Here is a 288,358-nt window from a genome sequence, read left to right as displayed (position 1 = left end):
GAGTTGTCTCTAAACTATCCAATATGACAAATATTTACAAGGGTTATTGTCTTGCACCTCCTCTCCAGCATTGGACATGAGCGTACCGATGGTTGGGATCGTATCATCACCGGCACCCCTCCATTTCTCTACAGCCAACAGATAATAATAATAATTTTATTCATTTATATAGCGCTGTTAATTCCACAGCGCTTTACATACATTGGTAACACTGTCCCCATTGGGGCTCACAATCTAGAGTCCCTGTCTGTATGTTCTTGGAATGTGGGAGGAAACCCACGCAAACACGGGGAGAACATACAAACTCCTTGCAGATGGTGTCCTTGGTGGGATTTGAACCCAGGACCCCAGCGCTGCAAGACTTCAGTGCTAACCACTGAGCCACCACAAGACTGCAGTGCTAACCACTGAGCCACCACAAGACTGCAGTGCTAACCACTGAGCCACCACAAGACTGCAGTGCTAACCACTGAGCCACCACAAGACTGCAGTGCTAACCACTGAGCCACCACAAGACTGCAGTGCTAACCACTGAGCCACCGTGCCGCCCAGATGACACCTTTAAACTTAAAGAAAATGATCATAATAAAAGTCCTTTAATCCTCCATAGATGAGACCTGACAGAGCTCCACATATTCTGAATTGTTTTGTAATATTTACTCCTAAAAATGTACCTTCAAAATAATTCTCATATAAAATACCCCTCGTTACTGTGAGATGCAGAAGGTCCTCTTACTTATGAATTAATACTTTATAGGTTGAGACTTGCGGATATTTCCAATAAGCCAATAATAATGTTTGCTATTCTCTTGCTATGCAGACAATGAGACAGTATGCTGAAATAAGATGTACAAAATGTTGTCATTTTTAAAGGGTTATTCCTAAAATAACAAGTAATCCCCCAAGTAATATCAATGGAATAGGAAAAAAAACTCACCAATCGCTGGGGGCCTTAAAGGCTGGGACCCACAGAGATCCCAAGTACAAAGCTCTATAATCCTGTCTTGAATGAAAGGGAGATACGTATGCTCGACTTCTTCTCCATTCATTGTCTATGGGATTGACATAAATAGCCGAGCACTATTGAGCATGCACACCCCCGCACCATTCAGGAATGTGCCCTATACTTAGGATGCAATGCTTTTTTTCTTGGGACTGTTGGGGGCAGAGGCATAGTTGCGGGTTCAGCTCAGTGGGGGGTTGAAACATCTAATTGGGCTTCTGATTAGAACTACGATAGCGCACCCTATCTGTGGGTACAGAGCAACCTGAACAGATGACCGCACTGTTACTGAAAATAAAGCTCTACACAAAGACAAACACTGATATTACTGCCATACGGTGTACATATAGTGGTAGATAGCAGTCCTGCAGAACATGCAAGAGATCACAGCACAGTTACCGTATAGGTGGTGACTTACAGCTGATGAGAGAAAACATGTAGTTGTTTATTTTTCCCATCTTTTCCATCTTGTTCAGACCAACACGACAACCTCTCCAGCCACAACTCGCCTCCAGAGATTGGGCACATTAGACGAGCCGCTGCTGCTGTATGTGCCCCTATTACTGCACCTGCTGTGTGGTACAAAAACAGGGCTCCTCATACTGCCCCACATAATAATGCCACCACTGTGCCCCTTACATAGTAAAATGCCTCCTTTGTGCTCTCTATATGGTAAAATTGCTCCCTAGAAAATATTAATGTCCTGTGCAAGTGCCCTAGAAAAGTGTCCACATTTTGCTCCTAAAACGTAATAATGCCCCATGTGCATCTTTTGACGGTCACAATGATCTGAGTGCTCTTATCACAATAATGCTACTTAAGTGCCCACTCAAAGGGAACCAACCAGCAGGATTTTCATATATAAAGTAACGCCGGTGCTATACTGACACTAGGATGCTGAATCTAACCATATATTTTGTTCTGAAATTGGATGTTTTATTTCAGAAATATGTGCAAGTAAAGTTCCAGCAATGCACAGGAAGGAAATTTGTGGGTCGGGTGTTTCTATCTATTCCTGCCCCTGTCTGCCTGCCTGGCCTTCCTCCCCTTGTAGCCATCATAGATATAATTCTGGGGGAGGCAGATAGACAGGGGCAGGAATAAATGGCAAGACCCGACCCACATATTCCCTTCCTGTTGCACCTGTCAATCAAATAGTAGTGCATTGCTGGAACTTTATTTGCACATATTTCTGAAATAAAACCTCCAATCTCAGAACAAAAGGTGTGCTTCGATTCAGCATCCTAGCGCCAGAATTGCACTGGCTTTAATTTATATATGAAAATCCTGCTGGTTGTTTCCCTTTAACATTTAATAATGTCCCCTGACTCCTCCCATACACAGTATAATGGGCTCACAGTAAAGCGCGAACTAACACACAGGACATCATGGTGCCACGCCGGGCCCCGGACGTCCTGTGCATGCGCTGGCGCTGCTCCCACTAGGTCACCTGCTGTTCTGTAGAGTAGGCCTACAGAACGGAGAGGGATGTGCAAGGAGATAATGTCTATCGCAGAGCCTAACTATATTGGCATGCCGAGAAGCGACCGCCCCCTTTGCCTCCCCAGTAGCTACGCTTATGGCTGGGGTCATCACGGTCAGACCCCAAGGAATCTGCAAAGTATCTCGTATCTATTACTTGTTGCTTTGGGGGAAAAAAAAACATTTACGTAACTGGTTAATTATCATCTCATGAAAAGTGTTGCAACTTTCTGATGTCTTTGTTTCAATCCACCAGTTTAAAGATATCTGCTTGCTGTCAATGAATAGGAGCATGTTTCCTTCTATACAGAATGAACACCGCTTGTTACCAGGGAGAGCACAGATACAATTGCAGAAAACTAGGCACCCGTGTCATTTAGACATGAGGGCAAGGTTTCCAGTATAAGCAGGGATCTTGAAAATGGTGCGAATTGTAGCGTATTTCATCATATGGGTAACTGTGGGAACACCACAAAATTTAGAATGGGGGTCCCAAGTCCCTGTTCTTGCTTTTCATAACCACGGTGAGGTGGAGATTAATGGTGCAGCTGTCAAGGTATCCACGATGCTGACAGAAGCCGCTGCGGACAGGGATTTTGGAGGCGAGGATGAATAGGGACTTGGGACCCCCCATTCTGGTGATTGCCCAGAAGCTGGTGATGAATAGTGAGTGCATGCACATTAATAAATCTCGCCATTTGTCTCCTGATACAGGTGAACCACGTGCGCACACGAGATTTTGACTGTTGCCTGGCAGTGCCTCTGCTGTCTGATGCTGGGGACAGGTTAGACCTGGTCATCAGCCGGAAGTCTCTGTCCACTGGAATTCGGGAGGAGACCCTTAAACACCTTTCAAGTCTAGAATCCAAGACGAGCACAAAGACCCTCTGAGGAGCCTGATAAACTAATTTTCTGTATCCCCCCCCAACCTAGAAGAAGCAGCTGATCCGTAGATGTGATGGCCTGCGGCGACTTCCTACCCACGTTGCTATGGTCACATCATTTATTTATTTTTCCCGTTTTCTATTTCTTTGGCGTATTCACTAGGATTTCGGTGTATCCGTCCTCGTGGTTGGAGATTCATCCCTCTCTCATGGTGCTATCAGTTTTACTTTGACTCTATACCTCATAGTAATAAGAATCTTCTCCTGTCAGGTCCTCGCCGGGAGATCCCAGAAAACCGGAAACCATTTTCCTTGTGGTTTGTACAATGTGGGTGACGCTGAGATAATAGGTGACCCCCCCTCCATTCCTCTTCACATTTCTAGTATTTTGATCACTGACGCACTTTATACGCTCCTCACCCGCCATATGATGTAGTTATTGATTTTTCACATCACAAAAAAGTGCACAAATAGATAAAACACCTCTGTAATCACGGCTGCTCCAAAGATGGCCGCCCCCACAATTACAACCGCCCCATCACAATGGATGGCAACCATGGCTCCTCCAGGGATACCACCCTAACCACAATGTCTCCCCTTACAATGGCCATTCACACAACTTTCACCATGTGTTGCTGATCATGTCACGGTCATTTATTTATTTATTTTTTTAACCTCAGCGCCTTATGTGTTGCTGTGAAACCACGCACTTCTTCCATGACTACATAGCACTTTTGCCATTTTAGGTTTCTTTATCCGAAAAAGCCTGTAACAACCAATCAGCGCTCAGCTTGTTGGGCTGAATCGGACGCTGTGATTGGTTGTTTCTGCCAACACTTTGTTTTTGTTCAAAATGGCGGGCATTTGCCAATAGCGTGAATGGGAGGGCTTTATAGTTTAATTTTGTATTTATGGGAAATCACATTTAGCACCCACACTGCCAGCATCAAGAGCAAACATGTATTCATAGGTCAGCATGTTTTATAATGTAGCTAGCCGCCATTTTAATGTTTGTTTGTTTTTTTCTTCGAGTGTGACCGCACTACGCTTGTGCCATTTGGGAGCCAGAACCACGTCACATGCAGTCTCATTGCCTAGAAAAATGGAGAAAATGATTGTAACTGGCATCAATCTTGGCAGCATAGTGTATAAAAAAACAACAGGCTTCGCCAGAAACTAGGCCTCACCTAGAAACCAGTGCAGTGCCCATAGCAACCAATCAAAAGCCAACTTTCAGGCAGGTTAGGAAATTAAAAAATGAATTCTGATTGGTTGCTATGGGCACGCCCTTGGTTTCTAGGTGAGGCCTAGTTTCTGGAGGAGCTTGTTTACAGGTAGTTTAGCGGAAATATACCTGTAAACAGGCTCCTCCAGAAACTAGGCCTCACCTGGAAACCAGTGAAATTCCCATAGCAACCAATCAAAAGCCAACTTTCAGACAGGTTAGAAAATTAAAAGCTGTATTCTGATTGGTTGCTATGGGCACACCACTGGTTACTAGGTGAGGCCTAGTTTCTGGAGCAGCCTGTTTACAGGTAATATTTCCAGTAAATTAACTTTCATAAAATTAAATTTATTTTATTTTAAGAAAATGAATAAATTTATATAAGCAAAAATGGCTTCAATGTCCGGGTTCTAATAATTATTTTTTTTTGTGTTTTTCAAGCAGGCAGCTAAAGAAATGCTCGTAAGTCGTAATATAGTAGTTTTAATGATATTGAGAACGGAGTTGATGTCAAAAGCAGGGGCTGTATAGCTGATTGTGGAACTACAATTCCCAGCATACCTTGACAGTCTGAAGGTATCAGGGCATGCTGGGAGTTGTAGTTTAGGCCTAAAGCTGACAAGATGGCTGCCACCTACAGTTTTTCTCTCTGTCCGGGTAAGTGACTGCATTTTGGGGCCCCTGTGCATCCAGTAGAGTCAGCACCACAGCAGCCGAGGCTGCACCGTTCGCCCCCGTACATTATGTGCCATAGCAGGGACTGAAGGTATTTTTATATGCAATATTTGTGGGGTACAGAGCTCCCAATTTATTTGGGGTTTTTTTAACGATGCATTTAAACCGAAGGCTTTAACGATCGTCTCCCTGTACTCTTTCCTATGCATTTCTGACGAGCTCGCCCCGTTCCCCGCATTACCAGAGGAGTATTTTTATCCGTAGGAGTAATCTTAACTTGTAAAGTATTTTTCTACAGATTTCAGTATTCTTATGTATTCAGGAAAGCACAATCCGTTGAGATGACAGGAGCTGGAGAACTTTATTTTATTCCTGTTATGGGCACATTTGTAAATAGTTTTTTTCTGTATTTAAGATGGGAAAAAAGTAAAGAAAATAAGAATATTGTGGATAAAAAGGGATTTTTAATAATAAAATATTAAATTTTACCCACCTGGGCCGACTTATTTTCTTAAAAAAAAAAAAAAGCAGCTGAACCTGTCTCCAGCTGTTATAAAAAACTTCCAGCATGCCCAAGTGGCTTTCGGTGTCAAGGTATGCTGGGAGTTGTAGTCATGCAACAGTTGGAGAGCAGCAGGTTAATTTTCCACCTGTATCCTGGTCTAGATGTATATATCGAACAATTAAAGAAGTCGTCTGCACCTCTGATTTCTACCAAGGGAGTTGAACGGCACGGATGCCATTACGTTTGCACATACTGGCGCTAACTAACAGCGTCCCCTCCTGCTGACAAGCACCTTAAGACTTTCCTAAATTGAGTGTATGTTGTTAGCGTATCACTTTGATTAGCAGTGGCGCTGTAGATGCTTTACTAATTTCCCGCATAGCCTGCACCTGACCGTGCAGGGAACTGCAGCTCCTTTTAAAAGGGGTTTTCCCACGAAAATATGACATGATGGGGCCATATATACCAGGATGGAGACATGATGAAGCTATATTCCTGGATGGGGACATGATTGTGACATGTATCAGGATGGGGCTATATACCAGGATGTGGCCAGGATGGGGACATACACTAGGATGGGGGCTATATACTAGGATGGGGACATGATGTGGCCATATATACCAGGATGGGCGCATGATGAAGCTATATATACACACCATGATGGGGCCATATATACCAGGATGTGGACATATATACAAGAATGGGGGTGCCATGATTGGGACATATATACCAGCATATAGTCATGATGGGGTCATACACCAGGATGGGGACATATTTACCAGGAAGTGGTCCAGGATGGGGGGAGATTAGTATAAGACAGGGTGGCCATTATTAAGCAATTAAACAATTAAAGGAATGGGGAGGAGGGGGCAACTTGTATGTTTTTACAGGATTTTAAATGCTACAATGGGTCAAATGGTGGGCTCAAGCTTTGCACTGGGGCCCATCAGACTCTAGTTACGCTAGTGAGCAAAAGAAAACATCCATTTCAATTTATTCAGTTTCCGGAGGAACAACAGAGGGTTGGCACAATGCAGAGTTGGGGGGGGGGGAATACTTGTTGGAGAAGATGAGCGGTCTTCAGCATATTCCTATGGACGGTAGAGGTGGCACACAGTAATAATCACACAAATCACACAGATTATAGTTGGGATGTTATTCTGTTTATTATTGAAGTTAATTACAAAAAGCCTCTATTGTTACAGGATAAAACAGCGGAGTGAAAATCAGTGATACAGCAAGGCATTGCATCCCCTCCCCCGCTGGGAGCGAGTCCGCGTCATTGCCAGCGTGGGATGGGTTAATGCTGGACCTTAGAGGGTTGTGATATTTGCACTGTAGGATTATAGTTTATATCAGTCTTTTCCACTTTATAAATCCATTTGATTTTTATAACATGTAACACACTGCTTTATTGACCGATGGAAGTGGAGTGCACGACCAGTACAGTTATTGGGAATCCTGCATGTATGGACTGACACGGGGCCGATTACTGCTGACCCTACCCCCAGTGCCTCCTCCCAATACTGCAAGGATGGCAAACAATGGAGACTCACCGCACAATGGATAGGAATCCCTGCACCGCTGCACCCTTGGACAGCGCAGGTGATGTACTGGCTAAGGGGGTGGGTTCATTATTGGAAAAACATGACTGGGCCATGGACTGGGGAGGCGCTCTGTCTGGAAGAAAGCAGCCGTGGTTTTCTCTTATTTTGGACACCCCTTATATACTCAGTATCACACAATGATCTCTCTGATGTCTGAGGTATCAGTGTAGGACATGGTGACCTACTACAGACAGACGTCCTGAACCGAAAACTGAAGACCTCTCTGATCAGTGACAGATGGAGAAGAAATGGAAATGTCTTATTGCCCGATGAAGAGTTAAGGGGAAAAAAATTCACATAGGGGGTTGTTCAATAGATGGGTGGGATTATGGCACGCTTAGGCGGAGCTACAGTGAGTTGTGGGGGTATCCTCAATATCCCTTTATGAATAATGAAATGGAAAAATGAATTTGGCATAAAATCTTCATTGAGTGCAATCAGCCAGCACGAAAAAATGGTGTTCAAATGTGCAACCCCCCATCCCACCCTCTCCCTCCCATACTGCCAGACCCCCTATTGTACCATAGACCAGAGGTGACTTTTATATGTGTGGCCGCTCTTGTAGCTTCCTACTGCCATCTCTGGGGTTTATACAATGGCAGGGTTGATCACAGGACAAGTCCACGGTGAAATATTCAGGGATCTCTGCAATCAGGTATGAGATGAGACCAATCTTAATCTCACCACTAGATGGCAGCAGCGACGCTTCAGCTCCAGTGTCAGGAAATACACACAGAACCCCAATATACATTCAATGTTTTGTGTTGTTACCAATGATATCAATGCAATAAAGTGTTCACCGGCCGAGGCCACGTTCTCAACATCCATGTTTTTGAGCCAAAAAAAAATAAATCAGCATTTGTACAAAATACAAGAAACTTTCCCAAATGAGAAAATACTTCTATATAAAAAGAAAGAAAAGCTTATTAAATAAACCACTGTCGCAGCACAGACACAAATCAGATGTTCCTTTTCAAGATTGCACTAGACTGGTCTGCGCTCACGAGGACTGCTACAAAGACAGTTCTTATTAAATAAGCCTTAACAGTTAGGGTTCACGGCTGGTCATCATTTTATAGATTACAATGCATTTCAATTGTTTTTATTTTGTATTATATAAAGACATATTTCAGTCACATCCGGAGCTGCACTCACAATTCTGCTGCTGCTAGAGACTTGTTCGCGTCTCAGCACTGCCACTGTATTGTGGGTGGCAGTGAGCAATGTGTAACCATGCAGCTGGGCTGTGACTGTAGGAGATCAGTACGAGATAAGTCTTCATGTACAATAATGTTCAGCCATGACCCTGCTCTTTACATCACTTTGTAGATTAAGCGTAGGCAACTTTTATTTCTCCAGCTGCTGGGAAGCTTTAGACTGACTATGGTCCACCTGCGGTGGCTAATGGCTGTACAGTTTGATGGGTAGAGCATTGGCTTTCAAATTCTTCTGACCATTGGTCACCGCATGTGCACATGGATTTGGACACTTTCAGCAGCCTGAGGGTGCGTGCCTATGATCAGTGTTTGCACCGTTTTGGATGCTGCATGCTTCAGCTGCATCCAAAATGCTGCATTGTACAGTACAAGCACAGTGGATGAATTTCTAGAAATCCCATGCCCACTGTGCTTGTTTTTTCCGCAGCAAACACTGACCTGCGGAGCGTCTTTCCAGACCGCAGCATGTCAATTGTTTGCTGCGGAATTGCATGTGTCCTCCGTAAGGAGAACACAAGCGAGAGACCGCAGCGCACAGAACCCTGATCGTGGGTACAAGCAGCTGCGGTATCCTGCGGATGAGACTAGTGGACCTGCTGTGTCCATCATGCAGTGAGTCCTGATCATGGGCATATACCCTTAGGGTGAAAAGTCCACCTTGGACCTCATTCAAACAACTGTAATTTTTCATACGTATGAAAGAAAAAAAAAAAAGTCCAAATCTCTAATGAGTGTTTGTTCAGTGCAGATTAAACAATGACAAATCATTTATTTTTTTTCATATGTGAAAATTGCTGTTGCTCCTACTCATTGTAATGTTAATCTCGGACCACACGAAGGTTGTACTGATGCCATCCATGTGCCGTCTGATTAACACGGACCCATAGACTTGTATGGGTAATTTTGGGCTGTGACTGATCAAAAACGGACCTGTCTGCATGATTTTGAACACTCAAGTCCACAAAAATCACATGAAAAGCATTAGACTTTAAAGGGAACCTGTCAGTACATTTGGCGACTATAAGCTGCGGCCACAACCAGTGTGCTCTTATATACAGTATGTTAGAATGCTGTATATAAGAGCCCAGGTCGCTGTGTATAACGTAAAAATCACTTTATAATACTCACCTAAGGGGCGGTGCAGACTGGTCAGATGGGTGTCTCCATTCAACGGTACCGGCGCCTCCTCTTTCGGCCATCTTTGTTCTTATTCTTCTGAAGCCTGGGTGCATGACACGTCCTACGTCATCCACATTAGCCGGCATTGAGGTCCAGAATACTTTGATCTGCCCTGCTCGGGGCAGTTCAAAGTGCGCCTGCGCAGGACCTAATTGCCGGCTAATGTGGATGACGTAGGACGTGTCATGCACCCAGGCTTCAGAAGGAGGAGGACAAAGATGGCCGAAAGAGGAGGCGCCACACCTGAAGAACAGACACCCATCTGACCAGTCTGCACCGCACCGACCCTTAGGTGAGTATTATAAAGTGATTTTTACGTTCTACACAGCGGCCTGGGCTCTTATATACAGTATGTTATAATTCTATATATAAGAGCCCACTGGTGGTGGCCGCAGCTTATAGTCACCAAATCTGGTGACCGTTTCCCTTTAATAAGTACATGTTCTATCCATGAAAATCACGGATTGAACACAAAATTAAAGCGGATGTCTGAATAAGGCCATAATAGGGCAGGACATGTTTGGGGAACATATAGATATCTCTATAATAATTTACATACATATATTTAGGATTTTTTCTACCGAAATGCTTGTATTTTGGGCTAAAAATCATTTTTGCATTTGGATTTCACTGTATTTTACACTGGCTTTTACAGGTCTTTTGTTTTCTGCACATCCAACTTTAATGTAGTCTCTGGCCATAAATCAGCAGAGATACATTCAGAAAGAGACGGGTACAAGCGGTAGAGACCACATTAAAGTTGAATGTGAAGGAAAAAGAGAATAGAAAACACAAAATGTGTAATATTTTAATAAAGCCTAATTGCAAAAATTTTTCTTGGCTGCCAATAAATACATGCATTTAAGTTTTTGGTTTTTAAATTGCTTCAAATGGTGGCCAACCTCTTTAAAAGCGGTAAACATTCCCATCTGACCTGCAAACGGCTAATGTGGCATCTGCAGATGTTGCCAGTCTCATGCATCTGTTCGGACGTGCACCCCCGACCTGCAAAGTGTCCGCTGACTGCACAGTAGCATCACCCCTTCCTTCCAAATGCAAAAGTGGATAGGAATGGATGGCCCCTTTAAGTCTACACTGCCCCTGCGTCTTTCCTGCAGTTGGAGCAGGGCAGCCTGTGGAAGCATTGTTAGGCTGTCGCCTCTTCATATTGACTGGAGGTAGATACAAGCGATAAATCATCATTAAAATGTATATTGAAGTATATAAAAATGTTTAAAATCTGATGATATGAGTCTGTCTCTGCATAGAGAGATCAGGGGCTCACTACAAAATTTTACAAAATACGCATTTGCGCACACATATTATACAACGTTCTCTACGAGAGCCGACGAATCAGAATTCTAGTGCAAATAGAGATCTCCATAAACCTGAATCTAGGGAGAGGGTTAGTAAACCTCCGGATCGAGTGTGTAGCTCATTTGAGGGCGGATGGACACTGGATCACATCATGGTCTCCACAATAACATGTGTGGGCTTCATGTGACCTCCATCTGGGCAGAAAGGTGTAGACCCCTCCGATTCCTGGGCCCAGCGATTAATCTCTCTCGGGGCAGTCACCAACTTAATCCTCTGAAGACAAGAAAAAGAAAAGGATTTAGAAACGAACATTCAATAACTATTATTCTGCAAAAAAATAGTGTACTATACACTTAGAAGAAAGAAATGTACAGCGAAAAAACAGGCGGACAATCGGGGTATGGGGATAATGGTGCAGACATTTGGAGTACAGGATGACACTCGGGGAGCGGGATAACGAGGCGCCGACACTCGGGGAGCGGGATAACGAGGCGCCGACACTCGGGGAGCGGGATAACGAGGCGCCGACACTCGGGGAGCGGGATAACGAGGCGCCGACACTCGGGGAGCGGGATAACGAGGCGCCGACACTCGGGGAGCGGGATAACGAGGCGCCGACACTCGGGGAGCGGGATAACGAGGCGCCGACACTCGGGGAGCGGGATAACGAGGCGCCGACACTCGGGGAGCGGGATAACGAGGCGCCGACACTCGGGGAGCGGGATAACGAGGCGCCGACACTCGGGGAGCGGGATAACGAGGCGCCGACACCCGGGGAGCGGGATAACGAGGCGCCGACACCCGGGGAGCGGGATAACGAGGCGCCGACACCCGGGGAGCGGGATAACGAGGCGCCGACACCCGGGGAGCGGGATAACGAGGCGCCGACACCCGGGGAGCGGGATAACGAGGCGCCGACACCCGGGGAGCGGGATAACGAGGCGCCGACACCCGGGGAGCGGGATAACGAGGCGCCGACACCCGGGGAGCGGGATAACGAGGCGCCGACACCCGGGGAGCGGGATAACGAGGCGCCGACACCCGGGGAGCGGGATAACGAGGCGCCGACACCCGGGGAGCGGGATAACGAGGCGCCGACACCCGGGGAGCGGGATAACGAGGCGCCGACACCCGGGGAGCGGGATAACGAGGCGCCGACACCCGGGGAGCGGGATAACGAGGCGCCGACACCCGGGGAGCGGGATAACGAGGCGCCGACACCCGGGGAGCGGGATAACGAGGCGCCGACACCCGGGGAGCGGGATAACGAGGCGCCGACACCCGGGGAGCGGGATAACGAGGCGCCGACACTCGGGGAGCGGGATAACGAGGCGCCGACACTCGGGGAGCGGGATAACGAGGCGCCGACACTCGGGGAGCGGGATAACGAGGCGCCGACACTCGGGGAGCGGGATAACGAGGCGCCGACACTCGGGGAGCGGGATAACGAGGCGCCGACACTCGGGGAGCGGGATAACGAGGCGCCGACACTCGGGGAGCGGGATAACGAGGCGCCGACACTCGGGGAGCGGGATAACGAGGCGCCGACACTCGGGGAGCGGGATAAATGTTAATTTCCTTCAACTATCAGTAGATTAATCACATTTTCCCATACCTCGACCAGTGATCCTTCCGAGCGCACGATTTTAAATACCACGACCAATGGAATACACAGCATGGAGGACAGAGCTAGGGCCCAGCCCAGCCCGATGGCCCAATCTGGATATGTGTAATACTTGTTGTACGTCAGAGGGGTATATTTGGCTAAAGAGAAGATGAAGCACCCCTGAAAAAAAAAAAAAAAAAGAAGAAAAAAAAAAAGGATACAATGAGGCATTAGTAAGGCTAGAGCACCCACTCTTCCTCCTCCCACAAATCCCAAACGTTTTGGGCAAAGCACAGTTTCCTCGATGTCCTATAGGGGGCAGTGCAGGTAAGGCATGTGTTAGGTGGCTGTAAAGGTTTCCTTCATATTCAGGAAACCAAGGAACAAAGATTAAGTGGACGGCGCCTGTTATAGATAAGCGTTTTCTCACCACACAGAGCAGGGGAGTGATTGCGCACCAGCTCCACTTCATCCACGGTCCTGGCCGGTACCCGATCATGTCCTCAATGTTGTCATATAATTTATCAGCGCCTGAAGAGTGAAAACCAGCGTCACACATCATGGAGGCCCCAGGACAGGCGGCCGGGGTCCAATCCACTCACTGATACCTACCATAAACCCAGGCTACAGCAATACATTCAAAGAATGCAACCCACAGGAGGCAGACACCGCTCGCTGCATAGTAGTCAAAAAGTTGGAATACATACATGCCGCCCTGTGGAAGATGAAAGAAAGGAGGGTAGTGGGCTATATACCCTATGTAAGGGGGGAGCATCACATTAAATGTCCTCTACAGAGTACAGCTAGAAACAGACTGACAGCGAATTATCAGTTATTATTATTGCGGCGGGTGGTTGTAAATGGCGCAGATATAAATGAAGGGTCCACCCTGTGATACAGGAGCCAGCGCCCGCCAGATCTGGACTTTATAGCAGCTCGCTCCTCAATGAGGGGACAGCCAAGTGAAGGACCCCCCCTTATATGACATCCATGTTATATGCATGAAAAAAAATAGGAAATTAAATCTCCTAGGTAAGCAGTGTACACATAGATTTGGGGAGAATGTGTCCCTTTAAATGGACCACGGTGACTGATCAAAAAAAAAAAAAAAAACACATGAGCCCGGAGTCTGGAGCCGGCCTGGTACTGGAGTGGAAAATTAGCATGGCTTCATTTCCTACATTGCTAAATGGAGTCGGAGAGAAAAAAATGCCCACAGCATTTACAGACAGCAAATAAACCCGGGCGAGCCCATCTGGACGCCAAGTATGAGGCGCCGACACTCATCATGTGCTATGTACAGAGACAAATAGTCATACATGGAGGGAATCTGCATGGAGATATCCCGGGGAACCAAAGAGAAGGGCAATAAGATATATGACCAGGATACATTGCCAAAGGGAGATGCAAACATAATACTGGCATGTGAGCACAAGTCATGATCACATTGGGGTCTGTCACTTATTTGCACGTTGGATCCCAGCGGCAGAGAGGTCACCGAGGCCCAGGGGTCGGGGTACTGGGTACTTACCTCTGTGACCATAGTTAACCCCAGAAGATAGCTGAGGAAACACACGATAGCGATGAAGATCTCTCGCCTGTAACCCTTCCGTAGGAAGGACGGGTGCAGATCAACTAACGACGTGATCTGTCCTTCAACTTCAACAAACTGTCAGGAGGGGGAAAAAAAAAAGGCGAGAAGGTAACAGCGGGCAGCACGTCCATAGCAAGACCTCAACCGGTCACGTCAGACGGACCCTGTCCCATCACTGTGCATCTAAGCCTAGCATGGGCGATCTGCATCAGGAAACCTCATTGTAAATCATGAATTCATATTCGTAGTGGTTATAGGTTTAGACAGAAAAATTGCTACAGCTGTAGGGTGGTGAATGCATTCCCCCATTTAATGATCCCATGAGGGTTTATGTCCAAACCCCCCCCCACAAAATGGGATTCGGATGTATGCGCAGATGGGGCCATTCACTATAATGGTGTAGATGGGGTCACCGTGTGCTCTGTCATGCACCATTTTCGGGGTATATTCCTACTGGAGGCGGACACCCAGACGTAGTGCATCTGAGCGTCCTCCTCAAGTAGGCATATACCCCCGAAAATGGTGCCTGACAGAGCACACAGTGACTCCATGAATGGCCCAGTCTGCACATACGTCCGAATCCCATCTTACGGGGAATTTGGACATTAGCCCCAAAGGGACCACTGAACGGGAGACAAAAGGCAGTGTGAAAACGGCCTTAATCAAATCAAGCTATGTCTTTGGAAGTGAGAAGAAAGGTGAATGTCTGATGGTGTAGGTTGATCATTTTGTGTTATTAACACTAAAATAGATCCCAAGTTATTGAATTCTATCTATATTTGATCATTAAATATTATATCATTCCTTTTGCACAGAGCAGCCACCACTAGGAGGCGCTAATACAGATTCACTATTGAGTATATGTGTAGAGCTCCCCTGTAAGAGGGATGATGACCTATCCTTAGGATAGATCATCAATGTCTGATCGGTTGGGGTCTGACACCCTGCACCACCGCCGATTATAGCTGCCTGCGGTCCCGCGGTGACAGCAGGAGATGATCAGTCTTCTAATAGTGGCCACAGCCAGGTACTGTACATCCACCTTCCATTCTAATCAATAGGAGGCAAATGTGCAGTACCCAGCTGCCGTTATCAGAAGACGGAGCAACTCCAAAACTGCCGCTGCCGGGACCGAGAACAGTTGATCGACGGGGGTGTGGGGTGTCGGAGCCCGGCCGATCAGATATAGAAGACCTATCCTAAGGATAGGCCATCAATGTAAAAGTAGTGGAAAACCCCTTTAAAGTGGTTAAAGACTGACAGAATCAGGCAGACAGATGTCAGACAATATTTGGGGACACGTACCTGGCTATCTAGTCCAAGCAACAAAAGCATTATAAAGAACAGGATTGCCCAAAAGGAGGGCAGAGGCATCATGGAGACGGCTTTGGGGTATGCGATAAAGGCCAAGCCAGGACCTAGAAAAATAAGAAAAAAGGGGTAGGGGTGGGAGATTATGGAAATCAGTCTAGTTCTGTACAAGATGGAAGACGCAGCGCCCTGCCGGAGTGAGGGATTCCACCTGCTCCTGGCTAATTATTATGTCCAAGAGTAAATTCCTATCTGACACCATTTACCTTAAACCTCTTAACAAGCCAGTGAACTGCCAACTACTGCACCGGAAAAAAACTAAAAACTGAGCCAATATTTGTAGGAAAAAAGTTCTCTGGAAAACTGTCACGTTTCCGTACAGGGTTTGGATAAAAATCACGATGCAACGACTGCTGTAGTTATGAAAATATCTGCTGCTATACCCAAGATGGAAATAAGACGATGAGCCGTACAGCGGAGCTTCCATCGGGCCCACACAGTGGGAGATGTAGTTCAAAACCTCTCTAGAGAACCTGACACTGAAGGGCCCCAAACACACAAGAAAAGTCGGTCAAATGTGCCAATCTCAGTGGGACGATAGACTTCTCCTTATGTTTTCAGGGAAGATAAGCTGCTCTCAGAGGAGTCCGGCAGCAGCTTATCCATTGGAAACACATGGACGCTTGTCTGAGTCAAGCTCGCATGTATATGGGGGACTTCGGAGAGATAGAAGTCCGCTGAACGAAGAGTCGTCCAACAGCGCTCTCATGTGTATGGGCGAGTTCGGAGAGGTAACAGTCTGCTGAACGAAGAGTCGTCCGACAGCTCTCATATGTTATTGCAGTTTAAAGAGCCAACAGCAAAATAGGCAGAATTGTGAGTGCAGCTCCGGATGAAAATGAAATAAAAAAAACAACAACAATGTGACTAAAGATCAATACAAGGTAAGTAAAGCAAAGTTACTGGACATCATATGTAGATGCCGGACGCAATTACAGCAGCATTTCTATCTCTATATTGGTGTGGCAGGAGGATTTGTCCAAACCATCAAGGGGGTAATAATCAAAGAAGTGACACACTCCCGGGCCATTACAACACAGACATATCATGGCTCCTGCAGTTGACTGTAGGCTGTATCTATGGTCTGATGTATGTTGTATGTTGTGGAAATGATCACGTGAATCATCGTCACTTTACTGGAAGCACACGGATGAAGAGGCGGCCACACCTGCCCAATGTAACATGCACTGACACTCAGGAGGCTCGTGCTGGACACCATCGCCCATCTACAGAATCCGTTATTAACCAATGTTCTGTACCCAATGGAGCAGAAATTGCTGCAATAAATACTGCGGATTTAACGCTTTCATTGCAGAACAAAAAAAAATCAGCATCATTGTGGATAGAATAGCTACACTGGTAAATTTACTCTGCCCCCATACAAAAACGATTAATATGTCACCCACGATACACAAATCAGCAGAGACAATCCGCTATACATACGACCTGCGAGGTCAGCACTGGAATATGGGACAAGTATCATGGCGGCACGATCAGTAACCTCTCGGGTACTGACTGCAACATGGGTGCAAAACTGTGCAAATAATATGAGCCAGACTTGGATATAGGATCGACGTGCATTAGGGGATAGGGGGCATATAAGGGTGCTATATGTACCCCATCATGGCAGCCGTTACTGTGTGAGGGGGACAACTGCTTCTCAGAATCCCTCAAGAAAAATTAATAGTGCAGAGATAGGAGAGCCGGTCCCTAATTTACTAAACCCCCCATGTTACCTGCAGAAGCTGTATACTGGAATTCACTGCAGCAATATGTGATGTGTCAATTACCGGACAGGAATTTTTACCATAACCCCCAAAATTAGCAAAAATTATAATAACATCTCTAGATAATGATCCAATATATAAACAGTTCTACATCTACAATCAGACATTGTTTGTTTCCTTCCTGTAGGAATCAGATCTTGGGAAGGGTTCTGTCACCCAGCGCTCCGGCAGTCGGCGACAGCCCTCACCGTGTCGTGGTCATACAGTACCTGACTCTGCCACATCTGCAATGTCCACCCCTTGCTCTTGTGCCATGAAGCCCAGGACGGAAAAAATTGCGAAGCCAGACACAAAACTGGTACCGCTGTTGAGGCATCCCAGCAGCAAACAGTCCCTATGTCACACACATGTCACGGAGCAGTGTTAATGACCAACAGCAAAACCCGCACTCCACCCTCCCCCTCCGAGCGCGGACTTGCCTATAGCAGTTGTACTTGTACTTGTTGTAGCTTCCCAAAGACGTCATGGCTCCCAGACAGATGGCGTAGGAAAAGAAGATCTGAGTGCCGGCATCAATCCACACCTTATGGTGAAAGGAGACAAAACGGAGAAGAAGCAAATAACTAGTCAGCAATTGGTAAAGTTACAGTCTCTGTCTTTGTCCCCATGACAACTCTTCCTGTACCTGCACCCTGGCATCTGTACATTGCCAAAGGAAACCATAATATATTTTATATTCTTAGTTGAGCTTTAAAAGTGAAACCTGGATTTTGATTGCATAAAGACCAATACCCCTATAATAATGCTGAGCACAGGGACAGGAAGTGTTGTCATGGGGACATGAGACGATAAGGACAACTCCACTCAGGATTGAAAAAAAAATAATATAGAAATAAATTTTACACACACACACACACACACACACAGTTACATAGGTTGAAAAAAGACCTAGGTCCATCTAGTTCAACCTTCCTCCACCAATTCTACATTTAGTCACTAAGTCATTTATAACCCACAATGTTGTGTACTGAGGAAATCATCCAGCCCTTGTATAAAAGCTGTTATAGTATCAGCCATCACTACCTCTTGTGGTCGGCATTCCACAGTCTGACCGCTCTAACTGTAAAGAACCCTTTCCTATTTAGGTGTCGGAATCGCTTTTCTTCCACTCGCAGTGAGTGCCCCCTGGTCCTTAGTACTGTCTTTGGAAGGAATAAGTCATGTGCCAGTCCTTTATATTGACCACACATGTATTTATACATATAAATGAGATCTCCTCTGAGACGTCTTTTTTCTAAGCTAAACATATCTAACTTTTCCCACCTCTCATCATACGGGCGGCCTCCATTCTTCATCATACGGGCGGCCTCCATTCCTCATCATACGGGCGGCCTCCATTCCTCATCATACGGGCGGCCTCCATTCCTTGTAATAGTCTAGTTGCCGCCTTTGAACTGACTAACTTCTGAATGTCCTTTTTAAAATGTGGAGGCCAAAACTGGATCCCGTATTCCAGATGTGGCCTTACAAGTGATGTATAGAGGGGTAACAATACGTTGGGATCACGGGATCTAATCTCTCTTTTTATACACCCTAGAATCTTGTTTGCTTTAGCAGCTGCTGCCTGACATTGAGTGCTGCTGCTCAGCTTATTTGTAATGAGAATACCCAAGTCCTTCTCCTGTTCTGTAGTCCCGAGTTTACTTCCATTTAATGTATACGCAGCTATAGGATTACTCCGTCCTAGGTGCATTACTTTACATTTATCAACATTAAATCTCATTTGCCAAGTATCTGCCCATTCTGACATCTTATCCAGATCTTTTTATAATATTGTACTATCCAGGTCAGTTTTTAATATCCTACATAGTTTGGTGTCATCAGCAAAGACTGACACTTTACTATCAATCTCATCCACAAGGTCATTAATAAAGAGATTTCACCTTGTGAAAGTATTCCGGCCGCCTTGATTTTTTCAACCTTTTCCCACATTTCAGGCAACATGAAGATAAAAAATTAAATTTTATGGTGAAGAATCAAGAACAAGTGGGACACAACTGTGAAGTTGAACAAAATTTGTTGCTTATTTTAAACTTTTGTAAAAAATAAAAAACTGAAAATTGGGGCGTGCAATATTATTCAGTACCGTTAAGTTATACTTTGTAGCGCCACCTTTTGCTGCGATTACAGCACAAGTCTCTCGGGGGATGTGTATCAGTTTTGCACATCGAGAGACTGAAATTCTTGCCCATTCTTCCTTTGTAAACAGCTGGAGCTGAGTGAGGTTGGATGGAGAGCGTTTGTGAATAGCAGTTTTCAGCTCTTTCCACAGATTCTCGATTGGATTCAGGTCTGGACTGTGATTTTGCCATTCTAACACCTGGATACGTTTATTTATGAACCATTCCATTGTAGATTTTGCTTCATGTTTTGGATCATTGTCTTGTTGGGGGACAAAGCTCCGTCCCAGTCTCAGGTCTTTTGCAGACTCCAACAGGTTTTCTTCAAGAATGGTCCTGTATTTGGCTCCATCCATCTTCCCATCAATTTCAACCATCTTCCCTGTCCCTGCTGAAGAAAAGCATGCCCAAACCATGATGCTGCCACCACTATGTTTGACAGTGGGGATGGTGTGTTCAGGATGATGAGCTGTGTTGCTTTTAAGCCAAAACATATCGTTTGGCATTGTGCCCAAAAAGTTTGATTTTGGTTTCATCTGACCAGAGCACCTTCTTCCACATGTTTGGTGTCTCCCAGGTGGCTTGTGGCAAACTTTAAACGACACTTTTTATGGATATCTTCGAGAAATGGCTTTCTCCTTGCCACTCTTCCATAAAGGCCAGATTTGTGCAATGTACAACTGATTGTTGTCCTATGCACAGACTCTCCCACCTCAGCTGTAGATCTCTGCAGTTCATCCAGAGTGATCATGGGCCTATTGGCTGCATGTCTGATCAGTCTTCTCCTTGTTTCAGATGAAAGTTTGGATGGACGGCCGGGTCTTGGTAGATTTGCAGTGGTATGATACTCCTTCCATTTCAATATGATCGCTTGCACAGTGCTTCTTGGGATGTTTAAAGTTGTGGAAATCTTTTTGTAACCAAATCTGGCTTTAAACTTCTCCACAACAGTATCAAGGACCTGCCTGTTGTGTTCCTTGGTCTTCATGATGCTCTCTGTGCTTTACACAGAACACTGAGACTATCACAGGCAGGTGCATTTATACGGAGACTTGATTACACACAGGGGATTATATTTATCATCATCAGTCATTTAGGACAACATTGGATCATTCAGAGATCCTCAATGAACTTCTGGAGTGAGTTTGCTGCACTGAAAGTAAAGGGGTCGAATAATTTCGCACGCCCCAATTTTCAGTTTTTTATTTTTTAAAAAAGGTTTAAAATAAGCAATAAATATCGTTCGACTTCACAATTGTGTCCCACTTGTTGTTGATTCTTCACCACAATATTAACATTTTAATCTTTATGTTTGAAGCTTGAAATGAGGGAAAAAGTTGAAAAATTCAAGGGGGCCGAATACTTTCACAAAGGCTATATTATATTATAATATATATATATATATATATATATATATATATATATATATATATATATATATATATATATATATATATATATATATATTCAATCATTCTAATATAATATTATATACTATATTTTTTTTTTCTCAATTTATGTAATGTCATACCCATACCCTTCAGTGCCAATCATCTAACATGTCTGTTAGAAGAATGTCAAGGCCTACGGGTAGAAACCATTTGACAATAGCGCAGGCAAGTCACTTTCCCTGCAGCTCGCAGAGGGCGCAAGGGTAGAAAAACATGGCTGCTTTCTTCTAGAAACACTGCCAAACATGTCCAAGTGCTGTGCTAGTAGTATCAAAGTCATTCATCTGCAATATGGCTGAGGCGACACTATCCTACCATACCCACAGCCAGATGTACCCACTTTAATTTCCTGCTGCTCCCCATAAATTCACCCTCAATGGTAGTTTTTCAAACTAGATGGATGCGCAGTCTCTATATGTGTAAAGGGACCTGAGCAGATTTCCCCTGTGATTGCTCCTTAGCAACTCTCACCAGCGCTAATTCCTGAGTGTTTATGGCATTTCCACTTTGCACAATTGTTCCCTATGGATCGGCATGAGCAATCAGTATGGCTTCGTTCATGCTGTTGTCAGAGACTCCGTTCAGGGCTTCCATTGTCAGACAGAGTGGGATCCCTTCATGCTAACCTAAGGAGCAATTTTAAAAAAAAAAAAAATCAAATTCTTCAAACCCTTGGAGATGTGGCCATTTTCCCTTTTTTCCCTTTACTTTAATCCCCTCAGTGGACTTGAACCTACAATAACTTGCTCAATATGAAAATGCAGAGCCTCACAGGAGGGAGGACCAAGATGGCGATGACAAGGGCCTCCTCCACGTCCCTGGCTGATCGTGACCAACAAAGTACACCAATAAGAGTGTGTCTTAAATGCTGCTGTGAGAGAACGACTGTGCCATTTCAGAGATTAAGTGGCAGAAATGAAATCTAGTCCTGGCCGCTGTGGTTAGCGGCGACGGCGGCTGTAAAACACCGCTACCGAGCCCGCTCCATACACCTGCACATGTCGCACGTATACATTACATACCAGAAAGTTTGTACCAAGATGGACATAAACAGTGCACTCACCTGAGGGTCTGCTAAGCGGTTGATGTCCGGGTAAAGATAAAATTTGATCCCTTCTGCGGCTCCGGGAAGGGTGACCCCACGGATCAGTAAGACGAGAAGCATAATGAACGGAAACGTGGCTGTGAAATATACAACCTGCAGGGAGAACACAAAACACGGTCAGGGCCGCAGAGGCCATACAGGATGGCTTTACCTATAGACATGTGGGCACATTACAGGCACTAGCCATATATCGTGTGTGTGGTTGCAGACCGTGGCGGTCTTGGCTGACATGGCGCTGACAGTGCTTCTTTTTAGTGGTGATGCTCCGCTATACAGACGGTAACGTGACTTTCATACCTATTGACAACACAATATTAGACGGGCGCAGTGTCCTTTCTTACCTTCCCCGTGGAGCGCACGCCTTTCCAAATACAGAAAAAACAGATGACCCAAGTGAGCAGGAGGCACAGCGCAAGGTCCCACTTCACTATGCCGACATCATCAATTCCCTTTGATAAACTAAGAACTTTATTCCTAAAGGAAAAAATTACAATCACTTTGATAAATGGTCCCATTTGGAGGTTCCCCTTATAATAAACAATTATTAACCCATTAGCCTACAAGAGGGCGTCTTATCACAGGCAAGGAGCAGTCACGGTGCACATTGGCATATGCCATCATAACGCCCCCGATGGGTACGTCCTTTTCTGCCTCCTTAGGCAAGTGTTATGGTGCTAGTTCATGCCACCGTAACAGAAGGGGTTATCACTTCTTCATACCATCATCGCTTATGATGACGGTAAATTGGTTCAGAACACAACACACAGTATAATGGATGGACAGCAAGGGACGCTGTGTGTGCGCCGAGCTGACGGCGACCATGTTACTGAAGACTAAATAATGCTACTTATTTCCCTCAATATGGCCCCGGCACTCAATCATGAGATATGGCTTTAATTTTATTTTAATTCTTCTCTTTGGCAGGACGTACCCCCAACAAACGCCTGGAATGTCTAACGGAGAGCGGCGCATAATGAGAGCGCCACAATCCTAAGGGAAATGGTAGAAAGTGTTCACCAGGGCTGTAGTACAAACAGTACGACTCCACCAGACCCAGAAGCTCACAATCTAATGTCTGGCAGTTGTCATCCATCTTTACCAGGTTATATGTCATTATCTACAGAGGTGTGCTCCTCGTGTAAGCTGTAATGCGGCCATATTGGGGCTGCCCGTCAGAGAAAGCCGATGCCCCTCTAGTAGGAGGTGGAGTGCAGCAATTTGGGTCATACCCCGCTTTCCCAGTATCAGATATAACTAGACAACTCTTTATTTCCCTGCTTTAATTTCTACATTTTTATTTTGCCATGTTTCTAACCACAGACATGCACATTCCAGCGAGGCCGCAGAGTCCGGCTGTCACCTCGTCATTTCTGACCCCCATTTCCTGATATCCACGGGTCCTGAGAGAATGTTATTTGCTTTGAGTAAACAAAGCTGAGTGCAGTTGTACATTGGCGCCACAGTCACTAAAATCCACCACACGTGGCAAATATTTTATCTCTCTCTTTTCTGTCGCAATATGAAAACAATCAGCAAGCAGGTCAGCTGCTCTGTGTCTGGATTTGACCCCCTACATTCTGCCTGTAAACATCAGGGGACTCACTTATAATGTTTCAGTAAACAGATTGGGACCCTGACCGCTCGTGGCCATACAACTTCCTAATTAGCAGGAAGGGCCCACCAGAAATAAAGGCAATAAAGTGGCTAAAAAGGAGAAATGGTCACCAGCTCATTTATTAAAGCCCAAAAGAGAATCCTCATTACCCCTAGCAACCATTTACCCATAGCAACCATATACCTAGTACTGGCTGTAAAGTGAAAGCCAAGATCTGATTGGTTGCTACAGCAGCAAATCAGGTGGCTCATTTTATTTCACATAGGGCCTTAAATGAATGAGAATTGGAATCTGATTGGCTGCTACGTGAAACGTTTCAACCATCGGACGCGATAAATTCCCTTTATAGGCTCGGCCATTTGCAAAGCTGCAGCAAAACAAGAGGGATCAGGACATCAAAGATTCCAGCGTCTATTTTAGATCTAAAGTATTTATCTTCCATCCTCCGGGACAGTAAGACGCCGCCGTCAGAACGAGCAGATGGCGCCTGGTGTCTATTAATATCCGAATAAATACAATATATCGTGTAACACAAAAGAGGGACATAAGTCGCAGGCGGGTAAAGAGGTCCCAGAAAACAACTAAAGGAATCATCAGGCCGGTCCCACAAACAATATTCAAGTGTTTCCTCCTAATCCAATCCTTAATGAGTGATCACTTACACGGTATGGTATGGGACCCTCCATAGGACAGACCGTTAAAATCCGGAGCAACCCCTTTAACTACAGCCATACCTGGGAAAGTTGGGTGACAATTACAAATCATTTTCACCAAGAATTTGCAGCTTTCTATACAGCAAACCTGCCAAGTCATACATAGATCCATCCCTGTACCATGTTACAAGGCAGAATTTCCGTTTTGTAATCATATCTGCTTTCAGGAAAGCTGGGTGGCAACCGATATGGCGCCATTACAGCTCCCCCAGGGCTAGATCATTACAGTAAATTATTTTAGCACCTTTGTTGCTCAGTTTCCTCCCATCTGAACGTCCACATGGGTGCTGACCCTACACAGGTGCCAAGCTGGCACTTATTCTGTTTGCCAACGCCAAGATGGGACCGCTCCAAACTTTGCAGTCAATAATTAACCGACAGGACAAATAAAGCTATGACAGGGCGATTATATACAGAGAAAGGGAAGTTACTGATAAGAAAGTCCTATGGGCGTTGTAACGTAAAGTTTATAATACCAGAGTGACCTACATTTTGGTGGAGGATGAGTGTTAAAGGGGAATTCACACCCCTTGAAGGGGCTATCTCCATCTGAATGACCGATCTTTTATTACCTCAGAATTATTATATATATATATATATATATATATATTACATACACATATATATACATATTATATATATATATAATGATATAATGTATGTAATGTGTGTGCATGTATGTAATGTGTATGTATATGTGTGTATTATATATATATATATATATATATATATATATATATATATATATATATATATATATATATATATATATATACACATACATACATACATACATACATACATATATATATATATATATATATATGTATATATATACACACACACACACACACACACACACACACACCCCATCAAAAATGACACCTCTGCTCAACTCTCAGCCCCTGTCCTCCAATGGGCTAATGAAAAAGGCAATATTGCGCAATAGCTACAGCTAATCGGCAGCTGATCGACTGCAGCCTTCACAGTTATGTCCGAGAAGAACAGTGTTTATGCCACAAGATTGGTGGGGAATATAGAGCTGAAAGCAGCGGTGGTGGTCCGGGGAGTAAGTATTTAGGTTTTAATTAATTATTTTTTTTTTTTACTCTTTATCCACTGGGCGATAGATAAGGGCTTGTCCAGTAGTAGGAAAACTCTTAACTGATGGAATATTACTAGGACATGATCAGTGGATGCTGACTTTACGGGACTCCTAATTATCCTACATTTTATGCTGTGCGCCCTTCTCATTTTCTCTAAATGACACCCCAATATCTCAGCTGCGCTGGGGTTTGTGTTTGCTGCATGGTCTATGGCCATATGCGTTGGTGTGGATGGGGTAAAAAAAAAAAAAAATTAGACCCCAATAATACAGCCCCATCGTTTTCAGGATTAGTCCAGGTGACCACTGACCCTCTCGATCTGCCATCATTTAATAAGATCTGAACATCCCTTAAACATAATTTATTCATAGAGACAAAAAAAAAAAATACTCATTATTTTTCCAATTCATCGTTACTGCTGTTGGTGTCCCCCACCCAATTCTTCGCCATTTTTCTGCCAAGGAATATTACGTGACCCTTGCTGACGACGTCGCTCACTGTAAGACGCTGGGAGCAGCACCGAGGAACGCCGCGAGTCTGGAAGGTCAGTATATGATACCCAGAATTACGGTAAATATTACCAAGAAGTGCAGGATCTTCATTATGATTCCTTTAACCCATTGTTTTTGGATTCCTGAAAGCCAATCTCGTTTACTAACGCTCCCCCAGTCCCCATATTACTGTATTACTTGGAAGACACAAGTAGAGGAAAGCAGTGTTTGAATTAGTCTCCATTTTCAAGATTTCTGCTTGCGGTCAGTGAATATGACTAATATGAAACCCGCTTTTGAACATGTACTGATTCCACAAATGTACGCCGTCTTCAATGGCAAAAAATCCGGACAGGTTTCCAGCCTCTGAAAGTAAATGAGCATTTTCCTTTCACTGGCAGCAAGCAGGTAAACTTAAATCAAGTCTATTAGAAAGATGGAAAATTATTATTGTAGGCAATATTTAATATGTACATGGTGCTAAATGATTGCTTTATGTCCTGAATCAATTGGAAACTAATTTCCTTAGGGAGATATCTGATTGTTGCAGATCTCTCTTATGGTCTACCCCCTTTAACTGCCTTGTGCATGGGCATCAGGACGAGCCAACACGACGAGCGAAGCACATGTACTCACTCCCAGAACTCTGTCACCGGGGAGGTGAAGTTGGTGGAGTTCAGTGACAACCACGTGGTCCTGTTCTTCCGAAACGTGTCCTCCACGCAGGTCGGGGTGTTCCACGGCTGGTGGCACAGGGCCCACGGCAGCTGACTTTGGAAAGACTGGAACAAGTAATAGACCCCCCAGGCCAGGATAACAATGTAATAGACGTTGAGGAGAGACACGATGACGATGGAGGCGTAGCCGATTCCTAGAGCGGAAAAAAACCACAAAAAAAACGGATGCAAATTTACATGGAGATACATTGTTTCTGCTGGGTTTCTAGTGTGCATCACGTGGCGCCCCTGGCAGGAATCGCTGGGTACGAGGTGACGCTCCATGAATTCTGCAGCATAATGAACTATTGTTACTCCACATAATGTCTGCCTCTAACAGGACTCTCACATAGTTATACTGGAAGTGACACCCAAAAGGGAGACGTGCGAGATGTAGAAGGGTCACAAGTGCAACGCAAACGGGGATTTCCATCTGCAACATTTATGGCTCACACTATAGACGCAGGTCTCACCTTTCTCTAAAAGAGGGCCATTTCTGGAAGTCCCATAGAAGAGAATGGAGAGGGCCGCGCATGCACAGTACACACATGCAACGATACAAGAACATAGATTTGTACATGCACACGTAACCCCATATAGCAATATATACAGTGTCATACAACATTATATACGTGACACAAGCACATACCCCGGTATCATTACATCCAAACACGCAAACGTATCTTCCACATCTGTTCTTCTGCTCTTTTCCTCTCATTTGGTGCCAGGTTTTTGTAAAGCTTTGCGTATACTTTGTATACATATTTATGGTGAAGAATTTATCTTGGGGTTTGTGTTTTGTCTCATAATACAACCCTGACTGTCCCCTCCATTATCTGGGGCCCCGGCCTCTCAACATATCAGTATATCATCCCCAACTAAGAAGCTGCAGACACAGGACGGGCCCAGAATAACCCCTCGTCCTGGCACCGGCCTGCACAGTAATATTACAGGATAGCACTGCTCCCTGCCAGACAGGAGTTAGCACTTCTCAGATCACGGCTGTAATGTTCGCCGGATCTCAGGAATCTGGAATCTAAATGTATAACGAGAATCCAACTCCAAAGATGTAAGGAAATTATGTTTTATCCCTCATATCCTCCAATTGCTGCATTATAGAGAACCCTTGACTGTCCGCGTCACCGTCCTGCACCCAGAGAGCGTCCGCGTCACCCTCCTGCACCCAGAAAGCGTCCTCGGCAACCTCCTGCACCCAGAGAGCGTCCGCGGCAACCTCCTGCACCCAGAGAGCGTCCGCGGCAACCTCCTGCACCCAGAGAGCGTCCGCGGCAACCTCCTGCACCCAGAGAGCGTCCGCGGCAACCTCCTGCACCCAGAGAGCGTCCGCGGCAACCTCCTGCACCCAGAGAGCGTCCGCGGCAACCTCCTGCACCCAGAGAGCGTCCGCGGCAACCTCCTGCACCCAGAGAGCGTCCGCGGCAACCTCCTGCACCCAGAGAGCGTCCGCGGCAACCTCCTGCACCCAGAGAGCGTCCGCGGCAACCTCCTGCACCCAGAGAGCGTCCGCGGCAACCTCCTGCACCCAGAGAGCGTCCGCGGCAACCTCCTGCACCCAGAGAGCGTCCGCGGCAACCTCCTGCACCCAGAGAGCGTCCGCGGCAACCTCATGCACCCAGAGAGCGTCCGCGGCAACCTCATGCACCCAGAGAGCGTCCGCGGCAACCTCATGCACCCAGAGAGCGTCCGCGGCAACCTCATGCACCCAGAGAGCGTCCGCGGCAACCTCATGCACCCAGGAGCGTCCGCGGCAACCCTCATGCACCCAGAGCGTCCGCGTCACCCTCATGCACCCAGAATGTCAGCCCCATTAACCTGTACCCTAAATGTTGGTGTAATTGGCCTGTACCCCGACTATCAGTGTCATTCTGTGCCCAGAGTGTCCGGGTCATTAACCTGTACCCCAGAATTATGAGGCTGAGTAGCAGAACAATGGCTGCTATTGCTGTAGTATGAGGTGTTCTTACCTGTGAAGATTGGACAGATCTTCTCCCAGCAGGTGATTCCACCCTCTGATGTAAACTGTCCTAAAACAACCTCCAGGAAGAACACAGGTAACCCACCCCCAAACAGGAAGATGAAATACGGGATTAAAAAAGCACCTGTAAGAAAAGCAGCAGAATGGAGTCAGTAGATAGCTGGCTGCTTCTAACAACCAGGAAAAAAAACAAGAAAACATAACAGTAGTTTTGAGATTTCCTTCAGCAAGAAATCACTGATATAAGACCTAATGTCCCTATGATAACACTGAACTACCAGAGCACAGAGGCAGGCAGTGCTGACCTGCGGTCACAGGACGCTGCTGAGCACAGGCGCAGGACTCTCTGCAGTACAGTTACCGGAGTTACATCTCAGTGTCCTTTACATGACCAGGACAGATTTACAACCACTGGAAGTCAGCAGTAAGGATTCATACTGAAGTACAGCAAGCAGAGATCCGGAAAACTATACTGAATGCCCAAGGGAAGTATATTGGAAAATTGGCCAACTTTTCAATATACATAATTACCGCTTGCTTTCAGTGAATAGCAACCCATAACATCTCATCTAATGATGAGCGAGCACTGAAATGCTCAAGTGCCCATTACTAGAGCAGGTCGGACGCTCAAATGGGCTTGACTTGAGTAACGGGTGTAATAGAAGTCAATGGGAAACACGAGCATTTTTCAAGGAGACCCCAACAGGAGGGCTGGAGGGGGCTGAAATGAATAGAAACAGCGATCAAATGGAAAGAGAACAGTATAGGGAGGACACATAGCAGAGTCCCAGGTCACTGTTAGGAACTGAATAAATAACACATTTTTACAAAAAACGGTATGGGGATCCCCCTATTTTTGATAACCAGCCAAGGTAAGTCAAACAGGTGGGGGCTGATGTTATCAGGCTGGGAAAGTCCATGGTTATTTGGCCCTTCCCAGCCTAAAAATATCAGCCCACAGTCACCCAAGAATTGGAGTGTTCTTGTGGAGTGTTCTTCCCGATTTCCCTGGTGCGATGGCAATTGGGGTAATATTTTTTGGGGTTGACAGTATCTGTGTAATATCATCTGGCACATCAAGCCAAGGGGTGGAATGTAGAGACTACGAAACACCTCCATTACTAACCCAGTAAATAAAAAAAAAAAAAAAAAAAGCACAGGAAAAAAGTCTATTTAAATAAAGACGCCCCTGCACTGTTCCTCGTTCACAAATTTAGAATTGAAAACGTTCTCACGATCCCCAAATGCAGCTCCGTTGACTGAATAGCAGTAAAGTACAGCTATTCACAGGTGCCGGGAAGTGAGACAACTCTCATCAGAGCCGTTGGCTCAATGTTGCGCTCAGTGAGACCCAGCGACACTGATTAGCGTTGTAATCACTACCCAGCGACTGAATAGCTGCACTTTACTGTTATTCACAGTCACCGAACCTGCATTCGTGGATCGTGGACTACAACATAGTATTAATGGGAACATTTGTGATAATAAATATGGAATAGTGTGGGGGATAGTCTATATTCAAATAAACTATTTTTTCTTGTGTGTGCTTTATTTTTGGGATTACTGGTTAGTAATGGGGGTGTCAGATAGCCTCTCCATTACTAAGCCCAGGGCTTGATGCCAGCTGACATTACAGAGCTGACATCAACCCCAAAAAGGATTACTCTCCGATTGCCACCACTCCAGAGCAATCAAGAAGTGCCAGAATTCTGATGTGCCAATTGTCAGGTACCTGCTAGCTGCTATTTTTAGGCTGAGAAGGACCCAATAACCATGCCTGATATCAGCCCCCAGCTGTCTGCTTTACCTTAGCTGACTATCAAAAATAAGGTGCCCCCCCCTTCCCCCAAGTCAATTTTTTAAAAAAATTACTTATTACAAAATAGTGAAACAAGGCTAAAAACCCTTTAGTGCGACATGAAAGGCACTAATGGGTACAAATGTATAATATGTAGGGGGGCAGGACATTACTTTGCTTTAGTCAACTTCTTGTTTCATCTCCTTTCTGTCTTTCAACTAACTTTAGGGTATGTTCACAAGTTGCATTTTTGCTGCGTTTTTCTCAGCAGCCAAAAAAAAAAAAAAAAAAAAAAAAAAAAAAAAAAGCTGCTTCCGAAAAGCAAGTTTTGCTGTATTTTTTGGATGTGTTTTTGGGGTCTCATTTGTCTACAGTGCATGTTTAAATAAAGTTAAAAGGGAGGTGTTTTTTCCCCCCTCTTTTTAATTTTGCCTTAGACACAAGTCATTATACAGGAAATAATGTTTCCTAACATTTTTTTCCTGTAAAATCCATTTTATCTTCAGTTTTGTATATTTTTGGGTATATGCAGACGATCAGTGTTTGTTTACCCTTTCACGCAGCTGAATTTTCACATCAATCCCGCACCTCCGCTCACTTCCATTTTTTGATGCTTTATGTATTTTTGCTGTATGCATTTTTTTCTCAGTAAAGTTGGTTGAAAGACAGGAAGCAGAAGAAACAGGAAGTGGACCAAAGCAAAGTAATGTCCCGTCCCCCTACAATATTATACACTTAAAACCCTTTTAGTGTCTTTCATATGGCACTAAAGGGTATTTAGCCTGGTTGACAATAATAAATAATTTTAAAAAGCGACTTTGGGTCCCCCTATTTTGATATCCAGTGAAGGCAAAGCAAACACCTGCAGGCTGATATTATCAGGTTGGGAAGGTCCATGGTTATTGGGTCCTTCCCAGCCGAAAAATACTGGCCGCAGCCGCCCCAGATGTGGTGCATCACATTAGATGCACCAATTGTGGTGCTTTCTCCGGCTCTTCCAGATTGCCCTGGTGTGGTGACAATCAGGGTAATAGGTTAATGGGGTTGATGTCAGCTGCCATTAAACACAGGTTACAAGGTCACAAGCAAGTTGCTAAAAAAATTCAACTTACTGATAGCGATAAATATGCAGGACGTGCTGTGTCACTCACCTCCGCCGTTCTTATAGCAGAGGTACGGGAACCTCCAAACATTGCCGAGACCAATGAAGCCTCCGGCCACTGACAGCAGGAAGTCGATCTTACTGGCCCACTTTTCTCTCTGCGGGGGCTTCCCGTCCGCCTCATCCTCTGGCCTGGTCCCCGGACTCTTGCCTGGAAACGGCTTTAGGATGTCTTTGTGAAAGTCCTTCAGATATTGCAGTTTTTCTTTGTTGGACATCTTTGTATCTAACAGAGATAAGGAGTGACAAGGACTGAGATATGAACAGCATAGGGCATGTACCACTGAAGTCTGACACAATAAGACCTCACAAGTCTAATACTCCAGAGCTGCATTCATAATGAAGACACGAAAGGTGCAAATATACATCACAGCGAAGTCGACTAATCTTCACATACCAAACACATGGACACTCATCCAAGCAGAACATGGATATAAACTTGTAAGGTCGACTAATCTGCAGATTCCGAACACATACACACTCATCCAAGCGGATTATGCATATAAACATGTATAGGTGAGTCGGCAGGAATAGCTGACAAGTAATGAAGGGTTATGGGACCGTTTTAGATATCAGACCATAAAGTTCAGTGCTGCGTAATGGTCATCTGAGCTGCTACAATGTACTGCTCCCCAATAACAAAAACAAACTGCAGAATTATGCACGCAGCTCTGGGTGTGACTGGATGAGATGTTGCACAATTCTTACTACAAATCTGCTCTCGACTTATATCAAAAGTCAAAAAAAGTTTTTGATTTAAAAGTGAAGTGGGTTTCTGAAATGGACAAGACCCTCCCGTGCATGACCACCCCCCACCGAAAGCCGCGGGCGAGAAGGCATCTGCTTGTCTGTGACTCACCCTCGATGCGTGACCTAATGACTCAAGGAGTCAGTGCCCTCATGCCCAGATAATGCCATAGGGAGTGGGAAACAGATTTTTTTTTTTCCGATGCGAACGTTAACCCTTTCTCTACAGTGATGCAGGGGATGAATGGTGCTCACTCGCGTCGACCCAAATGGGCTTGAAAAGTGACAACCACTTTTGTCAGAATGGAATCTGCTCAGAGTAGTTGTCAGCCCCCTTCCCCCACTGACTCCAGACTAATGATGCATTTGCACGACTTTACAGTGTGTACTCGGCTGTAGCAGGGTCAGATGTAATACACAGCAGAGCTCCTGATGCAAGGCCAGGATCTGAGATAACTCTGATCCTGGTTGCTTAACCTCTTAGGTGCTGTTTGAGAGGTTTATAGCAGGAGGCGGCTCCTCATTGATGTCTATGAAGCTGATAGTTCAGGTCAGGAAATCACCAGTCACGTGAATTCACCTGATCACATTTTTTCCTCCATAATGACGATCACTTACAATTTGCAATCACACGATGAGAACGACCATCTGGACAATTAAACCCCTTGGCGACTACCAAAATATATTTATGGGACTGGCACGAGAGTGTTATAGACAGCTGGCGCAAAATTTATTGCTTTGTCATAGTGCGGGTGCAGGAGCTGAGCTTGTGCCATCTGCAGTGGGGAATCAAATGTAATATACAGCTGGATGACCTCCGATCCTGGCCAATTAACAGCTACAGAGGGCTCCCTCTGTCCCTCCATCACCTCTCTCAAACCCCTGGAGCTGTAAATGCAAAAGGGAGCCTAAAAACGTCTGCCAGGTCTGCCATACTGGTGCACTACAGTACGCAAGTCCTAATGGGATGTGTGGAAGAATGAACACGGCACTTATGGTCCTAATAGGATGTGTGGAGAAATGAACACAGCACTTCTGGTCCTAATATGATGTGTGGAAGAATGAACAAGGCACTTCCGGTCCTAATGGGATATGTGGTAGAATGAACACAGCACTTCTAGTCCTAATAGGATGTGTGGTAGAACGAACACAGCACTTCCGGTCCTAATAGGATGTGTGGAAGAATGAATATGGCACTTCCGGTCCTAATAGGATGTGTGGAAGAATGAACACGGCACATCCGGTCCTAATAGGATGTGTGGTAGAATGAACACAGCACTTCCAGTTTTAATAGGCTGTGTGGAAGAATGAAAACAGCACTTCTAGTCCTAATAGTATGTGTGGTGAAATGAACAAGGCGCTTCCAGTCCTAAAACGATGTGTGGTAGAATGAACACGGCACTTCTAGTCCTAATAGGATATGTGGTGAAATTGTGACGCCCTGGACTAGTCAGGTCGTCTCAGGTAGTCACACACAACACCACACCCCTCTCCCAGTTAGGTAACATCAGTCAAATTTAAAAGCCTTGTCACCATCCTCCAGGTTTGATGTCCACACCAGGGGGGCTGGAGCCAGGCAGTTGGCTCCACCCACCGAGGAGTTCACAGGTGGGAACCTAAGTAGTCAAGTTCAAGTTAGAGGAGAGTGGTTTTGGACAGTGAAGGAGGGAGGTTGAGTTCACAGGCAGACCTTCGCTCAGGCCTGCCAAAGACTACCGGTGGCTGGGTCGTAGCCCAGTCGCCACTGGCAAGGAGGCAGACGGTAGTGGCCGCCTGCAGGAGATCGGGAAAACGACCGGTGGAACCGTAAGGGACCGGTACAGGGTAGTGGCCCGCCGGAACTGAACCGGGGAGCCAACTGGATACCGGAGCACCAGGCAGGGTACTCAGACCCCGAACTAGGCTAGAAGCCACCACCATAGTCAAATTAACTGATGGCGGTTTGGACCTCAGGGGTTCATTCCCACCTAAGTCCCGATTGAAGGCAACAGCCCAACCATTCCGGATAAGTGCCACCGCCAAGGGCAAGAGATCCAAAGGGCCAGCGTCTGCGGGCAAACGGGCTCCTACGACAGATACACGTCGGGGAGCGGACTACCGGTGTCTAGGCACAGGAGTCAAGATTCACACACAGAGGTGCAAGAGAAAAGCGGACATTACCAACTTAATCTGGGAAAAGCTGCAGCTGGCTGCGGGCCCCGTTCATCACTCCGTTTGGTTTACCAGTGACTCCGGTGTCTTGTGTCGGAGTGAGTACACCAGTGCCATCAGGCACTGCACCGCGCTGCACCGCAACACTATACCCTGCACCCGGGCCCCGGCCCGCTGGACCCCGGGACCAACATCCCCTACCCACGGAGGGGTCAACACCTAGCTGCGCTACTACACCGCTCCCGGGGGTCCCCACACCTTCACCGCAGCGGTGGTGTCTACAATCACCACAACCCGTGGGTGGCGTCACCAACTATCATTTCAAACCAAACACCCAAATCCCCGTGTGTAGCGCTAACCCCCTTGCAGAGTGACGTGACCCCCGGGTCCGTGAGAGGCTCGAGTCACCACCCGCAGTACGAGCACAGATCTGAGCGGCTCGGCGGTCGCAGCAGAGCCCGCAGGGCGGCACAAAATGTATAAGGCACTTCCGGTCCTAATAGGATGTGTGGAAGAATGAACAAAGCACTTCCGGGCCTAATAGGATATATTGTGGAATGAACAAAGCATTTCCGGTCCTAATACGATGTGTGGAAGAATGAACAAAGCACTTCCGGGCCTAATAGGATGTATGGAAGAATGAACAAAGCACTTCCGGTCCTAATAGGATGTATGGATGAACGAACAAAGCACTTCCGGTCCTAATAGGATGTATGGAAGAATGAACAAAGCACTTCCGGTCCTAATAGGATGTATGGATGAACGAACAAAGCACTTCCGGTCCTAATAGGATGTATGGATGAACGAACAAAGCACTTCCGGTCCTAATAGGATGTATGGAAGAATAAACAAAGCACTTCCGGTCCTAATAGGATGTATGGAAGAATGAACAAAGCACTTCTGGTCCTAATAGGATGTGTGGAAGAAGGAACCCGGCACTTCCGGTGCTAATAGGATGTATGGAAGAAGGAACCAGGCACTTCCGGGCCTAATATGATGTGTGGAAGAAAGAACCCAGCACTTCCGGGCCTAATAGGATGGACGGGTGCTATTATTACAGACCACGGACCACGGTATTCACAGCAGGAAAAAAAATGTGGTACTGTTTTTCTAACAATTTCTCCTAGAGATGCTGATTATCTGTCAGCACATGCTACACAAGAAAAATCACGACCACCGCGGTGTATATATAATATCCGCAGCCGGTCAGTTCCCCTGCATTGTGTATTGCAGAGTTTGCCGTCTCTTCCGTGCGAGGCGGCTCTGCACCTGTATCTCCGCATCTCCAGGGACACAATTATACTTTACCGATGTTTCTACACAAATAACCCAACAGCAAAAGAAATGTTCCTTAATTATGATTACATCGTGTGGTAATGAGGGAGGCGTTATCAGATCTGTCGTTAACCCTTCCGCAGCCGGAGTGTGTATTATGAAGATGATACCAGATACCAGAACCTCAAAAATGATAGGAGCGCTAACACCGATGATGTCAGCATGACATCACTGGTGGTAAAGTGGTGGAACCAATGGCAAATAATGGCTCCTCCACAAAGAGTTAATGCCATAGCTGGTGCTCTGGTGAGCAGGGGTTAATTCTCCGATGCACGCCCTCTGCCCTCACATATTAATATGTAATCTGTATATGACAGCGAGTAGATAACACAGCCACCGCACTGACTTTTTTTTTTTAATATAAATACCCAGCGGCAATAAAACAGGAGTTCATGAAAGTGAAATAAGTCCCGCATCTAAATGGGTGACGGCATGACTTTTTGCTTTCTTCTAGTGCTGGAAGATCACTGTTTATAGCCTTTCCGATCTTTAACTTCACTTAGTACCTAGACTTTGCATTGTGACATCACTGTGCATATTACAATAATAATATTTATCCACCTATACGAGGGGCTGCTGATAAGTCTTTGGCTTTGTGATTTTTTTTTGTTTCATCACATGAAAGCCTTATGTGTCTAATATATGTTTTCAAAATTGTGTTTGTTGCTTATGGCAACAGTGTTCTACGCACGCGGGAGAACAAAAAGGCGGAGTCTAATGCGATATTCACAGCAACTGAGAGCAGAGGAGTGATAAAATTCTTGTTTCTGCAAGTAAAGTCCGTGGCGGATATTCATGGTGATATGTCGCAGACATTGGGGGATCAATGCCCTTCATATTCCACAGTTAAGAACTGGGTTGCCAAAATTTAAACGGCCACTTCAGCCCCAATGATGAGGAACGTCCTGGACGACCGAGAGTGGTTGTTGTTCTGGAGATCGTCGATGCTGCGCACAACCTCATTCTGGAGAATCCACAAGTTTCAGCTAAAGCAATAGCAGACATCATAATCAACCCCAGACCTTTTAACTACTTCATTGATTACAGGTTAACGAGGGAGACGCCTTCAGAGTTAATTGCAGCCCTTAGAGTCCCTTGTCCAATTACTTTTGGTCCCTTGAAAAAAGAGGAGGCTATGCATTACAGAGCTATGATTCCTAAACCCTTTCTCCGATTTGGATGTGAAAACTCTCATATTGCAGCTGGGAGTGTGCACTTTCAGCCCATATTTTTTATATATATATATATATATATATATATATATATATATATATATATATATATATATATATATATATATATATATATATATATATTTGTATTTCTGAACATGTTTTTGTAAACAGCTAAAATAAAACAAAACTTGTGTCACTGTCCAAATATTTCTGGCCCTGACTGTATATCCCCCTCCTGGGTACATTCTGGTATAATGTCTCCATCCTGGTTTTTGTCCCCTTCCTGGTATATATGTTCTCCTTATTTTTAGCATCCTGAGCTGACTTTTTTTGTTATATCATTTTTGGGTAAATACAATGTTTTGATTGCCTTTTATTGCAATTCTGCGGTGACCAAAGAAAAACCCACAATTTGATCTGCCTGAGCAGGGCAGAGATCAAAGGATTGTAGTACGCCTGTGCAGAACCTCAATGCTGGATAGTGTGGATGACGTAGGACGCGTCATGCATCTAGGCTTCAGAAGAAGGCGGACAAAGATGGCCGAAAGTGGAGGCACTGGTACCGGAGAACGAAGACACCCATCCGACCAGTCTGCACCGCCCCTAAGGTGAGTATTATAAAGTGATTTTCACGTTCTACACAGCGGCCTGGGCTCTTATATACAGCATGTTAGAATGCTCTATATAAGAGCCCACTGGTGGTTGCGGCAGTTTATAGTCGCCAAATCGGACAGGTTCCCTTTAATGTGGAGTTGTGGCAGAAGAACTTTAATGGGATCAAGTAAACTTTCCGCAACTATGTTCGCGAGTCCAGGTTGGAAAGATGTGCTTGTTGGTCAACGTTTTCCTCCTCGCTGCCCAAGGAGCAAAGAGAAAACTTTCAGATCACCACGTATTGACCGTCATTGATGCTCATAGTTAAGTTTCGTGAGAATAAAGTCTAAATTCTCATAGCTTTCCTTCAAGTGCACAGAATGCCCTACAAACAATGAAGCATACTCGCTGCCATTGCGCAGTAGTAGCTTTCAGACTTTTTTAGGATGAAACAATAAAGTCTCCACTCGCTCACATTGTACTCGATGTTACATTTTTCCATCAGCGTAGGAACATCACTGTAATAAACTAGAGCAAAGTCTTGAGGAACATATGGAAGGAATCCCTTATATTTGCTTCTGCACCTTGAAAAACAGGTATCAGGAGACATCAGCTTCTTTTCCGTAAAGGCCGTTATAACATATCTAACGATATGTCGTTGGGGTCACGGAATTCGTGACGCACATCCGGCATCGTTAGCGACGTCGTTGCGTGTGACACCTACGAGCGTCCGCTAACAATCAGAAATACTCACCAAATCGTTGACACGTCGTTCATTTTCCAAATGTCGTTGCTCGTTGTGGACGTGTCGCGGGCGGGGAGGAGGGTGTCAGCACACTACGCTCGCCCCTTCTGCTCGGGTCCGGCGGCTGCTGCTCAGTGGTGGCTCGAGCGGTGGGCCGGATCCCGGGGGTTTCTCGAGCGGCACTCCTCGCCCGTGAGTGAAAAGGGGATTTTGGTTGGGGAGATTGTTTATTGTCTGTGACGCCACCCACGGTTGTGGTGATTTCACCACCGCTGCTCTATACGGGGCTCCCGGGGATGGTGATGCGGAGCAGCCAGGTGTTGTGTTGCCCCTCCGTGGGTAGGGGTTGGTGATCCCGGGGCCCGGTGATGGTGAGGGAGGTGCAGGGCCTGGTGGGCGCAGGGACGCGGGGGCAGCGCTGTGCCTTGTGGCACTGTGGTACTCACTCAGCCTGAGACGTGGACACAGTTTTTACGGTAAACCAAACGGCTGGTAAGACGGTCCCACGGACGGCTGCACTTGCTCTCCCGGTAGGTGACGGTGATGTCCCTCTTCCTTGCACCTTGGTGTACTTGTTGGTTGCGATGGGTCCCCACCGGTAACCCGCTCCCCGGCTTCAAGCTGGACCGGGGGAGCTCTACTCTTTGCCCGCAGGCGCTGGCCCTAAGAAACGGGTGCCTTGGCGGTGGCGGTGTCTCTTCTACACTGGCTGGGCTGTTGCCTTCAATCGGGACTTGGTTGTTGGGGGATCTACGTCCCCTTCACTGGCGGATTTGGCAAATTTGGCGACTCCTAGCCTTGCCGGGGTCCGAGAGGCCCCTGCCCTGGTGCTGACTGTCCTTCGGAACACTGCTCCAGACCGCCGGGCACACAGCCAACGGGGTCCTTCCAGGAACTTCCAAACGGTTCCCCTTCAGACAGTCACCGCCGTTGCTGACCTTGCTGACCTGTCCTGCACACAGCTGGACCCTTCAGGCTTTCTTTCTTTCCTGTCACCTCACTTGCTTTCCTCCTTTACTACTTTTCTTCCTTCACTTTCACTTAGCTGTTTACTTTAGCCCTGTCTAGGCTACTCCTCCACTCCTTCCACTTCCTCCTCCCTGACTAGACTCCTCTAGACTCTTGGTTTCTCCCGCCTCCAGAGCTGTGACCTCCTTGGTGGGCGGAGCCAACCGCCTGGCCCACCCCCTGGTGTGAATCATCAGCCTCTGGAGGAAGGCAACAAGGATTTTTGGTTAGCTTAGATGTTCCTACCTGGGATGTGGGGTGTGGTGGTGTGTGACCTGTGTCCCCTGGCTTGCCCAGGGCGACACAGACGCAGGTTGTTCATCGTTCCTAAGGCAGCACACATCGCTACGTGTGACAGCCCGGGAACGACGAACAACAGCGTTCCTGCGTCCTCCGGCAACAAGGTGGGCGTGTCGTTAATGCGGCTGCTCTCCGCCCCTTCGCTTCCATTGGTGACCCGCTGTGTGACGTCGCTGTGACGCCGCACGAACCGCCCCCTTAAAAAATAGGTTGTTCGCCGGTCACAGCGACGTCGTTAGGAAGGTAAGTTGGTGTGACGCGAACTGGCAATATAGTTCGCCACGGACAGCGATTTGCCCGGGACGCACGAACGACAGGGGCGGATTAGATCGCTAGCGATGTCGCAGCGTGTAAAGCGGCCTTTAGTCTCAAGTTTAAACGTTCTGCAGAATATTTAGGAAGGTCCAAGTCCCTGACTAAATCATTTAATTTGCGCTGTTAATTTAGCGGTGACTTGCTGGGCCTATGTATTTGTGAAAAAACTGTACGTGATGGTCATTTTTCAATATTTTAACGGAGTTCAGAGATCTAAAGTATATAAAAACCACCTCTTCCTTCTCAAACAATTTTACCCTTGCAGACCTGAGTTATCATTACATCGCATCAATCAGATGGCTTCTTTCATTTTCTAACCTGCACTGGAAAAACGAGAGCTGGAATCAGATTGGTTGCTATGGGCAACCCTGAGGCCTAGTCATCTACTGTATCCTGTAAACGTCTACGGCCACAGCTTTATGTGTAATTTTATCAATGTTAAAGGGCCGATCACGTCAGCAGAGATCAGTCATTGCCCCCAGAAATTACCTATTAAATGCTAACGATTTTATTCACTAATTATGAGGGTTCATTGTAAAGTCTAGTGGAAATTTAGCACCTGGTGTTCACAAAGACGAGCTGCACGTACCACAGGAACATGAAAACCACTTCCCGTTTCTATCTATATCAGCTGATATTTTATTATTACTTTTCTTTCATTGTGACAGAAACGTAATCTTGTAGGAGGAAGTAGCAAGCTGGGCTGAGAAGTGGTCCAATGACACTTGGTCCGACCTTCCCTTAAAGGGGCCGACTACTTGAGAGAACGCTGAAGTTCTGGTGTCATATAATCAAAATTCATCATTTTAAGATCTCTGCTTGCTGCCAGTAAATGGGAAGATTATGTGTAATTCATTCACTGACAGCAAGCAGAGATATTGAAGGAAAAAAAAAAAAAGATGAATTGTTCCAGAACTTTTCATTTTACGATGATTAAGCATTCATCAGTTACATAGATCCGCTGCCGCCACGACGGAATAAACTGTTCTCTGTGTGGGAGCCATGATTTAAAATGGCAATGAGTGGGAGAGCGCGGTGGTTTCCATGACAACGGATGCATTGGTCGGCGGTCGCACCTGTTGCCGCCAATACATAGACATATAAACATAACAATAAAAATGTAAAGCAGCCGACAACAGACGGTGAAGCTGTGGGAAGCACCGCAGCCTTTATGGCGTTATCGCGCTGCCTCTTTCCCTCCCCAGCAGGGTCCTCCTCCCTCCCGTACGTGGCTCCATGCCTCCTACTGAGGAGAGACTAGCGTCTTATGGATCCTCTCATTGACATTGCGTCTTTCTACCCCACTTGACACAAAATCTTCAACAAATTGGCGAATGTATGATAGATTAGCAAGAAATCACCAGAAATGGCGCAAAATAGACCCTAACTGGACATGTGGCATGAAGATTAGTACTTCAATTAACTCCTTCCTGACCAGGAGAATATTCTTTTCATTTTTCACTTTCCTAGCCATAAACTTTTTTTTTATGTTTGTGTTGACAAAGCCTTACAAGTTCTTATTTTTTTAAGTGATATACATATTTATTTTTTTATCATTTTTTTTTTCTTTACCAGATATATCATAAAATGTGAAAAACTCCATGTACGGTGAAAAATAAATGCAATTCCACCACTGATTCTTGAATTTTGTTTTTACAGCATTTATCGTGCAGTAAAAATTACCTGGCAGCACAATTCTCTATGGCAGCACAATTCTCTATGGCAGCACAATTCTCTATGGCAGCACAATTCTCTATGGCAGCACAATTCTCTATGGCACCACAATTCGGCTGTGTGCACATGCTGCGTTTTATCCACGTTATTTCATGCATTTTTCTTGCAGTTTTTAATCAATACTGCAAGGAAAAAAGGCATCCTAGCAAAGTCTATGAGAATCCTGAAGTACTGTGCCCATGCTGCATATTTTTTTTGTTGCAGATTTTGGTGCAGAAAAAAAAAACTGCATCATACAATGGACATATCACTTATTTCTGCATTTTCTTTTTGCCCAGTGTTTTCCCTATCTCAATGCATAAAAAAAAGCATTAAAAAACGTGCTTTTTTTCCTGCCAAGAGATGCAGTTTTAGGTATACTGAACCTAAAATATGTAAAGTGCGAACGTACTCTAAGTATGTGCACCTTGTGGCTGAAAAACGAATCAAAAAGGCAGCAAAAAAAAAAAAAAACATGCTGTTTTAGGTGCTTTTTAATTGAATTCAATGGCTAAGGGTATGTGCGCACGTTGCTTTTTACCTGCTTTTTACCTGCTTTTTTGCTGCTTTTTCTTCTGCGCTGTTTAATGCCAAAATGGATGTGTTCTTCTATTCAAGCAAAGTCTATGGGAATTTGGGTTTCTTGTTCACACTATGTTGTTCAAAATGCTGCCTTTTTGTGGCAGAACTTTGGTCAAAAACTCAGCTTTGCAGTGCAAAACCCAAATGGTAAAAACAATTGACATGTTGCTTCTTTGAAAAGCTGAGTTTTTGACCAAAGTTCTGCCTCAAAAAGGCAGCATTTTGAACAACATAGTGTGAACAAGAAACCCAAATTCCCATAGACTTTGCTTGAATAGAAGAACACATCCATTTTGGCATTAAACAGCGCAGAAGAAAAAGCAGCAAAAAAGCAGGTAAAAAGCAGGTAAAAAGCAACGTGCGGACATAGCCTAAAAGGGCTTAAAAAAAAAAAAATGGAGGAAATAAAGGGACCAAAAATTGACATGCTGCTGCTTCTTTTTTTCTGCACCAAAAACTGCAAGGAAAAAAGAAGCAACGTCCGCACAGCATTTCTGATTTCTCATAGACTTTACTAGGATAAGAATAGGCATGCAGATTTGGACAACAAATGGCACCAAAAACTGCACCGTACGCACTGAGCCAAGCATTGTTTTTATAATTTTAGTGGTAAAAAAAAAAAAAAAAAACTGAAAATTGTAAAAAAAAAAAAATTAAAAAAAAAAAACAAAACTGTTTTGCGCCACAAGATGTACTTTTTATTGATACCACATTGGGGTACAAAGTTGACAGCAACCATGGCAACCGTTCGGCTCCCTGCGATCGCATTGTGGGGAGGCAGATTGCCGGTGACATACGTGGTTAAACTGTAGTGATTGGAGCTAGCTGTGTCGTACACATGCCACTAATTAAGCCTCACCCCAAACTCTAAAACAAGTAAAGATTGCATAAAAATGGTAGCCGGACACCATTTCCACTCCTATCCTGCTCAGCTCAAATCTTTGGCCTCATTTAGATGTGTATTTTTTTTTTGCATAGGGACCATTTGTCATCCATTTTTGGTCTGCGTGTCTGTTATTCTTATATGCAACAACAACAAAAAAAAAATGGACAGTATTTGGATCACAAATGGATCAACCAATCAGATCCCTTCTTTCATTTTCCATTCTGCACTGGAAAAATGACAACTAGAATCTGATTGGTCAGCCTATACCTCAGCAACATCACCAGTAAATTTACTGTACAATGGTTCTCATGAACCAATCAAATCCCTCCTTTCATTTTAAAATCTGCATAAAAAAAATGAAAGCTGCGATCTGATTAGTTGCTATGGACAACACCTCAGTGGCAGCCGCTTTCATAATTGAGGCCTAGTCAATCCAGTCAATTCCAGGGCCACAGCTTTATTTTGAATTTCATCAATAATAAAAGGGCCAAAAATGTCCCCAAAAATAAGTCATGGTCCCCGAAACTCATTTTTTAAACACTAAATGAATGTATTCATAGTATAAAGTCTAATGGAAAGTTTTTCATGAGCGCATTAATTTTTTATTTTTCTGGGAAAAAAAAATTCAGTGGGGCAGTAAGAACACTTTACACCGTACCCACTACGGGGTAGCAGAGCCGAATTTGTCACTTAAAAAGGTACGCTTCAATAGCGAGTACATTTTTAGGATTTCTAATTATTTCCGAGGGAATCCTTTAAAATTCTCTACTAAATACTTTTTGCCACCAATATGTTCATGCTGTTACAGAGCAGAACGAGCGGCTGACACATCTTGTTCTCTCCGCGCTTCGGCATGTATTTGGTTGAGTCCACAACATTTACATGCTGAACGCTAAAGGGTAAAATATCATTACATCACCACGAACTGTGATACCTTGATGTAGCAGGGCTGAGTTTGCAGCCAACTTTGCAATAGCTCAACCATACCAATTTGTGCTTACAAACTCAGCTCTGCTACATCAGTGCAGTACACTGGCGGATACAGACAGAAAAGGGCCCCTGTGCAAAAATAATATGGTATATGGGCCCTTTGCAGCTCAAGAACTCATCAAAATGGACTATTCTATCTTCTTTGGCAGTAGAAATGGGCCCCTTACCTCTCGGGCCCCTGTGCGGCTACCCCTGGTGCAATAGCAATAATATATAACCAACACGACCATAACCCCCATATAGATGTAACACAGTTATTTAGTGATCAATATACAATTTTGTCTGGAAACTCCATGCAGATGTAGCAGAGCCAAGCGCAAGATTTGGTATTGTTTATTTTATTTAGCTCTGTAGGCAGACCTATGCAGCCCAAAAGGTTAAACGATGGATCCAGCTCTGCTACATCTGTTCTGCTAATGAGCTGAGGGCAAAGTTCAATTTATTAGCAGCGATGACAACAAATTCCTGGTATGAGGAGAACCATGACACTTCACCAACCGACAGCAAAGTTAAAAAATCACTTCGGACTTCACTCCGGCTATGAATATACCAGTGCACTGATGTAGCAGAGCTGATTGTGTGATTAACAGGCTTATGTTCACTTATTGAAACGTTATGCTAAATGACAAACTCAGCTCTGCTGTATCTATAATCAGGCAACCAGTGTCATCTGTAGGAGAGCAGTGGGGAAGTGTCTTAGGGGCAATATTCTACAATGCATGATGCAATTATCCACGCTTATATAGAACTACAAATCCCAGAATTAGCAGCCTATGAGACACCTAGCAATATGGGACTAGTAGTCCCTCAACTGTTGGGATCACAGGAGCCCAACCGGTAACTCATATTGAGATTCTGCTGGTAACAGTTGTGAATAAAAGTTATAATGATGCTACATCACTCTGCTACATAACATAGGACATGTTGTATTTTGCTATAGTGTAATAGTGTTCACAGGGCAGGCGAGTGCGGAGCTCCAGGAGTGCAGGGGTCACCGTGTTATGTATCAATGGGTGTGCTCCAGATATAAGAGGGCAGAAGGTTATCTCCGGTTATCAGCAGATATTCATATATTTAACATGTTGCTCCATGGTGTGTGTGTGAGATTATATATACATACATACATACATACATATATATATATATATATATACACATATACAAACACACCCACTTCTCTGTCCAAACAAGCACTGGTGAACTACATTCAGTGGCATATAGGACGCCATAATATTATTAATGTACCAGTTTATATGATATTAGTATATCCCTAGGAGCTGCCTGTAATCTATAGTGAAGCGGACATTCTGCTACCGCAGGTTCTCTACAGATGAGTGTAACAGAGTACTTGAGAATGAGATGAGATTGAGAGGAGTGCAGTAGGTCCTGTTTGAGGCATGAGGAGTGCAGTAGGTCCTGTTTGAGGGATGAGGAGTGCAGTAGGTCCTGTTTGAGGGATGAGGAGTGCAGTAGGTCCTGTTTGAGGGATGAGGAGTGCAGTAGGTCCTGTTTGAGGGATGAGGAGTGCAGTAGGTCCTGTTTGAGGGATGAGGAGTGCAGTAGGTCCTGTTTGAGGGATGAGGAGTGCAGTAGGTCCTGTTTGAGGGATGAGGAGTGCAGTAGGTCCTGTTTGAGGGATGAGGAGTGCAGTAGGTCCTGTTTGAGGGATGAGGAGTGCAGTAGGTCCTGTTTGAGGGATGAGGAGTGCAGTAGGTCCTGTTTGAGGGATGAGGAGTGCAGTAGGTCCTGTTTGAGGGATGAGGAGTGCAGTAGGTCCTGTTTGAGGGATGAGGAGTGCAGTAGGTCCTGTTTGAGGGATGAGGAGTGCAGTAGGTCCTGTTTGAGGGATGAGGAGTGCAGTAGGTCCTGTTTGAGGGATGAGGAGTGCAGTAGGTCCTGTTTGAGGGATGAGGAGTGCAGTAGGTCCTGTTTGAGGGATGAGGAGTGCAGTAGGTCCTGTTTGAGGGATGAGGAGTGCAGTAGGTCCTGTTTGAGGGATGAGGAGTGCAGTGGACCCTGTTTGAGGGATGAGGAGTGCAGTGGACCCTGTTTGAGGGATGAGGAGTGCAGTGGACCCTGTTTGAGGGATGAGGAGTGCAGTGGACCCTGTATGAGGCATGATGAGTGCAGTGGATCCTGTATGAGGGATGATGAGTGCAGTGGATCCTGTATGAGGGATGATGAGTGCAGTGGATCCTGTATGAGTGATGATGAGTGCAGTAGATCCTGTATGAGGGATGATGAGTGCAGTAGGTCCTGTATGAGGGATGATGAGTGCAGTAGGTCCTGTATGAGGCATGATGAGTGCAGTAGGTCCTGTATGAGGCATGATGAGTGCAGTAGGTCCTGTATGAGGCATGATGAGTGCAGTAGGTCCTGTATGAGGCATGATGAGTGCAGTAGGTCCTGTATGAGGCATGATGAGTGCAGTAGGTCCTGTATGAGGCATGATGAGTGCAGTAGGTCCTGTATGAGGCATGATGAGTGCAGTAGGTCCTGTATGAGGCATGATGAGTGCAGTAGGTCCTGTATGAGGCATGATGAGTGCAGTAGGTCCTGTATGAGGCATGATGAGTGCAGTAGGTCCTGTATGAGGCATGATGAGTGCAGTAGGTCCTGTATGAGGCATGATGAGTGCAGTAGGTCCTGTATGAGGCATGATGAGTGCAGTAGGTCCTGTATGAGGCATGATGAGTGCAGTAGGTCCTGTATGAGGCATGATGAGTGCAGTAGGTCCTGTATGAGGCATGATGAGTGCAGTAGGTCCTGTATGAGGCATGATGAGTGCAGTAGGTCCTGTATGAGGCATGATGAGTGCAGTAGGTCCTGTATGAGGCATGATGAGTGCAGTAGGTCCTGTATGAGGCATGATGAGTGCAGTAGGTCCTGTATGAGGCATGATGAGTGCAGTAGGTCCTGTATGAGGCATGATGAGTGCAGTAGGTCCTGTATGAGGCATGATGAGTGCAGTAGGTCCTGTATGAGGCATGATGAGTGCAGTAGGTCCTGTATGAGGCATGATGAGTGCAGTAGGTCCTGTATGAGGCATGATGAGTGCAGTAGGTCCTGTATGAGGCATGATGAGTGCAGTAGGTCCTGTATGAGGCATGATGAGTGCAGTAGGTCCTGTATGAGGCATGATGAGTGCAGTAGGTCCTGTATGAGGCATGATGAGTGCAGTAGGTCCTGTATGAGGCATGATGAGTGCAGTAGGTCCTGTATGAGGCATGATGAGTGCAGTAGGTCCTGTATGAGGCATGATGAGTGCAGTAGGTCCTGTATGTGGCATGATGAGTGCAGTAGGTCCTGTATGAGGCATGATGAGTGCAGTAGGTCCTGTATGAGGCATGATGAGTGCAGTAGGTCCTGTATGAGGCATGATGAGTGCAGTAGGTCCTGTATGAGGCATGATGAGTGCAGTAGGTCCTGTATGAGGCATGATGAGTGCAGTAGGTCCTGTATGAGGGATGATGAGTGCAGTAGGTCCTGTATGAGGCATGATGAGTGCAGTAGGTCCTGTATGAGGCATGATGAGTGCAGTAGGTCCTGTAGGTTGGGTGATGTCTCCAGTATACTGTGTATAGGTGAGCCGCAGGCAGCCCCGGGCTCAGCATCCTCAGCAGCAGGTCTGGCACTCACCTGGGGTCTGTGCGCTCCAGCTCCGGGGTCAGTGCTGCTCCTCGGCTCCTGTCTGCTCCCGGGAGCTGCTCAGCGATCACTGATGGAGGCGCCGGGCTCCAGAACTGATGACAGCGCGCGGCTCATGGTGGAAAATCACCGGCTCCGCCACACACCGGGGGCGGGGCCTGACGATGAGAGGCGTGGTTATACATTGAGAGGGCGGGGCTTAAGGGGGAGAGAGAGGGACAGACAACACGTGCAAAGAAAAACAAAGGAGACGACAAATAGAGATGGACAGATCCATATGGAGGAGATATACTAGAGAGATGGAGGGGTAAATCATACAGCTAGATATGAGGCACACAGTGTGGCGGGGTATAGCGGTGTCTCTCTGTTGCTTTCTCCCGATCTGCTCCATTACTTACCTCTCCACTGGAAAAATGTGCTCCCGGGACCGGGGATTACAGCAGTGATTTGTTTGCATGTTGTACTTGCACATCACTTTGCAGAACATTCTTGTACTCTGTGGAATGCAGCCGCTTCTACAGGGCATGTGCCCCCCGAGCATCTGATTCATTGCAAGTAGCCAAACTTTGTGAGCAGCAGCGGAACCGAGAACAGTATATGGGCCCCCAGCTAAAACAGTATACGGACCCCCAGAGAAAGCAGTATATGGGCCCCCGAGCGAGAACAGTATATGGGCCCCCAGATAAAACAGTATACGGGCCCCCAGAGAAAGCAGTATATGTGCCCCCAGCTAAAACAGTATACGGACCCCCAGAGAAAGCAGTATATGGGCCCCCAGCTAAAACAGTATACGGACCCTCAGAGAAAGCAGTATATGGGCCCCCGAGCGAGAACAGTATATGGGCCCCCAGATAAAACAGTATACGGACCCCCAGAGAAAGCAGTATATGTGCCCCCGAGCGAGAACAGTATATGGGCCCCCAGCTAAAACAGTATACGGACCCCCCAGAGAAAGCAGTATATGGGCCCCCGAGCGAGAACAGTATATGGGCCCCCAGCTAAAACAGTATACGGACCCTCAGAGAAAGCAGTATATGGGCCCCCGAGCGAGAACAGTATACGGGCCCCCAGCTAAAACAGTATACGGACCCTCAGAGAAAGCAGTATATGGGCCCCCGAGCGAGAACAGTATACGGGCCCCCAGCTAAAACAGTATACGGACCCCCAGAGAAAGCAGTATATGGGCCCCCGAGCGAGAACAGTGCATGGGCCCCCAGAGAAAGCAGTATATGGGCCCCCGAGCGAGAACAGTATACGGGCCCCCAGAGAAAGCAGTATATGGGCCCCCAGCTAAAACAGTATATGGGCCCCCGAGCGAGAACAGTATATGGGCCCCCAGCTAAAACAGTATACGGACCCCCCAGAGAAAGCAGTATATGGGCCCCCGAGCGAGAACAGTATATGGGCCCCCAGCTAAAACAGTATACGGACCCCCAGAGAAAGCAGTATATGGGCCCCCGAGCGAGAACAGTATACGGGCCCCCAGAGAAAGCATTATATGGGCCCCCGAGCGAGAACATTGTATGGACCCCAGGCGAGAACAGTGCATGGGCCCCGAGCGAGAACACTGTATGGCCCCCGGACGAGTGCAGTATACGGGCCCCCAGTGAAAGCAGTATATGGGCCCCCGAGCGAGAACAGTATACGGACCCCCAGAGAAAGCAGTATATGGGCCCCCGAGCGAGAACAGTATATGGGCCCCCAGCTAAAACAGTATACGGACCCCCAGAGAAAGCAGTATATGGGCCCCCGAGCAAGAACAGTATACGGGCCCCCAGCTAAAACAGTATACGGACCCCCAGAGAAAGCAGTATATGGGCCCCCGAGCGAGAACAGTATACGGACCCCCAGAGAAAGCAGTATATGGGCCCCCGAGTGAGAACAGTATATGGGCCCCAAGCTAAAACAGTATACGGACCCCCAGAGAAAGCAGTATATGGGCCCCGAGTGAGAACAGTATACGGGCCCCCAGAGAAAGCATTATATGGGCCCCCGAGCGAGAACATTGTATGGGTCCCAGGCGAGAACAGTGCATGGGCCTCGAGTGAGAACACTGTATGGGCCCCGGGCGAGGGCAGTATATGGGCCCCCAGCTAAAACAGTATACGGGCCCCCAGAGAAAGCATTATATGGGCCCCCGAGCGAGAACATTGTATGGGTCCCAGGCGAGAACAGTGCATGGGCCTCGAGTGAGAACACTGTATGGGCCCCGGGCGAGGGCAGTATACGGGCCCCCAGTGAAAGCAGTATATGGGCCCCAAGCGAGAACAGTATATGGGCCCCCAGCTAAAACAGTATACGGGCCCCCAGAGAAAGCAGTATATGGGCCCCCGAGCGAGAACAGTGTATGGGCCCCCGAGCGAGAACAGTGTATGGGCCCCCGAGCGAGAACAGTGTATGGGCCCCGGGCAAAAACAGTGTAGACCGGGACTGCCCCACTGGTCTGTTCCAATGTAGACCAGGACCTCCCTGCTAATCTGTCCGAACATAGACTGGGACCGCCTCACTGGTTTGTCATAATGTAGACCGGGACCTCCCCACTGGTCTGTCCTTATGTAGATCGACTGCCCTGCTGGTGTCCTAATGTAGACTAGGACGCCCCCCGCAGGTCTACACCAATGTAGACTGGCAAAGTCCCACTGATCTGCCTAATGTAGAGTAGGAACTCCCCACTGGTCTATCCCAATGTAGATCAGGAACGCTCCACTGGTCTGACCTAATGTAGACCGGGACTGCACTGCTGGTCTATCCTAATGTAGACCAGGACTGCCCCACTGGACTGTCCCAATGTAGATTGGGACCGCCCCACTGGTCTGGCCTAATGTAGACCGGGACTGCCCTGTAGGTCTGTCCCAATGTAAACTGGGAAAGCCCCAGTGATCTGCCCTAATGTAGACCAGGACCTCCCCGCTGATCTGTACGAACATAGAATGGTTTGTCATAATGTAGAGCAGGACCTTCCCGCTGGTCTGTCGTAATGTAGACTGTGACCACACCACTGGTCTGTCATAATGTAGACTGTGACCACACCACTGGTCTGTCATAATGTGGACCGAGACCGCCCCACTGGTCTGCCCTAACGTACACGAGGACCGCCCCACTGGTCTGTTCTATTGTAGACCGGGACCACTCCGCTGGTCTGTTCCAACATAGACTGGGACTCCCTCACTGGTCTGTCCTAATGTAGACTAGGACCGCCTCACTCACTGGTCTGTCCTTATATAGACTAGGACCACCCAGCTGGTCAATCCTAATCTAGACTAGGACCATCCAGCTGGTCTGTCCTAATGTAGGCTTGGGACCGCCCACTGGTCACTCTAAAATGTAGACCAGCTTTAGCTAGGACAATGCAGGGAAAGAATGTCGCTAAATTACTAGACTGTATGGAGATTAAATGACTAGACCACCAGGTATAAGCATTACACCAGCGAGACTCTAGGGGAAGCACTTTCTACTGGATTATCAGTAATGGCACTTAAACTGCCAGGCTACCAGCAAACCACTATAATATCAGTTTTCACAGGAGATCAAAAAACTAAAACCACTTAAAAAAAAAATTACAGTGGACAACAGAACCACTAGAGGGCAGACCACCAAATCTAAAGTGACGTCTACCGCACTAATGGATAGGGGCTGAAAACTGTGACGCTGTCCTTTCTGCATTTTCAGGAGCATTTTCTAGAAGGATGCACCCATGCAAAACCTAAAGAGCCTCCCAACAAAATAGATGAAGACGGTCTTAACTGCTCAAAGCCGAGGACTTACTTCAACTGCAACCAGTCTGAACAATCCTCTTCAGCTCCAGACTGCACTGATACATTATAGCAAAATGTCAGACAAGAAGACAGGTTTGGGTTGCTGATTTAAAGGGAATCTGTCACCAGGTTTTTAACACCTAATCTGAGCGCAGCATTACATAGGAGCAGAGATCCTGATTCCAGCGATGTGTCACTTACTCAGCTGCTTAGTGTAGTTTTGATAAAATCATTGTTTAATCAGCAGGAGATTATCATTACAGGACTCCTTGGCATGCTGCAGGTAGTCCAGCATATTCAAGAGCTCTGTATAACTGCTAGATCTGCAGAAGACAAAACATTGATTTGATCAAAATGACAGCAAATAGCTCAGTAAGTGACACATCACTGGAATCAGGATATCTGTGTCTACATTATGCTGCTCTCAGATGGGGGAGTAAAACCCTGGTGACAGCTTCTCTTTAACTCTCAAAAGACTGGATGTAGTGACAACATATCCTCAGTTGTAAGAAGTTTCTGCTGAGGACTTATTTTTCCATGTGCAAGTATAGCTTCAAAACACATAAAGCTGAACTCTAGAATGCAAACAATGAATAAGGGAACTCTGGTATTGCATTAATACTATGGAAATATTTGAAAAAAAAAGAAATACTTAGCTTATGTATTGGCCAATGCATGTGAGCCCAGTTACCACGGCAAGGTGATCTCAATATACCAAGACCCTAACTTAGATGCCTCTATCCTTTCTGGCCAGACACGTAGGTTTTTAACCCAGATAGAGGCTTTTAAGTTAGGGTCCCGATATATTAAGATTACCTTGCTGTTGGTTACTGGGCTCACATGCATTGGCCAATACATAAGCTAAGTATCTCTTTTTTTTTCAAATATTCCTATAGCAGTAATACAATATCAGAGTCCCCTTATTCATTGTTAGCATTCTAGAGTGCAGCTGTATGTATTTTATAGGTATATTGTGTATTGAGGTAGCACCTGGTCACACCTGTTGGATATGCAGGTCAGGCTTTTTGATATATTTCAAGTATATCTTCATTCACAGCAAGGAGACCCTGAACATAGTGAAGAATTGTTCTCAGGTGATTTAAAGGGGTAATCCGACTCACTCCGCTCCAATATCAGGGGGTGATTGGGTCAAGGTACGTCACATCTACAGATATCCACAGGGTCGCATGTATTATAGAGAAGTATCATGGGTATGTCCTATTCTAAAGTGCATGGAAGACAGGCCCCGCACACCAACCGGATTACCCCTTTCATAGTTGGGACCATATATGACACCTGGACCCTCTGTAGTACACGAAGCTCCTAATAGAGTAAGAAGTGAGTTAATATAGGAGTGAAAAAGTGTGATCTCAGCTAGACAGCCCCTCCTTCACAAAAAGTCACAATATTGGAGGTCACTCAGCTTTCCCAGAAGAAGATATCACTGGTATTCCCATTATTACAGAATGTGAAAGATCCTATGGAACCATTGTGAAAAGATCCTATGCGGAGTCCCGGAATGACACACAGGGGGACAGATGAATCCCCGGTGGGCCGCTGTACAGTACATGGCACAATAAAAAAATGTACGGACAATGGCAGCAACACATCATTTATTTATCAAACTGCACAGTTTATTATATGGTAAATTTGTGAATGCGGAAAATAATATACAGTACAGACCAAAAGTTTGGACACACCTCATCTCTAGAACAACTGTTAAGAGGAGACTTTGTGCAGCAGCCCTTCATGGTAAAATAGCTGCTAGAAAACCACTGCTAAGGACAGGCAACAGCAGAAGAGACTTGTTTGGGCTAAAGAACACAAGGAATGGACATTAGACCAGTGGAAATCTGTGCTTTGGTCTGATGAGTCCAAATTTGAGATCTTTGGATCCAACCACCGTGTCTTTGTAGAAAAGGTGAACGGATGGACTCTACATGCCTGGTTCCCACCGTGAAGCATGGAGGAGTAGGTGTGACAGTGTGGGGGTGCTTTGCTGGTGACACTGTTGGGGATTTATTCAAAATTGAAGGCATATAGAACCAGCATGGCTACCACAGCATCTTGCAGCGGCGTGCTATTCCATCCGGTTTGCGTTTAGTTGGACCATCATTTATTTTTCAACAGGACAATGACCCCAAACACACATCCAGGCTGTGTGAGGGCTATTTGACTAAGAAGTAGAGTAATGGGGTGCTACGCCAGATGATCTGGTCTCCACAGTCGCCAGACCTGAACCCAATTGAGATGGTTTGGGGTGAGCTGGACCGCAGAGTGAAGGCAAAAGGGCCAACAAGCGCTAAGCATCTCTGGGAACTCCTTTAAGACTGTTGGAAAACGATTTCCGGTGACTACCTATTGAAGCTCATCAAGAGAATGCCAAGAGTGTGCAAAGCAGTAATCAAAGCAAACGGGGGCTACTTTGAAGAACCTAGAATATAAGACATATTTTCAGTTGTTTCACACTTTTTTAAGTATTTCATTCCACAAGTGTTAATTCATAGTTATGATGTCTTCAATGTGAATCTACATTTTTTAGAGTCATGAAAATAAAGAAAACTCTTTGAATCAGGTGTGTCCAAACTTTTGGTCTGTACTGTATATGTAGCTGAATAGTTAGCCCCCAAACTAATTGTTACTGGTGGGCCCTTGTCACCCCAGTCCGACACTGGGTGTACTTGTACCTGCTGGAGGGATGGCTGGGCATGGGGCGCTCAGGCAGGCTGCACACGGGGGCATTTTGTACTCTGGGTATTTTCAGTGTAATCTGTGTATTTGGCAGGGAGATGAGGGTCAGATGCTTAAGCCTCACATGCAGGCTGAGTCCCTGCGTTATAGGATTATTGTATCAGATCTCCACGTACAAGCTCAGAGCTGCAGCTGCAATATTCTCCCTTGTCCCTTCAGTGGCACCTTACAGATGTGTCCACGCTCGCTGCCTTCTATGAACCACGTACTACAGTCCTTATCATGTAACCTTATTGTGTATTGCATTTTATTATTAAACTAGAAGGTGGCCCGATTCTACGCATCGGGTATTCTAGAATTTACGTATTGTGTAGTTCATGTATGATTTTTGTTATATATATGTGCAGTATGTGCGTATATTTGTGTGTGCAGCGTTGTCTGTGTGTGGGTGTCTGTGTAGGGCAGTTGTTTGTGGTTTCCAGTGTGTGTGTGTGGTGTGTTGTGCAGTGCGCGCGCGCGCGTGTGTGTGTGTGTGTGTTGGGGGGAGGTGTGCACTCTCCATCGTGCTCCATCCCCTATGCTGCGCACCCCCCATAGTGCTACATCTCCCATCCTGCGCACTCCCAAACGTGCTCCATCCGCCATGCTGCGCACTCCCAAACGTGCTCCATCCGCCATGCTGCGCACTCCCCATCGTGCTCCATTCCCCATGCTGCGCACTCTCCATCGTGCTCCATCCGCCACGCTGCGCACTCCCCATCGTGCTCCATCTCCCATGCTGCGCACTCCTAAATGTGCTCCATCCGCCATGCTGCGCACTCCCAAATGTGCTCCATCCACCATGCTGCGCACTCCCAAACGTGCTCCATCCGCCATACTCCACACTCCCCATCGTGCTCCATGCCCCATGCAGCGCACTCCCCATCGTGCTCTATCCCCTATGCTGCGCACCCCCCATCGTGCTCCATCATCCATGCTGCGCACTCCCAAACGTGCTCCATCCGCCATGCCGCGCACTCCCAAACGTGCTCCATCCGCCATGCTGCGCACTCCCAAACGTGCTCCATCCGCCATGCTGGGCACTCTCCATCGTGCTCCATCCCCCATGCAGTGCACTCCCTATCGTGCTCCATCCCCTATGCTGCGCACCTCCCATCGTGCTCCATCTCCCATGCTGCGCACTCTCAAACGTGCTCCATCCGCCATGCTGCGCACTCCCAAACGTGGTCCATCCGCTATGCTGCGCACTCCCAAACATGCTCCATCCGCCATACTCCGCACTCGCCATCGTGCTGCATCCGCCATGCTGCGCACTCCCAAACGTGCTCCATCCGCCATGCTGCGCACTCCCAAACGTGCTCCATCCGCTATGCTGCGCACTCCCAAACGTACTCCATCCGCCATGCTGCGCACTCCCAAACGTGCTCCATCCGCCATGCTGCGCATTACCAAACGTGCTCCATCCGCCATGCTGCGCCAGCATCAGCCTCTCTACCCGCATCATCAGCCTCTCTGCCCGCAGCATCAGCCTCTCTCCTCCCAGCATCAGCGTCTCTGTCCCTAGCATCAGGCTCTCTCCTTCCAGCCTCCCTCAGCATCAGCCTCCCTTTCCCAGCCTTCCCAAGGATCAGCCTCTCTCCTCTCAGCCTCCTTCCTCCCAGCCTCCGCCTCCCAGCCTCCCTCAGCATCAGCCTTCCTCTCCCAGTCTCCCCCAGCATCAGCTTCCCCAAGCATCAGCCTCTACCAGCATCAGCCTCTGTTCTTCCAGCCTCCTCCAGCATCAGCTTCCCTAAGCATCAGCCTCCCTCGTCCCAGCCTCCCTCAGCATCAGCCTCTCTCCTTCCAGCCTCCCTCAGCATCAGCCTCCTCTCCCCAGCCTTCCCTAGGATCAGCCTCTCTCCTCCCAGCCTCCTTCTTCCCAGCCTTCCGATCCCAGCCTCCTTCAGCATCAGCATTTCCCTCTTCCCCATGATCAGCCTCTCTGCTCCCAGCCTCCTCCAGCACGCCCTGCTCCTCTGCCGACACTCACACACCCGATCGCATGCACTCACACACACACCCGATCGCATCCACTCACACACACACCCGATCGCATCTACTCACACACACACCCGATCGCATCCACTCACACACACACCCGATCGCATCCACTCACACACACACCCGATCGCATCCACTCACACACACCCGATCGCATCCACTCACACACACACCCGATCGCATCCACTCACACACACACCCGATCGCATCCACTCACACACACCCGATCGCATCCACTCACACACACAGACACTGACGATATCGCACTTACGCGCTCATACTCACAACATCCGGGGATATCACATGCTTCTGGCCATGTGATCCTCCGTCAGGTCCTGGAAGATCACAACAGCACATTTTCGCCGCCGAGAAGCAAGCGATATCCCAGGATGTCGTGAGTATGTGGATGCGATGTGAGGTGTGTGTGAGGTGTGTATGAGAGTGAGTGTGAGTGTGATCTGATGTGTGTGTATGTTTGTGTGTGTGCGTGTGGACCTTCCGGCGCAGCAGGACCTTGATGGGCTTGTAACCATGCGAGCATGGTTACCAACGTATCCACACCACTCCCACCACTGCCGTGGGAGCGGGGGCCGGGGGAGGGGGAGGGAGTACAGTACTCACCTCCGTGACAGCGCTTGTAACCATGCGAGTATCCACACCACTTCTTTGGGAGCGGGGGCCGGGGGGGGGGGGGGGTTGGGGGGGGATAGGGAGTACCGTACTCACCTCCGTGACAGCCGTGTCAGTTAGAGAAATGCGCGGGGGGAGGGAGGGGGTGGGGCCAGAGCTAACGTGCATTGCGTGAGGGGGGCGGGGCGTGGCGTGGCTGAATTGCCAATGCCTGCAGGGTGCCGGGGCGAGAGGCCAATCTGTGGGGGGGGCGGAGCCTGGGCGAGCGGCTGGCCAATCCGTGTGGGGGCGCAGCCTGGGCGAGCGGCCAATCCGTGTGGGGGGGCGGGGCCATGGCGAGCCCAGCGGCCAATCAGCTTTGTGTCACCGTAAGGACACAATTTTGGAGCATGACAGACAGACAGACAGATAGACAGACAGACAGACAGACAGACAGACAGAATAAGGCAATTATATATATAGATAGCTACTTTGGAAACTCAATGATTAAAGGGAACCTGTCAGGTCCAATATGCACCCAGAACCACGAGCAGTTCTGGGTGCATAGTGCTAATCCCTGCCTAACCGTCCCTGTGTACACTAGCATAGATAAAGGGATCTTTAGAAAATTTATTTCTAAAGACCTTATATTGTATGCTAATGAGCGCAGGGACTAGTCACCTGGGCGTTAGTTCCCTTGGCTAGTTGGCTCCATTAGCATGTTAGTATGCACCTGTGGGCCCCTGTGGGTGTGCTAACATGCTAATAAATGTGCAGCGTCACAGGATGATATCACTCACCTCTCCGCCGCCATCGCCGCCGACACTGGGTTTTGGCTCAGTGCGCCTGACCCCGGAGTTTGGGTCCGAGTGAACGCGTCCTGGCTTCAAACTGAAGTAGTGCGCCTGACCCAAACTCCGGGGTCATGCGCACTGAGCCAAAATCCAGCAATGGCGGCGATGGCGGTGGAGAGGTGAGTGAGATCATCCTCTGACACTGTGCATTCATTAGCATGATAGTACACCCACAGGGACCCACAAGAGTGTACTACCATGATAATGAAGCCGACTAGCCAGGGGAACTAACGCCCAGGGGACTGGTCCCCACGCTCATTAGCATACGATAATAGATCTTTAGAAATACTTTTTCTAAAGATCTCTTTATCTAGGCTACTATATACAGGGACGGTTAGGCAGGGATTAGTAATATACACCCAGAACTGCTCGTGGTTCTGGGTGCATATTGGACCTGACAGGTTCCCTTTAATAAACGTTTGCTCGGCTGTAGGGTGATGGTTGGCCTTTTTACATGTGGCAATGAAAAATTGCCCCTGGTCCTTAAAGGGGTGGTTCACCTGTTTTCATTACTGGCCACATTGAAAATATGTTGAGAACACAAAATACCTTGTGTTGCAAATTCTGCCTGTGAGCGGCGCTATTGTGGACCGCTTATCCCCATCGCATGATCCCCCTGGGCTCTCTGACCTCTGATGTCCGGTGATGTCATGTGAACGTCCTGTTGACCTGACATCACCGCAGCCGGCAGCAGTCTCCGTGAGTCACTGGGCTGTGGGTGGCGTTTCACAGCCCAGCGCCACTCCTGCTTGCGCCCTCTGCAGTGAAGAACAAGGGAGCAGGGAGATGCTGGGCTGTGATTAGCGGTGAAACGCCGATGACAGCCCAGTCACTCAAGAAGACTGCGACCCATCTCAGTTGATGTGACATCACCGGATCCCCGAGGTCACGGAGCCCAGGGGTCAGGCGATGGGGAAGGGCGGTCCGCAGTAGTGCCGCTCACAGGCATTATTGGCATCAACACAAGGTATTTGAGAGAAACATAATATCCATGTGGCCAGTAATGAAACAGGGTGAACCACTCCCTTTAAAGTGTTAATATCAGTTTCATTTAGAAACAAAACATGGCACTCACAAATCTTCTATTGCTTTATTCCTCATCTGACAGTAAATCATCAAAGCCGAGCAGGGTGTGCACCTCCCCTCCTGTGTGACTTTGATGTGTTAACGCCACTTAGAATAAAGAAAGAGAAGATAGACAGGTGCCATGCTTTATTTCTAAATGGAGGAATAAGATATTAACTACTAGCACCACCTTTGACTGTAATGGTGATCCCCAATGTTCTCTAGCTTCCGACCAAGAATTACCTGCAGATATAGTGCTATTGTCGCGGGCGGAGGAGGGGACGCTACGCTCTCCCACTGCTCGGGTCCGGCTGCTGCTGCTACTGCTGCTCGGTGGTGGCTCGAGCGGTGGGCCGGATCCCGGGGACTCGAGCGGCGCTCCTCGCCCGTGAGTGAAAAGGGGAATGGTTTTGGGGATTTATTGTCCGTGACGCCACCCACGGTTGTGGTGAGGTTGTGACACCACCGCTGCTCTGGACGGGGATCCCGGGAGCGGTCACAGGGAGCAGCTTGGATGTTGTTTTCTCTCCTCCGTGGGTAGGGGGGTTGGTTGTCCGGGGCCCGGTGAGGTGGGTAGGGATGTTTGGCAGGTGGGCTACGGGGCCTGGTGAGGTGCAGGGTCGCGGGGGAAGCGCTGTGCCGCACGGCACGGTGGTACTCACTCAGCCAGTAACGAATACACAGACTCCGTTAAAACAAACGGCTGGATGGACGGGTCCCACAGACGGCTGCGGTGTTTCTCCTCCCGGCAGGTTGATGGTGACTGCCTTTCCCTGCACCTATGTAGTATGTACGGTTCCAATGGGTTCCCACCGGTAACCCGCTCCCCAGCTTGGATGGGTGCTGAAGGAGCCCCTTTTGCCCGCAGGCTCTGGCCCTGGGAACTTTTAGCCTTGGCGGTGACTGTGTTTCCCTTCACGGTTTGAGCTGTCGCCTTCTATCGGGACTTGGCTGCTGGGAAACCCCGGAGGTTCCCTTCGCTAACGGATTTGACAAATTCAACGGCGACTCCTAGCCTTGTCGGGGTCCGTAAGCCCTGCCGGATGGTGCTGGCTTCTCTTTGCTCACCGGTCCGGTACCGCGGGGCCACCGCCCGTCCACGGTCCTTACGGCGCACTCCAATCGGCCTCACCTGCAGACGGTCACCACCGTCTGCCAACCTTGCTGTATCGTCCGGGCCACACACCCGGACCGCTTTCTGTCTGCTCCTCTACCACTTCACTTCCTTTCACTTCAAACCTCAAAACTGAACTGACTCCTTTTCCCGCCTCCAGGACTGTGAACTCCTCGGTGGGTGGGGCCGACCGCCTGGCCCACCCCCTGGTGTGGACATCAGCCCCTGGAGGAAGGCAACAAGGATTTTATGTTTTGGCTTTGGTGTGCCTGACCGGGGTGTGGGGTGTGTTGGTGTAGTTCTGGTGTAGTTCCTGTGACGACCTGGCTTGTCCAGGGCGCCATACTATGGTCTATGACTTTTGGTCTGAAGGACACATTAATACCAAGTCAGTGTATATACAACACCAGGCACTGTCACCGATCAGGACGATGTAAACACTGCAGCAGCACAGCTCCATACATACTCAGGTACTGTAACTCCGCCCCATTTGTAGCACTCCATAACCCCTCAGGGTGCTACAAGGTTCTGCATCCCCACCAGGATGCAGGGCCTACTCCCTTAGGTGATGGTAACACCAAAAACCCAGGTAATCCCAGGTTTCCTCAACAATGCCCCATACAATGGTACTTAGCTAGGGTGGGACCAATGGATGACCATCTAGAGGTGGAGCCAGTCCACTAGCTAACCAGGTGGGAGGGGCAGACAGTGGAGAGTAGTCAGAACGGGTGTGACTGTTGAACAGAGTTGACAGCAGGAGTGTAAAGGTGTGACTGAGCAACGTCCTGATTCCTGTTGACAGTGACCTGGTAACCAGGAGAAGTGGTTGCCAGTGGAGTACTATGGAGTACTCCCGGAACTACGCACCAACGGGGTACAGGACCCTAGGACAGGAAAGAGCTTCAAGCCAACCTGGTAATACCTACACAACAAAGGGGACCATCAAGCACATTGCTAACCCTAAAGAATCCAAATACTCAGTAGCAAAGGGAGAACTGGGGACAGGACCAGAGACTCCAACACCACAGGGTTCATGCTACCGTCAGGCGTACAGAAGTGGACAAACCACAGATCGGGGACCCCCAGGGTTCTATACCACGGGGACCCACTTACCAGAGACAGGTGCAGGGGAAGAAGGTACCAGAGAACCAGACTGGCACTGGGACGTAGGGGCCCTGGAGGCGAAATCAGCCGGCCTCGGGCAACCAGTAACATCTCAAGTGAGTAAACCAGTTGCAGTGAATACCTGTCTGGACTCCCTTCTTCCGACGCCCACTGCACCATACTCCTGCTGGGGCAAAACCCTACTAGCTGCTAATACCACCAGCCCCAGTGGAGACATGTTGCAGCGGCGGCTCCCTACACTTAGCGGCACCACCACAAGTGGCGTCACAAATAAACTTTATTCAATAATCCCCTATAAATATGCCCATAACAAAAAGGGCCCAGGGCACGGAATCAGGTAACGGCCACCACCGTGACATTCCCAAGACATACATTGCCCGAAACTGAGTACCCCATATCCCTGGGTGCTACACATTCACTTTAATAGGAGCTGAGCTGTAGTACCCAAGAATGGCCACTATATAGTGGCTATCGGAGCTTTGGTGTTTGTTGTCCGTAGATAAATCCAGCTGCAAACATCTGATCAGTGGGGATCATAGGTTGTAGATCTGTGGCACCCTGGACAAGCCAGGACGTCACGGATACTGCAATAACACACCCCACACCCCGGCTAAGCACATCTAGGTCAAACAAAAATCCTTGTTGCCTCCCTCCAGGGGCTGATGTCCACACCAGGGGGTGGAGCCAGGTGGTTGGCCCCACCCACCGAGGAGTTCACAGTCCTGGAGGCGGGAAAAGGAAGTCGGATGAGTTTGGAGTTTGAGGAGTTGAGGGGTGAGGTGGTAGTGGAGCAGACTGACCGTGTCCGGGTGCGTGGCCCGGGCACATACAGCAAGGTTGGCAGACGGTGGTGACCGTCTGCAGGAGGGGCTGATTGACGTGAACCGTAAGGACCGGAGACGGGCGGTGGCCCGCCGGTACCGGATCGGGGAGCGAAGAGAAGCCAGCACCACTCGGCAGGGCTTACGGACCCCGACCAGGCTAGGAGTCGCCGTAAAACTGGTCAAATACATTAGCAAAGGGAACCTCCGGGGTTTCCCAGCAGTCAAGACCCGATTGAAGGCAACAGCTCAAACCGTGAAGGGAAATACAGTCACCGCCAAGGCTACAGTTTCCAGGGCCAGAGCCTGCGGGCAAAAGGGGCTCCCTCAGCCTCCATCCAAGCTGGGGAGTGGGTTACCGGTGGGAAGCCACCAGAACCGAGAACATAACACAGGTGCAGGGAAAGGCAGTCACCACCAACCTACCGGGAGAAGAACCACCGCAGCCGTCTGTGGGACCCGTCCATCCAGCCGTTTGTTTTACCGGAGACTTTGCATTCGTCATTGGCTGAGTGAGTACCACCGTGCTGTGCAGCACCGCGCTGCCCTCGCGACCCTGCACCTCACCAGGCCCCGTAACCCGCCTGCCTTCCCTCCCTCACCGGGCCCCGGGAAACCAATCCCACTACCCACGGAGGGGAAGAACAACATCCAAGCTGCTCTCTGTCATCGCTCCCGGGATCCCCGTCCAGAGCAGCGGTGGTGTCACAACCTCACCACAACCGTGGGTGGCGTCACGGACAATAAATCCCCAAAACCATTCCCCTTTTCACTCACGGGCGAGGAGCGCCGCTCGAGTCCCTGGATCCGGCCCACCGCTCGAGCCACCGAGCAGCAGCAGCGCTGAACCCGAGCGTGGTGAGCGCAGCGTCCCCTCCCTGCCCGCGACAACTTGGCGTCACGAACAGGATCTTACCGCTCTGCCGTCTGGTAGAGGTGCGCCTTGTGACCGCCGGAGGTGTCCGGCCGAGAATTTTGAGAAGCCGCCATTTTGGGCGCGAAAGATCCCCGCTCCAGCGTCTTCCCGAGCAGTGGAGGCGCGAAAGCCGAAACCCCGCCCCTGTAGAGGAGGAGCCGGAAAAAGACTAAGGGGGACGCGGATGGAGAGATGGCGTCCTCGAATTGGAACACGGGAGTACCCGCCACCGGGGCGTCTAAGCTCTGGGGGAACCGAGGAGGAGTAGCCTTTGAAGACTGCGGCCCGGGTGAGCTCCCCGCCGGGACCGCTGCGTGGCTGGAGCGGGAGCTGGGCTGGTTCTGCTTAAAGGTGAGGGCGCAGAGCCTGCAGCAGCTGCTGGATTGGAAGGCGGAGATGCGCAGAATGGTTGCCGTAGTGGGGGCCCGTGAACAAGGGGCCGCTGCAGCCGTGCCGCGTCGCGATCAGTCCACCCAAACTCCAGAACCAGCCCTGATTGCATGGGAGCCGGGGCCCAGAGAGAATGCCGCTGATGGAGGAGGGGGTCCCGAGTACGCTGCCCCCGCCACCGTTCCTAACGGGTGTCAGTGGTTCTGAGCTGAACTGCCTATGGAAGGAGAACCCCATGTACCGCCCGGTCCCCTAGTGGGCCGACCCCCTGCGGTGGTAGCCGCCTCAAAGTCAGCGGAGCCCCGCTGCAAGTTGTCCCCGTTGGGACCACCAGTATAGTTAGAAGTTTGAATGATAAGATTGATCAACCGAAGTTTATCTGATTGGAACCAGGATTAAACCGGCCGTTGCCGGCAACTAGTCCCCGTAGGGACTGTCTCCAACTGTTGCGTAAGGAACTTCTTACGGAGAAGCCCGAGAATATGCAGGGCAACCACAAACTTAGTGGAATGTAAATAATTGTGGGCTTACACCGTTACCGCCTCCGGAGAGGCTGATTTGGAGGATGGGCCTGGAGGAAAGGGATGGCCCAGGCCCGCCACTACCGTAACCGGTGGCAATCCTCCGGGGGTTCAGGGGTCCCCATGGACGCAGGTCCCCTGAAAGAGACAGTACCCGCTCGGGCAACTTGGTTCTGGACTGGGGTCAAGGGGTGCTGCCCACTTCTTAGGGGCAGCATCAGGGCCAGTTTGTTTGGGTGGGAGAAGAGCGGAAGCCGTACCGTTGTGAAATGTTTGTGACTTTTACATGTTTTTACCATTTTCTATCTTTTACAGTTAACAAAAATAAAACTGGTGATGGACGGGCAGCCCGCGGACGGTCTGCATTTTACTAAGGGGGAATGTGGCGCCCTGGACAAGCCAGGACGTCACAGATACTGCAACAACACACCCCACACCCTGGCTAGACACATCTAGGTCAAACAAAAATCCTTGTTGCCTCCCTCCAGGGGCTGATGTCCACACCAGGGGGTGGAGCCAGGCGGTTGGCCCCACCCACCGAGGAGTTCACAGTCCTGGAGGTGGGAAAAGGAAATCGGATGAGTTTGGAGTTTGAGGAGTTGAGGAGTGAGGTGGTAGTGGAGCAGACTGACCGTGTCCGGGTGCGTGGCCCGGACACATACAGCAAGGTTGGCAGACGGTGGTGACCGTCTGCAGGAGGGGCTGATTGACGTGAACCGTAAGGACCGGGGACGGGCGGTGGCTCGCCTGTACCGGATCGGGGAGCGAAGAGAAGCCAGCACCACTCGGCAGGGCTTACGGACCCCGACCAGGCTAGGAGTCGCCGTAAAACCGGTCAAATACGTTAGCGAAGGGAAACTCCGGGGTTTCCCAGCAGTCAAGACCCGATTGAAGGCAACAGCTCAAACCGTGAAGGGAAATACAGTCACCGCCAAGGCTACAGTTCCCAGGGCCAGAGCCTGCGGGCAAAAGGGGCTCTCTCAGCCTCCATCCAAGCTGGGGAGTGGGTTACCGGTGGGAAGCCACCAGAACCGAGAACATAACACAGGTGCAGGGAAAGGCAGTCACCACCAACCTACCGGGAGAAGAACCACCGCAGCCGTCTGTGGGACCCGTCCATCCAGCCGTTTGTTTTACCGGAGACTTTGCATTCGTCATTGGCTGAGTGAGTACCACCGTGCCGTGCGGCACCGCGCTGCCCCCGCGACCCTGCACCTCACCAGGCCCCGTAACCCGCCTGCCTTCCCTCCCTCACCGGGCCCCGGGAAACCAATCCCACTACCCACGGAGGGGAAGAACAACATCCAAGCTGCTCCCTGTCATCGCTCCCGGGATCTCCGTCCAGAGCAGCGGCGGTGTCACAACCTCACCACAACCGTGGGTGGCGTCATGGACAATAAATCCCCAAAACCATTCCCCTTTTCACTCATGGGCGAGGAGCGCCGCTCGAGTCCCCGGATTCGGCCCACCGCTCGAGCCACCGAGCAGCAGCAGCGCCGGACCCGAGCGTGGTGAGCGCAGCGTCCCCTCCCCGCCGTGGCGACAGATCAAATATCAAACATTTTGGTTTCAAAATTCTGGAGAAGTTAAAAAAAAGATCATTTCTAAAATGTTCAGAAAGTGCAGAAGGGAGAATGATAAAATTGTACCTCTCATCGTGGAGCAATGCGAGGTCCAGACGGGATGATTCATCTGCTGTTGACAGCCTTAAGCCAAACTTAGCATGCAGCACTAAATGTTTGGTTTGTTCTGTGCTGGCTCAGGCCATATTGCAAAGTTTTCCTAATTTTTGAGCACTGGATCCCAGAATATACTATTTAATTAAATGTTCATATAGGCTCTAAACTGAAATATCCAGTCACTGCTGTTCTGCAGTCCGTAGCGTACATGCTTGACTGTCTTCATTGTTTCATTGTTTCCTTTTTTGTCACTTCTATAGCCTTTATTTACAAAACATTAATTCTTTATTCACAGATAATTCACTTTTCTAAGTAGTATTTGTCTGGTTATTATATACACGATATGGGTGTTACTTGTAATTATGTTTGATATGGACACCTGTGGGGGTATTTTTTGTTTTATTTACATAAATGCATGTATTTTTTGGTTATTAAAAGTTTTGGAGTATTTGTCTTCTACAGCCTCTGTTAATCATTGATTTTTTAATTAATTTCTACATTTTTGTTCTATTTTCTGTACTTGATTATGGGGGTGGCTGTTAACAGTAATTATAGAAATGCTTAAATGGAACCTGTCACCGTTTTTTTAGACTATCAGCTGCAGCCACCACCACTGGGCTCTTATATACAGCATTCTAACATGCTGTATATAAGAGACCAGGCCACTGTGTAGAACATAAAAACATTTTATAATATTCACCTAAACCAGTCGCTAGGGTGGATGTGGCTCAGATGGGTGTCTCTGTTCTCCGGTGCCGGTGCCTCCTCTTTCGGCCATCTTCGTCCTCTTTCTGAAGCCTGTGTGCATGACGCGTCTCCGTCATACACACTCGCCGGACCTGCGCATGCACACTATAATGCTTTGATCTGCCCTGCTCAGGACCTGAATGCCGGCGAGTGTATATGACGTCGGACGTGTCATGCACCGTGGTTTCAGAAGATGGAAGACAAAGATGGCCGAAGGAGGCGGCGCCGGCACCGGAGAATGAAGACGCCCACCTGACCACATCCACCGCAGTGACCGGTTTAGGTGAGTATTATAAAGTGTTTTTATGTTCTACACAGCGGCCTGGGCTCTTATATACAGCATGTTAGAATGCTGTATATAAGAGCCCAATGGTGCTGGCCGCAGCTTATAGGCCGAAAAGTGGTGACAGGTTCCCTTTAAGGTCTTGTGTACTCACTGCGTATTTTAGGTGCAGTTTTGGTCCCAATAAAGTCTATGAGATTTCAGGTTTTCTGTCTGCACGATGCAGCTTTTCTTTGGCTGCGTCTTTGTGATGACCACAAAGATGCAACATGTCAATTGTTTCTGCATTTTTGCCAGCGTTTTTGAGCCTTTCCAGTCAATTGATTTGACTTAAAAAAAATGCACTGGGGAAAAACGCGGTAAAAAACACAGTAAAACACAGCAAAAAAATGCATGCAGGGTGCGTTTTTTTTGGGGACCAATAACGTGCATCTTTGTGGTCCCTACAAACATGCAGCGTGCGCACAACCTTACAGCAGCTTCATAATCCAAAGCCATCAAGGGTTTTCTGGGCATGCTCTATGATCTGTACAGGAGCCATAGTGCAGGAAGGGGGAGGAGATGAGCTGTGACATCAACCATTGTGAATGGTGCATTTTTCTATTTTTATACACACGTGATCAAAATAGTTGGTACCCCTCCTTTAATGAAAGAAAAATCCACAATGGTCACAGGAAAACTAGAATCTGAGAAAAGTAATAATAAATTAAAAATCTATGAAAATGAACAAATGAAAGTCAGACATTGCTGCTTTTCTGCTTCCACAGAATTTTTAAAACAATAAAACTCATGAAATCGGACAGAAGTGATGGTTCCTTAGCTTAATATGTTGTTGCACAACCTTTTGAGGCAATCACTGCAATCAAATGATTCCTGTAACTGTCAATGTGACTTCTGCGCTTCTCGACAGGTCTTTTGGCCGCTTCTCAAGAGCAAATGGCTCCAGTTGTCTCGTGTTTGCAGGTTGCCTTTTCTAGATGTTTCAGCTCTTTCCAAAGATGCTCAAAAGGATTTAGATCAGGGCTCATAGAAGTCCCCTTCAGAATACTCCAATGTTTTCCTCTTAAACCATTATTGGGTGTTTTTAGCTGTGTTTTGGGTCAATATCCTGTTGCAAAACCCATGACCTGCGACTGAGACCAAGATTTCTGGCACTGGGCAGCACATTTCCCTCTAGAATCCCTTGATAGTCTTGATATTTCATTGTACCCTGCACAGATTCAAGACACCCTGTGCCAGATGCAGCAAAGCAGCCCCAGAACATAACAGAGCCTCCTCCATGTTTCACAGTAGGGACAGTCTTCTTTTCTTGATATGCTTCATTTTTCCATCTGTGAACATAGAGCTGATGTGCCTTGCCAAAAAATTCCATTTTTGTCTCATCTGTCCATAGGACATTCTCCTAGAAGCTTTGTGGATTGTCAAAATGTAGTTTGTTAACTATCAGACTGGCTTTTTTGGTTGTTTTTTTTTTCAACAATGGTGTCCTCCTTGGTCTTCTCCCATGAAGTCCACTTTGGTTCAAACAACAAGGGATGGTGCGATCTGACACTGATGTTCCTAGAGCTTGAAGTTCACCTTTAATCTCTTTAGAAGTTTTTCTGGGCTCTTTTGTTACCATTCCTATAATCTGTCTCTTTGATTTGTCATCCATGTTCCTCCTGCGGCCACGTCCAAGAAGCTTGGCATGGATCTTAAATTTCTGAATAATATGTGCAGCTGTAGTCACAGGAACATCAAGCTGCTTGGAGATGCCCTTATAACCTTTACCTTTAACATGCTTGTCTATAATTCTTTTTCTAATCTCCTGAGACAACTCTTTCCTTTGCTTCCTCTGGTCCATGTTGAGTGTGGTACAGACCATGTCACCAAACAGCACAGTGAGTATCTGTAGCCCTATATACAGGCCCACTGACTGATTACAAGATTTTAGACACATGTGATGCTAATTAATGGACAAACCTTGATTTAACATGTCCCTTTTGTCACATTATTTTCATGGGTATTATCATTTCTGTCCAGGCCTGTTTAATGAGTTTTATTTTTTAAAAAATTTCCGTGGAAGCATGGGTGAAAAGCAATGTCTGACTTTCATTTGTTCATTTTCATAGATTTTTTATTTATTATTACTTTTGTCAGATTTAGGTTATTTCTGTGACCATTGTGGGTTTTTCTTTCATTAAACGAGGGGTACCAACAATTTTGACCACGTGTGTATGTATCCTGTCTGTGATGATAATGAGGCGACTGATGAAAAGTGATGTTTGCAAAACCGTGAACATCTGCTTATTATGGCCAAAGTAAAGAAACAATATTTAATTAATTAAATAAATATATGGATAGTAGCATGAAAAAAGTGCTAAAAAAAATATAAAAACTGTTTAACTTTGATTTGAAAAAACCCTCATGAAATAGGCCTGGACATAAATGATGGCACCCCTGAAAATAACGTGACAAAAGTGACATGTTAAATTAAGGTGTATCCACTAATTAGTATCACAGGTGTCTACAATCTTGTAATCAGTCAGTGGGCCTGCATTTAGGGCTACAGATACTCACTGTGCTGTTTGGTGACATGGTATGTACCACACTCAACGTGGACCAGAAGATGTGAAACAAAGAGTTGTCTCAGGAGATTAGAAAGAAAATTACAGACAAGCATGTTAAAGGTAAAGGTTATAAGATCAGCATTGAGGAGACTTTTTAATTACATAATCTTACTAAATACTATGATAAAGTAAAGCCAGGGTTAGTATACTGTTATTTGTAAGCCTGTATATAAGGATAGCATATGTCTATTTATTAACATCATAGCATATGCAACGTTTCACCTTGAAGTGGGTCTTTGTCAGGGGGCTGTAATGTTGCATATATTATTGTGCCGGCAGTCGGCCCCTAACTCCGCAATGTGTTACAGAAATATTTATGTCATGCTTAGCTCATATTCTCTATGAAAATCCTTTCCTTAGTTTTCAGTACCCAGACCAGTGTGAACAGTCCATTATCTTTGTTTTCAAGGAAAATTAAGCTTTTAAAAGAGGAGAAAAAAAAAATGATGATTTCTTCTTCAACAGAGCAAGTCCAATCCTTAAATAAATAAATCGAAAGCCAGAAAACAAAATGTCTAACCAGAGCTGAAAACACACTTCTGTGGGAGCATCAGGAATGCGGAGTGTCCCGGTCCTGCTCTCTGGATTTCTGAAATATTTACAGAACTTAAATACTAACATTAAATTTACTGAAATGAATAAATAACTTTAAATAAACAAACTGCAGGAACTCGGCCCGACCCGCCGCTGTGTACTCAAAGCCAGAGTTCGCACAACAAGTACAGGACTCCTTTTTACAGATTTATTATAATCTTCTTAAAGGAACATTTAACTTTTTTTTTTTTTACTTGATGTCACGTACTCAAAACTGGACCTGATATTTTCAACACTTGATGAAACTTTATCTAAATGCAGAGAGCAGAATCATATCATGTATCTCTATATATTGGGAGCTCCCCCTAGTGGTGACTGCAGACAGAATCTTATCATGTATCTCTGTATACAGGGAGCTCCTCCTAGTGGTGGCTGCAGACAGAATCTTATCATGTATCTCTGTATACAGGGAGCTCCCCCTAGTGGTGACTGCAGACAGAATCTTATCATGTATCTCTGTATACAGGGAGCTCCTTCTAGTGGTGGCTGCAGACAGAATATTATCATGTATCTCTGTATACAGGGAGCTCCTTCTAGTGGTGGCTGCAGACATAATCTTATCATGTATCTCTGTATACTGGGAGCTCCCCCTAGTGGTGGCTGCAGACAGAATCTTATCATGTATCTTGGTATACAGGAGCTCTCCCTAGTGGTGGCTCCAGACAGAATCTTATCATGTATCTCTGTATACAGGGAGCTCCCCCTAGTGGTGGCTGCAGACAGAATATTATCATGTATCTCTGTATACAATGAGCTCTCCCTAGTGGTGGCTGCAGACAGAATCTTATCATGTATCTCTGTATACAGGGAGCTCCCCCTAGTGGTGGCTGCAGACAGAATCTTATCATGTATCTCTGTATACAGGGAGCTCCCCCCTAGTGGTGGCTGCAGACAGAATCTTATCATGTATCTCTGTATACAGAGGGCTTCCCCTAGTGGTGGTTGCAGACAGAATATTATCTTGTATCTCTGTATACAGAGGGCTTCCCCTAGTGGTGGTTTCAGACAGAACCTTATCATGTATCTCTGTATACAGGAGGCTCTTCCTAGTGGTGGGTGCAGACAGAATCTTATCTTGTGTCTCTGTATACAGAGAGCTCCCCCTAGTGGTGGCTCCAGACAGAATCTTATCATGTATCTCTGTATACAGGGAGCTCCCCTAGTGGTGGCTGCAGACAGAATCTTATCATGTATCTCTGTATACAGGGAGCTCCCCCTAGTGGTGGCTGCAGACAGAATCTTATCATGTATCTCTGTATACAGAGAGCTCCCCCTAGTGGTGGCTGCAGACAGAATCTTATCATGTATCTCTGTATACAGGGAGCTCCCCCTAGTGGTGGCTGCAGACAGAATCTTATCATGTATCTCTGTATACAGAGAGCTCCCCCTAGTGGTGGCTGCAGACAGAACCTTATCATGTATCTCTGTATACAGGGAGCTCCCCCTAGTGGTGGCTGCAGACAGAACCTTATCATTTATCTCTGTATACAGGGAGCTCCCCCTAGTGGTGGCTGCAGACAGAACCTTATCATGTATCTCTGTATACAGGGAGCTCCCCCTAGTGGTGGCTGCAGACAGAATCTTATCATGTATCTCTGTATACAGGGAGCTCCCCCTAGTGGTGGCTGCAGACAGAATCTTATCATGTATCTCTGTATACAGGGAGCTCCCCCTAGTGGTGGCTGCAGACAGAATCTTATCATGTATCTCTGTATACAGAGAGCTCCCCCTAGTGGTGGCTGCAGAGAGAACCTTATCATGTATCTCTGTATACAGGGAGCTCCCCCTAGTGGTGGCTGCAGACAGAACCTTATCATTTATCTCTGTATACAGGGAGCTCCCCCTAGTGGTGGCTGCAGACAGAACCTTATCATGTATCTCTGTATACAGGAGCTCCCCCTAGTGGTGGCTGCAGACATAATCTTATCATGTATCTCTGTATACAGGGAGCTCCCCCTAGTGGTGACTGCAGACAGAATCTTATCATGTATCTCTGTATACAGGGAGCTCCTTCTAGTGGTGGCTGCAGACAGAATATTATCATGTATCTCTGTATACAGGGAGCTCCTTCTAGTGGTGGCTGCAGACATAATCTTATCATGTATCTCTGTATACTGGGAGCTCCCCCTAGTGGTGGCTGCAGACAGAATCTTATCATGTATCTTGGTATACAGGAGCTCTCCCTAGTGGTGGCTCCAGACAGAATCTTATCATGTATCTCTGTATACAGGGAGCTCCCCCTAGTGGTGGCTGCAGACAGAATATTATCATGTATCTCTGTATACAATGAGCTCTCCCTAGTGGTGGCTGCAGACAGAATCTTATCATGTATCTCTGTATACAGGGAGCTCCCCCTAGTGGTGGCTGCAGACAGAATCTTATCATGTATCTCTGTATACAGGGAGCTCCCCCCTAGTGGTGGCTGCAGACAGAATCTTATCATGTATCTCTGTATACAGAGGGCTTCCCCTAGTGGTGGTTGCAGACAGAATATTATCTTGTATCTTTGTATACAGAGGGCTTCCCCTAGTGGTGGTTTCAGACAGAACCTTATCATGTATCTCTGTATACAGGAGGCTCTTCCTAGTGGTGGGTGCAGACAGAATCTTATCTTGTGTCTCTGTATACAGAGAGCTCCCCCTAGTGGTGGCTCCAGACAGAATCTTATCATGTATCTCTGTATACAGGGAGCTCCCCTAGTGGTGGCTGCAGACAGAATCTTATCATGTATCTCTGTATACAGGGAGCTCGCCCTAGTGGTGGCTGCAGACAGAATCTTATCATGTATCTCTGTATACAGAGAGCTCCCCCTAGTGGTGGCTGCAGACAGAATCTTATCATGTATCTCTGTATACAGGGAGCTCCCCCTAGTGGTGGCTGCAGACAGAATCTTATCATGTATCTCTGTATACAGAGAGCTCCCCCTAGTGGTGGCTGCAGACAGAACCTTATCACGTATCTCTGTATACAGGGAGCTCCCCCTAGTGGTGGCTGCAGACAGAACCTTATCATTTATCTCTGTATACAGGGAGCTCCCCCTAGTGGTGGCTGCAGACAGAACCTTATCATGTATCTCTGTATACAGGGAGCTCCCCCTAGTGGTGGCTGCAGACAGAATCTTATCATGTATCTCTGTATACAGGGAGCTCCCCCTAGTGGTGGCTGCAGACAGAATCTTATCATGTATCTCTGTATACAGGGAGCTCCCCCTAGTGGTGGCTGCAGACAGAATCTTATCATGTATCTCTGTATACAGGGAGCTCCCCCTAGTGGTGGCTGCAGACAGAACCTTATCATTTATCTCTGTATACAGGGAGCTCCCCCTAGTGGTGGCTGCAGACAGAACCTTATCATGTATCTCTGTATACAGGAGCTCCCCCTAGTGGTGGCTGCAGACAGAATCTTATCATGTATCTCTGTATACAGGGAGCTCCCCCTAGTGGTGGCTGTAAACAGTAGTTTCAAAAGTTATGTCTATGCATGGTTTTTCAAACTCTTTATTGTGGCCAGGGCTTTGTTTTTCTGATAAAGATACATTAGGAAATGAATCAACACAGAATTTTGTATCTAAAATTGTAACATTGTTCCAGATTGAGTTTACACTTTAGGATTACAAATAAGCCACCGGTCTGGATGAATCATTAACGAGTCTTCTCCTTCAAGTATATAGTCCTCATTCTACGTGAAGCCGCTCCAGTGTCCGCCTTGGCTGCATCTTTCCCCTTTACACAAGTACCTGGTGTTCTGTCTGATGTTGTAATGAAGTAGATGTTCTTAGATAAGGTTGTTATGATGACATTTGTAAGTAATAAAAGTTTGTTCCTGGTTCTAAAAAACTAGTAAATGTAAATGGAGCGCAGGAGGTCACAATTGGCTCCGGCTGAGGCCACAGATACAGGATTTTGTTTAAAAGGAATTATACCCTAAAAAAAGAATGGATTAACCGGCTGTAAACAGGACGGAGGAGGGGACGTCAGGGGTAGAACACACCGCTTATACTATGGAGCCTGTCCAAGAGCAACACTGCTTTATAAATGCTACAGGAAATGTTAGTTAACTGACATCATGTCTTGTACTCCAGCCACATCCAGAGCTGCATTTACGATTCAGCTGGTTCCATTAGAAACAGACATTTCTTTAATCTACTCTTTGCTAACAGTTTGGCTTTATAGTTCATCTTAGCTTTCATAATGCATTGTGATTGCAGCTTTGGAAGTGAGTGGAGTATGAAACATGATTTAAAGGGGTAGTGCCATAATCAATATTTATCCCCTATCTGCAAAATGGATGATAAATGTCTTAGCACTCCAGATCCGGCATCTAAAACCCCCTCTGGTGTTGAAATAGGGGCCCATAGTCCCATCAGTGACTGGATCAGTAGTGATCATCTGTGATCACCACCCCTATAGAAGTTAAAGAAGCGCACATGCTCATTACCGCTCCATTCACACAGGGACATGTCTTTTGTACTGTTGTGGCACCACTGAGGCTCTGATTGCCACAGGGTACTGCTCCTCAATTAAGGTGTGGTATCTATCTCGGGTACGGAGGGGGTTAGTCACCGGTGTTCCACATTCACACACTACATACAGCTTTGGCACACAGGGTGGGTTGACACAGGGTAGGCAGGGGGTGGCCCCAATGGTCACTGGACTTCCCGGTCACTGAAGGCAGCCACCTGGGGTAGAGGAAGGCGCAACAGACTCACATAGTTAGTCAAGTCGGGACCTTAGATCTGGCAAAACCTCTATGGAAGACTTGGACATTACTGGGCCCTGGGGCTTAGAGCGGGAGCTCAGCTGGGGTACCTAACTGCTGAGAGGGGGACACCCTAAAAATAGGACACTCTCTCCTTCTCCTTTCATAACGCCGGTGGTGACCCCTGACCGGATCTGGGATTGACCTGAGCCCATCACGGTAGTGACCAGTGTGACCGGGCTGGCAGCTGAAGTTGTCAGTAAACTACACCCTGAACCCGCAGAGACTGTGTTGGCTCGTCTTTACCGGCGCCGCCGCTCAGCGCTTAGGCGGCGCCAACGGCCATTACAACCCTCATCATCCACCCAGGGCCCGCTCTGCCTGTGGGGAGCGATAGGATCTGGCTGCCTTAACATCTGCCCCGGAGAGGAACCCGGCAGCGGCGGCTATTCCCTGGCAGCATACCACATGTGGCGTCACGACAAACTCTCCCAATTACCCTGCTTCCCCACCATTTACTGTACGCCTCGAGGCAACGGAAACGGGCAAGACCACCCCGTGACAACGCCTAACCCGACCCGAAACGGCCCAGTGACGAGTAGATTGACCGCCTGCCCCGTGGGGTGCTATATTGTGGGGTAAATTTACTGTAATGGTTGGTATGCTGGATGCCGGGACTAAACAACAATTGGATTATACCAAAGGGTGTGTGAGCAATAGACTAGCATGACATACTGCACGTTAGCCTGTGCTGGAAGCCCTTCACTATTTCCGCCGCTTCTCATCGCCTCGGCCCTCGTGGTCACTGTCACACCTTGATACTGACATATTCCTCGCTCCCACAATGGGATTAATCCTACTGTTGACAATAGCATTTTGTTTCAAAGTGAAGGATGTCAAACTCAAGGTGAAGTTGACAGCCCGTGATACATGCCAGGTCTGCATGGGATTACGTGTACAGAGACCTCAGGGCATATTTTTGGCAAATGCTGAAACACAATAACCTTAAATGGGATCCCAGCTCCGGAGGGTGTGTTATAATTCTGTAAGATTACATGACGGGGGATGTATCAGCATCAGTATCACACATCATAGCCCTACATACAAGGGCCCAACAGACAGTATCACACATCATAGCCCTACATACAGACAGTATCACACATCAGAGGATTAGATACACAGAATTAGAAACTGTCCCTAAAGAGTGTTTTACAAAGAACGATCCTTGGAGACGTTCCAGAATCGCATCCTGAGAGATGTTTTATTGACTACAGTTATGACAGAGAGATATTTCCATTCCCTCTTATAATTATAGCACTGAAGCACAATTAAAATAGAGAAGAATAAGGATCTTGATATGTTCTATGACTAAATTGACAACTTGCTTCTGTAGAAAACACATTGAATCACTGCATAAATATACTGCATTACTTATCAAGAGTTATATCCTATGTTATACATTGCATTACTAATCCTGTACTGATCCTGAGTTACATCCTGTATTATACCCCAGAGCTGCACTCACTATTCTGCTGGTGGAGCCACTGTGTACATACATTATATTACTTATCCCGTACTGATCCTGAGTTACATCCTGTATTATACTCCAGAGCGGCACTCACTATTCTGCTGGTGCAGTCACTGTGTACATACATTACATTACTTATCCTGAGTTACATCCTGTATTATATTCCTGAGCTGCACTCACTATTCTGCTGATGCAGTCACTGTGTTCATACATTACATTACTTATCCTGTACCGTTCCTGAGTTACATCCTGTATTATACTCCAGAGCTGCACTCACTATTCTGCTGGTGCAGTCACTGTGTACATACAATACGGATCCTGTACTGATCCTGGGTTACATCCTGTATTATACTCCAGAGCTGCACTCACTTTTCTGCTGATGTAGTTACTGTGTTCATACATTACATTACTTATCCTGTACTGATCCTGACATACATCCTGTATTATACTCCAGAGCTGCACTCACTGTTCTGCTGGTGGAGTCACTGTGTGCATACATTACATTACTTATCCTGTACTGATCCTGAGTAATAGCCTGTATTATACTCCAGAGCTGCACTCACTCTTCTGCTGGTGCAGTGACTGTGTACATACATTACTCATCCTGAGTTACATCCTGTATTATACCCCAGAGCTGCACTCACTACACTGTTTTCAGAATTATTAGGCAAATGAGTATTTTGATCACAGGATGCTTTTTATACATGTCGTCCTACTCCAAGCTGTATAGGCTGAAAGACAACTACCAATTAAGTAAATCAGGTGATGTGCATCTCTGTAATGAGGAGGGGTGCGGTGTAATGACATCAACACCCTATATAAGGTGTGCTTAATTATTAGGCAACTTCCTTTCCTTTGGCAAAATGGGTCAGAAGAGAGATTTGACGGGCTCTGAAAAGTCTAAAATTGTGAGATGTCTTGCAGAGGGATGCAGCAGTCTTGAAATTGACAAACTTTTGAAGCATGATCACCGAACAATCAAGCGTTTCATGGCAAATAGCCAACAGGGTCGCAAGAAGCGTGTTGGGCAAAAAAGACACAAAATAACTGCCCATGAATTGAGGAAAATCAAGCGTGAAGCTGCCAAGATGCCATTTGCCACCAGTTTGGCCATATTTCAGAGCTGCAACGTTACTGGAGTATCAAAAAGCACAAGGTGTGCCATACTCAGGGACATGGCCAAGGTAAGGAAGGCTGAAAACCACCACCTCTGACCAAGAAACATAAGATAAAACGTCAAGACTGGGCCAAGAGATATCTTAAGAATGATTTTTCAAAGGTTTTATGGACTGATGAAATGAGAGTGACTCTTGATGGGCAGATGGATGGGCCAGAGGCTGGATCAGTAAAGGGCAGAGAGCGCCACTCTGACTCAGACACCAGCAAGGTGGAGGTGGGCACTGGTATGGGCTGGGATCATCAAAGATCAACTTGTGGGACCTTTTCAGGTTCAGGATGGAGTGAAGCTCAACTCCCAGACCTACTGCCAGTTTCTGGAAGACAACTTCTTCAATCAGTGGTACAGGAAGAAGTCGGTATCGTTCAAGAAAAACATGATTTTCATGCAGGACAATGCTCCATCACATGCATCCAACTACTCCACAGCGTGGCTGGCCAGTAAAGGCCTAAAAGATGAAAAAATAATGACATGGCCCCCTTGTTCACCTGATCTGAACCCCATAGAGAACCTGCGGTCCATCATAAAATGTGAGATCTACAGGAAGGGAAAACAGTGGACCTCTCGGAACAGTGTCTGGAGGCTGTGGTGGCTGCTGCACGCAATGTTGATCGTAAACAGATCAAGCAACTGACAGAATCTATGGATGGTCGGCTGCTGAGTGTCATCATAAAGAAAGGTGGCTATATTGGTCACTATTTTTGGGGGTTTTGTTTTTACATGTCAGAAATGTTTATTTCTAAATTTTGTGCAGTTATATTGGTTTACCTGATGAAAATAAACAAGTGAGATGGGAATATATTTGGTTTTTATTAAGTTGCCTAATAATTCTGCACAGTAATAGTTACCTGCACAAACAGATCCTCCTAAGATAGCCAAATCTAAAAAAAAAACCCACTCCAACTTCCAAAAATATTAAGCTTTGATATTTATGAGTCTTTTGGGTTGATTGAAAACAGAGTTGTTGATCAATAATAAAATAAATCCTCTAAAATACAACTTGCCTAATAATTCTGCACACAGTCTATTCTGCTGGTGGAGTCACTGTGTACATACATTACTTATCCTGTACTGATCCTGAGTTACATCCTGTATCATACTCCAGAGCTGCACTCACTATTCTGCTGGTGCAGTCACTGTGTACATATATTACATTACTTATCCTGTACTGATCCTGAGTTACATCCTGTATTATACTCCAGAGCTGCACTCCCTATTCTGCTGGTGCAGTCACTGTGTACATACATTACTTATCCTGTACTGATCCTGAGTTACATCCTGTATTATACTCCAGAGCTGCACTCCCTATTCTGCTGGTGCAGTCACTGTGTACATACATTACTTATCCTGTACTGATCCTGAGCTACATTAGTATTATTCTCCAGAGCTGCACTCACTATTCTGCTGGTGGATTCACTGTGTACATTCATTACATTACGTATCCTGCACTGATCCTGAGTTACATCCTGTATTATACTCCAGAGCTGCACTCACTATTCTGCTAGTACAGTCACTGTGTACTTACATTACATTACTTATCCTGTACTGATCCTGAGTTACATCCTGTATTATACTCCAGAGCTGCACTCACTATTCTGCTGGTGCAGTCACTGTGTACATACATTATATTACTTATCCTGTACTGATCCTGAGTGTATTATACTCCAGAGATGAACTCTGAATTCTGCTGCTGGAGTCGCAGTCCTTTACTGATCCTACATTGCATACAGTCCTAATTGACCTTTCAATTCAGGTCAAGCAAGGCATCGGACAGCGTCAGATGCATTGCATGCTGGGAAATAAAAGACAGTTCCAGCACATATAGCAATGAGAGAATACTTGTAAAGAGGAACTACTATCTGAAAAATAGTGGATGGTAAGTTATTGAGCATGGGCAGGGCTGTATTTTGCCTTCGTGCTGCCCTAGGCACTTTAAGTGGTCGCGCCCCTTAGTGACAACGTAAAACTGAGTTTTCGCACACGACATCTTTTTAAGGCAGATCTACTCTGTAGCACACTTTAAAAAGTATCAATAAGAAACGAACCCCCCCCCCCCAATGGGAATCACCACAGGCACATCAAAACATAGCATGAGTATAAAATATTCCCACCACACCGTCCCCACTTATATACTGTGACTGTGACACTGCCCCTAATAAACACCACACTGCCCTCCCTTATAAACTACTGTATATCCACCACACCTTCCTCGATTATGAAATATGATCTGTACATTGTGAGGAGGGAGCAGCATGATGTGAGGACAATGCCCCATGCATGCTGCCCCCTCCTCACAATGTCCCATGCATGCTGCCCCCTCCTCACAATGTCCCATGCATGCTGCCCCCTCCTCACAATGTCCCATGCATGCTGCCCCCTCCTCACAATGTCCCATGCATGCTGCTCCCTCGTCACAATGTCCCATGCATGCTGCTCCCTCCTCACAATGTCCCATGCTTGCTGCCCCCTCCTCACAATGTCCCATGCATGCTGCCCCCTCCTCACAATGTCCCATGAATGCTGCCCCCTCCTCACAATGTCCCTTGCATGCTGCCCCCTCCTCACAATGTCCCATGCATGCTTCCCCCTCCTCACAATGTCCCATGCATGCTGCTCCCTCCTCACAATGTCCCTTGCATGCTGCCCCCTCCTCACAATGTCCCTTGCATGCTGCCCCCTCCTCACAATGTCCCATGCATGCTGCCCCCTCCTCACAATGTCCCATGCATGCTGCCCCCTCCTCACAATGTCCCATGCATGCTGCCCCCTCCTCACAATGTCCCATGCATGCTGCTCTCTCCTCACAATGTCCCATGCATGCTGCCCCCTCTTCACAATTTCCCATGCATGCTGCTCCCTCCTCACAATGTCCCATGCATGCTGCCCCTCCTCACAATGTCCCATGCATGCTGCTCCCTCCTCACAATGTCTCATGCATGCTGCCCCCTCCTCACAATGTCTCATGTATGCTGCTCCCTCCTCACAATGTCCCATGAATGCTGCTCCCTCCTCACAATGTCTCATGCATGCTGCCCCCTCCTCACAATGTCTCATGTATGCTGCTCCCGCCTCACAATGTCCCATGCATGCTGCTCCCTCCTCACAATGTCCCATGCATGCTGCTCCCTCCGCACAATGTCTCATGCTTGATGCTCCCTCCTCACAATGTCCCATGCATGCTGCTCCTTCCTCACAATGTCCCATGCATGCTGCTCCCTCCTCACAATGTCTCATGCATGCTGCCCCCTCCTCAGTGTCCCATGCATGCTGCCCCCTTCTCACAATGTCCCATGCATGCTGCCCCCTCCTCACAATGTCTCATGCATGCTGCCCCCTCCTCAGTGTCCCATGCATGCTGCCCCCTTCTCACAATGTCCCATGCATGCTGTCCCTCTCCATGAGCTCCTAATGCTGCCTTCCTCTTTTCCATAATGAGACCTTCATGTTGCCCCACTCATGCTAAGACCACCACACTAACGCTTATGCTGAGACCCCCCACACACACACTACCCCACTCTTGATATTGACTCCCCTACATTGCTCCACTCCATACTGATCCCACACATGCTGCCCCTTCTTCACAATGAGCTCCCAATGCTGCCCCCTCTTATTCTGAGTCCTTACACTCCCCCCACCCAATCGATTTTGTCATTGCACTATCCCTCATCCCTTGTCCTCTGTCTCTAGCATTAGCCCCTCTCTCCCACTCCCCCAGCATCAGCCTCTCTCCCCCAGCATCAGCCTCTATCTTCCCTCAGCATCAGCCTCTCTTCCCCAGTCTCAGCCTTTGCCTCCCCCCAGCCTCAGCCTGCCCCAGTCTCCGCCTCAGCCTCCCTCCAGCCTCCCTCCAGTCTCAGCCTCAGCCTCCCTCAAGTCTCAGCCTCAGCCTCCCTCCAGTCTCAGCCTCAGCCTCCCTCCAGCCTCCCCCCAGTCTCTGCCTCTGCCTCCCTCCAGCCTCCCCCCAGTCTCTGCCTCTGCCTCCCTCCAGCCTCCCCCCAGTCTCAGCCTCAGCCTCCCTCCAGTCTCAGCCTCCCTCCAGCCTCCCCCCAGTCTCAGCCTCAGTCTCCCTCCAGCCTCCCCCCAGTCTCAGCCTCCCTCCAGTCTCAGCCTCTGCCTCCCTCAAGTCTCAGCCTCAGCCTCCCTCCAGTCTCAGCCTCAGCCTCCCTCCAGCCTCCCCCCAGTCTCTGCCTCTGCCTCCCTCCAGCCTCCCCCCAGTCTCTGCCTCTGCCTCCCTCCAGCCTCCCCCCAGTCTCAGCCTCAGCCTCCCTCCAGTCTCAGCCTCAGCCTCCCTCCAGCCTCCCCCCAGTCTCTGCCTCTGCCTCCCTCCAGCCTCCCCCCAGTCTCTGCCTCTGCCTCCCTCCAGCCTCCCCCCAGTCTCAGCCTCAGCCTCCCTCCAGTCTCAGCCTCCCTCCAGCCTCCCCCCAGTCTCAGCCTCAGTCTCCCTCCAGCCTCCCCCCAGTCTCAGCCTCCCTCCAGTCTCAGCCTCTGCCTCCCTCAAGTCTCAGCCTCAGCCTCCCTCCAGTCTCAGCCTCAGCCTCCCTCCAGCCTCCCCCCAGTCTCTGCCTCTGCCTCCCTCCAGCCTCCCCCCAGTCTCTGCCTCTGCCTCCCTCCAGCCTCCCCCCAGTCTCAGCCTCAGCCTCCCTCCAGTCTCAGCCTCAGCCTCCCTCCAGCCTCCCCCCAGTCTCAGCCTCAGTCTCCCTCCAGCCTCCCCCCAGTCTCAGCCTCCCTCCAGTCTCAGCCTCTGCCTCCCTCCAGCCTCCCCCAGTCTCTGCCTCCCTCCAGCCTCCCCCCAGTCTCTGACTCTGCCTCCCTCCAGCCTCCCCCCAGTCTCTGCCTCTGCCTCCCTCCAGCCTCCCCCCCAGTCTCTGCCTCTGCCTCCCTCCAGCCTCCCCCCAGTCTCTGCCTCTGCCTCCCTCCAGCCTCCCCCCAGTCTCAGCCTCTGCCTCTCTCCAGCCTCCCCCCAGTCTCAGCCTCTGCCTCCCTCCAGCCTCCCCCCAGTCTCTGCCTCTGCCTCCCTCCAGCCTCCCCCCAGTCTCTGCCTCTGCCTCCCTCCAGCCTCCCCCCAGTCTCAGCCTCTGCCTCTCTCCAGCCTCCCCCCAGTCTCAGCCTCTGCCTCCCTCCAGCCTCCCCCCAGTCTCTGCCTCTGCCTCCCTCCAGCCTCCCCCCAGTCTCTGCCTCTGCCTCCCTCCAGCCTCCCCCAGTCTCAGCCTCTGCCTCCCTCCAGCCTCCCCCAGTCTCAGCCTCTGCCTCCCTCCAGCCTCCCCACAGTCTCAGCCTCTGCCTCCCTCCAGTCTCAGCCTCTGCCTCCCTCCAGCCTCCCCCCAGTCTCTGCCTCTGCCTCCCTCCAGCCTCCCCCCAGTCTCTGCCTCTGCCTCCCTCCAGCCTCCCCCCAGTCTCTGCCTCTGCCTCCCTCCAGCCTCCCCCCAGTCTCTGCCTCTGCCTCCCTCCAGCCTCCCCCCAGTCTCTGCCTCTGCCTCCCTCCAGCCTCCCCCCAGTCTCTGCCTCTGCCTCCCTCCAGCCTCCCCCCAGTCTCAGCCTCTGCCTCCCTCCAGCCTCTTCCCAGTCTCTGCCTCTGCCTCCCTCCAGCCTCCCCCCAGTCTCTGCCTCTGCCTCCCTCCAGCCTCTCCCAGTCTCAGCCTCTGCCTCCCTCCAGCCTCCCCACAGTCTCAGCCTCTGCCTCCCTCCAGTCTCAGCCTCTGCCTCCCTCCAACCTCCCCCCAGTCTCAGCCTCTGCCTCTCTCCAGTCTCAGCCTCTGCCTCCCTCCAGCCTCCCCACAGTCTCAGCCTCTGCCTCTCTCCAGTCTCAGCCTCTGCCTCCCTCCAGCCTCCCCCCCAGTCTCTGCCTCTGCCTCCCTCCAGCCTCCCCCAGTCTCAGCCTCTGCCTCCCTCCAGCCTCCCCACAGTCTCAGCCTCTGCCTCCCTCCAGTCTCAGCCTCTGCCTCCCTCCAGCCTCCCCCCAGTCTCAGCCTCTGCCTCTCTCCAGTCTCAGCCTCTGCCTCCCTCCAGCCTCCCCCCAGTCTCAGCCACTGCCTCCCTCCAGTCTCAGCCTCTGCCTACCTCCAGCCTCCCCCCAGTCTCAGCCTCTGCCTTCCTCCAGCCTCCCCCCAGTCTCAGCCTCTGCCTCCCTCCAGCCTCCCCCCAGTCTCAGCCTCTGCCTCCCTCCAGTATCTGCCTTTGCCGCCTCACCCCCCGCATGCGCAGATCTCTGGTCTGCATTAGAGACACTCCCACGCTCCTTATGAATCCACTTACCTGCTCCAGTGCCCGCCGCCATCTTCCTGGCTCACGTGAGTATCCTCTTCTGACACCGGCTTCCATCACGGCGTCCTCCACGGCGTCCTGCTGTGAGCTCTGCATGTGACGTCCACACAGCAGTGGACGCAGCACAGAGGAAGGAGCTGATTGGCGCGCGCCTGTGACCCCGGAAGTGCAGGCGCCGGCAGTTCCGGGGTCAATCAGCTCCCTGTGCTCGGCGGCCACAAAAAAAAAATGTAAAAAAAAAAAAAAAAAAAAAAAAAAAATTTTTTTTTTTTTTTTTTTTTTTTTTTTGCTGCCAGAAGGTGCCGCCCCTCACAATCTGCCGCCCTAGGCACCGGACCACGGGTGCCTAATGGTAAATACGGCCCTGAGCATGGGCTAATTTCTGGATACATCACAGCAGTGCCCTTAGTGATCAGGCTATTTATTTATTTATTTTTTTAATCTGTGTCACTTTGTAGCAATAACTCTGGATTGTATCAACATATCCCATTGATTTTGAGATTGTTTTTTGTGCGACACATTGTATTTTATGTTAATGGTAACTATAGGTTGATATAATTGAATTATTTATAAAAGAATATCTTAAATTTGAAAAAAATGTAAAAAACAATAAATTGCAATTTTCAAACTTTTACCGATTATTCCTTTTATCCAGATAATCACAGCACACACAATAATTAATAAATGACTTTGTTCGGATGTTGGAAAGTTTTAAAAATTTAGCAGCAATTTTTCTTTTTTTTTTTTTCAAGTAAATTTACAAATTTTTTTTTTGCAGGGGCTTCAGAGGACTTATACAGTGGAGTAAAAAATATTGTCAGCCACCAATTGTGCAAGTTCTCCCACTTAGAAAGATGAGATTTGCCTGTAATTGACATCATAGGTGACCACAACTATGAGAGACAAAATGAGAAAACAAATCCAGAAAATCACTGTGTCTGATTTGGCAAGATTTTTTTTTGCAAATTATGGTGAAAAATAAGTATTTAGTCATCTAAAAAAAAGCAAGATTTCTGGCTCTCACAGACCTGTAACTTCTTCTTTAAGAGGTCCTCTGTCCTCCGCTCATTACCTGTAGTAATGGCTCCTATATGAACTTGGTATCAGTATAAGACACCTGTACACAACATCAAACAGTCACACTCCAAACTCCACTATGTTGAAGACCAAAGAGCTGTCGAAGGACACCAAAAACAAAATTGTAGCCCTGCACCAGGCTGGGAAGACTGAATCTGCAATAGGCAAGCAGCTTGGTGTGATGAAATCAACTGTTGGCACAATAACAAGAAAATGGAAGACATTCAAGACCACTGGTAATCTCCCTCGATCTGAGGCTCCACACAAGATCTCACCCCGTGGGGTCAAAATGATTACAAGAACAGTGAGCAAAAAGCCCAGAATGACACGTGGGGACCTAGTTAATGACCGGCATAGAGGTGGGACCACCATAACAAAGACTACCATCAGTAACACACTACTCCATCATGGATCCTGCTTAAGCCAGTACATGACCGGGCCGGTCTGAAGTTTGCTAGAGAGCATTTGGATTATCCAGAAGAGTATTGGGAGAAGATCATATGATCTGATGAAACTAAAGTAGAAATGTTTGGTAGATAAATGTGTCGTGTTTGGAGGAGACAGAATGCTGAGTTCCATCCAAAGAACACCATACCTACTGTGAAGCATGGGGATGGCAACATCACGCTTTGGGGCAGTTTCTCTGCAAAGGTACCAGGGTGACTGATCTGTGTACATGAAAGAATGAATGGGGCCATGTATCATGAGATTTTGAGTGCAAACCTCCTTCCATCAGCAATGGCATTGAAGATGAAGCGTGGCTGGGTCTTTCAGCATGATAATGATCCCAAGCACACCGCCAGGGCAACGAAGGAGTGGCTTCATAAGAAGCATATGAAGGTCCTGGAGTGGCCTAGCCAGTCTCCAGATCTCAACCCCATAGAAAACCTTTGGAGGGAGTTGAAAGTCTATGTTGCCCAGCGACAGGCCCAAAACATCACTGCTCTAGAGGAGATCTGCATGGAGGAATGGGCCAACATACCACCAACAGTGTGTGCCAACCTTGTGAAGACTTACAGAAAACGTTTCACCTCTGTCATTGACAACAAAGGATATATAACAAAATATTGAGATGAACTTTTGTTATTGACCAAATACTTATTTTCCACCAAAATTTGCAAAAAGAATCTTTCAAATCAGACGCGGAGATTTTCTGGATTTGATTTCTCATTTTGTCTCTCATAGTTGTGGTCACCTGTGATGTCAATTACAGGCAAATCTCATCTTTTTAAGAGGGAGAACGTGCACAATTGGGGGCTGAATAAATATTTTTTTCCCCACTGTATATATCAGAAAAAAAAAAAAGTGATACCATTTTACAAAGAGCGCAGCCCCCCTCCAACCCCCTCCATATTCAAAACGGCTATTGGGTAGTTTATTAACCCTTCGGCTGCTTTTCAGGATTGAATGCAATGTGGCATGCCAGGAATGAAAAAAAATATTTTCACCATCTACAGTAAATGTTGCTATTTCTGGCAGACTCTTAGGTCATTATTTGGCTGTGGATAACCAAGGCAACCAACAGAATCACACAATAATGACCTCAGGGTGCTGATAGGGTTAAAGAGGAGCCCCCCATACTCTGTTAACCATACCCTATAGTCACTTATGACAGCAGCATCTAAGGGGTTAAAGGGAACATGTCAGGTCCAATATGCACCTAAAAAAACGATCTCACTCACCTCTCCACTGCCATCACCGCCCGATGCTGGATTTCAGCTCAGTTTGGGTCATGCGCACTATGAAGCCGGGTGTACGCGTCCCGGCTTCAAACTGAACTAGTGCGCATGACCGGAAGTCCGGGATCATGCGCACTGAGCCGAAATCCAGTGTTGGACGCGATGGCAGTGGAGAGGATCATCCTCTGACGCTGACCATTCATTAGCATGTTAGCACACCTACAGGGGCATACTAACATCCTAATGGAGCCGACTAGCCAGGGGAACTAATGGCCAGGGGACTAGTCCCCTCGCTCATTAGCATATGATAAAAGATGTTTAGAAGTACTTTTTCTAAAGATCTCTTTATCTATACTACCAGATGCAGGGACGGTTAGGCAGGGATTAGCAACATACACCCAGAACTGCTCGTGGTTCTGGGTGCATATTGCACCTGCAGATTCCCTTTAAATGGACATGGCCGTTGCCAACACAGAGATAGTGGCTTATGCACCAGGGCATCAGCTATAGTGTACAGCTGTTAGCTGCTGCACTGTCATCCGAAGGGGGGTGCTATTCTCTTATATCTCAAGTCAGTAAAAAGATGTAGTGATGGTCACTAAGGGGTTATCTTTCTGTGGACCATAAGGGGAGCAAGAGCATGCTTTAGTACAGGCTTTGTGTGGAAGAACAGGTAAGATTTAAAGAGAAATTCTCAGCATGATTTTGCGCTGGAATACATATTACATTGATACAGTTGGTGAAGAAAAACGCTTTGTGGTTCTTTTTTAATCACCATTTGAACTTTTTCGGGTAATTAGATTTTGATGCATACTCGGTCTTCTCCTCCCTGTCTGTGATTCCCCGACCCCTCCTCCTGCCTCCGGTCTGTGATTGCCCAGCCCCTCCACCTGCCTCCGGTCTGTGATTCCCCCGCTCCCTAAGCCTGCCTCTGGTCTGTGATTGCCCAGCCCCTCTTCCTGCCTCCGGTCTGTGATTCCCCAGCCCCTCCTCCTGCTTCCGGTTTGTTATTCCCCAGCCCCTCCTCCTGCTTCCGGTTTATGATTCCCTAGCCCCTCCGCCTGCCTCTGGTCTGTAATTCCCCGGCCCCTCTGCCTGCCTCCAGTCTGTGATTCCCCAGCCCCTCCGCCTGCCTCTGGTCTGTGATTCCCCAGCCCCTCTTCCTGCCTCCGGTCTGTGATTCCCCAGCCCCTCCTCCTGCCTCCGGTTTGTTATTCCCCAGCCCCTCCTCCTGCCTCCGGTCTGTGATTCTCCGACACCTCCACCTGTCTCCTGTCTGTGATTTCCCGGTCCCTCCGCCTGCCTCCGTTCTGTGATTCCCTGGCCCCTCCACCTGCCCCCAGCATGTGATTTCCCAGCCCATCCTCCTGCCTCCGGTCTGTGATTCCCTGACCTTCTTCCTGCCTCCGTTGTGTGATTCCTCAGCCCATTCCCTGGCACCTCCGCTTGCCTTGGATCTGTGATTCCCTGGCCTCTCTGCCTGCTTCAAGTCTGTGATTCCCCGACACTTTGCATGCCTCCAGTCTGTGATTCCCCAACTCCTCCACCTGCCTCCGGTCTCTGATTCATCAGCTTCTCCCGCCTGCCTCCGGTTTGTAATTCCCCAGCCCCTCAGCCTGCAAATTACCTGTTTCCTCTGTTTGAAATCACAGCAGTTGCCTGTCATTCAGGCAGATGGAGGAGTTGGGGAATCAAAGACAGGGAGGAGAAGACCCAATGTTCAGTCCAGCCCCTGTGCACCAAAATCTAATTAGCAGAAAATATCAAATGCTGACTAAAGAAAAAGAAAGAACCACAAAGAGGATTTATCCACCAAAGATATTAGTTTTGAGTATTACATCGCCATTACAGCCATGTCTTTACTTTACATTACAAAATCATGCCCCAGGTTCTCCTTACTATACAGTTTCACCTTGAACTTACGTAGCTTCTTCATTTCTAGTTTGTGCAGATTATGGCCGAGTTATTGAGGAGGTCATCTTGTCATTCACATACCTGATGGCAACAGACTTAAGTCCTAATTATAGATCTGGATCCACAGATGTTACTAGTGCAAAATATGTTCCAAGGTTACAACATCGTATCAAAGACGAGGAAGGAGAAAATATCCATGACGTCTATAACCACATCCATTGTCACAGGGGCAACTGTGGTAACTCAGCTCTCAATCATCATTATCATGGTAGCGGCATAGGAGACCCCAAAAAACTGCAATCTGTGGTTAGAGGGAGGTGAGAACCCCAACTTTATAGAATAATTGTCTAAACATATATGATTTAATGTAAAAGAGATAAACAATATGTCACGCCCTCCGGGCCCCGACGCCGTTCCCCACTCACCGCTCCGGTTCCCGGGTCCCCTGCCCTCAGCCACATGTCCTCCTCGGCACCCTCCAGGCTCCCGGTCTCCCGTTCCAGGCACTCCTCTGTGACCCAGGACACCCTGTTTGGCTCCCCTGCATCCTCGGCACCGCTCCCTGCTCTGGCCGCCGGCACTCGGGCATCGCGCATGCGCATTAGGTCACGCGCTCGGTCATTGACCTTCTCTTAAAGGGCCAGTGCTCCTGAAACAGGATATTGCCTCAGTCAGGATTAGAGTATATAAGGAGCTTCCTGCCATGAGGGCGGCACCTGTTCTACGAGTTCTGTAGCTAGGAGTCCAGGTCCCCCTTTGCTGTGTCTCGTTCTAATCTTGTGTCTTCCACAGGACTGTCCTGCCAAGCTAAACCTGGTCCTGATCACAATCTGTCCGAGTGGTTCTACGGGGACTGTCAGCCGAGACTCCACCATCTTCTCCAGTCTGAACCCGCCTCCTAAACTCGGCTTCACCCGGTGACCTCTGCCTCCTCTACCGGTTGGACTCTGCTCATGTCTAACGGCTCTACCCGGCACCGGTACCTGGGTCCCGTCATCTAACCTGGCACCAGGAACTCTATGTCCCCAGGGACTTCCTCATTCCAGCTTCTGGAAAGGACTCTGATCTTAACCGCCTTGTGCTCTGGCAACCGTGCATCCAGGCCCTCTGGTGGGGTGACCGGACAGTCCCTGTATAGGGGTTAGCTCTGAGTTGCCTCACTGGGGGAGTCCGATGCACGGCCCAGAGGATCCACCACCTGGACACAACACAATACTAGTTTTCTTTCATCTCTACCCCTCATCATCCTGCAGGCAAAGTAAGAAAATTCCAGCTATTTATGAAAATGTCCCAAACCACCAAGTAGATCATAACCGGCGCACACTAGTAAGAATATAGTACTAATAGCAGGACAGTAGAACTGGCGGACATAGAAAGAAAAAGACCCCTGTGCAAGAACAGTATATGGGCACTGAAGTCCAAGATCTCATCATAGTGAACAATCCCACCTGCTTTGGGGGGACCCTTACCTCTTAAGCCCCGTGCGGCTGCACCGGTTGCACCAATGATATGTCCGTCCCTGGACAGTACCGTACTGCTCAGGGGTGTAGATCCTCAGTTCCCCGCAATGACTTTGTGAACGAAGAGGTTGCAGATAACAAATCTCACTCCAGTCCTGCTAGTTTTTACAATGTATCAGTGCAAGTAACATATATATCAGTGTAAAGACCAGTTAGACTACTTATCTTGCCTAGACTGGTTACAAAAGTAACAAACTCACAACTGTGAAAAGTATCAGACCTCTATGAATGTAATGAATGATCCTATTTAATACCAGCAAGTCGAGATATCGTAAGTGGTGAGGAATTGAAGCACAAAGGATATTCGAAGGGTAAAGAAGGGGTTGTCCCATAAAGAACATTTATCAAGTATTTGTAAATAGGTGATAAATATATGATCTCTGGGGGTCCCAAAGTTAAATCTGAATAGAAAGGTACTAAGCATGTGCGACTATCAGTCCTACAGCCAGTAAATAGAGCAGTGGTTGCACATGCTCGCTACGTCTTTGGAAGGACCATTCTTGTGACTGATCTATCCTAGTGATCATAGATTAGTTATGGACAGCAACCTGAAGAACAGATAAACCTAAGGTTTCTCTACATACCTCCTTCAAATTGGAATTCTGAAATGGCAGGAACATTGCCACCCAGTGGCCTAAACATAAGAAAAATAAAAGTTAAAAACGATCCTGTATTGCCCTATTCTTCATATTGTCATGATGTTGCGGTGGAGGCAACTGCTGTGATGCTGCATGAAGACAGTTATGGAGAAGGGAAGAGAATTTTATCTAGATTAAAATACCATGTTTCCCAAAGATAAGCCCTAGTTGCAGTGTGACGCCCTGGGCAAGCCAGGGGTCACAGGTCAAGACACCACCACACACCCCACATTCCCTGCAGGAACACCAAGGTCAGAACACAAATCCTTGTTGCCTTCCTCCAGGGACTGATGTCCACACCAGGGGGTGGGCCAGGCGGTTGGCTCCACCCACGGAGGAGTTCACAGCCCTGGAGGCGGGAAAACCAGAGTTCAGTTGGGAGTTCAGTTGAGAGTTGAGTGGAGAGTGAAGTGAAGTGGTAGAGGAGCAAGAGAGAGGAGTTAAGGTGGAAGGGAAAGTGACAGCGACAGAGCCAGAAGTTAGTTCGGGTGTGTACCCTGGACTGAGACAGCAAGGTTGGCAGACGGCGGTGACCGTCTGCAGGAGAGGCTGATCGGAGGTTGCCGAAAGGACCGTGGACGGGTGGTGGCCCGGCGGTACCGGAGCGGTATACGAAGAGAAGCCAGCACCATTGGCAGGGGCCTTTCGGATCCCGGCAAGGCTAGGAGTCGCCGTGAATTTGACAAATCCGTCAGTGAAGGGGACCTCCTGGGTCTCCAAACAGCTAAGTCCGGATTGAAGGCAACCGTCCAACCATATTGGAGAGACACCGCCACCGCCAAGGCACCAGTTTCTCAGGGCCAGCGCCTGCGGGCAAGAGAGGGGCTCCTCCGGCTCATATCCAAGCTGGGTAGCGGGTTACCGGTGGGAATCCATCGCTACCAACAACCGTATCTAGGTGCAGGAAAGAGACAGTCACCGCTAACTTCCAGGGAACATCAACACCGCAGCCGTCCGAGGGAGCCGTCCAACCAGCCGCTTGTTTACCGTGAACTGTGTCATCATTCTTGGGCTGAGTGAGTACCTCCGTGCCGTTCGGCACAGCGCTGGCCCTGCGTCCCTGCACCTCAACAGGCCCCATAACCCGCCTGTCAACCGTCCTAACTCCCCATCATCGGGCCCCGGGACCACCAACCCCCCTACCCACGGAGGGGAGGGCCAACATCTAGCTGCTCCATACCATCACTCCCGGGATCCCCATACAGAGCAGCGGTGGTGTCCACACAATCACCACAACCATGGGTGGCGTCACGGACAATAAATCCCCTAACCCAAAGCCCCCTTTTCACTCACGGGCGAGGAGCGCCGCTCGAGTCCCCGGGATCCGGCACATCGCTCGAGCCACCGAGCAGCAGCCGCGGCAGCCGGACCCAAGCAGAGGGAGGGCGCTGCGTCCCCTCCTCCGCCCGCGACAGCAGCTCAATAATGAAGGGTCCATACAGCTTAAAAAGTTAAAGAATTCCGAAGTTGTATTCCTTGCCTAAGGCGGGCTTTACACGTTGCGACATCGCTAGCATTGGCTAGCGATGTCGAGCGCGATAGTACCCGCCCCCGTCGCACATGCGATATGTGGTGATAGCTGCTGTAGCGAACATTATCGCTATGGCAGGGTCACAAGCGCGTACCAGGTCGGTGATGTCGCGATTACTGCCGAACAATCCCTCCCTCAAGGGGGAGGTGCGTTTGGTGTCACCGCGACGTCACTAAGCGGCCGGCCAATAGAAGCGGAGGGGCGGAGATGAGCGGGACATAACATCCCGCCCACCTCCTTCCCTCTGCATTGGCGGTGGACGCAGGTAAGGAGATGTTTGTCGTTCCTGCGGTGTCACACACAGTGATGTGTGGTGCTGCAGGAACGACAAACAACATTGTACCGGCAGCAGTAACGACATTATGGAAAGGAGCGACGTGTCACCGATCACCGATTTTTGACGTTTTTGCGATCGGTGATTGTCGCTCCTAGGGTTTACACGCTGCAATGTCTGTACCGGCGCCGGATGTGCATCACTAACGACGTGACCCCGACGATATATCGTTACCGATGTCGCAACGTGTAAAGTACCCCTAACACTCTTCCTGCAGATCCAGTGAGGCAGAACTAATTCATTCTTTTCTCGAGCAATGTAGGCTGTCTACCCTTACTAAGAATGCTGCAAATACACTGAATAAAGAAATCATGTGCGAAGAGATAGGAGAGGTGCTTAAATTACTTCCCAATGGGAAATCGCCAGGTCCAGACGGTCTGACGTATTTGTACTATAAGACGTATGCGGGCTGACTTACCCCCTGGATTTCTCATGGGTTCCCCTATACCTACAAGTATTTTACACTCATATATAATAATAATAATAATTTATTCACTTATATAGCGCTATTAATTCCACAGCGCTTTACATACATTGGCAACACTGTCCCCATTGGGGCTCACAATCTAGGTTCCCTGTGAGTATGTTTTTGGAGTGTGGGAGGAAACCGGAGTAAACCCACGCATACATGGGGAGAACATACAAACTCCTTGCAGATGGTGTCCTTAGTGGGACTAGAACCCAGGACCCCAGCACTGCAAGACTGCAGTGCTAACCACTGAGCCACCATACCGCTTATCCCCAAACCAGGAAAGGATGCTATGCATTGTGTCAATTACAGACCCATAGCGTTACTGAATGCAAATGTTTTACTAAATTGTTAGCCCTACGCCTTTTGGTCCTGCTCCCTCACCTTATTCATAAGGATCAGGTGGGATTTGTCCAGTGTAGACAGGGAGGAGACAATACTAGGAAGACAATTGACTTGGTAGAGGTTGTTAATAAAACTGAAAGAGAGGCACTTCTCAGTTTAGAAGGCGTTTGACTGTCTGGGGTGGCCATTCATGTTTGAAACGTTAGATCACTTTGGAATTTCAGGTGCATTTATTACTGCCCTGAAAAGTCTGTATTCGTGCCCCTCAGCTTCGGTCAAACTTCCTTATGCCACATCTCAACCTTTTCAGATACATAATGGCACACGTCAGGGGTGCCCTGTGTCTCCCCTTCTCTTTGTTATGTGCATCGAGCCGCTGGCGGCAGCTATTCGTTCCGATCCTAATGTACATGGAGTAATGGTGAGGGACAAAGAGTTTAAGATATCTCGATTTGTAGATGATGTCCTGTATATTGTCCCAGCCACACATCACCCTTCCGAACTTACATACCTTACTAATACATTTTGGAAGGCTCTCAGGATATAAGGTCAATCAAAGCTAAAACGGAGGCTTTGCCCCTTCACATTCCGCAGACACAAGTGACCACCTTGCGAGTGTGTCGCCCTGGGCAAGCCAGGGGACACAGGTCACAACACCACCACACCCCACACTCCAGGTAGGCACATCACAGCTAACCACAAATCCTTGTTGCCTTCCTCCAGAGGTTGATGATGCACACCAGGGGGTGGGCCAGGTGGTTGGCTCCGCCCACCAAGGAGCTCACAGCTCTGGAGGCAGGAAGTAACCAGGCAGATTAGCCCAGGGAGGGCAAGTGTGAGGAGTTAAGGAGTAGTCTAGACAGGGCTAAAGTAAACAACTAAGTGAAAGTGAAGGAAGGAAAGTAGTAACGGAGGAAAAGCAAGTAAAGTGACAGAAGAGAAAGACAGCCTGAAGGGTCCAGCTTTGTGAGGGCCAGAACAGCAAGGTCAGCAACGGCGGTGACTGTCTGGAGGGGGACCGTTTGGAAGTTCCTGGAAGGACCCCGTTGGCTGTGTGCCCGGTGGTCTGGAGCAGTGTTCCGAAGGACAGTCAGCACCAGGGCAGGGGCCTCTCGGACCCCGGCAAGGCTAGGAGTCGCCAGATTTGCCAAATCCGTCAGTGACGGGGACGCAGCTCCCCCAACAACCAAGTCCCGATTGAAGGCAACAGCCCAACCCGTATTGGAGAGACACCGCCACCGCCACGGCACAAGTTTCTCAGGGCCAGCGCCTGCGGGCAAAGTGTAGAGCTCCTCCGGCCCAGATTGCAGCCGGGGAGCGGGTAACCGGAGGGAATCCACCGCTACCATCAGTCAACACAGGTGCAAGGAAGAGTGACATCACCGTCACCTACCGGGAGTGCAGGTGCAGCCGTCCGTGGGACCGTCCTACCAGCCGTTGGTTTACCTACAAACTGTGTCCGTGTGTCAGGCTGAGTGAGTACCATAGTGCCGCAAGGCACAGCGCTGCCCCCGCGTCCCTGCGCCCTCCAGGCCCTACACTTCACATCTCATCACCGGGCCCCGGGATCACCAACCCCTACCCACGGAGGGGCAACACAACACCTGGCTGCTCCGCATCACCATCCCCGGGACCCCCACACTGAGCAGCGGTGGTGCAATCACCACAACCGTGGGTGGCGTCACGAACTATAACAATCCCCACACCCAACAAACATCCCCTTTCACTCACGGGCGAGGAGTGTCGCTCGAGAAACCCCGGGATCCGGCCCACAGCTCGAGCCACCAGGAGCAGCTGCCGGACCCGAGCAGAAGGGGTGAGCGCGGTGTGCTGACACCCTCCTCCCCGCCCGCGACACGAGAAAACTACGACTACAAATGGAAAGATACATCCTTGACATACATGGGAATACAATTAACATCTATATATATAATTGCCTTATTCTGTCTGTCTGTCTGTCTTGCTCCAAAATTGTGTCCTTACGGTGACAAACAGCGGATTGGACGCTCGCCTCGCCTCGGCTCCGCCCCCCCGCACGGATTGGCCGTTCGCCTCGCCTCGGCTCTGCCCCCCGCACGGATTGGCCGCTCGACCAGGCTCCGCCCCCCACACGGATTGGCCTCTCGCCCCGACCCCCTGGACGCATTAGCAACTCGGCTACGCCCCGCCCCCCTCACGCATTGCACGCTCGCTCTGGCCCCGCCCCCTGCACGCATTCCCCGAAACGACACGGAGCCCCGACTCCCAGGTGAGTGCTGTACCACCGGGAGCCCAAATCAGCGTACGCCGCCAACCCAGCCGACACATACCCTCGCATTGCTGGGGTTGCCGGCGTACGCTGGTGTGGGCTCCCGTGCGAGCGGGGGGCGGGGCACGCTGGTAACCATGGTACACATCAAGTAATATTGTGTAGCATGGTTACCAGCGTACACCGGCTCCCAGGTGAGCGCATAAAGGTCCTGCAGCGGCGGAACACACACACACGCACACACATAAGAACAGACACACACACATCAGATCACACTCACTCTCACACACACACCTCACACACACATCAGATCGCATCCACACACTCACAACATCCAGTGATATCACTTGCTTCTCGGCGGCGATACTGTGCGTGCAGTGACCTTCCAGGACCTGTCGGAGGATCACATGGCCAGAAGCATGTGGTATCTCCGGATGTTATGAGTGTGAGCGCGTATGTGCAATATCGTCAATGTGTGTGTGCGTGTATGCGATCGGGTGTGTGCGTGTATGCGATCGGGTGTGTGCGTGTATGCGATTGGGTGTGTGCGTGTATGGGATCGGGTGTGTGCGTGTCGGCAGAAGGCAGAGGAGCACTGCGTGCAGCACAGCTGCTGGGACCGCACACCGGCGGGCACAGGCAGAAGTGGGGTGTGAGTGTATGCGATCAGATGTGTGCGTGTATACTGTCTGATGTGTGACTGTGGAGCACGATGGGGGGTGCACAGCATGGGGGATGGAGCACGATGGGGAGTGTGCAGCATGGGGGATGGAGCACGATGGGGAGTGCGCAGCATGGGGGATGGAGCACGATGGGGAGTGCGCAGCATGGGGGATGGAGCACGATGGGGGGTACGCAGCATGGGGGATGGAGCACGATGGGGAGTGCGCAGCATGGGAGATGGAGCACGATGGGGGGTGCGCAGCATGGGGGATGGAGCACGATGGGGAGTGCGCAGCATGGGGGATGGAGCACGTTTGGGAGTGCGCAGCATGGGGGATGGAGCACGATGGGGAGTGCGCAGCATGGGGGATGGAGAACGATGGGGAATGCGCAGCATGGGGGATGGAGCACGATGGGGAGTGCGCAGCATAGGGGATGGAGCACAATGGGGAGTGCGCAGCATGGGGGATGGAGCACGATGGGGGGTGCACAGCATGGGGGATGGAGCACGATGGGGGGTGCGCAGCATGGGGGATGGAGCACGATGGGGAGTGCGCAGCATAGGGGATGGAGCACGATGGGGAGTGCGCAGCATAGGGGATGGAGCACAATGGGGAGTGCGCAGCATGGGGGATGGAGCACGATGGGGGTGCGCAGCATGGGGGATGGAGCACGATGGGGGGTGCGCAGCATGGGGGATGGAGCACGATGGGGGGTGCACACCTCCCCCCAAAACACACACACAGACACACACACACTGCCACACACGCACTGCACAACACACCACACACACACTGGGAACCACAAACACCGCCCTACACAGACACCCACACACAGACAACGCCGCACACACACAACACCCAACACAGAAACACCGCGGCACACACAAATATACGCACATACCGCACAACACACACATTGCACAAAACATACCTCCCCCAAAACACACCCACACACCCCACACCCACACAAACCGCGCAACACACACACAGCGCTACAGACACACAGCGCTCCACAAACAACGCAACACACAAACAACACCGCTCTCACCCCCCGCCACACCCAGACAACACCCAGAACATGTACAGCGCCCTACACAAACACTTGGTAACTACACACAACAACATCTATATATATATACAGTGCCTACAAGTAGTATTCAACCCCCTGCAGATTTAGCAGGTTTACACATTCGGAATTAACTTGGCATTGTGACATTTGGACTGTAGATCAGCCTGGAAGTGTGAAATGCACTGCAGCAACAAAGAATGTTATTTCTTTTTTTATTTTTATTTTTTAAATTGTGAAAAGTTTATTCAGAGGGTCATTTATTATTCAACCCCTCAAACCACCAGAATTCTGTTTGGTTCCCCTAAAGTATTAAGAAGTATTTCAGGCACAAAGAACAATGAGCTTCACATGTTTGGAATAATTATCTCTTTTTCCAGCCTTTTCTGACTAATTAAAACCCTCCCCAAACTTGTGAACAGCACTCATACATGGTCAACATGGGAAAGACAAAGGAGCATTCCAAGGCCATCAGAGACAAGATCGTGGAGGGTCACAAGGCTGGCAAGGGGTACAAAACCCTTTCCAAGGAGTTGGGCCTACCTGTCTCCACTGTTGGGAGCATCATCCGGAAGTGGAAGGCTTATGGAACTACTGTTAGCCTTCCATGGCCTGGACAGCCTTTGAAAGTTTCCTCCCGTGCCGAGGCCAGGCTTATCCGAAGAGTCAAGGCTAACCCAAGGACAACAAGGAAGGAGCTCCGGGAAGATCTCATGGCAGTGGGGACTTTGTTTTCAGTCAATACCATAAGTAATGTACTCCACCGCAATGGTCTCCGTTCCAGACGAGCCCGTAAGGTACCTTTACTTTCAAAACGTCATGTCAAGGCTCGTCTACAGTTTGCTCATGATCACTTGGAGGACTCTGAGACAGACTGGTTCAAGGTTCTATGGTCTGATGAGACCAAGATCGAGATCTTTGGTGCCAACCACACACGTGACGTTTGGAGACTGGATGGCACTGCATACGACCCCAAGAATACCATCCCTACAGTCAAGCATGGTGGTGGCAGCATCATGCTGTGGGGCTGTTTCTCAGCCAAGGGGCCTGGCCATCTGGTCCGCATCCATGGGAAGATGGATAGCACGGCCTACCTGGAGATTTTGGCCAAGAACCTCCGCTCCTCCATCAAGGATCTTAAGATGGGTCGTCATTTCATCTTCCAACAAGACAACGACCCAAAGCACACAGCCAAGAAAACCAAGGCCTGGTTCAAGAGGGAAAAAATCAAGGTGTTGCAGTGGCCTAGTCAGTCTCCTGACCTTAACCCAATTGAAAACTTGTGGAAGGAGCTCAAGATTAAAGTCCACATGAGACACCCAAAGAACCTAGATAACTTGGAGAAGATCTGCATGGAGGAGTGGGCCAAGATAACTCCAGAGACCTGTGCCGGCCTGATCAGGTCTTATAAAAGACGATTATTAGCTGTAATTGCAAACAAGGGTTATTCCACAAAATATTAAACCTAGGGGTTGAATAATAATTGACCCACACTTTTATGTTGAAAATTTATTAAAATTTAACTGAGCAACATAACTTGTTGGTTTGTAGGATTTATGCATCTGTTAATAAATCCTGCTCTTGTTTGAAGTTTGCAGGCTCTAACTTATTTGCATATTATCAAACCTGCTAAATCTGCAGGGGGTTGAATACTACTTGTAGGCACTGTATATATATATAACAAAAATCATACATTAACTACACAATACGTAAATTCTAGAATACCCGATGCGTTAGAATCGGGCCACCTTCTAGTCTAAATATAAACTCCTATCTATATATATAATTGCCTTATTCTGTCTGTCTGTCTGTCTGTCTGTCATGCTCCGAAATTGTGTCCTTACGGTGACACAAAGCTGATTGGCCGCTGGGCTCGCCATGGCCCCGCCCCCCCCCCACGGATTGGCCTCTCGCCCCGGCTCTCTGCAGGCCCCGCCCCCCTCACGCAATCCACGCTCGCTCTGGCCCAACTGACACGGGGCCCCGATTCCCAGGTGAGTACACACACACATCAGATCACACTCACTCTCACACTCACTCTCACACACACCTCACACATCACAACATGCTGGGATATCTCTTGCTTCTACACCGGCTCCGTCAGGATCCCAGCAGCGCCAGACATAACCTTGCGATGCTGGGATCTTCACGGAGGCCGTGAAAGCTGGTAACCATTATACACATCGGGTAACTAAGGTCCCTTAGTTACCCGATGTGTATCATAGTTACCGGTGTACACCGGCTCACACTCACTCTCATACACACCTCACACACACATCACATCGCATCCACACATCAAGGTCCTGCAGCTGCGGAAAATACAGACACATAACAGCACACACATAACAGCACACACATAACAGCACACACATAACAGCACACACATACACACACACAAATCAGATCACACTCACACACACACATCACATCGCATCCACATACTCACAACATCCTGGGATATCGCTTGCTTCTCGGCCGCGATACTGTGCTGTTGTGATCTTCCAGGACCTGCCGGAGGATCACATGGCCAGAAGCATGTGATATCCCCGGATGTTGTGAGTATAAGCGCGTATGTGCGACATCGTCAGTGTCTGTGTGTGTGAGTGTATGCGATCGGGTGTGTGTGAGTGTATGCGATCGGGTGTGTGTGAGTGTATGCGATCGGGTGTGTGTGAGTGGATGCGATCGGGTGTGTGTGAGTGGATGCGATCGGGTGTGTGTGAGTGGATGCGATCGGGTGTGTGTGAGTGGATGCGATCGGGTGTGTGTGAGTGGATGCGATCGGGTGTGTGTGAGTGGATGCGATCGGGTGTGTGTGAGTGGATGCGATCGGGTGTGTGAGTGTCGGCAGAGGAGCACGGCGTGCTGGAGGAGGCTGGGAGCAGAGAGGCTGATCATGGGGAAGGCTGGGAGGAGAGAGGCTGATGCTGGGGGAGGCTGGGAGGGGGAGGCTGGGACGAGGGAGGCTGATGCTGGTGGAGGCTGATGCTTGGGGAGGCTGATGCTGGGGGAGGCTGGAAGGAGAGAGGCTAATGCTGGTGGAGGCTGATGCTTGAGGAGGCTGATGCTGGGGGAGACTGGGAGGGGAAGGCTGATGCTGAGGGAGGCTGGGAGGAAGGAGGCTGGGAGGAGAGAGGCTGATCCTGGGGAAGGCTGGGAACGGGAGGCTGATGCTGAGGGAGGCTGGAAGGAGAGAGGCTGATGCAGGGGGAGGCTGGAAGGAGAGAGGCTGATGCTGGTGGAGGCTGATGCTTGGGGAGGCTGATGCTGGGGGAGACTGGGAGAGGGAGGCTGGGAGGAAGGAGGCTGGGAGGAGAGAGGCTGATCCTGGGGAAGGCTGGGAAGGGGAGGCTGATGCTGGGGGAGGCTGGAAGGAGAGAGGCTGGAAGGAGAGAGGCTGATGCTGGTGGAGGCTGATGCATGGGGAGGCTGATGCTGGGGGAGACTGGGAGCAGAAGGCTGATGCTGAGGGAGGCTGGGAGGAAGGAGGCTGGGAGGAAGGAGGCTGGGAGGAGAGAGGCTGATCCTGGGGAAGGCTGGGAAGGGGAGGCTGATGCTGAGGGAAGCTGGAAGGAGAGAGGCTGATGCTGGGGGAGGCTGGAAGGAGAGAGGCTGAGGCTGGGAGGAGAGAGGCTGATGCTGGGGAAGGCTGATGCTGAGGGAGGCTGGGAGGGGAAAGCTGATGCTGGGGAAGGCTGGGAGGACGGAGGCTGGGAGGAGAGAGGCTGATCCTGGGGAAGGCTGGGAGAGGGAGGCTGATGCTGGAGGAGGCTGGAAGGAGAGAGGCTGATGCTGGCGGAGGCTGATGCTGGGGAGGCTGGGAGAGGGTGGCTGATGCTGAGGGAGGCTGGGAGGAGGGAGGCTGGGAGAGGTAGGCTGAGAGAAGAGAGGCTGATGCACACACACACACACACACACACACACACACGCGCACACTGCACAACACACCACACACACACACACACACACTGGGAACCACAAACAACTGCCCTACACAAACACCCACACACACAGACAACGCTGCACACACACAACACCCAACACACAAACACCGCGGCACACACAAATATACGCACATACCGCACAACACACACATTGCACAAAACATACCTCCCCCCAAAACACACCACACACACACAAACCGCGCAACACACACACAACGCTACAGACACACAGCGCTCCACAAACAACGCAACACATGCAACACACATACAACACCGCTCTCACCCCCCGTCACACCCAGACAACACCCAGAACATGTACAGCGCCTACACAAACACTTGGTAACTACAGACAACAACATCTCTCTCTCTCTATATATATATATATATATATAACAAAAATCATACATGAACTACACAATACGTAAATTCTAGAATACCCGATGCGTAGAATCGGGCCACCTTCTAGTACCAGCATAACTATCCTAGCTTATTTACTGAGCTTAAAACACTCCTATTGAATGGGAACAAACTTCCATTGTCTCTGTTTGGACGAATCTCTACTCTCAAAATATCTGTTCTATCGAAGCTACTTTAATTATTTGAGACCCTCCCGGTGTGTGTGCCATACAAAGAGTTATGTAACATACAGTCCCTTATACTACAATTCATCTGGACCCATAAGAGGCATAGAATTAAGAAAACGACTTTGCTTGACATCATATTGACGGGAGAACTGGGGGTCCCTGATATAACTAGGTACTATTGGGCAACTCATCTGCGTCACATCCCTGCGTGGTCCAATGATTGTGCCTTCTCTAGACGGATGGAAATAGAGAAGTTATGGTTGGCTCCATTACATCCCAACTCTTACCTCTGGGGCACCTCATCTAGCAAGCCTGATCACATACTCCAGGCCCCATAGCTTTCACCAAGAGGATCTGGGACTGCTGCATTAAAAAGTTGCCCCTTCGCTCCGAAAGTTCCCCTCTGACTTCATTTCTTTTTAACCCCAGTTTGCCGGATGGTATGCAGGGAACTATGACCAAAGAGTGGTTTGACAAGAAGCTTTTTTGCTATGCTAACATAGTGGACTCGCACTCCAAAGTTCTTCTCCCCTTCGCTACCATATCTACTAGATTTAATCTCCCAGCCAACTCCCAATATCGGTACCTAAAAGTTAGACACCTGATGCACTCCCTTTTTTCCTCCCTAAAAGTCTCTACCCCTATACTTTTTGAAAGATTATGCAGAGCCGGGGTTTCTGCTAAGGGCCTTATATCGTATTCTAGTTACCCCCAATCCAGACGAACGGCCAAATCACGCATATATGGGTAAATGGGAGGATTTGCTGGGTGAGACCATTCCCTTATGTGTGTGGAGGCGGATTTGGGATGGTGCCTCAAAAACATCCACGTGCTATGTCTACAAGGAGAATCAGTATAAACTACTCATGTATTGGTATCACACCCCATCATTATTACACAAACTAAATCCGGCTATCCCTGATAACTGTTGGAGGTGTGGAGTTACAGGTGGGGATGTCCCACATCTATTCTGGGTATGTCCCAATATCCAGTGCTTTTGGAAGTCGGTACAATCCGTTATTTATAAAGTAACTGATCTTCAGATACCCCTGGACCCTAAGGCGGGCTTTGCACGCTGCGACATCAGTAACAATGTGTTACCGATGCTGCAGCGATAGTCCCGCCCCCGTCGCACGTTCGATATATAGTGAAAGTTGCCGTAGCGATTATTATCGCTACGGCAGCTTTACACGCACATACCTGCCGTGCGACGTCCCTCTGGCCGGCGACCCGCCTCCTTCCTTAGGGGGCGGGTCGTGCGGCGTCACAGTGACGTCACACGGCAGGCGGCCAATTGAAGCGGAGGGGCGGAGATGAGCAGGATGTAAACATCCCGCCCACCTCAGTCCTTCTCATTGCAGCCGGCGGCAGGTAAGGTGAAGTTCCTCGCTCCTGCGGCTTCATACACAGCGATGTGTGCTGCCGCAGGAGCGAGGAACAACATCGCACCTGTCGCAGCACCGGCATTATGGAAATGTCGGAGGCTGCAGCGATGATACGATAACGACGCTTTTGCGCTCGTTCATCGTATCAAAAAGGATTTGCACTTTGCGATATCGACTGCGACGCCGGATGTGCGTCACTTTCGATTTGACCCCACCGACATCGCACGTGCAATGTCGCAACGTGCAAAGCCCGCCTAAGTTTTACCTATTAAATATTCCACCTGGTCAGTTGGCAGGAAAGTTAAATGGTTACTGCTACACATAACCACAGCAGCCAGGTGTTTAATTGCCGGTAGCTGGAGGTCGGCTCATCCACCCTCACTCAACGACCTCCATTCTCGGATCCAAGAAGTGAGGAGAATGGACTATCTATTGGCCATGTCAAATAACATGATAGATCACTTTGAGAGTATTTGGTCCCTTTGGGATACTTACTGGGATAATAGAGAATAGTGGATCTGTATGGTCTCTACGGAAATCCTATATACTCACCTGCACTCTCTGTACCTCCTTTCCCCTTGTCTTCTTGTCCAGTATCGTAATGTTTGTCTTGTTATAGTCCTTATCTTTCTTACAGTAATACATAATAAGATGTGTATCCTGATACATGGTCTTCTCCTAATTGCTCACATGCTAGTGGAGCACATCCATGTTATTTTTTTTCTGTATGCTTTGAAAAATTTAATAAAAATTCAGTTATTAAAAAAGTTAAAGAATTCTGCAGGACATTTCATTATAGAAAGCAGACACCCTCATAGGAGAGAAGACAGACCCCAAAATCCTACTTACCAGACACCGAACAGGAGGCTGAACATAAAGACCTGCGGTGGAACACACACACACACACCTGGTGATACCTTATTGCTCCAGGGACTTGGGACACAGTGGAACACATCGAGGATCTGCAGTGGAACGCATCGAGGAACAGCAGTGGAACGCATTGAGCACCTGCAGTGGAACGCATTGAGGACCTGCAGAGGAACGCATCGATGACTTGCAGAGGAACCCATCGATGACCTGCAGAGGAACGCATCGAGGACCTAGAGTGGAATGCATCAAGGACCTGCAGTGGAACGCATTGAGCACCTGCAGTAGAACACATTGAGGACCTGCAGAGGAACGCATCGAGGACCTGCAGTGGAACGTATTGAGGACCTGCAGTAGAACACATCGAGGACCTGCAGTGGAATGCATTGAGGACCTGCAGTGGAATGCATTGAGGACCTGCAGTGGAATGCATTGAGGACCTGCAGTGGAATGCATTGAGGACCTGCAGTGGAATGCATCGAGGACCTGCAGTGGAACGCATCGACCACCTGCAGTGGAACGCATTGAGGACCTGCAGTGGAACGCATCAAGCACCTGCAGTGGAGCGCATCGATGCGTTCCACCACATGTCCTCCATGTGTTTCACAGCCCTGTCGATCTGTAGTACAGTATCACTGGATGTTTGTGTGTGTATGATGTTCCTGCGATCTGATGTGTGTGTATGTCATCCGTAAGCAGGTAAGGACCACTGTGGAGCACATAAGGACCTGCTGTGGATAACAGGAGGACCTGGGAGTGACGCAGATGTCCGGGGTCTGGTAAGTATGATGCTCCTGGGGGGGGGGTCTGCCTTTTTTGAGGGGTAAACTTACCTCCAACTCATGCTTACCCAGAAATAAGCCCTACCCCGAAAATAAACCCTAGCGCATTTCTCGTGGCAAAAAATAATATAAAACAGTGTCTTATTTTCGGGGAAACATGGTATTAGAGTCAATACTATAACCAATCCTCTACTTAGTAGTACTAACTAATGTCCCAGCCCCATAGAAAGCCAATGAGGATGAGGACTTACATTAATCAGTCATAAGACTGTCGCGGGCGGGGAGGAGGGTGTCAGCACACTACGCTCGCCCCCCCCTTCTGCTCGGGTCCGGCGGCCGCTGCTCAGTGGTGGCTCGAGCCGTAGGCCGGATCCCGGGGGTTTTCTCGAGCGGCACTCCTCGCCCGTGAGTGAAAGGGGTTTGTTGGGTGCGGGGATTGTTATAGTTCGTGACGCCACCCACGGTTGTGGTGATTTCACCACCGCTGCTCAATGCGGGGATCCCGGGGATGGTGGTGCGAAGCAGCCAGGTGTCGTGTTGCCCCTCCGTGGGCAGGGGTTGGTGATCCCGGGGCCCGGTGAAGGTTTGTGAGGTGCGGGGCCTGGTGGGCGCAGGGACGCGGGGGCAGCACTGTGCCTTTCGGCACTGTGGTACTCACTCAGCCTGAGACACGGACACAGTTTGTACGGTAAACCAAACGGCTGGTAGGACGGTCCCACAGACGGCTGCACCTGCTCTCCCGGTAGGTGACGGTGATGTCCCTCTTCCTTGCACCTATGGTTGACTTGTGGTAGCGGTGGATTCCCTCCGGTTACCCGCTCCCCGACTACAATCTGGGCCGGAGGAGCTCTACTCTTTGCCCGCAGGCGCTGGCCCTGAGAAACTGGTGCCTTGGCGGTGGCGGTGTCTCTCTGCTTCAGGTTGGACTGTTGCCTTCAATCGGGACTTGGTTGCTGGGGGATCTACGTCCCCTTCACTGACGGATTCGGCAAATTTGGCGACTCCTAGCCTTGCCGGGGACCGAGAGGCCCCTGCCCTGGTGCTGACTGTCCTTCGGAACACTGCTCCAGACCACCGGGCACACAGCCAACGGGGTCCTTCCAGGAACTTCCAAACGGTCCCCCTCCAGACAGTCACCGCCGTCGCTGACCTTGCTGATCTGGCCCTACACAAAGCTGGACCCTTCAGGCTTTCCTTCCTTCTTGTCACCTCACTTGCTTTCCTCCTTTACCACTTTTCTACTTTCACTACTTGTGTACTCCTTCACTTTGCTCCTCACTCAAGCTCCCCCTGAGCTAATCTGCCTGGTTTCTCCCGCCTCCAGAACTGTGACCTCCTCGGTGGGCGGAGCCAACCGCCTGGCCCACCCCCTGGTGTGGATCATCAGCCTCTGGAAGAAGGCAACAAGGATTTGTAGTTTAGCTGTGATGTGCCTACCTGGAGTGTGGGGTGTGGTGGTGTTGTGACCTGTGACCCCTGGCTTGCCCAGGGCGTCACATTCCCCCTTAGCAAAATGCAGACCGTCCGCGGGCTGCCGTCCTACACCGGTTTTATTTTTCTGAAAAAGATAACATTTGGAAAATCAACATATATACATTTTTAATAACTCTTCCCAAGACGGGAGGCACATTTCTTAAACGTTGCAACGGTTTACGGTTACGGTTTCCGCTCTCTCCCACCCAAGCAACCTGGCCCTGATGCTGCCCCTAAAACCCAGGCAGCACCCCTTGACCCACAGTCCAGCACACGGTACCCGAGCGGGATCTGTCCTTCCCTCCAGAGGGTAGCCACCGGTTCCTTTGGTGGCTGGGCCCTAGCCTGCTCTGCTGAGGGCCCTCCCTCCAACCTGCCTCTCCGGAGGCGGCACTGTGGAAAACGGTAAGGGTAACCAACATATTTACAAGCCACTAACGTCTGTGGTTGCCCTGCAAGTTCACGGGCTTGTCCATGGATAGTCCTCCAGTCATTTTTAAACGGTCCCCACGGGGACAACGGTGCCGGCTCCGGCCGGTTCAATCACTAAGCAAATCAGGTAACTGTTCGGTAATTATCATTTTCATCAGTAGAACTTTCAACTTTTCAACACACAAACAGGTGGTCCCAACGGGGACGGTGCTGCGGGCATCCGCTGCCCTACTCGATGTCTTCGTCCTCCTCACCCGGTTCGGGGTGGAAGGACACGGGCACCAGCCCCTCCAGTGCGTAGCAAGCACGGCGTGGAAGGGCCGCCCGGTACCCGTTGCCCCCGGCTCGGGGAACATAAGTGGCCTCCATGCCAGACAGGGCAACGACTCCCTCCTCTTCTTCTGACACAGGCTCAGTGTCAGGCCCGGAGTCGCTATCTTCTGCCCCCGCCGCAGTTACAGAGGGAGGCACACCCGACGGGCCAGGTGCGGTGCAGCGCGCGAGCGAGCAGGACGGAGGTAACACAGGAGCCAGGGGTAGACCGGGTCCCTCAGCCGCAGCGACCGGTCCCTCGGGGACACAGGGGCGTGGGTCATTCTCCAGCTCCTCCATCACGGCCTCCACTCCATACACTCGCGCCACAGCAACTAGGGCCTCTACCTCCGCGGCCCACTGCTCCATCAGCCCGCCGATCTGGCTCTGGTAGCGACGGCAGATCCCCGCCGCCCGGGCTCTCAACCATGCTGCTGTTCCAGACACCGGCTCGGTAGTCTCTGCAGAACTAGGTGGGGCGGACATCTCGGCAGTCGTGCTTTCCAGGAACCCAGTCAATCTGCAGAGTCCTGGCGTCCCTGCTTTTATGGCTGCAGCTACATGCGGCCAGCCGCCATCGCGTCCCCCTTAGCTCTTTCCGGCCCCTCCTCTCTCGGGGCGGGGTCTTGGCCTTCGCGCCTCTACTGCTCGAGAAGACGCTCGAGCGGGAACTTTTCGCGCCAAAGATGGCGGCTTCTGCAATTTTTCTGCCGGATACCTCCGGCGGTAACAAGGCGCACCTCTACCAGACGGCAGAGCGGTAAGATCCTGTTCGTGACGCCAAGTTGTCGCGGGCGGGGAGGAGGGTGTCAGCACACTACGCTCGCCCCCCCCTTCTGCTCGGGTCCGGCGGCCGCTGCTCAGTGGTGGCTCGAGCCGTAGGCCGGATCCCGGGGGTTTTCTCGAGCGGCACTCCTCGCCCGTGAGTGAAAGGGGTTTGTTGGGTGTGGGGATTGTTATAGTTCGTGACGCCACCCACGGTTGTGGTGATTTCACCACCGCTGCTCAATGCGGGGATCCCGGAGATGGTGGTGCGGAGCAGCCAGGTGTCGTGTTGCCCCTCCGTGGGCAGGGGTTGGTGATCCCGGGGCCCGGTGATGGTTTGTGAGGTGCGGGGCCTGGTGGGCGCAGGGACGCGGGGGCAGCGCTGTGCCTTGCGGCACTGTGGTACTCACTCAGCCTGAGACACGGACACAGTTTGTACGGTAAACCAAACGGCTGGTAGGACGGTCCCACGGACGGCTGCACCTGCTCTCCCGGTAGGTGACGGTGATGTCCCTCTTCCTTGCACCTATGGTTGACTTGTGGTAGCGGTGGATTCCCTCCGGTTACCCGCTCCCCGACTACAATCTGGGCCGGAGGAGCTCTACTCTTTGCCCGCAGGAGCTGGCCCTGAGAAACTGGTGCCTTGGCGGTGGCGATGTCTCTCTGCTTCAGGTTGGACTGTTGCCTTCAATCGGGACTTGGTTGCTGGGGGATCTACGTCCCCTTCACTGACGGATTCGGCAAATTTGGCGACTCCTAGCCTTGCCGGGGTCCGAGAGGCCCCTGCCCTGGTGCTGACTGTCCTTCGGAACACTGCTCCAGACCACCGGGCACACAGCCAACGGGGTCCTTCCAGGAACTTCCAAACGGTCCCCCTCCAGACAGTCACCGCCGTCGCTGACCTTGCTGATCTGGCCCTACACAAAGCTGGACCCTTCAGGCTTTCCTTCCTTCTTGTCACCTCACTTGCTTTCCTCCTTTACCACTTTTCTACTTTCACTACTTGTGTACTCCTTCACTTAGCTCCTCACTCAAGCTCCCCCTGAGCTAATCTGCCTGGTTTCTCCCGCCTCCAGAACTGTGACCTCCTCGGTGGGCGGAGCCAACTGCCTGGCCCACCCCCTGGTGTGGATCATCAGCCTCTGGAAGAAGGCAACAAGGATTTGTAGTTTAGCTGTGATGTGCCTACCTGGAGTGTGGGGTGTGGTGGTGTTGTGACCTGTGACCCCTGGCTTGCCCAGGGCGTCACAAGACCATAAGAAAAAACTTCAATGTCCCTAATGCTCTGACAACTCCTCATGCTGTGCAATATCCGCTGTCAGGATTCCAGGAAAACCAGTGAAAGCCGCCAAGAATTGTCCAATATCCACTGGGTATTAAAAGTTTACTAAAAACAACTCTCAGCCCATTAACAAAAAAATAAAGCAGACGGATTAGAGGACAATTCCACATAAATGTAAAAAATCACATGCACACCACGACAAGGGATAATAGGAAAGAAACATGTCATATATCGCCCATCCACATATATGCATCTCCATGGAACTGCGGCCACCTGTCCACTACAGGGGAGCATTTCAGACCCCCATTCTCAGGATCAGTTGGGGTCTACCTAAGGATAGGTGATAACTTTCAATGTTGGTAGTGATCCTTTAAATTAAGGGGAGATCATTTGCTGCCCTCACACTGGTTTTCTGCTATATGCTGTTGACAGATTTGCAAATTATTAGGATTCATAAACAGAAATCTAATATCTATGTTAATATACAATAAGCATCAGCAACATGTGGGTACAATTTTTATCATGACTGATACAGCTGACATTGCACAGTAATAAAGCCGCTCTAAGAAAACGGAAAAATAGAAAAAAATGAGAACAGCAGACCCAGCCGTGCGTGTACGCCGGTGACTCACATAACACCATTATCATAAAATATTACTTGTAATTATCACAAAACAAATTCTTCCCTTCCTAAAAGCAATCATGGAAAACAACCCAGTTACTCAGGGTGTCCCGATAAATAAGACATTGTATAAGCGATTTGCAAATCAGCTCCCACAGGGGACGTCACCCAACTCTCCAGGACTCCTGAGCAGCACACATACCCACCCATCTTTCCAGGACTCTTGAGCAGCACACACACCCACCCATCTCTCCAGGACTCCTGAGCAGCACACATACCCACCCCATCTCTCCAGGACTCCTGAGCAGCACACATACCCACCCATCTCTCCAGGACTCCTGAGCAGCACACATACCCACCCATCTCTCCAGGACTCCTGAGCAGCACACATACCCACCTATCTCTCCAGGACTCCTGAGCAGCACACATACCCACCCATCTCTCCAGGACTCCTGAGCAGCACACATACCCACCTATCTCTCCAGGACTCCTGAGCAGCACACATACCCACCTATCTCTCCAGGACTCCTGAGCAGCACACATACCCACCCATCTCTCCAGGACTCCTGAGCAGCACACATACCCACCTATCTCTCCAGGACTCCTGAGCAGCACACATACCCACCTATCTCTCCAGGACTCCTGAGCAGCACACATACCCACCCATCTCTCCAGGACTCCTGAGCAGCACACATACCCACCCATCTCTCCAGGACTCCTGAGCAGCACACATACCCACCCATCTCTCCAGGACTCCTGATCAGCACACATACCCACCCATCTCTCCAGGACTCCTGAGCAGCACACATACCCACCCATCTCTCCAGGACTCCTGATCAGCACACATACCCACCCATCTCTCCAGGACTCCTGAGCAGCACACACACCCATCTCTCCAGGACTCCTGAGCAGCACACATACCCGTCTGCCTTCCATGTCACTGCAAAATACAGAAGATTGTTGCATAAAGTTTAATCTGCAACTTTCTAATATACATTGCATTTCTATTCCTTACCATCTCTGCTTGCTGTCAGTGAATTGGAGCTTTAAGGGGGCTTTACACGCTATGATATCGTTAATGTTTTATCGTCGGGGTCACGGTGTTTGTGACGCACATCCGGCGTCATTAACGTTATCGCAGCGTGTGACACTTTTGTGCGACCTAAAACGATCGCAAAAGTGGCAAAAATCGTTTGCCGTGGAGAGGTCGTCCTAAAACAAAAAATCGGTCACCTCTCATTAGCGTTGTTCCTCGTTACTGCGGCAGCACACATCGCTGTGTGTGACACCGCAGGAGCGAGGAACATCTCCTTACCTGCCTCCACCGGCTATGCGGAAGGAAGGAGGTGGGCGGGATGTTACGTCCCGCTCATCTCCGCCCCTCGGCTTCTATTGGCCGACCGCTTAGTGACATAGCGGTGTCGTCGCTGTGACGCCAAACGCACCTCCCCCTTGAGGGAGGGATTGTTCGACAGTCACAGCGATGCCGCCGACCAGGTAAGTGCGTGTGACGCTGCCGTAGCGATAATGTTCGCTTCGGCAGCGATCACATGATATTGCACACACGACGGGGGCGGGTGCTTTCGCGCTCGATATCGCTAGCAATTGCTAGCAATATCGTAGCATGTAAAGCCCGCTTTAGTGTTTACATATTAGATATATAGACAGACTCCAGAAAGTATCCAAAAAGTTTGTTACAAGGTATCTCTGCAGTATCATTCTGGAGTCTAGGATTTTCAACATTGATGTTAAAGGGGTTGTCCACTACTAGAACAACTCCTTCTGATTCCACTTGTTTCCCCCAGTTAGAATAAAAGACCTATCCTGTCTGGCTAATATTAAGAAGGGGGAGGAATGTGACAACATGGACTCTATCAGTGCCTAGCATGGGTTAAGTTGCTTAAAATTCAGCCAGACATGATGATAGTTTGTTTATAAAAGAGGGATAAGCCCCTCATTGTTTCTACAAGACCCAAGTGTCTAGTGTCTAGTGTCTAGGAGTCTAGTGTTAAAGTTCTTGTTCACTCATGTAATTGCCTTGGCCAGTGAAGGTCAGACACCCAGACAAATCAATTATGCGAACCTCCCATTGTATTATTATGTGTAATGCTAGATGCAATATAACTTATCTGTCTCTCCCTCGTCTCTGCCAGAGACCATTACTACTAGGGATATTTTGTATTCGGCTTGAAATCTACCCAATAAGAGCCCAGTCTTATCCACCAATCGTGAAGACCCCAATGGTCTGAATGGAAAGCTCAGGGGTATAAGAAGGACTGTCTATTGCCCGAGTAGACTCTTGCTACATGATACCAATTTAGGATCTGTGGATCCGATTGGCAAGCCATAACCGAACCTGGAGTATAATACTACATGGACTTCAGCATCGAATGCAAGGATTCAGCTGAGATATCAAGGACTACCTAAGGACGAAATCAAGTCACCTGACTACAGGTTTTGCGGTCCTCAGCCAGCTTCCTAAATCCGGCGTTATTCCATTCTCGGTGGGTGCCCGCCGAAAGCGGGATGCTGCTGGTTTGGAGTAAGTAGCCCTGGAAGCTCTGAGGCACGGACATTCTAGTCCCTGGTGAGCCAGCGGAAGGGGAGAAACTGTTGCCGGTTACATTTTGTGGTTTTGCTGGTTATGTGCTATGTGCCGGTAATTGTTTGGGGATCCAATAAAGTCTTAATATTGTGACTCCCTCACCCTGTGTTGTCTGAGTAATGTTCCGCTCATGGTTAAGGAGGTCGGGCGTTCAGTTGGGATGAGCCCTGGGCTATGCTGTCTTTCTAAAGGTGGCCGGATCAGCGGACGAGAGCACCCACTGACCCCCGTGTGCCATTTCAACGCTATTGGTAATTGTGGTTCGGGGTTAACGTGATATTGTGGCATCATGCGAGCACCACGTCCAAGACCGCTGGCTTCGACCAAATGAGCAATCACCAGGAAGTGAGTGGCAGGAAACAGGAAATGTTGATTAACTTATTTGATCCGAAGGCGGGGTGAGAGAAGCCGGCGGTGATTGGACGTGGGGGTCAGGTGGAGCCACAATGTCAAGTGAACCCCGAACCGCAATTACCGACAGCGCTGGAATGGTGTCAGAACAGGAGGTGAGTACAAGGTCTTTTATTTAAATTTTTTTAAATTGTTTTTCTAATTTTTATTTTAACTGGGTGAAACAAGTGGAATCAGAAGGGATTGGTCTAGTAGTGTGTAACCCCTTTAAAGACTTTAGTGTGGTGTCTCAGTGGTTAGCACTGCAGTCTTGCAGCGCTGGGGTCTTGGGTTCAACATCAGCAAGTATATTGTATGTTCTCCCCATATTTGCATGAATTTCCTCCAACACTCCAAAGCCATACTGATATGGAATTTAGATTGTGAGCCCCAATGGGGACAGTGATGGTGATGCAAGTAAAACGCTATGGAATTAATAGTTCTATATAAGTGAATACAATGCTTTTTCACAGCTGATCAAAAGAGTTGTTTTGTCTCACATCAGTAGGGGTTGGACCAAAGAAGCCCCTGAGAATCTGGAGTAATGTTTTCATTTTTGTATTCACCACTCCTGAACACAGAATGGATCGTTAGTCAACACGTGCTTCTATAGACTGTGAACGGAGCTGTGACTACATACCTGTTTTTCCAAAAATAAGCCCTCCCCCAAAAATAAACCCTAGCAGGAATTTTCAGAATTTTCGGCATAAGACTTAAATATAAGCCCTACCCCGAAAATAAGCTCTAGTCGCGGTTTAATAATGAAGTGGCCATGCAGCTGAAAAAGTTAAAGAATACAGCAGGACACTTAATTTTAGAAAGCAGAGACCTCCAAAAGAGAGAAGAAAGAAGACAGAAGACCCTGCAATCATATTCACCAGACGCCTATCGGGAGAACCTGCTGAGGAACACAACCCCACATCAAATCACGCGCAAACTCACCACATCTGGCGACACCGATTCCTTCTGGCTGGCAGGGGAACCTGGGATGCAGTGCAGTGGAGCATGACGAACTGTGGTGGAACATATGAAGGACCTGCGGTGGTACACTTGAGGGGTTTCTTCAGGTTTGGAAACAGATGATAGTCGGAGGGAGCTAGATCTGGTGAATAAGGTGGGTGGTCAACCAGCTGGAAGCCCAGCTCTGCCAGTCTTGCCGTGGTCACTTGTGCAGTGTGAGCGGAGGCATTGTCTTGCAGGAAAAAGATTCCTTTGGACAGCTTGCTGCACCTTCTGGCCTTCAGAGCTGCCTTCATGTAGTCCAAAAGTTCAGTGTAATACCTTGCATTGACGGTGGAACCCTCTTGAAGGTAGTCCACTAGCAGCACACCCTCCTTATCCCAGAACACAGACGCCATCACCTTAGTGGCTGATTTTTGCACCCTGAACTTCTTTGGATGAGAACCACTGTGCCTCCACTCTTTTGACTGGTCCTTGTTTTCAGGGTCATACAAATAAATCCAGGTCTCATCCATAGTGACCAGTCGATCCACGAAGTTCTTATCAGTCCGGAGACCCTGACAGATGGACCGGGACGTTTTCCCTCCATGCTTCTCTGATCTGTTGGCAAACATTTGGGGACCCAATTTGCAGATCGCATCCTCATGTCCAAATGTCCATAGATAATGACACAAACACGTTCACGGGAAATCCCCATGATGTCTGCTATTTCTTTAGCTGAAATTTGTGGATTCTCCAGTATGAGGTTGTGCGCAGCATCGATGATCTCCGGAACAACAACCACTCTCGGTCGTCCAGGACGTTCCTCATCATTGGGGCTGAAGTGGCCCGTTTTAAATTTGGCAACCCAGTTCTTAACTGTGGAATATGAAGGGCATTGATCCCCCAATGTCTGCGACATATCACCATGAATATCCTTCACGGACTTTCCTTGCAGAAACAAGAATTTTATCCCTCCTCTGCTCTCAGTTGCTGTGAATATCGCATTAGACTCCGCCATTTAGTTTTCCCGCGTGCGTAGAACACTGTTGCCATAAGCAACAAACACAACATTTTAAAAACATATATTAGACACATAAGGCTGCTTTCACACCTCCGGTTTTAGCAGTGCGACTAAATCCGTCTCTAAAACCTATGCAACGGATGCAGCGAAAAAAACGCATTCTTTGCATAAGTTTTTACATGCGGCCCATCCGGTTGTTGCCAGTTGCGGCACGCTACTGAGCATGTGCAGTGCAAAAAACCGCATGCGGCGGCCGGATGCTTTTTTTTGCCGCATCCGGCATCCATAGGCATGCATTGGAAAAAGCACCGCATCGGCAAGATGCGGCGCGATGCGGTTTTTTTTGCCGGACTAAATATGCCGATATGGGCTAAATATGCCGCATCTGGCAAAAACCGGACCGAACGCAAGGCCATGTGGCACAATCCGGCACTAATGAAAGTCTATGCGGAAAAAACGCAACCGGCGGCAAAAAAAAACGGTTGCGTTTTTTCTGCAAAAAGCCGGATTGTGCCGCACAGCAAAAAACGGATGTGTGAAAGCAGCCTAAGGCTTTCATGTGATATAACATTCGTTACCATAGAAACAAAAAAGATCACAAAGCCAAAGACTTATCAGCAGCCCCTCTGCTCCTTGATTTCAGCAATCATTGGGAGTTTGAGGACCTGGCTCTGACTGAGCAACAAGTACTGGATGAAGGCTACAATATATTAATTATCAGAACTTTAAAACTTTTGTTTTTAAATTCTTTGTCTCCGGATTTACATGTGATCTTCATAAATAGATGCTATATGTGATGTCTGTAAATCACCTTTAGATGACCTTGTTTATATTCTGCTGACCTGGTCCTCAATGTTCGGGGCTTTCTTTAATTGGGGTACTTTATTAAACCGAATGGAGTTTCTGATGTAAGAAATTGAAATTTTAAGACAAAACCTATCACAATAAAATTACGGTAATGACCGGTTACAGTAATGAGCAGCGTTACAGGCCGGCGGACCCCGCAGCTCGGTGACGGTCACCTCGGTACTTTTCCATTCTGCCTTGGATTCCTCTGAGCTGACAGCTGCTTCAATGAGCACGTGACAACTATCAGCTGCTGTGACAATTATAAAGTCGACCCCTCCAGTGAGATTGCGGCTGGAGGAACGATTATTTCTCTTTCGTATGAAGCCAAGACACGAGATAGCCTGAGAATGTGCTGGCGCGCGGTCTGTTAACCAGGAAAAACGGAACATGTTTCCCAGAATTTCAGGCAGCACATTCAGTAATGAGCCACTTGACGCACCTTGTAAGTCGAAAACAGGGCTTGGATAAAAAATTCTTTGCAATTTTTTAAAAAAACAACAACAAACAAACAAAAAGAAAACATAAACAACAAAACAAACAGAAAAAATAGACTGTGCATGTAAAACACATGATCATTAATGGTGCCATGGTGCAGATTATAATTATAGATCTAGGCTAGCCTACCACTACTACCTAAAAAGTACCAGTCATTTCACCCCAAAACTGTGGAATATCATGCCGTATTGCCCTCAACAACTTACTTGGGGTGGTTGGGGGGGCATTTGGCTCTATTTCTTATGCCTCTTTTTCCCAGGTTTAGTTACCTTTTATACTCTTTTGACTTTTTTATTTACTAGGCTATAGTATTGGTACTATCCTGGAATTCCTTCCCACTATTTGAGATACAGTCAGGGCCAGAAATATTTGGACAGTGACACAAGTTTTGTTATTTTAGCTGTTTACAAAAACATGTTCAGAAATACAATTATATATATAATATGGGCTGAAAGTGCACACTCCCAGCTGCAATATGAGAGTTTTCACATCCAAATCGGAGAAAGGGTTTAGGAATCATAGCTCTGTAATGCATAGCCTCCTCTTTTTCAAGGGACCAAAAGTAATTGGACAAGGGACTCTAAGGGCTGCAATTAACTCTGAAGGCGTCTCCCTCGTTAACCTGTAATCAATGAAGTAGTTAAAAGGTCTGGGGTTGATTACAGGTGTGTGGTTTTGCATTTGGAAGCTGTTGCTGTGACCAGACAACATGCGGTCTAAGGAACTCTCAATTGAGGTGAAGCAGAACATCCTGAGGCTGAAAAAAAAAAAAAATCCATCAGAGAGATAGCAGACATGCTTGGAGTAGCAAAATCAACAGTCGGGTACATTCTGAGAAAAAAGGAATTGACTGGTGAGCTTGGGAACTCTAAAAGGCCTGGGCGTCCACGGATGACAACAGTGGTGGATGATCGCCGCATACTTTCTTTGGTGAAGAAGAACCCGTTCACAACATCAACTGAAGTCTAGAACACTCTCAGTGAAGTAGGTGTATCTGTCTCTAAGTCAACAGTAAAGAGAAGACTCCATGAAAGTAAATACAAAGGGTTCACATCTAGATGCAAACCATTCATCAATTCCAAAAATAGACAGGCCAGAGTTACATTTGCTGAAAAACACCTCATGAAGCCAGCTCAGTTCTGGAAAAGTATTCTATGGACAGATGAGACAAAGATCAACCTGTACCAGAATGATGGGAAGAAAAAAGTTTGGAGAAGAAAGGGAACGGCACATGATCCAAGGCACACCACATCCTCTGTACAACATGGTGGAGGCAACGTGATGGCATGGGCATGCATGGCTTTCAATGGCACTGGGTCACTTGTGTTTATTGATGACATAACAGCAGACAAGAGTAGCCGGATGAATTCTGAAGTGTACCGGGATATACTTTCAGCCCAGATTCAGCCAAATGCCGCAAAGTTGATCGGACGGCGCTTCATAGTACAGATGGACAATGACCCCAAGCATACAGCCAAAGCTACCCAGGAGTTCATGAGTGCAAAAAAAGTGGAACATTCTGCAATGGCCAAGTCAATCACCAGATCTTAACCCAATTGAGCATGCATTTCACTTGCTCAAATCCAGACTTAAGACGGAAAGACCCACAAACAAGCAAGACCTGAAGGCTGCGGCTGTAAAGGCCTGGCAAAGCATTAAGAAGGAGGAATCCCAGCGTTTGGTGATGTCCATGGGTTCCAGACTTAAGGCAGTGATTGCCTCCAAAGGATTCGCAACAAAATATTGAAAATAAAAATATTTTGTTTGGGTTTGGTTTATTTGTCCAATTACTTTTGACCTCCTAAAATGTGGAGTGTTTGTAAAGAAATGTGTACAATTCCTACAATTTCTATCAGATATTTTTGTTCAAACCTTCAAATTAAACGTTACAATCTGCACTTGAATTCTGTTGTAGAGGTTTCATTTCAAATCCAATGTGGTGGCATGCAGAGCCCAACTCGCGAAAATTGTGTCACTGTCCAAATATTTCTGGACCTAACTGTATCAGTGTGGTTTCCAGATTTGCACAGGTTTAAGATTTTATGGACTGGATGCAATTGGAGAAAACCCTCAGCTGTAAGGCTATGTGTGCACGTTGCGTAAATACATGCAGTTACGCTGCGCTTTGTAGCGCAGCGTAACTGCATGCGTCCTGCGTCACCTGCATAATCTATGGAGATTGTGCAGGGGCCGTGCACACGTGGCGTCTCACTGTCCAAATATTTCTGGACCTAACTGTATGCACTTGCACTTTATCTAAGGAAATTTAGAGGCATATTTAATTATCCATTGCTATTTATACATCTTTTATACCCCCCACCCCATCATCCACTGGTAGCCATGACCAAGAATTTTACATGTTCACTGTCCCATTGTTATAGTTACAGTATGTCTGTTTTTTCACTGTAAATTAAATTTGATAAAAACACTTTGTATTCAACCTCAAATAATAAATAAAAAATCTATTGCATGATATACTCCCTGTTCTGCTTTTTGCATGTAAAACACATGATCATTAATGGTGCCATGGTGCAGATTATAAGTATAGATCTAGGCTAGCCTACCATTGCTACCTAAAAAGTACCAGTCATTTCACCCCAAAAACTGTGGAATATCATGTCGTATTGCCCTCATCAACTTAAAATGTGTTTTGGTGCACAAACCAGGGCAATATGTCTTAGAACATTCCGCAAAATGGGTGGTTTGTCTCGATCAACATTCTGCCAGTTCTATAGGTACTGGAGCTTCCTTTCTCTCATTTCGTAGCACGTGTTGCACCTGCTATCGTCCCATGGTTAGCATGTGTGTCGCCCTGGGCAAGCCAGGGGACACAGATAACAACACCACCACACCCCACACTCCAGGTAGGCACATCTGCTAACCAGAAATCCTTGTTGCCTTCCTCCAGTAGGCTGTTGATGCACACCAGGGGGTGGGCCAGGCGGTTGGCTCCGCCCACCAAGGAGCTCACAACTCTGGAGGCAGGAAGTAACCAGGCAGATTAGCCCAGGCAGGGCTTGAGTAAACATCGAGATTAGCCCAGGCAGGGCAAGAGTGCAGAACTGTCAGGGAGGAGGAAGTGGAAGGAGTGAGGAGTAGCCCAGGCAGGGGCTAGAGGAAACAACCAGAAGTGAAAGTGAAGGAAAGGAAAGTGGAAAAGGAGGAAAGCAAGAAGTGGAGAGAGCGCAGAGAGTGCGCAGAGCCTGAGAGCCCAGCGGTGTGTAGGGCTAGAACAGCAAGGTCAGCGACGGCGGTGACTGTCCGGAGGGGGACCGTTTGGAAGTTCCTGGAAGGACCCCGTTGGCTGTGTGCCCGGTGGTCTGGAGCAGTGTTCCGAAGGACAGTCAGCACCAGGGCAGGGGCCTCTCGGACCCCGGCAAGGCTAGGAGTCGCCCAATTTGCCGAATCCGTCAGTGAAGGGGACGCAGATCCCCCAGCAACCAAGTCCCGATTGACGGCAACAGCCCGACCATTACAGGGGAGACACCGCCACCGCCAGGGCACCAGTTTCCCCAGGGCCAGCGCCTGCGGGCAAAGTGTAGAGCTCCTCCGGCCCAGCTTGCAGTCGGGGAGCGGGTAACCGGAGGGAATCCACCGCTACCATCAGTCAACACAGGTGCAAGGAAGAGAGACATCACCGTCACCTACCGGGAGTGCAGGTGCAGCCGTCTGTGGGACCGTCCTACCAGCCGTTTGGTTTACCGTACAAACTGTGTCCAAGTCTCAGGCTGAGTGAGTACCACAGTGCCGCAAGGCACAGCGCTGCCCCCGCGTCCCTGCGCCCTCCAGGCCCTACACTTCACATCTCTTCACCGGGCCCCGGGATCACCAACCCCTACCCACGGAGGGGCAACACAACACCTGGCTGCTCCCATCACCATCCCCGGGATCCCCATCCAAAGCAGCGGTGGTGCAATCACCACAACCGTGGGTGGCGTCACGAACTATAACAATCCCCACACCCAACAAACCCCTTTCACTCACGGGCGAGGAGTGCCGCTCGAGACACCCCGGGATCCGGCCCACAGCTCGAGCCACCACTGAGCAGCTGCCGGACCCGAGCAGAAGGGGTGAGCGCGGTGTGCTGACACCCTCCTCCCCGCCCGCGACAACTTGGCGTCACGAACAGGATCTTACCGCTCTGCCGTCTGGTAGAGGTGCGCCTTGTTACCGCCGGAGGTATCCGGCAGAAAAATTTCAGAAGCCGCCATCTTTGGCGCGAAAAGTTCCCGCTCGAGCGTCTTCTCGAGCAGTAGAGGCGCGAAGGCCAAAACTCCGCCCCGAGAGAGGAGGGGCCGGAAAGAGCTAAGGGGGACGCGATGGCGGCTGGCGGCATGTAGTCGCCGCTATAAAAGCAGGGACGCCAGGACTCTGCAAACATCCCGTTCCTGGAAACAAACGAACCAGCCGTCATGTGGATGCCGTCCCGCGACACCGTGCCCCCCGCGCCTGGAACCGCGGCGTGGGTAGAGATCCGGACCGCGCAGCTCTACCAACGGCTGCAGGTGAAGATGCAGCTCCTCATGGAGGAGTGGGAGGCCGACATGGCGGACGTTGTAGCCACCGTGCGGAGACGCGAGGAGGAAGCGGAGAAAGGGAGGGTGAGTGACCCACGTCCCGACCCCCCTGAGGGGCCGGTCATCGCGGCTGTGGGGCCCGGTCCAAGCCCTCTCCCTTCGCTGCCTCCCTCGCCACCCGTCCCGGAGGCCGTGACCCCGCCACTAGGCCTGCTACCACCGCAACCGGTAGCAGTACCCAGCGTCCCCGCCCAAGCGGGCCAACCTGTAGCCGGAGCTCGCAGCAGGTCAGCGGTGTTGCCGTGGAAGACTCCGAAGACCGAACCGGAGGCATCCCCTGAGAAACTCCCCGAGCCGGAGCCAAAGACCCGCTCCGAGCCGAAGGCCCGGCAGCGGAAAGCCCCTAAGCCCATCCCCCACACCTCGGCTGAGGTAGCGCCGGGTTGCTGCTGCAAGGCAGCGCCCAAGGCCATGACACCGCGGGATACGCCGCCCACCTTCCTGACGGTGGGTAACGTTCTGGATGTCCCGCGGGGCCCGACCCGTGCGCCGGCGCTGGCAGCAGCGCCGTACTGGGATAGGGAGCCGGTACCGCTGGGCCTGGAGATCGCCGAGAGAGAGAGGAAGAAGGCCGAGCTGGTGGCCAGAGCGATCCGTGAGAAAGAAAATCTCCGGCAAGCGACCTTCCGTGACCGGGGACCGCTGCACGAGGGACAGGTGAGGCGGTTTGATGTCCGCCGGGGCTACGGGTTCATCTATGAGCCGGGCCTGGAGGCTGAGGTGTTTGTAGCCCGGCGGGACGTGCATGCTCACCTGCCCGAAGAACATCCCGGCCGTAACCTGATGCCGGGAGATATTGTGCAGTATACCCGGCACTTTGGGGAGCGAGGATGGTTTGCGCTGGACGTTAGCCTCAGGAGGGGCCCGGAGGCCCGAGCGAGCGCAGACCTCTACCCCTTGCCAGCAGCCCCAGCGCTTGAAAGACCGGAGTAGGGCAATGGAGGCCCGCAGCACCGTCCCCGTTGGGACCACTTGTTTGTTTGAAAAAGTTAAAAGTTGAAAAGTTTTGCCAAAGATGATGAAAATGATTATCCGAGTTTTTTACCTGATTCACCGTGTGATTTGCAACCGGCTGGAGCCGGCACCGTTGTCCCCGTGGGGACCGTTTAAAGTTTAAAAATGCATGGGAACTAGCCATGGACAAGCCCGTGAACTCTGCAGGGCAACCACAAACGTTAGTGGCTTGTAAATATGTTGGGTACCGTTACCGTTTCCGCAATGCCGCCTCCGGAGAGGCAGGTTGGAGGGAGGGCCCTGAGCAGAGCAGGCCAGGGCCCAGCCACCAAAGGGACCGGTGGCTACCCTCTGGAGGGAAGGACAGATCCCGCTCGGGTGACTTGTGCTGGACTGTGGGTCAAGGGGTGCTGCCTGGGTTTTAGGGGCAGCATCAGGGCCAGGTTGCTTGGGTGGGAGAGAGCGGAAACCGTGACCGTATACCGTTGCAACGTTAAAAGTAAAATGTGCCTCCCGTCTTGGGAAGAGTTGATTAAAAATGTTATGCATGTTTGTTTAACCCTGTTATCCCCTTTTTACAGAAAAATAAAACCGGTGTAGGACGGCAGCCCGCGGACGGTCTGCATTTTGCTAAGGGGGAATGTGGCGCCCTGGGCAAGCCAGGGGACACAGATAACAACACCACCACACCCCACACTCCAGGTAGGCACATCTGGTAACCAGAAATCCTTGTTGCCTTCCTCCAGTAGGCTGTTGATGCACACCAGGGGGTGGGCCAGGCGGTTGGCTCCGCCCACCAAGGAGCTCACAACTCTGGAGGCAGGAAGTAACCAGGCAGATTAGCCCAGGCAGGGCTTGAGTAAACATCGAGATTAGCCCAGGCAGGGCAAGAGTGCAGAACTGTCAGGGAGGAGGAAGTGGAAGGAGTGAGGAGTAGCCCAGGCAGGGGCTAGAGGAAACAACCAGAAGTGAAAGTGAAGGAAAGGAAAGTGGAAAAGGAGGAAAGCAAGAAGTGGAGAGAGCGCAGAGAGTGCGCAGAGCCTGAGAGCCCAGCGGTGTGTAGGGCTAGAACAGCAAGGTCAGCGACGGCGGTGACTGTCTGGAGGGGGACCATTTGGAAGTTCCTGGAAGGACCCCGTTGGCTGTGTGCCCGGTGGTCTGGAGCAGTGTTCCGAAGGACAGTCAGCACCAGGGCAGGGGCCTCTCGGACCCCGGCAAGGCTAGGAGTCGCCCAATTTGCCGAATCCGTCAGTGAAGGGGACGCAGATCCCCCAGCAACCAAGTCCCGATTGACGGCAACAGCCCGACCATTACAGGGGAGACACCGCCACCGCCAGGGCACCAGTTTCCCCAGGGCCAGCGCCTGCGGGCAAAGTGTAGAGCTCCTCCGGCCCAGATTGCAGTCGGGGAGCGGGTAACCGGAGGGAATCCACCGCTACCATCAGTCAACACAGGTGCAAGGAAGAGAGACATCACCGTCACCTACCGGGAGTGCAGGTGCAGCCGTCTGTGGGACCGTCCTACCAGCCGTTTGGTTTACCGTACAAACTGTGTCCAAGTCTCAGGCTGAGTGAGTACCACAGTGCCGCAAGGCACAGCGCTGCCCCCGCGTCCCTGCGCCCTCCAGGCCCTACACTTCACATCTCTTCACCGGGCCCCGGGATCACCAACCCCTACCCACGGAGGGGCAACACAACACCTGGCTGCTCCCATCACCATCCCCGGGATCCCCATCCAAAGCAGCGGTGGTGCAATCACCACAACCGTGGGTGGCGTCACGAACTATAACAATCCCCACACCCAACAAACCCCTTTCACTCACGGGCGAGGAGTGCCGCTCGAGACACCCCGGGATCCGGCCCACAGCTCGAGCCACCACTGAGCAGCTGCCGGACCCGAGCAGAAGGGGTGAGCGCGGTGTGCTGACACCCTCCTCCCCGCCCGCGACACATGCTCTGAAGTGAAAGCCGCCACTAGAGATGTCCGGCAGAGACTCTCTAAGACAAGAGGTCTACTTGCATATGACTCGTGCGAGTCTCGCATCAGTATCACCCGGCACGGTGCACTCTCCTTACCTGAGTGCCTCAACTATACAGAAATACATGAGCTGACTCGTTCCTGTAAGGAGTGTGTGTGCTGTGCCGGGTGATACCGATGCGAGACTCGCTCGAGTCATACACAAGTGGAATCTTACCATTTTAGAGAACACAGGAGCATTCAGGTTAGTTAGCAAATGATTGGCTAAACCAGGTTCGCACATATTATTGGTGCAACCTGTGCAGCCGCACAGGGTCGAAGAGGTTGGGGGGCCGATTTCTACCTCCAGATCAGGTGGAATTGTGCATTTTGATGGGTTTTGGGACAGAAAAGGGCCCACATATACTGATCTTGCACATGGTCCCTTTTCTGTCTGTGTCCCCCAGTGGGCTAAACAACTGGTTAGTAGACAAAAATGTCTGAAAAGTATTTGGGGTGAGCTTTCGATAGACGGTAGATACTTAGTGGCCAACACTTGAGGGATTTTATTGGACTAGAAAAGTAAATTTGGAGTAAATAATGTAATTTGCAATGTATTTGTCAAAGTCTAATACCAGTACAGTGGAACCTTGGTTTAAGAGTAACTTGGTTTGAGAGTGTTTTGCAAGACAAGCAAAGCTGTATACAAATTTTAACTAACTTGGTTTAAGAGCAATGCTTTGCAAGAAGAGCAAATACTCACCGCACACACTTCCGATTCTGTCCTTTCACTGCGCTCTGACCTGCTGTGGAGGTAACTTTCTGTACATATGTACTGTATACAGTATACCATTATACAGTATATGCTATATAGCATGTCTATCAGTTTGCATTTGTGGACACAGTATTGTACTTTCTTTCTGCTAACCAGTGCAGCACATTGCTTGTACTGTATCTCCCGCACACCGACAATTCTATTGTAAGCTAAAGTGCAGTTTAATTTGTTATATGTTTTTACTGTACAGTATTTTGTATTAGTATTCTGTAATAATTTTATATGAATACAGGACAATATTTTGTATTACTGTAATAAGTTTGTATAAATACAGTAAATATGTTTGGGTTGTGGAGCGAATTGTCTGCATTTCAATTATTTCCTATGGGAAAATTTGCTTTGCTATAAGAGTAACTTGGTTTAAGAGCTCACTCCTGGAACCAATTATGCTCGTAATCCAAGGCTCCACTGTATCTTGTTCGCTACAGAGTTACACTGGCCCTTCGACTGGTCATGTTAGTCCTTTTGTATCTGAATAGTGCAGCACATGCAGTGGTGCTGTTCACCATAAATGATGATGATGATGATGATAATGATGGATGAATGATAATGAATGATGATTATGATGATGAATGATGTTGATGAATGATGATGTTGGTGACGATCTTAAAGGGTGCTTTACACGCTACGATATCGCCAATGATTTATCGTCGGGGTCACGTCGTTAGTGACGCACATCCGGCGTCCTTAGCGACATCGCAGCGTGTGACATGTACGAGCGATCTTAAACGATCGCAAAACAGGCAAAAATCATTGGTCTTGGAGAGGTCGTCCTAAAACCAAATATCGTTGCCTGTTTATTAGCGAGGTTGTTTGTCGTTCCTGCAGCGTCACACATCGCTATGTGTCACACTGCAAGAGCAACGAACATCTCCTTACCTGCGTCCACCGGCAATGAGGAAGGAAGGAGGTGGGCGGCATGTTACGTCCCGCTCATCTCCGCCCCTCCTCTGCTATTGGACGTCTGCCGTGTGACGTCGCTGTGACGCCGCACGACCCGCCCCCTTAGAAAGGAGGCGGATCGGCGGCCAGAGCGACGTCGCAGGGAAGGTAAGTGCGTGTGAAGCTGCCGTAGCGATAATGTTCACTACGGCAGCAATCACACAATATCGCATGTACGACAGGGGCGGGTACTATCGCGCTCGACATCGCTAGTTGATGCTAGCGATGTCGCAGAGGGTAAAGCCTGCTTTAGGATTTGTTAGGACCTGAGAAAACTGTACAAGGATCATTTAATTGTCCAATCCACCCCAAACCCTTTTTAAAACAAATCATATTTTATATAGCAAAATAAGCAAAGATGAATGCAAGCTACATAACAAAACACTGGAGGATGGATTTCCTCTGTAATTTGGGTTATAAGGGTAAGATAAGAGGCGGAGGTGGCTGTGCTGGTGATGTGGACCTGTGTCAGCCCCCTGCAGATCAAAGACAATGTGTTGGACATTGCGGCACCGGTGGATGTCGGCAATCTGTCTACTTCTCCCTCCTGATCGGTTTATTTACTGTGTGCGTGTTCTGTACACAGTTGATGGTGTTCTTTCCTTCTAAAGTTACAAGTGGTGCACGCTCGTCCTCCCACAGGTTATTCTCAGCGGGCGACCTGACACTCTGCAGCGGTTTCTTCATATGTCCTTATGGACATTTCTCTTCTGTGTCATCATCAGGAGAACAAAAATATTCAGAATTAGATTTCATAATGAATTGTCCATTTACATACATTTGACAAAACATCAGAAGATAGAGAAGCTGATCAATCGCTGGACTCCATTAAGATGCCATACTTTACCAAAGTGCTGTCAACTGAGCTTCTGACCTGCGATACAGAACTTCCAGCTGCAGCAAATTTATGTTAGTATATTTGTCATTTTGTCTGTTTGTTTTTTTTAATTTTGTTGTTTTTCTCTTCTTCTTCTAAAGATTATAACTTTTTATTACTGATTAGAGATAAGTGGACCTGTGGAAGTTCAGGTTCTGCGGGTTCAGCCAGACCAGATAAAAGTTCTGTTCTGGAACTGGACTTGACCCGAACTTCATTTGAAGTCACTTATTGGCAGTTTCAGTCCCCGACCACATGCAGCCAGCCATAAACAGAACACTTCCAGGGGAAGGAGGACAAAGTTCCATCCATGGTTCCATCCATCCATCCATCCATCCATCCATCCATCCATGGTTCCATCCATCCTTTAATTTTTCTTTTGTTACACACTACATCCAATAACGCTGGCTTTACCCCTGGTGCGAGACATTCAAACATGGCAAGCAGCTTGCACTGGGCCGAGCACCGAGTGTGCCCAAACACATCAATGCTCGCTTGTGTGGTTAATACCCAAACTACGAACTTAAACACGGACTTATTTTTTTTTGTTAAGTCCACGTTCGGTATGAACCCCAAACATTAAAGTTCAGGTTTGCTCATCTCTATCCCTGATTGTATCGTTGCAAGGGAATTGTTTTGATATATTTCAAGTACACCAATCCCTTTATCATAAAACACAGGGGAAAAAAATTCAAAGGGGTTGTACAGGCTAAAATGGTAAGTCTGCAGGCACTCTATATGACCCTCCCAGCGCACACACTGTGTGCTATGAGGATTCGCCGGTTTCTGAGCCGAGAACGGTGGTCACACGATCGCAAATGCGCAATATTCATGTTCCTGGCCAGAACCTGACTTGTGGGTGCAGCCTCACTCAATAAAAGTGAACGGATTGGGCACGTACGACTAGTGGACGCAACCTTGCTCAATACAAGTGTACGGATTGGGCACGTATGACTAGTGGACACAGCCTCGCTCAATAGGAGTGGGCATGTACGACTAGTGGACACAGCCTCGCTCAATACAAGTGTATGGAGTGGGCACGTACGACTAGTGGACACAACCTCGCTCAATAGGAGTGGGCATGTACGACTAGTGGACACAGCCTCGCTCAATACAAGTGTATGGAGTGGGCACGTACGACTAGTGGACACAGCCTCGCTCAATAGGAGTGGGCATGTACGACTAGTGGACACAGCCTCGCTCAATACAAGTGTATGGAGTGGGCACGTACGACTAGTGCATACAGCCTCGCTCAATACAAGTGTATGGAGTGGGCATGTATGACTAGTGGACACAGCCTCACTCAATACAAGTGTACGGATTGGGCACGTACGACTAGTGGACACAGCTTCGCTCAATACAAGTGTACGGATTGGGCACGTACGACTAGTTGGCGCAGCCTCGCTCAATACAAGTGTATGGAGTAGGCACTTACAACTAGTGGGCGCAGTCTCACTCAATACAAGTGTATGGAGTGGGCATGTACTAGTAGCTAGTAGACGCCGCCTTGATCTATACACTTGTATTGAGCGAGGCTGCGCCCACTAGTCGAGTTCAGGCCAGGAACATGAATATCGCACAATTGCGGTCACGTCACGTCTGGCTCAGAAACCGGCAAAGCCTCATAGCACACACGAGTACGCTGGGAGGATTCATAAATCTACAGTCATATACAGTGACTGCAGACTTATTATTTTAGGCCGGACAATCCCTTTAAGTTGAATGGTTGACAAATATAATTTTATATTTTCATAGATCAGACATGACAATACCAAATAGGTTTAGTTTTGTTTTTAAATGGTGGAAATAAAAGAAGACTCCACCGATTTACTAATGATATCTACTATAGGCTGTTAAAAAATCTTTTTCTTTTGGGCAATTTTGGAAATATAAATGATAATACAGGATGTATATACAGTATATACAGTATGTATAATGGAAACTTAAGAAACTTTCTAGCACACTTCATATTTTTCATTTCTCACCATTTTCAAGATTTCCCATTGCTTTTAGAGAATGGGTATATTATTATTTAACATAAAAAGCTAAAAATGGCTGCTTAGGAGTGACGAGAGGCAACCACGGTGAATGGACCCACCAAGGAATTCTTTATTGTGTGGGTGATTGCCTGCCCTGCCGGTGTATTCTCTTCGGTCAGTGCATCGTGACTCCTCGTCTGCCCGCTCTGCTGACCACATTCATATGTGTACAATACTTTTGATTGAGTAATTGGGGTTTGGACCAAATTTAGAAATATTAAAAAAAAAATGACGAAGTAAAATTAGGAAGCAAATGAGGAACTCTTACTGCTGATAACATATGTATCATCAAGTCGATAACGAGGAACAAAACCAAAAACCCATCTATATACTGCATTCTCCTCTACCCAACCCAGTGTCATTATATCACCTTCTGTGTATCTGTAAGTGTCAATGTATGTTACTGCAGCTGTGCTACAAGCCCGGCGCGAAAACCATCAATGCCTCATGTAATCCTGTGATAAAACCAATGTGTACATAGCTCTACATTCCTGCACCAACTCCAAGGGCAAAATTACATAGCCACTCCAATCAGATTAACAGAATCTGCTACCGGTTTATGACTAAATACTTGTCCACAGAAGACAGTATTATAGTATTTATATTCTTGTATATAGAGACAGTATTATATTAGTTATATTCTTGTACATAGAGGGCAGTATTATAGTAGTTATATTCTTGTACATAGGAGCAGTATTATAGTAGTTATATTCTTGTACATAGGGGCAGTATTATAGTAGTTATATTCTTGTACATAGGGGCAGTATTATAGTAGTTATATTCTTGTACATAGGGGGCAGTATTATAGTAGTTATATTCTTGTACATAGGGAGCAGTATTATAGTAGTTATATTCTTGTACATAGGAGGCAGTATTATTGTAGTTATATTCTTGAAGATAGAGGGCAGTATTATAGTAGTTATATTCTTGTACATAAGAGCAGTATTATAGTACTTATATTCTTGTACATAGGGAGCGGTATCATAATAGTTATATTCTTGTACATAGGAGGCAGTATTATAGTACTTATATTCTTGTACATAGGGACAGTATTATAGTAGTTATATTCTTGTATATAGGTACAGTATTATAGTAGTTATATTCTTGTACATAGGGGGCAGTATTATAGTAGTTATATTCTTGTACATAGGGGCAGTATTATAGTAGTTATATTCTTGTACGTAGGGAGCAGTATTATAGTAGTTATATTCTTGTACATAGGAGGCAGTATTATTGTAGTTATATTCTTGAAGATAGAGGGCAGTATTATAGTAGTTATATTCTTGTACATAAAAGCAGTATTATAGTACTTATATTCTTGTACATAGGGAGCGGTATCATAGTAGTTATATTCTTGTATATAGGTACAGTATTATAGTAGTTATATTCTTGTACATAGGGGGCAGTATTATAGGAGTTATATTCTTGTACATAGGGAGCGGTATCATAGTAGTTATATTCTTGTACATAGGGAGCGGTATCATAGTAGTTATATTCTTGTACATAGGGACAGTATTATAGTAGTTATATTCTTGTATATAGGTACAGTATTATAGTAGTTATATTCTTGTACATAGGGGGCAGTATTATAGTAGTTATATTCTTGTATATAGGTACAGTATTATAGTAGTTATATTCTTGTACATAGGGGGCAGTATTATAGGAGTTATATTCTTGTACATAGGGGGCAGTATTATAGTAGTTATATTCTTGTACATAGGGACAGTATTATAGTAGTTATATTCTTGTATATAGGTACAGTATTATAGTAGTTATATTCTTGTACATAGGGGGCATTATTATAGGAGTTATATTCTTGTACATAGGGGCAGTATTATAGTAGTTATATTCTTGTACATAGGAGCAGTATTATAGTACTTATATTCTTGTACATGGGGCAGTATTATAGTAGTTATATTCTTGTACATAGGGGCAGTATTATAGTAGTTATATTCTTCTAAGTAGGGGGCAGTATTATAGTAGTTATATTATTGTACATAGGAGCAGTATTATAGTAGTTATATTATTGTACATAGGAGCAGTATTATAGTAGTTATATTCTTGTACATAGGAGCAGTATTATTGTAGTTATATTCTTGAAGATAGAGGGCAGTATTATAGTAGTTATATTCTTGTACATAAGAGCAGTATTATAGTACTTATATTCTTGCACATAGGGAGCGGTATCATAGTAGTTATATTCTTGTACATAGGAGGCAGTATTATAGTACTTATATTCTTGTACATAGGGACAGTATTATAGTAGTTATATTCTTGTATATAGGTACAGTATTATAGTAGTTATATTCTTGTACATAGGGGGCAGTATTATAGGAGTTATATTCTTGTACATAGGGACAGTATTATAGTAGTTATATTCTTGTATATAGGTACAGTATTATAGTAGTTATATTCTTGTACATAGGGGGCATTATTATAGGAGTTATATTCTTGTACATAGGGGCAGTATTATAGTAGTTATATTCTTGTACATAGGAGCAGTATTATAGTACTTATATTCTTGTACATGGGGCAGTATTATAGTAGTTATATTCTTGTACATAGGGGCAGCATTATAGTAGTTATATTCTTCTAAGTAGGGGGCAGTATTATAGTAGTTATATTATTGTACATAGGAGCAGTATTATAGTAGTTATATTCTTGTACATAGGAGCAGTATTATAGTAGTTATATTCTTGTACATAGGAGCAGTATTATAGTAGTTTTATTCTTGTACATAGGGGCAGTATTATAGTTTTTTTGTTGAACAAAAAGCATGTTCAAGTGCGATTAACCCTTTCAACACCTGGTGATTTTCCATTTTTGCGCTTCTGTTTATTCCTTCTCTTTTTCCTCAAAAGCCATAACTTTATTTTTCCTTCAGTATAGCAGTATGAGGGCTTGTTTTTGCAGGACGAGTTGTACTTTTGAATGAAAGAATTCATTTTAACATATAATGTAGTGGAAAATGGAAAACAAATTCCAAGGGCAGTGAAATTACTAAAAATAAAAAAAAACTGCAATTGTTGTTAATTAACCATGTTCACTATACGGTAAAACTGACCTGGGAATAGGATTCTCCAGGTCAGGTACGAGCACGTGGAGAGCAAATGTGTATCGTTACCTTTCAAATGTATGCAGTGGGAAAGAAAACAAAACAAAACAGAAATTTGTAAAAGAAAAACAAAAAAAACATAAAAAACACAATGTGCCCCGAGACCCGTAGCGGTTTCATTTTTTAGGATCTGGGGTAAAGGATGGTTTATTTTTTGCGCCCTGAGTTGACATTAGTTTACCCCTGACCTGACAACCCATCGGCGCCCTGTGATCACGTCATGGGCAGCTGATCAGAGCGGGGTATGGCTCGCTTCCCGCTGTCGCTGTCAGAGATAGACAGAGATTTAACTGGTTAACAACCATAGGCGAGGCTGTTAGAGGCACACCTGGGTTGATCAGATCAGCCGACATGTGCCTGGAAATATGCGGGCTCGGCGTGGGAGCCCGCATCAAAGCAAGGGACATGACCTATGACATAAATATACATCATGGGTCATAAATAGGTTAATATTTGCTCAACAACATTTAGAAATATATAGAAAATGTATGGAAGGAACTAAAGCTCAGAGTTCATAGAAGGAGCCGGGACCTGCAGGATGTGAAGTGTTTAGATGGATAAATAATACTTTTCAGTAAGAGTGTGCAATACATTTTCCCTGTATAATTTCTCATTATTACACATCACTAAATTTATGGACATCTATGGTTTGATTGCTTTGCCTGTGTGGATTGGATGGGTTGTTACTGACATCTGGGGAGAAATTCATGTCAATAACAGCTTTAGAAATATATTTTTACCTAAAAGAATTGGTGACGTGTTTAATACTTATTTCACCATCTGTATATTCTATTCTTGTATATAGGGGGCAGTATTAATAGTTAAAGTCTTGTACATAAAGGCAGTATTATACTGTTTGCACATAGGGCCAGTATTATAGTAGTTATATTCTTGTATATAGGAGGCAGTATTATAGTAGTTACATTCTTGTATATAAGGGCAGTATTATAGTAGATATATTCTTGTATATAGGAGTAGTATTATAGTAGTTATATTCTTGTACATAGGAGTAGTATTATAGTAGATATATTCTTGTACATAGGGGCAGTATTATAGTAGTTATATTCTTGTATATAGGAGTAGTATTATAGTAGTTATATTCTTGTACATAGGAGCAGTATTATAGTAGTTATATTCTTGTATATAGGAGTAGTATTATAGTAGTTATATTCTTGTACATAGGAGCAGTATTATAGTAGTTATATTCTTGTACTTAAGGGCAGTATTATAGTAGTTATATTCTTGTACATAGAGAGCAGTATTATACTAGTTATATTCTTATACATAGGGGCAGTATTATAGCAGTTATATTCTTGTACATAAGGGAGAGTAAAGGAGAAAGCTCTTTCAAGGGTAAATATAACATCCATTATATGTGTTATTCTTCTGAAATATGAAGAAATTGACATTTCACATTAATTGGTATTACCACTCTGCACCTTGGTCGTGCACTATAGAGGATTTTTAGGACCGGTTTCTCTCCTGACCTTGACACATGGACAAGAACCTCTTGACTTTTCATGCTTAAGATGCCTCTTGCACCTCAGTTATTCGGTGTCTTTCCAGTAACCTCCATTGAAGCTGCGGTTTGACGCTCAACTTGCGTGAACCATTAAAATATCCTTATTGGTGTCGAACAGCTGTCAACATCATCAAAATCAGAAAAAAGATAGCAAGTATCAATCTGCAGGGCTATTAATAGTGAATCCGAGCTTCAGTTTACGTAGCAGCTGACGGAGAAATTCTCAAGAGTCTGCTAAATTAGCAGAGATATAGTGAGACTAATACGATACATCGACAGGAGTGCTGCCTAATAGTTCCCTAACGGCAAATATCGGGTTTACGGTCGTGCGCGTTTGATATGTGGGGGACATTTATACTGTCTAAAGCGCGTGGGGAGGCATTCTGTAAATGCTTTGTAACAAGAGGTAGCTATGTATTAAAGGGCCATGCATTGTCTAGCTCTGATAAGTTGTTATTCCTCATAATGGGGTTTCATTTACTGGGGGGAATCCAGAAATACAAGCCAGGTGGTTTTCTAAGGGCCTTCAAGGACTTTATTCCCATGAGCAACTCAGGAGTGGAAAAATAAAATAGTAGACAAGCAGAAGGCTGTTACACAGAGCACTTGGTCCAAAATGGAGAAAAGGTGTCACCGCCTGGGACGGTACTGCGGTGAGCAAAAGTGGACCAACTGGACCACATGGGGACCTCGGGCTTACCCTTTTAGTGGAAGGGCTTGTCTAAGCGCCCACCAAGAGGCAGCCGCCAGGTGCCACTCCCAGGGCAGAGACCGGAACTGTGGCAACTGCCCCCCCGGGCAGGGGCGGACACAGGAGTAGACAGGGCTGGGTTTCAAGTGTAAACAGGGACCACGGGATAGCTGAGGTTGGAGGCACAGCCGGAATGGACAGGCACAGTCTCTGATGTGGTGAGGGCCACCAGGTTAGCTAAGGCTAGAGGCACAGCCAGGAGGGACAGGCACAGTCTCTGGTGTGGCGAGGGCTACCAGGATAGCTGGGGCTGGAGGCAAAGCCAGGACGTCAAGGCACAGTCTCTGGTATGGCGATGGCTACCGGGTTAGCTGAGGCTGGAGGAACAGCCGGAACGGACAGGCACAGTCTCTGATGTGGTGAGGGCCACCGGGTTAGCTGAGGCCGGAGGAACAGCCGGAACGGACAGGCACAGTCTCTGATGTAGCCAGGGCCACCGGGTTAGCGAAGGATAGAGGCACCGCCAGGGGGGACGGGCACAGTCTCTGGTGTGGCGAGGGCCACCAGGATAGCTGGGGCTGGAGGCACAGCCAGGATGTACAGGCACAGTCTCTGGTGTGGCAAGGGCCAAGATAGCTGGGTCTGGAGGCACAGCCAGGATGTACAGGCACAGTCTCTGGTGTGGCGAGGGCCACCAACATAGCTGAGGCTGGAGGCACAGCCGGAACGGACAAGCAAAGTCTCTGGTGTGGAGAGGGCCATCGGGTTAGCTGAGGCTGGAGGCACAGACGGGACAGACAGGCACAGTCTCTGGTGTGGAGAGGGCCATCGGGTTAGCTGAGGCTGGAGGCACAGCCAGGACGTACAGGCACAGTCTCTGGTGTGACGAGGGACACCGGGTTAGCGGAGGATGGAGACATGGCAGACACGGACAGGCAGGGACACTGGTACTGACAGAACATGACCGACAGGCAGGGAACCAACAGGACTGAACGGACGGCACAGACAAGGGGACCTGACAACTAGCTAGCTGGAGTACAATAGTACAATACACTAACTAGCTAAGCTAACGCGTTGATGAGGCAACTATCCTAGTGGGAACGTGCCCTAAATACCCAGTGCCTTTCAGCAATAGGCTGGGAGTGGCACGCTGGCCCTTAAAGAGAGGGGCAACGGCGTGCACACACTCATTAGGAGCACTCTCGGAGATACTGTGATGCGCGCTCAAACTCTGTAAGGCGGAGAACCCACATAGAGCAGCAGGGACGCCAGGCAGTGTGGAAGGACCGGGCCGTAGCGTGTGTCCCTGCGTCAGGGCAAGAAGTACAGGGACGCAGCGTTACAGAACGAAGTTAAACTTAGCATTACCCTTCTGACTATAGAAGCATTGTATGGCGGTATGGCAGTATTTTTTGGGCAGTAATCTTACCTTTTATCTTGAAAATGATTGGCAGTATTGTGTAAACAATACATGACAGTGTTATGTGAACACTATATGGTAAGATTATTTGGTTACTGCATTGAGCAGCCATTGTATTATTTGGCATTGTATGGTGGTGTGAGCAAAATAAACTCCTCCTATGCCTTTTGAACTCCAAATTAATGAGATTTGTTTTACGAGCGCTCGGGAAATCAATATAGCACACACTTAGTATATCTTCTTGAAACAAGCGCTCAAAACAGCTTTCCTAGGTGGTGATCTTCGCCAAAATAGGGGGGGTTATTCTCAAAAAAGGCATACACGAGAGAATTGCTTTGCATGCAGATTCCGATCACACAGGGATACCGTCGCCTTTGGGTCACTTTCCTGTACACAGGTGTCTGAAGGGATCGCTCTTTGCCTCCTGATTTTCGCCCAGTACGTCACCCAGTGAAATGTCAAACCATTTAGCTGCAATTTGTTCCCAGACAGAAACAAAAAACCCTTCACAGCTTGAGATTTGCTGCCTAAAAATACTTCATTAACTACTCTAATCTGATCCATTAGGGACGGCAGCGCAGCTGATTACAGCGTACCTGACACAATGCATTAGGATTAGCCGGTGTTAGCAGGGGAGGCTGGAGGTTGGCCTGGCCGTGGTTGGCTCCAGGTAAGCAGCCAGTTTCCGAACTCCGCACGGTGGAAGAATACCAATCACTGCCGGGGTCTGGCACCAGCAATATTATCCATACTAATATCATTGTCATTTTTAGACAGGTGGAAGACTTTTCAGGCGGGGGGCACAGCGATTCCACTCTTGTTTTGCAGTATAGCAGGGGCTGCCGGGAAAGCGCACGGAAGAAGTGACATGTTACTTCTTAGAGCGCAGCGCTTCGGCAGTAGCCGAAGCGCTGCGCTCTAAAACGCCACGTGCGCACGGCCCCTGCACAATCTCCATAGACTGTGCAGGGGACGCAGGACGCATGCAGTTACGCTGCGCTACAAAGCGCAGTGTAACTGCATGTATTTACGCAACGTGCGCACATAGCCTAAGTATATAATGTTAGTCAATAACCTTTCTCCGATACCAAAATTACAGATCTTTTTGCTGTTTTACTGCTTTTTACCTTTTTATCTGTTTATTTATTACCATATTTTGAGACATAATCTTATTTTTCCGCTGACGGAGCTACATAATAATCTTTTTTATGGGGCGAGCTGTAGTTTTTGGGGTACATATGACTTTTTGATAATATGAGGAGTTAATAAGGTGCTTTTTGCTATACCTTCGTTTGATGCAAAAACCCAATTGGCATATAACAATTATGTTGCAAGGGCATGTCATAGGCGACAGGGATGCTCTTGCTTAGATGCAGCAGTTGATCGTGACTGCGGCATCTAAGGTGTTACATGCCCTTGCTGTTGCTGATGCTGATGGTACTGCGCGCTCCTGACGACTCTTTCCTGTTCTCGCTACACGTGTACAATACATCACATTAAAGGGGTTGTCCACTACTTTGACTTTGATGACGTATCCTTAGGATAAGTCATCAATGTTGATCACCCAGGGTCCAACACGCCGCACACCCGCCGATCAGCTGATCTTAGTAGGCGGCAGGAAATGCTCAGTTGCGGCACTGCTCCATCTTCTGATAGGGACTGTGGTAGAGTACTGCACATCCGCCTCCCATGCTAATCAATGGGAGGCGGATGTGCAGTACCCGGCCGCGGCCGCTATCCGAACACGGAGCAGCTGCCCGAGCATACATTGATGGCCTATCCTAAGGATAGGCCATCAATGTCAAAGTAGTAGATGTGGCGCCCCTAAGGCTACCGTCGCCACAGAGGTACTGCACCTCAGCCAGAGGTGTGGTGCCCCATCCTGGGTAAGAAAGAGGCCATATACCGTTTCACGCACCAAAAACCTGCAGACACCCAATTGTTAGCTCACACATTAGATCAGAGCCGGGGCAGGTCCCATTAATGCTTAGCGACCAGTAGTCTGGTTATGGCACCTAAGCCCCGTGCACTGTCTCTAGACCATCCAGGGGTGGAGCTTGTTGGTGAGGTGTCTGAGGTAAAATGGGCAGACCTAAGTTTAAAAAGTTGACAGTTGATCGTTGACAGTCAGTCAGGAGTGGGGAGGAGACCGACTAGTGGTTCGGACCCTGGGGGGGTCTTCCTCGACCCTGGTGACGGTGAGGAGAGAATCCCAGAGACTTGGGGGAGAGGTGTCAGACTCCCCTATAGTCTGGTTTCACAGGCATCATCCCAAAGTGGAGGGATTTGGTCGCAATCGGGGTCCCGGTCCCTAGGCTAGGAAGAGACTTCAGGACTTTCTAGTAATACCGGAGGCCAGGGTGGCTGTACGCACCTTTTGGGCCACAAGCTTCACATGAATCCGCTGGAAGGGGGTCACAGAAGATCAGGGAGCCAAACAGACAGAATTCCCTTGGCTCAGGGCACGAAGTGTGGAGGCGCAGGACAGGCGGGAGAGAGTCAGCGCCGACGAGACGACCAGGAAAGGCAAACAAAGGCGAACCGGTCCTGGCCTTAGACTTACTCGGGATCGGTGAATGACCATCACTGGGGATCCCATCATACCGTGGTGGACTAAGATGGCTGTCAACTTGGAACCGGTACAGTGAGTAAAAGACTTCCATTGCAAAGCCCTGGTGTCGTCTCCATTCCTTCTGCGTCCCAGCCTGCCTTCACAGACTTTTCAAATTTCCAACAGTCGCCCCGGGGTCCCGCTCCACCTGTGGGGAGCAATATTACCTCAGCTGCGCCATCACCACCTGCCCCGGGGAACTCGCAGCGCAGCAGCGGCCCACATAGCCGCAAAACCACAGGTGGCGTCACGAACTTTAAAAATCTCTAAAAACACAACTCCCATCATCATCCCCTTTATTATTTAAAAGACACCGCCAGGGTCACGGAGCCGGAGCCCGAAACCGCTGACAACCCTGGACTAGTCCGGTCCGGTTCCGGCAGGCGTGTCATAGACAACTCCTTTAAGGCCCATCTATTATAGGAAGTACATGTACATAAAAAATACCAACTGAATTGCTCCAGTAAAGCTTTCCGTTATGCAAATTAAATAGAAGAAAAGTAAAAACTCTGCCCGATAGTGTATCTGAGGTTAGTTCAGGACTGTGATCTTTGACCCCCACTGACTAAATATACACAGCACTGCAGGTAATAGGTTATCATCTAACCCCAGAACACCTTCTCCATACTACTTACTATGACCTTGTGATTCCCATGAAGCTGGATGGTAGGAACCAAAGAGGATGTTAATTCCCAATACTGTCACATTTCTAGTGAAGAACCCGTTTTAGACGTTCTTAGAACTGCAGCCATGAGAAGTTGTATTTGTATTTTCATTTCTTGGTTTCCATCCATTAGAGGAAGTAAAAGTGTCCAGCGAGAGACAATTTGGCCTGAAATTCACAGCGGAAATGGTGCAGTTCTGCTCATTACACATAGTAGAAGCCTTCAAAGCTGCCATTACAATTGGACTTTCTAATTTTACAACATGCAAGAAGTGAGATTTGAGTTTCACAATGGTCCTAAAACTTGCTTCTTCTGCGACCCATGTACTCTGAATTTCAATCAGATTTTTGTTTTGGGTGGCACATTGGGTATGTTGCAAGGTATAACAGGGGTGGCCCTGTATGAATCACAGAAGTGATGTAAACCTGGATGTTCGTTATGGTGCTTATAGGGCCACAGGTTTTGTTGGGGCGTATCAGGTACAGGTTTTTCGGATAGCTGGAGAGACGGGCGGGTCTGGCTATCCACATACCTCAACCCATGAGTGTGTCTCATCTGTTAAGATGGATCCTGTTTGTTTGCCACATGGTTGTCACGCCCCCACCAGAGTCCGCTCCTGTGACTTCTGCTTCGATCACCTGGCAACGCCGTGTTCCCACCATGGACTGTGCTGATAGGAGAGAAGTCGATGCCAGTGGCTCTGGTGGATGCAGGCTCCGCTCATCCACTAATCTGGATTTCCCTGGGATCTGCAGTACCATTGGCTGACTGTAGGTGGCGTGTGTCTTCTAGCTGAAGTTACCACCATTCAGCTACAGCCAATGGGAAGACCCCACACCCTTCTTATTCCCCCTCCTGTCTGCTGGTCACTGCCAGTGATAGTTTTGTATTCCTGCTTTCTGGTTCCCGCTCTATGTTTTGAGCCCTGCCTGTTCTCTGACCCCCTTCTGCTTGCCGTTTTTGTACCCCGCTGCCAGATCCAGATTTGACCTCTGCCTGGTTTCCTGACTACATCCTTGTCTGTCGATTTTGTCCCTGTTCTGCATCTCCTGGTTTGACCCTGCCTGACTACTACTCTCCTCTAGACTGCTACCTATCACCGGTAGCGATCTCCGGGGCCCTGCAGCAATTGCAAATCCCTGTATAGGGGTTAAAGGGGTTTGGGGTTCTCGGGGTCCTGCTTTGTGAGCGGATTTTCTCTAGCCTGTCTGTGACAGCCATCCTCAGACTATGGTTCCAGGCAGGCGTTACAATGGTTACTGTGAGGACACTGCTATGCTTCCAGAAAAGAACTTCATGCAGAGAAGTGTGTATGCGGACCGAATCAGGGTGAGGAGACTGATGTCTCCAGAAAGGAGTCCTCTGTGAGAAGGGAGGATTCGCTTGAAATGAGGTTAAGAGGTTTTAAAACTTCTCAGAAAGATACCTCTGGAGAAGGGTGTGTATACTGGCCAGAGTCAGTGAGCGGAGGATGACATAGCTCTACTGGGATACTTGAGTAGTGTATCCAAACCTATGCGGGCGTACCGGACCTGAAATCAATGCGTGTTATGCACCAGGAGTTCGGTTTATGAATGTTGCAATAAACCTGCTGGACTTTTCATAAAAGTGTTCCTGTGTGCAACCTCAAAGAAGTAACCCCATCACATTGAGTGAGTGAACCATCACAGAGTAGGTAGGAGCTACGGTCCTGTGCAGGAGAGAAATGTCTTGTGCTGTATTTAATATACAGAGGATTGCCTAGACAGGATTGTAGCAAAGCCTCAGTTGTGAGAAGTAGGAGGACTTTGCACCTTCGCCTGAAAAGTTCCTATGCAGTGAAGGCAAATGAGTATTGAGAACAGTGAGCCATTTACCATTGGGGTATATAGCAGGATGGGGCCATATACCTGGATGGCAGTATATAGCAGGATGGGGGTATATAGCAGGATGAGGGCATATAGCAGGATGAGGGCATATTCCAGGATGGCAGTATATAGCAGGATGGGGGTGTATAGCAGGATGGGGGTATATACCAGGATGGCAGTATATAGCAGGATGGGGGTATATAGCAGGATGAGGGTATATACCAGGATGGGGGTATATAGCAGGATGAGGGCATATTCCAGGATGGCAGTATATAGCAGGATGTGGGTATATAGCAGGATAAGGGCATATTCCAGGATGGCAGTATATAGAAGGATGGGGGTATATAGCTGGATGAGGGCATATACTTGGATGGGGTACCTCAGAAGAGAATTTGGGGACATTACCCCCATATCAGTGTCATCAGCAGATCCTCGCCCCATAACAATGTGTCATGACCACATTTTTTGCTTAAAATTGTATTTTCCTCCTCTAAAACCAGGGTGCGTCTTATAGTCCGAAAAATACGGTATATATTAAAAAATAAATCAAATTAGAAAGTTGCAGAACTTTTTCCTAACTTTTCACAATTATATTTTATTTATATAAAAAGTGGAGAGAACTTTTAAGTAGAGCACTTAACAGAGCCAGACCCCCAAAACCAAAAAAGTCAAAAATATGGTGAGATACAAGAACACTGCTTGCTGTCCACAAGGACAGAGGAAACCCTAACAAGGTGAGACAGAATCTGCCACGTCACGTGACCCGGCTCATTTATTGGGGCAAAGCTTAGGCTGCCAAATCCATGACAAGTACGAATTAAGCGATTAGTCCTGCCGGGCAATTTATACCTTTCTTCAACGTTGTTTGACCGGATAACAAACCCAAGGGCATAATGTGACACATTAGTGAAAAGTACAGCAAGAAATGCCAGGGTGACGCCGCGCCAATCAGTGATAGCAGCCAATGCCATTCATTCATACTTGTCTTTTCCCCCCCTTTCTGCCCACCTGACCTGCAGTCCCGCTCAGCTTCCCCGACTCCTAATGTAGTGATGAAGACACGAGGCGACACCTTGTAACTGTTCATCCTTGCAGATGCCTGAGACGTGAAGAGTCACACGCCAGAGATTAGAGATGGCGAGAGCTCAAATCACAAAATGTTCAGGTTAATCGTATTAAAGTGTTCCTGCCATTTAACACCTATAGTGAAGCCCAGTATGGCTGCCCTGTTGTTACGTACCAATCTGAGATGTCCAAAACCTGTCCCCATACTCTTGTCATGTAACTTGACATTCACTCTTGTTTTTGGTAGTTGCTCTTCTACAGCATTCTGCCAGCACTATAGGTTCAGGTTCCCCCTTATCTTCAATTCATTACCCAGCAGCCACCACATCTGACATTGTCCCTTGGCTTATCTCACCTGTATCTATGAAGCCTGTCACAAGTAAAAAAAAAAAAAAAAAAATAAAAAAAAAAATGTCCTAACTTCTTGTAATTCTTTTTGGAGGTCCCCCTGCATCTTGTCAATACGAATTCATCTCTAGCAACAAACGGCAGAAGACACCTGTGGACAGCACTGTGGAGCTACAAGTGCATCTCAATAAATTAGAATATCATTAAAAAATGAAAATTAAATTAAATTATTAATTAAAATTAATATATTTCAGTAATTCAATACAAAAAGGAAAACGCATATACAGAGTCATTACACAGAGTGATCTATTCCTATATATTATATGGAGTCATTACACACAGAGGGATCTATTCCTATATATTATATGGAGTCATTACACAGAGGGATCTATTCCTATATATTATATAGAGTCATTACACACAGAGGGATCTATTTCTATATATTATATAGTCATTACACACAGAGTGATCTATTCCTATATATTATATAGTTATTACACACAGAGGAATCTATTCCTATGTATTATATGGAGTCATTACACACAGAGGAATCTATTTCTATATATTATATAGAGTCATTACACACAGAGGGATCTATTCCTATATATTATATAGAGTCATTACACACAGAGGGATCTATTCCCATATATTATATAGAGTCATTACACAGAGGGATCTATTCCTATATATTATTTAGAGTCATTAGACACAGAGGGATCTATTCCTATATATTATAGAGTCATTAGACACAGAGTGATCTATTCCTATATATTATATAGTTATTACACAGAGGAATCTATTCCTATATATTATATAGAGTCATTACACACAGAGGAATCTATTACTATATATTATATAGAGTCATTACACACAGAGGAATCTATTACTATATATTATATAGTCATTACACACAGAGGGATCTATTCCTATTATATAGAGTCATTACACACAGAGGGATCTATTCCTATATATTATATAGACTCATTACACACAGAGGGATCTATTCCTATATACAGTGTCTTGCGAAAGTATTCGGCCCCTTGAATTTTTCAACCTTTATCCACATTTCAGGCATCAAACATGAAGATAAATATTTTAATGTTCTGGTGAAGACTCAATAACAAGTGGGACACAATTGTGAAGTTGAACGATATTTATTGCTTATTTTAATCTTTTATAAAAAAAAAATTAACTGAAAATTGGGGCGTGCAATATTATTCGTCCCCTTTAAGTTAATACTTTGTAGCGCCACCTTTTTCTGCGATTACAGCTGCAGTCGCTCGGGGTATGTGTCTATCAGTTTTGCACATCGAGAGACTGAAATTCTTGCCCATTTTTCCTTTGTAAACAGCTGGAGCTGAGTGAGGTTGGATGGAGGCGTTTGTGAAGAGCAGTTTTCAGCTCTTTCCACAGATTCTCGATAGGGTTCAGGTCTGGACTGTGACTTGGCCATTCTAACACCTGGATATGTTTATTTGTGAACCACTGCATTGTAGATTTTGCTTTATGTTTGGATCATTCTCTTGTTGAAAGACAAATCTCTGTCCCAGTCTTAGGTCTTTAGCAGACTCCAACAGGTTTTCTTCAAGAATGGTCCTGTATTTGGCGCCATCCATCTTCCCATCAATTTTAACCATCTTCCCTGTCCCTGCTGAAGAAAAGCAGGCCCAAACCATGTTGCTGCCACCACCATGTTTGCCAGTGGGAATGGTGTGTTCAGGGTGATAAGCTGTGTTGCTTTTATGCCATATCGTTTGGCATTGTGCCCAAATAGTTTGATTTTGGTTTCATCTGACCAGAGCACCTTCTTCCACATGTTTGGTGTCTCCCAGGTGGCTTGTGGCAAACTTTAAACTACACTTTTTATGGATATCTTTGAGAAATGGCTTTCTCCTTGCCACTCTGCCATAAAGGCCAGATTTGTGCAGTGTACGACTGATTGTTGTCCTATGCACAGACTCTCCCACCTCAGCTGTAGATCTCTGCAGTTCATCCAGAGTGATCATGGGCCTCTTGGCTGCATCTCTGATCAGTCTTCACCTTGTTTGAGATGAAAGTTTGGATGGACGGCCGGGTCTTGGCAGATTTGCAGTGGTATGATGCTCCTTCCATTTCAATATGATCGCTTGCACAGTGCTCCTTGGGATGTTTAAAGTTGTGGAAATCTTTTTGTAACCAAATCCGTCTTTAAACTTCTCCACAACAGTATCACGGACCTGCCTGTTGTGTTCCTTGGTCTTCATGATGCTATCTGTGCTTTAAACAGAACACTGAGACTATCACAGGCAGGTGCATTTATACGGAGACTTGATGACACACAGGGGGCTTATATTTATCATCATCAGTCATTTAGGACAACATTGGATCATTCAGAGATCCTCAATGAACTTCTGGAGTGAGTTTGCTGCACTGAAAGTAAAGGGGATGAATAATATTGCACGCCCCAATTTTCAGTTTTTTTATTTTTTAAAATAAGCAATAAATATCATTCACCTTCACAATTGTGTCCCACTTGTTGATTCTTCACCATAAAATATACATTTTTTTTATCTTTATGTTTGAAGCCTGAAATGTGGAAAAAGGTTGAAAAATTCAAGGGGGCCAAATACTTTCGCAAGGCACTGTATTCTATAGATTCATTACACACAGAGGGATCTATTCCTATTTAATATATAAAGCTGAGTGTATGTATGTATGTCCGATAAAGGAATCCGCACCGTTGCATTTACAATCACGAAATTTTTCACAGACGTCTCATGTGACTCAAGGAACGTCATAGACTATGTTTTGACGGGAAAATGTAACACTGCGCTTTACAGTTACTCTCCAAAAAACATGCCTCAATTAAACTGAATGGAGCTGCGAGCTAAAGGTTATTAATAGCAACTGTCAGTGGTTGCTATAGGAACAAAATAAACTGTTAGTATAAGAAGCTTATGTGTGAGGTAATATGATGTCAGTGGGGAGATGGGTAGAGAGAGACAGCCGGGCAAAGACAGATGAGGAAAGAGACAGACGAGGAAAGAGACAGACCTGGAAAGAGACAGACCTGGAAAGAGACAGACGGGCAAAGAGACAGACGGGCAAAGAGACAGACAAGCAAAGAGACAGACGGGAAAAGAGACAGACGGGAAAAGAGACAGACGGGAAAAGAGACAGACGGGAAAAGAGACAGACGGGAAAAGAGACAGACGGGAAAAGAGACAGCCCAGGCAAAGAGACAGCCCAGGCAAAGAGACAGCCCAGGCAAAGAGACAGACAGGCAAAGAGACAGACAGGCAAAGAGACAGACAGGCAAAGAGACAGACAGGCAAAGAGACAGACGTGGAAAGAGACAGACCTGGGAAAAGAGACAGACCTGGGAAAAGAGACAGACCTGGGAAAAGAGACAGACCTGGGAAAAGAGACAGACCTGGGAAAAGAGACAGACATGGAAAGAGACAGACCTGGAAAGAGACAGACCTGGAAAGAGACAGACACAGACATAGAGAGAGACAGACAGACACATACATAGAGACAGAGATAGAGACAGACAGACACAGAAATGGCGACAGACTGATACAAATACAGACAGATGGATAGAAACAGACAGAGACATAGACACAGACAGACAAGGAAAGAGACAGACAGCGACACACAGACAGAGACTGGGAGAGAGACAGAGAGACAGTTACTATCCTGGGCAATGCCCGGGTACTACAGCTAGTATATTATATTATATAGAGTCATTACACACAGAAGGATCTATTCCTATATATTATATTATATAGAGTCATTACACACAGAGGGATCTATTTCCTGTGTTTATTTCTGTTAATGTTTATTATGGCTTACAGCCAATGAAAACCCAAAAGTCATCTTAGAAAATTAGAATATTATACAAGACCAACTGAAAAAATGATTTTACACTCAGAAATGTCGGGGCCTACTTAATTGTCTGTGCAGTAAATGCCTCAATACTTGGTTGGGCTCCTTTTGCATGAATTACTGCATCAATGCGGCAATGTGGCATGGAGGCGATCAGCCTGTGGCACTGCTGAGGTGTTATGGAAGCCCAGATTGCTTTGATAGCCGCCTTCAGCTCGTCTGCGTTGTTGACTCTGGTGTCTCTCATAGATTCTCTATGGGGTTTCGGTCAAGCAAGTTTACTGGCCAATCAAGCCCAGTAATACTGTGGTTAGTAAACCAGGTATTGGTACTTTTGGCAGTGTGGACAGGGGACAAGTCCTGTTGGAAATAAAGTTTCCATCTCCAAAAATCTTGTCTGCAGAGGGAAGCATGAAGTGCTCTAATATTTCCTGGTAGACGGCTGCGCTGGACTTTGGTGTTGATAAAACATAGTGGAGCTACACCAGCAGATGACATGGCTCCCGAAACCATCAATGATTGTGGAGACTTCACACTAGGCCTCAGCAGCTTGGATTGTGGCCTCTCCACTCTTCCTCCAGACTCTGGGACCGCGATTTCCAAATGAAATGCAAAATTTACTTTCATCTGAAAACAACACCTTGTACACTGAGAACAGTCCAGATCTTTTTATCCTTGGTCCAGGTAAGACGCTTCTGGTGTTGTCTATTGGTCATGAGTGGCCTGACACAAGGGATGTGACACTTGTAGCCCATGTCCTGGATATGTCTGTGTGTGGTGGCTCTTGAAGCACTGACTCCAGCAGCGTCCACTACTTGTCAATCTCACCCAATTTTTTAATGGCCTTTCCTTAATCCTGTCAAGGCTGCAGTTATCCCGGTTGCTTGTGCACCTTTTTCTACCACATTTTTTCCTTCCACTCAACCTTCCATTAACATGCTTGGATACAGCACTCTGTGAACAGCCAGCTTCTTTAGCAATGACCTTTTGTGGCTTACCCTCCTTGTGGAGTGTGTCAGTGACTGCCTTCTGGACATGTCAAGTCAGCAGTCTTCCCCATGATTGTGTAGCCTACTGAACCAGACTAAGGGACCATTTTAAATGCTTAGGAAGCCTTTGTAGGTGTTTTGTGATAATTATTCAAATTTTATTAGATAATGACTTTTGGGTTTTCATTGGCTGTAAGCCATAATCATCAACATTAACAGAAATAAACACATGACATAGATCCCTCTGTGTGTAATGACTCTCTCTCTCTCTATATATATATATATATATATATATAGTACAGACCAAGAGTTTGGACACACCTTCTCATTCAAAGTGTTTTCTTGACTCTGAAAATTGTAGATTCACATTGCAGGCATCACAACTATTAACATGTGGAATGAAATACTTAATAAAAAGAAAGTGTGAAACAATTGAAAATATGTCTTATATTCTGGGTTCTTCAAAGTAGCCACCTTTTGCTTTGATTACTGCTTTGCACACTCTTGGCATTCTCTTGATGAGCTTCAAGAGGTAGTCACCAGACATGATCTTCCAACAGTCTTAAAGGAGTTCCCAGAGATACTTAGCACTTGTTGGCCCTTTTGCCTTCACTCTGCCGTCCACCTCACCCCAAACCATCTCGATTGGGTTCAGGTCTGGTGACTGTGGAGGCCAGGTCATCTGGCGTAGCACCCCATCACTCTCCTTCTTAGTCAAATAGCCCTTACACAGCCTAGAGGTGTGTTGGAGGTCATTGTCTTGTTGAAAAATAAATGATGGTCCAACTAAACGCAAACCAGATGGAATAGCATGCCTCTGCAAGATGCTGTGGTAGCCATGCCGGTTCTGTATGCCTTCAATTTTGAATAAATCCCCAACAGTGTCACCAGCAAATCACCCCCACACCATCACACCTCCTCCTCCATGCTTCACGGTGGGAACCAGGCATGTAGAGTCCATCCATTCACCTTTTCTGCGTCGCAGAAAGACACGGTGGTTGGATCCAAAGATCTCAAATTTGGACTCATCAGACCAAAGCACAGATTTCCACTGGTCTAATGTCCATTCCTTGTGTTCTTTAGCCCAAACAAGTCTCTTCTGCTTGTTGCCTGTCCTTAGCAGTGGTTTCCTAGCAGCTATTTTACCATGAAGGCCTGCTGCACAAAGTCTCCTCTTAACAATTGTTCTAGAGATGTGTCTGCTGCTAGAACACTGTGTAGCATTGACCTGGTCTCTACTCTGAGCTGCTATAAACCTGCGATTTCTGAGGCTGGTGACTCGGATAAACTTATCCTCCGCAGCAGAGGTGACTCTTGGTCTTCCTTTCCTGGGGTGGTCCTTATGTGAGCCAGTTTCTTTGTAGTGTTTGATGGTTTTTTTACCACTGCACTTGGGGACACTTTCAAAGTTTTCCCAATTTTTCGGACTGACTGATCTTCATTTCTTAAAGTATTGATGGTCACTCATTTTTCTTTACTTAGAATTTGTATTATGGCAAGAAAAAAGCAGCTAACAGTCTATTCAATAGGACTATCAGCTGTGTATCCACCAGACTTCTACAAAACACAACTGATGGTCCCAACCCCATTTATAAGGCAAGAAATCCCACTTATTAAACCTGACAGGGCACACCTGTGAAGTGAAGACCATTTCTGGTGACTACCTCTTGAAGCTCATCAAGAGAATGCCAAAATGTGCAAGGCAGTAATCAAAGCAAAAGGTGGCTACTTTGAAGAACCTAGAATATAAGACATTTTTCCTCAGAAGCGGTTGGATACTTTATAAAAAAAACCACATGTCTCAGGTTTAAGTCTGGACTACAATTGTCACTTAATGTTACATTGTGATGATCAGGATATTTTGTAGAACTAGAAACGTGTATTTAATTTACATTTTCCAATCACATTGCTTAAAGGTGCTGTCCTATCTTTTAAAATGTAGATGCTGCAGCAATCAATTAATCTCCCTCAGTTCTCATTTTGCCAGGAAAAGTCTCACCCAGCTAGCCATGTAAAATGACATGGTGGCCATTCATATTAATGTTCTTCTATGTAATATAAGGACTGCTCAAGGTAGTAGGGGAACAGCTCCAACAAAGCGGCTTTCTTTTCTGGCTCTAATTGGGGTAATGATCAGGTATTCCCATTCTATAATGTACCTCTGACTTAGCAGGGTATGTGGTTACTGGTAGAGATGAGTGAACCCAAGGTTCAGTGTTCATACCACAGACTTTACACAAAAAAAACGAGTTCGGAGTTGGGGTGCTTTACGTATGCAAACCACGCCTATGAGCATTACTGTGTTCGGGTACGCTTGGTGCTTGGCCCAGTAGGAGCTGCTTGCAATTTTTAATTGGCTCACACTGGGGGTAACAACAGCATGATCAGATCTAGTGTGTACCGAAAAAAAATCCCACCCACCCTCCCCCAGAAGAGTTCTGTTTATGGCTGAATGCATTTGGGGGAGACCCGAACTGCCCAATTAGTGACTTCCATTTGGGTTCAGGTCATGTCCGGTTCCCAAACTGAACTTTTTAAAAAATCTGGCCTAACCTACTGTATCCTCACCTATCCCCTATAGACTGTGAGCCCTCGCGGGCAGGGACCTCTATCCTCCTGTACCTGTCTGTGCCTTGTATTGTTTATGATTATTGTGCTTGTCCCTATTATGTATACCCCTTTCACATGTAAAGCGCCATGGAATTGATGGCGCTATAATAATAAATAATAATTTTCAGTTGTTTCACACTTTAATTATTTCATTCCACATGTTGTAATTCATAGTTTTGATGCCTTCAATGTGAATCTACAATTTTCAGAAACATGAAAATAAAACTCTTTGAATGAGGTGTGTCCAAACTTTTGGTCTGTACTGTATTTTTATATAAAAAATGTGTTTCCCTTTTTTTATTGAATTACTGAAATAAACTTTTCGAAGATATTTTAATGTATTGAGATACACTTGTATACTTAAGAGGGAAGACATTATTAAATAGTGATTCACAGATGGTCGATTCAGCAGATTATCCATTAAAAGCAGGTTGCATCATAGCAGTGATATTCTTGTACATAAAGATCAGAGTTAAAGTAGTTATATTCTTGTACATAGTAGCAGTATTATAGTAGTTATATTCTTGTACATGGGGCAGTATTATAGTAGTTATATTCTTGTACATAGGAGCAGTATTATAGTAGTTATATTCTTGTACATGGGGCAGTATTATAGTAGTTATATTCTTGTACATAGTAGCAGTATTATAGTAGTTATATTGTTACATAAGAGCAGTATTATAGTAGTTATATTCTTGTACATAGGGGGCAGTATTATAGTAGTTATATTCTTGTATATAAGGGCAGTATTTATAGTAGTTATATTCTTGTATATAAGGGCAGTATTATAGCAGTTATATTCTTGTACATAGGGGCAGTATAATAGTAGTTATATTCTTGTACATAGGGGGCAGTATTATAGTAGTTATATTCTTGTACATAGGGGCAGTATTATAGTAGTTATATTCTTGTACATAGGGGGCAGTATTATAGTAGTTATATTCTTGTACATAGGGGCAGTATTATAGTAGTTATATTCTTGTACATAGGGGGCAGTATTATAGTAGTTATATTCTTGTACATAGGGACAGTATTATAATAGTTATATTCTTGTACATAGGGGGCAGTATTATAGTAGTTATATTCTTGTACATAGGGGGCAGTATTATATAGTTATATTCTTGTACATAGGGAGCAGTATTATAGTAGTTATATTCTTGTACATAGGGAGCAGTATTATAGTAGTTATATTTCTGTACATAGGGAGCAGTATTATAGTAGTTATATTTCTGTACATAGGGACAATATTATAGTAGTTATATTCTTGTACATAGGGGCAGTGTTATAGTAGTTATATTCTTGTACATAGGGGGCAGTATTATAGTAGTTATATTCTTGTACATAGGGGCAGTGTTATAGTAGTTATATTCTTGTACATAGGGGGCAGTATTATAGTAGTTATATTCTTGTACATAGGGGGCAGTATTATAGTTGTATTTCATAACGTCTTTCCATTATTCTGACTGTACAATTAACAATTGTGCATTATATAATATTTTAAAAATTAAAAATAAAATTAATTCTCCATGCTCAAAAACATTTGACTGTGCTGCCATGTTATGATAGAGAGGAGCATCCCTGGCGCACAGACTCTCACCCCTTTCCCTACATACCCGGTTATCCGTTAGTGAAATGTAACTAAACAGTAGCCAGTGTAAATATTTCTGGCAGTGGAGACTGATATGAGCAGTAAATCATTAATTGCTTTAGTCTGTGGGGTGGATAGTGATCCAGGGAGTGTAACGGAGACGCGGAAGGCATGCATGACCACAGCACAATGGCCTTTCTGCTCAGGAGCAATGATTTCTCAAAGTTTTTATTGTTCCACTTCCAACAAACATGAAGGAAAGGCGCTGTGCTCAGCGGCGTCATCTTTCTGCCAGGCCATGTGTAGTAAATCCACTGCTCAATGGAAACAAGTTAAAGGGAATCTGTCACCAGGCTTTTGCTCCCCATCTGAGAGCAGCATAATGTAGAGACAGAGAGCCCAATTCCAGCAATGTGTCACTTACTGAGCTGTGTGCTGTCATTTTGAAAAATTCAATGTTTTCTCTGTAGCAGATCTAGCGGTTAGGGTACAGTTCCACTTGCGTTTTGCATGGACAAGTGCAATCCGATAAAACAGCGGATTGCTTTCACTCTAGTGCAAAACTATGGGGCAGTGTCCATCTGTGAATGATTTCTCATGCCATAGCAGCATACGAAATGAATGCTGCGTTTGGCAGAGAGTCTCAGCTCACGCACCACCATACAAGTCTATGGGAGCGTGTGAAACATCGCACTGCATTGTCATCCGAGTGCAGCGCAATATATGCAGAGAAAGGCAGCGGAGGAGATGGGGAGAAAGTGCTCCCTCCCTCTACTCCGCAGATGTGATACGATAGAAAGATCGCATCACAGTCGCATGAGCCTCGGCTGACGCTCGCAGCAGAGGTTCATTGGCATATCACATACGATGCTCTGGCATCGCAAGCTATGCGAAATTGCAACCATACCCTTAGGCTGGATTCACACAATGGTATGGCATCGTATGCGAGTGCATCGAATGCGATATGCTAAATCACCCTCAGTTGCCACTATGCTGCCAGCGTGAGTCAAGTGTCATGCAATTGTGATCCGATCCTGCGATCAGATCACAGCTGCGAAGGAGAGGAAGGGGTTAATCATCTTATCTCCTCCATTGTGAGCTTGTGAATACATCTCACTGCACTCCGATGTCATCCGAGTGCAGTCCGATGTTTCACTCACACCCATAGACTTGTATGGGTGTGAGTGAAACGTCTCTCACTGACAATCGTAGTATGCTGCGACTTTTTCTTATACAGAGCTCATGAATAAGCTGGACTACCTGTAGCACGCCAAGTAGTCCTGTAATGATAAAAATCACTGTTTAATCAGCAGTAGATTATCAAAACGACACTAAGCAGTCCAACAAGTGATACATCGCTGGAATCAGGATCTCTGCCCCTGCGTTATCCTGCTCTCAGATTAGGTGGCAAAAACCTGGTGACAGATTCTCTTTAACACCTGTTCAAGGTAGAGAAAGACAGCATCGGTAAACCGGTAATAACAGCACCAAATCAGTCAGGATTTGTATTGTAAATATACAGCGGGTGGCCATGACACCTAAGTTATGCTACATTAATATGAGCCATAAAATAAATCATGAAAAGAACACAAGGCGAGTGATTGGGAAAACAAAGGACAAGCCAGGTCCCATGCTACAAAGAGCAAACAGCCGCGAGTATATATCGACACCTAAGGGTATACAGAGGTCAGATCTTTGGTTCCCTGTCTACTTGTGTGACCCCACTGGAGACGCAGCTCCCCCTTCTGGTCACAAATAGCACAGCTGTTTCAGAAAAAATAAATATATATTTAATATATTATTATTATTATTACTACAAACTGTTAAAAAAAACCTGACAAAGTCTTTTAATTGTGTTTCAGAAGTGATGAAGTCTCATTCTTCAGTTAAATGACCCATCAGGCCCGTGATTGTTTGCAGCGGTTTGAAGACATCTTCGGATGGGTCTCGGATTCCATTAGTAGAAAAAAAAAGAGAATTTTGTTTACTTACCGTAAATTCTTTTTCTTATAGTTCCGTATTGGGAGACCCAGACCATGGGTGTTTAGCTTCTGCCTCCGGAGGACACACAAAGTACTACACTTAAAAGTGTAGCTCCTCCCTCTGAGCTTATACACCCCCTGGTGAGCAGACCCAGCCAGTTTAGTGCAAAAGCTGAAGGAGAATAGCCACCCACAAGTAAAACAGAGCAAAAGCCGGAACAACCGGAGACTCTGTCCACGACAATAGCCGGTGATAACACGCGGAACAAGAAATTGCCAACAGGCAACAGGGAGGGAGCTGGGTCTCCCAATACGGAACTATAAGAAAAAGAATTTACGGTAAGTAACAAAATTCTCTTTTTCTTTATCGTTCCTTTGGGAGACCCAGACCATGGGACGTCTTAAAGCAGTCCCTGGGTGGGAAATAAACAGAATAGACTAAGAAGTAGGCAGAACCTAACTTCACAAATGGGCGACAGCCGCCTGAAGGATGCGTCTGCCCAAGCTCGCATCTGCCGAAGCATGAGCATGCACTTGGTAGTGCTTTGAAAAGGTATGCAGACTAGTCCAAGTGGCAGCCTGACAGACTTGTTGAGCCGTAGCCTGGTGCCTGAAAGCCCAAGAGGCACCGACAGCTCTGGTCGAGTGTGCCTTGATCCCCGGAGGGGGAGGCACCTGAGTACACTGGTAGGCGTCCGAAATGGTCGACCTAATCCAACGGGCTAAGGTCGGCTTAGAAGCAGAGAGGCCCTTGCGCCGGCCTGTGGTTAGCACAACAAGAGAAGTGCACCGCCTAAGAGCAGCGGTGCGAGACACATAGATCCGGAGAGCACGCACCAGATCCAGAGTATGCAACGCTTTTTCAAAGCGATGAACAGGAGCCGGACAAAAGGAAGGTAGGGTAATGTCCTGGTTAAGGTGGAAAGGAGAGACCACCTTAGGAAGAAAGTCCGGAGTCGGACGGAGAACCACCTTGTCTTGGTGAAAAAACAAAAAAGGTGACTCCGAAGAGAGCGCAGCCAAATCAGAGACTCTCCTGAGGGAAGTTATGGCCACCAGAAAGGCCACTTTCTGTGAAAGACGAAACAAAGAAACCTCCCTAAGAGGCTCAAAGGGGGGTTTCTGCAAAACCGTGAGAACCAAATTAAGGTCCCAGGGATCCAAGGGCCGCCGGTAAGGCGGAATGATGCGAGACGCGCCTTGCATAAAGGTGCGGACCTGAGCCAGCCGAGCGAGACGCCGCTGGAACAGTACTGACAGAGCTGAGACTTGTCCCTTGAGAGAGTTGAGGGACAGTCCTAGCTGCAGACCGGACTGTAGAAAAGACAGAAGGGTCGGCAAGGAGAATGGCCAAGGAGGATGGTCAGTAGAGCGACACCATGACAGGAAAAATTTCCAAGTCCTGTGATAGATCTTAGCGGAGGAAGACTTACGGGCCCGAGTCATAGTGGAGATGACTTCAGGAGGAATACCAGAAGCCGTCAAGATCCAGGACTCAAGAGCCACGCCGTCAATTTGAGAGCCGCAGAATTCAGGCGGAAAAACGGACCTTGTGAGAGTAGGTCTGGATGATCCGGGAGATGCCACGGCATCTCTACGGACAGATGGAGCAGGTCTGGATACCAAGCTCGCCTGGGCCAGTCCGGTGCAATGAGGATGACTCGACAGCCCTCCATTCTGATCTTGCGCAGAACTCTGGGCAAGAGAGCTAGAGGGGGAAACACGTAGGACAGACGAAACTCGGACCAGTCTTGAACCAGTGCGTCCGCGGCGAATGCCTGAGGGTCGTGGGAGCGAGCCACGTAAACGGGAACCTTGTTGTTGTGACGGGATGCCATTAGGTCCACGTCCGGGGTGCCCCATTTGCGGCAGATTGACTGGAACACTGCCGGGTGCAGGGACCACTCGCCACCGTCCACGGTTTGACGGCTGAGATAATCTGCCTCCCAGTTTTCCACGCCTGGGATGTGGACTGCGGATATGGTGGACTTGGAGTCCTCCGCCCATTGAAGGATGCGTTGTACCTCCAACATTGCTAGGCGGCTGCGTGTCCCGCCTTGGTGATTGATGTAGGCAACCGCTGTCGCGTTGTCTGACTGGACTCGAATGTGCCTGCCTGCCAACAGGTGGTGAAAAGCTAGGAGAGCTAGAAGCACAGCTCTGGTCTCCAGCACATTGATTGGAAGGGCTGACTCGGACGGAGTCCAAGTGCCCTGCGCTCTGTGGTGGAGATATACCGCTCCCCAGCCGGATAGACTGGCATCCGTGGTGAGAATCACCCAGGACGGGGCCAAGAAGGAGCGCCCCTGGGACAGGGAGAGAGGCCGAAGCCACCACTGAAGAGAGCTCCTGGTTTGTGGCGACAGAGCCAGTAACCTGTGAAAGGAGGAAGGCCGCTTGTCCCAACAGCGGAGAATGTCCAGCTGCAGGGAGCGCAGATAGAACTGGGCAAAGGGAACAGCCTCCATTGACGCCACCATTTGACCCAGCACCTGCATCAGACGCCTGAGGGTATAACGGCGGGACCTCAGGAGAGAGCGCACCGCCAGTTGGAGGGACTACTGTTTGACTAAAGGCAACTTCACAAGTGCCGGCAAAGTCTCGAACTGCATCCCTAGGTACGTGAGACTCTGGGTCGGAGTCAGAGTGGATTTGGGCAGATTGACCAGCCACCTGAATTGGGCTAGAGTGCCGAGAGTGAGCGAGACACTCCGCTGACAGTCTGCGCTGGATGAAGCCTTGACTAGAAGGTCGTCCAGATAAGGAATTACTGCTAACCCCTGGAGGTGCAGAACCGCAATCACTGCTGCCATGACCTTGGTGAATACCCGAGGGGCTGTGGCCAACCCGAAGGGGAGAGCCACAAATTGGAAATGATCTTCCCCGATTGCAAAACGTAGCCAACGCTGGTGTGAAACTGCAATTGGCACATGCAGATAGGCATCTCTGATGTCGATGGACGCCAGGAAATCCCCTTGGGTCATTGAGGCAATGACTGATCTCAGAGACTCCATGCGAAAATGCCGCACCTGAACATGCTTGTTGAGAAGCTTGAGATCCAGGATGGGCCGGAAGGTACCGTCCTTTTTGGGGACTAGGAAAAGATTTGAGTAGAAACCTCTGAACCGTTCCCGGGCGGGAACCGGTACAATTACTCCGTTGGCCTGCAAGGATGCCACGGCCTGTGAGAAGGCGGCGGCCTTGGAGCAGGGGGGAATTGAGAGAAAAAATCTGTTTGGCGGGCTGGAAGAGAATTCTATCCTGTAGCCGTGGGAGATGATATCCCTCACCCACTGATCGGAGACGTGTTGAAACCGCGCGTCGCCAAAGTGGGAGAGCCTGCCACCAACTAAGGACGTTGCTGGCGCGGACAGATAGTCACGAGGAGGCTGCCTTAGCGGCAGCACCTCCTGCGGTCTTTAGTGGACGCGCTTTTGGGCGCCAGTTGGATTTCTGGTCCTTGGCTGAGTTAGTGGACGAGGCCGAGGGCTTAGAGGACGACCAGTTGGAGGAACGAAAGCTCGACTGATTCCTACGCTGGACAGGTTTCCTGGTTTTGGTTTGTGGCATGGAAGTACTCTTCCCGCCAGTAGCTTCCTTAATAATTTCATCCAGCTGTTCTCCGAACAGCCGGGACCCAGCAAAAGGGAGCCCAGCAAGGTACTTCTTTGAAGAAGCATCTGCCTTCCACTCTCGAAGCCACAAGATCCTGCGGATAGCGAGGGAATTAGCTGAGGCCACCGCAGTGCGGTGAGAAGCCTCCAGCATGGCAGACATAGCATAGGATGAAAAAGCTGAAGCTTGGGAAGTTAAGGGAACCATTTCGGGCATGGATTCCCTGGCGAGGGAATGCATCTCCTCTAGAGAAGCAGAGATGGCTTTGAGAGCCCACACTGCTGCAAAAGTCGGGGAGAACGAGACCCCCGCCGCTTCATATACGGATTTGGCCAGACGGTCAATCTGGCGGTCAGTGGAATCCTTAAGGGAGGTGCCATCAGCCACCGACACAACGGTCCGGGTGCTGAGAGCCTAGACACCGGAGGATCTACCTTTGGGGAATGAGCCCACTCCATGACCACCTCAGGTGGAAAGGGAAAGCGGTCATCAGAACCGCGCTTTGGGAAGCGTTTGTCAGGACAGGCCCTGGGCTTGGTCACAGCGGCTTGAAAACTGGAGTGGTTAAAGAACACACTCTTTGCTCTCTTAGGAGAGGTAAACTGGTGCTTTTCTGCCATAGAAGGTTGCTCCTCTGGTACTGGCGGATTGAGATCCAGTACAGAATTAATGGAAGCAATCAAGTCGCTAACATCTTTCGGACAGATCAATGGGGTACATGGAGTTAGCCTCCGAGCCCCCAGTAAAGGCATCCTCCTCATCCTGCGAGTCAGCTCCTGAAACAGAGCCGCGGGACGAGGAAGGAGAGGGAACCCTGCATCTCTTCTTAGGAGGACGGGGTCTGGGACCAGATGATAAATCCTCTGTGAGCTCCGGTCCTGAGAGACCCCTAGCAGCAGAGACACCCTGTGAAGGGGGCTGATGCATAGTCAGCAAAGTCCTGGACAAAAGTCCCATGGACTCAGCAAAAGACTGGGAGAGAGACCTAGAAAAGGATTCTACCCAAGCCGGGGGTTCAGCCACAGGAGCAAGAGCAGCCTGAGAGACCACTGAGGGTGAGACTCCAGGCTGTGGCACCGCCAAGTTAGAGCAGGCATCACAATGTGGATAGGTGCTCGGTTCAGGCAGCAGGAGCTTACATGCAGTGCATGCAGAATAAAGCTTTGGAGCCTTGCTCCTCGTGTGAGACATGCTGCTGGAGTGGGGGCTCTGTCAGAGAATGACCCCCAGAGAGTATATACAGAGGTCCACAACCAGAGGTTGTGGCTTACCAGACCGCTGAAGCGGTGTTGTGTGCCCTCCAGATCCCAAAGCCCGGACCTCCAAACACAGCACCCAGCAGGGATGCAGAGCACAGACCAGCGCTGAGTGAATCTCTGAGGAAATGGCCGCCGGAGCGAGGAGAGGGGGCGGGACTTGCTCTGAAGAGCGGGATCTGGAGGGCCATAGAAACCTACAGGGGAGGAGACACGCACAGCAGTGGGGAGTGTCCCTCCCCTGTGCAGAACGGCCGCCGGGCGGAGCCGAGCCTGTCCCTCTGCATGAGTGACATGCGAGGGCAGTGAATAGAAACTAGGCCTACGGCGAAGCCGGGGCCTAAATTAGAGCGGCGAGGCCGACTAGCAGGCACCATCGGCGCGGTTCTCGTGCGACAGCTAGAGAACCCGCCGCGAAATGTCAGTAAACACAGCAAACACACTCTCCCCAAACAATAAGGCACAGGGACCCCCATAAATAAACGTCTCAGGTACTTAGCTGCAGAGACGCAGGGCCAGGCCCCTGGGGATGAGTGCTCCGGTCCAGCAGGGTCCTGAAGGGCTGCGGATGGAGACCGGCCTCCTGCCAAGCATGGAGACCGTGCTGGCTCCCACTTCAAGCCAGAGCCCAGGAGGGATGGTTAAGGAGCACGGCATGTAAGGCTCCAGCCTTGGAAATCAACCTTAACAACACCGCCGACACAGTGGGGTGAGAAGGGACATGCCGGGAGTCCAGACATGGACCCGCTTTTCTTCAAACTCTTTCCAAAAATCAAACAAATCAGATGAGAATGCATGTGTGGATGTATGCCTCCTGAACACAAAGCGATAAACTGGCTGGGTCTGCTCACCAGGGGGTGTATAAGCTCAGAGGGAGGAGCTACACTTTTAAGTGTAGTACTGTGTGTGTCCTCCGGAGGCAGAAGCTAAACACCCATGGTCTGGGTCTCCCAAAGGAACGATAAAGAAAAGGGGTTTTCAGCTCACCAGTTTGTTGTAAATTCAGCTGGATGAAAGCTCCTGGACGGTGCTCAGTAGAACAAGGGAGGCTGTAGACAATCAAAGTGAGGAGGTACTCCGGCACAAAACGTCCATGCAGACAGACATTGATGAAGATTAAAAAAAACATCTTTTATTCCTAATAGATAAAATACATAGTGAGGATAAAATTTCCTATGATTGATTTACCATTCAATGATTGGCTAAAAAAACAAAAAAAAAACCCACTTTCAGCTATGGTCCAAATAAAATTGTGAAAAAGGGGTGGCAGTGTCCAGTTATTATTCTCCACTTTTTTTCCTTTGGTAATGGAATCCGAGTAGATAAAATGCATAGTGAGGATAAAATTTCCTATGATTGACGCGTTTCAGACGCTGGGTCTTTAGTCATAATCATAAGGAGAAAACACACTAGTGAAATATAAATAGTCTTGTGAAAGCTAAAAAAAAGAGGAAATGACATGGTCAAAACAATTAATTATGCAAAATAGAGGACATTAAATATGCAAGAGTATATGACCTTAGACTCCTCGGACACAATTGCTAAAGCACAATTGAAAGTGCAATCACGATGTAGACAGGATCTCCTCAAATACAAGGATTCCACTACATCTGTGCAACCCCACTTCTAGGAATCTTTCTGGTGCTTCATCCCATTTTGTACATGCCCATTGTGGTGATCTGAGCAATTTTAAAGTGCATGCCCTGAAACACATTATAACCAATAATACAGGTGAAAATCGTATTCAAATGTTACACCAACAAGAAGCCTTTATGATATTATATATGAATACTAATATAAATTATATATATCTTTGGTATATTTATTGAGTCTAAGGTCATATACTCTTTTGCAGATTTAATGTCCGGTATTTTGCATAATTAATTGTTTTGACCATGTCATTTCCTCTTTTTTTTAGCTTTCACAGGAGTATTTATATTTCACTAGTGTATTTTCTCCTTATGATTATGACTAAAGACCCAGCGTCTGAAACGCGTCAATCATAGGACACTTTATCCTCACTTTGGTAATGGAATCTGAGTAGATAAAATACAAAGGAAAAAAAAAGTGGAGAATAATAACTGGACCCTGCCACCCCTTTTTCACAATTTTACTTGGACCATATCTGAAAGTGGGTTTTATTTTTTTTTTTTTAGCCAATCATTGAATGGTAAAATAAGGGAATTATGATTTTGAGCCCCAATGGGGACAGAGTTGCTAATGTATGTAAAGCGCTGTGAAGTTAATAGTGCTATATAAATTATTATTATTATTATTATGAGTGATCATAACTGTTTCATCTATGTCCACATTAAAAAAATAAATAAATCGATATAGATCAGAATAGAGAGCAATTAATCCGTGTGCCATTACCCATCACAGTTAGGCTAAGTTCACACATCCTGTGTTTTGCATCAGTCACAATCCGTCGCCTTGGGGAATTACGGTATCCTGCAAAATATTTTGCAGGAATCCTGTATTTCCCCATAGACTTCTATTAACGACGGATTGCGACTGATGACCCTGCGTTGCATCCGCTGCGTCGCGGTCCGTCGTTTTTGACTATATATAAGAATAAGGCTGCACATCAAACTTAGATAATGGTATAATGCCTCAAGCATATGGAAAAATATTGGAATATACAATGAAAAATGCTACTTGCTAATTTGAACATGTGAATAATGAATTGCATACCTGCTATGAATATTAGGAAAAAGGAGATATTTAGCAATCGCATTGATCAATGTAACTGAGCCCCAAAACCTCGTCAAGGTATATCTCTATATTGGGGTCCCTAGCTCTGTGACCCTAACTGTGTGTCATCTCATTGCAATTAAAAACTGCTATGGGTGGAGAGGGGTAACTAAGGACTTTCTTATATAGGAGATGGAAAAAACATGGCCGAAAGGGGCGGAGCTGTGTTCACATTCAGAAAAAAAACTACATATAACTGAATAGGATAACTGAAGTGAGCACTAATATATATATATGAGTGCAAGCCAAAAATACATACTATATATAAGAATAAGGCTGCACATCAAACTTAGATAATGGTATAATGCCTCAAGCATATGGAAAAATATTGGAATATACAATGAAAAATGCTACTTGCTAATTTGAACATGTGAATAATGAATTGCATACCTGCTATGAATATTAGGAAAAAGGAGATAAGGACTTTCTTATATAGGAGATGGAAATATATATATATATATATATATATATATATATATATATATATATATATATATATATATATATATATATATATATATATAGTATGTATTTTTGGCTTGCACTCATATATATATATTAGTGCTCACTTCAGTTATCCTATTCAGTTATATGTAGTTTTTTTTCTGAATGTGAACACAGCTCCGCCCCTTTCGGCCATGTTTTTTCCATCTCCTATATAAGAAAGTCCTTAGTTACCCCTCTCCACCCATAGCAGTTTTTAATTGCAATGAGATGACACACAGTTAGGGTCACAGAGCTAGGGACCCCAATATAGAGATATACCTTGACGAGGTTTTGGGGCTCAGTTACATTGATCAATGCGATTGCTAAATATCTCCTTTTTCCTAATATTCATAGCAGGTATGCAATTCATTATTCACATGTTCAAATTAGCAAGTAGCATTTTTCATTGTATATTCCAATATTTTTCCATATGCTTGAGGCATTATACCATTATCTAAGTTTGATGTGCAGCCTTATTCTTATATATAGTATGTATTTTTGGCTTGCACTCATATATATATATTAGTGCTCACTTCAGTTATCCTATTCAGTTATACGTCGTTTTTGACTGACCGCCGAGCGGGGAGCAACGCAGAATGTAACGTTTTTCGGGCCGTCAAAATTAACGCGCCGCGCAGGAATCCGTCGCCATCCGTCAAGCTTGTAATGCATGTCTATGGTGCTGGATTCCGTCGTAATCCGTCTTACAACGGAATCCAGCGCAGGATTCCGTCATGCTCTACTGAGCATGCCCAGCATGCTTGGCACGCCCACTGGGCTGTCCCAAACACAGACGGATCATGACTGATCCGTCAAAAAACGGACGCACAGCGGATGTAACGGACGCAACTGATCCGTTTTTTCACAGGATTCCTGTGAAAGGAATCCTGTGAAAAACACATCAGTTGCATCAGTTGACATCTTGAAAATGACTGATCCGTTGCTGACGGACCTGACGGATTGAAAACACAGGATGTGTGAACTTAGCCTTAAGTGGTATCCTCTCAGAAACATTGTACCGTATATATGCATATTTATTACAAGCAAAGCGATTTTCCCATTTGGAGGACTATGGCACATTTTGTAACCATCCTTAAAGTTATTTTTATATGGAAAACACGGAACTGTGCCCAGAAATCCATACTAAAATAACCCTTGTATTACATTTGGTATAAAAAAAAAAAAAAAAAAAAAAAAAAAAAAAAAAAAAAAAAAAAAAAAATTTAGTAACCATTAATTCTGCACACCACAGTCAACAAGTAAATGTCTGTAGATTATAATATTACAGAACCTGGAAATTCATTTAAGGCTTCAATATCTTGTGTCAGCGCTGCCTAAAGCTTATTTTACTACAACAACAAAAAAAAAAAAAAAAAAAAAAAAAAAAAAAAGGAAAATGCATCACAGCCCAAGACAAAATGAGAAAAGCACCAGATATCTGTTACCAGCAGAATAGTAATGATTCCTGGTGTGCAATTTGCCACAAAGCTCAGCAGTTTTCTCTGCCAAGATGTAAAATATTGTGTAACCAAGCACAATTCTCTTATGAGAATCACAAAAACTTCAATGGATTCATCATTTAAAATACTGCCCCCTATGTACAAGAATATAACTACTATAATACTGCCCCCTATGTACAAGAATATAACTACTATAATACTGCCCCTATGTACAAGACTATAACTACTATAATACTGCCCCTATGTACAAGACTATAACTACTATAATACTGACCCCCTATGTACAAAAATATAATTACTATAATACTGCCCCCTATGTCCAAGACTATAACTACTATAATACTGACCCCCTATGTACAAGAATATAACTACTATAATACTGCACTAATGTGCAAGAATATAACTACTATAATACTGCTCCTATGTACAACAATATAACTACTATAATACTGCCTCTATATACAAGAATATAACTGCTATGTTTCTGCCCCCTATGTAGAAGAATATAACTACTATAATACCGCCCCTATGTACAAGAATATATCTACTATAATACTGCCTATATGTACAAGAATATAACTGCTATAATACTGCCCCCTATGTATAAAAATTTATATTGTGAATCTGAAGAATTTTAAAAATATAGAAAGATCTCATGTTTCTGGTGGGTTTATTTGATATGATTAATAACAGCTACTTTTTGATGAATACTGGTTTCATCACCGCCCTAGAAATGTTTATAACCTGTAGAGCGGTGACCTGGGAATTAGGACTTTGTCACCTCTTGCTGATCCAGAGATCTTGGGAATATGTGAGGATAATCAGCTCCCGGGTGATCATGCAACTTCCAGTTTTAGCATCAAAGCTCAGAGGGAAAACTGAATACACATGGAGAGGAGACGCATTCAGCTCGGTCATCTCCTCTTGGAAATCATGCATTTAAGGCCCATTTACACACAACGATATCGCTAACGAGATATCGTCGGGGTCACGTGTTGGTGACGCACATCCGGCCTCGTTAGCGAAGTCATTGTGATACCTTTTTGCGATCAGTAACGATCACCAAAAGGTGTCAAATCGATTGTCGTGTACACGTTCATTTTTTAAAAATCGTTCCTCGTTTGGAACTCAGGTAGTTCGTCGTTCCTGCGGCAGCACACATCGCTCTGTGTGACACCGCAGGAACGAGGAACAACATCGTACCTGCGGCCGCCGCAATGAGGAAGGAAGGAGGTGGCCGGGATATTCCGGCTGCTCATCTCCGCTTCTATTGGGCGGCCGCTTAGTGATGCCGAACGAACCTCCCCCTTAAAAGGAGAGATTGTTCGGCGGCCACAGCGACGTCAGTGAACAGGTAATTGCGTGTGACGCTGCCGTAGCGATATTTTCGCTGCGGCAGTGATCACCTCGTGACGCGCCACCGACGTGGGCGGGTGCTATCGCTAGCGATGTCGCAGCGTGTACAGCCCGCTGCAATTGGCCTCTACCCCAATTTGGATTCCCAAATAATCCAAGCAGAAAAGAAGAGCACAGATATTGGTGCATTACAAACTTCTTGACTTTTATGGGACCATTTAATGCTTCACTTTCCTTCACAGATGACAGGTTATTCAAAAGGGTCCAAGAACATAGACCCCCTTAGAGTCTGCTGTTAAAAAGGACCTATCACTCCCCCCCCCCCCCCCTTTACGACATTTTCCAATAAATGAAGATTAGAGTTGTGCATCTGGGATAGATGCAGAGTGGTGTTTGTAATGACACACAGCTCTGCTACCTTCCTCCTGCAATGTCAATGCTGTGAGAGGAGCGCTGCATAATTCCACAATACAAAGTACGTAATGACACACAGTACCTATAATCTCAGTAGATGGCGGCAATGAGATCTGTGTGACATGGTAAAGGCCGCTTTACACGCTGCAATATCGTGACCGATATCGCTAGTGTGGGTAGCCGCCCCAATCAGTGAGCGACATGGGCAAATCGCTGCCCGTGGTGCACAACATCGCCCAGACCAGTCACACTACTTACCTGCTCTGCGACGTCGCTGTGATCGGTGAACCGCCTCCTTTCTAAGGGGGCGGTTCGTTCAGCGACGTCACAGCTGCGTCACTGAACCGCCGCCCAATAGAAGCGGAGGGGAGGAGATGAGTGGGACGAACATCCCGCCCACCTCCTTCCTTCCGCATTGTAGGCGGGAGGCAGGTAAAGGGAGGTTCCTCGTTCCTGCGGTGTCACACGTACCGACGTGTGCTGCCGCAGGAACAACATCGTTACTGCTGCAGCAACGATATTCGAGAATGGACCCCCATGTCACCGATGAGTGATTTTGCATGTTTTTGCAACGATGCAAAATCGCTCATAGGTGTCACACGCAACGGCATCGCTAATGCGGCCAGATGTGCGTCATCAATTCTGTGACCCCAATGAGATCGCTTGAGCGATGTCGCAGCGTGTAAAGCAGCCTTTAGACACATTCTTACTATATGTTCACAGAAAGCTGGTTCTCAGGTGTTTTTTTTAACCCACCTGCGTGACGCCTCCTGCTTATAATTCGGCAATGTCATACCGGGGTAAAAATAAGCACCCCCAGAGAAAAAGCTCTGTAATGCCACTTGCTTATGGTGGAAATTAGCATATAAAATATAGAAGCTAATAACAAAATTGAGAAACAAAAGAAGGGAATTTTGTTTACTTACCGTAAATTCCTTTTCTTCTAGCTCTAATTGGGAGACCCAGACAATTGGGTGTATAGGCTATGCCTCCGGAGGCCGCACAAAGTATTACACTTAAAAGTGTTAAGCCCCTCCCCTTCTGCCTATACACCCCCCGTGCTCCCACGGGCTCCTCAGTTTTGGTGCAAAAGCAAGAAGGAGGAAAAAGAATTAAAAACTGGTTTAAAGTAACTTCAATCCGAAGGAATATCGGAGAACTGAAACCATTCAACATGAACAACATGTGTACACAAAAAAACAGGGGCGGGTGCTGGGTCTCCCAATTAGAGCTAGAAGAAAAGGAATTTACGGTAAGTAAACAAAATTCCATTCTTCTTTGTCGCTCTATTGGGAGACCCAGACAATTGGGACGTCCAAAAGCAGTCCCTGGGTGGGTAAAATAATACCTCGTAAGAGAGCCGTAAAACGGCCCTTTCCTACAGGTGGGCAACCGCCGCCTGAAGGACTCGTCTACCTAGGCTGGCATCCGCCGAAGCATAGGTATGCACCTGATAGTGTTTCGTGAAAGTGTGCAGGCTCGACCAGGTAGCCGCCTGACACACCTGCTGAGCCGTAGCCTAGTGCCTCAAAGCCCAGGACGCGCCCACGGCTCTGGTAGAATGGGCCTTCAGCCCTGAGGGAACCGGAAGCCCAGCCGAACGGTAAGCTTCGATAATTGGCTCCTTGATCCACCGAGCCAGGGTTGATTTGGAAGCCTGTGACCCTTTACGCTGGCCAGCGACAAGGACAAAGAGTGCATCCGAGCGGCGCATGGGCGCCGTACGAGAAGTGCAGAGTCTGAGTGCTCTCACCAAATCTAACAAGTGCAAATCCTTTTCACATTGGTGAACTGGATGAGGATAAAAAGAAGGTAAGGAAATATCCTGATTGAGATGAAAGGGGGATACCACCTTAGGGAAAAATTCCGGAACCGGACGTAGAACCACCTTGTCCTGGTGAAACACCAGGAAAGGGGCTTGGCACGACAACGCTGTTAGCGCAGACACTCTCCAAAGGGAAGTGACTGCTACTAGAAAAACCACTTTCTGCGAAAGTCGTGAGAGGGAAATATCTCTCATTGGCTCGAATGGTGGTTTCTGAAGAACCATCAGCACCCTGTTCAGATCCCAGGGTTCTAACGGCCGCTTGTAAGGAGGAACTATGTGACAAACCCCCTGCAGGAACGTGCGTACCTGTTGAAGTCTGGCTAGGCGCTTCTGGAAAAACACAGAGAGCGCTGAGACTTGTCCCTTAAGGGAGCCGAGCGACAAACCCTTTTCCAGTCCAGATTGAAGGAAGGACAGAAAGTAGGTAATGCAAATGGCCAGGGAGAAAAACCCTGAGCAGAGCACCATGACAGAAAAATTTTTCACGTCCTGTGATAGATCTTGGCGGACGTTGGTTTCCTAGCCTGTCTCATAGTGGCAATGACGTCTTGAGATAACCCTGGAGACGCTAGGATCCAGGACTCAATGGCCACACAGTCAGGTTGAGGGCCGCAGAATTCAGATGGAAAAACGGCCCTTGAGATAGCAAGTCTGTTCGGTCTGGTAGTGCCCACGGTTGGCCGACCGTGAGATGCCACAGATCCAGGTACCACGACCTCCTCGGCTAGTCTGGAGCGACGAGGATGGCGCGGCGGCAGTCGGCCCTGATCTTGCGTAACACTCTGGGCAACAGTGCCAGCGGAGGAAACACATAAGGGAGCTGAAAACTGCGACCAATCCTGAACTAAGGCGTCTGCCGCCATAGCTCTGGGATCTTGAGACCGTGCCATGAACATTGGTACCTTGTTGTTGTGCCGGGACGCCATGAGGTCGACGTCCGGCACCCCCCAGTGGCAACAGATCTCCTGAAACACGTCCGGGTGAAGGGACCATTCCCCTGCGTCCATGCCCTGGCGACTGAGATAATCTGCTTCTCAGTTTTCCACGCCTGGGATGTGAACTGCGGATATGGTGGAGGCCGTGGCTTCCACCCACATCAAAGTCCCCGGACTTCCTGGAAGGCTTGCCGGCTGCGTGTGCCGCCTTGGTGGTTGATGTATGCCACCGCTGTGGAATTGTCCGACTGAATTCGGATCTGCTTGCCTTCCAGCCACTGCTGGAACGCTTTCAGGGCAAGATACACTGCCCGTATTTCCAGAACATTGATCTGAAGTGAAGACTCTTGCCGAGTCCACGTACCCTGAGCCCTGTGGTGGAGAAAAACCGCTCCCCACCCTGACAGACTCGCGTCCGTCGTGACTACTTCCCAGGATGGGGGTAGGAAGGATTTCCCCTTCGATAATGAAGTGGGAAGAAGCCACCACCGAAGGGAAGCTTTGGTCGCCTGAGAGAAGGAGACGATCCTGTCGAGGAACGTCGACTACCTGTCCCATTTGCGTAGGATGTCCCATTGAAGGGGACGCAGGTGAGACTGCGCGAAAGGGACTGCCTCCATTGCTGCCACCATCTTCCCCAGGAAGTGCATGAAGCGCCTCAAGGGGTGTGACTGGCCTTGAAGGAGAGATTGTACCCCTTTCTGTAGTGACTGCTGCTTGATCAGCAGAAGCTTCACTATCGCTGAGAGGGTATGAAACTCCATGCCAAGAAACGTCAGTGATTGGGTCGGTGTCAGATTTGACTTTGGAAAATTGATGATCCACCCGAAACCCTGGAGAGTCTCCAGGGTAGCGTCGAGGCTGCGTTGGCATGCCTCTTGAGAGGTGCCTTGATTAGCAGATCGTCCAGGTACGGGATCACCGAATAACCCTGCGAGTGTAGGAGCGCTACTACAGTAGCCATAACCTTGGTAAACACCCGTGGGGCTGTTGCCAGGCCGAACGGCAGTGCCACGAACTGCAGGTGTTCGTTTCCTATGGCGAAGCGCAAGAAGCGCTGGTGTTCTGGAGCAATCGGTACGTGGAGATAAGCATCTTTGATATCGATCGATGCAAGGAAATCTCCTTGGGACATTGAAGCGATGACGGAGCGGAGGGATTCCATCCTGAACCGTCTGGCTTTTACGTGTTTGTTGAGCAGTTTCAGGTCCAGGACCGGGCGGAAAGACCCGTCCTTCTTTGGGACTACAAATAAGTTGGAGTAAAAACCGTGGCTCTGTTGCTGGAGAGGAACAGGGATCACCACTCCTTCTACCTTCAGAGTGCCCAGCGCCTGCAGAAGAGCCTCGGCTCGCTCGGGAGGCGGGGATGACCTGAAGAATCGAGTCGGGGGACGAGAGGTGAACTCTATCTTGTAACCGTGAGACAGAATGTCTCTCACCCAGCGGTCTTTTATTTGTGGCAGCCAGGTGTCGCAAAAGCGGGAGAGCCTGCCACCGACCGAGGATGCTGCTAGAGGAGGTCGAAAGTCATGAGGAAGCCGCTTTGTTAGCGGTGCCTCCGGTGGTCTTTTTAGGACGTGACTTAGACCGCCATGCATCAGAGTTCCTTTGTTCTTTCTGAGACCTTTTGGACGAGGAGAATTGGGACCTGCCCTCGCCCCGAGAGGACCGAAACCTCGACTGCCCTCTCCTCTGTTGGGGTATGTTCTGTTTGGGCTGGGGTAAGGATGTATCCTTTCCCTTGGATTGTTTGATGATTTCATCCAAACGCTCGCCAAACAGCCTGTCGCCAGAAATTGGCAAACTGGTTAAGCGCTTTTTGGAAGCAGAATCTGCCTTCCATTCCCGTAGCCACAAGACCCTGCGGAGTACCACCGAATTGGTGGCCGCAACCGCCGTACGGCTCGCAGAGTCCCGGACAGCATTAATAGCGTAAGACGCAAATGCCGAGGTCTGGGTGGTAATGGATGCCACTTGTGGCGCGGACGTGCGTGTGGCTGCGTCAATTTGCGCTTGACCTGCTGAGATAGCTTGTAGCGCCCATACGGCTGCGAATGCTGGGGCAAAAGAAGCGCCGATAGCTTCATAGATGGATTTCAACCAGAGCTCCATCTGCCTGTCAGTGGTATCTTTGAGCGAGGCCCCATCTTCCACTGCAAGTATGGATCTAGCCGCCAGTCTGGAGATTGGAGGATCCACTTTGGGACACTGAGTCCAACCTTTAACCACGTCAGGGGGAAAAGGATAACGTGTATCCTTAAGGCGCTTAGAAAAAACGCTTATCTGGACACGCATGGAGATTCTGGACTGCCTCTCTGAAGTCAGAGTGGTCCAGAAACATACTCGGTGTACGCTTGGGGAACCTGAAACGGAATTTCTCCTGCTGAGAAGCTGACTCCTCCGCCGGAGGAGTTGAGAGAGAAATATCCAGCATTTGATTGATGGACGCAATAAGATCGTTCACTATGGCGTCCCCGTCTGGAGTATTAAGATTGAGAGCGCCCTCAGGATCAGAATCCTGATCAGCTGTCTCCGCATCATCAACCAGAGATCCCCCCCGCTGAGACCCTGAACAATATGATGTCGAGGGAAATTCTAAGCGAGCCCGCTTAGTCGGTCTGGGACTGGGGTCTAAGTCAGAACCCTCAGCCTGGGATGTATGAGATACCCCGGGAGGACATTGTTGGTCCAACTGAGGGGGGCCAGGGGACAATGATTCAACAGAGTCCCTGTGCTGAGATACCGGCCTGTACTGCAAGGCTTCTAGTATCTTAGCCATAGTCTCAGAGAGTTTTGCAAACTCAGTCCCCGTCACCTGGACAGTGTCAACAGGTGGCTCCCCCTGGGCCCCTCTTAGCAGAGGCTCTGGCTAAAGAAGTGCCACAGGGGCCGAACAGTGCACACAATGAGGGTCAGTGGAACCTGCCGGTAGCGGGGTCGTACAAGCAGCGCAGGCAGCATAATAAGCCTGTGTTTTGGCACCCCTGCCTTTGTGGGCGCCATGCTATTGTTGTCCCTGAGTAACACAATAGGGTATATAGCCCGAATGAACTGTGCTCATACAGTGAAAGAGTATACTATAAACAAATAATGTATCAATACACTACAGCACCATGGGGCTAGCACCAACAGGTGCTGCTTACCCCCCGCTTTAAAGCGGTTGTGAGGCCACCAGAGACCGTGTCTGGGTCTCCCATGGTTTATCCCTCTCTGCAGCGTCGGAGGAGCTGACAGGAATGGCTGCGGCGTCCTGACGAGAGGAGGGAGCTGTGGGCGTGGCCGAGAAAGTGCGGGAACTGGTGCTCACACTGTGCACAGTGAGGGGGGTGGAGAATGGAAATCATACTCCAGCCCTCAGTGCTGCTCGTTCCGTGCAGCGTCCCGCCCTTCCCCTGCCTGTCAGGGGTGGGGGCGGGAAACAAGGAAACTAGGCCGCAAGAAAGCCGGGGACTCGAGTATAAGCATGGCCGCCGTAAAAGCGCGGCCGGCGCCGAAGTCCCCGGCGAACTACAAGTCCCAGCCGTGCCGCAGTCTCCCATGGCAGCGGCGGTTAGCGCGGTAGCCCCTACATATAAACACACTCAGCGACGCTGAGTGTGTAATGGCACAGTTTAACCCGGTCAGCGCCGCGGTCCCCGGTGCACTAGCACACCCAGCAAAGCTGAGGTGTTGCCGTGCGCGGTCCCCACAGGGATACAGAGTACCTCCAAGTAGCAGGGCCATGTCCCTGAACGATACCCGGCTCCTATCCAGCAGGCTCCACAGGAGTTGTGGATGAAGCACGGTCTCAGTGCCTGGAGACCGATAGGATCCCACTTCGCCCAGAGCCCTGAGGGGGATGGGGAAGGAAAACAGCATGTGGGCTCCAGCCTCCGTACCCGCAATGGATACCTCAACCTTAACAACACCGCCGACAAGAGTGGGGTGAGAAGGGAGCATGCTGGGGGCCCTATATGGGCCCACTTTTCTTCCATCCGACCTGGTCAGCAGCTGCTGCTGACCAATCTGTGGAGCTGTGTGTGCAGGTCTGCCTCCTTCGCACAAAGCAATAAAAACTGAGGAGCCCGTGGGAGCACGGGGGGTGTATAGGCAGAAGGGGAGGGGCTTAACACTTTTGAGTGTAATACTTTGTGCGGCCTCCGGAGGCATAGCCTATACACCCAATTGTCTGGGTCTCCCAATAGAGCGACAAAGAAATAATACAATATACTTTTGATTCAGATCTTCAGCCTCTTTGGCATGTACAACATGGTGAAAGGTCTTCTTTCACATGGATCCTCCCGAAAAAAACAGGTCATCCAAAGGCTATAACCCTCTAAATTGTCCGGGATAGATTTCACTTATAATCCTTTCGGTTGGGAGATGTGAGCAGTTTCACTTACACATGCCGCACAAAGGAGGAAAAAAAAAAAAAAAAAAAAAAAGCCCTCAGCCAAGATGTTGTGAAATCACTTAAGACTGGGTCAGGTCAGCGGGAGATTACCGAGAGATTTCATTCCACTAGAACCAGTCAGGTTAATTAGAAGCAGCAGGAACTGAGGAGTTACAGGGCAATGGCACCATGTCCTCACTAGCAGGTCAAATCGTAAAATATTCATTAAAAAGGTATTTTTTAGGGGTTAACTGGTTAAAACATCAACAGAGAATACAAAGTCCCCCTACACGGTTATTCAAATGTAAAAGGTAGCCGAGCCGGGGACTCCGTAGTACGATGTACAGTCCCTACAAGAGGTCACCGAGATGCTACAGATCCTAGATCTGTTAAGAAATCATTAGATCTGATGTGGTCCAGATCATGTGTGAACGCACCCCTATCTAGTATACCGCGGGAGGCTGGGAACTGGTCCATTATCATGCACTTTGCTGCCACCTAGTGCTGAGCTTCCATCATGACAACCACTGCTGTCTGGTGTTAGGCCATGTGCCCACGGGAGATCGTACCTGCAAACTTTTCTGCAGGTACAGTACAGACCAAAAGTTTGGACACACCTCATTCAAAGAGTTTTCTTTATTTTCATGACTCTAAAAATTGTAGATTCACATTTAAGGCATCAAAACTATGAATGAAAACATGTGGAATGAAATACTTAAAAAGTGTGAAACAACTGACAATATGTCTTATATTTAGGTTCTTCAAAGTAGCCACCTTTTGCTTTGATTACTGCTTTGCACACTCTTGGCATTCTCTTGATGAGCTTCAAGAGGTAGTCACCGGAAATGGTTTTCCAACAGTCTTGAAGGAGTTCCCAGAGATGCTTAGCACCTGTTGGCCCTTTTGCCTTCACTCTGCGGTCCAGCTCACCCCAAACCATCTCGATTGGGTTCAGGTCTGGTGACTGTGGAGGCCAGGTCATCTGGCATAGCACCCCATCACTCTCCTTCTTAGTCACATAGCCCTTACACAGCCTGGAGGTTTGTTTGGGGTCATTGTCCTGTTGAAAAATAAATGATGGTCCAACTAAACGCAAACCGGATGGAATAGCACACCGCTGCAAGATGCTGTGGTAGCCACGCTGGTTCAGTATGCCTTCAATTTTGAATAAATCCCCAACAGTGTCACCAGCAAAGCACCCCCACACAATCACACCTCCTCCTCCATGCTTCACGGTGGGAACCAGCCATGTAGAGTCCATCCGTTCACCTTTTCTACAAAGACACGGTGGTTGGATCCAAAGATCTCAAATTTGGACTCATCAGACCAAAGCACAGATTTCCACTGGTCTAATGGCCATTCCTTGTGTTCTTTAGCCCAAACAAGTCTCTTCTGCTTGTTGCCTGTCCTTAGCAGTGGTTTCCTAGTAGCTATTTTACCATGAAGGCCTGCTGCACAAACTCTACTCTTAACAGTTGTTACAGAGATGAGAAGGTGTGTCCAAACGTTTGGGCTGTACTGTATTTCCGCAGGTTCACGCAGCAACCCCCCGAATCCGCATCTATCCATTGATGTGGTATTTCTGCAGAATTGTTGCAGAAACCTGCAGAAACAGTGCGGATTTCATGCGGAATTCCCGACCTCTATCTCTATAGTGGAAAGGTGGGAATTACGCAGATAATTCCGCATGAATAATTGACACGCAGTTATGTGCGGCTGCGGGAAATCTGCACCATTTTCCGCAGCATTGATTCAGCACTCCCCAAATCCGTACAACTGTGGGAAAAAAAAAAAAGCACAAATTGGGTCTTACCCGGTATGGGGATTTGATACAGTGCTAAAGATCGCACTCACCTGATGGAGTTGTGCCAGTCACAACCCCTTTCTGCACATGTGCTGGTAGTGGTCAGCAGCGGACCCAAAGTGTAGCGGTGAATAAACGAGGAGAAAAATATGGGTGTAAGCCGCGCTAAAAAAAAACAAAAAAAAAAAAAAAAAAACACGGAATCCTGAAAATTTGATTAATTCCCTTTTTTATTTTCACAGGTCAACGCGTTTCAGACACATATCCATCTCCTTCATCAGGACAAACCAAAGGAATCGTAGATAAAGAATTAATCCAATTTTCAGGATTCCGTGGTTTTTAACGCGGCTTACACCCTTATTTCTCTCTTCGTTAAATCCCATAGGAAAACATGGGGAGTGTCTGTACATGAGTAAACCCGCGGATTTATCTGGAAAATGCGCGGGTTTTCCCGCAGAAAAATCTGGTTACCTTCTCCTGTGGGCACAGGATGTCACTGTAGCGACCTATTGATCTGTCCACTAAGAGGTCACAGGGCCTTATAATAAAAGACAAAAACATAATATTGAAAACACAACCCCAATATCGGCACCAGTCATATTTATTGGTAATTTCCAAAGTAAAGCAAGCTTTCTGAACACAGTAAAACCTGTATCCGATTTATTTCACCAGCATTCAATTAAAACTAAAAGTTTTTTCCACTTTTACAAAAAGAACAATCCAAGTGAAAATAAACTGTGGCATCTGCCCAGAAAAAAAAAAAAAAAAAAAAAAGAAAAAAAAAAAAAGTGATAACCGGTGAATCTCTTAAGACAAACAGTTTGGAAAGAAAAGAAGATCCAGACTTTGGGTCGGAGATTTGAAGGATCTTACTGCGATATAATGAATTTCCAAAGAATGAGACATAACCGACGTGCCAACACAAGCAAGGATCCTGCTGATGAGAGTCTGGTATTGTGGACCCCACTGTACCCCCCCGAGTCCATCAGCCAACCCGCAAGGGAGGAGCAACCAGCACCACGCCATCGCCTCTTACAAAAAGCATGGGGATGTTCCTCTTCGTAGACTGAAAAATATAGGAGTATTTATTAGTAAGAGAGTACCTGCAGATACATCAACCGGCATAAGCTGCGAAAAGTGGCCCTCAGCCCAAGCCCATAACATATACACACTCCCGACAGCCGAAAACATCTATGGCTGATGCCGGACAATAGCTGAAAAAGCCTAAAGAGATCAGTCCTCCCAATTCACCGTATTTTTCGGACTATAAGACGCACCCTGGTTTTAGAGGAGGAAAATAGGAAAATAAAATTTTAAGCAAAAAATGTGGTCATGACACACTGTTATGGGGGCGAGGATCTGCTGCTGACACTGTTATGGGGGTAATGTCCCCAAATTCTTTACTAAGGTACCCCATCCTGGTAATCATCCTCCTGCCTTTTATATACAGTATATGTCCCTCATCCTGGCATAGCCCACATCCTGCTATATACCGTCATCCTGGTATATGGCCGCATCCTGCTATATACTGGCATATGGCCACATCCTGCTATATACCCCCATCCTGCTATATACCCCATCATGGCATATGGCCCCATCCAGCTATATACCTCCATCCTGCTCATAATATACCCCCATCCTTCTCATAATATACCCCCATCCTGTGGCACATAAAAAAAAGAAGGGAATTTTGTTTACTTACCGTAAATTCCTTTTCTTCTAGCTCCTATTGGGAGACCCAGACAATTGGGTGTATAGCTTCTGCCTCCGGAGGCCACACAAAGTATTACACTTAAAAAAGTGTAACCCCTCCCCTCTGCCTATACACCCTCCCGTGGATCACGGGCTCCTCAGTTTTGGTGCAAAAGCAGGAAGGAGGAAACTTATAAATTGGTCTAGGGTAAATTCAATCCGAAGGATGTTCGGAGAACTGAAAACCATGAACCAAAAGAACAATTCAACATGAACAACATGTGTACACAAAAGAACAACCAGCCCAAAGGGAAAAGGGGCGGGTGCTGGGTCTCCCAATAGGAGCTAGAAGAAAAGGAATTTACGGTAAGTAAACAAAATTCCCTTCTTCTTTGTCGCTCCATTGGGAGACTCAGACAATTGGGACGTCCAAGAGCAGTCCCTAGGTGGGTAAAAGAATACCTCAATAAAAAGAGCCGAAACGGCCCCCTCTTACAGGTGAGCAACCGCCGCCTGAAGGACTCGCCTACCTAGATTGGCGTCTGCCGAAGCATAGGTATGCACTTGATAGTGTTTCGTGAAAGTGTGCAGACTAGACCACGTAGCTGCCTGACACACCTGCTGAGCCGTAGCCCGGTGCCGCAATGCCCAGGACGCACCCACGGCTCTGGTAGAATGGGCTTTCAGCCCTGAAGGAAGCGGAAGCCCAGAAGAACGGTAGGCTTCGAGAATCGGTTCCTTGATCCACCGAGCCAAGGTTGACTTGGAAGCCTGCGAACCCTTACGTTGGCCAGCGACAAGGACAAAGAGCGCATCTGAACGACGCAGGGGCGCCGTGCGAGACACGTAGAGTCGGAGTGCTCTCACCAGATCCAAAGAGTGCAAATCCTTTTCACATTGGTGAATTGGATTAGGGCAAAATGAAGGCAAGGAGATATCTTGATTGAGATGAAAAGGAGATACCACCTTAGGGAGAAAATCCGGGACCGGACGCAGAACCACCTTATCCTGGTGAAACACCAGGAAGGGGGCTTTGCATGACAGCGCTGCAAGCTCAGACACTCTCTGGAGTGATGTAACTGCCACTAGAAAGGCCACCTTCTGCGAAAGACGTGATAAAGAGACATCCCGCAGCGGCTCGAAAGGTGGTTTCTGAAGAGCCGTTAGCACCCTGTTAAGATCCCAGGGTTCCAGCGGACGTTTGTAAGGTGGGACTATGTGGCAAACTCCCTGCAGGAACGTGCGGACCTGCAGAAGCCTGGCTAGGCGCTTTTGAAAAAATACGGAGAGCGCCGATACTTGGCCCTTGAGAGAGCCGAGTGACAAACCCTTGTCCATTCCGGATTGAAGGAATGAAAGAAAAGTGGGTAAGGAAAACGGCCATGGAGGAAAAGCGTTATCAGAGCACCAGGATAAAAAGATTTGCCAAGACCTGTAATAGATCTTGGCGGACGTTGGCTTCCTGGCCTGTCTCATGGAGGCAAAGACATCCTGAGATAACCCTGAAGACGCTAGGAGCCAGGACTCAATGGCCACACAGTCAGGTTGAGGGCCACAGAATTCAGATGGAAAAACGGGCCTTGTGACAGCAAGTCTGGGCGGTCTGGAAGCGCCCACGGCTGACCCACCGTGAGATGCCACAGATCCGGGTACCACGACCGCCTCGGCCAGTCTGGAGCGACGAGAATGGCGCGACGGCAGTCGGACCTGATCTTGCGTAACACTCTGGGCAGCATCGCCAGAGGAGGAAACACATAAGGCAGTCGAAACTGCGACCAATCCTGAACTAACGCGTCCGCCGCCAGAGCTCTGTGATCCTGAGACCGAGCCATGAATGCCGGGACTTTGTTGTTGTGCCGTGACGCCATGAGATCGACGTCCGGCGTTCCCCAGCGGCGACAGATCTCTCGAAACACTTCTGGGTGTAGAGACCATTCCCCCGCATCCATGCCCTGACGACTGAGAAAATCTGCTTCCCAGTTTTCTACGCCCGGGATGTGAACTGCGGAGATGGTGGAGGCTGTGGCTTCCACCCACTGCAGAATCCGCCGGACTTCCTGGAAGGCTTGACGACTGCGAGTGCCGCCTTGGTGGTTGATGTATGCGACGGCAGTGGCGTTGTCCGACTGGATACGGATCTGCCTGCCCTCCAGCCACCGATGGAAAGCTAATAGGGCTAGATACACTGCCCTTATCTCCAGAACATTGATCTGAAGGGAAGACTCTATCGGAGTCCAGGTTCCCTGAGCCCTGTGGTGGAGAAAAACCGCTCCCCACCCTGACAGGCTCGCGTCCGTGGTGACCACAGCCCAGGTTGGGAGTAGGAAGGATTTTCCCTGCGATAGAGACTTGGGAAGGAGCCACCACTGAAGAGACGTCTTGGTTGCAAGGGAAAGAGAGACGTTCCTGTCGAGGGAAGCCGACCTCCTGTCCCATTTGCGGAGAATGTCCCATTGGAGTGACCGCAGATGGAATTGCGCGAACGGCACTGCCTCCATCGCTGCCACCATCTTCCCCAGGAAGTGCATGAGGCGCCTTAAGGGGTGTGACTGACCCCGAAGAAGAGATTGCACCCCTGCCTGCAGAGAAAGCTGTTTGTCCCGCGGTAGCTTGACTAACGCTTGCTGGGTATGAAACTCCATCCCGAGGTAAGTCAGTGATTGGGTCGGTGTCAACTTGGATTTCGGGAAGTTGATGATCCACCCGAACTGCTGGAGAGTCGCCAGAGCGACGGTAAGGCTGTGTTGACACGCCACCCGAGAAGGGGCCCTGACTAGGAGATCGTCTAAGTAGGGAATCACCGAGTGGCCCTGAGTGTGTAGGACCTCCACAACGGATGCCATGACTTTGGTGAAAACCCGTGGGGCTGTCGCCAGGCCGAAAGGCAATGCCACGAACTGAAGGTGTTCGTCCCCGATGGCGAAACGCAAGAAGCGTTGATGTTCGGGTGCGATCGGCACGTGGAGATAAGCATCCTTGATGTCGATCGATGCTAGGAAGTCTCCTTGTGACATCGAGGCGATGACCGAGCGGAGAGATGCCATCTGAAACCGTCTGGTTCTCACATGTCTGTTGAACTCTATCCTGTAACCGTGAGACAGAATGTCTCTCACCCATCGGTCTTGAACATGTGGCCACCAGGCGTCGCCAAAGCGGGAGAGCCTGCCACCGACCGAGGATACGGCTAGGGGATGCCGAGAGTCATGAGGAGGCCGCCTTGGAGGCAGTGCCTCCTGCGGCCTTTTGGGGGCGTGACTTGGACCGCCACGCATAGGAGTTCCTATGGCCTTTCTTCGGCCTGCTGGACGAAGAGGATTGGGGCTTGGCAGAGGGACGAAAGGACCGAAACCTCGATTGTATTTTCCGTTGCTGAGGTCTCTTAGGTTTGGACTGGGGTAAGGAGGAGTCCTTTCCCTTGGATTCCTTAATAATCTCATCCAATCGTTCGCCAAACAAGCGGTCGCCAGAAAACGGCAAACCGGTTAAGAACCTTTTGGAGGCCGAGTCTGCCTTCCATTCGCGCAGCCACATGGCCCTGCGGACTGCCACAGAGTTAGCGGATGCCACAGCTGTACGGCTAGCAGAGTCTAGGACTGCGTTCATGGCGTAGGAAGAAAAAGCTGACTCTTGAGAAGTCAAAGACGCAACTTGCGGAGCAGAATTACGTGTGACAGCATTAATCTCAGCCAGACAAGCTGAGATAGCTTGGAGTGCCCACACGGCTGCAAAGGCCGGGGCAAAAGACGCGCCCGTGGCCTCATAGATGGACTTCACCAGGAGCTCTGCCTGCCTGTCAGTGGCATCCTTTAGTGATGAGCCATCTGCAACCGATACCACAGATCTAGCCGCCAATCTAGAGACTGGAGGATCCACCTTGGGACATTGAGCCCAACCCTTAACGACTTCAGATGGGAAGGGGTAACGCATGTCAGTGAGGCGCTTAGTAAAGCGCTTGTCCGGAACCGCTCTGGGCTTCTGGACAGCATCTCTGAAGTTAGAGTGATCGAAAAACGCACTACGTGTACGTTTGGGGAACCGAAACTGGTGTTTCTCCTGCTGAGACGCCGACTCCTCTACAGTAGGAGGCGGGGGAGAGAGATCCAACACCTGGTTGATGGACGAGATAAGATCATTCACTAAGGCGTCCCCTTCAGGTGTGTCAAGGTTAAGGGAGACGTCAGGGTCAGAGCCCTGAGCTGCGACGTCCGCCTCGTCCTCTAGAGAGTCCTCAAGCTGGGAACCCGAGCAGCGTGAAGAAGTCGGGGAAGATTCCCAGCGAGCCCGCTTAGCCTGTCTAGGACTGTGGTCCGGGCAGGAGACCTCCACGTGAGACCTAGGGCCCAACCTGGGAGCGCGCTGCGGCGCGGACCGAGAGGGGCCTGGAGGCGACGATTCAACAAGGGCCGGGGCCTGTGTAAGGACCGGTCTGGACTGCAAAGCCTCTAGCAGCTTGGCAGACCATTTGTCCATAGACTGAGCCATGGATTGTGAAAGTGACTCAGAGAGTTTCTCAGCAAAAGAGGCGAACTCTGTCCCTGCCGCCTGGACAGGGGGAGCAGGGGGGTCTACATGAGCCGAGGGGCCCACTAGTGACCGAGGCTCCGGCTGAGCAAGCGAAACAGGGGTCGAGCATTGCTCACAGTGAGGGTAGGTGGAACCCGCAGGTAACATAGCCCCACAAGAGGTACAGGCCGCAAAAAAAAAAAAAACCCTGTGCCTTAACAGCTTTGCTCCTTGTGGACGACATGCTGTTGTCTCCTAGGAGAATGATCACTGAGGGTATATGGGCAAAAAAGGGTATACAGCCCGACCGAACAGAAATATATATATATATAAATACGTATCTATTCCGGCACAGTAGGGGGACCAGCACCGGGTGACCGGTGTGGCTTACCGACCGCTAAAAAGCGGAGTGTGTGTCCTCCAGATTCCCTGCCTTAGGTCCCCCGGAGCTGCAGAGCTCTTCACTGAGAATCCTCCACCGGCAGAATGCCAAAAAATAGCTGCCGCAGCTCTCAGGGGGGGAGTGGAGCCGTGGGCGGCGCCAGGAAAGTGCGGGAATCTGGGATCCCCACAGAGATCAGTGAGGGGGGAGGAAACATGCAGGATGGTCCGTCCCTCACATCCGACGTCAGGTCGGCAGTCTCGCCCTTACCCCTGACAGGCAGGCCCGGGGGCGGGATTTTTGCGACTAGGCCGCGATGAAGCCGGGGACTAAATTTGAGACCGCGCCCGACAAGCAGGCACGGAAGTCCGCCGGCCTTCTCAATTCAGCAGCTGCCGCAGCGTCCGGGAAGAAGGTGCGCTCCCTGCACAGTCCCCAATGGGGACACAGAGTACCTTAGAGTTGCAGGGCCCGGTCCCTGAGGTTGAATAGACTCCGGTCCGGCAGATTCCCACAGGGGCTGCGGAGGGAGCACGGTCCCAGTAAATGGATGACCGCTCAGGATCCCACTTCTTCCAGAGCCGCTAAGGGATGGTGAAGGAGACGGCATGAGGCTCCGGCCTTTGTACCCGCAATGGGTACCTCAACCTTAACAACACCGCCGACGTAGTGGGGTGAGAAGGGAACATGCCGGGGGCCCCGTGGGGGCCCTCTATTCTTCCAAACGACATAACTAATATGAGAATGCATGAGTGGATGTGTGCCTCCTTCCACACAAAGCATAAAACTGAGGAGCCCGTGATCCACGGGAGGGTGTATAGGCAGAGGGGAGGGGTTACACTTTTTTAAAAGTGTAATACTTTGTGTGGCCTCCGGAGGCAGAAGCTATACACCCAATTGTCTGGGTCTCCCAATGGAGCGACAAAGAAAAAAACATTTTTTTATACTCACCTTACCTCACTCCCTGCAGCATCGCTCCTCCTCCCGTCTGTGTCAGCAGCAGCGCCGCTGAGTGGAGCCGGCCATGATCCCTGCAGCATCGCGATGTCCTCCTGTCTGTGCCGGCTGCGTGCGTACCGCTAGTCTCCACACAACTGCTGCCGGCACAGACAAGAGGACATCGCGGTGGTGCAGGGATCGTGGCCGGTGAGTGTACCGATTCACTGCACCCCGCGCTGCTGCTGATGATGCGCGGGGGGCAGTGAATACAGCCGCACATGATCACTCCAGGCTGTAGTTGCCAGGGGTGATCATGCGGGCAGGCTGTTTATCCCTCGCCCATCATCCCGCCCACCGGTCAGCGCTGACTTCAGCGCTGAGAGATGGATTGACAGGATGATGGGCGTGCATATTAAATGAGCAGGTCCACGTGGTCACGGCAGGTGCTGCTACAGCATGCTCGTGCCGCCAATGACCCGCTCAACGGCAGCACCCTCATTCCCCGCAGCCCTACATTCAGACTATAAAGGGTGCTTTACACGAGACGATCTATCGTATGATAGCTCGTCGGGGGTCACGGTTTTTGTGACGCACATCCGGCGTCGGCCTGTGTGACACCTCCTAGCGACGCAGTATCGCTCACAAATCGTGAGTCGTGTACTTGTCGCTAGGTTTCATAAAATTGTTTATGAAACATGGCGCCGGGTGTTCATCGTTCCTGTGGCAGCACACGTCGCTCCGTGTGACACCACGGGAACGATAAACATCGCTTACCTGCGTCCCGCGGCTCCCGCCGGCTATGTGGAAGGAAGCAGGTGGGCGGGATGTTTACATCCCGCTCATTTCCGCCACTCCGCTTCTATTGGCCGGCTGCCGCGTGACATCACTGTGACGCTGAACATCCCTCCCACTTCAGGAAGTGGATGTTCGCCGCCCACAGCGACGTCGCCCGGGAGGTAAGTACGTGTGACGGGGGTTAAACGAGTTTGTGCGCCACAGGCAATCAATTGCCCGTGACGCACAAATGACGGGGGCGGGTACGATCGATCGTGAAATCGCACGATCGGTCGTCCCGTGTAAAGCAGGCTTAAGATGCACCCCCCACTTTCCCCCAACATTTGAGGGAAAAAAGGGAATTTTGTTTACTTACCGTAAATTCCTTTTCTTCTAGCTCCTATTGGGAGACCCAGACAATTGGGTGTATAGCTTCTGCCTCCGGAGGCCACACAAAGTATTACACTTAAAAAAGTGTAACCCCTCCCCTCTGCCTATACACCCTCCCGTGGATCACGGGCTCCTCAGTTTTGGTGCAAAAGCAGGAAGGAGAAAACTTATAAATTGGTCTAGAGTAAATTCAATCCGAAGGATGTTCGGAGAACTGAAGACCATGAACCATAAGAACAAATCAACATCAACAACATGTGTACACAAAAGAACAACCAGCCCGAAGGGAACAGGGGCGGGTGCTGGGTCTCCCAATAGGAGCTAGAAGAAAAGGAATTTACGGTAAGTAAACAAAATTCCCTTCTTCTTTGTCGCTCCATTGGGAGACCCAGACAATTGGGACGTCCAAGAGCAGTCCCTGGGTGGGTAAAACAATACCTCAATAAAAAGAGCCGAAAACGGCCCCCTCTTACAGGTGGGCAACCGCCGCCTGGAGGACTCGCCTACCTAGACTGGCGTCTGCCGAAGCATAGGTATGCACTTGATAGTGTTTCGTGAAAGTGTGCAGACTAGACCACGTAGCTGCCTGACACACCTGTTGAGCCGTCGCCCGGTGCCGCAATGCCCAGGACGCACCCACGGCTCTGGTAGAATGGGCTTTCAACCCTGAAGGAAGTGGAAGCCCAGAAGTACGGTAGGCCTCGAGAATCGGTTCCTTGATCCACCGAGCCAAGGTTGACTTGGAGGCCTGAGGGCCCTTACGCTGGCCAGCGACAAGGACAAAGAGCGCGTCTGAACGGCGCAGGGGCGCCGTTCGAGACACGTAGAACCGGAGTGCTCTCACTAGATCCAAAGAGTGCAAATCCTTTTCACACTGGAGGATAGGATTAGGGCAAAAAGAAGGCAAGGAGATATCCTGATTTAGATGAAAAGGAGATACCACCTTAGGGAGAAATTCCGGGACAGGACGCAGAACAACCTTATCCTGGTGGAAAACCAGGAAGGGGGCTTTGCATGACAACGCTGCAAGCTCAGACACTCTCCGAAGTGATGTGACTGCCACCAGGAAGGCCACCTTCTGAGAAAGACGGGAGAGAGAGACATCCCGCAGCGGCTCAAAAGGCGGCTTTTGAAGAGCCGTCAGAACCCTGTTAAGATCCCACGGTTCCAACGGACGCTTGTAAGGTGGAACCATGTGGCAAACCCCCTGCAGGAACGTGCGGACCTGCGGAAGCCTGGCTAGACGCTTTTGAAAAAACACGGAGAGGACCGACACTTGGCCCTTGAGAGAGCCGAGGGACAAACCCTTGTCCATTCCAGATTGTAGGAATGAAAGGAATGTGGGTAAGGCAAACGGCCATGGAGGAAAACCGTTATCAGAGCACCAGGATAAGAAGATTTGCCAAGACCTATAATAGATCTTGGCGGACGTAGGCTTCCTGGCTTGTCTCATGGTGGCAATGACATCCTGAGATAACCCTGAAGACGCTAGGAGCCAGGACTCAATGGCCACACAGTCAGGTTGAGGGCCACAGAATTCAGATGGAAAAACGGGCCTTGTGACAGCAAGTCTGGGCGGTCTGGAAGTGCCCACGGTTAACCCACCGTGAGATGCCACAGATCCGAATACCACGACCGCCTCGGCCAGTCTGGAGCGACGAGAATGGCGCGACGGCAGTCGGACCGGATCTTGCGTAGTACCCTGGGCAGCATTGCCAGATGGGGAAACACATATGGCAGTCGAAACTGCGACCAATCCTGGACCAGAGCGTCCGCTGCCAGAGCTCTGTGATCCTGAGACCGTGCCATGAAGGCCGGGACCTTGTTGTCGTGACGCCATGAGATCGACGTCCGGCGTTCCCCAGCGGCGACAGATCTCTCGAAACACGTCTGGGTGCAGAGACCATTCCCCCGCGTCCATGCCCTGACGACTGAGAAAATCTGCTTCCCAGTTTTCTACACCCGGGATGTGAACTGCGGAGATGGTGGAGCCTGTGACTTCCATCCACTGCAGAATCCGCCGGACTTCCTGGAAGGCTTGACGACTGCGAGTGCCGCCTTGGTGGTTGATGTAGACGACGGCAGTGGCGTTGTCCGACTGGATTCGGATCTGCCTGCCCTCCAGCCACCGATGGAAAGCCAATAGGGCTAGATATACTGCCCTTATCTCCAGGATATTGATCTGAAGGGACGATTCTATTGGAGTCCAGGTACCTTGAGCCCTGTGGTGGAGAAAAACCGCTCCCCAACCTGACAGACTTGCGTCCGTGGTGACCACGGCCCAGGTTGGGGGTAGGAAGGATTTTCCCCGAGACAGAGATGTGGGTAGGAGCCACCACTGAAGTGATGTTTTGGTTGCAAGGGAAAGAGAGATGTTCTTGTCGAGGGAAGCCGAACTCGTCCCATTTGCGGAGAATGTCCCATTGGAGTGGCCGTAGATGGAATTGCGCGAACGGCACTGCCTCCATAGCTGCAACCATCTTCCCCAGGAAGTGCATGAGGCGCCTTAATGGGTTTGACTGACTCCGAAGAAGTGATTGCACCCCTGCCTGCAGAGAAAGCTGTTTGTCCCGCGGTAGCTTGACTAACGCTGGCTGGGTATGAAACTTCATCCCGAGGTAAGTCAGTGATTGGGTCGGCGTCAACTTGGATTTCGGGAAATTGATGATCCACCCGAACTGCTGGAGAGTCGCCAGAGTGACGGTAAGACTTTGTTGACAAGCCACCCGAGAAGGGGCCCTGACTAGGAGATCGTCCAAGTAGGGGGATCACCGAGTGGCCCTGAGAGTGCAGGACCGCCACGACGGATGCCATGACTTTGGTGAAAACCCGTGGGGCTGTCGCCAGGCCGAAGGGCAATGCGACGAACTGGAGGTGTTCGTCCCCGATGGCGAAACGCAGGAAACGTTGATGTTCGGGTGCGATCGGCACATGGAGATAAGCATCCTTGATGTCGATCGATGCTAGGAAGTCTCCTTGTGACATCGTTGTCTGTTGAGCAGCTTGAGGTCCAGAACGGGACGGAATGACCCGTCCTTTTTTGGCACCATGAACAAGTTGGAGTAAAATCCGCGACCACGTTCCTGAAGGGGAACGGGAATCACCACTCCTTCTAACTTTAGAGCGTCCACTGCCTGAAAAAGTGCGTCGGCCTGTGCGGGGGGTGGGGAGGTTTTGAAGAAACGAGCCGTAGGTCGAGAGCTGAACTCTATCCTGTAACCATGAGACAGAATGTCTCTCACCCATCGGTCTTGGACGTGTGGCCACCAGGCGTCACCAAAGCGGGAGAGCCTGCCACCGACCGAGGATGTGGCTAGATGAGGCCGAGATTCATGAGGAGGCCGTCTTGGAGGCAGTGCCTCCTGCGGCCTTTTGGGGGCGTGACTTGGACCGCCTTGCATAGGAGTTCCTCTGGCCTTTCTCCGGCCGGTTGGACGAAGAGGATTGGGGCTTGGCGGAGGGACGAAAGGACCGAAACTTCGATTGGAATTTTTTCTGCTGAGGTCTCTTAGGTTTGGCCTGGGGTAAGGAGGAATCCTTTCCTTTGGATTCCTTAATAATCTCATCCAATCGTTCGCCAAACAAACGGTCGCCAGAAAACGGCAAACCGGTTAAGAACCTCTTGGAAGCCGAATCTGCCTTCCATTCGCGCAGCCACATGGCCCTGCGGACTGCCACAGAGTTAGCGGATGCCACCGCTGTACGGCTAGCAGAGTCCAGGACGGCGTTCATGGCGTAGGATGAAAAGACTGATGCCTGAGAGGTTAAAGAAGAAACACGCGGAGCAGAATTCCGCGTGACAGCATTAATCTCAGTCAGACATGCGGAGATTGCTTGTAGAGCCCACACGGCCGCAAAGGCCGGGGCGAAAGACGCGCCCGTGGCCTCATAAATAGACTTCACCAAGAGCTCTGTCTGTCAGTGGCATCCTTCAGGAATGAGCCATCGGCAACAGACACAACGGACCTAGCCGCCAATCTAGAGACTGGAGGATCCACCTTGGGAGAGTGAGCCCAGCCCTTAACGACTTCAGGTGGAAAGGGATAACGCGTGTCAGTGTGCCGTTTCCCAAAGCGCTTGTCCGGCACCGCTCTGGGCTTCTGGACAGCGTCCCTGAAGTTAGAGTGATCAAAAAACGTTTGGGGAATCGAAATTGGTGTTTCTCCTGCTGAGAGGCCGACTCCTCTACAGGAGGAGGCGGTGGTGAGAGATCCAACACCTGGTTGATGGACGAGATAAGATCATTTACTAAGGCGTCCCCCTCAGGAGTATCCAGGTTAAGGGCGAAGTCAGGGTCAGAGCCCTGAGCTCCCACGTCCGCCTCTTCTTCCTGAGAGTCCTCAAACTGGGATCCAGAGCAGCGTGAGGAGGCCGGGGAAGAATCCCAGCGAGGCAGCTTAGCAGGTCTGGGGCTGCGATCCGGGCAGGATTCCTCCGCCTGAGACCTAGGGGCTATACTGGGGGCGCGCTGCGGCGCGGACCGAGAAGGGCCTGGAGGAGACAAACTAACAGGGGCCGGGGCCTGTGAAGGGCCCGGTCTGGACTGCAATGCCTCAAGGAGCTTAGATGACCATTTGTCCATAGACTGTGCAATGGATTGAGAAAGTGACAGAGAGTTTCTCAGCGAAAGAGGCCAACAACGGTGACTCTGTCCCTGCAGACTGCTTAGGGGGAGCCGGGGGATCTACATGAGCCGAGGGGCCCACAAGTGCCCGCGGCTCCGGCTGAGCAAGCGTGGCAGGAGTCGAGCATTGATCACAGTGAGGGTAGGTGGATCCCGCAGGCAACATAGCCCCACAAGAGGTACAGGCCGCGAAAAAAACCTGTGCCTTAGTAGCTTTGCTCCTTGTGGACGACATGCTGTTGTCTCTTAGGAGAGTGACCACTGAGGGTATATGGGAAAAGGGTATACAGCCTTTCCGAACGGAGATATATATATCTATATATCCCGGCACCCTAGGGGAACCAGCACCGGGTGACCAGCGGAGAGTGGATGTGTGCCTCCTTCCACACAAAGCATAAAACTGAGGAGCCCGTGGTCCACGGGAGGGTGTATAGGCAGAGGGGAGGGGTTACACTTTTTTAAAAGTGTAATACTTTGTGTGGCCTCCGGAGGCAGAAGCTATACACCCTATTGTCTGGGTCTCCCAATGGAGCGACAAAGAAAAAAGTGTGTCTTATAGTTTGAAAAGTACGGTAATATGTTAAAGATAAGCCATAATTGAGCTGTTATACTGATTTAAAGATACCTGTAAAGTAGAAATCCACAACATGGTTCTTGCCGAATTCATTATAGAAGATTTGGTGCAATAAGGTCTTCATGCATCGGGCGGCCCCACCATGTTTGTACGAGCCTCTATTTTAAATCTTGTGCTAGCACCGCCCGCAGCAAGGGCAGCGTTTCTGCACATTCATCTCCCTGGGGGTGGCACTTGTGCAGAGTCCTCTCCCTGGGGGTTTCACCAAAATGGTGCTGGGGGTGGCGCATGCACACACTGACAATCTTCAGCAAAATGGCACAGTGGACGGTAGATGGGCAGATTCGGACATCGGCTCAACGACGAGCCGAGATCTCAGTTTGTGTATGCGCTGCCCTTGGTGTTATTTTGCCAAAGACCCCATGGAGAGCAATGTGTGCAAGCGCCACCCTTGCTGCCGGTGGTGGTAGCACAAAATGTTTAAAAAAGCTGCTAAACATGCGGAGGGGCCATGGCAGAGCTGAAAAACCTACCCACAGTCCCGCCTTGATGCACAAAAAAAAAAGGGATACTGTACCAAAACGTCCATAATAAATTCAACAACAACCAGGCTGCAAATATCTATTAAATCAGTATAACAGCCCCATTATGGCCATAACTTTACATTAAAGAGGTTGTCCACTACTTTAACATTGATGGAATATCCTTAGGATAGTCAATCAATGTCTGATCGGCCGGGGTACTGGGTGTCAGACCCCGGCCTGTCAGCTACGATCAGTGGCGGTAGTTTGTGGCCAGAAATGCGCAGTTCGGAGCCGCCCCTTCTTTTGATAATGGCTGCAGAGGGAATTGCATATCTACCTCCTATTCAAAGCAATAGGAGGTGAATGTGCAGTACCCGGCTATCAGAAGATAGAGCAGCGCAGGAACTGGGCATTTCTGTCCAACTTCTACCAGCAACGAGAACAGCTGATCGGTGGTGGTGCCGGACCCCGGCCGATCAGACAGTGATGATCAATCCCAAGGATAGGACATCAATGTTACAGTAGTGGACAACCCCTTTAAACATGTTAAATTGTGATGACAGGTTTCCTTTAAAGTTTACTTAAGCTGGGTTTACACGCTGCAACATCGCAAAGGACATCGCTGTAACGTCACCGGTTTGGTGACGCAATAGCGATCTCCATAAGTCGCTGCTAAGTCTCTGGTGAGCGTTCAACCCGGCAAACCTGGCCAACAACTTACCAGCGATCCGGACCTGCAGAGCGACCTGGCTGGTTGTTGGGGACGTTGATAAGCAGCCTTTTGAAAGGGAAGTTGCTAACAAAGTCGCTGAAAAGGATTCACACACTGAAACTTCATGCTGCACAGCGGGAAACAAAGGACCTAGGAATGGTCCTGAACGACTTGTAGTGATCAGCAACTTCCAGCAACTTCACAGCAGGGGCCAGGTCGCTGATAGGATTCACACACTGCAACATCGCAAACAACATCGCTATTGCGTCACAAAACCGGTGACGTTACAGCGATGTCGGTTGCGATGTTGCAGTGTGTAAACCCAGCTTTACAGGATTTATGTTGTAGAACTTTAAATGCCTTGCAAAAAAGTGGGAGTATACATCCCAAGACCCCCAAATGATTATATAAAAACCTTTTTGATATGCTCAGCTTGTATAATGCTGTAATATTTAGAAACATGCATTTCAGACACATTTGGGCAAACCCTATAATAACTCATTTTTTAGATTTTCCAGATCACAAATAATAAAAATATCCTGGATTAAATGGAAAGTCAGCACAGAATGATTGTTCCCTCTTTTCTTTGATTGACAGCTCTGGCTTCATAGAGCCAATTAAGGGCAGAGAAGAGGGAAAACAAAATGGGAAGCTACGTTTAAAGGGAACCTGTCACCAGTTTTTTCACAATTAAACCAAAAATATCACCTTCTGCAGCTCCTGGGCTGCATTCTATGAAGGTGCACCTTGTTGCTGACTCCCATTGCAGACCCCAAAAATAACTTTAGAAAATCTGACTGCCACGTATGCCAATTACCTGATCTAGTCAGAGGAGTGTGCTCATTTTCGGCTCCTGTCCCTCCTTCTGGCCTTGCTTGCCGTCCTCCTTTCATGATTGACGTGGATGACGCCTCCGTCCTCATCCATGTTGCTCTGCCACATCTTGTGCCTGTGCACTAGCTCCAGGGAAAGCTGGGTATTAGCTGCCAGTAATGATTAGATAAACTGTGGCCAGAGCGTGCGCATTAATGTGGAGGCAGAGCTACGTGCGCAGGCACGAGAATTAATTCGGGTACAAGGATGATGTGAGTCGCCCACCACAGCGCTGCAGCGGTCACCTGCAGGGCACTGCGGGGACTTCTCTGTAGGGACTCTTCTGGCAACAGGTATGTCAGGTTCACTTGTATAGGAGTCGTGACGCCACTCTCGGTTTTGCGCTCAGGGTGAGGGGTGACCGCCACTGCAGTTTGACGAGCGTCTGGGGCTGATGATGTCTGCAGTCTGGTGTTATGGCCTCCCGAGAGTGAGGATGGCCCCAGGGGCTGGGGTATGTGTGTGTGGAACCACAGGTCACAGAATAACTCAAACACAGTCCAGAAAGTCTTTCAACTTGTTTACTCACTTTTGGATGGTTGGTGAGAAACCCGGGCAATGCTGAGATTATACCAGGAATTCCTGCAGGCCGTTCTTAGGGTAGCTTATTAACTAGCCTTCCTTGCACTTCTTGTGTTTCGGATAACCCCTGACTTGCAGTATTGTGGGATTCATCCAGGGAAAGTTGCTACTGCCTCTCCTTCCCTTTCTGGCCCGTTTGCCGGCAGCGTGGACCTGGTGAGATGGCTTCTGGCCCAATCTCCTCATGGGTCCCCCTGTTGCTGTTGGAGCTTGACCTCTGTATCTTTGGTGTGGAACCTCTAGTCCCCCTGCAGCGGCAGGTTTAGCAGATCAGCAGATTGATGTCTGCTCTAGGGACCTGTTCCCTGTGCGTGCGTAGTTACCAGCAATCCCCGTACTCGAATGCCTCTCTTCAGGTGTCTTTCAGGCTGATTTTCTGGTCTCTGTACTCCCCCGTTAAGGGCTACCACACCTGCAGGGTCTGGCTAGCGTGGCTGTACATCTGCTTCCTTCAGCAACTTCTGTACACTCCTCCAGACTGGCTTGCTCCTCCTCCTTTTCCTGTCTGCCACTGCAGCTTAGCTTCCAGCCCCTCCACTACACCCCTTGCTGAGAATTGAAAGTTAGCCTCTGCAGGGCTACCCAAGGGTCCTCTCTAAAGGTGTGGGAGACCTGGTCACTATGTGTTTGTGTGTACACCTCATCCTGGCCTTTTGGAATTACCTGGATGCACTGTCCCAGCATGGGTGCAGTACTCTGTGGTGCCTGACCAGGTCAGGGGCACCACAGATACAGATGACGTCATGCAAAGCGCCGACCATAATCTCGCACATGCGCAAACATCGCACCGGCTCGCGCGAAGGCAACTATGTTTTCGCTCGCGATGGGGCAGAGCATACTGCGCGAGCCGGGAATGACTCTGCACAGGCACAAGATTTGGCAGAACAACGTGGATGATGACGGAGGAGTCATCCACGTCAATCATGAAAGGAGGACGGCGAACAGCGGCAGGAGGAGGGACAGGAGCCGAAAAAGAGGACTCCCATCCGACTAGATCAGATAATTAGCATACATGTCGGTCAGATTTTATAAAGTTATTTTTGGGGTCTGCAAGGGGCGTCAGCAACAAGGTGCACCTTCATAGAATGCAGCCCAGGAGCTGCAGAAGGTGATACTTTTGGTTTAATAGTGAAAAAACTGGTGACAGGTTCCCTTTAAATATTTGGCTCCGCCATGATGAACGAGTGTCTATAATGGGTTTGATCAGGTATTCTGAGTCTCTTTAACAGAACAGAGCAGGACAGATTTTGGAAAATACCTTGTAGATCTCCTCGTAGGTTTCCTCATCGATCTCTATAGTGGTGACGGTTTCTTCTACATCCCCCAGTATCATGTTTAAGTGCTGATCATAGGCCTGTATGGCAAGATGAGAAGGATTAACAATGGCAGAGCCCATAACATAACATACAGGCCCAGTTATCCGGACACATACGTGCAGCCGCCCCCGGAGCTCTCGGTCGTTCCTCATCTTCACATAAATGCGCTCGTCTAAGCTCAGCCGGATCAAGTCCAGAGGCTCCTCGACGGTGTTTGTGGTCTGCTGCTGTATACGGGAGAAAAGAAAGGGGAAAAATGGAAAAACCACAAGTATTTGTACCAAGATTTGAAAGAGTTTAAAGATTTATAATGAAAAGTTTAAATTATTTCCGAATATATATTTTACAAAAAGCAATTTAACATCAACGCTCCTTATTGATGATGAAGAGATTCATCATTCAGATCATTACAGGCCTAATACTTTATTTAGCTGAGGATTTGTTACACTTGTAACCAGCTGATTATATACATCCTGTATTATACTCCAGAGCTGCACTCACTATTCTGTACACAGTGACTGCACCTGCAGAAAAGGGAGTATAATACAGGATATTACTCAGGATCAGTACAGGATACAGTGACTGCAGCTCTGGAGTATAATACAGGAGGTAACTCAGGATAAGTACAAGATAAGTAAGGTAATGTATGTACACAGTGACTGCACCAGCAGAATAGTGAGTGCAGCTCTGGAGCATAAGGCTATGTGCGCATGTTGCGTACAGTCACTGCAGAAATTTCTGCAGCGATCTGAAGAGCACATGTGCGCTTTAAATCGCTGCAGAAATGTCCGTAGTGGAAAAAAAAAAGCCGATTCCATGCGCTCTGCCTGCAGCTCCTGCCATAGACAGAGCAGAAGCTGCCGGCAAAGCACTAGGAAGAAGTGACATGTCACTTCTTAGAACGCAGCGCTTCGGCAGAAGCCGAAGCGCTGCGCTCTAAAACGCCATGTGCGCACGGCCCCTGCACAATCTCCATAGACTGTGCAGGGGACGCAGGACGCATGCAGTTACGCTGCGCTACAAAGCGCAGCGTAACTGCATGTATTTATGCAACGTGCGCACATAGCCTAATACAGGATGTAACTCAGGATCAGTACAGGATAAGTAATGTAATGTATGTACACAGTGACTGCACCAGCAGAATAGTGAGTGCAGCTCTGGAGTATAATACAGGAGGTAACTCAGGATCAGTGCAGGATAAGTAATGTAATGTATGTACACAGTGACTCCAGCAGAATAGTGAGTGCAGCTCTGGAGTATAATACAGGAGGTAACTCAGGATCAGTACAGGATAAGTAATGTAATGTATGTACACAGTGACTGCACCCGCAGAATATTGAGTGCAGCTCTGGAGTATAATACAGGAGGTAACTCAGGATCAGTACAGGATAAGTAATGTAATGTATGTACACAGTGACTCCAGCAGAATAGTGAGTGCAGCTCTGGGGTATAATACAGGATATAACTCAGGATCAGTACAGGATCAGTATGTAATGTATGTACACAGTGATTGCACCAGCAGAATAGTGAGTGCAGCTCTGGGGTATAATACAGGATATAACTCAGGATCAGTACAGGATAAGTAATGTAATGTATGTGCACAGTGACTGCACCAGCAGAATAGTGAGTGCAGCTCTGGAGTATAATACAGGATGTAACTCAGGATCAGTACAGGATCAGTATGTAATGTATGTACACAGTGACTGCACCAGCAGAATAGTGAGTGCAGCTCTGGAGTATAATACAGGATGCAACTCAGGATCAGTATGTAATGTATGTACACAGTGATTGCACCAGCAGAATAGTGAGTGCAGCTCTGGAGTATAATACAGGATATAACTCAGGATCAGTACAGGATAAGTAATGTAATGTGTGTACACAGTGACTGCACCAGCAGAATAGTGAGTGCAGCTCTGGAGTATAATACAGGATATAACTCAGGATCAGTACAGGATAAGTAATGTAATGTGTGTACACAGTGACTGCACCAGCAGAATAGTGAGTGCAGCTCTGGAGTATAATACAGGATATAACTAAGGATCAGTACAGGATAAGTAATGTAATGTATGTACACAGTGACTGCACCAGCAGAATAGTAATGAGTATCAGACTACACATCTCAGACGTCGCTGTCAGTTTATACTGGAGGCTTCTGCTTTCTGTACGAGCTCCGGGAAGTAGCCACATGACCCCATGTTCCGCGCTCACCTGCTCTCCGTCATCCGCCATCTTGAAATCCCCGCTCAGCGGAAGAGGCTGATCTCCCTGGCAACGGAACTCACGCGAGATTTTATGTCTCTGTCAGGCTGGAGGGACGTTCAGCCAATCAGGAGTGAGCTGTGGAGCACGTGACTTCCTTTGCGTTTGTTATACAACAGCAGCATGTGTGGCTGAGGAGGCAGTGCGGAGCGGGATGGGGAAGCGCCGAGGCTCCGCGGATGTGCAGACCGACTGCAAGAAGCCGAGGAAGCAGCCGGGGAAGAGGGCAAAGGCCGTACGGGGCAAAGGTGGGCGATAACCGCAGCCGCTGTCACTGCTGTGTGTACAGGGGTCATCAGTGAGAAGGTCCTGACTCCGCCCCTTCTCTCCATAGCATATCCCTTTAGAGGGCTTCTCTAGTTTTATGTAAATTAACCTTAAAAGGGTAACCCATAAAAAAAAATAAAATATATATATATATATATATATATATATATATTTTTATTCTGCTGTAAGCATTGCATCACATGACCCTGGCAGCCAATCACAGATGCGCATTGTTAGTCTCTGCGGTTATCTGTAGTCACTCGGACTGGTAAAGGGAGAAATTATAAATTAAAAACTTTTATCTTAAAAGCGGTTTCCCAGCTTTAGTAAAGAGAGGCTGCCAAATCTTCATAAAGGCAAGAAGGAGGCGCGCTGCTTCCCCCACTGCGCCAGCGATGCTGCTCCCCCCCACTGCGCCAGCGATGCTGCTCCCCCCACTGCACCAGCGATGCTGCTTCCCCCACTGCGCCAGCGATGCTGCTCCCCCCACTGCGCCAGCGATGCTGCTCCCCCCCCCCACTGCGCCAGCGATGCCGCTCCAATGGTCAACAAGTGAAAGTGGAAAATCCCTTTAAGGCCGAATATGGCGCTTTCCAGTGATCGACCCCTTGATGGCTCATACGACACCCCGCGGCTCTTTCTACGTCAATGCGCTACTGCCTGGCAGTGCTACAGTACATCTGGCAGGTGCAGGGCTGGCGGTGACGGAACCGCCCGCTGTGTCTATTCAGATAGATGCCGTGATTGCAGTTATCTCTGATCCTGACTGTTAGAGCATCTACAAGGATGGCACGGAGCGTGCTCAGCCATGTACTGTCACTTCAGGTTGCCGTGATGTGATCACACAATTTGGGACGGGAAAGAGTTAATATTTTGTGTATTTTCAGTTTAAGATCTCTGCTTGCTGTTAGTGAATGGAAAGACCCTGTTGTGATGGTGTGATATTGTGGGTTTTGTATCATTTTGTGTAGGTTCATATTTTAGGTGTGGTGCTCTGTCCTTTCTGTGTATTCCTTTGTGTACATTGTCCTGTTTGCAGGTTAATCGCCCCCTGCCGGACCTGGAATTCACCTAAACTCTGTTTACCTGGGGGATTATTCATTCTGGCTGAGAGACGAGAGAGAGAGAGAGTAAAGGCCCTGTCACACACAGAGATAAATCTGCGGCAGATCTGTGGTTGCAGTGAAATTGTGGACAATCAGTGCCAGGTTTGTGGTTGTGTACAAATGGAACAATATGTCCATGATTTCACTGCAACCACAGATCTGCCAAAGATTTATCTCTGTGTGTGACGGGGCCTTAAGATTAATCCTCTGGGGGAGAAGCTGCGGCTACAGGCATCATCCCTGAGAGAAACCCAACTTCCCTGGAAAAGGACGGCTGGAGGATTGTGACTGATACCCGGGACATTTATTTCTTTAATGGACTACTTTACCCTCTGTGTGGTGGATTATTTGATGGAATAAATGTTCTTTGGATTGTTTAATCATCTTGCTCTTTTTATTGTGTGATATTGGGAGAAGGACCCCGTGACGACACCCATCTATATCAGAAGGGTACGGATCTGACAGCTCTGACAATGTTATTTACAATAGACAAGTCCCTGTTAACACTATCAGCACAAGTCTACTCATTTGTTACAATGTACAGTTAGGTCCAGAAATATTTGGACAGTGACACAAGTTTTGTTATTTTAGCTGTTTACAAAAACATGTTCAGAAATACAATTATATATATATATAATATGGGCTGAAAGTGCACACTCCCAGCTGCAATATGAGAGTTTTCACATCCAAATCAGAGAAAGGGTTTAGGAATCATAGCTCTGTAATGCATAGCCTCCTCTTTTTCAAGGGACCAAAAGTAATTGGACAAGTGACTCTAAGGGCTGCAATTAACTCTGAAGGCGTCTCCCTCGTTAACCTGTAATCAATGAAGTAGTTAAAAAGTCTGGGGTTGATTACAGGTGTGTGGTTTTGCATTTGGAAGCTGTTGCTGTGACCAGACAACATGCGGTCTAAGGAACTCTCAATTGAGGTGAAGCAGAACATCCTGAGGCTGAAAAAAAGAAAAAATCCATCAGAGAGATAGCAGACATGTTTGGAGTAGCAAAATCCACAGTCGGGTACATTCTGAGAAAAAAGGAATTGACTGGTGAGCTTGGGAACTCAAAAAGGCCTGGGCGTCCACGGATGACAACAGTGGTGGATGATCGCCGCATACTTTCTTTGGTGAAGAAGAACCCGTTCACAACATCAACTGAAGTCCAGAACACTCTCAGTGAAGTAGGTGTATCTGTCTCTAAGTCAACAGTAAAGAGAAGACTCCATGAAAGTAAATACAAAGGGTTCACATCTAGATGCAAACCATTCATCAATTCCAAAAATAGACAGGCCAGAGTTAAATTTGCTGAAAAACACCTCATGAAGCCAGCTCAGTTCTGGAAAAGTATTCTATGGACAGATGAGACAAAGATCAACCTGTACCAGAATGATGGGAAGAAAAAAGTTTGGAGAAGAAAGGGAACGGCACATGATCCAAGGCACACCACATCCTCTGTAAAACATGGTGGAGGCAACGTGATGGCATGGGCATGCATGGCTTTCAATGGCACTGGGTCACTTGTGTTTATTGATGACATAACAGCAGATAAGAGTAGCCGGATGAATTCTGAAGTGTACAGGGATATACTTTCAGCCCAGATTCAGCCAAATGCCGCAAAGTTGATCGGACGGCGCTTCATAGTACAGATGGAGAATGACCCCAAGCATACAGCCAAAGCTACCCAGGAGTTCATGAGTGCAAAAAAGTGGAACATTCTGCAATGGCCAAGTCAATCACCAGATCTTAACCCAATTGAGCATGCATTTCACTTGCTCAAATCCAGACTTAAGACGGAAAGACCCACAAACAAGCAAGACCTGAAGGCTGCGGCTGTAAAGGCCTGGCGAAGCATTAAGAAGGAGGAAACCCAGCGTTTGGTGATGTCCATGGGTTCCAGACGTAAGGCAGTGATTGCCTCCAAAGGATTCGCAACAAAATATTGAAAATAAAAATATTTTGTTTGGGTTTGGTTTATTTGTCCAATTACTTTTGACCTCCTAAAATGTGGAGTGTTTGTAAAGAAATGTGACAATTCCTACAATTTCTATCAGATATTTATGTTCAAACTTTCAAATTAAACGTTACAATCTGCACTTGAATTCTGTTGTAGAGGTTTCACTTCAAATCCAATGTGGTGGCATGCAGAGCCCAACTCGCGAAAATTGTGTCACTGTCCAAATATTTCTGGACCTAACTGTATCAGTCTGGTTTCCAGATTTGCACAGGTCTAAGATTTTATGGACTGGATGCAATTGGAGAAAACCCTCAGCTGTAAGGCTATGTGTGCACGTTGCGTAAATACATGCAGTTACGCTGCGCTTTGTAGCGCAGCGTAACTGCATGCGTCCTGCGTCCCCTGCACAGTCTATGGAGATTGTGCAGGGGCCGTGCGCACGTGGCGTCTTAGAGCACAGCGCCTCGGCTGCTGCCCGAAGCGCTGCGTTCTAAGAAGTGACATGTCACTTCTTCCGTGCGCTTTGCCGGCAGCTCCCGCTCTGTCTATGGCAGGAGCTGCAGGCAGAGCGCATGGAATCTGCTTTTTTTTTTTTTTTTTTTTTCTCTACGGACATTTGCTGCAGCGATTTGAAGCACACGTGTGCTCTTCAGATCGCTGCAGAAATTTCTGCAGGGCTAGTATGCAACGTGCGCACATAGCCTAAGGCTGCTTTCACACATCCGGTTTTTGCTGTGCGGCAGAATACGGCGATTTGCGGGAAAACCGCATCCGGTTTTTTGTTGTTTTTTTCTTCAGCGCTCTATTGGGAGACCCAGACGATTGGGGTGTATAGCTACTGCCTCCGGAGGCCACACAAAGCACTACACTAAAAAGTGCAAGGCCCCTCCCCTTCTGGCTATACCCCCCCGTGGTATCACGGGTTCTCCAGTTTTCAAGCTTTGTGCGAAGGAGGTCAGACATCCACGCATAGCTCCACAGATTTTAGTCAGCAGTAGCTGCTGACTATTTCGGATGGAAGAAAAGAGGGCCCATATAGGGCCCCCAGCATGCTCCCTTCTCACCCGTTGATGGTGTTGTAAGGTTGAGGTACCTATTGCTGGTACGGAGGCTGGAGCCCACATGCTGCTTTCCTTCCACATCCCCCTGAGGGGCTCTGAGGAAGTGGGATCCTGCCGGCCTCAAAGCTCTGACGCCGGGCTCCATCCACAGACCCATTTGAACCTGCTGGATACGGAGCTGGAGTACCGTTCAGGGACATGGCTCTGCACCATTACAGGTACTCTGTGTCCCCGTACACACAGGCACAGCACACTCCAGACTTGCTGGGTGTGCTAGTGCGCCGGGGACAGTAAAGGGTTACAGTCACTGCAGCTTTGCTGAGTGACTTTGTGTATTGGGAACTACCGCGCCGGACGCTCCGGGAGCGGCGGCGCGGCTGGGACTTGTAGTTCGCCGGGGACTGGGCGCCGACCGCGCTTTTACGGCGGCGGCGCTTATAAATCCAGTCCCCGGCTTCTGCGGCCTAGTGCCGCTTCGTTCCCGCCCCCTCCCTGTCACTCAGGGAAGGGGACAGGCGCTGAGCAATCAGCAGCGCCGAGGGCTGGAGCCTTTTTACATGCTCCAGCCCTCTCACTGCACACTGTCGGACGCCGGATTCCCGCTCCGACTTGGGGCACGCCCACGGCCCGCCCCTCCTCACACGAGCTGGGGAAGACGCCGGCAGCCATTACCGCAGTCCGAGCTCGGACTTTCGGCAACCAGGCAGGACTATGGCGACCATGCACCCGCTTATAGGCGGGCGGTAAGCGGCACACATAGTGCTGACCCCAATATATACTGCAGTGTACATGTGTATTTTAACTGCATAGGTCGCTATATGCCCGCTTGGAGAGCGACACATCAGCAGCAGGAAAGCAGGTGTGCTAAGGCACAGGCTTTCTATGCTGCTTGTATTGCACGTACTGAAGTGTTCATTTGTATTTATGCTTGTATGCTATACGTTGCACTGTACAGTCGCTAGTCTTAGCTATATTCTCCTGGAATGGCTAGACTACAGCAGCTGAAAACCAAGGGTGCTGGGGCACAGGTTTTTTTCTATGCTGCTTGTATTGCATGGGCTGCAGTGTGCATTTGTACTTGTGCTTGTATGCTATACATCGCACTGTATGGTCACTCTTCTGGGCTATATTCCCCTAGATGACTTGTCTACAGCAGCAGAAGAGCAGGGGTGCCAGGGCATAGGCTTCTATGCTGCTTGTATTGCTTGTGCTGCAGTGTGCATTTGTACTTTATGCTTGTATGCTATACATTGCACTGTACGGTCACCATTCTTGGCTATATACTTCTAGATGGCTAGTCGGCAGCGGCAAAAAAAAAAAAAAAAAAAAAAGGCAACACAGATTTTCAGTGCTGTTTTTACTACATGGGATGCTATTCATGACACCGTCCCATTGTGTGCATGCTCCCCTGTAGCACTTCGTCTGCCGGGGTCTCTAGCACTTCGTCTGCCGGGGTCTCTACTAGTCGTGGCCAAAGAAACCACCTGTCAACCCTGTCCAAGGACAGGGACGGAGTTGCAGTTTCGACAGATATATTGTCATAAGATAGAGACTTGCAGTCCAGACAGGCCATGGGCAATCTTCCTGACCAACCTCATTTGGAACGGGGGGGTCCCAGGAGGACTCTCTGTATGATAAGGCAGCTCTCCAGGACTTTGATCCTGACATCGCTCTCAATCCGGAACACCGGATGGTGACGCCATACGGAATGATCCTATAGCGTCCATCAATGGAAGGTTGGATCTTTCTCCCTCAGCTCCCCCAGTGGAGGAGTCAGCTTCACAGCAGGAGAAGTCCCTTTTCAGTATCTCAAACGGATATTGAGTATTTTTCTGGCCACGCTGACTTCAGAGAAGCAGTCCAGAAACACCACGCTTACCAGATAAGCGTTTTTCTCCAAACGTTTTTTAAAGATACACGTTATCCCTTTTCCCCTGACGTGGTCAAGCGCTGGACCCAGGGTCCAAAGGTGGATTCTCCAATCTCCAGGCTTGCGTCTAGAGACATAGTTGCACTGGAGATGGGGCTTCACTTAAAGATGCCATTCACAGACAGATGGACTCTGGTTGAAATCTGTCTAGGAGGCTATCGGCGTGTCGGTTGCTCCGGCATTCACAGCCGTATAGGCAACCTAACCTGTTCAGCTGTTCTTGCGCAGCTGGCCTTGAGCACATGTACATCTGTACTGCAGAGGCGTCCGTAACCCCGCAATGTCTGCACTGCGACTTACCCTATTAATGCTGTCCTAAAAGTACAGTCGAGGTTTCGGTCCTTCCCAAGCTCGGGCAGGTCCCAATTGTCCTCGTGCAAAAGGGCTACAAAACCTCAGACGGGCTCAGATTCCGGCCGGGCTCAATCACGCCCAGGGAAGGCAGCCGGAGGAACCGCTACCAAGGCGGTCTCCTCATGACTCTCAGCTCTCTCTCTCTCTCTCCGCATCCGCGGTTGATGGCAGACTCCCCCGCCTTTGGCGACATTTAGCTGCCACAGGTCACAGACCGGTGGGTGACGGACATTGTGCTCACGTGCACAGGACAGTGTTCTGTTCTCGCCCTCCGACTCCATTCTTCAGAACGGCCCCACCTCTCCACCGAGCAGATGCCCTGCTGCAGGCGGTGGACGCTCTAAGAGCAGAAGGAGTGGTGATCCCTGTCCCCCCTCAGGAACGAGGGCGAGGGTTTGTACTCCAATCTCTTTGTGGCTCCAAAACAGGATGGCTCCTTCCGTCCTGTTCTGGACCTAAACCTGCTCAACAATCATGTGCACGCAAGGCGGCTCCGGATGGAATCCCTCCGATCCGTCATTACCTCAATGTCTCGAGGAGATTTCCTTGCCTCAACAGACATCAAAGATGCCTATCTCCACGTGCCAATTGCTAAGGAGCACCAACGTTTTCTACGTTTTGTGATAGGAGACGACCATCTTCAGTTCGTAGCTCTGCCATTCGGTCTGGCGACAGCCCCACGGGTGTTCACCAAGGTCATGGCAGCAGTGGTAGCAGTCTTGCACTCTCAGGGACACTCGGTGATCCCTTACTTGGACGATCTACTCGTCAAAGCACCCTCCCTCGAGGCATGCCAACGCAGCCTGAATGTTACGCTGGAGACTCTCCAGACTTTCGGGTGGATCATCAATTTGGCAAGGTCAAATCTGTCACCGACTCAATCACTAACGTATCTCGGCATGGAGTTTCACTCTCTATCAGCGATAGTGAAGCTTCCGCTGAACAAGCAGCGTTCACTGCAGACAGAGGTGCAGTCTCTCCTTCAAGGCCAGTCGCACCCCTTAAGGCGCCTCATGCACTTCCTAGGGAAGATGGTGGCAGCCATGGAGGCAGTTCCCTTTGCGCAGTTTCATCTGCGCCAACTTCAATGGGACATTCTCCGCCAATGGGACGGGCAGTCAACCTCCCTGGACAGGAAAGTCTCCCTTTCCCAGACGGCCAAGGACTCTCTGCAATGGTGGCGTATTTCCACCTCATTGTCACAGTGAAGATCCTTCCTACCCCCATCCTGGGCAGTAGTCACGACAGATACGAGTCTGTCAGGGTGGGGAGCAGTTTGTCTCCGCCACAGGGCTCAGGGGACGTGGACTCAGCAGGAGTCCACCCTTCAGATCAATGTTCTGGAAATCAGGGCAGGGTATCTTGCCCTACTAGCTTTCCAGCAGTGGCTAGAAAGAGAGCAGATCCGAATCCAGTCGGACAACTCCACAGTGGTGGCATACATCAACCACCAAGGAGAGACGCGCTGTCGGCAAGCCTTCCAGGAAGTCCGGCGAATCCTCATGTGGGTGGAGGACACAGCATCCACCATATCCGCAGTTCACATCCCGGGCGTAGAAGAATGGGAAGCAGACTTCCTCAGTCGCCAGGGTATGGACGCAGGGGAATGGTCCCTTCACCCGGACGTGTTTCAGGAAATCTGTCGCCGCTGGGGGGTGCCGGACGTCGACCTAATGGCGTCTCGGCACAACAACAAGGTCCCGGCATTTATGGCACGATCGCGCGATCACAGAGCTCTGGCGGCAGACGCCTTAGTGCAAGATTGGTCGCAGTTCCGGCTCCCATATGTGTTTCCACCTCTGGCAATCTTGCCCAGAGTACTGCGCAAAAATCAGATCCGATTGCAGCCGCGTCATACTCGTCGCCCCAGACTGGCCGGGGAGATCGTGGTACCCGGATCTGTGGCATCTCACGGTCGGCCGACCGTGGTCACTACCAGGCGGGCCAGACTTACTGTCCCAAGGGCCGTTTTTCCATCAGAATTCTGCGGCCCTGAACCTGACTGTGTGGCCATTGAGTCCTGGATCCTAGCGTCTTCAGGATTATCCCAAGGGGTCGTTGCCACCATGAAACAGGCTAGGAAGTCCACCTCTGCTAAGATCTACCACAGAACGTGGAAGATTTTCTTAACCTGGTGCTCGGCTCAGGGAGGGTCTCCCTGGCCATTTGCATTGCCTACTTTTCTTTCCTGCCTGCAATCGGGGTTAGAAAAGGGCTTGTCGCTCGGCTACCTTAAGGGGCAAGTCTCGGCACTATCCGTGTTCTTTCAGAAGCGTCTAGCACGTCTTTCTAAGGTGCGCACGTTCCTACAGGGGGTCTGTCATATCGTACCCCCGTACAAGCGGCCGTTAGATCCATGGGATCTCAACAGGGTACTAGTTGTTCATCAGAAGCCGCCTTTCGAGCCTCTGAAGGAAGTTTCATTTTCTTGCCTGTCACAGAAGGTGGCGTTTCTCGTTGCGATCACATCGCTTCGGCGAGTGTCTGAGCTGGCAGCTCTGTCATCCAAGGCTCCCTTCCTGGTGTTCCACCAGGACAAGGTAGTGCTGCGCCCCATTCCGGAGTTTCTCCCTAAGGTCGTATCCTCATTTCATCTTAATCAGGATATATCCTTGCCTTCTTTTTGTCCTCATCCGGTTCACCGGTATGGAAAGGACTTACGTTTGTTAGGTCTGGTGAGAGCACTCAGAATCTACATTTCCCGCACGGCGCCCATGCGCCGTTCCGATGCATTTTTTGTCCTTGTCGCTGGTCCGCGCAAGGGGTTGCAGGCTTCTAAAGCCACCCTGGCTCGATGGATCAAAGAACCAATTCTAGAGGCCTACCGTTCTGCGGGGCTTCCGGTTCCTTCAGGGCTAAAAGCCCACTCACCCAGAGCCGTGGGTGCGTCCTGGGCATTACGACACCAGGCTTCGGCTCAACAAGTGTGCCAGGCAGCTACCTGGTCCAGTCTGCACACTTTCACCAAGCTTATCAGGTGCATACCTATGCTTCGGCGGACGCCAGCTTAGGTAGAAGAGTCCTGCAGGCGGCAGTGACACCCCCGTAGGGGAGGGCTGTTTCGCAGCTCTAACATGCGGTATTTCTTTACCCACCCAGGGACAGCTTTTGGACGTCCCAATCGTCTGGGTCTCCCAATAGAGCGCTGAAGAAGAAGGGAATTTTGTTACTTACCGTAAATTCCTTTTCTTCTAGCTCTTATTGGGAGACCCAGCACCCGCCCTGTTGTCCTTCGGGATTTTTTTGTTGTTTGCGGGTACACATGTTGTTCATGTTGAACGGTTTTTCAGTTCTCCGATGTTGCTCGGAGTTAATTTGTTTAAACCAGTTATTGGCTTTCCTCCTTCTTGCTTTGGCACTAAAACTGGAGAACCCGTGATACCACGGGGGGGTATAGCCAGAAGGGGAGGGGCCTTGCACTTTTTAGTGTAGTGCTTTGTGTGGCCTCCGGAGGCAGTAGCTATACCCCAATCGTCTGGGTCTCCCAATAAGAGCTAGAAGAAAAGGAATTTACGGTAAGTAACAAAATTCCCTTCTTTTGCCACTGGATGCGGATTTTCCAAATAGACTTTTATTAGCGCCGGATTGTGCTGCATGGCCTTGCGTTGTGTCCGTTTTTTGCCAGATGCGGCATATTTCGCCGATGCGGCGGCCGGATGAAACGTTCAAGTGAACGTTTTTGTCTACGACGAAAAAAATGCATCGCGCCGGATCCAGCGTGATGCGGCGCGATTTACAATGCAAGCCTATGGACGCCGGATGCGGTTTTTTGCACTGCGCATGCTCAGTGTCAAAAAACGGATGGGCCGCATGGAAAAACTTATGAAACTGATCCGTTTTTTTCGCCGCATCCGTTGCATAGGTTTTTGAGCCGGATTGAGCCGCACTACAAAAACCGGATGTGTGCAAGCAGCCTAAGAAGTGCTAGACCTGTAGATTTGGAGCCCCCAGGACCTTATATTACACAGTTATGTCCGGCATGAGTGGCTGTGACGTTCCAGGTCATGTTCACATGTAACCTGAATGCTGCATCCAATCTGCCCCAGAAATAGAGGATAACAGAAAGCAGATTTCTGTGACTTATTTAGGTCCAGATGCAGCATTAACATTCACTGCAGCTTCACCATTTACAGCTTGATTTGATCGTGTGTTTTTGTTTTTTGATGTGTGGGTTTTTTTTTTTTTTTTTTTTTTTTTTTATGTGTGGTTTCCTACAGTAGGTGCTCCGGAGGATGTATGTGAAGATGACAAGGCACCAAATAAGAAAAGCCGAGTCACAGCACCAGGTGCCAGAACCACAAAAAAGGCAGTTAAAGATGCAGAGAAGATGTCCGGGGGAGACGCTGCAGGCAAGAAACCTCCAAGAAACAAGAAGACTGCAGAGAAGAAAGTGAAGAAAGAGGAGCCGGAGAATGAGGTCGAGTGAGTGTATTGTCGGCACCGTTGCTTCACAGAAAAGTATGCATGTTGCTATGGAAACCCCAGAGCGAGCTTGGTATTCACAGTTTTCTTTTTTTTTTTTTCTTCATCGTTCCTTATGGGAGACCCAGACCATGGGTGTATAGCTACTGCCTCCGGAGGACACACAAAGTACTACACTAAAAGTGTAGCTCCTCCCTCTGAGCATATACACTCCCCGGATAACAAATCCAACCAGTTCAATGCTTTGTGTTCAGGAGGTCACACACACACATGCATCCTCTGATTTTTGATTTTTGATTTCAAAGATTTGGAAGAAAAGCGGGTCCAATCTGGACTCCCGGCATGTCCCTTCTCACCCCACTGTGTCGGCGGTGGTGTTAAGGTTGATTTCAGGGCTGGAGCCCTTTTTCATGCCGCGCTCCTTCACCATCCCTCGGGCTCTGGCTTGAAGTGGGAGCCATCACGGTTCTCACTGCTTTGCAGGAGACCGGTCTCCATCCGCAGCCCTGTTCAGGATCCTGACGGACGGAGCGATCACCCCCCAGGGACCTGGCACCTGCGTCTCACAAGCTAAGTACTGAGACGTTATTACCACAGACTGTGGTCTTTCCAGGGGTCCCTTGTACTTTATTATTGGGGAGAGTGTGTTTTATAACTGTGTTAACATTTCCGGCCGGTTCTCCAGTTTTCTCTGGAGAACCGCGCTGATGGTGCCTGCACGCTGGCCGCATGTTTAAATCTAGGCCCCGGCTTCGCCTGAGGCCTAGTTTCGATTCTCTTCCCCTGCATGTCAGTCAGTGCAGTGGGACAGCGTGGCTCCGCCCAGCAGCTGGTCAGCACAGGGAAGGGACACTCCTCACTGAGGAAAGATTCCCTCCCCCGTATGCCTCATTTGCCCTCCGTCCTGCTCTCACAGTAGGCCCCGCCCCCTCTCCTCGTGGAGGCGCAGGCTGCGGACGCCATTTTCTCAGCGTTCTCAATGTCTGCATAACACATTGTGACAAATGGGGGCCTGGGCTGGGGCATCTGGAGGGCACAGAGATGTCTATGTAAACGGTCTGGCAAGTCACAACCTCCGGTTGTGCAGCTGCTTATATACTCTGTTTATATACTCTGCTGGGGGTCATTCTGGACAGAGCCCCCACTTCTGCAGCATGTCTCATATCAGAGCAGTGCTGCAAGGCTGTTCTTATTATGCACTGCTGTAGGCTCGTACTGCCTGTACCGAGCACATAACCACATTGTGATGCCTGCTCTAACATAGTGGTGCCTCAGCCTGGAGGCTCATCCCCAGTGGTCCCTCCGGCTGCTCCAAGTGGGCTCATTACCCCCGGCTTGGGTAGAATCCCTCTCTCCAGGGGACAGCTGTCCCAGACACTGCTGAGCATGCATCAGCACCCTCCTCAGGGCGCTTCTGCTGCTACGGCTCGCTCAGCAAAGCTCACAGAGGATTCTTCATCTGGTCTCAGACCCCGTCCTCCTAAAATGGAGACGCAGGGTCCCCTTTCCCTCCTCGCCCCGCGGCTCTGGTTCACGAGCTGACTTGCAGGACAAGGAGGATGCCTTTACTTGGGGCTCGTACGCTTCTCCATGTACCCCATTGATCTGTCCGGAAGTGACGCAGATGCTAATGATTTGATTGCGTCCATTATATTTGTACTGGACCTCAATCCGCCTGTATCAGGGGAGCACCCCTCTCTGGCAGAAAAGCATCAGTATACCTTGCCTAAGAGAACAAGGAGTGTGTTCCTTATCCACTCCAGCTTTCAGGTCACTGTGACCAAGCCCAGAGCCTGTCCTGACAGACGCTTTCCAAAGCGTGGTTCTGATGACTGTTTCCCCCTTCCACCAGTGGTGGTCAAGGAGTGGGCTCATTCACCAAGGGTGGACCCTCCGGTGTCTAGACTCTCAGCCCGGACAGTTGTATCAGTGGCTGACGGCACCTCTCTAAGGATCCCACTGTCCGCCAGGTTGTCCTTCTGGCCAGATCTGTATATGAGGCGGCAGGGGCCTCGTTCTCCCCATCTTTTGCAGCAGTGTGGGCTCTCAAAGCCATCTCTGCTTCTCGGGAGGAGATGCATTCCCTCATCAGGGACTTTATGCCCGAAATGGTTGCCTTAACTTCCAGGCTTCAGTCTTTTCATCCTATGCCATGTCTGCCATGCTGGAGACTGTCACCGCACTGCGGTGGCCTCGGCTACTTCCCTCGCTATCCGCAGGTTCCTGTGGCTTCGAGAGTGGAAGGCAGATGCTTCTTAAGAAGTTCCTTGCTGGGCTCCCTTTTGCCGGGACCAGTCTATTTGGTGAACAACTGGATGAAATTATTCAGGAAGTTTTTGGCAGGAAGAGTAGTTCCATGCCACAACCCAGGAAACCTGTCCAGGGCAGGAACCAGTCGAGGTTTCGTTCCTTTCGTTCCTCTAACTGGTCGTCCTCTAAGCCCTCGGCCTCGTCCACTAACTCAGCCAAGGTCCGTAAACCAACTGGCGCATGAAGCCGCGTCCTAAGTCGGCAGGAGCTGCTGCCACCAAGGCAGCCTCCTCTTGATTATCTGGCCGCGCCAGTAACGTCCTTGGTCGGTGGCAGGCTCTCCCTCTTGGGCGACGTGTGGTTTCAACACGTCTTCGATCAGTGGGTGTGGGTTACCATCTCCCACGGCTACAGAATAGAATTCTATCCAGCCCGCCAAACAGATTTTTTCTGTCAACCCCCCCCCCTGCTCCAAGGCCGCCGCCTTCTCACAGGCCGTGGCATTCTTGCAGGCCAATGGAGTAATTGTACCAGTTCCCGACTGGGAACGGTTCTGAGATTTCTACTCAAATCTCTTCCTAGTTCCCGAAAAGGACGGTGCCTTCCGACCTGGATCTCAAGCTTCTCAACAAGCATGTTCAGGTGCGGCACTTTTGCATGGAATCTCTGCGATCAGTCAATGACCCAAGGAGTTTTCTTAGCATCCATCGACATCAGAGATGTCTATCTGCATGTGCCAATCGCAGTTTCACACCAGCGTTGGCTACGTTTTGTAATCGGAGAGGAACATCTCCAATTCGTGGCTCTCCCCTTGGGGTTAGCCACGGCCCCTCGTGCATTCACCAAGGTCATGGCAGCAGTGGTTGCGGTTCTGCTCCTCCAGGGGTTGGTAGTGATTCCTTACCTGGAGGACCTTCTAGTCAGGGCTTCATCCAGTGCAGACTGTCAGCGGAGTGTCTCGCTCACTATCGCGGAGTGTCTCGCTCACTCTCGCGGAGTGTCTCGCTCACTCACGCGGAGTGTCTCGCTCACTCACGCGGAGTGTCTCGCTCACTCACGCGGAGTGTCTCGCTCACTCTAGCGGAGTGTCTCGCTCACTCTCGCGGAGTGTCTCGCTCACTCTCGCGGAGTGTCTCGCTCACTCTCGCGGAGTGTCTCGCTCACTCTCGCGGAGTGTCTCGCTCACTCTCGCGGAGTGTCTCGCTCACTCTCGCGGAGTGTCTCGCTCACTCTCGCGGAGTGTCTCGCTCACTCTCGCGGAGTGTCTCGCTCACTCTCGCGGAGTGTCTCGCTCACTCTCAGCGCGCTTGCAAGTCCACTCTGACCCCGACCCAGGAACTTACGTACCTAGGGATGCAATTCGAGACTCTGCTGGCACTTGTGAAGCTGCCCTTAGTCAATCAGCAGTCCCTTCATCTGGCGGTTCGCTCTCTGCTGAGGCTCCGCCGTCATTCCATCAGGCACCTCATGCAGGTGCTGGGTCAGATGGTGGCGTCAATGGAGGCGGTTCCCCTTGCCAGTTCCATCTGCGTCCCCTGCAGCTGGACATTCTCCGCTGTTGGGACAAGGAACCTCTTCCTTGCACAGGCTGGTGGCTCTGTCGCCACAGACCAGGAGCTCTCTTTAAGTGGTGGCTTCGGCCCCTCTCTCTCTCCCAGGGACGCTCCTTTCTGGCCCCGTCCTGGGTGATTCTCACCACGGATGCCAGTCTATCCGGCTGGGGAGCAGTGTTTCTCCACCACCGAGCACAGGGCACTTGGACTCCGTCCGAATCAGCCCTCTCGATCAATGTGCTGGAAATCAGGGCTGTACTCCTAGCTCTCGCAGTTTTTCACCACCTGTCGGCGGGCAAGCACATTCGAGTCCAGTCAGACAACGCGACAGCAGTTGACTACATCAATCACCTAAGGCGGGACTTGCAGCCGCCTAGCAATGTTGGAAGTTCAACATATCCTTCAGTGGACGGAGGACTCCAAGTCCACCATATCCGCAGTCCACATCCCAGGCGTAGAAAACTGGGTGGCAGATTATCTCAGCCGTCAAACCGTGGACAGCGGCGAGTGGGCCCTGCATCCGGCAGTGTTCCGATCAATTTAGCAGGCGGGGCACTCCGGAAGTGGATCTAATGGCAACCCGGCACAACAACGAGGTCCTGGTTTACGTGGCTCGCTCCCACGATCCTCAGGCCTTGGCAGCGGACGCGCTGGTTCCAGATTGGTCCCAGTTCCGTCTGGCCTCCGTGTTTTCCCCCTCTAGCTCTCTTGCCCAGAGTCCTGCGCAAGATCAGAATGGAGGGCCGTTGGGTCGTACTCATCGCCCCAGACTGGCCCAGGCGAGCTTGGTTCCCAGACCTGCTCCGTCTGTCCGTAGAGGTGCTGTGGCATCTCCCGGACCGGCCAGACCTTCTCTCACAAGGTCCGTTTTCCGCCAGAATTCTGCGGCTCTCAGATTGACGGCGTGGCTTTTGAGCCCTGAATCCTTACGGCTTCAGGCATTCCTTCCGAGGTCATCTTCACTATGACTCAGGCTCGGAAGTCTTCCTCGGCCAGGATTTACCACAGGACTTGGAGAATTTTCCTGTCCTGGTGTCGTTCTTCCGGCCATGCTCCTTGGCCGTTTTTCCTTGCCGACCATCCTGTCCTTCTACAGTCCGGCCTGCAGCTAGGACTGTCCCTCAATTCCCTCAAGGGACAGGTTTCGGCTCTGTCAGCGTTGTTCCAGCGGCGTATCGCCCGGCTGGCCCAGATGCGCACCTTCATGCAGAGCGCATCTCACATCATTCCGCCTTACCGGCGGTCTCTGGATCCCTGAGACCTTAATCTGGTCCTCATGGCCTTACAGAAACCCCCCTTTGAGCCTCTTAGGGAGGTTTCGTTGTTTCGTCTTTCACAGAAAGTGGTCTTTCTGGTGGCCATAATTTCTCTCAGGAGAGTCTCTGATTTGACTGTGCTCTCTTCGGAGTCACCCTTTTTTGTTTTTTTTTCACCAAGACAAGGTGGTTCTCCGTCCGACTCCGGGCCTTCTCCCTAAGGTGGTGTCTCCTTTCCACCTTAACCAGGACATTTCATTGTCCTCCCTTTGTTCGGCCCCTGTGCATCGCTTTGAGAAAGCGTTGCATGTTTTAGATTTGGTGCGGACGCTCCGGATCTGTGTCACCGCTGTTTTTTTTTTTCAGGCGGTGCACCTCTCTTTTTGTGCTGACCACAGGTCAGCGCAAGGGTCTCTCGGCTTCTAAACCGACCCTAGCTCGTTGGATTAGGTCGGCCATATCCGATGCCTACCAATGTTCTCAGGTGCCTCCCCCGCCGGGGATTAAGGCGCACTCGACCAGAGCTGTCGGTGCCTTTTGGGCTACGGCTCAGCAGGTCTGTCAGGCTGCCACTTGGTCTAGTCTGCACACCTTTTCGAAGCACTACCAAGTGCATGCTCATGCTTCGGCAGATGCGAGCTTGGGCAGACGCATCCTTCGGACGGCTGTCGCCCATTTGTGAAGTTAGGTTTCGCCTACTTCTCAGTTTCTGTTTATTTCCCACCCATGGACTGCTTTGAGACGTCCCATGGTCTGGGTCTCCCATAAGGAACGATGAAGAAAAAGAGAATTTTGTTTACGTACCGTAAATTCTTTTTCTTATAGTTCCGACATGGGAGACCCAGCACCCTCCCTGTTGCCTGTTGGCAGCTTTCTTGTTCCGTGTGTTTTCACCGGCTGTTGTTGTAGACAGAGGTTCCGGTTATTCCGGGTTTTACTCTATCTCTACTTATGGGTGGATGTCCTCCTTCAGCTTTGGCACTAAACTGGTTGGATTTGTCATCCGGGGAGTGTATATGCTCGGAGGGAGGAGCTACACTTTTAGTGTAGTACTTTGTGTGTCCTCCGGAGGCAGAAGCTATACACCCATGGTCTGGGTCCCCCATGTCGGAACTATAAGAAAAAGAATTTACGGTAAGTAAACAAAATTCTCTTTTTTTTTTTTTTTCCACTTTCATTCTTTTCTGATAAATCATAGAAGAAAAGCAGGCATGAGAAAGACACAAATGCACACTAGGATGCAGTAGCCCCCCATGATACAAGCAGGGGCAGCAGTGGTGCAACAAATTAAACTACCACGTACTAAGCCACCAACCATCCGCGGGATGGAGCCACAGTACTCCAAATGCACATAGGTCTGCATAGGGTGCCATTATGTGAGATGCATCATTGTCTGGATACCAGCCCATTACCAACACCCCTACTGGGGTTCAGGTGGGCTTCCTAGTACCATATGTATAGTCACTAGACAGACACCCCACATTACCAATTAAAAATAGGTAAGTACGACACTCCAAAACAATTTAGATGCAAGGATATGGTCCAATTCCCCCATAGTAATGTCAAAAAATATTCCGGAACTCAAACTAAAACAAAGCTGTTGTTTATGGACAGTCCAAAGCAAGCGCAGTACTATTAAAGGGAACCTGTCAGGTCAAAAAAGCGTTAGAACCTACAACCAGGAGCCTGTGTGAGCTAGCAACCCCTTCCTACCCATCCCTGTGTTGTAATATGAAAGTAATAAAAATACGTTTTATTACTTACATATTCCTTATGTAAATAGCATAGGTCTCTAGCCCCATGGGCGTCGCATCGGCCTGTGGGTGTCTACATACTTTCAATGGTATCACTCCCCTTTGGGCGTGATACCATGGATTTAGATGAGCGACGTCACGTCTGCTCCTTCAAAATCCCGAGCGGGCGCATTTACCATTCTCGCCGCCTTCTCATCCTGGTGTTAACTTGCCGGGTTCAGACTGTCTCTGCGCATGACCGGAACCGCAGGAGTCTTCTGAGCATGCTCAGTGCGCGTCTGAAGCCGACAAGCAAACACCAGTATGAGAAGGCGGCGAGAATGGTAAGTGCGCATGCGCGAGATCTCCAGGAGCTGGCGGTGACGTCGCTCATGTAAATCCATGGTATCACGCCCACAGGACGATGCGACGCCCATGGGGCTAGAGACCCTGCTCGTTTACTTAGGGAATATGTAAGTAATAAAACGTATTTTATTATTTTCATATTACTCAATATTACAACACAGGGATGGGTAGGAAGGGGTTACTAGATCACACAGGCTCCTGCTTGTAGGTTTTAATGCTTTTTTTGACCTGACAGGTTCCCATTAATAGACCGGAACATCACACATAGTCCACTTGTTTTGGACTGTCCACAATAAATAACCAGCTTTGCTTTTAGTTTGAATGGCGGAATACTTTATTACTCAGGCACCACTGAAGGTTCGGTCTGCACCCTGCATAGGGCCTCTTTCACACGTTTGTGAAAAACCACGCACGTTTTTCACGGACGTGTCAAAGGTGCGTATTGCCATCCGTGAGCCGTGTTTATAGCTCACTTGTGTTCTCCGTGCTAACACATGGAGAACGGGAACTTTCTACTCACCTGTCCCTGGTGTTGCTGTCCGTGGTGCTGATCTTCAGTCTCCGGTCCTCCCGTCTCCCCGCTGCTGCAGCTTCCGGCCGCAGTGAAGTGAATATGCAATGAGCATAATGAGCGGCGGTCGGAAGCAAGTGACAGCTGCGGAAGAGACAGCAGGGCTGGAGAAGGTGAGTAAAGTTTTTTTTTTTTTTTCTCAAACACGTGTGTTTTCTCCGGCGCGTGTCGCATGGAACACCTCCGTGTGGTCCGTTTGCGTTCTGTGTGACACCCGTGATGCCGGAGAAAAACGGACATGTTGACGTGTGGAGCATGTGACGACATGGACTCTCATGGGTTAACGTTTCTTAAAATCCAGCCAGACAGCATGATAGATTGTCTATAGATGGGGGAGAAGTCCCTCATTGTTTTTACAAGACTCTTGTTGACTCAATGTAATTGTGTTGGCCACTGAAAGCTAGACTATTGTTCTCCAGACATTTCCAGTAACCATTGTATTGTAGTTGTGTATTGATAATGTAATTACCTTAGTAGCCATTGTCTAGTCAGTGGCTCCCAGTTTACATGTACACCCTCAGCCTTTCTAAGCACATCATTTAAATGAACATTATCCATGCAGCTTGAAATTCCTCCAATGGGAGAAGCAATCTTGTCCAACCAATCGATGAGGACGCAGTGTATCCAAGGGGAAGGTTGTGGCTATAAAAAGGACTTCTTTAAGCCACCAGTGGTTGTTGATGGTTGATGGATTCAGTCTAAGCTCTTTGGAGCTGACTGGAGGATCAGGACATCTTATGGCTTCAATCTAGGGACTCCGGATCCGGTTGGAGACCATATCCACAGCCTAGGGATTTCGACTCCGGCTGCCAGGATTGTAACATCAAACCAGGACTACCTAAGGAGGACACGCAGGTTGGGACAGTTCAGTCACCTGTTACAGACTTTGCAGACCTCAGACAGCTTGGAACCTGTGAGGCATGGACATTCTAAATCCCTGGTGAGCCAGCGGAAGGGTGAGACTCTGTTGCCTGTTACATTTTGTGTGTTTTGCTGGTTATGTGTTATGTGCCGTTAATTGTTTGGGGATCCAATAAAGTCTAATTATTGTGGTTCCCTCACCCTGTGTTGTCTGAGTAGTGTTACGCCCACGGTTAGGGAGGCCGGCGTTCAGTTGGGATGAGCCCTGAGCCACGCTGTCTTTCTAAAGGCGGCGGGTTTTAGTGGACGAGAGCGCCCACTGAGCCCCGTGTCTCCACAATTGGTGGCAGCAGTGGGATACTACTCAGCCTGGTTTACCAGGGTATTGATCCAGGGAACTAGTCTGATTGCCGGATGTGGAGTCAGGAAGGAAATTTTTTCCCCATTGGAACTTGTTTGCCACATTGGGGTTTTTTTTGCCTTCCTCTGGATCAACATGTTAGGCTACGGGTTGAACTAGATGGACTTAGAGTCTCCCTTCAACCTTAAAACTATGATGATGATGAGCTGCAGTGGACTGGTGTTTTCGGACACCGTCCAGGGCTCAACAACCAGGGAGGCACATAAGCATACCCAGCAGGCCATAGGGAAGGCATTCAGGTTTCGGACGCTGCCATGTCCAACCCCACCAGCTCAGCCATGGGACAAGGACCAGAGAGGAGTTACGACCGCAGCAGTAAATGGATGCTACAGGATCTGTGCCAGATGCGAAAGATTGACTACAGGAACACTGACACTCGGTCAGACTTGATCCGGAAATTAGTCTGTTGGGATGCCCAGAATGATGCAGAGGATGATGAGGACACTGCCGTTGTGGTATCAGAGGAGGTAAACCCTGTATCTCATCCTAGATCCAGTGACAGTCTGGAAACAAACCAAACCCAAGCAGACCGAGTCAAGGAATTGTTTACTGCATTGGGGCCTGAAGCTTCAAGGGAAGAGAGGGCTGGTGTTCTGCAATTTGTGTTTGGATTTCCAATTTCCTCACCATCAGCACCTACCTCCAGGATAGACCACCACCAAGGAAGTCATCTTCGCTACAGGGATGTGCCAGTGTTTAATGATTCCAGCACTGAGATAGATGAACACTTGCAAAACTTTGAGATGCTAATGCGTATGCACCAGGTGCCCACAGATGAGTGGTCCAAATACCTGTGGACAAGCTTCCCGGTCCGGGCCCAGGAGGCTGTCCGATCACTTGGGCCTCAGGACTGCTTGGACTACGGAATTATTAAGGACACTTTGTTGGCCCTTTTTACCATAACACCCGAGAGACATCGCACTAAGTTCCGGACTATGTCTCGCCAGGGTGTCTCATACGTCGAATTTGGCAGTCAACTCCGACGACACTGTAATCGCTGGCTTGATGGACTGTCTGCCCACTCCGCTGCTGCCCTCCGTTATGTGATAGTGCTTGAACAGCTGCTGGTGCAGATGGACCCGGAAATCCGAGAATGGGTAGCTGACAGGAAGCCCGACACCCCAGAGCAAGCTGCGCGATTGGCTGACGAATTTACAGCCAACCGACCCAGCTGGAGGCCCAATAGGTCCCTCAACCATGGATCCAAGCGACCCCCCCAGACTCACGTGCTGGACTAACTCGTTACCCCACAGAAGCCCCAACAAGACAAAGGTTTACCAACAGGGTGGGTGACTTGTCTAACCCACGGCGCTGTTATACGTGTGGGCGCCTTGGACACATGGCCAAAGAGTGTCTACAAAACCGGGACCCCATGCCTGGAGCCCGTCTACCAGTCAACATATGCCGAGATGAACCAACGAGACCTGAGGAATGCTACTCCCGAGAAACACCAATAGCTGAGGAAGTGGTTTATCCAGTCCACACCCTACGGCAGGCCGGACACCGTACACCAGCTAACCTCCATCCCCACATCCAGACGGTCAAGGTCGGTGATATACAGGCTCAGGGACTTCGAGACTCGGGATCTTCCATCACCCTGGTCAGCCCAGATATTGTTCCCACAGAACATCATTTACCTGGCCGCCAAGTGACCATCATCCTTGCTGGGGGCCAGCGCTCGAACATCCCTCTGGCACGAGTGCAGTTGGACTGGGGAACTGACCAAGGAGAGGTTGAAGTGGGGCTCATGGACGGCCTCCCCACCCCTGTAATTTTGGGAAATGACCTAGGACAAGGACTATCCAGCCAGTTTGTCACCGCCATCACCCGCAGCCAAGCCAAACACCATCCTGGTGCAGGTCTTTCTTCCAGCCCATCAGAGGAGAACCCAACTCCTCAATCTTCAGCCTCCTCATCAGAGCCAACAAATGTGAGTACATCAGACCCAACTGTGGCCATTGATTGGGGGGAGATAGATCGTAAAGAGTTCAGGGAAGCTCAACTGTCAGACCCCACCTTAGAGCTTATCCGTAGTGCGGCAAGCCAACCTGGGGGAGGAAATCAGGGGGAGGTATATAGATGGGAAAAAGGCCTCTTATATCGGGAGAAGCCCGCATCCTGCCCAGAAAAACCCTGGACCCGTGTACATCAGCTTGTGGTACCCCAGCCATACCGACCCCAACTGTTGCGTTTAGCTCATGATGTTCCTGCGGCTGGGCACATGGGGACCAAAAAGACTCGGGCCCGCCTGCTGCGTAGTTTTTTCTGGCCAAGGGTCACTCAAGAAGTGCAAAAATACAGAGCCTCTTGCCCAGTGTGTCAGCGTATGGGGGGAGCCCCATGCCGTGCCCCACTTCAACCCATGCCCTTGATAGGAGAACCGTTCCAGAGAGTTGCCATTGATATAGTAGGCCCCTTAGCCATCCCCAGCCGCAGTGGAAAAAGATTCATCCTCACCCTGGTAGACTTTGCCACCCGTTACCCAGAAGCCGTTGCCTTAACCTCCATAGATGCAGAGCACGTGGCTCAAGCTCTACTGGACATCTTTAGCAGGGTAGGGTTTCCACAGGAAGTATTGACTGACCAGGGGGCACAGTTCCAAAGTGAACTGATTCACACCCTGTGGGAAAAACATGGAGTCCGCCCCATGCGCACAACCCCCTACCATCCTGAAACAAATGGATTGTGTGAGCGCTTCAACAAAACGCTCAAACAGCTCATTAGCCGATATGTGGAGTCCGAGGGGGGGGACTGGGAGAAAAACTTGCAGCAGCTCCTTTTTGCTTACCGGGAGGTGCCGCAGGACTCCACTGGGTTCTCTCCCTTTGAATTGCTGTACGGCCGAAAAGTACGAGGGCCCCTAGAGCTGGTACGAGAGAGTTGGGAGGGCACCTTCCCCACAGAAGAGGTTCCCATACTGGACTATGTTCAAAAGTTTAGGGAAAGGATGAGGCACCTCATGGCGTTAGCCCATGGGAATTTAGAAGTGGCTCAGGAAAGGCAAAAACGATGTTATGACCGCACTGCCCGGCCCCGAGAATTTGCCTGTGGACAGAAGGTCCTAGTACTAGTACCGGTGCGGAAAAACAAGCTGCAAGCCATGTGGGCGGGTCCATTCACCATTACCAAGAAATGTGGCAATACTGACTACACCGTGGCCCTGGCTCGAGCAGGTGTTCGTGAGCGTACCTACCACATCAATAGGCTAAAAGCTTATGAGGAACGAGAAGTCACCAATTTAGCAGTTTGCTGTCCAGAGTTAGATGATCCAGAGTTGGACCAGATCCCAGACCTATTAGTGGACTCCAAAAGGGAAATGGGGGTAAAAGATGTATCACTAGGGGAGCAGCTTTGTCCATCACCGAAGCGACAGATATCAGACATACTCGGAACATATGAAACCCTGTTCACAAGTCAGCCTGGTAGAACCCCCCCTGGTCCAGCATCATGTCAATACAGGGGCAGCCACCCCACTAAGACAACCCGCCTACCGGGTGACCCCTCCTGTGTTGGCAATGATGAAGGCCGAGGTGGATGACATGTTAAATATGGGAGTCATAGTCCCCTCCCATAGCCCATGGGCTGCCAGTGTGGTATTGGTGCCAAAAAAGGACAAGAGTACTCGTTTCTGTGTGGACTATAGACGGCTCAATGAGGTCACGATTACAGATGCTTACCCCATGCCCCGGGTGGATGAACTACTAGATAGGTTAGGGGGGTCTCGGTTTATATCTACCCTCGATTTGAGCAAGGGATACTGGCAGATCCCACTCACAAAAAACGCTCAAGAGAAATCGGCCTTCATAACCCCTTTTGGCCTCTTTGAGTTTACCAGCATGCCTTTTGGGATGAAAAACGCCCCAGCCACCTTCCAGAGGATGGTAGACCATTTACTAGAGGGATGTCAGGGGTATGCCCAGGCCTATTTGGATGACATCGCTATCTTCAGCGACACTTGGGAAGAGCATCTTCAGCATGTGTCCCAGGTGCTGCAGAGGGTAGCCAAAGCCCAGCTCACCATCCGACCTGACAAATGCCAAATGGGGATGGCCGAAGTGCTATACCTGGGACATCGGGTAGGAAGTGGGTGCATTCGTCCCGAACCTGCAAAAGTAGAAGCCATTATCCAGTGGCCACGCCCGGTCAATCAAAAACAGGTCCGTGCATTTCTAGGAACCGCAAACTACTATCGAACGTTTATCCCCAATTACAGTACCATAGCAAAACCGCTCACTGACCTCACAACCAAAAGATATGCCCGTAACCTTATCTGGACCCCAGAATGTGAAACTGCGTTCCTCCAATTGAAAGACCGGCTAGCCCAAAGCCCAGTCTTGACTGCTCCTGACTTCCGTCGCAGATTCATTGTCCAAACAGACGCATCGGACACAGGACTAGGAGCTGTACTTAGCCAAGTGGGGGACAACGGTGAGGAACATCCGATAGCTTACCTCTCCCGGAAACTGTTGGACCGAGAGAGGGCTTATGCCACCATAGAAAAAGAATGCCTGGCCATAGTCTGGGCCCTAAAAAAAAATTGCAGCCCTACCTCTATGGCAATGAGTTCACAGTCCTCACTGACCACAATCCATTGAGTTGGCTAAATCGCACTGCCGGGGACAACGGACGCTTGCTCAGGTGGAGTCTGGCATTACAATCTTACAATTTTTCCATCTCCCATAAACAGGGCAAGAACCATGGAAATGCGGATGGGCTTTCCCGACAAGAGGAGAAGGATGATCGGAAGCCTATCATGTCTGGCTAATATTAAGAAGGGGGAGGAATGTGACGACATGGACTCTCATGGGTTAACGTTTCTTAAAATCCAGCCAGACAGCATGATAGATTGTCTATAGATGGGGGAGAAGTCCCTCATTGTTTTTACAAGACTCTTGTTGACTCAATGTAATTGTGTTGGCCACTGAAAGCTAGACTATTGTTCTCCAGACATTTCCAGTAACCATTGTATTGTAGTTGTGTATTGATAATGTAATTACCTTAGTAGCCATTGTCTAGTCAGTGGCTCCCAGTTTACATGTACACCCTCAGCCTTTCTAAGCACATCATTTAAATGAACATTATCCATGCAGCTTGAAATTCCTCCAATGGGAGAAGCAATCTTGTCCAACCAATCGATGAGGACGCAGTGTATCCAAGGGGAAGGTTGTGGCTATAAAAAGGACTTCTTTAAGCCACCAGTGGTTGTTGATGGTTGATGGATTCAGTCTAAGCTCTTTGGAGCTGACTGGAGGATCAGGACATCTTATGGCTTCAATCTAGGGATTCCGGATCCGGTTGGAGACCATATCCACAGCCTAGGGATTTCGACTCCGGCTGCCAGGATTGTAACATCAAACCAGGACTACCTAAGGAGGACACGCAGGTTGGGACAGTTCAGTCACCTGTTACAGACTTTGCAGACCTCAGACAGCTTGGAACCTGTGAGGCATGGACATTCTAAATCCCTGGTGAGCCAGCGGAAGGGTGAGACTCTGTTGCCTGTTACATTTTGTGTGTTTTGCTGGTTATGTGTTATGTGCCGTTAATTGTTTGGGGATCCAATAAAGTCTAATTTTCTTTATCGTTCCTATGGGAGACCCAGACCATGGGTGTATAGCTACTGCCTCCGGAGGACACACAAAGTTACTACACTCAAAACGTGTAGCTCCTCCCTCCTAGCATATACACCCCCTGCTAGCCAGTCCTAGCCAGTTTAATGCTTTGTGTTTCAGGAGGTCACACACACATGCATTCTCTGATTTTGATTTTTGATTTTTCCTTTTGGACAAAGATTTGGAAGAAAAGCGGGTCCAGTCTGGACTCCCGGCATGTCCCTTCTCACCCCACTGGGCGGTGCTGTTAAGGTTGATTTCAGGGCTGTATCCCTTTCATGCCGCGCTCCTTCACCATCCCATGCTGGGGCTCTGGCTTGAAGTGGGAGCCAACACGGTTCTCACTGCTTTGCAGGAGACCGGTCTCCATCCGCAGCCCTTTTGCAGGACCCTGCTGGACGGAGCTATCATCCCCCAGGAACCTGGCAACCTGCGTCTCAAGCTAAGTATATGAGACGTTATTACCACAGAAAGTGGTCTTTCCAGGGGTCCTTTATGTTTATTTATTGGGGGAGTGTGTTTTATGTTTGGTGTTAACATTTCCGGCCGGTTCTCCAGTTTTCACTGGAGAACCGCGCCGATGGTGCCTGCACGCCGGCCGCATGTTTTACTCTAGGCCCCGGCTTCGCCTGAGGCCTAGTTTCGGTTTCCACTGTCTCTGCATGTCAGTCTTGCAGAGAGGCAGTGTAGCTCCGCCCAGCGGCTGCGCAGCACAAGGGAAGGGACACTCCTCATTGAGGAAGGATTCCCTCCCCTGGCTACCTCACTGAGGGAATCCTTTTGCCGCTCTAAGAGTAGGCCCCGCCCCCTCTCCTCGCTCCGGTCGCCATTTTCTCGGCGTTCTCTGTGCCTGCATAGGCACAGAGATTCCACAGTGTGACAAGTGGGGACCTGGGCTGAGGGACCAGGGGGCACAGACATGTCTGTTTAAACGATTGGCAGCCACAACCTCCGGTTGTGCAGCTGCTTGTTTTATCGGTTTATATATGCTGGGGGCCAGTCTTGACAGAGCCCCCACCTCTGCAGCATGTCTCACAGAGCAGGGCTGCAGGTTGTTTTTATTATGCACTGCAGGTAGTCTCGTACGGCTGTACCGAGCTCATAACCATGGTGGCCCCTCAGCTTGGAGGCAGAGACGAATGATTGCTAATTAGTGGCCCCTCCATCTGCTCCGGTTTCGGTGGCTGACCCCTGAGGGAATCCTATTTCCAAGGGGTCGGCTGTCCTGGCATCTGCTGAGCATGCAGCTCCCCTCTCAGGGCGTTTTCTGCTTCAGCTCGCTCAATAAAGCTCACAAAGGACTCTCCTTCTGGGCTCAGACCCCGTCCTCCTGACAGGGAGACGCAGGGTCCCCTGTCCTCCCCGTCCCGCAGCTCCGATTACGAGCTGACTCACTGGACGAGGAGGATGTCTCTACCAGGGGCTCGGACGCTACTTTATGTACATTGATCCGTCCGTACGTGACGCAGAGGCGAATGATTGGATTGCGTCCATTATACTTGTACTGGACCTCCATCCGCCCGTATCAGGGGAGTATTCCCCGCTGGCAGAAAGGCATCAGTATACCTTTAACAGGACGAGGAGTGTGTTCTTTAACCACTCCAGTTTTCAGCCTGCTGCGTCCAAGCTCACAGCCTGTCCTGCAGACCCCAAAGCGGGGTTCTGCGGCCTGTTTCCCCCTCCCATCAGAGGTGGTCAAGGAGTGTACTCATTCGCCAAACGTGGCCCCTCCAGTGTCCAGACTTTCAGCCCGGATAGTTGTATCAGTGGCTGACGGCACCTCTATAGGGCTCCCACGGTACATTAATTTTGTACTGGACCCCAATCCGCCGGAGTTACCTTACCTAGGAGAACACAAAGTGTGTTCCTTAACCACTCCAGTTTTCAGGCCCCTGTGACCAAGCCCAGGGTCCGCTCTGACAGTCGCTTCCCATGAAGCGTGATTCTGAGGACTGTGTTTCCCCTGTCCACCAATGGTGGTCAAGAAGTGGGCTCAGTCACCTCAGGTGGCTCAGCCCGGACCGTTATGTCAGTGGCTGATAGCTCCTCACTTAAGGTTTTGCGGTCCGCCCGGTTGTCCTTGGGTCAAGTCGGTATTGGGGCGGCACCAGCTTCGTTCTCCTCAGCTTTACGGCAGTGCGGTTCTTTTGTACCTTCTCTGCTTGTCTGGAGGAGATGCATTCCCTCACAGGGACTCTATGCCCAAAACGGTTGCCTGAACTTCCAGACTTCAGTCTTTTCATCCTATGCCAGGTCTGCCATGCTGGACACCGCACGGCGGTGGTCTTGGCTACTTTCCTAGGCTCCTGTGGCTTCGGTAATGGAAAGCAGATGCCTCTATAGGGGTTCCTTGCTGGGCTCCCCTTTGGTGGGACCAGTCTCTTCGGAACCAACTGGATGAAATTCAGGAAGCTCTTGGCGGGGAGAGTTCTTCCTTGCCACAAACCTAATCCAGGGAACCTGTCCAGGACAGGAATCAGTTGAGGTTTTGGTGGTTTCCGTTCCTCCATCTGATCGTCCTCTAGCTCGGCCTTGGTTCTTAGAACCAAATAGCTTGAAGCTGCGTCTTCAAAAGACCGCAGGAAATGCTACCACGGAGTCAGCTTCCTCCGAGCTATCTAGCCACGCCAACCACCTCCTTGGTCGGTGGCAGGCTCTCTCCACTTGGCGACGTATGGTTCTACCACGTCTCCGTTCAGTGGGGGCGGGATCATATCTCCCATGGCTACAGGATGGATTTCTGTCCACCCGCCAAACAGATTTTTTTTCTGTCACCTCCCGGCTCCAAGGCCGCCGCCTTCTCACAGGCCGTGGCATTTCTTGCAGGCCAATGGAGTAATTGTACCGGTTCTCGACTGGGAACGGTTCTGAGATTTTTGTTCAAATCTATTTCTAGTCCCCGAAGAGGGCGGTGCCTTCCGACCTAGATCTTTAGCTTTTTCAGCATGGTCAGGTGTGGCATTTTCACATGGAGCCTCGGTCTTGTTCCGTGTGTTTTTTTCACCGGATCAATCAAGAACCCAAGGAGATTCCCTAGCAGCCATCGGCATCAGAGATGCTTTTCGGCAGGGGTCAATCGCAGTTTCACACCAGCGTTGACTACGTTTTGCCATCGGAGTGGTCCAATTCGTGGCTCTTCCCTTGGGGTTAGCCACGGCCCCTCGAGTATTCTCATTGGGGCTGCTGTGATTAAGGTCCTGCACCCCTAGGGATTGGCAGTGATCGTTTGCCCTGGACGGCCTTCTTCTCGGGGCTTCATCCAGTGCAGACTCTTAGCAGAGTACTTCGCTTACTCTCGCCACTCTAACCTATTCCGGTGGCTTGTCATTCTGTTCAAGTCCACTCTGACTTCAAACCAGAGGTTCTCAGGGACGCAATTCGAGACTCTGTCGGCTCTTGTGAAGCTGCTCTTAGTCGATAAGTAGTCTCTCCGCTGGCGGTCGACGTCGTTCTATCAGACACCAAATACAGGTGCTGGTCAGACGGTGGCGTCAATGGAAGCGATTCCTTGCCCAGTTTCTCCTGCGTCCTCTGAGACTGGATGTTTTCCGCGGTACACGCAAACTCCCTCCTTCCACGGGGTGGTGGCTTTGCCACTGACCAGGGGCTCGTTTTCAGTGGTGGTTTCGGCCACTCTGTCTCAGGGAAGCTCCTTCCTGGCCCCGTCCCGGGTGATCCTCACCAGGGTGCTGGTCTTTCCGCCTTGGGAGCAGTATATCTCCACCGTGGAGCGCAGGGCGCTTGGACTCTGTCCGCATCAGCCCTCTGGATCAATAGGCTGGAAATCAGAGCTCTTTTTCTAGCTCTCTAAGCCTTCACCATCTGTTGGCGGCTAGGCTCATTCGAGTCCAGTCGGAAAACGTGACAGCGTTTTCCTACATCGACTTCCAGGGCGGGACACTCAGCCGCCTGGCAATCTTGGCGCCTCAACATTCTTCAGTGGACAAGGGACTCCTAGTCCACCGTATCCGCAGCCCACATCCTAGATGTCAAAACTGCGAGACAGACTATTTCAGCTGTCCAACCGTGGTCCACAATCCTCAGGTTTTGCGGTAGACACACTGGCTCATGTTTGATCCCAGCTTCGTCTCTACCTCTTGCCCAGAGTCCTGCGCAAGATCAGTAAAGGGGGCCGTCGGGTCATTCTCTTACTCCAGACTGACCCAGGCAGGCTTGGTACCCTGACCTGCTCCTTTTGTCCGTTAGGTTGCCATGGCATCTTCCGGACCGTCCAGACCTTTTCTCAAAAGGTCCGTTTTTTCCGTCAGAATTCTGGATTCTCAGATTGACGGCGTAGCTATTGAGTCCTGGATCTTGGCGACTTCTGGTATCCTTCCTGAAGTCATCTCCGCTATGACTCGAGCTCCAAAGTGTCCTTGGACCTTTTTAGCCTTGCCGACCCTCCTGTCCCTTCCACAGTCCGGTCTACAGCTAGGACTATCCCTCATTAAGGGACAGGTCTCGGCTCTGTCAGTATGTGCCAGCGGCGTATCGTCCGGCTGGCTCCGGTGCGCTCCTTTAAGGGCGCATCTCACATCATTCCGCCTTTCCGGCGGCCTATGGAGCCCTAGGACCTTAATCCGGTCCTCCCGGTTCCCGGAAACCCCCCTTTGCGCCTCTTAGGGAGGTTTCTTTGTTTCATGTTTCACAGAAAGTAGTCTTTCTAGTGGCTATAATTTCCCGCCAGGGAGTTCTGGCGGCACTTTCTCTGAGTCACCCCCTTTTTTTTTTTTTTTTTTTTTTGGTCTTTTGCATCAAGACAAGGTGGTCTCCGTCCGACTCCGGACTTTTTTCCCTAAGGTGGTTACAGCTTCCACCTTATCCGGGGCAATTTTCCTGCCTTCCTTTTGTCCGGCTCCTGTTCATCGCTTTGAGGTAGCGTTGCATATCCTGGATCTGGTGCGGGCGCCCCGGATCTATGTGTCTCGCACCGCCGTTATTAGACGGTGCACCTCTCTCTAGTACTGACTGCTAGTCAGCGTAGCGGTCTCTCGGCATCTAAGCCGACCCTGGTTCGTTGGCTTAGGTCGGCCATTTCCGAGGCCTACAAGTGTACTCAAGTGCCTTCCCCGCCGGGGATTAGAGCACATTTGATCAGACCTGTCGGTGCCTTTTGGGCTTTCACGCCAGGCTACGGCTCAGTAGGTCTGTCAGACTGCAGCTCGAATTAGTCTGCATACTTTTTCGAAGCTCTATCCAAGGCATGCTCTTGCTTTGGCAGACGCGGGTTTGGGCAGACGCATCTTTCAGGCGTCTGTCGCCCATTTGTGAAGTTGGGTTTGCCTACTTCTCAGTTGTCTGTTTATTCCCACCCATGGACTGCTTTTGAACGTCCCATGGTCTGGGTCTCCCATAGGAACGATAAAGAAAAAGAGAATTTTGTTACTTACCGTAAATTCTTTTTCTTATAGTTCCGTCATGGGAGACCCAGCACCCTCCCTATTGCCTGTTGGCAGGTTTCTTGTTCCGTGTGTCTTCACCGGCTGTTATTGTTGTAGACAGAGGTTCCGGTTCTTCCGGATTTTACTCTGTCTCTTCTTGTGGGTGGATGTCCTCCTTCAGCTTTTGCACTAAACTGGCTAGGACTGGCTAGCAGGGGGTGTATATGCTAGGAGGGAGGAGCTACACGTTTTGAGTGTAGTAACTTTGTGTGTCCTCCGGAGGCAGTAGCTATACACCCATGGTCTGGGTCTCCCATGACGGAACTATAAGAAAAAGAATTTACGGTAAGTAACAAAATTCTCTTTATTGTGGTTCCCTCACCCTGTGTTGTCTGAGTAGTGTTACGCCCACGGTTAGGGAGGCCGGCGTTCAGTTGGGATGAGCCCTGAGCCACGCTGTCTTTCTAAAGGCGGCGGGTTTTAGTGGACGAGAGCGCCCACTGAGCCCCGTGTCTCCACAGAGCACACGTATGCTCCACGCGTACACACGTTCCATGGCTGAACACACACGTGACCGCAGACCCATTGATTTTAATGGGTCTACGTGTGCCTGTGTCTCCGGTACGTGAGAAAACTGACCATACACGTACCGGAGGCACGGACGTGTGAAAGAGGCCTAAGAATGAAAAAACTGGCAAAGCATTGTATATAACATGAGGTATTGGTCTATGTTTTGACCAAAGTACAGAAGCTCGCAACCCACGTCAAGGGTTCTTGTTATCTTGCGAATCACTGTATGAAATTCAAGAACAATTCACCGATACCTCATGCATTATATACAGCACTTTCTTTGTCGCTCCATTGGGAGACCCAGACAATTGGGTGTATAGCTTCTGCCTCCGGAGGCCACACAAAGTATTACACTTTAAAAAGTGTAACCCCTCCCCTCTGCCTATACACCCTCCCGTGGATCACGGGCTCCTCAGTTTTATGCTTTGTGTGGAAGGAGGCACACATCCACTCATGCATTCTCATATTAGTTATGTCGGTTGGAAGAAAAGAGGGCCCCCACGGGGCCCCCGGCATGTTCCCTTCTCACCCCACTACGTCGGCGGTGTTGTTAAGGTTGAAGTACCCATTGCGGGTACAAAGGCTGGAGCCACATGCCGTCTCCTTCACCATCCCTTAGCGGCTCTGGGAGAAGTGGGATCCTAAGCGGTCATCCATTTACTGGGACCGTGCTCCCTCCGCAGCCCCTGTGTGAACCTGCCGGACCGGAGTCTATTCAACCTCAGGGACCGGGCCCTGCAACTCAAAGGTACTCTGTGTCCCCATTGGGGACTGTGCAGGGAGCGCACCTCCATTCCCGGAAGCTGCGGCAGCTGCTGAATTGAGAAGGCCGGCGGACTTCCGCGCCGACCGTGCCTGCTTGTCGGGCGCGGTCTCAAATTTAGTCCCCGGCTTCATCGCGGCCTAGTCGCAAAAATCCCGCCCCCGGGCCTGCCTGTCAGGGGAAAGGGCGGGATTACCGACCTGACGTCGGATGTGAGGGCAGGAGCATCCTGCATGTTTTCCTCCCCCCTCACTGATCACTGTGGGGACCCCAGATTCCCGCACTTTCCTGGCGCCGCCAACGGCTCCACTCCTCCCCTGAGAGCTCCGGCAGCCATTTTTTGGCATTCTGCCGGTGGAGGATTCTCAGGAACAGCTCTGCAGCTCCGGGGGACCTAAGGCAGGGAATCTGGAGGACACACTCCGCTTGTTAGCGGTCGGTAAGCCACACCGGTCACCCGGTGCTGGTCCCCCTAGGGTGCCGGAATAGATACGTGTGTTTGTGTATGTATGTATATGTATATGTATATGTATATGTGTGTATATATATATATATGTGTGTATGTATATATATATATATATATATCTCTATCTGTTCGGTCGGGCTGTATACCCCTTTTTTCCCCATATACCCTCAGTGATCACTCTCCTAGGAGACAACAGCATGTCGTCCACAAGGAGCAAAGCTGTTAAGGCACAGGGTTTTTTTGCGGCCTGTACCTCTTGTGGGGCTATGTTACCTGCGGGTTCCACCTACCCTCACTGTGAGCAATGCTCGACCCCTGTTTCGCTTGCTCAGCCGGAGCCTCGGTCACTAGTGGGCCCCTCGGCTCATGTAGACCCCCTGCTCCTCCTGTCCAGGCGGCAGGGACAGAGTTCGCCTCTTTTGCTGAGAAACTCTCTGAGTCACTTTCACAATCCATGGCTCAGTCTATGGACAAATGGTCTTCTAAGCTGCTAGAAGCTTTGCAGTCCAGACCGGTCCTTTCACAGGCCCCGGCCCCTGCTGGATCGTCGCCTCCAGGCCCCTCTCGGTCCGCGCCGCAGCGCGCTCCCAGGTTGGGCCCTAGGTCTCAGGCGGAGGACTCCTGCCCGGACCACAGTCCTAGACCGGCTAAGCGGGCTCGCTGGGAATCTTCCCCGACTTCTTCACGCTGCTCGGGTTCCCAGCTTGAGGACTCTCTGGAGGAAGAGGCGGACGTCGCAGCTCAGGGCTCTGACCCTGACGTCGCCCTTAACCTTGATACACCTGAAGGGGACGCCTTAGTAAATGATCTTATCTCGTCCATCAACCAGGTGTTGGATCTCTCTCCCCCGCCTCCTACTGTAGAGGAGTCGGCGTCTCAGCAGGAGAAACACCAGTTTCGGTTCCCCAAACGTAGACGCAGTGCGTTTTTCGATCACTCTAACTTCAGAGACGCTGTCCAGAAGCCCAGAGCGGTTCCGGACAAGCGCTTTACTAAGCGCCTCACTGACACGCATTACCCCTTCCCATCTGAAGTCGTTAAGGGTTGGGCTCACTGTCCCAAGTTGGATCCTCCAGTCTCTAGATTGGCGGCTAGATCCGTGGTATCGGTTGCAGATGGCTCATCGCTAAAGGATGCCACTGACAGGCAGATAGAGCTCCTGGTGAAGTCCATCTATGAGGCCACGGGCGCGTCTTTTGCCCCGGCCTTTGCAGCCGTGTGGGCACTCCAAGCTATCTCGGCTTGTCTGACTGAGATTATTGCTGTCACACGTAATTCTGCTCCGCAGGTTGCGTCTTTGACTTCTCAAATGTCAGCCTTTTCATCTTACGCCATGAACGCAGTCCTGGACTCTGCTAGCCGTACAGCTGTAGCATCCGCTAACTCTGTGGCAGTCCGCAGGGCCATGTGGCTGCGCGAATGGAAGGCAGACTCTGCCTCCAAGAGGTTCTTAACCGGTTTGCCGTTTTCTGGCGACCGCTTGTTTGGCGAACGATTGGATGAGATTATTAAGGAATCCAAGGGAAAGGACTCCTCCTTACCCCAGTCCAAACCTAAGAGACCTCAGCAACGAAAAATACAATCGAGGTTTCGGTCCTTTCGTCCCTCCGCCAAGCCCCAATCCTCTTCGTCCAGCAGGCCGGAGAAAGGCCAGAGGAACTCCTATGCGTGGCGGTCCAAGTCACGCCCCCAAAAGGCCGCAGGAGGCACTGCCTCCAAGGCGGCCTCATGACTCGCGGCCTCCCCTAGCCGTATCCTCGGTCGGTGGCAGGCTCTCCCGCTTTGGCGACGCCTGGTGGCCACATGTTCAAGACCGATGGGTGAGAGACATTCTGTCTCACGGTTACAGTATAGAGTTCAGCTCTCGTCCTGCGGCTCGTTTCTTCAGAACCTCTCCGCCCCCCGCTCAGGCCGACGCACTTTTTCAGGCAGTGGACGCTCTGAAGACAGAAGGAGTTGTGATCCCCGTTCCCCTTCAGGAACGTGGTCGCGGCTTTTACTCCAACTTGTTCGTGGTGCCAAAAAAGGACGGATCATTCCGTCCCGTTCTGGACCTCAAGCTACTCAACAGACATGTGAGAACCAGACGGTTTCGGATGGAATCTCTCCGCTCGGTCATCGCCTCGATGTCACAAGGAGACTTCCTAGCATCGATCGACATCAAGGATGCTTATCTCCACGTGCCGATCGCGCCCGAACATCAACGTTTCTTGCGTTTCGCCATCGGGGACGAACACCTTCAGTTCGTGGCATTGCCTTTCGGCCTGGCGACAGCCCCACGGGTTTTCACCAAAGTCATGGCATCCGTCGTGGCGGTCCTGCACTCTCAGGGCCACTCGGTGATCCCCTACTTAGACGATCTCCTAGTCAGGGCCCCTTCTCAGGTGGCGTGTCAACAAAGCCTTACCGTCGCTCTGGCGACTCTCCAGCAGTTTGGGTGGATCATCAACTTCCCGAAATCCAAGTTGACACCGACCCAATCTCTGACTTACCTAGGGATGGAGTTTCATACACAGCCAGCGGTAGTCAAGCTACCGCGGGACAAACAGCTTTCTCTGCAGGCAGGGGTGCAATCACTTCTTCGGAGTCAGTCACACCCCTTAAGGCGCCTCATGCACTTCCTGGGGAAGATGGTGGCAGCGATGGAGGCAGTGCCGTTCGCGCAATTCCATCTACGGCCACTCCAATGGGACATTCTCCGCAAATGGGACAGGAAGTCGGCTTCCCTCGACAGGAACGTCTCTTTCCCTTGCAACCAAGACGTCACTTCAGTGGTGGCTCCTTCCCAATTCTCTATCGCAGGGAAAATCCTTCCTACCCCCAACCTGGGCTGTGGTCACCACGGACGCGAGCCTGTCAGGGTGGGGAGCGGTTTTTCTCCACCACAGGGCTCAGGGAACCTGGACTCCGATAGAGTCTTCCCTTCAGATCAATGTTCTGGAGATAAGGGCAGTGTATCTAGCCCTATTGGCTTTCCATCGGTGGCTGGAGGGCAGGCAGATCCGTATCCAGTCGGACAACGCCACTGCCGTCGCATACATCAACCACCAAGGCGGCACTCGCAGTCGTCAAGCCTTCCAGGAAGTCCGGCGGATTCTGCAGTGGGTGGAAGCCACAGCCTCCACCATCTCCGCAGTTCACATCCCGGGCGTAGAAAACTGGGAAGCAGATTTTCTCAGTCGTCAGGGCATGGATGCGGGGGAATGGTCCCTGCACCCAGGTGTTTCGAGAGATCTGTCGCCGCTGGGGAACGCCGGACGTCGATCTCATCGCGTCACGGCACAACAACAAAGTCCCGGCTTTCATGGCACGGTCTCAGGATCACAGAGCTCTGGCGGCGGACGCGTTAGTTCAGGATTGGTCGCAGTTTCGACTGCCTTATGTGTTTCCTCCTCTGGCGATGCTGCCCAGAGTGTTACGCAAGATCAGGTCCGACTGCCGTCGCGCCATTCTCGTCGCTCCAGACTGGCCGAGGCGGTCGTGGTACCCGGATCTGTGGCATCTCACGGTGGGTCAACCGTGGGCGCTTCCAGACCGCCCAGACTTGCTGTCACAAGGCCCGTTTTTCCATCTGAATTCTGTGGCCCTCAACCTGACTGTGTGGCCATTGAGTCCTGGCTCCTAGCGTCTTCAGGGTTATCTCAGGATGTCATTGCCACCATGAGACAGGCCAGGAAGCCAACGTCCGCCAAGATCTATTACAGGTCTTGGCAAATCTTCTTATCCTGGTGCTCTGATAACGGTCTTCCTCCATGGCCGTTTGCCTTACCCACTTTTCTTTCATTCCTTCAATCCGGAATGGACAAGGGTTTGTCACTCGGCTCTCTCAAGGGCCAAGTATCGGCGCTCTCCGTATTTTTTTCAAAAGCGCCTAGCCAGGCTTCCGCACGTTCCTGCAGGGAGTTTGCCACATAGTCCCACCTTACAAGCGTCCGCTGGAACCCTGGGATCTTAACAGGGTGCTAACAGCTCTTCAGAAACCACCTTTCGAACCGCTGCGGGATGTCTCTCTATCGCGTCTTTCGCAGAAGGTGGCCTTTCTAGTGGCAGTCACATCACTCCGGAGAGTGTCTGAGCTTGCAGCACTGTCATGCAAAGCCCCCTTCCTGGTGTTTCACCAGGATAAGGTGGTTCTGCGTCCGGTCCCGGAATTTCTCCCTAAGGTGGTATCCCCTTTTCATCTCAATCAGGATATTTCCTTGCCTTCTTTTTGCCCTAATCCAATTCACCAATGTGAAAAGGATTTGCACTCTTTGGATCTGGTGAGAGCACTCAGGCTCTACGTGTCTCGCACGGCGCCCCTGCGTCGTTCAGATGCGCTCTTTGTCCTTGTCGCTGGCCAGCGTAAGGGTTCGCAGGCTTCCAAGTCAACCTTGGCTCGGTGGATCAAGGAACCGATTCTCGAAGCCTACCGTTCTTCTGGGCTTCCGCTTCCTTCAGGGCTGAAAGCCCATTCTACCAGAGCCGTGGGTGCGTCCTGGGCATTGCGGCACCGGGCTACGGCTCAGCAGGTGTGTCAGGCAGCTACGTGGTCTAGTCTGCACACTTTCACGAAACACTATCAAGTGCATACCTATGCTTCGGCAGACGCCAGTCTAGGTAGGCGAGTCCTTCAGGCGGCGGTTGCCCACCTGTAAGAGGGGGCCGTTTTCGGCTCTTTTTATTGAGGTATTCTTTTACCCACCCAGGGACTGCTCTTGGACGTCCCAATTGTCTGGGTCTCCCAATGGAGCGACAAAGAAGGGAATTTTGTTTACTTACCGTAAATTCCTTTTCTTCTAGCTCCTATTGGGAGACCCAGCACCCGCCCTGTGCCCTTCGGGCTGGTTGTTCTTTTGTGTACACATGTTGTTCTTTTGGTTCATGGTTTTCAGTTCTCCGAACATCCTTCGGATTGAATTTACCCTAGACCAATTTATAAGTTTTCTCCTTCCTGCTTTTGCACCAAAACTGAGGAGCCCGTGATCCACGGGAGGGTGTATAGGCAGGGGAGGGGTTACACTTTTTAAAGTGTAATACTTTGTGTGGCCTCCGGAGGCAGAAGCTATACACCCAATTGTCTGGGTCTCCCAATAGGAGCTAGAAGAAAAGGAATTTACGGTAAGTAAACAAAATTCCCTTCTTTGCACATTTTTTTTCATTTTTATGTAGGGTGCAGGCTGGGCGCTTCAGTGGTGGCTAGGTAATCTGGCGTGTCTGTCCAGTGGATGCACACATGGTACTGGGCAGCCCGCCCGATCTAATAGTAGAGGTCTTAGTAATAGGCTGTTATCCAGACAGCAGTGCACCTCACATAATGGTGTGAATGGCGGCCTATGCGCATTTTGAGTACTGGGCAATCCCCTCATGGATGTTTTGGTTTTGTAAGTGGTTATTTCATCAGTATTTTGCACCTGTGCTGCCCCGGACTTTATTATGGGGGGGGTCTGTTGCACCCTGGTGTGCAGTTGTTGTTGTTGTTGTTGTTGTTTTTTTTTTTTTTTGTCAAGATATTGACAAGTATGGCTGTTTTTTTTTCATCTGTGATATTTTTTTTCTTTTTATTTTTCCCCAGTGAATTCTCTGATTAGTCATAACCCCATTAGTAGATGACTGTTCTCTTTCATAGTAGTAAGTCCAGAACCCATCCTGGTACATTGCACGTATCAGTCCCCCTTTAAGGGTTCGCTCACACTAGCAAATTAAAAAAAAAATGTTCGTGTTCTGATCCAGAAAAGTTAGTCGAGTGTCATGTGTATGCCGTCCCGTATGCTGAGGTGTTTTTTTTTTTTTTATTTTTATTTTTTTTTTTTATATATATTTTTTTTTCCCCTTGCCTAGCAGACAAGCTTTTTTTCTTTGTCGCTCCATTGGGAGACCCAGACAATTGGGTGTATAGCTTCTGCCTCCGGAGGCCACACAAAGTATTACACTTTAAAAAGTGTAACCCCTCCCCTCTGCCTATACACCCTCCTGTGGATCACGGGCTCCTCAGTTTTATGCTTTGTGTGGAAGGAGGCACACATCCACTCATGCATTCTCAACTTAGTTATGTCGGTTGTAAGAAAAGAGGGCCCCCACGGGGCCCCCGGCATGTTCCCTTTTCACCCCACTACGTCGGCGGTGTTGTTAAGGTTGAAGTACCCATTGCGGGTACAGAGGCTGGAGCCACATGCCGTCTCCTTCACCATCCCTTAAGCGGCTCTGGGAGAAGTGGGATCCTAAGCGGTCATCCATTTACTGGGACCGTGCTCCATCCGCAGCCCCTGTGGGAACCTGCCGGACCGGAGCCTCTTCAACCTCAGGGACCGGGCCCTGCAACTCAAAGGTACTCTGTGTCCCCATAGGGGACTGTGCAGGGAGCGCACCTTCTTCCCGGAAGCCGCGGCGGCTGCTGAATTCAGGAGGCCGGTGGACTTCCGCGCCGACCGTGCCTGCTTGTCGGGCGCGGTCTCAAATTTAGTCCCCGGCTTCATCGCGGCCTAGTCGCAAAAATCCCGCCCCCGGGCCTGCCTACAGGGGTAAGGGCGGGATTACCGACCTGATGTCGGATGTGAGGGCTGGAGCATCCTGCATGTTTCCTCCCCCCTCACTGATCACTGTGGGGACCCCAGATTCCCGCACTTTGCTGGCGCCGCCCACGGCTCCATTCCTCCCCTGAGAGCTCCGGCAGCCATTTTTTGGCATTCTGCCGGTGGAGGATTCTCAGGAACAGCTCTGCAGCTCCGGGGGACCTAAGGCAGGGAATCTGGAGGACACACTCCGCTCGTTAGCGGTCGGTAAGCCACACCGGTCACCCGGTGCTGGTCCCCCTAGGGTACCGGATTAGATACGTATATATCTATATCTATCTGTTCGGTGGGCTGTATACCCCTTTCCCAGATACCCTCAGTGATCACTCTCCTAGGAGACAACAGCATGTCGTCCACAAGGAGCAAAGCTGCTAAGGCACAGGGGTTTTTTTTTGCGGCCTGTACCTCTTGTGGGGCTATGTTACCTGCGGGTTCCACCTACCCTCACTGTGAGCAATGCTCGACCCCTGTTTCGCTTGCTCAGCCGGAGCCTCGGGCACTGGTGGGCCCCTCGGCTCATGTAGAACCCCCTGCTCCCCCTGACCAGGCTGCAGGGACAGAGTTCACCTCTTTTGCTGAGAAACTCTCTGAGTCACTTTCTCAATCCATTGCACAGTCTATGGACAAATGGTCTTCTAAGCTGCTAGAGGCTTTGCAGTCCAGACCGGACCCTTCACAGGCCCCGGCCCCTGTTGGCTCGTCGCCTCCAGGCCCCTCTCGGTCCGCGCCACAGCGCGCTCATAGGTTGGCCCCTCGGTCTCAGGCGGAAGACTCCTGCCCGGACCGTAGTCCTAGACCGGCCAAGCGGCCTCACTGGGACTCTTCCCCGACTTCCTCTCGCTGCTCGGGTTCCCAGCTTGAGGACTCTCTGGAGGACGAGGCGGACGTCGCAGCTCAGGGCTCTGACCCTGACGTCGCCCTTAACCTTGATACACCTGAGGGGGACGCCTTAGTAAATGATCTTATCTCGTCCATCAACCAGGTGTTGGATCTCTCTCCCCCGCCTCCTCCTGTAGAGGAGTCGGCGTCTCAGCAGGAGAAACACCAGTTTCGGTTCCCCAAACGTACTCGCAATGCGTTTTTCGATCACTCTAACTTCAGAGACGCTGTCCAGAAGCCCAGAGCGGTCCCGGACAAGCGCTTTACTAAGCGCCTCACTGACACGCGTTATCCCTTCCCATCTGAAGTCGTTAAGGGTTGGGCTCACTGTCCCAAGGTGGATCCTCCAGTCTCAAGATTGGCGGCTAGATCCGTGGTGTCGGTTGCAGATGGCTCATCGCTAAAAGATGCCACTGACAGGCAGATAGAGCTCCTGGTGAAGTCCATCTATGAGGCCACGGGCGCGTCTTTTGCCCCGGCCTTTGCAGCCGTGTGGGCACTCCAAGCTATCTCGGCTTGTCTGACTGAGATTAATGCTGTCACACGTAATTCTGCTCCGCAAGTTGCGTCTTTGACCTCTCAGGCGTCAGCCTTTTCATCCTACGCCATGAACGCAGTTCTAGACTCTGCTAGCCGTACAGCGGTGGCATCCGCTAACTCTGTGGCAGTCCGCAGGGCCATGTGGCTGCGCGAATGGAAGGCAGATTCGGCTTCCAAGAGGTTCTTAACCGGTTTGCCGTTTTCTGGCGACCGTTTGTTTGGCGAACGATTGGATGAGATTATTAAGGAATCCAAAGGAAAGGATTCCTCCTTACCCCAGGCCAAACCTAAGAGACCTCAACAGAGAAAGGTTCAATCTAGATTTCGGTCCTTTCGTCCCTCCGCCAAGTCCCAATCCTCTTCGTCCAACAGGCCGAAGAAAGGCCAGAGGAACTCCTATGCGTGGCGATCCAAGTCTCGCCCACAAAAGGCCGCAGGAGGCACTGCCTCCAAGACGGCTTCCTCATGACTCTCGGCCTCCCCTGACCGCATCCTCGGTCGGTGGCAGGCTCTCCCGCTTTGGCGACGCCTGGTGGCCACATGTTCAAGACCGATGGGTGAGAGACATTCTGTCTCATGGTTACAGGATAGAGTTCAGCTCTCGTCCTGCGGCTCGCTTCTTCAGAACCTCTCCGCCCCCCGCTCAGGCCGACGCACTTTTTCAGGCAGTAGCCGCTCTAAAGATGGAAGGAGTTGTGATCCACGTTCCCCTTCAGGAACGTGGTCGCGGATTTTACTCCAACTTGTTCGTGGTGCCAAAAAAGGACGGGTCATTCCGTCCCGTTCTGGACCTCAAGCTGCTCAACAGACATGTGAGAACCAGACGGTTCCGGATGGAATCTCTCCGCTCGGTCATCGCCTCAATGTCACAAGGAGACTTCCTAGCATCGATCGACATCAAGGATGCTTATCTCCATGTACCGATCGCACCCGAGCATCAACGTTTCCTGCGTTTCGCCATCGGGGACGAACACCTCCAGTTCGTGGCATTGCCTTTCGGCTTGGCGACAGCACCACGGGTTTTCACCAAAATCATGGCGTCCGTTGTGGCGGTCCTGCATTCTCAGGGCCACTCGGTGATTCCCTACTTGGACGATCTCCTAGTCAGGGCCCCGTCTCGGGTGGCGTGTCAACAAAGTCTATCTGTCGCTCTGGCGACTCTCCAGCGGTTCGGGTGGATCATCAACTTCCCGAAATCCAAGTTGACACCGACCCAATCACTGACGTACCTTGGGATGGAGTTTCATACCCAGCAAGCGTTAGTCAAGCTTCCGAGAGACAAACAGCTTTCTCTGCAGGCAGGGGTGCAATCCCTTCTTCGGAGTCAGTCACACCCCTTAAGGCGCCTCATGCACTTCCTGGGGAAGATGGTGGCAGTTATAGAGGCAGTGCCCTTCGCGCAATTCCATCTTCGGCCACTCCAATGGGACATTCTCCGCAAATGGGACAGGAGTTCGGCTTCCCTCGACAGGAACGTCTCTCTTTCCCTTGCAACCAAGACGTCACTTCAGGCCGCTGGGGAACGCCGGACGTCGATCTCATGGCGTCACGGCACAACAACAAAGTCCCGGCATTCATGGCACGGTCTCAGGATCACAGAGCTCTGGTGGCGGACGCGTTAGTTCAGGATTGGTCGCAGTTTCGACTGCCTTATGTGTTTCCTCCTCTGGCGATGCTGCCCAGAGTGTTACGCAAGATCAGGTCCGACTGCCGTCGCGCCATTCTCGTCGCTCCAGACTGGCCGAGGCGGTCGTGGTACCCGGATCTGTGGCATCTCACGGTGGGTCAACCGTGGGCGCTTCCAGACCGCCCAGACTTGCTGTCACAAGGCCCGTTTTTCCATCTGAATTCTGTGGCCCTCAACCTGACTGTGTGGCCATTGAGTCCTGGCTCCTAGCGTCTTCAGGGTTATCTCAGGATGTCATTGCCACCATGAGACAGGCCAGGAAGCCTACGTCCGCCAAGATCTATTATAGGTCTTGGGAAATCTTCCTATCCTGGTGCGCTAATAACGGTTTTCCTCCATGGCCGTTTGCCTTACCCACTTTTCTTTCATTCCTTCAATCTGGAATGGACAAGGGTTTGTCACTTGGCTCTCTCAAGGGCCAAGTATCGGCGCTCTCCGTGTTTTTTCAAAAGCGCCTAGCCAGGCTTCCGCAGGTCCGCACGTTCCTGCAGGGAGTTTGCCACATAGTCCCACCTTACAAGCGTCCGCTGGAACCCTGGGATCTTAACAGGGTGTTAACGGCTCTTCAGAAACCACCTTTCGAGCCGCTGCGGGATGTCTCTCTATCACGTCTTTCGCAGAAGGTGGCCTTCCTAGTGGCAGTCACATCACTCCGGAGAGTGTCTGAGCTTGCAGCGCTGTCATGCAAAGCCCCCTTCCTGGTGTTTCACCAGGATAAGGTGGTTCTGCGTCCGGTCCCGGAATTTCTCCCTAAGGTGGTGTCCCCTTTTCATCTCAATCAGGATATCTCCTTGCCTTCATTTTGCCCTAATCCAATTCACCAGTGTGAAAAGGATTTGCACTCTTTGGATCTTGTGAGAGCACTCCAGCTCTACGTGTCTCGCACGGCGCCCCTGCGTCGTTCAGATGCGCTCTTTGTCCTTGTCGCTGGCCAGTGTAAGGGCTCGCAGGCTTCCAAGTCAACCTTGGCTCGGTGGATCAAGGAACCGATTCTCGAAGCCTACCGTTCTTCTGGGCTTCCGCTTCCTTCAGGGCTGAAAGCCCATTCTACCAGAGCCGTGGGTGCGTCCTGGGCATTGCGGCACCGGGCGACGGCTCAGCAGGTGTGTCCGGCGGCTACGTGGTCTAGTCTGCACACTTTCACGAAACACTAACAAGTGCATACCTATGCTTCGGCAGACGCCAGTCTAGGTAGGCGAGTCCTTCAGGCGGCGGTTGCCCACCTGTAAGAGGGGGTCGTTTCGGCTCTTTTTATTGAGGTATTCTTTTACCCACCCAGGGACTGCTCTTGGACGTCCCAATTGTCTGGGTCTCCCAATGGAGCGACAAAGAAGAAGGGAATTTTGTTTACTTACCGTAAATTCCTTTTCTTCTAGCTCCTATTGGGAGACCCAGCACCCACCCCTGTGCCCTTTGGGCTGGTTGTTCTTTTGTGTACACATGTTGTTCATGTTGAATGGTTCTTTTGGTTCATGGTTTTCAGTTCTCCGAACATCCTTCGGATTGAATTTACCTTAGACCAATTTATAAGTTTCCTCCTTCCTGCTTTTGCACCAAAACTGAGGAGCCCGTGATGCACGGGAGGGTGTATAGGCAGAGGGGAGGGGTTACACTTTTTAAAGTGTAATACTTTGTGTGGCCTCCGGAGGCAGAAGCTATACACCCAATTGTCTGGGTCTCCCAATAGGAGCTAGAAGAAAAGGAATTTACGGTAAGTAAACAAAATTCCCTTCTATTTTTTTTTTCTTTCTCCCCCTCCCCCCCTTCCCCACCATACCAGCTATTATTCAACAGTTATTTACAGGACCATTTACAGTACCCTATGCTACAGAATGGTAATGTATCCATAAGAAATGGATGGTCCATGTGGCATCTGTTTTTTTGGGGTTTTTTTTTGGGGGGGGGCTCGCTTGCACCCGTAGGCTTGAATACACGAGGCTTGTCTGATTTACGCCTCCACTCGCAGCATACTGCTACTTTTTGTTCTCGGGCCAAATACAGCAGAGAAGAAAATACACAGATCTGCACCGTCTCATTGAATGACATTGGTCTGAGAACAATATGATGATTATTTTTTCCTTAGCATTGCACTTTTGCATTTTATACACACGTAAGCGCGAACCCTTAATGTGATCAGTCACCAGATTTGCTCTGTACAGCGATTGCACCACGTAGCAATAAATTGGTGGATGATTATTCACTAAATGCCCCCTATGTGACAGCCCCCCCTCCCCCCCAATGACTGCATTTTTCACCTAATTAGCAGCCATGTTATGTTATTCTCTTTCAGAAGCTTATTAAGTTTGGAGTCGCAGCCTGCGGTGTCAGATGCAGAGGTTAAAATGGAAATCAGCTCGGAAGATGGCGAGGACAGTGAGGAGGAGTGGGAGGAAGTGGAAGGTATTCAGTGTTCTTGTGTGCCACATTAAAACTGCATTTCTGAGTTGCAGTGTAAAGCATGGTGGAGGGACAGAATAGTCGCTTGAGCTTGTGGAGACAGGAGGGGGTGTTAGGCTTAGACTTTTAAACTAATAAATATATATGCGTTGATGCAGATTCTCATTAATAAATCTACTGTTTTATCCTTTCCAATAGAGCTCAATGCCAACACGCTGGACGCTTTACAAGCCACAACATCCAATGATTCGGGGTTACCCACGGAGTCCGTGGAGATAGAGATTGAAACAGCAGAAGCTGCCAAGAAAAGATTAAGAAAGTAAATTCTGTTTGCAAAAAATGGATTCCACTAAACAGGGCTATATAATATTCCAGAGCAGCATTTACAATTCTGCTTGTGGTTGTTAGACTCAGTCTCCTACCGAAAAGCATATTGTAACTCTGTAATGCAGATGGTGTACAATGCTTAGAGTGCAGATAACTGTGCAAAGAAGGGAATTTTGTTTACTTACCGTAAATTCCTTTTCTTCTAGCTCCAATTGGGAGACCCAGACAATTGGGTGTATAGCTACTGCCTCCAGAGGCCACACAAAGTATTACACTAAAAGTGTAAAGCCCCTCCCCTTCAGCCTATACACCCCCCGTACTGCTACGGGCTCATCAGTTTTGGTGCAAAAGCCAGAAGGAGGAAAAAATTATAAACTGGTTTAAAGTAAATTCAATCCGAAGGAATATCGGAGAACTGAAACCATTTAACATGAACAACATGTGTATACAAAAAACAGGGGCGGGTGCTGGGTCTCCCAATTGGAGCTAGAAGAAAAGGAATTTACGGTAAGTAAACAAAATTCCCTTCTTCTTTGTCGCTCCTAATTGGGAGACCCAGACAATTGGGACGTCCAAAAGCAGTCCCTGGGTGGGTAAATAATACCTCATAATAGAGCCGTAACGGCTCCGTCCTACAGGTGGGCAACTGCCGCCTGAAGGACTCGCCTACCTAGGCTGGCATCTGCCGAAGCATAGGTATGCATCTGATAGTGTTTCGTGAAAGTGTGCAGGCTCGACCAGGTAGCTGCCTGACATATCTGCTGAGCCGTAGCCTGGTGTCGCAAGGCCCAGGACGCTCCCACGGCCCTGGTAGAATGGGCCTTCAGTCCTGAGGGAACCGGAAGCCCCGAGGAACGGTAAGCTTCGAGAATTGGTTCCTTGATCCACCGAGCCAGGGTTGATTTGGAAGCTTGTGTCCCTTTACGCTGGCCAGCGACAAGGACAAAGAGAGCATCGGAGCGGCGCAGGGGCGCCGTACGAGAAATGTAGAGTCTGAGTGCTCTCACCAGATCTAACAAGTGCAAATCCTTTTCACATTGGTGAACTGGATGAGGACAAAACGAGGGTAAGGAGATGTCCTGATTGAGATGAAAAGTGGGCAAGGCAAATGGCCAGGGAGAAAACGCCTGAGCAGAGCACCACGACAGGAATATTTTCCACGTCCTGTGGTAGATCTTGGCGGACGTTGGTTTCCTAGCCTGTCTCATAATGGCAATGACCTCTTGAGATAATCCTGAAGACGCTAGGATCCAGGACTCAATGGCCACACAGTCAGGTTGAGGGCCGCAGAATTCAGATGGAAAAACGGCCCTTGAGACAGCAAATCTGGTCGGTCTGGCAGTGCCCACGGTTGGCCGACCGTGAGATGCCACAGATCCGGGTACCACGACCTCCTCGGCCAGTCTGGAGCGACGAGGATGGCGCGGCGGCAGTCGGCCCTTATCTTGCGTAACACTCTGGGCAACAGAGCCAGAGGAAGAAACACATAAGGAAGCTGAAACTGCGACCAATCCTGAACTAAGGCGTCTGCCGCCAGAGCTCTGTGATCTTGAGATCGAGCCATGAATGTTGGGACCTTGTTGTTGTGCCGTGACGCCATTAGGTCGACGTCCGGCATCCCCCAGCGGCAACAGATCTCCTGAAACACGTCCGGGTGAAGGGACCATTCCCCTGCGTCCATGCCCTGGCGACTGAGAAAGTCTGCTTCCCAGTTTTCTACGCCCGGGATGTGAACTGCGGATATGGTGGATGCTGTGGCTTCCACCCACAGCAGAATCCGCCGGACTTCCTGGAAGGCTTGCCGACTGCGTGTCCCACCTTGGTGGTTGATGTAAGCCACCGCTGTGGAGTTGTCCGACTGAATTCGGATCTGCTTGCCTTCCAGCCACTGCTGGAACGCTTTTAGGGCAAGATACACTGCCCTGATCTCCAGAACATTGATCTGAAGTGAGGACTCTTGCTGAGTCCACGTACCCTGAGCCCTGTGGTGGAGAAAAACTGCTCCCCACCCTGACAGGCTCGCGTCCGTCGTGACCACCGCCCAGGATGGGGGTAGGAAGGATTTCCCTTTCGATAATGAGGTGGGAAGAAGCCACCACCGAAGGGAAGCTTTGGTTGCTTGAGAGAGGGAGATGTTCCTGTCTAGGGACGTCGGCCTCCTGTCCCACTTGCGTAGGATGTCCCATTGAAGAGGACGCAGGTGGAACTGCGCGAAAGGGACTGCTTCCATTGCTGCCACCATCTTCCCCAGGAAGTGCATGAGGTGCCTCAAGGGGTGTGACCGACCTTGAAGGAGAGATTGTACCCCTGTGTGTAGTGAACGCTGTTTGTCCAGCGGAAGCTTCACTATCGCTGGAAGAGTATGAAACTCCATGCCAAGATATGTCAGTGATTGGACCGGTGTCAGATTTGACTTTGGAAAATTGATGATCCACCCGAAACTCTGGAGAATCTCCAGAGTAACGTTGAGGCTGTGTTGGCATGCCTCTTGAGAGGGTGCCTTGACCAGCAGATCGTCTAAGTAAGGTATCACTGAGTGACCCTGAGAGTGGAGGACCGCAACTACTGTAGCCATGACCTTGGTGAAAACCCTTGGGGCTGTCGCCAGGCCGAACGGCAGTGCCGCGAACTGAAGGTGTTCGTCTCCTATGGCGAAGCGCAAGAAGCGCTGATGCTCTGGAGCAATTGGTACGTGGAGATAAGCATCCTTGATATCGATCGATGCTAGGAAATCTCCTTGGGACATTGAGGCGATGACGGAGCGGAGGGATTCCATCCGGAACCGCCTGGTCCTTACGTGTTTGTTGAGCAGTTTTAGGTCCAAAACAGGACGGAAGGACCCGTCCTTCTTTGGAACCACAAACAGGTTGGAGTAGAAACCGTGACCCTGTTGCTGAAGAGGAACCGGGACCACCACTCCTTCTGCCTTCAGAATGCCCACCGCCTGCAGAAGAGCCTCGGCTCGCTCGGGAGGCGGAGATGTTCTGAAGAATCGAGTCGGAGGACGAGAGCTGAACTCTATCCTGTAACCGTGAGACAAAATGTCTCTCACCCAACGGTCTTTTACTTGTGGCAGCCAGGTGTCGCAAAAGCGGGAGAGCCTGCCACCGACCGAGGATGTGGTGTGAGGAGGCCGTAAGTCATGAGGAAGCCGCCTTGGTAGCGGCACCTCCGGCGGTCTTTTTAGGGCGTGATTTAGACCGCCATGCGTCGGCGTTCCTCTGATCCTTCTGAGGCCTTTTTGGACGAGGAGAATTGTGACCTGCCCACACCCCGAAAGGACCGAAACCTCGACTGTCCCCTCCTCTGTTGGGGTGTTTTTGGTTTGGCTTGGGGTAAGGATGTTTCCTTTCCCTTGGATTGTTTGATGATTTCATCCAATCTCTCACCAAACAAACGGTCGCAAAATGGCAATCCAGTTAAGCACTTTTTGGAAGCCGAATCTGCCTTCCATTCCCGCAGCCACAAGGCCCTGCGTATTACCACCGAATTGGCGGCTGCAACCGCCGTACGGGTCGCAGAGTCCAGGACAGCATTAATAGCGTAGGACGCGAATGCCGACGTTTGAGAGGTTATGGACGCCACCTGCGGCGCAGACGTACGTGAGTGCGTCAATTTGCGCCTGACCAGCTGAGATAGCTTGGAGTGCCCATACGGCTGCGAATGCTGGAGCAAAAGACGCGCCGATAGCTTCATAGATGGATTTCAACCAGAGCTCCATCTGTCTGTCAGTGGCATCCTTGAGTGAAGCTCCATCTTCCACTGCAACTATGGATCTAGCCGCCAGTCTGGAGATTGGAGGATCCACCTTGGGACACTGAGTCCAGCCCTTGACCACGTCAGGGGGAAAAGGGTAACGTGTATCCTTAAGGCGCTTGGAAAAACGCTTATCTGGATAAGCTCGGTGTTTCTGGACTGCCTCTCTGAAGTCAGAGTGGTCCAGAAACATACTCTTTGTACGCTTGGGAAACCTGAAACGGAATTTCTCCTGCTGAGAAGCTGACTCCTCCACTGGAGGAGCTGAGGGAGAAATATCCAACATTTCATTGATGGACGCAATAAGATCATTCACTATGGCGTCCCCATCAGGAGTATCAAGGTTGAGAGCGGCTTCAGGATCAGAATCCTGATCAGCTACCTCCGCTTCATCATACAGAGAGTCCTCTCGCTGAGACCCTGAACATTGTGATGATGTCGAGGGAATTTCATAGCGAGCTCGCTTAATCGGTCTGGGGCTGCGGTCCGTGTCAGAGACCTCACCCTGGGATCCATGAGACACCCCGGGAGGACATTGCTGTTCCAACTGAGGGGAACCAGGGGACAATGATACCACAGTGCCCCTGGCTTGAGATGCCGGCCTGGACTGCAAGGCTTCTAATATCTTAGCCATAGTCTCAGAAAGTCTTTCAGTAAAAACTGCAAACTCCGTCCCTGTCACCTGGACAGTGTTAACAGGTGGTTCTCCCTGGGCCACCCCTAGCAGAGGCTCCGGCTGAGAAAGTGCCACAGGGGCCGAGCATTGCACTCAATGAGGGTCAGTGGAACCTGCCGGCAGTATAGCCGTACATGCTGCACAGGCAGCATAGTATGTTGTCTCCTCTGAGCAATACAGGAGGGTAAATAGCCACAAATCAACAGTGCACCCTACAGTGTAAAGTATAGACTATAATCATATAAACTATAAATACACTTCTGCACTAGTGGGGCCAGCACCACAGGTGCTGCTTACCGCCTGCGCAAAGCGTTTGTGTGGGCACCAGAAATCCTGCCTGGGTCTCCCTGAGCTTGTCTCTCCTCTCCAGCGTTAGCAGAGCTGAGAGGAATGGCTGCCAGCGTCCTGGGGAGAGGAGGGAGCCGTGGGCGTGACCCAGAAAAGTGCGGGAACTGGTGCCCCACTGTGCAGAGTGAGGGGGGTGGAGTATGCAAAGCATGCTCCAGCCCTCAGTGCTGCCGTCCTGTACAGCGTCCCGCCCTTCCCCTGACTGGCAGGGCTGGGGGCGGGAAAAGAATGAGACTAGGCCGCAGAAGCCGGGGACTATAGTTATAAGCGCGGCCGCCGTATAAGCGCGGTCGGCGCCGAAGTCCCCGGCGCACTAACAGTCCCAGCCGCGCCGCAGTGATAACCATGGCAGCGGCGGTCAGCGCGGCAGTCCCCCTACACAAATACACTCAGCGACGCTGAAGTGTATAGTGGCACAAATGCAGCCAGCGCTGCTGTCCCCGGTGCACTAGCACACCCAGCAATGCTGGAGTGTTGCTGTGCGCGGTCCCCACGGGGACACAGAGTACCTAAAAGTAGCAGGGCCATGTCCCTGAACGATACTCGGCTCCTATCCAGCAGGGTCCTCAGGAGCTGTGGATGGAGCACGGTCTCCTGTGCCTGGAGACCGATGGGATCCCACTTCACCCAGAGCCCTAATTGAGGGATGGGGAAGGAAAGCAGCATGTGGGCTCCAGCCTCCGTACCCGCAATGGATACCTCAACCTTAACAACACCGCCGACAAGAGTGGGGTGAGAAGGGAGCATGCTGGGGACCCTGTTATGGGCCCTCTTTTCTTCCATCCGACATAGTCAGCAGCTGCTGCTGACTAAGCTGTGGAGCTATGCGTGGATGTCTGACCTCCTTCGCACAAAGCATAAAAACTGATGAGCCCGTAGCAGTACGGGGGGTGTATAGGCTGAAGGGGAGGGGCTTTACACTTTTAGTGTAATACTTTGTGTGGCCTCCGGAGGCAGAAGCTATACACCCAATTGTCTGGGTCTCCCAATTAGGAGCGACAAAGAAATACAGATCATCAAAGCAAGCTGTGCAAATACTGAACACACAGAGAATACTTGGTGATTTCAGCTCTGAAGCTTGTAGAATAGTGAGTGCAGCTCTGGGGTATAATACAGGATGTAACTCAGGATCAGTACAGGATCAGTAATGTAATGTATGTACACAGTGACTGTAGCAGCAGAATAGTGAATGCAGCTCTGGGGTATAATACAGGATGTAACTCAGGGTCAGTACAGGATAAGTAATGTAATGTATGTACACAGTGACTGCACCAGCAGAATAGTGAGTGCAGCTCTGGGGTATAATACAGGATGTATCTCAGGATCATTATAGGATAAGTAATATATGTACACATTTACTCCACAAGCAGAATAGTGAGTGCAGCTCTGAAGTCTAAGGAATATGCAATTAAAATGAGTGGTTTTTTTTGCCTGTTTTTTTATGTGAAATAATTTCATTTGTACATGGAGAATCGATCTGATCTATTTATTGAGCACCAGGAAAGACTTCAGTAGCATTAAGGTAAATACTAGAAACCGATGGCCGGGCTTTTGTTTTACAGGGAGAAGAGAAAGGCAGAATTTGCCGCTTATTTACGTCGAATGATGAATCGGTTCAGCAAGGAGCTGCGAGAAGACACGCACAAAGTGAGATATAGCGCGGCAATCGTCAGATGGTTCCCGTAATTTAGTTATTACAAAATCAGAATATAAGATTAGTTTATGAAGAATCTGACGTGGCTGAGCCCCACAGAAATGTATTGGATAAGTCTAGTGCAAAATGTGTGGAACCTAACCTTATGCTCTTATTTTTCTTCCAGGTACACTTACTCTGCCTCCTTGGTAATGGCTTTTTTCGCAGTGACATGTGTAACTCCCCTGACCTCCAGGCGGTGGCGCTGTCTGTGGTTCCAGTTAAATTTGTAAATGTTCCGGCCACCAGGGTGGATGTTGTGTTTGTGGCCAACTTGCTGAAGTGGTAAGCTATTCTCTATGATGTAGTTGTAATAAATAACCCTTGTATGTAAAGGGTTAACTGTAGTAGGGCTGGGTCTGGACAGGGTCACTTGTAAATCCTGTTCCTTTCTAGGTTTACGTCCACATTCACTCTGAATCCGGACATGTCTCTTGATGATCGAGAACCGCTGTCGGCCACGCTGGAGCGGAGATTTGGAGTGTACGGAGTAAGGGACTCGGAGGAGATGGTCCATGTAGGTGACAAATCACTGATTTCAATACATCAATGCTAACTTTAGTCCAGTGAAGGTACATGATGATGGACAATGCAGATGATTTGGTAATGGTAAGGAAGCTAGACCTTTAAGTTCCTGAATCCCAATACCAAATCTGTGTAATCACATACAATATGAAATTTACTTTTCTTCGGCGCTCCATTGGGAGACCCAGACGATTGGGTGTATAGCTACTGCCTCCGGAGGCCACACAAAGCATTACACTAAAAAGTGTAAGGCCCCTCCCCTTCTGGCTATACACCCCCAGTGGGATCACTGGCTCACCAGTTTTCTGCTTTGTGCGAAGGAGGTCAGACATCCACGCATAGCTCCACTGTTTAGTCAGCAGTAGCTGCTGACTATATCGGATGGAAGAAAAGAGGGCCCATATAGGGCCCCCAGCATGCTCCCTTCTCACCCGCGGTGGTGCTTGTAAGGTTGAGGTACCTATTGCTGGTACAGAGGCTGGAGCCCACATGCTGTTTTCCTTCCACATCCCCTGGAGGGCTCTGTGGAAGTGGGATCTTGCCGGCCCCCAAGCCCTGAGGCCGGGCTCCATCCACAGACCCAGAGAACCTGCTGGATTCGGAGCATGAGTACAGTCAGGGACAAGGCCCTGCATCATTCAGGTACTCGGTGTCCCCGGCAGGCACGGACGCTCTCAAGGCTTGCTGAGCGTTATAGTGCGCCGGGGACAGTAGCGCTGGGGTTAGGTCACTGCAGCTTTGCTGAGTGACGTTACATGTTGGGAACTATTGCGCCGACCGCTCCTGGAGCGGCGGCGCAGCTGCGACTTGTGGTGCGCCGGGGACTTTGCGCCGACCGCGCTTTTACGGCGGCGGCGCTTCTAACTTTACTCCCCGGCTTCTGCGGCCTAGCGCCGCTTCGTTCCCGCCCCCACCCTGTCAATCAGGGTAGGGGAGAGACGCTGTACAATCAGCAGCGCCGAGGGCTGGAGCCTTATTTACATGCTCCAGCCCTCTCACTGGACACTGTGGGACGCCGGTTTCCCGCTCTGACTTGGGGCACGCCCACGGCCCGCCCCTACTCATACGAGCTGGAGAAGGACACCGGCAGCCATTCCTGCAGTCCGAGCTGAGAGAACGGACTCTGGGCAACCAGGCACAGGACTAGGGCGACCACACACCCGCTTATAGGCGGGCGGTAAGCGGCACCTGGAGTGCTGACCCCACTAAATACCGCAGTTGTCCATTTGTATTTTATGCTTACACTGCATAGGTCGCTATTTTTGGCTATATGCCCTCTTAGATGGTGACACATCAGCAGCAGGAAAGCAGGGGTGCTAAAGCACAGGCTTTCTATGCTGCTTGTATTGCATGTACTGAGGTGTTCATGTGTATTTATGCTTGTATGCTATACACTGCACTGTACGGTCGCTAGTCTTGGCTATATTCGCCTAGAATGGCTAGACTACAGCAGCAGAAAAGCAAGGGTGCTGAGGCACAGGTTTTTTCTATGCTGCTTGTATTGCAGGTGTTGCAGTGTTCATTTGTACTTATGCTTGTATGCTATACATGGCACTGTATGGTCGCTATTCTGGGCTATATTCCCCTAGATGGCTAGTCTACAGCAGCAGAAAAGCAGGGGTGCCAAGGCACAGGCTTTCTATGCTGCTTGTACTGCATGTGCTGCAGTGTTCATTTGTACTTTATGCTTGTATGCTATACATTGCACTGTACGGTCGCCATTCTTGGCTCTATACTCCTAGATGGCTAGTCGGCAGCAGCATATAAGCAACACAGGCTTTCGATGCTGTTTTTACTGCATGTGATACTGTTCCATGGCACTGAACCCCATTGTGTGCAATGCTCCCCTGTAGCACTTGGTCAGCCGGGGTCTCTACTAGACGTGGCCAAAGGAACCACCTGTCAACCCTGTCAAAGGACAGGGACGGAGTTGCAATGGGATAGAGACTTGCAGTCCGGACAGGCCATGGGCAATCTGGATCATTGCTCCCTGGCCACCCTCATCTGGAATAAAATCGGCGCTCCGGGGGGGTCCCAGGAAGACTCTCTGTATGATGAGGCAGACGTAGCTCATCAGGACTTTGATCCTGACACCGCTCTCAATCCGGATACACCGGATGGTGACGCCATAAGGAATGATCCTATAGCGTCCATCAATGGAATGTTGGATCTTTCTCCCTCAGCTCCCCCAGCGGAGGAGGCAGCTTCACAGCAGGAGAAGTCCCATTTCAGTAGCTCAAACGTATTTTTCTGACCACGCTGACTTCACAGAAGCAGTCCAGGAACACCACGCTTACCAGATAAGCGTTTTCTCTAAACGTATTAAGGATACACGTTATCCCTTTCCCTCTGACGTGGTCAAGCGCTGGACCCAGGGTCCAAAGGTGGATTCTCCAATCTCCAGGCTTGCGGCTAGAGCCATAGTTGCAGTGGAAATGGGACTTCATTTAAAGATGCCATTGACAGACAGATGGACTCTGGTTGAAATCTGTCTATGAGGCTATCGGCGTGTCGGTTGCTCCGGCATTCACAGCCGTATGGGCACCCTAAGCTTTTCAGCTGTTCTTGCGCAGCTGGTCTTGAGCACATGTACATCCGTGCCGCAGGGGCGTCCGTAACCTCGCAATGTCTGCATTGCGACTTACCCTATTAATGCTGTCCTGGAAGGACAGTCGAGGTTTAGGTCCTTCCCAAGCTCGGGCAGGTCACAATTGTCCTCGTCCAAAAGGGCTGAAAATCCTCAGAGGGGCTCAGCTTCCGGCCGGGCTCAATCACGCCCAAGGAAGGCAGCCGGAGGAACCGCTACTAAGGCGGTCTCCTCATGACTCTCAGCTCTCTCATCTCTCCGCATCCGCGGTTGATGGCAGACTCGCTCGCCTTTGGCGACATTTAGCTGCCACAGGTCACAGACCGGTGGGTGAGGGACATTGTGCCCACGTGCACAGGACAGAGTTCTGTTCTCGTCCTCCGACTCGATTCTTCAGAACGTCCCCACCTCCCCACCGAGTCGATGCTCTTCTGCAGGCAGAAGGAGTGGTAATCCCTGTTCCTCTTCAGGAACAAGACACGATTTTCCTCCAATCTGGTTGTGGTGCCAAATAAGGATGGCTCTTTCCGTTCCGTTCTGGACCTAAAACTGCTCAACAAGCACGTGGAGGCCAGGCGGTTCCGGATGAAACCCTCCGCTCCGTCATTGCCTCAATGTCCCAAGGAAATTTCCTAGCATCAATAGACATCACAGATGCTTATCTCCACGTGCCGATTGCTACAGAGCACCAATGTTTTTCTACGTTTCGTGATGGGAGACGACCATCTTCAGTTCGTAGCTCTGCCATTCGGTCTGGCGACAGCCCCACGGGTGTTCTCCAAGGTCATGGCGGCAGTGGTAGCAGTCTTGCACTCACAGGGACACTCTGTGATCCCTTACTTGGACGATCTACTTGTCAAGGCACCCTCTCCAGAGGCATGCCAATTCAGCCTGAATGTTGCGCTGGAGACTCTCCAGACGTTCGGGTGGATCATCAACTTCTCAAAGTCAAACCTGTCACCGACCCAATCACTAACGTATCTTGGCATGGAGTTTTCATACCCTCTCAGCGATAGTGAAGCTTCCGCTGGACAAGCAGCGGTCACTACAAACTGGGGTGCAGACTCTCCTTCAAGGTCAGTCGCACTTCTTAAGACGCCTCATGCACTTCCTCGGGAAGATGGTGGCGGCAATGGAGGCGGTTCTGTTTGCGCAGTTTCATCTGCGTCCACTTCAAGGGACATTCTCCGCCAATGGGACGGGAAGCCAACATCCCTGAACAGGAAAGTATCCCTTTCACAGACGGCCAAGGACTCTCTGCAATGGTGGCTTCTTCCCACCTCTTTATCACAGGGAAGATCCTTCCTACCACCGTCTTGGGCGGTGGTCACGACAGACGCGAGTCTGTCAGGGTGGGGAGCAGTTTTTCTCCACCGCAGGGCTCAAGGGACGTGGACTCAGCAGGAGTCCACCCTTCAGATCAAGGTTCTGAAAATCAGAGCAGTGTATTTTGCCCTACTAGCCTTCCAGCAGTGGCTGGAAGGAAAGCAGATCCGAATTCAGTCGGACGACTCCACAGCGGTGGCATACATCAATCACCAAGGAGGGACACGCAGTCGGCAAGCCTTCCAGGAAGTCCGGCGGATTCTGATGTGGGTGGAAGCCAAGGTCTCCACCATATCCGCAGTTCACATCCCCGGCGTAGAAAACTGGGAAGCAGACTTCCTCAGTCGCCAGGGCATGGACGCAGGGGAATGGTCCCTTCACCCGGACGTGTTTCAGGAAATCTGTCGCCGCTGGGGAAGGCCGGACGTCGACCTAATGGCGTCCAGGCACAACAACAAGGTCCCAACCTTCATAGCACGGTCTCGCGATCACAGAGCTCTGGCGGCAGACGCCTTAGTGCAAGATTGGTCGCAGTTCCGGCTCCCTTATGTGTTTCCACCTCTGGCACTCTTGCCCAGGGTGCTACGCAAGATCAGATCCGATCCGGATCTGTGGCATCTCTCGGTCGGCCAACCGTGGGCACTAACAGACCGACCAGACTTACTGTCCCAAGGGCCTTTTTTCCATCGGAATTCTGCGGCCCTGAACCTGACTGTGTGGCCATTGAGTCCTGGACCCTAGGGTCTTCAGGATTATCCCAAGGGGTCGTTGCCACCATGAGACATGCTAGGAAGCCCACGTCTGCTAAGATCTACCACAGAACGTGGAGGATATTCTTATCTTGGTGCTCTGCTCAGGGAGTGTCTCCCTGGCCATTTGCATTGCCTACCTTTCTTTCTTTCCTGCAATCTGGGTTAGAAAAAGGTTGGTCGCTCGGCTCCCTTTAAAGGGCAAGTCTCGGCGCTATCCGTCCTTTTTCAGAAGCGTCTAGCACGACTTCCTAAGGTGCGCACGTTCCTGCAGGGGGTATGTCATATGGTACCCCCGTACAAGCGGCCGTTAGATCCATGGGATCTGAACAGGGTACTAGTTGCCCTCCAGATGCCGCCCTTCGAGCCTCTGAGGGAGGTTTCACTTTCTAGACTATCACAGAAAGTGGCTTTTCTGGTAGCGATCACATCTCTTCGGAGAGTGTCTGAGCTAGCAGCGCTGTCATTCAAGGCTCCTTTCCTGGTCTTCCACCAGGACAAGGTAGTGCTGCGGACCCATTCAGGAGTTTCTCCCGAAGGTGGTATCCTCTTTTCATCTTAATCAGGATATCTCTTTGCCTTCTTTTTGTCCTCATGCAGTTCATCGGTATGAGAAGGATTTACATTTGTTAGATCTGGTGAGAGCACTCAGAATCTACATTTCCCGCACGGCGCCCCTGCGCCGCTCCGATGCACTCTTTGTCCTTGTCGCTGGTAAGCGCAAAGGGTCGCAGGCTTCCAAAGCCACCCTGGCTCGATGGATCAAAGAACCAATTCTTGAAGCCTACCGTTCTGCTGGGCTTCCGGTTCCATCAGGGCTGAAGGCCCATTCAACCAGAGCCGTGGGTGCGTCCTGGGCATTACGACACCAGGCTACGGCTCAACAGGTGTGCCAGGCAGCTACCTGGTCGAGTCTGCACACTTTCACCAAACATTATCAGGTGCATACCTATGCTTCGGCGGACGCCAGCCTAGGTAGAGGAGTCCTGCAGGCGGCAGTTGCCTCCCCGTAGGGGAGGGCTGTCTTCGCAGCTCTAACATAAGGTATTTCTTTACCCACCCAGGGACAGCTTTTGGACGTCCCAATCGTCTGGGTCTCCCAATGGAGCGCCGAAGAAGAAGGGAATTTTGTTACTTACCGTAAATTCCTTTTCTTCTAGCTCCTATTGGGAGACCCAGCACCCGCCCTGTTGTCCTTCGGGATTTTTGGGTTTTTTCGGGTACACATGTTGTTCATGTTGACCGGTTTTTCAGTTCTCCGATGTTACTCGGAGTGCATTTGTTTAAACCAGTTATTGGCTTTCCTCCTTCTTGCTTTTGCACTAAAACTGGTGAGCCAGTGATCCCACTGGGGGTGTATAGCCAGAAGGGGAGGGGCCTTACACTTTTTAGTGTAATGCTTTGTGTGGCCTCCGGAGGCAGTAGCTATACACCCAATCGTCTGGGTCTCCCAATAGGAGCTAGAAGAAAAGGAATTTACGGTAAGTAACAAAATTCCCTTCTTCTTCGGCGCTCCATTGGGAGACCCAGACGATTGGGTGTATAGCACTGCCTCCGGAGGCCACACAAAGCATTACACTAAAAAGTGTAAGGCCCCTCCCCTTCTGGCTATACACCCCCAGTGGGATCACTGGCTCACCAGTTTTCTGCTTTGTGCGAAGGAGGTCAGACATCCACGCATAGCTCCACTGTTTAGTCAGCAGTAGCTGCTGACTATGTCGGATGGAAGAAAAGAGGGCCCATATGGGGCCCCCAGCATGCTCCCTTCTTACCCCACTTGTGGTTTGTAAGGTTGAGGTACCCATTGCAGGTACAGAGGCTGGAGCCCACATGCTGTTTTCCTTCCCCATCCCCCTGAGGGGCTCTGAGGAAGTGGGATCTTACCGGCCCCCAAGCCCTGAGGCCGGGCTCCATCCACAGACCCAGTGAACCTGCTGGATACGGAGCTGGGTACCGTTCAGGGACAAGGCCCTGCAACTTTCAGGTACTCTGTGTCCCCGTACAGACAGGCACGTACACGCCAGACTTGCTGGGTGTGTTAGTGCGCCGGGGACAGTAGCGCTGCACGCTGGGGTTTGAGTCACAGCAGCTTAGCTGTGTGACTTCATGTGCTGGGAACTACCGCGCCGGCCACTCTCGGAGCGGCAGCACGGCTGGGACTTGTAGTGCGCCGGGGACTTAGCGCCGACCGCGCTTTTACTGCGGCGGCGCTTATAAATTTAGTCCCCGGCTTTTGCGGCCTAGCTCCGCTTCGTTCCCGCCCCCTCCCTGTCAATCAGGGAATGGGACAGCCGCTGTGCAATCGTCAGCGCCGAGGGCTGGAGCCTTATTTACATGCTCCAGCCCTCTCACTAGGCACATTGGGACGCAGGTTTCCCGCTTTTGGTCTGAGCACGCCCAGGGCCCGCCCCCCCCTCCACAGGACGCCGGCAGCCATTCCTGCATGCAGTCTGGCTGGAGGACGGACACAGGCTCTGGGAGACCCAGACTAGGGATTTCTGGCGACCACACACCCGCGTTTAGCGGGCGGTAAGCAGCACATTAGTGCTGGCCCCACTAGTGCCACAGTGTTGTATTGGTGTACTTTTTCCTGTACCAGATATATATATATATATATATATATATATATATATATATATATATATATATATATATATATATATATATATATATATACTGCACTGTACGGTCGCTTCTTGGCTGTATACCCCTATATTGCTCTGAGGAGACAGCAACATGTCATCCACAAAACGCAAGGGTGCCAAGGCACGGGCTGTATACACTGCTTGTACAGCATGTGGGGCTAATCTACCAGCAGGCTCCAACGACTCTCATTGTGTGCAATGTTTAGTCCCAGTGGCACTTCGTCAGCCAGAGCCTATGGTGGTGGTAGCCCAGGCAGAGGCGCCTGTGAACCCTGCCCCGGTGACGGGGACAGAATTTGCAGTCTTTGCTGATAAAATGTCTGTGACTATGACAAAAATCCTGGAGACCTTGCAGTCCAGGCCAGTTGCTCAGACCATGGACACTGCTGTGTCTATGTTCCCCGGTCCCCCTCAGTTGGAACTAATCCGTACTTCAAGGGGGTCCCAGGCATCACAGGCTGAGGGCTCTGACTCTGATGACAGTCCCAGGCCGCCTAAGCGAGCTCGCTGGGAGAGACCCTCCACGTCATCACGCGGGTCAGGGTCTCAGCGAGAAGGGTCTCTATATGATGAGACAGAGGTGGGTGATCAGGAGTCTGGTCCTGACACCGCACTCAATTTGGATACGCCAGATGGTGACGCCATGGTAAATGACCTTATAGCGGCCATCAATAGGCTGTTGGATATTTCTCCCCCAGCCCCTTCAGCAGAGGAGGCAGCTGCCCAGCAGGAGAAATTCCATTTCCTGTATCCCAAGCGTAAATTGAGTACTTTTCTGGACCACTCTGACTTAAGAGAATCAATCCAGAAACACCATGCTTATCCGGACAAGCGTTTTTCCAAACGTCTGAAGGATACACGTTATCCCTTTCCCCCTGACGTGGTCAAACGCTGGACCCAGTGTCCAAAAGTGGACCCTCCAATATCCAGGCTTGCAGCTAGATCCATAGTTGCAGTGGAGGATGGGGCTTCACTTAAAGATGCCAATGACAGACAGATGGACCTTTGGTTGAAATCTGTCTATGAAGCTATTGGCGCGTCGTTTGCTCCAGCATTCGCGGCCGTGTGGGCGCTCCAAGCTATTTCAGCTGGTCTGGCACAGGTGGACTCTTTCTTACGTCCAGCAGTGCCGCAAGTGGCGTCCTTAACTACGCAAATGACTGCGTTTGCGACCTACGCTATCAATGCGGTACTGGACTCTACGAGCCGTACCTCAATGGCATCCGCCAACTCTGTAGTTTTGCGCAGAGCCTTGTGGTTAAAAGAATGGAAAGCAGATTCTGCTTCTAAAAAATGTTTAACCAGCTTGCCATTATCTGGAGACAGACTGTTTGGTGAGCAATTGGCGGAAATCATTAAACAGTCTAAAGGTAAGGACTCTTCCTTACCCCAGCCCAGATCAAGCAAACCTCAACAGAGGAAGTGGCAGTCAAAGTTTCGGTCCTTTCGAGGCTCGGGCAAGCCCCAATTCTCCTCGTCCAAAGGGACTCAGAAAGAGCAAAGGAGCTCTGATTCCTGGCGGACTCACTCACGCCCCAAGAAAGCAACCGGAGGTACCGCTTCCAAGGCGGCTGCCTCATGACTTTCGGCCGCCTCCCTCCGCATCCTCGGTCGGTGGCAGGCTCTCCCGCTTTTGCGACATTTGGCTGCCACAGGTCAAAGACCGGTGGGTAACAGACATTTTGTCTCACGGGTACAGGATCGAGTTCAGTTCTCGTCCTCCGCCTCGGTTCTTCAGAACTTCCCCACATCCCGACCGAGCAGATGCCCTTCTGCAGGCGGTGCATTCTCTAAGAGCAGAAGGAGTGGTGGTCCCTGTTCCTCTTCGGGAACAAGGACAAGGTTTTTACTCCAATCTCTTTGTGGTGCCAAAAAAGGACGGCTCATTCCGTCCTGTTCTGGACCTAAAACTGCTCAACAAGCATGTGAACGCCAGGCGGTTCCGGATGGAATCCCTCCGCTCAGTCATTGCCTCAATGTCTCAAGGAGATTTCCTAGCATCAATAGACATCAAAGATGCTTATCTCCACGTGCCGATTGCTACAGAGCACCAACGCTTTCTACGCTTCGTGATAGGAGACGACCATCTTCAGTTCGTAGCTCTGCCATTTGGTCTGGCGACAGCCCCACGGGTGTTCACCAAGGTCATGGCGGCAGTGGTAGCAGTCTTGCACTCTCAGGGACACTCTGTGATCCCTTACTTGGACGATCTACTTGTCAAGGCACCCTCTCAGGAGGCATGCCAACTCAGCCTGAATGTTGCACTGGAGACTCTCCAGACGTTCGGGTGGATCATCAACTTCTCAAAGTCAACTCTGTCACCGACCCAATCACTGACGTATCTTGGCATGGAGTTTCATACTCTCTCAGCGATAGTGAAGCTTCCGCTGGACAAGCAGCGGTCACTACAGTCTGGGGTGCAGGCTCTCCTTCAAAGTCAGTCGCACTCCTTAAGACGCCTCATGCACTTCCTCGGGAAGATGGTGGCGGCAATGGAGGCGGTTCCGTTTGCGCAGTTTCATCTGCGCCCACTTCAATGGGACATTCTCCGCCAATGGGACGGGAAGTCAACATCCCTGGACAGGAAAGTCTCCCTTTCCCAGACGGCCAAGGACTCTCTGCAGTGGTGGCTTCTTCCCACCTCATTATCACAGGGAAGATCCTTCCTACCACCGTCCTGGGCGGTGGTCACGACAGACGCGAGTCTGTCAGGGTGGGGAGCAGTTTTTCTCCACCACAGGGCTCAGGGTACGTGGACTCAGCAGGAGTCCACCCTTCAGATCAATGTTCTGGAAATCAGAGCAGTGTATCTTGCCCTACTAGCCTTCCAGCAGTGGCTGGAAGGAAGGCAGATCCGAATTCAGTCGGACAACTCCACAGCGGTGGCATACATCAACCACCAAGGGGGGACACGCAGTCGGCAAGCCTTCCAGGAAGTCCGGCGGATTCTGATGTGGGTGGAAGCCACGGCCTCCACCATATCCGCAGTTCACATCCCCGGCGTAGAAAACTGGGAAGCAGACTTCCTCAGTCGCCAGGGCATGGACGCAGGGGAATGGTCCCTTCACCCGGACGTGTTTCAGGAAATCTGTCGCCGCTGGGGAAGGCCGGACGTCGACCTAATGGCGTCCCGGCACAACAACAAGGTCCCAACCTTCATGGCACGGTCTCGCGATCACAGAGCTCTGGCGGCAGACGCCTTAGTGCAAGATTGGTCGCAGTTCCGGCTCCCTTATGTGTTTCCACCTCTGGCACTCTTGCCCAGAGTGCTACGCAAGATCAGATCCGACTGCAGCCGCGTCATACTCGTCGCCCCAGACTGGCCAAGGAGGGCGTGGTATCCGGATCTGTGGCATCTCACGGTCGGCCAACCGTGGGCACTACCAGACCGACCAGACTTGCTGTCCCAAGGGCCGTTTTTCCATCGGAATTCTGCGGCCCTGAACCTGACTGTGTGGCTATTGAGTCCTGGATCCTAGCGTCTTCAGGATTATCCCAAGGGGTCGTTGCCACCATGAGACAGGCTAGGAAGCCCACGTCCGCTAAGATCTACCACAGAACGTGGAGGATATTCTTATCCTGGTGCTCTGCTCAGGGAGTGTCTCCCTGGCCATTTGCATTGCCTACATTTCTTTCTTTCCTGCAATCTGGGTTAGAAAAAGGTTTGTCGCTCGGCTCCCTTAAAGGGCAAGTCTCGGCGCTATCCGTCTTTTTTCAGAAGCGTCTAGCACGACTTTCTAAGGTACGCACGTTCCTGCAGGGGGTTTGTCATATCGTACCCCCGTACAAGCGGCCGTTAGATCCATGGGATCTGAACAGGGTACTAGTTGCCCTCCAGAAGCCGCCCTTCGAGCCTCTGAGGGAGGTTTCACTTTCTAGACTATCACAGAAAGTGGCTTTTCTGGTAGCGATCACATCTCTTCGGAGAGTGTCTGAGCTAGCAGCGCTGTCATCCAAGGCTCCCTTCCTGGTCTTCCACCAGGACAAGGTAGTGCTGCGGACCCATTCAGGAGTTTCTCCCGAAGGTGGTATCCTCTTTTCATCTTAATCAGGATATCTCTTTGCCTTCTTTTTGTCCTCATGCAGTTCATCGGTATGAGAAGGATTTACATTTGTTGGATCTGGTGAGAGCACTCAGAATCTACATTTCCCGCACGGCGCCCCTGCGCCGTTCGGATGCACTCTTTGTCCTTGTCGCTGGTAAGCGCAAAGGGTCGCAGGCTTCTAAGGCCACCCTGGCTCGATGGATCAAAGAACCAATTCTTGAAGCCTACCGTTCTGCTGGGCTTCCGGTTCCATCAGGGCTGAAGGCCCATTCTACCAGAGCCGTGGGTGCGTCCTGGGCATTACGACACCAGGCTACGGCTCAACAGGTGTGCCAGGCAGCTACCTGGTCGAGTCTGCACACTTTCACCAAACATTATCAGGTGCATACCTATGCTTCGGCGGACGCCAGCCTAGGTAGAAGAGTCCTGCAGGCGGCAGTTGCCTCCCCGTAGGGGAGGGCTGTCTTCGCAGCTCTAACATGAGGTATTCTTTACCCACCCAGGGACAGCTTTTGGACGTCCCAATCGTCTGGGTCTCCCAATGGAGCGCCGAAGAAGAAGGGAATTTTGTTACTTACCGTAAATTCCTTTTCTTCTAGCTCCTATTGGGAGACCCAGCACCCGCCCTGTTGTCCTTCGGGATTTTTGGTTGTTTTTCGGGTACACATGTTGTTCATGTTGAACGGTTTTCAGTTCTCCGACGTTACTTCGGAGTGAATTTGTTTAAACCAGTTCTTGGCTTTCCTCCTTCTTGCTTTTGCACTAAAACTGGTGAGCCAGTGATCCCACTGGGGGTGTATAGCCAGAAGGGGAGGGGCCTTACACTTTTTAGTGTAATGCTTTGTGTGGCCTCCGGAGGCAGTGCTATACACCCAATCGTCTGGGTCTCCCAATAGGAGCTAGAAGAAAAGGAATTTACGGTAAGTAACAAAATTCCCTTCTTTGTGAATAGTGTATCTAGTGTGCCCTTAAGGCGATTAAAACATATAATTTAATCTTGGGCTGTTCTGTTATCTTGATCCTGAATCCCACGTCTGTGAGCCCGGCTTAATAGTAATCGTAATCGATTGGTGGCAGCGAGTTTATGCCAAGGATCATTGTGGGGCAACCAGTGAGATCTGGGTAGGATTAGATATATTCCGCTCGCAGGAGTCAGGGGAATATATACCTTACTCTCACCGGGAACCCTTCAATCATCGGCATAGTAGAATAGCGGCCTCCTGGCTTATTGTCGGGCAATTCCATAATTGGCCTGACTATAAGAGGGGCGCTAGAGAGCGAGTCACGTGCTCGGTCTGTCGGGTGGTGGAAAGGGGGGCTGTAACTTCCTCTCCCTCCCCCATTTCATGACATTCACGCTACAGTGATATGTTATCATGAACGTAGGGCAATTAAGTAGAAGCAGCAATAATGGTGATATCCTCAATCTCAAACAATTTATTGAAGCAAAGACAACAGTGGTGGGCATACCCTTCCAAAAAAAATCAGTGTCGACAACTTGTCATGTGGTCTTGAGCATCAATTCCAACTTCACAACGATGCCTCCTGCTGTTCACAAGTACAGTTACTGTCTGCAGAGGCATGGCATCGCACTCTTCTTGAAGGACGGTCCTCAAGTCACTGAGAGTCTGGGGTACAGAGTTACTGCCTCTACACAGAGACTCAGCTGAACCCATAGGTCTTCTATGGGATTCAGGTCTGGAGAAAGTGCAGCCGCTCCTTTTGAGGTCACCCAGTCTCCAGCAGCCGTTCCCTAATGATGCGACCTCGATGAGCTGGTGTATTGTTATACATGAAGATGACATTGGGCCGGTGTTCTTCATGCAGAAGCACAATGACTGGATTATTGATGTTATTCCAGTAGTAGGGGCTGTCATTGTACCATTCACACAGTGTAGGGCCGTTCGGTACTGACTAAACACACCGGCCCACGCTGTAACTCCACCACCAAAGGCTCGTCTGGTGGCAACAGTGGCTGATGCATAGCGCTCTCCTTGATATCTCCAAAATTGTTGGCCGCCATTATTGCTGCTCATCGTGAAACGACTTTCATCAGTGACCAGCACTGAGGCCACTGTCCCCTCATCCAACGTAGATGACGCCTGAGCCTGTTGGGGCTGTCATGTACCTTACAAGTTGTCCAGTACGCAGACCACGCTGATTGTAAATGGTTTTTCTTTATCGTTCCTATGGGAGACCCAGACCATGGGTGTATAGCTACTGCCTCCGGAGGACACACAAAGTTACTACACTCAAAACGTGTAGCTCCTCCCTCCTAGCATATACACCCCCTGCTAGCCAGTCCTAGCCAGTTTTCAAGCTTTGTGTCAGGAGGATCACACACACACATGCATCCTTTTTTGATTTTTCATTTTTTCTAAAGATTTGGAAGAAAAGCGGGTCCACTGGACTCCCGGCATGTCCCTTCACACTCCCCTGGCGGCAGTGCTGTTAAGGTTGACTTCAGGGCAGAAATCCCTTCATGCCGCGCTCCTTCACCATCCCTTACGGGCTCTGGCTTGAAGTTAGAGCCAACACGGTTCTCACTGCCTTGCAGGAGACCGGCCTCCATCCGCAGCCCTTTGGCAGGACCCTGCTGGACGGAGCACTGGACCCCCACCCCACCAGGGATTGGACCCTGCGTCTCAAAGCTAAGTATAGAGACGTTGTTCAAGGGTCCTTCTACAATGTGGATTTATGAAGGGGACAGTGATTTATGTTGATAATGCTGCTTTTTACAGTTTTTCCGGCCGGTTTCTCAGTTTTTACTGAGTACCGCGCCGATGATGCCTGATTTTCGGCCGCGTGTATAACTCTAGGCCCCGGCTTCAGCCGCGGCCTAGTTTCGTTTTGTTCCCCTGCATGTTACTCATGCAAGGGGACACTGCAGCGCCGCCCGCCGGCCGCTCTGCACAGGGGACGACACTCCGTTTTAGGAGATGATTCCCTCCCCTGTACATGCCTTAGCCCTCCGATTCCCGTCTCCTAGGTTAACCCCCGCCCCCCCCCCCCCTCACTCTGGCGCCATTTTCTCAGCGTTCTTAGTACGCTGATCGGCGCTGGCTGCTCTGCAGCAGAGGGAGTGGATATATGGCTGGGGGTCCAGGCTTGTAACCTGAGGGGGCACTCACAATAGACGCCTGATAAGTCACAACCTCTGGCTGTGCACTTTTATATACGATCACGGCATTCTGAGGGGGTTAATTCTTTATTATAGAACTTCCTCAGCAGCATGTCTCACACTAGGAGCAAAGCTCCAAGGCTGTATACTACATGTTCTGCATGTAAACTCATATTGCCTGAACCGGCACGGACCCATACTGTAATGGTCCTTATGTGGTGCCTCTGCCTGGAGTCTCCCCAGGCTGACCCCTGTCTTGGGTATTCTAGACATTCTAGACATAGCCCCACACCTCTGCAGCATGTCTCACAGAGCGAGGCTGCAGGCTGTTTTTAGTATCCACTGCTGGTAGTCTCGTACGGCTGTACCGAGCTCATAACCACTGTGGCCCCTCAGCTTGGAGGCTCATTCATGGTCCCTTCAGCCGCTCCGGTCGATGGCTGACCCCTGGGGGAATCTTTTTTCCAGGGGTCGGCCTGTCCCGGCATCTGTTGAGCATGCAGCCCCCTTCTCAGGGCGTTTTCTGCTCGCTCAGCAAAGCTCTCAGACCCCGTCCTCCTGACAGGGAGACGCAGGGTCCCCTGTCCTCCCCGTCCCGCAGCTCCGATTACGAGCTGACTCATTGGACGAGGAGGATGTCACGGATGCTATTTAGGTACTTTGTTCCGTCCGTAGGTGACGCGGATGCGACTGATTGGATTGCGTCCACTATACTTGTATTGGACCTCCATCCGCCTGTATCAGGGGAGTATTCCCCGCTGGCAGTAAGGCATCAGTATACCTTTAACAAGACGAGGAGTGTGTTCCTTAACCACTCCAGTTTTCAGGCGTCCAAGCCCACAGCCTGTCCTGCAGATCCCACAACGGGGTTCTGCTGCCTGTCTCCCCCTCCCATCAGAGGTGGTCAAGGAGTGTACTCATTCGCCAAGGGTGGCCACTCCGGTGTCTAGACTTTCAGCCCGGATAGTTGTATCAGTGGCTGACGGCACCTCTATAAGGATCCCACGGTACATTAATTTTGTACTGGACCTCAATCCGCCGGAGTTACCTTATCTAGGTGAACACAACGTGTGTTCCTTAACCACTCCGGTTTTCAGGTCCCTGTGACCAGCCCAGGGTCCGCTCTGACAGTCGCTTCCCATGAAGCGTGATTCTGAAGACTGTGTTTCCCCTGTCCACCAATGGTGGTCAAGAAGTGGGCTCATTCACCTCAGGTGGCTCTGCCCGGACCGTTATGTCAGTGGCTGATGGCTCCTCAGAGGAGATGCATTCCCTCACAGGGACCCTATGCCCAAAACGGTTGCCTGAACTTCCAGACTTCAGTCTTTTCATCCTCTGCCTAGGTCTGCCATGCTGGACACCGCACGGCGGTGGTCTTGGCTACTTTCCTCGCTGTCCGCAGGCTCCTGTGCCTTCGGAAATGGAGGGCAGATGCCTCTATAGAGGTTCCTTGCTGGGCTCCTCTTTGGTGGGACCAGTCTCTTCGGAACCGACTGGATGAAATTTAGGAAGCTCTTGGCGGGGAGAGTTCTTCCTTGCCACAAACCTAAACCAGGGAACCTGTCCAGGGCAGGAATCAGTTGAGGTTTCGGTGGTTTCCGTTCCTCCATCTGATCGTCCTCTAGCTCGGCCTAGGTTCATAGAACCAATTGGCTTGAAGCTGCGTCTTCAGAAGACCGCAGGAGATGCTGCCACTTAGTCAGCTCCCTCCGAGCTATCTAGCCACGCCACCCTCCTCCTAGTCGGTGGCAGGCTCTCTCCACTTGGCGACGTATGGTTCTAACACGTCTCCGTTCAGTGGGGGCGGGATTATATCTCCCATGGCTACAAGATGGAGTTCTGTCCACCCGCCAAACAGATTTTTTCTGTTACCTCCTCCCGGCTCCAAGGCCGCCGCCTTCTCATAAGCCGTGGCATTTCTTGCAGGCCAATGGAGTAATTGTACCGAATCCCGACTGGGAACGGTTCTGAGATTTTTGTTTAAATCTATTTCTAGTCCCCGAAGAGGGCGGTGCCTTCCGACCTGGATCTTTAGCTTTTCAAGCATGGTCAGGTGTGGCGTTTTCACATGGAGTCTCGGTCTTGTTCCGTGTGTTTTTTTTTCACCGGATCAATCAAGAACCCAAGGAGATTCCCGCGCAGCCTTCGGCATCAGAGATGCTTTTCTGCAACGGTCAATCGTAGTTTCACACCAGCGTTGACTGCGTTTTGCCATCAGAGTGGTCCAATTCGTGGCTCTTCCCTTGGGGTTGGCCACGGCCCCTCGAGTATTCTCATTGGGGCTGCTGTGATTAGGGTCCTGCACCCCTAGGGATTGACAGTGATCGTTTGCCCTAGACGGCCTTCTTCTCAGGCCTTCATCCAGTGCAGACTCTTAGCAGAGTACTTCGCTTACTCTCGCCACTCTAACCTATTCGGGTGGCTTGTCATTCTGTTCAAGTCCACTCTGACTTCGAACCAGAGGCTCTCAAGGGCGCAATTCGAGACTGTCGGCTCTTGTGAAGCCGCTCTTAGTCGATAAGTAGTCTCTCCGCTGGCGGTCGACGTCGTTCTATCAGACACCAAATACAGGTGCTGGTCAGACGGTGGCGTCAATGGAAGCGATTCCTTGCCCAGTTTCTCCTGTGCCCTCTGAGACTGGATGTTGTCCGCTGTACACGCGAACTCCCTCCTTCCACGGGGTGGTGGCTTTGCCACTGACCTGGGGCTCGTTTTCAGGGGTGGTTTCGACCACTCTGTCTCAGGGACGCTCCTTCCTGGCCCCGTCCCAGGTGATTCTCACCAGGGTGCTGGTCTTTCCGCCTTGGGAGCATTATATCTCCACCGCGAAGCGCAGGGCGCTTGGACTCTGTCCGAATCAGCCCTCTAGATCAATGGGCTAGAAATCAGAGCTGTATTCTAGCTCTCTAAGCCTTCACCATTTGTTGGCGGCTAGGCACATTCGAGTTCAGTCGGATAACGTTACAGCGTTTTCCTACATCAATTTCCAGATTGGGACACTCAGCCGCCTGGCAATCTTGGCGCCTCAACATTCTTCACTGGACAAGGGACTCCTAGTCCACCGTATCCGCAGCCCACATCCTAGATGTCAAAACTGCGGGCAGATTATTTCAGCTGTCCAACCGTGGTCCACAATCCTCAGGTTTTGCGGTAGACACACTGGTTCATGTTTGATCCCAGCTTCGTCTCTACCTCTTGCCCAGAGCCCTGCACAAGATCAGGGAAGGGGGCCGTCGGGTCATTCTCTTACAGACTGACCCAGGCAGGCTTCGTATCCTGACCTGCTCTTTCTGTCCGTTGGATTGCCATGGCATCTTCCGGTCCGTCCAGACCTTTTCTCAGAAGGTCCGTTTTTTCCGTCAGAATTCTGGATTCTCGGATTGACGGCGTAGCTATTGAGTCCTGGATCTTGGCGACTTCTGGTATCCTTCCTGAAGTCATCTCCGCTATGACTCGAGCTCCAAGGTGTCCCTGGACCTTTTTAGCCTTGCCGACCCTCCTGTCCCTTCCACAGTCCGGTCTACAGCTAGGACTATCCCTCATTAAGGGACAGGTCTCCGTTCTGTCGGTATGTGCCAGCGGCGTATCGTCCGGCTGGCTCCGGTGCGCTCCTTTAAGGGCGCGTCTCACATCATTCCGCCTTTCCGGCGGTCTATGGAGCCCTGGGACCTTAATCCGGTCCTCCCGGTTCCCGGAAACCCCCCTTTGCGCTTCTTGGGGAGGTTTCTTTGTTTCATCTTTCACAGAAAGTAGTCTTTCTAGTGGCTATAATTTCCTGCCAGGGATTTCTGGCTGCACTCTCTCTGAGTCACCCCCTTTTTTGGTCTTTTGCATCAAGACAAGGTGGTCTCCGTCCGACTCCGGACTTTTTTCCCTAAGGTGGTTACTGCTTCCACCTTATCCGGGGCAATTTTCCTGCCTTCCTTTTGTCCGGCTCCTCTTCATCGCTTGAGGAAGCGTTGCATATCCTGGATCTGGTGCGGGCGCCCCGGATCTAGGTGTCTCGCACCGCCGTTATTAGGCGGTGCACCTCTCTCTAGTACTGACTGCTAGTCAGCATAGCGGTCTCTCTGCATCTAAGCCGACCCTTGTTCGTTAGCTTAGGTCGGCCATTTCTGAGGCCTACAAGTGTACTCAAGTGCCTTCCCCGCTGGGGATCAGAGCACATTTGATCAGACCTGTCGGTGCCTTTTCGGCTTTCAGGCTACGGCTCAGTAGGTCTTTCAGACGGCAGCTCGAATTAGTCTGCATACTTTTTCGAAGCTCTATCCAAGGCATGCTCTTGCTTTGGCAGACGCGGGCTTCGGCAGACGCATCTTTCAGGTGTCTGTCGCCCATTTGTGAAGTTGGGTTTTCCTGCTTCTCAGTTGTCTGTTTATTCCCACCCATGGACTGCTTTGGGACGTCCCATGGTCTGGGTCTCCCATAGGAACGATAAAGAAAAAGAGAATTTTGTTTACTTACCGTAAATTCTTTTTCTTATAGTTCCGTCATGGGAGACCCAGCACCCTCCCTATTGCCTGTTGGCAAGTTTCTTGTTCCGTGTGTCTTCACCGGCTGTTGTTGTAGACAGAGGCTCCGGTTATTCCGGGTTTTACTCTATCTCTACTTGTGGGTGGATGTCCTCCTTCAGCTTTTGCACTAAACTGGCTAGGACTGGCTAGCAGGGGGTGTATATGCTAGGAGGGAGGAGCTACACGTTTTGAGTGTAGTAACTTTGTGTGTCCTCCGGAGGCAGTAACTATACACCCATGGTCTGGGTCTCCCATGACGGAACTATAAGAAAAAGAATTTACGGTAAGTAAACAAAATTCTCTTTTTAATGGTCTGATGTGATACTAGGGGACCTCTCACTTCCCTTAAATGTGCCTGGAGTTGTGTGGTATTCATAATCCGGTTACGCAGGGCATTGTTCACACTGAAGCAGTCTTTAGTGTGGAATGTGGCCGAAGGACGTCCACTTCCCCGTCGCAGCTGCGTTATCATTGTGATAGCTGCCGTAGCGAATATTATCGCTACGGCAGCTTCACATACACTCCCCTGCCCTGCGACGTCGCTCTGGCCGGCGAACCACCTCCTTATTAAGGGGCGGGTCGTGCGGCGTCACTGCGACGTCACACGGCAGGCAGCCAATAAGAGCGGAGGGGCGGAGATGAGCGTGATGTAAACATCCTGCCCACCTCCTTCTTTCCGCATATCCAACGGGAGCCGCAGTGACGCCGGTAGGAGATGTTCCTTGCTCCTGCGGCTTCACACACAGCGATGTGTGCTGCCGCAGGAGCGAGGAACAACATCGGACCGTCGCGTCAGAGTAATTATGGAATTCGCCGGCGCTACACCGATGATACGATTACGACGCTTTTGCGCTCGTTAATCGTATCATCGAGGATTTACACACTACGATGTTGAGAACGACGCAGGAAGTGCGTCACTTTCGACATGACCCCACCGACATCGCACCTGCGATGTCGTAGTGTGCAAAGTACCCCTTAGAAGTTATGCCAGATCAGAACCTCAATTTGCAGTCCCGGTGTTTCAGGGTGATTGCCCCTTGTCAGTGCAAAGTATGAGATCTGATCTGGCTGTATGAGCAGCTATAGTTGGGTCTTACCTTAGTGCACTCATCAAAACTGATCTAAAACCACTAATCTTGATGAATCGGGGGGATACAGTACATCAGAGATCTGCGGAACTTGTCCTTATTCATTCCTGTCTCGCACATCTCTGACCTGCGCATATATCATTACATAATATTTCACGGTTTCCTTTTTGCAGCTGTTTTTGATTCTCCTTCGAGCGTTGCATCTTCTCAGCCGCCTGGTACTCTCCCTTCAGCCGATCCCCATAAAGGAGCCACCCAGCAAGGTAAGGGTTACACGTGAGCCTTACACAGTAGATGAGTCTTTACCAGCTTCTGGCTTGTGATGAGTTTTATTTGAGCAGGAATCCAGCCCGATATCATGGCTGACAGCAGTGTAATGAGATCTGAGCTCTACTATATTTTTCGACCTTTTTAGATAACAAGCAGCGCAAAGGGGAAGTCCTCCAAGAAGTCTAATAAAACGACCAAACCCCAAAAATCCCTTAAAGGAAAATCAGAAGTGAAGGCAAAACAGGAGCAAGAGGAGACTGTCTTCTTGGCCAGTTCTGAGGATGAAGATCAGAAACCATCAAAGAGGATGACATCTAAGAAAGAAGTCCGGAAAGTCAAGAAGGAGCTGGCAGGGGAGAACGCCGAAGACACGACAGTTAAGGCAAGTCCCAAAAATCAGCTTCGGAGGAAAGTGGCTTCCAAAGTTTCATACAAGGAGGATAGTGAGAGCCACGAGGGCAGCAGCGACTCTGAATACTCTTACTCAGGCACTGAGGACAGCGACTTCTCCGAATGGGACAAGTCAATTGAAAGGAAAGTTAAAGGGCTGTCCTCACTGAAGGTGAACCGGAGGAGGTCGGGGGAGAGCACAGCTAAGAGTCCTGTTGCCCCAGGACCACCTAAAGCCAAGAGCTCACCCAAAGATGGTGACCCCAAGCCTAAGGGGAGAGGGAAGATCATTTCCACAGATGAGGAGGATGAGGAGACACTGCCACCACTGCCCGGAGGGATCGATCAGTGGGTGGAGGTCTACCTGGAAAAAGAAGACAAATGGGTGTGTGTGGACTGTTTGCATCGGACGGTTAACCAGCCTTCCCTGTGCTTCAAGTCCGCCACCAAACCGGTTACTTACGTTGTGGGGATTGATGGTGCAGGGCACGTGAAAGATGTGACGCGAAGATACGATCCAGGGTGGATGACCGGCACTCGCAAACGCCGCGTGGATCCAGAGTGGTGGGAAGAGACACTGCTGCCTTATAAAAGCACCAACGCTACACAGGAAGATAAGGAAGATGTAGAGGTAAGGAACGGAGACTACGCTGTGCCGCTACCGGCATATTACCCCACCTGTATCTGTAACGCCCTGGGGTTTGGGGCATTGCAGGTGCAAAGTCCTCAGTATATATTACTGATATTCACAAGTGTCTGTCTCAGTAATTGGGGTCCTGCCTTACTCAGTACTCCAATAGACGTTAATGGAGAGAGTGATGGATGCAGAGTCCCCCTCATTCACAGCTGCTTGTGAGATGAGGGTCATAAGTGGGACCTGCTCCTATTAGGCATTTATGGCTTGTCCTGTGGATATTCCAAAAAATGTCTCAGATGTTTAAATGGTCTCTGTCATTTTGCAGAAATGAATAGTACAAGTGAATATAAGAGACATTAAAAGCATATTTCGCTGATTTTACTTTTTAGTCTCCACTTATGAGCCACTTCTCTTCCCATTAGCCTCATAATCTCATCATTCACTCTGAAAAGCTATTAAATTTGGGCTTGGATAAAGCAAGACACTGTCTGATCATTGAAGGATCAGGTTCTGGCTGCCTATTTTAGTCTATGGTGGGAGAGGAGCAGACAATTGACGCTGCAGCTTATTTGTAAGAGTTTCTCACCACAGAGCTGGATTCACAGCTACACCGCTCAGTATTTCTGTATAGTGTCCTGCACGCTACTTCTGAATGAGCTACATGGAAACAGGAGAGAAGGAAGCTCTTGTCTGTGTGTGCTGTGTATGGGAGACAACATAGTAGCTAGTCTCCATCCACCAGCCCAGAGACAACTGGTAATTAGAGAGCTTGCAGAGGGGAAAACGGTAAAATAAAAGGCAGGATAGAAGTCATAATGGCCAAAAATAGTGGTATTTCTTCATCGTTCCTTATGGGAGACCCAGACCATGGGTGTATAGCTTCTGCCTCCGGAGGACACACAAAGTACTACACTAAAAAGTGTAGCTCCTCCCTCCTAGCATATACACCCCCTGGATAACCCAATATAGCCAGTTCAATGCTTTGTGTTCAGGAGGCACACATCCACATTCATGCATTCTCATCTGATTTTCATTTTAAAGAGTTTGAAGAAAAGCGGGTCCAAGCCTGGACTCCCGGCATGTCCCTTCTCACCCCACTGTGTCGGCGGTGTTGTTAAGGTTGATTTCAAGGCTGGAGTCTTACATGCCGCGCTCCTTCACCATCCCTCGGGCTCTGGCTTGAAGTGGGAGCCAGCACGGTTCTCACTGCTTTGCAGGAGACCGGTCTCCATCCGCAGCCCTTTCAGGACCCTGCCGGACGGAGCACTCATCCCTCAGGGACCTGGCCCTGCGTCTCACAAGCTAAGTATCTGAGACGTTATTGTCAGGGGGGTCCCTTGTACTTTAATGTTGGGGAGAGTGTGTTTTGTACCATTTGTGACATTTCCGGCCGGTTCTCCGGTTTTCACCAGAGAACCGCGCCGAGGGTGCCTGAGCGCCGGCCGCATTGTAAAATTTAGGCCCTGGCTTCGGCCTAGTTTCGTTTTCACTGCCCCTGCATGTCAGTCATGCAGAGGGACAGTGCGGCGCCGCCCACCGGCCGTTCAGCAGAGGGGAGGACACTCCTCTCTGAGGAGATGTTTCCCTCCCCTGGATATCTCCTTGGCCCTCCTGTTCCCGCTCTTGGACTAGGCCCCGCCCCCCCCCCCCCCTCACTCCGGCGCCATTTTATCAGCGTTCTCACACTGATCGGCGCTGGCTGCTGCATCTCTGCAATCTGTCTGGGGGTCCGAGCTGTGGAATCCGGAGGGCACACAAAACGGTCTGGTAAGCCACAACCTCTGGTTGTAGACTTTCTTATACACTCTCAGGGGGTCATTCTGAAGGAGTGTGTTCTTTACTGCAGAGCCTCCACCTCAGCAGCATGTCTCACACTAGGAGCAAGGCTGCAAGGCTGTACTCAATATGCACTGCATGTAAGCTCGTACTGCCTGAACCGAGCACATATCCTCAATGTGATGCCTGCTCTAACATTGTGGTGCCTCAGCCTGGAGTCTCCCCAGAGGTCCCTCCGGCTGCTCCGGCCCCGGTGGCTGAACCCCCGGCTTGGGTAGAAGTGTTTTCTAAATCTATCTCCCAGTCCTTCGCCGACTCCATGGGACAGCTGTCCCGGACTCTGCTAACCTTGCATCAGCCCCCTTTTTAGGGCGCCTCTGCTGCTTCGGCTCGCTCTGCAGAGCTCACAGAGGATTCTTCATCTGCTCCCAGACCCCGTCCTCCTAAAAGGAGACGCAGGGACCCCTCTCCTTCCTCGTCCCGCGGCTCCGATTCACGAGCCGACCCGCAGGATGAGGAGGATATCTTTACTGGGGGCTCGGACGCTACCTCCATGTGCCCCATTGATCTAACCGAGGGTGACGCAGATGTGAGTGATTTGATTGCGTCCATTAATTCTGTACTGGACCTCAATCCGCCAGCATCAGAGGAGCAACCCTCTCTGGCAGAAAAGCACCAGTTTACCTTGCCTAAGAGAACAAGGAGTGTGTTCTTTAACCACTCCAGTTTTCAAGCCACTGTGTCCAAGCCCAGAGCCTGTCCTGACAAACGCTTCCCAAAGCGTGGTTCTGACGACCGTTATCCTTTTCCACCAGAGGTGGTCAAGGAGTGGGCTCACTCACCAAAGGTAGACCCTCCGGTGTCTAGACTCTCAGCCCGGACAGTTGTATCTGTGGCTGATGGCACCTCACTTAAGGATCCCACTGACCGCCAAGTTGACCTCCTGGCCAAGTCTGTATATGAGGCGGCAGGGGCCTCGTTCTCCCCATCCTTTGTAGCAGTGTGGGCTCTCAAAGCCATCTCTGCTTCCCTAGAGGAGATGCATTCCCTCACCAGGGACTCTATGCCTGAATTGGTTGCCTTAACTTCCCAGGCTTCAGCCTTTTCAGCCTACGCCATGTCTGCCATGCTGGAGGCCTCTCACCGCACTGCGGTGGCCTCCGCTAATTCCCTTGCTATCCGCAGGATCTTGTGGCTTCGAGAGTGGAAGGCAGACGCTTCTTCAAAGAAGTACCTTGCTGGGCTCCCATTTGCTGGGTCCAGGCTGTTCGGTGAACAACTGGATGAAATAATTAAGGAGGCTACTGGCGGGAAGAGAACTTCCTTGCCACAGACTAAAACCAGGAAACCTGTCCAGGGCAGGAACCAGTCGAGGTTTCGTTCCTTTCGTTCCTCTAACTGGTCGTCCTCTAAGCCTTCGGCCTCGTCCACTAACTCAGCCAAGGACCAGAAGCCCACCTGGCGCAAGAAGCCGCGTCCACAAAAGTCCGCAGGAGCTGCTGCCACCAAGGCAGCCTCCTCTTGACTATCTGGCCGAGCCAGCAACGTCCTTGGTCGGTGGCAGGCTCTCCCACTTTGGCGACGTGTGGTTTCAACACGTATCCGATCAGTGGGTGCGGGATATCATCTCCCACGGCTACAGGATAGAGTTCTCTTCCAGCCCGCCAAACAGATTTTTTCTGTCAACTCCCCCCTGCTCCAAGGCCGCCGCCTTCTCTCAGGCCGTGGCATCCTTGCAGGCCAGCGGAGTGATTGTACCGGTTCCCGCCAGGGAACGGTTCAGAGGTTTTTACTCAAATCTCTTCCTAGTCCCCAAAAAGGACGGTTCCTTCCGGCCCATCCTGGATCTCAAGCTTCTCAACAAGCATGTTCAGGTGCGGCACTTTCGCATGGAGTCTCTGCGATCAGTCATTGCCTCAATGACCCAAGGAGATTTCCTGGCATCCATCGACATCAGAGATGCCTATCTGCTTGTGCCAATTGCAGTTTCACACCAGCGTTGGCTACGTTTTGCAATCGGAGAGGAACATTTCCAATTCGTGGCTCTCCCCTTCGGGTTAGCCACGGCCCCTCGAGTATTTACCAAGGTCATGGCAGCAGTGGTTGCGGTTCTGCACCTCCAGGGGTTGGCAGTGACTCCTTACCTGGACGACCTTCTTGTCAAGGCTTCATCCAGCGCAGACTGTCAGCGGAGTGTCTCGCTCACTCTCGCCACTCTTGTTCAATTCGGGTGGCTTGTCAATCTGCCCAAGTCCACTTTGACCCCGACCCAAGAACTCACGTACCTAGGGATGCAATTCGAGACTCTGCCGGCACTTGTCAAGCTGCCCTTAGTCAAACAGCAGTCCCTCCATCTGGCGGTGCGCTCTCTGTTGAGGCCCCGCCGTCATTCCATCAGGCACCTCATGCAGGTGCTGGGTCAGATGGTGGCGTCAATGGAAGCGGTTCCCTTTGCCCAGTTCCATCTGCGTCCTCTGCAGCTGGACATTCTCCGCTGTTGGGACAAGCGGACTTCTTCCTTGCACAGGTTGGTGGCTCTGTCGCCACAGACCAGGAGCTCTCTTCAGTGGTGGCTTCGGCCCCTCTCTCTGTCTCGGGGACGCTCCTTCCTGGCCCCGTCCTGGGTGATCCTCACCACGGATGCCAGTCTATCCGGCTGGGGAGCAGTATTTCTCCACCACCGAGCACAGGGCACTTGGACTCCGTCCGAATCAGCCCTCTCGATCAATGTGCTGGAAATCAGAGCTGTGCTCTTAGCTCTCGTAGCCTTTCACCACCTGTTGGCGGGCAAGCACATTCGAGTCCAGTCAGACAACGCGACAGTAGTTGCCTACATCAATCACCAGGGCGGGACTCGCAGCCGCCTGGCAATGTTGGAGGTTGAACGCATCCTTCAGTGGACGGAGGACTCCAAGTCCACCATATCCGCAGTCCACATCCCAGGCGTAGAAAACTGGGAGGCAGATTATCTCAGCCGTCAAACCGTGGACAACGGCGAGTGGGCTCTGCATCCGGCAGTGTTCCGGTCGATCTGCCGCAAGTGGGGAACTCCGGAAGTGGATCTAATGGCATCCCGGCACAACAACAAGGTCCCGGTTTACGTGGCTCGCTCCCACGATCCTCAGGCCTTTGCAGCGGACGCGCTGGTTCAGGATTGGTCCCAGTTCCGTCTGTCTTACGTGTTTCCCCCTCTAGTTCTCTTGCCCAGAGTCCTGCGCAAGATCAGAATGGAGGGTCGTCGGGTCATACTCATTGCTCCAGACTGGCCCAGGTGAGCTTGGTACCCAGACCTGCTCCGTCTGTCCGTAGAGGTGCTGTGGCATCTCCCGGACCGTCCAGACCTTCTCTCACAAGGTCCGTTTTTCCGCCAGAATTCTGCAGCTCTCAGATTGACGGCGTGGCTCTTGAGTCCAGGATCCTGACGGCTTCCGGCATTCCTCCCGAAGTCATCTCCACTATGACTCGGGCTCGGAAGTCTTCCTCGGCCAAAATTTACCACAGGACTTGGAGAATTTTCCTGTCCTGGTGTCGTTCTTCCGGCCACGCCCCTTGGCCTTTTTCCCTGCCGACCCTTCTGTCCTTCCTGCAGTCTGGTCTGCAACTAGGACTATCCCTCAATTCCCTCAAGGGACAGGTCTCGGCTCTGTCAGTGTTGTTCCAGCGGCGTATCGCCCGGCTGGCTCAGGTGCGCACCTTCATGCAGGGCGCATCTCACATCATCCCGCCTTACCGGCGGCCTCTGGATCCCTGGGACCTTAATCTGGTCCTCACGGCCTTGCAGAAACCCCCTTTTGAGCCACTTAGGGAGGTTTCTTTGTCTCGTCTTTCACAGAAAGTGGTCTTTCTAGTGGCCATAACTTCCCTCAGGAGAGTCTCTGATTTGGCTGCGCTCTCCTCGGAGTCACCTTTTTTGGTTTTTCACCAAGACAAGGTGGTTCTTCGTCCGTCTCCGGACTTTTTTCCTAAGGTGGTATCTCCTTTCCACCTTAACCAGGATATTTCCCTGCCTTCCTTTTGTCCGGCTCCTGTTCATTGCTTTGAAAAAGCGTTGCATACTCTGGATCTGGTGCGGGCGCTCCGGATCTATGTGTCTCGCACCGCTGCTCTTAGGCGGTGCACCTCTCTCTTTGTGCTGACCACTGGTCAGCGTAAGGGCCTCTCGGCTTCTAAGCCGACCCTAGCTCGCTGGATTAGGTCGGCCATTTCCGATGCCTACCAGTGTACTCAAGTGCCTCCCCCGCCGGGGATCAAGGCACACTCGACCAGAGCTGTCGGTGCCTCTTGGGCTTTCAGGCACCAGGCTACGGCTCAGCAGGTTTGTCAGGCTGCCACTTTGTCCAGTCTGCATACCTTTTCGAAGCACTACCAAGTGCATGCTCATGCTTCGGCAGATGCGAGCTTGGGCAGGCGCATCCTTCAGGTGGCTGTCGCCCATTTGTGAAGTTAGGTTTCGCCTACTTCTCAGTTTTCTGTTTATCCCCACCCATGGAATGCTTTGGAACGTCCCATGGTCTGGGTCTCCCATAGGAATGATAAAGAAAAAGAGAATTTTGTTTACTTACCGTAAATTCTTTTACTTATAGTTCCGACATGGGAGACCCAGCACCCTCCCTGTTGCCTGTTGGCAGTTTTCTTGTTCCGTGTGTTTTCACCGGCTGTTGTTGTAGACAGAGGTTCCGGTTGTTCCGGGTTGTGCTCTCTCTCTACTTGTGGGTGGATGTCCTCCTTCAGCTTTTGCACTAAACTGGCTATATTGGGTTATCCAGGGGGTGTATATGCTAGGAGGGAGGAGCTACACTTTTTTGTGTAGTACTTTGTGTGTCCTCCGGAGGCAGTTACTATACACCCATGGTCTGGGTCTCCCATGTCGGAACTATAAGAAAAAGAATTTACGGTAAGTAAACAAAATTCTCTTTTTCTCATGTACACATGACGACTTAATAATATTTCACTTATGTAGCGCTATTAATTCCACAGCGCTGTACACACATTGGCAACACTGTCCCCATTGGGGCTCACAATCTAAATTCCCTATCAGTATGTCTTTTGGAGTGTGGGAGGAAACCCACGCAAACACGGGGAGAACATACGAACTTGCAGATGTTGTCCTTGGTGGGATTTGAACCCAGGACTCTAGCACTGCAAGACTGCAGTGCTAACCACTGAGCCACCGTGCCGATGACTTATTCTTTTATACACTTTATAGGGTTTGTCCAGTTTCTTTGCAGTCACTCTGACTGCACATTGGCCAATTGTGCATGTCTGTCTCATTTCTCCTGTATTCCATGTGTGGGTGGGTCACTAAGTTTGTGATCTGTACACTTGCGGTCACGTGCCAATTAGTCTCAATAGAAAAGAATTGAGGGAAGCGCAGCCATCAGGACGTGACCACAAATATGCAATTCACAAACATGGCCCGTGATTGGTCACCTGCGCAGAAATTCGTAGCAGATGTCCACCACACACGGTCACAATTCGGCAGATATTTTTTCTTCTGAGACTAGACCTCCCGTTTAAAGCCAAATTACTGATTTTTTCTATTTCTAGTTTGAAACTAAACTCCTGGACCAGCCGCTGCCGACCTCAATCACCGAGTATAAGAGCCATCCTCTGTATGCTCTAAAGAGACACCTACTGAAGTATGAGGCCATCTACCCTGAATCTGCTGCCATACTTGGCTCCTGTAGAGGGGAGCCTGTATATTCAAGGTAACGGACGAACGGCATTAACTGTCGGCTACAAATTTTAAATTTTTTTTTTTTCTCTTATTTTATCATTGGGATGTGATTGACATAGCACAACATCCATCGCATCCAGTGTCTGGCTGTGCACTGCCATCTCATGCAGTGTCTCGCTGTGCACTGCCATCGCATGCAGTGTCTCGCTGTGCACTGCCATCGCATGCAGTGTCTCGCTGTGCACTGCCATCGCATGCAGTGTCTGGCTGTGCACTGCCATCGCATCCAGTGTCTGGCTGTGCACTGCCATCGCATCCAGTGTCTGGCTGTGCACTGCCATCGCATCCAGTGTCTGGCTGTGCACTGCCATCGCATCCAGTGTCTGGCTGTGCACTGCCATCGCATCCAGTGTCTGGCTGTGCACTGCCATCGCATCCAGTGTCTGGCTGTGCACTGCCATCGCATTCAGTGTCTGGCTGTGCACTGCCATCGCATCCAGTGTCTGGCTGTGCACTGCCATCGCATCCAGTGTCTGGCTGTGCACTGCCATCGCATCCAGTGTCTGGCTGTGCACTGCCATCGCATCCAGTGTCTGGCTGTGCACTGCCATCGCATCCAGCGTCTGGCTGTGCACTGCCATCGCATCCAGCGTCTGGCTGTGCACTGCCATCGCATCCAGCGTCTGGCTGTGCACTGCCATCGCATCCAGCGTCTGGCTGTGCACTGCCATCGCATCCAGCGTCTGGCTGTGCACTGCCATCGCATCACGTGCAGGATTAAATATCACATGCAATCACACAACCGGTCCTTCTCTCTGCAGATCATGTGTCCACACCTTGCATTCACGAGACACGTGGTTGAAGGATGCCCGCGTGGTGCGGATTGGGGAGGTGCCTTACAAGGTAATGAAATGGACTAATTGGCCCCAACGGTCACGAAAAATTAAACTGACTATTAGCAGAAAAAGTTTAGAGGACGCGCTGGTAATGTCATTTACGTCACACCCGATCTGCTTCATGCACAGATGGTGAAAGGGCAGTCTAATCGAGCGAGGAAAGCGCGCCTGGCAGATCCAGAGAAGGACAGCAATGACCTTGCTCTGTTTGGCCAGTGGCAGACTGAGGATTATCAGCCGCCTATTGCTGTGGATGGAAAGGTAAGAATGTCAATGCAGTAAGTTTGTAAATAACAGTGATAGACATGGCAGACTTCCTTGAAGGTGGGCATACGCCTTAGATACCTGTCGGCCAAGCTAATTAAAGGGAACCTGTCACCAGATTTGGTGACTATAAGCTGCGGCCACCACCACTGGGCTCTTATATACAGCATGTTAGACTGCTGTATATAAGAGCCCAGGCTGCTGTGTAGAACATAAAAATCACTTTATAATACTCACCTAAACGTTCGCTGCGGTGGACATGGGTCAGATGGGTGTCTTCGTTCTCTGGTGCCGGCTCCTCCTCTTTTGGCCATATTTGTCGTCCTTCTTCTGAACCCGGGGTGCATGACACATCCTACGTCATCCACACTCGCCAGCATTGAGGTGCTACGCAGGCGCACTTTGATCTGTCCTGAGTAGGGCAGATCAAAGTATTGTAATGCGTGGGACCGGCGAGTGTGTATGACTTAGGATGCGTCAATATTATATATATATATATATATATACCGTGTTTCCCCGAAAGTAGGACCCCCCCCGAAAGTAAGGCAGGGTGGGGGTTTCGGGGGGGGTCCGCCAATGTAAGGCACCCCCCGATTGTAAGGCAGGGTAGCGGGGGGGCCCGGGGAATGTAAGGCCGCCTATGGGTGGGGTCACTGGGGACAGTATGGCCGCATATGGGTGGGGTCCCTGGGGAAAGTACAGGAACTTACCGCTGCCGCTGTTCCCTCGCTCCATCAACGCCCTTCCTGCTCGATGCTGATTGGCCGATCAGCCTGTTCATCACAGGCTCCCTGCTGGCCATCAGCTCGAGCTGTGATTGGCCAGTCAGCCGGCTCGTAGCTGATTGGCCGAATCAGCCGCGACGTCACCGCCTGCAGGCTCGCTCCGATTGGTCCAGCGTCCCCGGCATCCGAATCGTCAGCCCGGCACCGCAGAGGAGATCGAAACAGAAGGAAAGTAACGGTAAGTTCCGAAACTCTCTCTGTGTGTGTGTGTGTGTGTGTGTGTGTGTACGGTATGTGTACGGTATGTGTATGGGTGCCGTATGGGGCTGTATGTGTCAGTGTGTGTGTGTGTGTGTACGATATTTGTGTGGGGCTGTACCGGTACCGTATGTGTCAGTGTGTGTGGTGGCAGAGTGGGGGGCAGAACCACTGTATGGGGAGGCTGCAGGGGGGAGGATGGGGTGGATGCCGGACTGTGAGACAATGGGGAGGCTGCAGGGGGGAGGATGGGGTGGATGCCGGACTCTCAAACAATGGGGAGGCTGCAGGGGGGATGATGGGGTGGATGCCGGACTGTGAAACAATGGGGAGGCTGCAGGGGGGAGGATGGGGTGGATGCCGGACTGTGAAACAATGGGGAGGCTGCAGGGGATGTTGTTGAAAATTGTTTTGTTTTCCAATGTAAGGCCTCCCCGAAAGTAAGGCAGGGTGGGACTTTTGGGGGTAAAATTAATGTAAGACAGGGCCTTACTTTCGGGGAAACACTGTATATATCTATCTCTATCAATCAATCTAAAATGCTGTTTAAGAGCCAACCTGTAGTGGCCGCAGCTTATAGGAGCCAAATCTGCTGACAGGTTCCCTTTAAGCAGAATGCTACTCCTCTCATACACATGCATGCTCAGTTCAGCAGAGTGTGCATATGTACTCACTCAATGGGCAGAGGGGAATAAGCTGCTGCCAAACACCTCATCTCCTGTGCTGCCATGCCTGATCCTTTTCTTCCCCGGCATCTGCTATTCATGAAGGGTTGGGACGTTGAGTCCTCTCCAAAATCAGCAGGTTCATGTGGTGCGGCCCAGCGCTTCCTCTTCTATAATCCGTATCAAATGATTTTCTTGATCTGCAGGTTCCTCGCAATGAGTTTGGCAACGTCTACCTCTTTAAACCTAACATGCTGCCCATCGGATGCTGCCATTTGCAAGTCGCCAATCTGCACCGCGTGGCCAGGAAGCTGGACATCGACTGCGCCACTGCCATCACCGGCTTTGACTTCCACTGTGGCTTCTCGCACCCTGTGTAAGGACGTTGTCCCCTCTGACATAATGTTTGGCATTTGTACTTAATTTATCTAGTGTAACAGTCTGCAGACCCTCCCCATATTTTGAGTTCCTCACTTTTACTGTGTGCAAGATATGTGATTGCTGTCAGTGGACAGAAATCATAGCTTACATTCAGAGACTGGTGACGTCCAACTGATCCTTGACTTAATATTATACCATTTAACAACATTATCCACCCTTGTGATAATTCCAGGTATATAGGCATCTTCGGTAAAACATGCATCAGATTATAACCTATATACACTGCAAGGAGAAAATCTGTTTCCGCGTTATTATGAGCATGCTGTAGACTTCTAAATTGGCAGCTTGCTCGTATTTCTGCACTTTTTTTTTTTCTCTCTAATGTATACATTTTTGTTTTGAGAACTTCATCCACATATATCATATGGCAACTCTACCAAGTTTGGATTCAGCCTTAGGCTATGTGCCCACACTGTGGAAAATGCGTGGATTTTGCCGCGGATTTCTCGCGGAAAAGCCGCAGATTTTCCGAAAATCTGCAGCACAGCTACTCCCCAGCCATTTCTATGGCATTTGGGAAATGCTGTGCCCACGCTGCGGATTTTTCCGCAGCGGAAATCGTGCGGATTTCCGTGCGGAAAAATCTGCAGCATGTCAATTATTGTAGCGGATTTCCCATATACTTACCTGCCTTGATAGAGACCCGAGTCACTTCTCCGTCCGGTGTAGCGGCAGCAGCGCTGTGGATCCAGCCAGGTACAGGAAGGAAGAGGTGGGCGGATCTTGCACGAGCTCCGGTCATGTGACAGCCGGAGCTAGTTCAGGTCCGCCCACCTCCAGCACAGTGAACCAGACGCTGCCTGACAGAGACCCGGCCGCCGGAAAGTGAGGTGCTGCTTGATGGAGGTAAGTATAAACTTCCCCGATCACGGCAGCACTTGTTCTGCATTGAGGATGCAGTGCCGAAGCCATGGCACTGTATCCTCAATGCAGAATGCCCGCAGCATATCCGCACGACATTCCGCAGCATGGAAACAGACAGAAGTTGTGGTGCTGTTTCCTGGGAGCACCTGCGGAATGTCGTGCGGATATATCCGCAGGACACTTTCCCCGTTGGCACATAGCCTTATAGGACACACATTAAGTCTGTGATTGCAAACCATTTCCATTCCCAAACAGCAAGCCATGACTTTGAAAACTTTTTTAAAGGGAACCTGTCAGCAGAAATTTTGCACTAAACCTAAACGATTTTCCTTCTGCAGCTCCTGGGCTGCATTCTAGCAAGGTTCCTGTTGTTCTTGTGCCCCCTTTTAGACCAAAATAAATACTTTATAAAGTGGTACCTTTTTGTATGCAAATCTTGTTAATCGTACACGGGGGCGGGCTGTCTGTTGTCCGTTATCCTGCCTCCTGCTGCTTTACGCCGTCCTTCATCGCTCAATTTCATACCTCAGGACACCGCCCAGTGCGCCCGAGGTCTCGCGCATGCGCCGTGCCACTCTAGCGGGACTATGCACAGTGTGACCGCTGGTGACGTGTTGCACATGCGAGAGATTATGGGCGGCGCTGTGATTTTCATCAACAAGTACCCGCCCATAATCTCGTGCCCGCGCTTTCCACTCTGCCTCCACCGTCCTGCGCAAGCGCTGGCCAGATGACCCCACGTCACCTCTTTCCCATCTTGCCCTGGAGCAGGAAATAGATGGGAGGAGCGGAGCAGCATAACGGTGGAGGAAGAATGAAAAGCGCGGACACGAGATTATGGGCGGGTACTTGCTGATGAAAATCACAGCGCTGCCCATAATCTCACGCCTGCGCAACACGTCACCAGCGGTCACACTGTGCACAGTCCCGCGAGAGTGGCACGGCGCATGCGCGAGACCTGGGGCGCACTGGGCGGTGTCCTGAAATATGAAATTGAGCGATGGGGAACGGCGTAAAGCAGCAGGAGGCAGACTAACGGACACCAGACAGCCCGCCCCCGTGTACGATTAACAAGATTTGCATAGGAAAAGGAACCACTTTATAAAGTATTTATTTTGGTCTAAAAGGGGGCACAATAACAACAGGAATGCTAGAATGCAGCCCACGAGCTGCAGAAGGGGAATCTTTTAGGTTTAGTGCAAAATTTCTGCTGACCGGTTCCCTTTAAGAAATAAAACAAAAAATTAAGTTAGAAAGTTACAGAAAAGGACCTCTTTGGTTCTAGATTTCCTTTTCTCATGTATTTTTCTAGGACTGATGGTTATATTGTGTGTGAGGAATATAAAGAGATCCTGCTGGCTGCCTGGGAGAATGAACAAGTGGAGATAGAGCGCAAGCAGAAAGAGGTAAGCTATAGAATAGATTCCATGCACCATGGTAAAAGTGATGCCCATAACCAAGTCAGACCGGTTTTTGTCCTTGTGTTTGTAGAAGCGAGAAAAACGAGCGCTGGGAAATTGGAAACTGCTGGTGAAGGGTCTCCTGATCAGAGAAAGACTGAAGGCACGATATGGACAGAAGGTAAAGCTATGACCATGAATGGTACCACCAGCCATCCAGACCAGTCTGCCTACTGCGAGTAACTGCAGCCTGCAACTAATCACTTTTGTGAGGTTTTCAAGAAATCCACTTACCATATTTTTCGTTTTAAAAGATGCACCAGATTATAAGACGCACCCCAAATTTAGAGTAAAAAATGTTGTCCTTCTTATATTCTGGTGGGGTCATAGGAGGCAGGGGCGGTCGGTGGAGTAGAGCGATGCTGTAGGCGGTGTGGCAGGGGAGACATTGTTCAGATTTAACATTAATGTGATTATGAATCTGGAATCTTCTTCCCTAAAAACAAGCCAAAAAAATTACCGTATTTTTCGGTATTCGAAAACCACAGAATTATAAGACACCTCTTCAAATTTAGAGGAAAAAAAAAATGGGTTTGTCTTACAATCCAGTGGTGTCTTAACAGGAGGGTGGAGCAGGGACATAGGAGGCAAGGGCAGTGGTGGAGCAGGGCGGTGATAGTGCGGCGGGTGTCCCAGATACTCACTCACTCACTCACTGTGGGTGTTGTGAGGCAGGCAACCTCCAGAAACTCTCAGCGATGCAGTCTTCAAAGAATTGACGCCTGGAGTCTGCGTGTGCCCAAATTGAGCTATCTGCTCATTGACAAACCGAGATCTCATCTTCACACACGCCACCTCTGGGCACCATTTTCCCTAAGTCCACTGCTGGAAGATCAGTGTGCCGGAGGCGGCGCATGTGCAGATGAGATATTGAGCCGAGCGCTCAATGTGCACACGCGCCATTATTTGAAGTTCGCACTACCGACATTTTCAGGATGGTCCCTGCCCGAAGGGAGCAGCAGCGTGCAGCATTGCCCCTGCCTCCTGCGACCCCTCTCCACCACCTCCCAGTAAGCTACATTCGGATTACAAGACGTACCACTCATTTCTTCGGCGCTCCATTGGGAGACCCAGACGATTGGGTGTATAGCTACTGCCTCCGGAGGCCACACAAAGTATTACACTAAAAAGTGTAAGGCCCCTCCCCTTCTGCATATACACCCCCCGTGGGATCACGGGCTCTCAGTTTTCATGCTTTGTGCGAAGGAGGTCAGACATCCACGCATAGCTCCACTGTTTTTAGTCAGCAGCAGCTGCTGACTATGTCGGTTGGAAGAAAAGTGGGCCCATATGGGGCCCCCAGCATGCTCCCTTCTCACCCCACTTTTGTCGGCGGTGTTTGTTAAGGTTGAGGTACCCATTGCGGGTACGGAGGCTGGAGCCCACATGCTGCTTTCCTTCCCCATCCCCCCTCAGGGCTCTGGGTGAAGTGGGATCTTACCGGTCTCCAGGCACTGAGACCGGGCTCCATCCACAGACCCGGAGAACCTGCTGGATATGGAGCTGGATATCGTCAGGGACAGGGCCCTGCTACATTAAGGTACTCTGTGTCCCCGTACACATCGCGCACACACACGCCAGCATTGCTGGGAGTGCTAGTGCGCCGGGGACAACAGCGCGGAGCGCTTGTGCTATTATTCACTGCAGCTTAGCTGAGTGAATTTATGTATTAGAAACTGCCGCGCCGGCCGCTGCGGGGTGTTTTACACTGTGGCGCGGCTGGGACTTGTGGTGCGCCGGGGACTTCCGCGCTGGCCGTGCACATAGGACGGCCGCGCTTATTACTCGAGTCCCCGGCTTTGCGGCCTAGTTTTCGCTTCGTTCCCGCCCCCAGCCCTGCCAGTCAGGGGAGGGGCGGGACGCTGTACAGAAAGTCAGCGCCGAGAGCTGGAGTCTGCTTTGCATTCTCCAGCCCCCTTCACTGGACACAGTGGGACGCCAGTTTCCCGCTCTTGTCTGGGGCACGCCCACGGCCCGCCCCTCTTCACAGGACGCCGGCAGCCATTCCTGCACGCAGTCTGGGCTGGAGAAGGGAGACAAGCTCTGGGCAACCACACAAGATTCGGGCGACCACACACCCGCTTTTGTGCGGGCGGTAAGCGTCACCTGAAGTGCTGACCCCACTAATACCATTTGTACTTTATGCCTAGATGGCTAGACTACAGCAGCAAAAAGCAAGGGTGCTAGGGCACAGGCTTTCTAGGCTGCTTGTATTGCATGTGCTGAAGTGTTCATTTGTACTTCATGCTGGTATGCTATACACTGCACTGTACGGTCGCTATTCTTGGCTATATACTCCTAGATGGCTAGACAACAGCAGCAAAAAAGCAAGGGTGCTAAGGCACAGGTTTTCTATGCTGCTTGTACTGCATGTGCTGAAGTGTTCATTTGTACTTTCTGCTTGTATGCTATACATTGCACTGTACGGTCGCTATTCTTGGCTATATACTTCTAGATGGCTAGACAACAGCAGCAAAAAAGCAAGGGTGCCAAGGCACAGGCTTTCTATGCTGCTTGTACTGCACGTGATACTGTTCCACACGGCAGGTTCCACTGTCCCCATTGTGTGCAATGCTCCCCTGTATCACTTGGTCAGCCGGGGTCTCTGCTAGAGGTGGCCAAAGAAACCACCGGTGAACCCTGTCCAGGGACAGGGACGGAGTTGCAGTTTCGGCTGATAGATTGTCTGTGACTGTGACTAACATCTTAGAGACTTTGCAGTCCAGACGGACCATGGGCAATGTTGATACAATGCTCCCTGGCCACCCTCATTTGGAACAAATCAGTGCTCCGGGGGGGTCCCATGCATCCCAGGGCGCAGGCTCTGACACGGACGACAGTCCCAGACAGCCTAAGCGAGCTCGCTGGGAGCGGCACTCGGCTTCATCACTGGTTAGGGTCCCAGCAGGACTCTCTGTATGATGAGGCAGACGTAGCTGATCAGGACTCTGATCCTGAGACCGCTCTCAATCCGGATACACCGGATGGTGACGCCATAGTGAATGATCTTCTAGCGTCCATCAATGGAATGTTGGATATTTCTCCCTCAGCTCCTCCGGTGGAGGAGTCAGCTTCACAGCAGGAGAAATCCCTTTTCAGTATCTCAAGCGTATATTGAGTACTTTTCTGGTCACTCTGACTTCAGAGAAGCAATCCGGAAACACCACACTTATCCAGATAAGCGTGCTCCAATCGTATTAAGGATACACGTTATCCTTTTTCCCCCTGACGTGGTCAAGCGCTGGACCCAGTGTCCAAAGGTGGATCCCCCAATCTCCAGGCTTGCGGCTAGATCCATAGTTGCAGTGGAAGATGGGACTTCACTTAAAGATGCCATTGACAGACAGATGGTCCTCTGGTCGAATTCTGTCTATGAAGCTATCGGCGTGTCGGTTGCTCCGGCATTCGCAGCCGTATGGGCATTCCAAGCTATTTCAGCTGGTCTTGCGCACGTGGACACTGTCACATGTACATCTGTGCCGCAGATGGCGTCCTTAACCTCGCAATGTCTGCATTGCGACTTCCGCTATTAATGCTGTCCTGCACTCTATGAGCCGTACGTCAGTGGCGTCCGCCAACTCCGTGGTTTTACGCAGAGCCTTGTGGTTGAGGGAATGGAATGCAGATTCTGCTTCCAAAAAAGTGCTTAACCAGTTTGCCATTATCTGGTGACAGACTGTTTGGTGAGCGATTGGATGAAATCATTAAACAGTCCATGGGTAAGGACTCTTCCTTACACCAGCCCAGATCAAACCACACCCAACAGAGGAAGGGACAGTCGAGGTTTCGGTCCTTCCCAGGCTCGGGCAGGTCCCAATTGTCCTCGTCCAAAAGGACTCAAAAGGCTCAGAGAGGCGCAGATTCCTGGCGGGCTCAATCACGCCCAAGGAAGGCAGCCGGAGGAACCGCTACCAAGGCGGTTTCCTCATGACGTTCAGCCCTCTCTCTCCGCATCCGCGGTCGGTGGCAGACTCTCCCGCTTTGGCGACATTTAGCTGCCACAGGTCAAAGACCGGTGGGTGAGAGACATTTTGTCTCACGTGTACAGGATAGAGTTCTGTTCTCGTCCTCCGGCTAGATCTTCAGAAATTCCTCACCTCCCGACCGAGCCGATGCTCTTCTGCAGGCAGAAGGAGTGGTAATCCCTGTTCCTCCTCAGGAACAAGATACGGTTTTTACTCCAATCTGGTTGTGATACCAAAAAAGGACGGCTCTTTCCGTTCCGTTTTGGACCTAAAACTGCTCAACAAGCACGTGAAAACCAGGCGTTTCCGGATGGAATCCCTCCGCTCCGTCATTGCCTCAATGTCTCAAGGAGATTTCCTAGCGTCAATAGACATCAGGATGCTTATCTCCACGTGCCGATTGCTCCAGAGCACCGGTGTTGGCTACGATTCGTTATTGAAGACGAGCATCTTCAGTTCGTAGCCCTGCCCTTCGGTCTGCCGACAGCCCCACGGATTTTCACCAAGTTCATGGCAGCAGTGGGAGCAGTCCTGCACTCTCAGGGTCACTCTGTGATCCCTTACTTGGACGATCTACTTGTCAAGGCACCCTCTCAAGAGGCATGCCAACACAGCCTGAACGTGGCGCTAGAGACTCTCCAGAGTTTCGGGTGGATCATAAACTTTTCAAGGTTAAGTCTGACACCGACCCAATCGCTGACATATCTTGGCATGGAGCTTCACACTCTCTCAGCGATAGTGCAGCTCCCGCTGGACATACAGCGTTCACTACTGACGGGGGTGCAGTCTCTCCTTCAAGGCCAGTCACACCCCTTAAGGCGCCTCATGCAGAGGCAGTCCCTTTCGCGCAGTTTCATCTGCGTCCACTTCTATAGGACATTCTTCGCCAATGGGATGGGAAGTCGACGTCCCTAGACAGGAACGTACCCCTTTCTCAGACGGGCAAGGACTCTCTTCAGAGGAGTCCACCCTTCAGATCAATGTTCTGGAAATCTGGGCAGGGTATCTTGCCCTGCAAGCCTTCCAGCAGAGGCTGGAAGGCAAACAGATCCGAATTCAGTCGGACAACTTCACAGCGGTGGCATACATCAACCACCAAGGCGGAACACGCAGCCGGCAAGCCTCCCAGGAAGTCCGGCGGATTCTGATGTGGGTGGAAGACAGAGCATACACCATATCCGCAGTTCACATCCCGGGCGTAGAAAACTGGGAAGCAGACTTCCTCAGTCGCCAGGGCATGGACGCAGGGGAATGGTCTCTGCACCCGGACGGGTTTCAAGAAATCTGTAGCCGCTGGGGGAGGCCGGACGTCGACCTAATGGCGTCTCGGCACAACAACAAGGGCCCGATTTTCATGGCGCGGTCTCACGATCAAAGAGCTCTGGCGGCAGGCGCCTTAGTTCAGGATTGGTCGCAGTTCCAGCTACCCTATGTGTTTCCCCCTCTGACACTGTTGCCCAGAGGGCTACGCAAGATCAGCTCCGATTGCCGCCGCGCCATCCTCGTCGCCCCAGACTGGCCGAGGAGGTCGTGGTGCCCGCATCTGTGGCATCTCACGGTTGGCCAACCGTGGGCACTACCAGACCGGCCAGACTTACTGTCCCAAGGGCCGTTTTTTCCATCTGAATTCTACGGCCCTGAACCTGACTGTGTGGCCATTGAGTCCTGGATCCTAGCGTCTTCAGGATTATCTCAAGACGTCATTGCCACCATGAGACGGGCTAGGAAGCCGACGTCTGCCAAGATCTACCACAAGACGTGGAAGATATTCTTATCTTAGTGCTCTGCTCAGGGAGTGTCTCCCTGGACATTTGCATTGCCTACTTTTCCTTCCTTCCTGCAATCTGGTTTGGGAAAAGGTTTGTCGCTCGGCTCCCTTAACGGACGAGTCCCAGCGCTGTCTGTATTCTTTCAGAAGCGCATAGTACGACTTCCTTAGGTACGCACGTTCCTGCAGGGGGTTTGTCACATTGTCCCTCCGTACAAGAGGCCGTTAGACCCATGGGATCTGAACAGGGTACTAATTGCTCTCCAGGAGCCGCCCTTTGAGCCTCTGAGGGATGTTTCACTTTCTCGACTTTCACAGAAAGTGGCCTTTTTGGTAGCGGTCACGTCTCTTCAGAGAGTGTCCGGGCTAGCAGCGCGGTCATCCAAAGCTCCCTTCCTGGGGTTTCACCAAGACAAGGTAGTGCTGCGCCTGATTCCGGGGTTTCTCCCTAAGGTGGTATCCCCCTTTCATCTCAGTCAGGATATCTCCTTACCTTCCTTTTGTCCTCATCCAGTTCATCGATATGAATTGGATTTGCATTTGTTGGATCTGATGAGAGCGCTCAGAATCTACATTTCCCGCACGGCGCCCCTGCGCCGCTCGGATGCACTCTTTGTACTTGTCGCTGGTCAGCGCAAAGGGTCGCAGGCTTCCAAATCCACCCTGGCTCGATGGATCAAGGAACCAATTCTTGAAGCCTACCGTTCTGCTGGGCTTCCGGTTCCATCAGGGCTGAAGGCCCATTCTACCAGAGCCGTGGGTGCGTCCTGGGCATTACGGCACCAGGCTACGGCTCGGCAGGTGTGCCAGGCAGCTACCTGGTCGAGTCTGCACACTTTCACCAAGCATTATCAGGTGCATGCCTACGCTTAGGCGGATGCCAGCCTAGGTAGAAGAGTCCTGCAGGCGGCGGTGGCCTCCATGTAGGGAAGGGCTGTTTTACGGCCCTAACTTGAGGTATTAATTTACCCACCCAGGGACTGCTTTTGGACGTCCCAATCGTCTGGGTCTCCCAATGGAGCGCCGAAGAAGAAGGGAATTTTGTTACTTACCGTAAATTCCTTTTCTTCTAGCTCCAATTGGGAGACCCAGCACCCGCCCTGTTTCCTTCGGGATTTTTTGGTTTTTCGGGTACACATGTTGTTCATGTTGAATGGTTTCAGTTCTCCGATGTTCCTTCGGATTGAATTTGTTTAACCAGTTATTGGCTTTCCTCCTTCTTGCTTTTGCACTAAAACTGAGAGCCCGTGATCCCACGGGGGGTGTATATGCAGAAGGGGAGGGGCCTTACACTTTTTAGTGTAATACTTTGTGTGGCCTCCGGAGGCAGTAGCTATACACCCAATCGTCTGGGTCTCCCAATTGGAGCTAGAAGAAAAGGAATTTACGGTAAGTAACAAAATTCCCTTCTTTCTTCCCAAATATTGGTGCATGATGCATACTTTGCTGTAGAGGTGAAATCCATCACAAAATTTCCCCCACGCCTCTCCACTGTGTGTCACTCCGCATTTAGACCCGTGCTTCAATCCTATCCCCAGACTGAAAATGATGAACTGCTGCTCAGATCACAAATGCTGCTATCATAACTCACTGTATTATTTCTACAGGACTCTGAACACTTGCCCTCTGTACCCGGAGACGGATTCTCATCAGATGAGGAGCAACCGGCGAGCGAGACCCCAGCTGTGGACGCTGCAGTATCCTGGCCCCAGAACAGAAAGGCTGAAGAGCAGCAGGGAGGAAAAGTGAAAAAGAAAACCAAGAGAGAGAAAAAAGGAGAAGAAAAACACTTATTCCCATTTGAGAAGTTGTGAAAAAGTGTAATGAGCAGAAATGAACTACAAATCTCAGCTTCCTAACACGTAACCGATTTTAAAAGAGCACTTGAGGCAAAACTTGCCATGTTATGTATAGAGTTGGGACTTTATACTGTTAGGCCTTGAAAAAACAAATGACATGAAAAAATCCGGTTGTCACTCCCTGCCCCTGCACAGTGTTTAATCTTGCCCGTCTCGTCCTTCTAAAGATTGTGTTTAATATTTAAGGACAAACTAAGAATATAATTGAATTGTTTATAAAAAAAAAAATGCAAAAAAATATTTCTTTAGACTTAAGACTGAATCTGCTTTTGTATAAAACCTCTGAAAATAAATGTTTTATAGATGAGAAAAGCTGGCTAGGCTTTAAAGTAAAGCATTTTTCTCTGATGCCTCATTGAGGGACACAGGACCATGGGTGTTATGCTGCCTATCCATAGGAGGACACTAAGTAGATGCAAAAGCATAGCTCCTCCTCTGCAGTATACACCCCCTGGCCGGGCCAGGCAGCCCCAGTTTTAGCTTAGTGTCTGTAGGAGGCACATCTTCCAAGGTTTTGTTATTTTTTGAGGGCGACTGTTTCCTTTTGGGACCGATCTCCCAATACCATCAACGGGCGGGAACGCGGAGTGCTGCCTCCACGTACCCCCTCCTGCGACGCTGGATCCTGGGCTGCATCTTTCTGGACGACGGGTCCCACAGACACCGATTTTCCAGAGCCCGGGGCAGAAGCACAATTCCTCAACCCCTCTTTGCAGGCTCTGGGTTGAACATTGCACTGTGTGACCGGACGGCAGGCTGACTCTATTTCCACTGCCTGGACTGAAGCAGTGTTTAAGGTGAGATCCCCCTGACTGGTTTCCCAGACAAAGGGAGGAAAGATGGTGCAGAAAGTCCCTTACCGATTGCAAGGAGGAGAGCCCTAGGGATCCTGAACACACAGTGTTAATTCTTTCCCTAGCTATGTGCTGGCTGGAGGAGGGGGGGGAAGTCCCTCGCTGTTTGCAGAGAATCCTGCACAGATAATTTACTGGTGACTGGGGGAGGGCCCAGAGCTCAGGAACTCACACTGTTTATTTGCTCTGTTTATTTGCTCCAGCTGCGTGCTCTGATTGCAGGAAAGCCGGCAGAAATTATCCTTTGGTGACAAGCTGTGTGCTGACTGGAGGGAGATGTCACGGAAGCTCCCTTCCCGCCGTTTTTTTGCTACCGACAGCAGGGGGGCACACTGACTTATTCTTGGCGCTCTATTAGCGCTAGGCCCTGCCCCCCCCCCACGGCCGCGATAAGCCCCCCCCCCCCCCCCCCCCCAGGAAAGCGTGCGAAGATCTCCACACAAAGGTAACAGCTGAAATCAGAGCTTACTCTTTCCTGAGGACGCAGGGCCATCGGCTGATTCTGGTGAGGTGCTTGCTTCACCTGTAGCTCTGCTGACCATTGCTCCCCCTCCTGGCATACTCCTATTAGGAACATGCAGAATTCTAAGAGCACTAACGCTCACATAGTCTACTATTAAGCCTGCACTGCCTGCCACGCTGAGCTACCACGTAAACACACCTCTTCTCTCTGTGGTTCCTGTGCC

The 288,358-nt window shown here is 49.6% G+C and overlaps 4 protein-coding genes across 11 annotated transcripts in view; 2 read left to right on the top strand and 2 right to left on the bottom strand.

Annotated features, from left to right (window-relative positions):
* GRIP2 (glutamate receptor interacting protein 2) overlaps positions 1 to 5,757 on the top strand; it is a 412,653-nt gene extending 406,896 nt beyond the window's left edge. For all 6 annotated transcript variants that reach the window (XM_075321558.1, XM_075321559.1, XM_075321557.1 and 3 more), the window contains one exon: positions 3,200 to 5,757. In XM_075321558.1, coding sequence (XP_075177673.1) covers positions 3,200 to 3,376 — 177 coding nt within the window. In that variant the 3' untranslated portion in view covers positions 3,377 to 5,757. The remainder of the gene's footprint in view (positions 1 to 3,199) is intronic.
* Positions 5,758 to 10,128: 4,371 nt separating this feature from the next.
* On the bottom strand, positions 10,129 to 48,052 carry SLC6A6 (solute carrier family 6 member 6). Its single transcript, XM_075321554.1, has 14 exons — positions 47,906 to 48,052; positions 31,715 to 31,951; positions 28,755 to 28,889; positions 26,690 to 26,924; positions 22,470 to 22,602; positions 22,087 to 22,221; positions 17,872 to 17,975; positions 17,662 to 17,786; positions 15,600 to 15,712; positions 14,232 to 14,369; positions 13,313 to 13,415; positions 13,131 to 13,231; positions 12,710 to 12,880; positions 10,129 to 11,367 (listed from the first exon to the last, which is right to left on the bottom strand). Exons 2-14 carry the CDS (start codon positions 31,941 to 31,943, stop codon positions 11,239 to 11,241), a joined length of 1,851 nt encoding a protein of 616 aa, XP_075177669.1. The 5' UTR covers positions 31,944 to 31,951; positions 47,906 to 48,052; the 3' UTR covers positions 10,129 to 11,238.
* A 124,942-nt stretch (positions 48,053 to 172,994) lies between these two features.
* On the bottom strand, positions 172,995 to 192,562 carry LSM3 (LSM3 homolog, U6 small nuclear RNA and mRNA degradation associated). The gene is made up of 4 exons (XM_075320754.1): positions 192,503 to 192,562; positions 190,411 to 190,521; positions 190,237 to 190,332; positions 172,995 to 173,475 (listed from the first exon to the last, which is right to left on the bottom strand). The coding sequence occupies exons 1-4, from the start codon at positions 192,521 to 192,523 to the stop codon at positions 173,395 to 173,397; spliced, it is 309 nt and encodes a 102-aa protein (XP_075176869.1). The 5' UTR covers positions 192,524 to 192,562; the 3' UTR covers positions 172,995 to 173,394.
* Positions 192,563 to 192,642: 80 nt separating this feature from the next.
* Positions 192,643 to 287,132, top strand: XPC (XPC complex subunit, DNA damage recognition and repair factor). Of its 3 annotated transcripts, none has more exons than XM_075321552.1 (16): positions 192,643 to 192,801; positions 203,444 to 203,645; positions 237,396 to 237,505; positions 237,701 to 237,821; positions 244,172 to 244,256; positions 244,430 to 244,587; positions 244,699 to 244,819; positions 265,077 to 265,166; positions 265,319 to 266,194; positions 273,524 to 273,684; positions 274,475 to 274,556; positions 274,679 to 274,810; positions 276,668 to 276,837; positions 279,079 to 279,172; positions 279,258 to 279,347; positions 286,567 to 287,132. In XM_075321552.1, exons 1-16 carry the CDS (start codon positions 192,708 to 192,710, stop codon positions 286,771 to 286,773), a joined length of 2,793 nt encoding a protein of 930 aa, XP_075177667.1. In that variant the 5' UTR covers positions 192,643 to 192,707; the 3' UTR covers positions 286,774 to 287,132. The 3 variants fall into 3 exon arrangements, with proteins under 3 accessions (XP_075177667.1, XP_075177666.1, XP_075177668.1); XM_075321551.1 differs by having other exon boundaries at positions 203,441 to 203,645; XM_075321553.1 differs by lacking the exon at positions 203,444 to 203,645 and having other exon boundaries at positions 192,726 to 192,801.
* Positions 287,133 to 288,358: the final 1,226 nt, after the last annotated feature.

The sequence above is a fragment of the Anomaloglossus baeobatrachus genome, chromosome 8 (assembly GCF_048569485.1).
Source record: "Anomaloglossus baeobatrachus isolate aAnoBae1 chromosome 8, aAnoBae1.hap1, whole genome shotgun sequence".
Taxonomy (NCBI): domain Eukaryota; kingdom Metazoa; phylum Chordata; class Amphibia; order Anura; family Aromobatidae; genus Anomaloglossus; species Anomaloglossus baeobatrachus.
The sequence above is the reverse complement of the archived record's forward strand: the minus strand, read 5'-3'. Positions and strand labels throughout refer to the sequence as shown.

Excerpts from the sequence above, each read along its gene's own strand:
- SLC6A6 (XM_075321554.1), bottom strand. The coding sequence starts at position 31,943 with ATGTCCAACAAAGAAAAACTGCAATATCTGAAGGACTTTCACAAAGAC. Across the intron at positions 28,890-31,714 it reads CTGCTATAAGAACGGCGGAG|GTGCTTTTTTAATCCCGTAT; the intron begins GTGAGTGACACA and ends CTTTTCTTACAG. Across the intron at positions 11,368-12,709 it reads CGGAAGGATCACTGGTCGAG|AGGATTAAGTTGGTGACTGC; the intron begins GTATGGGAAAAT and ends TCTTGTCTTCAG.
- XPC (XM_075321551.1), top strand. The coding sequence starts at position 192,708 with ATGGGGAAGCGCCGAGGCTCCGCGGATGTGCAGACCGACTGCAAGAAG. Across the intron at positions 192,802-203,440 it reads AAAGGCCGTACGGGGCAAAG|TAGGTGCTCCGGAGGATGTA; the intron begins GTGGGCGATAAC and ends GGTTTCCTACAG. Across the intron at positions 279,348-286,566 it reads AGGCACGATATGGACAGAAG|GACTCTGAACACTTGCCCTC; the intron begins GTAAAGCTATGA and ends TTATTTCTACAG.
- LSM3 (XM_075320754.1), bottom strand. The coding sequence starts at position 192,523 with ATGGCGGATGACGGAGAGCAG. Across the intron at positions 190,522-192,502 it reads TGGCGGATGACGGAGAGCAG|CAGCAGACCACAAACACCGT; the intron begins GTGAGCGCGGAA and ends TCCCGTATACAG. Across the intron at positions 173,476-190,236 it reads CCTACGAGGAGATCTACAAG|TCTACGAAGAGGAACATCCC; the intron begins GTATTTTCCAAA and ends TATATTTTTCAG.